The sequence below is a fragment of the Sceloporus occidentalis genome, unplaced genomic scaffold (assembly GCF_023333645.1).
Source record: "Sceloporus occidentalis isolate IW3139 unplaced genomic scaffold, rSceOcc1.0.p SCAF_2, whole genome shotgun sequence".
NCBI lineage: Eukaryota > Metazoa > Chordata > Lepidosauria > Squamata > Phrynosomatidae > Sceloporus > Sceloporus occidentalis.
Genome location: NW_028316982.1, coordinates 42,331,048 through 42,619,405, shown reverse-complemented (window position 1 = coordinate 42,619,405; position 288,358 = coordinate 42,331,048). Strand labels below are relative to the sequence as shown.

General features: G+C 41.6%; 1 protein-coding gene across 3 annotated transcripts; it reads right to left on the bottom strand.

The window, feature by feature from the left end:
• Positions 1-110,421: 110,421 nt before the first annotated feature.
• PAX3 (paired box 3) lies at positions 110,422-274,393 on the bottom strand. 3 transcript variants are annotated; one of them, XM_089507747.1, is made up of 9 exons: positions 274,309-274,393; positions 270,765-271,000; positions 266,699-266,828; positions 262,680-262,814; positions 160,097-160,302; positions 140,226-140,391; positions 138,310-138,524; positions 114,117-114,363; positions 110,422-110,456 (listed from the first exon to the last, which is right to left on the bottom strand). In XM_089507747.1, exons 1-9 carry the CDS (start codon positions 274,391-274,393, stop codon positions 110,422-110,424), a joined length of 1,455 nt encoding a protein of 484 aa, XP_089363873.1. The 3 variants fall into 3 exon arrangements, with proteins under 3 accessions (XP_089363873.1, XP_089363876.1, XP_089363874.1); XM_089507750.1 differs by having other exon boundaries at positions 160,097-160,296; XM_089507748.1 differs by having other exon boundaries at positions 266,699-266,825.
• Between the last annotated feature and the right edge of the window lie 13,965 nt (positions 274,394-288,358).

The window sequence follows — 288,358 nt, the reverse complement described above, 5'->3', positions numbered from 1 at the left end:
AGCTGAGAAAATGTTTCTTTCCTACCAATATTGTATTTTTTTTTTCCTTTCCGGTAAAGAAGAGCAGGGAAAAAAGAAGTGACACTGATGTCACCCATGTCAAATTGTTGCTGTTGTGTACCTTCAAGTTGTTTCTGTTGGTGACCCTAAAATGACTCTATCATGGAGTTTTCTTGACAAGATTTGTCTTCCTCTGAAGCTGAGAGTGTGTGACTAGCCCCAGGTCAAACAGTTGGTTTCCAAGACAGAGAGGGGATTTGATCTCTTGTCTCCAGAATCCTAATCCAACATCCAAACGACAACACTACACTGGCTTTCAAGTCCAGTTACTTACAGTAATATGAACTAGCACAAGAAACATGCAAAAGCTTTTCTTCTTTAACATGTTAAAAGATGAAAACCTTCATGGAGAGGCTAGGAAGCATGGCTTCTAACATATGTTCTTAAAAGTTGTCTAGAAATGTTTTGGGAAATTATTCTGTGAGCATGGAGACTCATTCCCAGATAGACCAGCATGAAGTAGAACATAGGGCCTGAACAGACAGTCCAAAATAAAGCTTCTTCGGGTCACTAAGCTTTGGCGCAGCTTCTGGCTTCTTATGACTCATCCAGCATTTAAACAGCATACCTTCATAGTGACCCGAAGCAGCTTTATTTTGGCTTGTCTGTTCAGGCCCATAGTTGCCTTCTCTAGCCTCTAACAGTATGTGAACACCTGGTGTCTTTCTACAATAAACAATTCTAATACTTATAGGTATTTTAATTGTTATGGCTCCATCGTATGGAATCTGGGAATTTGTAGATTGGTGATGTTCAGCTTGCAGATCTCTGCCGGAGAGCTCTGGTGCAATAATTCAGGGGAAGAGACTACAGCTGTCTAAGCACCTCATAAAAATACAAATCTCTGGATTCATAGAATGGAGCCATAGCAATTAAAGCACTATGAAACAGCTGTAATTGTACAGTGTAAACATACTCACAGACTGAGACCTTATATCAACATGAGAAAATGAAAGTTCCACTAGATGCACCTCTGCTTCCACCCCACTCGCCCACAGACAAAGTCTATCTGTCAACTTCTGGCATAAGCATCCCACAGCCATTTGGTGGCCGGGAGATGATTAGGAAACCTCAGACAGTTCTGTAATTGGACACACAAAGACAATATCATCTTTTCAAACCTGCAGGAGATTGTCACATACACAGAGAGCATTGTGCAAAAAAGGTACTGAATGCTTCCTTTCACAATTACCTTAAAGGGAAATTTGCAGGGGAAACACCTGCAAATGTCACCAACAGGATACCAGCCATGGTGCTGGTTCCAGAAATGATCCCAACTCCACTTTCAAATCCCTCAGAACAAGTTTCGTTTCTAAACATTTGCTAAGATGCACGGCACTAACATCCATTCATTGGCTACCCCCTTCAGACATTTGAGAAAGCTTTCACCCACATGCAGCCTGTACCACTGATAGTTCCACTTGTAATACTTTTAGACCAACCCTAGTCTTTTTACTGAGTTCCTCCTATACATGCACACAACACTTACAAGATGGCTGCAGTGTACTTCCTCTGTTCTTTTAACAGGTGTAGGCTCTTCACAGGTGTTCATTAGTGGAGATTCAACTGTAATCTTCTTAGTGCTTAAAGAAATAGGTTTCAAAGGAAAATGTAAAAAGACCAAGTACTGCCAAGCTCAAATAAATAAAGCACAGACAGAAGAATGTCCTCAATTGTTTTAAAGACCACACACACACACACACTGCCTATAATAATGTTCTATTGAAGGGCTTTCAGAAACTTCGTTTTCCCTTTGAGGTTCTAAGAAGGAAAGTGGCAGATTCAGGAAACATCTAATTTAGTTGTTCTCAGTTGCCGGAGACAGTGATGTCTTGCACACATACGCAAAGCATTTTTTAAAAAACAGCAGTCTGTAATTTATGTGGGATAGGAAGGTGCTTCGACTATCGTTAATGCCATGTGAGCTTCTCTAAGCACTGGATATTAAAGACATATTCAATAACCAGCATTTTGGGAGCTTGTTTAAGTTGCTCATTCTCTTTTGCTGAGCCAAAGAAGTCATTAAAATATCTTTCAGAAGAAAAAAGTTATTGTCCTTGATGGGATGAATCAACGGATACTATATTATGAACTTATCAGCATCCAGATTCTAAAATGCATTTTACTTGAAAGCAAGTCCTGCTAATTAAAAAAAACCCCACTTTACATCCAGGTAATTTGTGGTATTCATTTTCTGAGCTTCAAACAATTCAACAGTAGAACTGCACCAAATGCTATTTTGGCATCACCAAGGAAATGGGAAATGGAGATGTCAAACCATCTATAGGGCATCTATAGAGTAGAAGTAGGAAAACCATTTTCAGTCTAGAGGCCGAATTCCAGTTTAGGAAGGGCTGCATGGGTTATATTCCATCAATGGGTAGGATTAAAGTCAAAGACAGAGTAGTCCAGGCCAAAATAGTTCTCACAAATTGAACTGTGGATTCCTGCACTGGCAGGAACTTTAGGGTACTTTCCAACTGTATGATTCTAAGGACATTTCCCCACCAGACATTTCCATACCAGTATGTTCCTTTAAAGCACAATTCTTTTAAATATAATCTTATCTTTGGCTACTGTCTGGATATAACAATAGAAGAAGCTTGCTGCCATTAGTTCTGGTTCTAATGTTGTTGTGTGCTTTCAAGTTGTTTCCAACTTATGGTGAATTGAATGTGAATCTTTCATGAGGTTTTCTTGGCAAGATTTGTTCAGAAAGGGTTTGCCTTTGCCATCCTCTAAGGCTGAGTGGGTGTGACTAGCCTAAAGTTACCCAGTGGGTTTCCATGGCAAAATGGGGATTTCAACCTATTACAGAGGAGGGCAATGGCAAGCCATCTCTGAGTATTCCTTACTTAAGGAAACCCTATGTTATTCATGGGGTCTCCATATGTTGACAGCTGGCTTGGAGGCACACATTCACAGAGTGGGTCGTTGGTTTTCTCTGCTACTAAGAGAGAACTCCTCTTACTGATATCCATATTGACATAATGGATAACTTTCCTATTTAAGCAGGCCTTCAGCTTCTAACTAGTTAGGATAATGCAACAGGTGTGTTGTTTGGGCTATGTAATAGGCTTTAATGTGTTTTTAAGTATCCTAAATTCATGTTTTAAAGTGAGTTGCTGTTTAATGAGATTGTTTTAGCTATCTTATTTTAACATGCAGTATAAACCACTTTGGGCCACATATGGGAGAAAATGGGAATGTAAATTAAATAAATAAGTAAAATAAATGCTTACATGCAGAGGGTTCTATGAGTACTCCTGTGTTTCATCTTACAGCTCTTCTTATTTTAACACATATATTAAGTAGGTTTTGTATCATGAAATCTCATGACTGTTTTAAATCTCTGTGAAATTGTCTACATTTTAATGACTGGCTTGACCTTTTAAAATTAATCTCTACATTAAACAGTAAAAAATATTACAGTACAAGGACACTTAACACTACCAACATGATTAAGGCTTTCCTTCCTAATAAACCAGCAACCAGGCACTTTCCAACCTTTTAAATAATGAGCTTAGATCTATGATGAATATGCCAATAACTTATTTTCCAGAACAGTGTGTTTCAAACTGTTAAAAAGTGTGCAATCACAGCAGGATTTTATTTGTGCACCAATTACTTTGGAGAACTAAAAAGCAGCTAAAATGGATTTGAGTCATTAGCATGGGGCTGTTAATCGCTTTAGTGAGGGTGCTGGTGTTCTACAGACATAAAGTTTTAATTTAAATTTGCTGTTTAAATCAAATTGTAACCAAGAGAGAGATAGACAGCAGCAGAACAACCTCAGAGTAACCCAGCTACACAGTCCCAATCAAACTCTATTTTATTTTAATGTGAACAGAGTGCAGAACTCAAAAGCCTACATTGTACAAGTTTTGCTCTGTTGTAAGGGGAAAGTAAACACTTGGAGATTTATTTTTAAAAAACACAGAGCTTCATAAAATCCCTTTTTAAAAAATTTATTGGAAAACAATCACATAATATATAAAACATAAACATACAGACAAACAGATAAAGAGAATATAAACATAAACAATCCAACTTTAAGTACATAAATTCTAAGCGATATCCTAATATATTCGCTTACAACAAGTAAACCTTATCATGCCCTGCTTATATAACTTAGAATATTCCCTCTAGTTTCAAGTTGTAAGCTTAACCTCTGGTATAGATAAACACCTGCTATCTACTTCCCTTTACAAACATTCATCCGGATATATCCATTAAGTTATATCTAATAGTTTACAAAGTCATCTCTTTAAGTGTAAATCATAATACATTATGTTATTCAGTCAGATAAGTTCCAATTCTACTAATGATGAGAGGAAACGTCAATTCAAATTATAATATTAATTATGCAATACTAATAATAATATTATTTAGTTGATAACCATACAAATACTAAAGTTAAAACATATTTTCTAAACAGTCCCATTCTCTTTGGATAGCCTCTATTATTATCACTCAAGCTAGCAGTTAGAATATCTAACCTTTTAACTTCCTGAATCTTAAACAGCCATTCCTCTTCTGAAGGAGTTTGGATGTTCTTCCAATATTGGGCATACAAAATCACTTTTTGAACTGCAATTTCCAGAATCCTCTAGCCATTTTCCAGCCATAAGCAATTCTGGAAGAAATGGTTCAAAAAATAACTTTCCCTAGGTCAAAATTAATTAGCTTCACTTTTTATCCAAAGTTTCCACAAGGCAGATACTTACAATCATAATTACATTTCAAAGTATATGATCACGTTGAATTCTTTGTGTGTATGTTTTTTTTTAAGAATTAAAATAGTTACCTTTTACATTCTGATTTATTTATTTATTTATTATTTCATTTCATTTCTATGCCCCTTCTCCCAAAAAGAGACCCAAGGTGGCTCACAAAATATTTTTTTTAGGTTCAGCAGCACAAAGCACAGCATTAACCAGTTACTTGAATCACCATCATTTTGTGATGCCACTGTCCACTAATTATCAAAGTATCTAAAAGGTGTAAAAAGAGCAAGATTATCCCTATTGAAATAATAATATAATGTAGTTATACCTTAGTTATTGAAGGAAAACTACAAACTCTGGGGAAAGCAATTGTGGCACTGCAATGACTAGATTCTTTGTTTATTAGGAATTCCCTCTTAAACCAAAATGCCTGGATAGGCTAGAACAGATCATTACAAACTAGTAACATAAAAAATAATGAGCCCTACAGAGAAGGTCTCTAGAAGTCAATCTCTAAAGCCACATTTAATCCCAACAAATTACTGTATATTGTAAAATGCTCTGAAATATTTTTGTAAACCTGATAAGCAGTATCTAATAAAGGCTTCTCATACAAAACATACTGGCTTATTCAGAAAACCTTCTTCTTTAATGGAAAGACTGTGTACCCAACTCTGAATGGGTAATACTTCTATCCATTTAAAAAGCCAGCTGTATGGTTTGGATTTTGATAGTGTTATTGTCTAACTGAACACTAGAGGGCAATCTTTTCCCACATTATCACATACATACAGCTAACCATTATGCAATATTCTCCTGTGTCTTGATCAGTAAACATAAAACCTATATAGGACAGAAGTTGTTGTAGCACAAACAATGGGTGTATCTTATGGCACAAGACTAAACAGTTTGTGTCAGCATAACCTTTTATGAGCTACTAGAGATGATCTCCTGAATTGCATGAAGTATTATTTGCCATTTATCTCATAGATATTTCATTCTTCATATATCTGAAGAATTAGATGAGATCACCAAACCCTATGCCATAATAAATCTGCCCGTTTTAATGACACCATAATATGTAAGTACAATTTACACCAGGACCAGGATTTTCAAAGATAAACAAGGCCTAATGGGCTAAGCTTGGGAACATGATGAGGGGGGTGGAGTTCAGGTATTTAAGGACAAACTTCCCCCTCCTTACCTCTTTCTTTGGAAGTAGAGTCATCAATGAGACCACCTGTGGCTAAGTTTACCCTTGCCCCAAATTCCTTTGGGCTTCCTTTAGGGGTGTATACCATACCTATGGGTGGGCATGGGGCTGTATTTTCTTTGTTCCCCTTCCTGCTAACTCTGGCACTGAGTGGAGGTCTCTCTACAGTTTAAGTAAGGGAAACTCTCCCCGTGCCATCTGAGGCTGGTTGGCTAATTGCCTCTCTGCAATCCTCTTGGATCTGCGCCTGCAAGCACTCTCAGCCCTTCTCTGTTTGTAAGTAGGCACATCCAGGCAAGCTTCCTCCCCAGAGTCACCACTAGGCTGTTGCACCACAGGAGGCCTCTCAATAGCACTAGGACCTGGTTGGGCCTCCTCCTCTGGGGCTGGGAGAGCACAGCTGGGACCTGTCAGAGCAGGATTACCACCTGGTGTAGCCTCAATTAGCTCTTGCTCTGGAGGAGGCTCGTCCTCCTCCTCATCCTCCGAAAGCTGATCTTGGCTGGCCATGACAGGAACATTGCTTACAGTTTTGTGTCTATCTACACGATAAAGGGCTCACACATCAAATTATTAGGAATAAATTGCCTGCCTTAGCCTTTGCTAGCAAAACCCAGGGGTTGGTTGATCACACAATGGATTTTAGGATTTGTAAGACCTTGGTAGTATGGGCCAGGATCCAGGGCATTAGATATGCTGATAAGGGTTTGAGTGAACAGTAGGCTCTTTTATGTTCTTCCCCTTATGAAGCCATGTTATTCCCTGCAGCATTTTGGGAGGCATCACAAATTAGTGAGTTAGTATCGTCATCAAAAAATAACACTTCTAACAGGGCCTTACTGATTAATGACTTGGTTTTGATAAAGCGGACTCCATTTCTAAGGATTAGAAAGTCTAAGTCCAATCAAAAAGGGAAAGGGAGTTATATCACTTTAAATACTTGTCTTTTGGTGGATCTTTGCCCAATTCAGACCTTGTCTTACGAGGCCAGGCTACAGGTCCCTTATTGGATCTTTGCCCAATTCAAGCCTTGTCAGCATATTTAGGTGGGTTACAGACCGCCCGTTTGGGGCGGCCTGCACCCGCCCCTTTCCCCGGTGTATCGGGGCCTCAGCTGCCAGACCGGCAGCCTCCAAGGCCCCGATCCGCCGCTTTGCAGGCTGCCAGCAAGCGGCAAAAGGCCGCTTCCCCGCAGCCTGGAAAGGGGTGTCCTTGGGGCTTCAAGCCCTAAGGACACCCCGCGGCAGCGGGGAGGAGGAGACCCCTTGCGTCACTGGGCGCAGCCGTCTGAAGGCTGCGCCCAGCGACACAAAGCAGAAAGGAGCTCCGAAACGGAGCTCCTTCCGGGATTGCGCAAAGGGCACACTATGCGCCGCGGCACAGCCTCAATACATCACAACCGTGCCGCCTCATTTGGAGGCGGTGCAGCCGTGACGTATTGATGGCGGCGGCTGTGTGGAACGGCCATCGCCATTTTGTGCGTGCGGAGCACATACTAGGGTTAGGGGAGTGTGGAAGCACCGCCCCTTCCTAACCCTAGTACGCGCTCTGCGCGTACTTTATGGCGGTCTGTAACCCGCCTTTGTCTTATGTGGCCAAGCTACAGGCCCTTTGTTTCAGCATGTTGATCAATCCCCTCTGACTAAATTTCAGTTTTGGACAGTGGCAGCTCAGGCTTTGGCTAATGTTGGACTCAAGGATGTCAAATTTGGTACACATTCTTTTTGCATTAGAGCAGCCTCCACAGCTGCTGCTATGGGAATGGAAAGTACAATTAAATGCATCGGTAGATGGAGATCTTCTGCTTACAGAAAATATGTGCGCACAATTCAACCTTTAAGTAAATGTGTTGACATTTGCCTCTTGGTCGTTTTCAGATTATGTTTTGGTAGATTCTTCATCTTCATCTGTGGACATAGTATGATCTATTAGACAGTGTGCCAGGCTTGATCCAGCCATCTGGGTTCCCACCTCAGTCTCAGTAACTTCGCCACAGTCAAATGGTTGGAACAATGGGGTCTGCATTGGAATGGTCTGCTCAAGATGCTGTTTGAGGAGTGTGTTGGTCCTCAACCTGACGTGCTGTTTATACACTTTGTTGGAAATGACCTGGGTTTGATGAAAGGAAAAGCCATAATTTGGCAAGCAAAGCATGATTTTGATACCATATGCCCTACATGGCCTAGCATAAGATTAATTTGCTCTGATATTTTGCCCCGACAGGTGTGGAGAGGGAAGGTAATCCACATAAATGCAATGTCATCAGAAAAAGGGTTAATAGAGAAATATGAAATTCTCTGTTAAGGATGTCTGGTTTTGTAATTAACCACCATTAATTTTGTTTAGATGCCCTGATCTCTACAGGTCAGATGGTGTTCACTTTTCAGATAAGGGCAACTTGATATTTTTGTGGGATTTTCAAAATGGGTTGAAGGACATTTTGAATTACCTGTTGGGGGAAAGGGACTAAGCAGATGTTGGTTCTTATCGGTGGCCCATATGGGGGTAAAGAACTATTTGGCACCCCTTTGTGATGAAAGGTTAGGCTCTGGAACAGCTTAGACAGGTCAAGGGACCTGGGAGCTGTGAAAGAACCTGGCTTTGGGGATAGACATGGGGGTTTTGTTCAACCTTACAAACTCAAGGGAGTTTGGGGGAGAGTGCCATATGTTTACCTCCCTAGGACTGGCTGAGGATACAATTTGAATCATCGGATTAACCTCAGGGTCCGGTGTTTGTACCGAAAGGGAAGGTTGAAGTGGAGGTCTAGGATTGACACCTGGTTCCAGCTGGACCTGCACCAGACTTTTCACTTTGATAAATTTTTCTCAAGAGTGTTGAAGTTTAAGTCTTAAAGTTCAAGCATTTAGCATTAAATAGGTTATAAATCAAATAAATGGCCCTTTATTCATCCAATTTATGTGTCTGGTCTCTTTATTTCATAGTTGCATATCAAGTGTGTCTCTCTGTGTTCACAACATTGAAGCACCTTTGTGTGTGTCGACAGCTAAAACAGTTATCACTATTATAACTGTGAATTAAGAGTCACCAAATATATAACAGTGTCATTCATACTCTCATTTGGTGCTAATGGAGGTCCCTCTTCTATTTTAAAATCCAAATGTGCAAGAAGTGTGCAATAATTTTCAGATCTAAACCAGATTGGGTGGAAGGTGTAAACCTTGTCCAATTACACACTGTTGCTGGTCCACATTGGGGCTACATTCACTTTAAGAATATTAAAGGACAATTTTTGGCAGCCCACAGTGTGTTTAACAACATGTAGTTTGATGCTGAGATAGCTAATCAGAAAACTGTAAGCAAGACAGTTCTTTGTGAACATGCAACCCTAAGGTTTTCATTCTTTTGTTCTGTTGCTTAGAAAATCTGAAGTACACTCAATGTTAAGACTCATGAATCTGTATCACACAGCACTTCTTTTTCAAATCCAATTTTGAAGGAATTGATTCCATTGCTCCAAAGTAAGGAATACATTTTTAGTGAAAAGTTTGGTTTTTTAAAAAAAAAAAAATAACAAGCTTGATTCTGTGCAAGACACAATACCAAAGCTATTTTTTTACTGCCTTCATATGAAGCATGTCTAATCTGGACTGAGCTAAGATCATCTGTAATTGAAATGCTGCTCGTTAGAAATAAATTTAAAAAATCACTGTGGACGGCAGGGACCGGATATTGGAAAAACACAGTATGTGAGTCAGATAAACCCCTGTACACTTTTTAGAGCTATTGTAGCTCCTCTTATTAAAAAAGAAAGCTATGAAACTGTCAAAACATTCATATTCCTAATTTCTCAGTATACAAAGGCATGGGAAAAGAAAACTCATGCCTAATTTACATAATTTTAGCTAATTATTATAAGAGGAAACTGTTTTCTTATTATACATGTGAAAAGCAGTATGTCTCTTTTAGTCTGAAATATGGAAATGAAAGATAAAAATACAGCATTAAAAATGTAGGAAAACAAAACCCTCCAAGTTATAATATAATGAAGGTTTTTTTTCTCCTCGTGTCTGAACCATTTACTTACTGAAAGAACTGCGTGAAACATCACCACATTAGAAGGTTCCAGTTAAAATAAACATGGTACAGTATTTATTTTTATAACTACAAGATGTTTAGCTTTTTAAAGGATGTTTTTGGAGGGGATGTGCTGTGTTTCACCCTGGCTACTTGTGACAAATCAAGTTAGCAGGGAGCTAGCCTGCTCTTCATTCTCTTTTTTCCCCACCAGATTCTCATTTTCATTTTAATGAAAATGAATTAATATTATTGTTTTCTGCTCTCAACACAAATCTCTTTTGAGTCCTGTTGTTGTCCATTGGTGAAGGCTTCAATCAGTAGCATCAGAATTTCATTGGAGTTCACTGAAGGCCTTGAGAGGAAGTCAAGTTTGTTTGGTTTCACAAGGATGCATGACAGTGTGCTATTAGGATAGCTTAATAATGTTCAACATTAATTGTTCAGCCTTGTCATTGATCCCAAATTCTCTATACTGATCATGCTTATGCATTTCAGACTTTGTCACTGCAATAAGGAAGAACATAATTGGGGATTGGAATAGAATAACAATAGCAAGTACATTTATATACCTCTTATCAGTGCACTTAAGCACTCCCTAAGCGGTTTACAAAGTGTAAGCTAATTGTCCCCAACAATCTGGGTACTCATTTTAACAACCTCGGAAGGATCCAAGCCTGAGTCGAGCTTGAACCCTTGGCTGGTACTGAACTCTCAATCTTGCAGTTTGTGAGTGAGTGGCTGCAGTACAGGCATTTAACCACTGCACCACCAGGGCTCCTATATGTTAAGTTCAGTTCCATCATTCCTGGGATGGGATGCCAAAGGTCAGAAGAGATACTGAAAGCCTTGCTTTGAGGTGTGAGACAGAGCTCCCACTTCAGTAGAGCAGGTCCAAACTTGGATCTTTCCCTCTGCCCTGTGAATCTTTTTGCATCCATCAACTCTCCAAGGTTGTGAGGTTAGCCAGTTCAGAGAAGCTGTGTAGCAAGTTTTGATATTAGACACTTGAATCCTACTGGCTGTCCAAACTAGAGTAGACTTAGGTAGGTAGCTACTGGTGTGGTGGGGAAACCAATGAGGGATAAGCATAAGCATTCTGCCCACATCATGAAAAGGGGTAGGCAAAGTTACCAAAGGAATACAAAAACAGCAAATACAAGAGTCCTAGGTGTGAATGATTTTCAGTCTCTCACCTTTTGAAATGCTAGAAATATGGAGATGGAAGGAAAATGTCATTTTGAGGGGTAGAATTCTTATTTTGGAAACAAGGTCTGAATTCCCACCCCCAGCCACACTCTTGGGTGAAGCTATAGAACTTTTATGATTCTTAAGCCACCATTTAACAATTGTCACAATCAGTTGCTGATTCACATTTTAAAAACAGATTAATCAAAAGTACTATGGTTGGAATTAACAAGAGTCAAACATTTCTGGAATTGGATCTTTTTTCCCCCAGACTGTTTACAGAAAAAGTGAACAGTTTTTTTCTCTGGACTCTATCACACAAGGGACATATCACGTGGTAATTGTAGCCCAAACATTGCCCAAATGCTCCAGAAGCATGAAGGTGGGATTGTCCATCATGCTTCTGAAACATACTTGAGGCATTCCGCTGTTCTTCTGTTGACCAATCGTTTGAGGAGAAGCCATTTTTGTAATAAAAGAAAATCCCATTATTATATAAATATCTTCTCCACAAACGATTGGTCAACGGAAGAACAATGAGAGCGCTTCAGTGACGTTTCAGAAATGCGACGGACAATCCCACATCCGTGCTTCTGGAGTGTTTGGGCAACATTTGGGCTACCATTACCGTGTGGTAAGTCCCTCCTGTGATAAGGGCCTTTGTCCCTTTTTATTAGCAAGGTATTATTTGTGTGTGTGTGTGTGTGTGTGTGTGTTTGTGGGTGGGTGGGTGGGCGGGCGGGCGGGCGGGCGGGCGGGCAGGCGGGCGGGCAGGCAGGCAGGCAGGAAGACCGACCAACCAACCAACCGACCGACCGACCGACTCTTGTCACAGTTTGGTATGATCTACTTTAAATGCAATTTATACAGGAAAACATAGTATATACATAAAGTGATTATAGCAACAATAGCATTTACATTTCTATACTGCTTACCAGTGAACTCAGTACTCTCTAAGCACTTTACAGTCTGCAAGCCTATTGCCCCCAATAAACTGGGTACTCATGTTAATGACCTACGAAAGGATGGAAAGCTGGAGCCTGTTACAGACTGCCAAAATAAAGCTGCTTCGGGTCTCTTTGGAGGTATGCTATTTAAATGATGCATGGGTCCTAAGAGTCCGGAGGTCACGCCAAAGCCACACTCCATTTCTAAGCATTGGAGTGCAGCTTTGGTGCAGCTTCTGGATTCTTAGGATGCATACATCATTTAAACAGCATACCTCCAAAGAGACCCGAAGCAGCTTTATTTTGGCAGTCTGTAACAGGCCTGAGTCAACCTTGGAGCCTTGGGATCGAACTCACAACATTGTGGCTGCAGTACTGACATTTATACACTGCACCACCAGAGCTGGTGGATCTCAATGCACAAAAAGGGTTAAGTATGTAGAGGAGTTCATTGGATGTACCTATAGATGTGCTTGTAATTAATGGTCAGTAGTCTATGGCCAGCTACTTAGATAAAGTACAAACACATACAGACATGCACACACCTCTTTCTTCCCTCCACCTTCCCCCTACTCCACCTCTTCTAAATCTAGGCATTTAGATTACAAACTTCAGGATTAAATAAAATGTTGCCATAGCAGTTAAAACTGAATATAGCCCTATTATTGTATAGTGTAAATGGGCCCAATTGTAGCTGAATTACAACTCCTACCATGATCAGAATCCAGGTTTGCTGTGACTTCTGCAAGTCAAACCATGATTGGGATCCCAGGCTGGGAAACATAGATTTAGGCTGTGTTATTTGCTCTTTAAACAGAACTTAGAACATTTCCTCTTTTTTTTTTTTCTTTTTTCTTTTTTAGCTGCTGCTCCATGTTGGCTATTAGATTCTGGAAGCTTTAGTCCAAAAAAGTATCCCCCACACACACTCAGGTTATTTTTCACACTTCAAAATATAATATCTAAATTCACCTTTAAAAAGGTGTCTTTCAGTTTTCTTCCCTGCATTAATAACATTAACAGGTACAGAAATGCTGTGGGGTAAGTAAAAGACTCAAAGGAGCTTTTATTGTCCTATTGGAAAATACCCAGAATCTTTGAAAATGTAGAAATCAAGAGCTGGTGACAGTTGGTAAATGACAGTGAAATTCCCTAGGCTCTGTAAATCTTTGCAACAGTTTCTTGGAAGGTATTTCATCTTTCTAGAGGAAAGCTTTTCTGGGTACATTGCAGCAGCTTGTTTCAGAAAAGCTGGGTTAGCTAGAATGCCAACTTGACTGGAATGCTGTTTATGTCACTCCTGCTTGCAACATTCTGCTTGAAATAGCCTGTTTTATGCCATCACATAAACATTTTTTTTAAAAAAAATCAGCAAAATGTAATCCAACTCAAAACAGGATTAGTACGGATGATACTTTTCTTACATTTAATTATGTCAATAAAAATTCCACACTGGGCTGTAACCATTACTTTCTATGCAGCTGGTATCTAGAATCCGGATTCTGCCCATGTGTATGTGCAGTTCTCATCCGATCAGATTACATCATGCATTTTCACAATACTGAACTTTTGCTTTGTAATTTTTATGAACTCCAGTTAGTGATGGATTTAGGATGTCATTATGAATTTTTTAAATAAAATATAATCAGGACAAAACATGCTGTTTGTTCACATTTGGATAAAGAGAAGGACTTTACCTTATATTCCTAGATACCAGACACCTCCCTCCAGCTGCATAAACTAAATCTAACCTTTTGAAATGATAAAACCAACATGAATAACTTAGGTTGATGCATTTCTTCCTGTCATTTATAAATAGTTCAAGTTGTGTAAAAACATAAAACAAATGTCCATGGGTGTGCTTTGAGAGAGAAGCCCTTTTTTGAAAACAAAGGTGTCTTGGGTGTCTCCCTGTTTGACAGGCAAATCGCTTCACCTCTTGTGCTGTCTGGGAGGTGCTGAATATAGCTCTGGAAGTGTGAACTTTTTGGTCTCGCTTGCCTCTGGGCTCTTACCTTGCAGCCTTCCTTCAGTGGATAAAGAGAGCAGCAAAGGTACTAGTATGAATAAGCCTGCATCCACACTGCAGAAGTAATCCAGCCTGACACTGCTTTAACTGCCATGGCTCAATGCTACAGAATTCTGGGGTTTTAAGTTTTGTGAGACATTTTGCCTTCTTTGTCTGGTGCCACAACAAACTGCAGTTCCCGTAAGCCCATAGTGTTGAGCCATGACAATTAAAGCAATGTCAAACTGAAGTATACTGCAGTGCAGATGCAGCCCATGATGCTACCATTAGTAATAACAATAGTATTCATTAACTACTAACTACCAAAGCTTCCAAACCAATGCAATAAATTATATTTAAAGTCTCTTTTAAAACAGAGTTAAAAGACTATTATTTAAATACCAAGTCTAAAGACCAAAGAACCAATACTGTCTTGCTTGCCTTCCAGGAGCTCAACAAAGGTGGAGGTGACCTGACGTCTCTTGCTATTCCAGAGAGCCTCCAAGAACAACAAATTATCTTTTAAATAGATTGCAAAGCTTCTCTGTACTGATTACTGTAATAAAATATCTATTTCTGAGAATCAAGAGAATTCCAGGTAGTGTGGACTTTAAAAAAAAATTTAGCCATAAAAGTGGTGCCCAAACCTGCTGCACATGCCAACCCCTAACAGGACATGTGAGATTCCACCTAAGCAGTAAGAAAAAAATTCTGGTGGTAAGAGCTGTTTGATAGTGGAACACATTGCCTTGGAGTGTGATGGAGTCTCCTTCTTCAGAGGTTTTCAAACAGAGGCTGGATGGCCATCTGTCACAGTGAGTGCTTTGATTGTGTATTCCTGCATGGCAGAATGGGGTTGAACTGGATGCCATTGGGATCTCATCACACTCTATGATTCTATGATTCTATCTTTTTCCACATAATAATATGGTTTTAAAAGTATCAGAATCTTTCTATCCCAATTACAAAGAAATTTGCAAATTTTGATAAATCCTCATCAAAACAATATTCTTATCAAAACCTAACCAAACTGATTTTTTTCTTTACCTCGAGGTACCAGTTCTCTTCCTATAGATAAGAATGGTATCATACCCTTGAACATTTCATAGAAGAAAACCAGGTATACATGTCCTAGCAATATCGGAATGTGATTCAGATAGCAAAGCAAAAGCAAACAAGGCACAACAGACAAGATAGGAGAGGCCACAGAAGTTGGCTTTTGGCCAGTCCTACTGGAAAAGGCAAGATCTCAGTTCTCCTCTCTTTCCTGCTGAATTTATTGCATGCAAACTTTTGTACTTTGAAGCCAGTTTGCAGAAATTCAAGTAAACTGAGGATGAAGGGGGAAGGCAGCAGGAGGAGAGAGAAACCAGGTGATTTTAAAAGCAGCTGAAAAAGTGGGATAACAGAGAGTTAACTGGAACCTTCCCTGCCAAATCAGGACAATTAAAGCTTATGGGATATATTAAAAGCACATTCTCAGAACCTGTTGGACTATAACATCCAGTGGTGTAGGGTCTAATAACTGTAAACAAACTTTTTTGAGCTATGCACATCCCTTTCATTATTTAAAGAGAAAAACACCCATGAAGTACATTTAAACTGGACAGAGCAGTGATAGGGATGTGACCTAGAAGATGGTTTTGCTTTCTTTGCCTCACTTTTTCCTACAGCTAAGGACAAATGTGCATGTTGTTCAACAGTTGATAAATAGCCTAGGCATATAAAACACCACACACTATTTGTATCATATGATACTAGTTTTCAGTGATAGCAGGTTACATATTTGGAGACAAATCAGTGATTGCTAAACAATCAAATGAAAAATGTTATCAAGATAGAAACATATCCAGTGAATCAATGCTAAATTAGACATTCTGAGACAGATTTGGAGAGAGAGCAATGAGTGCAATAATTGGAGAAGCTTAACCAATGCCTTTCAGAATCATCAAAATTATCAGAAAATAGGATGGATCTTTGCACAAAGGATAAGAAATTATAACTGAAGCTTTGGGGTATTTGGGTGAGGGGCATCAAACAAATCATTGTCTACTGGTTATATGACATTTTCTGACACCTAAGCAACATGTAATCTAATTTTCAAAGAAGCAATTATCACATAAGTGTGAATAAATGGCAGGTTACAACAAACAGAACAAGATGCCACACCTGAGAGAGATAATATTACCAGAAGAACCATTATTGTAATCAGAAGTATATGCTCAAATGATTATTTATGTGTAAGATTAAGCCATCTGCTCTGAAACCACACTGTAGGAACTTGTTCACTGATTTTTCTTGCCTTGGACAGATTGTGCAATTATTTTGAATCCTATATTACTAAAAAAGGATGGGTGAAACCCAAAGCTCAAGGACTGGGTATTTGTGTAGGCTGAAAGACTGACATCTTAATTGAACCATTTATACTTCTAGAGAGGCTTGGGAAGTTATTAGCTCCAATAAGCATGGAAACTCACAATGCTATTATGTCAATCACTCCTCTGTGAAGAAAAGCATTTGAAAAAAAATTTTTTCATCTTATTCAAATTGCTGTATGTGAATGCAGAATGATGGTAGTAAGAGTCAGACATTGTTATATATCTTGTTCTAAACAAAGTGTCATTACTGGCTGTATGTGTTGTCTTCTCCTTTAATCTCTATGTTCTCACACTCATGGTATGGGGGCTTCAAAAATGATTTTTAAAAAAAGCTACTTAAAATGAGCTTCTCATTTAGAGTGACTTGGTTCTCTATGGGTGCTTTCAGATGGAGGGCTCCCAAGGCTGCCAATCAGAGGATATTAAGTAGCTATTGTATCTTTTTCTCATAACTAGTTTTTTTATTGTCGAGTGGAGGGGCAGAAGAAGTAGTGAAGAAGTATGTGAGGGTTATGAGTGGGAAATAGTATGAGTTTGTCCCTCTCCCATAAACTTCAATGAATGAGGCAAGGCAATTAATGAAAATACTGTGTAGACCATGAGCTTGGAAAAGGTGGTCTACCCCCTCCAGCTCTTTGTAAAAACATTCCAGCTGGAAACTTTTCCATTGGCAGATCTGAAGTTTTGTGTGATGGGCATGCTTGTAAAAGATCTCTCTCTCTCAGTCCAATCACATGGTGGTTACAACATTTGTGTGATTTATTACCTTCATAAAGAGGAGCAAATTGCAGAACAGTAACCTCAATATTGTGTGGGTGGAAAGAAATCCCAGCTTACTAGGGCCAAGAGCTACTTGAAACTGAAAGAGTGTAAAGTTCTGTTAAATTTATGTAAATGATTCAAGGCGAGCTGTGTTGGCCATATAGCAAAGAACAATAACACCCAAAATCCACAAAACAGTGATAATTTTATCAGAACAACAAAAATGCACAAAATACATGATGCAAGCCTTTGAAGCTCCACTGGCTTCTTCATCAGGCAAAGGTACTAAAATAATAGAGGAGATTTTTTTTTTTTTTAAAGGATGATGTTAGTCACAGATATGCTGGTGTTGTTCTGAGTTGAGATGATGTGGAGGGATATCTATGCAGGTAGGCCCCTCCCTCCTCTGGCCACACAAGCTTCAAACACTTGTCTCATGGATTTGGGGCATTTTGGTTGTCACAATAAAGGACATTGTTTTGTGGATTTTGGATGTTATTGTACTAAATGTATGTGTGTGTCCAAGTACCAGAGAGTGAAGAGAACAGCAACCAGCAGGAGGTTTCTTATCACACATCTGCAACCATTCAGCTGCCATTTGGGACAGGGATGGAACTGTAGTTGGGCATTCCAGCAGCCAATGTGATAACTAGGGGGGAAATGTTGTGTTAGGAGTTATTTTATGCCACCTTTCCCAAAATCAAAAAAGTAGTCCTGGAAGCATAGCCATTGGTAATGCAAGCACAAAGCCACAGAAGCATTCTAACCAAGGCTATCTATATGGTGTTATGCTACAATATTTTGGAGCTGCCTTCTGAAAGTTGTATGATCCAAGGCATATTCACCTTCCTAAGTAGGAAGGAAAAAATTAACATACAGCAGATGCACATGTGTGATGGGAGGGAACAAATGGGGTTTCTAGCTTCTCTGACTGATTTGATTTCTAGCCGCTCTGATAGCCTTTAGGGCTGAAGGGCGGGGTATAAATACCATAAATAAATAAAAATAAATAATATTTTAATTGTGGCCAGATGCAGAGGTGGAAAGGTTTCTTTTTTTGGACTACAATTCCAAAATTGTCACTGGCCATGCTGGCTGAAGTATTCAAAAAGCTGTAATTCCAGAAAGATAACATGTCTCATCAATGGACAATTGCAGAATCTGCCCATACCATTAACCAGCCTCCTTTAGGAAGGAACACGACAGATGACAACAACTGCATTGTGGAAAGATCTTAATGAGTTGCTATGATTTATTCTTGCTTATGACAATATTATTAATACCTTTAAATGCTGTATGTAAGCCTCTGTAGAAAGAGTTTCCTCCTGAAAGGAGGAAAATAGAAAAATACTTTTAAAAAAACACGCTTTTTTTTTAAAGATTATGATTATTAAGGTAGCATAGGTAGAGTACAAACTGCCAGAAAGAGGTGCGTCCCCAGCGTCTCTATTTGCTCCGCAGGAGCGCCGCAGCAACCAAATTGCACAGCACTCCTGTGGAGCAAAAAAGGAGCACCGGGAAGCAGCTCCTTTTTGCAGTGCACTTCTGCGCCCTAAAGCACCAGCGATGCTGCAGTGATGTCGCAACTGCGCCACGCCATTTGGAGGCGGCGCAGCTGCAATGTCACCAGTACGCGCTGCGTCTGGTGGGCACGCTGCAGCTGCAGCGCCCTCATCATGTGTGAAGGCTGCCAGGCGTGTGGGCACTCCGCCCACCAGGCAGCCCCTCGCAAGTGACGAGGGCACCTCAAAGGCCCATCTGTTCCGGGCCATAGATTCTTTAAACACCAGGCAAGCAGAATATGTAATATTTCCTGCTGCAATGTATTTATATGCATGAAAAATCACTTGCTGACTTTTGTCAGTCTAAACAAGCAATATTTGTATATATTGCAGGGTGAGACATTTGGGATATTCCTCTTATTCCTCATGTTGTGTACAAAATGTCCATAGGCACCATATTTCTCCATGGAAATGTGAACTCAAAGTTTATAACAAAAATAAGCATGTGTCTAGAGCTCAGTGATAAGCCATACATTTTGTGGGCAAAAGGTCCCTTGCAGCTCTACATAGTGCAACAAATTTGTTGTTAACTCTTGTCAAGTAGACTTCAATTTATGGTAGCCTTACGAGCCTCCAAGTCACCCTACCATCAATAGCCCTGCTTGGGACTGCAGACGCAGGGCTGTGGCTTCCTTCACTGAGTCTATCCATCTGGAGCATGCTTATCCTCTTTTCCTACTGCCTTCTACCTTACCAAGCATTATAGTCTTTTGTAATGAGTCATGTCTTCCCAGGTTATGTCCAAAATAAGACCATCTAAAGCGCGTTACACACTGCCATTTAGTATGCGCTCCGCGTGTCCTAAGGTTAGGAAGGGGCGTGCTAGGGTTAGGAAGGGTCTCACCTTTCTAACCGGCCCTGTTCCTAGGATGTGTGGAGCGCATAGTAAATGGCGACACCTGTCCACACGGGCGCCACCATATTTACACCTCGGATGCACAGCGTCCGGACGTGGCGCGGCAGAAGTGACGCCGTGAGTGCACGCCTTGTGCCTCGCGGCACCACTTCCAGGGGTCAAAAAGGAGCGCCATTTTGGCGCTCCTTTTTAGCTGCGCCGGGAAGCCTCGCAGTCTGGCCGCTGGGGTTTCTCGGCATAGCTAATGATGGCAGCGGCAGACCACCTGCTTTAGGGCGGTCTGTAACGCACCTAAGTTTAGTAATTTTGATTTTTAGGGAGAGTTCAGACTTTATTTGCAATAGGACCTATTTATTTTAGCAGAAAAGTTTAACACTGATGACTAGAACAACTGCAAGCTTATTGATGGATTTTCACCATCTATGAAAAAGGATACTCTAATCATGTTTTGGAGACACAGCAGCTATGGGTCAGAGGTGTTGTTATGTGATATGAATTGCCAAAGGTACTTTATTCCAACTGTAGTCACAGTTTCAAAGCCCCATGTAGTAATCTCCTAATATTCAGTGTATCTTATTCAGTGATATTTTGATCTTGTCTAGTTCCTTCATAGCTACCCTTCTGAGTCCTGGTCTTCCTCTCATTTCTTGACTGCACTCTTTATTCTGATTAATGGCTCGGCCAAGGCATGGAAAATCTTGAATGACTGCAATGTCTTCATTGTCTGTTATGTCAATCATCTGTGGTCATTAGTTTTGTTTCCTTAATGTTCAGCCATAAACCTATCTTTGCATGTTCTTCCTTGACTTTCTTTAGTAATTGTTCCAAGTCTTTGCTATTTTCTGCTACTGGTCTGGTATCATCTGCATATCTTAAACTGTTGATATTCATAATTTTTGTGGGTTTTTCAGGCTATGTGGCCATGTTCTAGAACAGTTTATTCCTGACGTTTCACCAGCACCTGTGGTGGCATCTTTAGAGAATGTTGGCATAGAAGAGAGCTGGAGATACACACACACACACACACACACACACACACACACACACAGTGTGACCCTGGGTCTGGAAGAAATTCCATGTTAATCTGTGTATTGTTCTGTTGTTGATAGCAGGGCCTCAGGGTGGGAGGATATGCAAAGAGGATTAGTGTCTGCTAATTGGTGATCAGTATCTGCTGGGAAAGCCCCTGACTCTGGGTAGTTTCTCATTTGCATTTGCTGAGTCCTCATTTTGCTATTCTTCAGGACTGGTAGCCAAACTTTGTTCACTTTAAGTGTTTCTTCTTTCCAGTTGTAATTATCCAGATGTTTATGGATTTCAGTGGCTTCCCTGTGCATTCTGATCTGATAGTTGTTGGCATGGTCCAGATTTCAGTGTTATCAAACAATATTTTATGCCCAGGATGGTTTATAACATGTTCCGCTATTGGTGATTTTTCCAGCTGACTCAGTCTGCAGTGTCTCTCGTGTTCCTTGATTCATGTTTGTACACTGTGTTTGGAGGTCCCTATGTAGACTTGTCCACAGCTGCATGGTATGTGGTAAACTCCTGAGGCTGTGAGAGGGTCTCTCTTGTCCTTTGCTGAGTGCAGTATATGCTGGATTTTCTTGGCTGGTTTGTAAACCATTTGGATATTGTGTTTCTTCACCAGTTTCCCTATTCTGTCTGTGACTCCTTTGATGCATGGTAAAAATACCTTCCCTTTGAGTGGTTGCTTGTCTTCACTCCTCTGGGTTTTAATGGGCCTGGCAGCCCTTCTGATGTCTGAGCTGGAATAACCATTAGCCTGTAGAGCCCAGTCTAGGTGCTTCAATTCATCTTCCAAGAAGTGGGGTTCACAGGTTCATTTTTCCTGGTTTACCAGTGTTTTTATTGTGCTTCCATTTTGTTCTGGGTGATGGTTGGAGTTCTTGTGTAGGTATCTGTCTGTGTGTGTAGGTTTTCTATGCACTGTATGGCCCAAATGTTGATTCAGTTTGCAGATGACTAGGACTTCCAAGAATGGCAGTGTTCCTTCCTTTTCTTTTTCCATTGTGAATTGGATGTTAGGGTAGATATTGTTTAGATGGTTCAGAAACACAGCCAGATCTTCTTCTCCATGGCTCCAAATGGTGAAAGTGTCATCCACGTATCAGAACCATGTTGTGGGCTTTTTGGGTGATGTTTTCAGGGCTTGCTTTTCAAAGTGTTCCATATAAAAATTTACTATCAACGGGCTTAGAGGGCTTCCTATTGCTACCCCATCTCTCTGCTCATAGAATTCATTGTCCTTCATCCAATTTTCACAGTACCTTCCTCTGAGTCTAATTCTGCTTTATGTATGACAAGTTAAGTGTACAAGATAAACAGATAGGCCTGTTACAGACTGCCAAAATAAAGCTGCTTCGGGTCTCTTTGGAGGTATGCTGTTTAAATGATGCATGCATCCTAAGAATCTGGAAGCTGCACCAAAGCTGCACTCCAGTGCTTAGGAATAGAGTGTGGCTTTGGAGCGACCTCAGGACTCTTAGGACCCATGCATCATTTAAATAGCATACCTCCAAAGAGACCCGAAGCAGCTTTATTTTGGCAGTCTGTAACAGGCCATAGTGTGATAAAATGCTTCCTTGCCTGACCCCCTTGCAAATTGGTAATTCAATTTCTCCATATTCTGTCCCTTGTAGCCTCTTGTCTTGAATATAGGATACACATCAGGATGGTCAAATGTTGTGGCACACCCATTTTTTAAAAAGAGTGATCCATGGCTTTACACATTCTATACAATCAAAGGCTTTGCTATAATCAATGAAGCACAGTCTGATTTTCTTCTAAAATTATTTGAGATCATATTGCTAACATACATTAGATAATGGAACACACCAAAGAATTTCAGAAGAAAAGCAATCTGTGCCTTATGTGCTTTCTAGATTTTTCACTTTATATGTGTACTGCCATTGAGGTTTTGTGATCAGATATAAAGATAATCAGGTGAAAGTTTTGCTGGTTTACAGTGCAATAGATAGACCAAGAAGTGTTATATCTTTCCTCTGAGTTCAATTATAGTGTTTTAATCATTCGGTGTGATTTATATTTCTTAAACTGATTTTCCACAGCTCTATCCTTCAAGCCTAGTCCTGCTTTCCATATGATGTGTTCTGCATATAAATTAACAAATAGGTTAATAAAATGCAGCCTTCTTGTTTTATCCTCTTGCCAAATGGAAATTATTCTGTTTTTCTGTATTTTGTACTGACAGTAGCCTCTTGTCCAGAGTCTAGAATATGCAACAGGACAATAAAATGTTGCCGTAACCCCATTTCGTTTAGAGCAATCCATAGTATTTCATGATTTATACACTATCTTCAAGATAATGTCCAAACTAGTGTCTTAGATCAATTGCAAATACACTATTGCTGATAGCTGGAAAACAAGACAATGCTCACAGTCTTTCATTAATACTGATGGAAGTAAAAAGTACTTAGGTTTGGTTGGATGGGCTGAGGATGATAGGACTTGGAGTCCAATACATGGGGGGGGGGGGGATGCCAGGTTGTGAAAGGGTAGGCTGGTACATTCAAGAGGTGTTATGATTTAAAGCATGGTTGTGAAATCTTTAATTCTCCAGATGAAATATTACTGTCATTAAGCTTCATCACTGAGCAGACTGATTAGGCTGTTGGATATCAATAGAGCTTGACAAGTCACTTTTTTTCCAGCTTTGAGATCCCACCAGTAGTCTGGGAAGATCTGGGAGTTACCAAAAAAGTCTGGAAAACTCTGGGAAGCTCTTTCCTAAGCTCTGGAAACTAGATTTCGAAAACATCTGCATGACCACTTGTTCCCTTACCTGATTTAAAAGCTCAGTCTGGAACTTTGTTCCAGTTACAACACTAGATGGTGCTAATTGTTCAATCATTGTCTATCTTCTCTTCAAACTTTATTACACTGATGTTATAAAAATGTTCAAGGAACATAATGAAAGAAACCAAAGCCATTGTAATAAAAAAAAAATCCTGCCCAATGCCCCTCCTGGCCATTTTCCAGTATGCCTTGGAAATAATTTCCCACTTCACTCTGATTCCTAGGCTAAGAGCATCAAAATGAAGGAAGGAAGGGACAGAGAGCAGGCAAATTGCATCAGATTTTTAAAAAGATGCAGGGGGTTGGACTGGATGGCCCTTGCGGTCTCTTCCAACTCTATGATTCTATGAATGCTAAAGGCCTTGTAAAACTGCAAATCCCAGGATTTCATAGGATGGAGATACAGCACTTAAAGTGGTATTAAACTGCATTATTTCAACAATATACATGCACCCCTAGACACCTGAAAAGTGGCATTGGTAACAAGGAAATTCTGGTACTGTGCACCTTGGGGTTATTTTCTCTTTAAAATTAATGACTCGTAGCCAATTAAAATTTGTTACCTGTAGAACTGACTGACTGTAGTCACTAGATGGCAAACTTCCCTAACCTTTCCTAGAGAGGAATCTGCAGCTAGACCTGGAACATTCATTTCTCTGAAGGCCATAGAGAGCTTCCTCTAGTGCTTTTTGTTGCAAGTCCACTGGGCATTTCAAAATATTTAAAAAGAGGAAAAAGTCCTTCTGGCTAAGGAAAGGAGTGAGCTGAAGAGAAAGCTGACTGACTATGAAGGGGAAGGGACACTCCAAAAAAAGAAGGGGAAATGAGAAAGAGCATCAGAATGGAGAGGAGGGGCCAGGTGCTTTCACAAACTTGCAAAGTGGACACTAGACAACAATAAAATGTCCCTTCAAAAGCCTAATGGTTTAACTTTTATCTACCAGATTAAAGGCAACAGTACACAAATACATGTAGTTAAAGAGTACCTAAACTCATAGTCACTATTATCTGCTTTATAATTTCCAGTACAAAGCTAAGGATTTTAATTTGGTGCAGTATCTGGTGCAAAGTTTGGTGGGTTTCAAAGGAACATTTTAAGGATACAATCTTAGCAAAGGTCCTTGGTAAATTGAATTAGACATTGCTGATTTGAAAATCCCCTAGCATCTTCAGTTCTAAACCATTTGCTTTCAGCTACTGAAATCTTTTGGGTGTTTTTTTAACAGTCTGCTTCCCATGGGGATGATTTTTCCAACATAATGACAGGTTACAGACCGCCCATTTGGGGCGGGCTGCACCCGCCCCTTTCCCCGGTGTATCGGGGCCTCAGCTGCCAGAACGGCAGCCGCTCCACCGCTTTTCAGGCTGCGGGGAAGCAGCAAAATGCCGCTTCCCCGCAGCCTGAAAAGGGGTGTCCCTGGGGCTTCAAGCCCCAAGGACACCCCGCGGCGGCGGGGAGAAGGAGAAAGGGGCCACTTGGCCCCTTTCTCCATTGCTTCGCTGGGCGCAGCCGTCTGAAGGCTGCGCCTAGCGAAACAAAGCGCTGCCGCAAACCAGGAAGGAGCTCCAAAACGGAGCTCCTTCCTGGTCTGCAGAAAGGGCGCCCTAGGCGTCCTGGCGCGGACCGACGACGTCACATCTGCACCGCCCCGTGTAAAGGCGGCGCGGTCGTGACATCGTCATGGTGGCCCCCTTGTGGAAGGGGAGCCGCCATTTTGTACGGACTCAGTCCGTACTAGGGTTAGGGGGGTGCGAAAGCACCACACCTTCCTAACCCTAGTACGGACTGAGTCCGTACTTTAATGGCGGTTTGTAACCCGCCAATGTCTTATGTTATCTAATACCAGTGATTTATTCCATCTGCAATCTCAGTCTTGAGATTGAGTTTATGTACAGGTTTAGGTCATGAACCTGTTGGCAAATAACTATGGCGCGTTACAGACCACCTAAAAGAGGCGGTTTGCCGGCGCCGCCGGTTACTGGGTCTGGGAACCGCAGTGGTCAAACCACGCAGTTCCCGGGCGCAGCAAAAAAGAAGCGCCAAAATGGCGCTTCTTTTTGCACCCCAGAAGTGGCACCACGAGGCGCTAGTCACGCACTCGCGGCCTCACTTCCGCCGCGTGACGTCCGGACGCTATGTCAAAATGTCCGGACGTGATGTCAAAATGCCGGCCCCCGTTTGGATAGGCACTGCCATTTTGTATGGACTCAGTCCGTACTAGGGTTGAGGGGCGTCAGGAAGTGACGCCCCTTCGTAACCCTAATACGCCCCTTCGTAACCCTAATACACACTTTAGGCGCGTGTGTAACGCGCCTTAAAAAGAGTAAAATCTGGTAAACAGCCACAGTAAATTCACAAGGGGGTGGAGAAGGCATTCCAGACACTCCAATTGTCGCAGTTTAGCAGGGATAGTTTTGATTAATCCTCTATCATCCCACCTTTCTACTGCTTTTCAAAGGTCCCAGTTTCTCTCTTTTTCTCCCACTTTTTCTTTGTCCTAATACTTCAGTTGCTGCTAACTGAATTCACATACCCTTGAATTATCCCAATTTGGCTGGGACAGGACTGATTAATCTTCTATCATCCCACTTTTTCAGTTGTTTTTAAAATATCCCAGTTTCTCTTTCATCCCCCCACTTTCCTCCTTTCTCCTCAGCTTACTTTAGTTCCTTCAAACTGAATTTGAAGTACAAAAGTAGTTTGCATTCCATTAATTCAGAAATAAATTTTCATGTGATGTCTGATGAAAGACTTTAAATGGTTAAGGACAGATAAGAAATAAAGTAAGAAGTGAGAGAAACAGGATCAGATCCTGAATACAACTTTATATCATGTTGTATGTAATGACAAAGAGAACAATTCTCATAATCAGTGCAAAGAAACAGAACTCAACAAAAAAATAGACCAACAGATGTTTTTCACAAGATCCAAGAAATCAGTGAATTTTAAACCAAGAGCATGGATGCTGTATGTCCCATGTGGTAACACGTTTTATTGTCACCAGAGAAGAAAAAGATGAAGTCAGTAGTATATGTTTATTTTTGCTAAGTAGTTTAGATAAGTTTGTTTTGTAATTGTTGTTTGTGTTTTAGATGCATGCATAAAATTTGTTTGTTCTTGTGTTTAGATTTAATTTTTTATTTTTTAAAAAAAACACTAAGCATCTAACACACCAAAAACATTCACAAGAAATTCAGCCTGGGCTTTAGAGATTTCAGCAAAACCTTTGATTGTTTAGTTTATGGGAAATTATGGATCACTCTAAAAAAATCATAGTGTCACAACTTTTTATTGCACTGATGCTCTGAGCAAGAGGCTACTGCCAAAACAAAATATGGAGAAACAGAATGACTTTCTATTGGCAAGGCAATAGAAAGAAACAGAATAATATTCCATTTTCAAGGAAATCAGACAAGTCTGCATGTTATCACCCTATCTGTTTAATTTATTTGCAGAATAATACAGAAAGCAGGATTAGATTTGGAAGAATGAGATGTGAAAGTTGGGGGAATGGTAGAAAGTGTAAGGGGAAGTTAAGGTAGAAAATGTAAAAGAAAGGTTACAGTTGAATATTAATAAAAATCAGGATCACCCATGCAATAATATTTCTAATGTGTATATATAGAAATGAAAGCTGGACAGTGAAGAAAGCTGATTTGGCAGCGGGGGGGAGGGGGGGTTGCATCACATCATTTAAAATGTGGAGCCAGAGAAAAGGTGTACCAATAGAATGGTGTTACCCTAATAAAGGTGGGGGCTATGAGGTCCCCACTGAATATGTCAGTATTACTTTAAATGTTGGGGAAATTAGGTTTGCAAGAGTCTGGGTAATCTTTAGGATCATTGGCACCTGTGCAATCATTGGTACCTGTGATTATTGGTACCTGGTAATAACTAAGGAGAACTCCAGATTTGGATGAATTAAGAGGGTTTTATTTAGAAAAATGCATGCAATCACACACACAATAGCAATTCGCACAGACACAGCTACTCAGAACTAACAAAAATGGAAATATGGAAAGGAGATAGAGGTGTTTGAGGAGTCTGAGGAGTTTAAAAAGGTGATATTTACCTGTCTGAATAGTAGACCTCAGAAAGTAGGAGTGGCTCAAACTGAGGTTTATGGGGGACACAGAACATACACAGAGGAGCAATTAGTACACCAATTTTGATTTGATTGTTTTATTACCTGGATTGTCCAAAAGCCCTGGGTCTTGCTCCTTTTCTCTTGAGGACCTGATGTAGTGTTCCAAAAAGTTATCATGACTTCTCAAGAAAGAGTGGGCTCCAGATACAAAATATGAAATATGGGGACCCCCAAAAGAGAAATAAATCAGTCCAAGATTAAATCAATCTGGACTTTCAGTAGAAGCCAAAATGATTAAACTGACACTATCCTACTTGTAACATATCATGAAAAAATATGAATTATAGGAAAAGATGTCTAATGTTCTTATGGTATTATTATATGTAAAAAAATCAATTAAAATAATAAAAAGGAACAATGATAAGCCTTGGTAAGATAGAAAGTATCAGGAAAAGAGGAAGACTTTACTTACAAGTAGATTAATTCAGTCAAAGGAACTGAGGCCCTGACTTTGCAAAACATGAGCAGGGCTGTTTAAAACAAGGGTTCTTGGAGTTCTCTCATTTATAGGATTGCCATAAAATCAAAGATGAACTGATAGCAAGGAGGAGGAACAAAAAGACAGAGCAGAATGTCTGTGCCAGGACTGCACTGCTGCCATCCACCCTAGGACTGTGGCAGCTGCATGTGCCCAGCCTTGATCTGGGTGGCTGCCACAGTTCTGAATCAGGCACCAAAAAGGAGCAATATTTGGAAAAGAATCCGGGAAGCTTCTGGCTGCATTTGGGACATGCAGTCATTGGAACGCCACACCCCCAATGTAAATTGACAGCGGCCCTTTGGGGTCATCTGTTTGAGGCTGGAGGAGAAGGAGGCGAAATGTAGAAGCTGCTAAGAGTCAAATATAAATAAAATCAGTACTTTTCATTCAAATAGTTTAGAGACATGACTTTGAGACTGTGCTTAAATGTACTCATGTTGATGGTGATGTTATCCTTCTTCTGGTCTTTAAAAGGATGGCCCTAACTGGGAAATACTGGGCAGGTGGTCTTTAATGACATTTTTTTTGGAGGCCTGTGAATGAAGAGCCGCCTTTTCCAAAGTGCCAACTGTGAAAGTGCCATGACTATGAAATTTCGCATTCATGCTTATGTTACAAAGGCTGAACAAGGTCACCATGAAGTCCAGAGAATATTTATACAACTTCTATTTTTCCACAACCCTAGACAGACTGGAAGAGTTTCTTCTGTGAATGTCAAAGCAATATATAACATTGTTAAGAATTTACCAGAATCAACATCATTGATTTTTATGGACACTATGAGGATAAATCCTCTGACTGGGTCCTGTTGAGAAGAGGCAAGTGATGAACTGGGCCCTCCACCATAACATGAATCATGTCACACATCTTTGATTTTACAAACAGCTGAGTTCTCAGCAGTAGCATACATCATTTCATTTTATAGTAGTATAGGGCAGACAAAGACCTAAAGAGGTTACATGATACTTTTTACTAGACCAACATTTCCATGTAACTACATCCTTTTCATACAATGCTCCAAAGCAAAGTGGCCTCCACAACTGCTAGAAGCTTTATTTTATACAACAAAGTATTATGATGGGATCTTAGATACGTAAGGGCAAAATATTCTATGATCTGTCTCAAATGCTCTAATTTCAGTTCTTTCAACCTTAAAAGAAAGTTACTTCCAAGGACAGAGAAGCATGTTACTACAATAGTTGAAACCATTTTATACTGACTCTAAAATGGTACATGGATCTAAAGAAATATGACCTGCCTCACCAATTGATTTAACAAGGTAGTCTTCCTTTTCTGTATGTCAATGGTTGGTCATCCTTCATGTTTGATGTTCTGGATAAAGTGTTCAGCTCAAAGAAATAGATATAACATGTAAGCCCCTTTCCACCTTCAAAGTACTTTTCTCTGAATGTGTGATGGGAAGCAATAAGACCTGGCTGCACACTCTTAATGCACATATGAAAAAACAATCCTCTAAGCACATATGAGTGGAGACTTCACATGTAAGTGAAGATTTCAAATGAGCAACTGGGGCAGGATACAGACAGAGTGGGCTAGCATTATCACGAGAGTGCTTTAGGAATCTGTTTTCCACACCACCACAATAATGCTGCCCTCTGACTCCTGTGTGCCCCACTCTGTCCATGCATGCCTTTTGACTAATTTTATTTATTTATTTTTACTGCACTTGCAAAATTATGGCAATACTCAAAAAGTAAAGAAATAGAAATGAAATTAAATTAAATACAAAAGGAAAGAAAAACAGCTTGCTTGGGAACAGCAAGGGAGAGGCAGGAGAAGGGGAGAGGAGCAGAATCATGCCCACTCACACCATATGACTGTCTGAGAAGCAGAACTGCAGCAGAAGGCACTTATCACATGTAAATTCATAGTGGAAAAACAGCACAATTGGATGGCATTGATGGATTTCACCTGTCAATGAAAAGGAACGCTCCTGGAACAGGTAAAATGCAAACCAGTTGCAGGGCTTATATAGCGACATGTGGTAATTAATGGCCAAAGATGCCATTATCCCAGGGAAATAGTACTTTACCAGCCTTATGTGTTAAAGTTTTGATACTGTAAAGAATCTTTCTTAAAGCAAAGTCTTTCACACAGAAAAATTCAACATCTCCCTGGAGGAAAATCAAGTTGCATTTATGTAAATGGAGGGTGTATCCCAGAATCCACTGTAATACTTTGTTACCCTTCTTCTCAGCAAAGCTAGGTGGGAAAAGCTCTGAAGCCAGCCTCCTACATGTTTCCTGAAGGAGCACCTCCACAATTAGGGGCTTTCCCATTGTTGTTACTTAAAGCTAGAGGAACTGAGCAAAGGGAGGGTTAACTTTTCATTTGAATGCAGTCCTTTTTAAAATGTCCTTGCCAGACCCCACTAAATCTCATGAGAACTAAAGAACCACCACCTCTCCCAATCAAAAGACTTAGATGCTTTAGGACATTTGGCATCTCCACGGAATTAATTTGTGATCCTATACAAAAGAATATCTCCTTGAAGAATCTACTGAATGCCTTAAGAGAAAAAGAATGGAAATATTCTATACTTTTGTCCAACCACACTCCAGGAGAAGTCTCTGTTTTAGATTGGCCAGCTCTTGAGACTATAAATGTACAGTGTGGTTTTCTAGCATAACAACCAGAGATCATTGTCTCCACTTACACCAAGTGAGTAAATGGCAGCAGCTTGGTCCTGTTATGCATTCCTCATGTCTTTACATTCCTGACACAACTGTAATGCAATTCACATCTCAAAACTTTTTATTTTGTCCTGTAGCCTTTGAGTATTAACAGAATAACAAAATTAGAAAACACTTTACCTCACCAGCAGCCACCACAAGCACAGGGTCTTCTTGGTAGCTGCCCCTAGACTTTGAGTGAGGCCAGAAAGCCACTTATCTGCTGTCCTTCCAATAGCAGGCAAACCCATTTTTATTTCAACAGGCTTTTAAAACAAGATTGTTTTTTTTAAAAAGCTAAGGGTGCAGTATTGTTTTAAACTTAACTGTTTTATTAGCTTTTTATCATTCTAAGTTTTATTCTTTTAAATGTAGTTTTGATTGGTTTAAATATGATGACTAGTTTGCATGCATTTTAATGTTGACTTTTTGTATATTTGTAGGTGTATTGTCCTTTTTAATTTATAAGCAGTCTTGAGTTCCAAGTTTGGCAGAAAGGCAGGATAATAATAATAACTACTACTACTGCTGCTACTACTATTACTACTATTACTATTGGATTCCTAAAAACTGAATACCTAGAGCTCAGCCACCATACCACCCTGAACACTCATGATTTGTAGTATCTGATTTCAGAAGTGACACAGAATTGAAGATGGAAGACTTCCAGGCAATGCTAAGGATTTGCAGACAGGTCTTGGAAATAATACCAAAAAGTGTTGAGAGTTGCTGTGAGTCAGAGTTGACAACAGTGGACTGGATGGACTGGATAATCTTATTTAATGTAAGGGAGTTTCTTATGTTGCTATCTGAATTATTATTTTAGCTCTATGCAGCAGTGGCACTAAGAAGAAAGACATGGATGTGATCACAATTATCTACTTCAATTCATCAATTTTTACATCACTTGATGTGTGCTCCACAAAATTCCCCAGTCCTGATGTCAGGTAGCTTTCTAGCCCTGCCTTCAATGTGCACATATTGAGTATGATTGCCTATAACAGAGAATCCTGTATACATAGAGTTCCATAGGGTCAGGAAACCTAATTGTGTAAAGTTCCCAGTATCAGAGAAGCCTGAAGATTGTGATCTCTGTGTATATACATTCTCTTTTACAGACTTTCATATGCAATGGTAACAATGAATAATATTGCCCTGAGGCCTTTTGATTTGTGGAGCTCCCATGTCCATTGGCTGGGAGATTCTAGGGTTTGTAATTTAAAAAACTAAATAAAAGGAAAAGAACTTTCCACTTCTGTTCTGCTCCTAATATTCAGTCAAAATCTCCTTTCTTTTAATCTTAATCTGTTGGTTCAGGTCCTTCCTTGTGGAACAACCAAAAGCTATTCCCTCCAATCATTTATTGGACAACTTTTTTTAACGTAGTTACCATATTGTCTCACAATCTTCCCCTCTCCACATTAAACACACCAAATTGCTGTAACTTATGGAAATTTGCCTCATGACCCTTCAACATCTCCACTGTTTTTCTGGACATATTTCAGTTTGCATATATTCTTCTTAATCTGTGGTGGCCAGAACTGGATATGGTTCTCCAGATAGGGATTGATCAAAACAAAATAGAGTGTTACAGTTACTTGTGATTTGGGCACTCTACTTCAAACTAGAATTGCAAGGAAATTTTAGGTACTTTGGTTTAGGGGTGCAACTACACCGTAGGATTAATGCAGTTTGACACCAGTTTAAGTGCTACAGCTCCATTTTATGTAATCCTGGGATTTGTAGTTTTACCAGCTCTTTAGCTTTCTCTGCCAAAGGGTGCTGTTGACTCAAAGAATTACAGTTCCCATGATTCTGTAGGAGGGAGCCATGGCAGTTCACAGATGCACCCTAGGTAAGATAGGCACAGAGAAGAATGAGATTTTTAGATAATTCATCATTAAAATTGCATAATACATATTGCATTTGAGATCCCTAGATCCTACATGCAAAGTCTGTGTGATACCACTAGTCTTTGCAGACCTCACTTCTTCATTGGATGTGCAGAGGCAGAAAGGATAAAGTGATTCAAATGTGCAGAAAAAAATAGCCTGCATGTGTTCAGAGACTCAAAAATCTCAGATTAAGATTTGTCAGTTTTCCAAATCATCTTTGTAACATCCACTTATTGCTGTATGGGTGGTGGATCAGTATCATCTAACCAAATAAACCACTCTTTATTCATCTTAAACAAATAAGGCATTTGAAGAATGAGTGAAGTGTACATGTTGGAAGGTGTGGAAAGAAAAGAGAGATGCAAATAATTGACAAACTAAATTGAAAAGACTGTACACTGAGATCCATGCTTTGGGACACCCATCACCCAACTTGTTCCCAGATGTGCTAAATTCCCACCATTTCCTGAAAACAATTCTGTAATAGTCTTTGTAGTTCATCTGGGACAAAATTCCAGACTGGTATAAGATATTTTAAAAGGGGAATAAAAGACTTATTGAAGGACACATTAACAAAACGTACCCCCTTAGAGTCAACATGACAACCCTTATGCCACTCTCTGCAAATCCCATGACCTGGCCAAGCACTAATATTTCTGTGTGCTTTATAATTAATAACTTCACAAGTGAAACAGTTTAATTTGCTATTGTTTATGGTTGTGAAATAATTTTCCAGTATCTCACATTTTAACATTCTCAAATTAATTTTCCAACGTAACATTCTGGTTTTGCCTTCTGAGTGTGTGTACTATCTTGTCCAGTCAAATGTTATCCTTAGATCAGATTTGATGAGGATCTCCTCTAATCCTTTGTCCAAGTCATATATAAGGATGTTTAACAATATCTTTATCACCAACGGCCTCTTTTTATTATTTTGCAAACCATCAGTGATGGTGGATTGGTAACTATGAAATTGTTTGTCACAACATTTTAGAGGGAACTCAGATGGAATGTAATAAAGTTCCTGACAGCCAGACGCAAGGGAAAGACCAAGTGGGTGAGGAAAGTCAGGCAGTGTTTGATTTGTTCATGTGCTTATCTGACATTTGTGAAGGCTGAAGAATCAGAAGCTTCCAGTATCAACACACACAAGATATCACATTGGTACAGTTGAATTCCTAAAGCATTTTTCTTATTCATATAAACACTTGCTCTGCTTTCTTAACAGTTGGTTGATCTGCAATGTACACTGCTATTTATACCACTATTAAACATGACCTTGAAATATACTTGTACTATTGGAACACTGTGTTTTCATGGCATACAGTTAGATCAGTGATGGTGTTTATGAATCCATTTTTAAAAAAAATGGGCTAGAAACAACATGTCTGTATTTAATATGACGTGAAACCTGAATCAAATCCCTCCTGGTCACTAAAACTGGTTAAAAAATTGTGTCCTTGGATGTGCACGCATAGCAACCATTGAAGTCAATGGGAGCCACATGTGGCCATCTGTATGTGACTTGAAAAGTATCTTGGTCATTGTGAAGATCAAAACAAAACTGGTTTGAATTTGTCATACATCTGTTTCCAACAGTTCTAAATGAGGGATAAGTGTCTGATAAAACATCTACTCCACCAGAATTAATTGGAACATTGCTAACCTGATTTTCAGTAATGATTACAACTCAGTTCTTTTTCTTTTGGATAAAGGCATGCCATTTTTAAGTTTTCTATTCTTGACAGCAGGTGTCTTAAACCTTTTGCTGCATCCTGGAATTTTCATGAATTTGTAGGCTGCAGATTTTTGTATTTATATATTTAGTCTTAGCTGTATTGAATAAAAGAGGTCACAGTGTTTGTTATTTTTCTCTTTCATAAGAACGTAATCAGCTTTGACATCAGTTCCTCCTCCTTGCAGCAAATTAGAACTCTTCTATTGTATGCTGTTATTTGCTGCTCTAGTTTTTCCCAAATATTTCCAAACACTTCTCTGAGTGGTTTTAAAATGCAAAATTAGACCAAGATGATCATTAAAGTGCCAGTTAAAACATGTTCCATAAATATTCTGCATTTTAGGAAATGCTACATGCTACAATTCTGCTAAATTATATTAGTTCTCCTGTTCAAAATAATATGTTGCTGTTTCTTGTGGAATATGCAACTTTATATGAATAAACAACAATTAGAGATTCAAAATACATAGCCGATTATCCAGTGGGAAGTCATTTTGTGAAAACCCACTGAAATTAAGAGGAGCAAAGCAAGCAAGGGTGCGTCCATGAGACTTCTGCAGGTTAACTGGATGTACTCTATGCAAAGAGATCTTGCAGTACCTTTGAAAGGAAATGAGCAAAAGATGTAGCATAAGCTTTCATAGACTTGGTCTGCTTCCTCAGATGCTACAAGATCTCTTAGCATGCTGATGTTCCAGGATATGTCTCTGAATTCTATCCACTTGGATGTACTGTGTAACTCCTAAGCAAAGCTTGGAAAGTTACTTTGTTAGACGAAAACTCCCCCAATCCTCTTGCCAGTAGCTCTGTTGGCTGGGGATTTTGTGAGATGTAGTCCAAAAAAAGTATGTTTTCCCACCTCTTCTCTTAGCAAGCTCATACCATTGTAACCTAGCAATAGCTCACTGTTGATACCTGCTAGTAGTAACCAGTAGTAACAAGGTTGATAAGAGTAGTGAAACAAATAATATTGCTATCTCCCACATTTATCAAATTAATGTCTCAGACACATGTAAAACATAGGCAGGATACAGACCGCCCCTTTGGAGCGGCCTGTACCCACTCCTTTCCCTGACGGATCGAGGCCTCAGCTGCCAGAAGCGGCAGCCAAAGAGGCCCTGATCTGCCGCTTTTCCAGGCCGCAGGGAAGCAGCAAAATGCTGCTTCCCTGCGGCCTGGAAAGGGGTGTCCTTGGGACTTCATGCCCCAAGGACACACTGACAGCAACAGGGAAAGGGAGAAAGGGGCTACTCGGCCCCTTTCTCTTTGTATCGCTGGCACGGCCGTTTAAAGGCCGTGCCAGCGATACACGCGGCCAAAGGAGCTCCAAAATGGAGCTCCTTCTGGCACCGCTGAAAGGGTGCCACAAGCGCCCTACAGTGGCATCATGACATAACAACCATGCCGTGCCATTTGGACGTGACGCAGCCATTACATCAAAATGGTGGCACCCATGTGAACAGGGCGCCGCCATTTTGTAAGTACTCTGTATGTACTAGGGTTGCAGGCGTCTAGAAGAGATGCCCCCAGGCAACCCTAGTACATACAGAGTACATACGAAATGGCCCATCTGTACAGGGCCATAGGCATCCACTAAAAGATAGACTCCCATATGTATCTGTTGGCTTTCTGCTATCTAATCTATCACAATTCATGTCCATCATAGACCATTCAGCCATATTAGTGTATACTTCGTCCATAAAATATTCCACATGGTTAATTTTTGGATGAGAAAGAGAGTTACCACTTGGCTAAGATATCATAGTTTTTAACCCAGTTTCCATTCCATTTCCATTGAATCCCAGCTGCACATGCTCTCCACTGGTTATGAGAGGCACAGAGGCTTATTATCCTCTACAATAATCATATGTTAATAATAATAATAATAATAATAATAATAATAATAAATTTTATTTGTATACCGTTTTTCCCTAGATCAAAACGGTTTACAGACTATAAAACTATTAAAAACATCTCATAAAAATAGATAAAAACAAGTAATACAATTATACAAATACAATCATTCATAGGGTAAGGCAGAGAATCAATGGCATCAAGAGCACTCAACTCCATTCCTCGGGGGGGAAGGCTTGGCAAAAAAGAAAGGTTTTAAGCCTCTTTTTAAATGCTTCTAGGGGGGTCATGAGATGGAGCTCCTTGGGGAGACTGTTCCAAATCTGCGGGGCCACCACTGAAAAAGTCGTCTGGGATGTGGAGACATATTTGGAAGATGGAATCTCCAACAGATTCTTCCCGGATGTTCTCAGTGTGCGGGGTAGATTGTGTGGGGAGATGCGGTCCCTCAAGTAACTCAGGCCCAAGCCATGTAGGGCTTTATAGGTAATAACCAACACCTTGTATTGCGCTCGGAAGCGAATGGGCAGCCAGTGAAGTTTTTTCAGAATAGGTGTTATGTGGTCAAACCTGGATGCTCCGGTGACCAGTCTGGCTGCCATGTTTTGTACTAACTGAAGCTTCCAGGCTTGGTACAAGGGTAGCCCCGTGTAGAGCGCATTACAGAACTCTAAGTGATAGGTTACCAGAGCATGTGCCACGGTTTCAAGGTCCCTTTGGCCCAGGTAGGGTCGCAGCTGGCATATCAACCGAAGCTGATAGCAAGCACTTCTGACCGTTGCATTTACTTGAGATGTTGTCAGGGATTTGAAGGGTTAAAACACAGCACACAGGGAAATGCTTGATGTGTGTGTGTTTGACCATGAGCATTCAGCAGAAGGACAAGGTTAATCAGCACAGCTGATGCTCATTGGTGGAAGGACACTTCAGTGCCCAAGTGCACGTAGCCATGGATGATGAAACCATGTGTCTGGATTGCACAGGAGACACATGACATGGTTACACACCTGAACTCACTGGGTTTGGGAAACCACATGGTCTGGAGACTATATAAACCCAGGGGTTGCAAGGGATAGCTTGTGGGTTTGAAGTAGGAGTTGGATTGGTATGTTTTGGAGTTTTAGAGATCTGGTTTTGTATTATAGCACTGTTAATAAAGAGCACTTTGGGGACTTTGTTTCTCTGGTGGTTTATCAGAAGAAGCTACAGCATCGGTTTGCTGTGTGTCCCCTGAGGTTCCTGCATTGCTGCAGTTCCTGGAAGACATCCAGTTGCTGTCATCCCAATTGGACTTTGGAGCCATGCTTCAGCTTCTGGAAATTGCCAGCTATGCTACAAGGGTCTGATTTAACCCCAGGACTCATTTGAGTTGCTGACAGTGGTTGTTGGAACCCAGCAGTTGCGCTGACAGATGTCAACTGCAGGGACGAGTCCAGAAGTACTCCTAGACTGCGAACTTCGTCCTTCAGGGGAAGTGTGACTCCCATTCAGGACAGGTGGATAAATTTCCTTCCCTGGGCCTTGGGAACCTATCACCAGTACTTCCGTTTTCTCTGGATTCAGGCTGAGTTTGTTTTCCTTCATCCAGCCCATTACCAACTCCAGGCAAGCATTCAGAGGAGAGATGCCATCCTTAGACACTGCAGCAGTTGGAGGCTCAGATAAGCATATTTGCGTGTCATCAGCGTAATGATAACACCACGCCCCGTGTTTCCAGATGATCTCTCCCAGCAGTTTCATGTAAATGTTAAACAAAGTGGGGAACAAAATAGCGAACTGAGGGACCCCAGATGTTAGTTCCCTCTTAGAGGAGCAAGTGTTCCCCAACTGCACCATCTGGAATATTCCCGAGAGGTAGGAACGGAACCACTGGAGCGCAGTGCCCCCGATACCCAACTCCCTCAGGCGTTCCAGAAGGGTACCGTGGTCAATGGTATCGAAAGCCGCTGAGATGTCCAAAAGCACCAACAAAGTCACACTTCCCCTGTCGATGCCCAGACGGAGATCATCGACTAAGGCGACCATGGCAGTCTCAACTCCATATAGATTTCATCCAAGACAGCTTGGAGTTGGAAGGCAACCGCCCTCTCGATCACCTTACCTAAAAATGGCAATAATGAGAACGGTCTATAGTTATTTCTCACCAGGGGGTCCAGGAAGGGTTTTTTGAGCAACGGTTTAACTGTTGCTAATTTTAAACTAGATGGAAATTTACCCTCCCTGAATGATGCATTAATTATGCGTTGCAATAATGATGTTACAGCATCACCACCCTGGGCGGTCAGCCAGGAGGGACAGGGATCAAGATTGCACGTCGTCTTCCTAACATTTTCAAGAAGCTTGTCCACTTCATCAGTATCAACAAACTCAAAGTGATCCAGTTTAATGGAGTCCACAGAAGCTCTGGACACCTCTTCTATTGTCTCTGTTGAAGTGCCAGCGTCGAGATCTGCCCTTATCCGAGAGATTTTATCTGCGAAAAAGCTGTTAAAATCGTCACAGCAGGTGTTAGTTGGTTCTAAAATAGGGTTCAGGGCGGGAGGAAGCTGGGTAAGCTCCCTCACCATCCTGAACAGCTCTGCTGGACGTGACTCTGCAGACGCAATACATGCAGCATAGAAGGAGTTCTTTGCTGCACCTATTGCCACTCCATAAGACTTCAAAAGAGCCTCATGGAGTGTCTTGTTAGATAAGCGCTGGTGTCTCCGCCAGCTGTGCTCTAGTCGTTGCGCAGCCCGCTTCATTTCCCGAAGATCTTCCGTATACCAGGGTTTCTTATTAGAAGCAGGCCAGAAAGGACACTTAGGAGAGATACTGTGTATAGCCCTGAAGAGATCATTATCCCAGATGTTAGTCAGGGCATCAACAGAATCGCCGTCAGATCCAACCATAAACCCCTCTAAGGCTTCTTGGAACCTTTTGGGTTCCATCAGCCTTCGAGGGTGGACCATCCTAATAGGTCCTCTACCCTCGGGGGGGATTTGGATAGTTGCCTTAAGTCGAATCTCAACCAGGAAATGGTCCATCCATGACAAGGCAGAGGTACTACATACCTCTGCCCACGGATTATCCCAATCCGTACTAAAGACAACATCAAGCATATTACCTGCGCAATGCGTTGGACCCGAGACTAACTGGGACAGGCCCATGGCCGTCATGGAAGCCATGAAATCCTGAGCTGCACCTGTCAGATTTTGTGAGCCAGCCTCGAAAGGGATGTTGAGGTCCCCCAGAACTAAAAGTCTAGGGGACTCCAACACCAGTTCCGAGACCAGCTGTGTCAGCTTGGCCAGGGAGTCTATTAGCCCACGGGGTGGACAGTAGACCAACAGGATCCCCAGACTGTCCCTAGCCTTCAGGGTCAGGTAAATACATTCGATATAGTCTGTTTTCCGGATAGGGTTCCTGGTTAAGGTAAAGGTGTTTTTATGGACTATGGCAACACCTCCTCCCCGCCCACGTGTCCTGGTCTGCTCCTTAACTGTGTACCCAGCTGGGAGAGCCTGTGCCCACACTGCATTACTCTCGGCCCCCAGCCAGGTCTCTGTAATGCAAGCCAGGTCACAGTTCTTCTCTTCTAAAAGATTTTGAATGATATGGGTCTTGTTCTTAATTGACCTGGCATTGCACAGGAGCAGAGACAGGGTCTGTTGTATGGTTGGATTGACCCTCAGTTCTCTTGGGTTAGCAGGGTGGATGGAAGGCAGGAAAGGTATTAAGCATCGATCCTGCCTTCCCTTATATGATAATTCCACCCTCCTACCGCTATATCTCCCCTTGCCCCACACTACTTCAATCGGAGCACCATGAATTAGATCTGAATTAACATGACCCCCCACTTCCCCACCAAAACCATCACCGCAATCTAACATGTCCCTGCTTAATAGCAATACAATTAATACATTGAGGAGAACCTGCAGTAGGCTCATTCCTCCTGCTATCATATGCTTACCCAATATCAACCACCCAACAACAATTATACAACTGCACAGCTGTGCAACTGCAAAGCTGTGGCGTAGTTGTTAAGTGCTCCTCAGGAGTTGCACAGCTGTGCAGGGATGGCAAAAAGCAAACAAACAGTCCTGGGGCACAGCACACACACACACAAGCAGTGTCCTTAAGGGTCAGAGCGAGCAGGGAGCCTTTTGAAGGTGCTGCTCTCACCAGCACGCCTCCCCTTCCTCTTCCCCACAACTGTTCCTGGCCTCCTTGGTGGCGTAGTTGTTAAGTGCTCCTCAGGAGTTGCACAGCTGTGCAGGGATGGCAAAAAGCAAACAAACAGTCCTGGGGCACAGCACACACACACAAGCAGCGTCCTTTTGTTCAAGGGTTGGTTGGGTTCTGGAGCAAAATCATAACTCGGATGAAGTCCTTTGTTTATCGATAGAATAACTCATACAACTCATACTATAGAATAACTCATGTGACAGAATTGTCATATTCTTTGAAACACCACTAGGAAAAGACAACAGGGCCTTTTTCTCACCACATTAGGAAGTGGATTGTGCAAAATGGAACTGATATGGCTGTCTGTCAGGACAAAAGAACATTTATATGCAGCAGTGTCCCTGTCCCGGGTACCACACAGTATGGGGGTGGGGCTCCCAGGGGCAGTGGGCCTGCTCCTTTCCCTCAGTGCCACTACATCGTCCTACTCATGAGTAGGATGGCATGGAGACATCAAGATGGAGGGGACCCCAGCCCTTTCCCTTAGTGCCTCCACGTCTGATCCTACTTGTGGCAGCAATGAGGGGTATAGGAGGAGACCCAACTGGGTGTCACCACTACCTATATGGAAACACTATTTTTGCAAGGTTTATCAAAGGTTCACAGCCATTAATTCCATTTCTGCTTAAGTTTTAGGGAATTGATTCAACAACTGCAATCCATCAAGTACCAAGGATGTGGACAAGCTTCTTGGTTGTGTGAAAAAGACAACTGACTCTCTCAATCCTTGCCCGTCTTGGCTGGCCGTCTTTTAGGGAAGGCTAACTCCCACCCTGCCCTAAGGAGGCAGTGGTTAAACCACTTCTAAAGAAGCCTTCCCTTGACCCCCTGGACAAAAAAAGCTAAAGACCTGTTTCATTATTACCATTCTTAGGCAAGGTAACTGAGAGAGCAGTCACCATTCAACTCCAAGCAGTCTTGGAAGAAATGGATTTTCTAGATCCATTTCAAACCGGATTTAGGCTGTGCTATGGAGTTGAAACGGCTTTGGCCATCTTAGTCAGTGATCTCCATCTGGGCACCAACAGGAAAAGTGTGACCCTGCTAGTGCTCTTCGACCTCTCGGCAGCCTTCGATATCATTGACCACAGTATGTTTCTGGAACGCCAGAAAGAGTTGGGAATCAGGGGGCACTGCATTACAGTAGTTCCAATCCTACCTCTCGGGTAGATTCCAGATGGTGTTGCTTGGAGACAGTTATTTGACCAAGAGGAAGCTTAGGTCAGGCGTCCCTCAAAGTGCGATTCTGTCCCCAATGCTGTTTAACATTTACATGAAGCTGCTGGGTGAGATTATCCGGAAACATGGGGCAGGGTGTTATCAGTACGCTGATGACACCCAAATATATTTCTCTATGTCTCAGACTGATGCAGTGACTAAGGATGGCATCTCTCCTCTAAATGCCTTCTTAATGCGGTAATGGACTGGATGAGGGAAAACAAACTCAAGTTGAATCCAGGTAAGATGGAGGTACTTGTAATAGGAACCCCCAATCCAGGAATGGAGTTATGCCAGACAGTTCTGGATGGGGTCACACTTCCCCTAAAGGACTCTGTTTGCAGTTTTGGGGTGCTCCTAGACTCATCCCTTCATCTGACAACTCAGGTGGATGCGATGGTCAGGAGCACTTGCTATCAGCTTCGGCTGATACGCCAGCTGTGCCCCTTCCTGGAGCAGTGGTACATGCGTTGGTAACCTCTCGGCTCAACTTTTGTAATGCGCTCTACATGAGGCTACTCTTGTGTCAAGTTCGGAAACTTCAACTGGTACAGAATATGGCTGCCAGGTTCGTTACTGGCACACCTAGATCTGCCCACAGTTTTAAAATCCCTTCACTGGCTGCCTATTAGCTTCCTGGTAGGATACAAGGTGTTGGTTTTAACCTTTAAAGCCCTACATGGTTTGGGTTCTGACTTATTGCAAGAGCGCCTTCTCCCATATAATCCACCCTGCACTCTTTGTTCCACTGGGAAGAATCTGCTCCAACCTAAGAGGACTAGACTTTCTGCAGTGACCCAGAGATCCTTTTCATCAGCTGCTCCTAGACTCTGGAACGACTTGCTGGACGAGATCTGTCAGATTACCACCTTGGATACCTTCAAGAAGGCTATTAAGACGGATCTCTTCTGACATGCCTTTCCAGACTAGAACACCCTTGCTGATCTGCCTCCCTTCCTTTCCCCTTTCATCTTCCATCTCTTATCTTTATGTACCCTACCCGGACTCTGCTTGAAATTTTTATCTCATTTTAGTGTATTGTATATTAATGGTTTAACTCTTTTTTCAGTTTAATCTCTTTTTAAGACTTGATTATGGTGCGTTACAGACCACCTGAAAATGGCGGTCTGCCGCCGCTGGCGGTTGCTGCGTCTGGGAACTGCAGCGGTCAAACCACGTGGTTCCTGGATGCAACAAAAAGAAGCTACAAAAAGCGGCTTCTTTTTGCGCCCCGGAAGTGGTGCCGCAAGTGACCAATGGCATACTTGCGACATCACTTCTGTTGTGGGACGTGCGGACGCTATGCGTCCGCGACGTCAAGATGGCAGAGCCCGTGTAGAATGGGCGCCACCATTTTGTACGTCCCCAGGACGTACTAGGGTTAGGGGCGTGCGTAAAGGATGCCTTTTCCTAACCCTAGTACATCCTGGGGACATACTTTACACCCGTGTGGAACAGGCCTATGTTTTTATGTGTGGGGGGAGGGGGGATTTTGGAATTTTTAATCTATCTCTTTTAATTGTAGCGTATTTTACTGCTGCAATCTGCTTGGATTCCCTGAGATTAAGCGGAATATAAATTATTATTATTATTATCATCATCATCATCATCATCATCAAGGTTTTCTTTGCTCTTGGTAGCCTCAGCCAACCTTCCCTCCCCCACAAAAAAATATGATTGTGTGCCTGACACAACATACAGCTTCACATCTTGGACCAAGTCCATCATAGCTGTTTGAAGCTTTTTGGAACTTTGGAATTATACTTTACCTGCCACCTGGAACCCCACCAATTTCCTGAAAAGTGGCATCGGTTGGCAGCCACACAGCTCTCCCAAATGAAGACCTGCCTGGGACATCTAAGTTCTCTCTATATATACTGAAACACAGGCAGAGTGCTAACTGACTGAAATCGCAATGAAGTTTTCAAATATGCCAAGTAAGATGCTAGCAAATAAGTTTTCAAATAAGCTAAGAGGTTTAGTTTGTTTTATTAAAACATGCTTTAAAACATGCTTTAAATGTGGTTACAAATACAACTTCAGCTATTCCTTCTACTCGATTTCTTACATTCTTCTCTTTTCTTTATTAGTGTTTGCTGGATATGAGAATGAAAATAAGATTAGAACAGCAATGATCTCCATAGAGCCATGACAGTGAACTAAACATATTGGCTCTGGCTGATTACATCATGAATACATTTCCTTTTTTCAAGGCTAGGCTACTCTCTGTTGCTCTAAGTTTTGATGTGCCAAGACTAGAAATTGGAAAACACATCAAACCAGTTGTTGAGGACGGGGGAGGGGGAGCAAACCTCAATTGTGTATTATAGCTCTGAGATGTAATTGCTTATAGCATAAACCACTATGCAAATGCAAAACAGGTTAGCTGGAATATTATAAGTATGACTCAAAACACTGAATTAAGAGTGTATTTCACTAGGCCAGGGTGTCATTTCATAGAGGACTGTAAACTGGTTAAGCATCATTGGTTATTTTCTGGTGGAATTGCATACAAGCCTCACTTGTTAACTCCCTTTTTAAAGTACTGCTCAAATCTAGCTGAGTCTAAATAATTAAAAGTCTAGGACATTTCACATATGCAAGTGGTCCCCTTAATTATCACCACTAGATTACTCAACACTTTATGACTCAGTTCAACGAATAAGACAGCTTCCCTGAAAAGTGTGATCTTTAGTAAAATATAAATGTCTGTCTGCAATATTCATCAAGTGACAAACAGGCCTGTGTGAACCAGCCTTGTTTTGTACATCTAATGTAAATGTAAATATGCTTGTCTAAAATCATAATGCTCACCAACAGAAAATTTAGCATTCATTTCTTGGGATTGCTATTGCAACTAAATTTTGTGTTGCTACACAAATGATTTTATGTACACTCAGCTATGGAAACCCCTCTCAAGAAAGAGGAGGATGGCTCCTTCTCTCTTGTTGTCTTTAAGATGGGAGTGAAAGGTTGTGGTCCTATAGTTACTAAGATCCTAAGGATCTATAGGATATTTTAGCCACACTCTTTGGAAGGGAGAGACAAAGGTCTACCTTTAGATGCATTCTCCCATCCACCCACAGAAATATAGGTGGGATACAGACTGCCCAAAAAGGGTGGTCTGCCGCCGCTTCCATTTCTGCTGGCGGGAAGCCTCAGCTGCCAAATGGCTAGGCTTCCCGGCGGCAGAAAAAGAACCCTCAAAAAGTGGGTTCTTTTTGCATCGCGCTTGTGATGCCCGAGTGTGCAAATGGTGCACTCATGACGTCGCAAGCGCGATGGGACATGCGGACGCTATGCGTCCATTGCATCAAAATGGTGGTGTCCATGTAGACAGGGTGCCGCCATTTTGACGTACTGAGAACGTACTAGGGTTAGGGAGTGTCTGAAAAGGACGCTCCCAGGCAACCCTAGCACGTACTCAGTACATGCTTCTTGGCCCATCTGGACAGGGCAATAGTCTCCAACTGCCCCAATTTCTCTAAAATAATCCTGCTTTTAAAATATCCCAGTTTCTCTCCCTTCCTGCCACTTTCACCCTCTGTACTTAGCTTACTACAAACTGATTTCAAAGTGCAAACCTAATTTGCACTCAGTTAACTCAGCAAGGGAGAGAGGAGAGAATGAGGCTTCCCAGTAGGCTCAGGCAAAAAAAACCTGCTGCAGCCTCTCCCAGTTTGTGTGTACAGTACTTCCTCTTTAATAACATTTTAAAAGGCAACTTAAAATCACAGAAGAAAAATTAAAAAATTTAAAAAGTAAAGGACAAAACTGTTAAAGTCCCTTCCTCATCAGCCAATCAGTTTCTGAAAGCTAGCTTGATTAAAAAGGTCCTTGCCTCCCAATGGAAGGACAACGCAGCAGTGACCATGCCAGCCGCCTTAGTCAAGGAGTTCCACTAAAAGACCTTTTTTTCTCACACTCACCAAATACATCTATATGAGTGGTAGAACTGAGAGGAGGGTCTTTCAAAATATCTCAGGACATGTCCAAGGAAAGTAAATGGAATAGCTTCAGAATTTGGTTTTTAATTTAATTTTGTTGTTGTTGTTAGGTACATTCAAGTAATGTCTTATTTATGGTTACCTTATGGGTTTTCTAGACAAATTTTATGCAGAAGAGTTTTGCCATTGCTTTCCTCTGAGGCTGTGAATGTCTGGCATGTCCAAGATCATCCAGTGGATTTCCATGACTGAATGTTGATTTGAACCCTTGTATCCCAGAGTCCCAGTCCAACACTCAAACCCCTACATGGTACTGGCTGTATTGTTTACTCTATATTTTAATGTCTTCCATGTTTAAGTGTACTTTGATTTTACTGTTATAAACCACATTTGAAAACCCTTACTAGAAATGAAAGATGATAAAATATTTAAAATATATATATTTTTAAAAAACAGCTGTTACTGATTCATCATTTCTGGATATGGTAGAAAGCAACATACAGTAGCAAATCTTAACTGGCATATATGATTATAGTCCACTTCTTTCATCAGTTAGTCTCAAAGGTGCTACAAGATTTCTCTACATACTGAAATATATGATGTTTTCTAAGGGTGTGATCCTATGCAAGCAGACCTTGGAAAGTCCCACTGAGCTCATAGGACTTGGTTCTGACTAAGCCTGTGGTTACAAATGCAGGTAATCCATCTTACTCCCATATAGGTCTGTTTAATTCAAAAACTTACTGTTCAATGATGTTTTGTTTGTCATAATCAAGAAATTACATTAAAGATATTCAGAGCTGCACTGATATATCTTGACTGGTAATTCCACATTACTGTGGCAGTGTGGAGGAAAAATGAGCTCACTTTATATAAAACAGGTCCCTTTTCTTTTGTCTGATGCTGTAAAGTAAGAAAAGAGAGGCTGGACAAAAAAACAAGGGATTAGGTTAAGAAAAGCTTGTTCAACTCTTTCTGCTGTAACCAGTTTCTATTGACTTCTGTTACAAGAAAGCCAACAAACAAACCACAATGAATACTTACAAGTAAAACACACAAACCTTTGTCTGAGAAATGGCAGGAGACAATCTAAGCATAGATGTGTGGAAATGACCAATAATAATACTAGAAATTATTTCATCCTATTCAGGACAGAGCAAAACGTTCAACAAAGATCTGCATTGATATTGTGCTATGAAGTTTTGGAGGCCTAATGTTCTCTGGAAAATATCACACAAAACATAGTGAAGAAAATAAAAAAGTTAACATAAAATGGAAATTCCTTGGAGATTGTACAATCAGACTTGAGCTTCCTAGAGCAATAGAAAGGCTGGGGGGGGGGGGGGGGGGACAGGTTGGACACCTATGTATTGCCAGAAAAGAAGAAATGCATTACCAAAAAAAGAGGACAAAGGAAGACAGGCTTATGTGAAATATTTCATTGCTAAATGGTATGTATAGATGTAGAAATGTAGAAATAATCCTCATGATGTAAACAGAAAAATTTTCACAACATACTGTTACCGCATTCTGATACCATGTTAACTGTCATGGTTCCATCCTATGGAATCCTGGGCTTTGTAATTTTGCAGAGTATCTAGAATTTTCTGCCAGATAACTGAAGTCTTTCATCAAACTATAAACTCCACTATTCCATAGGATATAGCCATAGCAGTCAAAGTAGATCCATAGCATTGAGCCATGGCTGTTAAAGCAGTGTCAAACTGCATTATTCACGCACTGTAGAAGCAGCCAAAGACACTTGGAGCAAAAAGCTTAAACTCAGTTCATTTTTTATTCAGGCATACCTCCCATTGGCAGCTGCATCTGTATATTAGACACTTGCTATACAACTATGGATGCAGTCAAGAAATCTCGAAACAAGAAAGGGAAAATAAAGGGGGGTGTCTTCCTTTTTCCTACTCCTCTGAATCTTTGCATTTATCACCCTTTTCTACTTGTTTCAACCTCTGTACTGCTGAATCCAATTCCTTTGTATGAGACACATTTCAGAATTTTGACTTTCCAGCCTGGCAACATTCGTGACTCTGATTATCAGGTCAGCTAGCAGCATTCTATTTCCTGAGATTTCAGGGACAAAAACCCTAGAGTGGAAATGAGTCTTGAGCTGTAGGCTATATTTCACAGGAAGGAACCAGTAAAACCAGCTCTGAGTACTCCTTCCTAAACTAACTCTATGAAATTCATGGGGTTGCTATAAGTCTACAGGTTAAAGATGCGTGTGCGTGCACACACACACACAATTTGGTAATATGGCAACCAGAACAAGAGGAAAACTATTGTTGGCAGCACAACCATGCAAAAAGCACCCAACTCTTGCAGCAGTGCTCACCATTTCTTCCATTTCACATGGATCTACCTGTAGCACAAATGGCATATGGGGAGTTTCTCCAAGCCCTGGGGCACTGCTGGCAGACTTTGTGCAAAAGAAGATTCACAAGTCACAGTGCTGGTGCTCCACTCTCTGACATTCTCCAAATGGCACAATGGGCCATAGTTCAGGCACTCACTGGCTTTCTCTCCTATTCCTTCCTGCCTTTTTGGTACCCCAGTATTGCACAAGCATAACACACATACAAACACCTTCAAGCTGAGCCATCTCAAACATTTACATAATAAAATATAGGAAAATTTCCAAATAAAGTCACAAGTGATTACAAGTCATAACAAGATAGTCATAACAAATAGACTAATCAAAACATCTTGCATTAATAAATGCAAACTAAAATTAAACAATCCACTAATAATTCATACTGAAGCCTAACAAAAGCAAAAGATAGAAAAATAATATAAATAGAAGGGGGGAAATCATATTCAAGGTTAGATAGTGCTCAGGCAAAAAAAACCAAAAAAAAAAAAAAAAACTGAGTAGGACTTCTCATTTTGACAGTCTCTAGCTACTTTCAGCAGCAGCAACAGATTTTTTAGTAGGAGGGCCCTGCAATCCCAGGGCACAAGGAAATAAGCCTGAGAAGGAAGGTCTTTTGTCTTGGTTTTGATGAAAGGGTAAGGTATGATACCACCAACAACAAAAAGAACATCATTAACAATTATAATAAGGACCAAGTGTTGTAGGATTCACAGCTAGATGGATTCTATTGGTTGCTTCCTTTTCTTCACTGCTTTTGCTCTACCTAATAAGCATGCCTTAGATTTTTGTGCAGTCCACAAAATTACTTCATTAATTATAAAATCATAAGAGTTGGGCACTACTAAATGTGTTACTATCAAAAGGTAGGGTGAGACCACCATTTAGATGACAGATAATGGACAACAGGCATTGCAGACTTAGTGCTGTTTTCAGCTCTGTTATTAATTAAAGCAGCCTAAATACTGATTCATTTGTGGTAATGCTAGGATTTAAAAAAACATGATATGATTTGTTGCTTTACTCATTATTAGGGGGAAGGTTAAGTGTTGCCACTTATTAGATTGTTACACAGGGTAACCAGGGGAAATGTTGTTTCTCTCTTTCTTAAAAACTGTACCATAAAGGTCCCACATTATTCACCCTGGTGAGGAAGTCACTCCAGGAAGAGTGACCAATGACCAACCACACTTCCTGGTCCACTTATGAACAATGAGAGATTGCATAATTTCTCCCTCCATTCTAGGAAGGAAGTAGGGGTAGAAATTGAAGAAGAAGCACATAGGGCTCCCAGAACTCAGTGCCTGGATTCACTTGTGTGGCCTTCAGGTCAAAAAGGATGACTCTCAAAGCAAAGCCACTACCTTAAAAAGTGTTATTCTCCTATTTCTTAGATTTGGTGTGTGTGTGTTTTAATTTGAATTGCCTATTCTGTGCAAATGTGATTGTTGTTTTATGATCATACTGAATTACAAAACCAGGATGCCTCCTGTAATATCAACTTTGCAATATCCCTCGGGCCCATTTCCTGTGACAATGCAAGTGGTTACCTCTAAGTCTCAGGTTTGGGCCTTAAAATCTGATCTGGGATAATCCTGCATTGGCAACCCTAGGCAACAGGCAGGGTCCTATGCAGCTGTATGTAGTGTAGTACTCTTATTTTAAAAAAACCCTTCCCATTGGGCACCTTATACTAAGGTAAGTGCCAACATTTCTGCTCAAAAATGACAACTAAAAAGTATACATTACACAAAAGAAAACAACTTTGCCACTTAATACTGTTGTCACTTCAGATCAGTGAATTTGATCATCCAAGGGACATCCCATACCTAGGGTTGCCATAGCTGAGGACCTCCAAACCGGGACAAATGTAGGACAATGTTTAAAAATGTAGGACTTTTTTTTTTTTAATTTCCCAGCCAGGAAATTAAAAAAAATGGTCCTACGTTTTTAAACATTGTCCTCCTTCTCCTTCCCGGCTTGGGAGGAAGTCTCGGCCGGCTCCCAGGCCGGGAAGGAGCGTGGGGGCCGCCTGTCATCGCGGCGATCGGCGCGATGACAAGCGGCCTCCTTGGCCTTGCAGAGGCCTTGGAGGACCCTGTGGCCGGAGCTCCGACCACGGAGTCTTCCAAGGCCTCCCTGGGGCTTGGGAGACGATGTCTCCCAGGCAGCAGGGAAGCCTGGGAAGGAGGGAGCAGGGCGCCCGCAATCGCGGCGATCGCGGGCGGCCCCCACTCCCTTTCCCGGCCTCTGTGGAGGCTTGGGCCTCCATAGAGGCCGGGAAGGAGGGAGCAGGGCGCCCGTGATCGCGGCGATCGCGGGCGGCCCCCACTCCCTTTTCCAGCCTCTGTGGAGGCTTGGGCCTCCATAGAGGCCGGGAAGGAGGGAGCAGGGCGCCCGCGATCGCGGCGATCGCGGGCGGCCCCCACTCCCTTTCCCGGCCTCTGTGGAGGTTTGGGCCTCCATAGAAGCCGGGAAGGACGGAGTAGAGCCAGGCCGCCTCCCTCACCGGCGGAGGAGGCGACAAGGCAGCGGAAAAGGGCCTTGCCGAGGCGAGACCCTTTCCTGCTGTCAGGCCGCTTCCCTCGCCGGCGGAGGAGGCCAAGCAGGGAACGGAGGCGAGGCTCCTTTCCCTGCCTGGCGTCCGTCACGTGGGGGGGGGTGTCCCGGGGGCGGGGCCAAACCGGGGCGGGACCGTGTGGACCCGCCCCAAACCGGGAAAGTCCCGCCCCCTGGCGGGATATGGCAACCCTACCCATACCATATTATTAAATGGTGGTGATATGAACACAGGCAAGCTAAAGTGTGTGCATTCATGGTGCCAAAATTTAATAAAATGGGATGCAATTACCAAACTTCCACAGATCCAAATGTTCAGCTGAACATTCTTTTGCAAAATGATAGTTACCATCCCCAAGTAACCCTGAAGAGTAACTTGTTAAGGATAAGGGCCAAGATCATACATGTGTATATAGCTCTTCATGCATAGTGCCATGTTCTCCCACTGCCTGGTATCTGTCAAGCCCTTGGATGGGACCTGCTTGTGCCATTTACCAGTGAGGAAGGGAAGCAATTCAGACCATAGTCTGGTCTTAGGTTGGTGGGAGGAAAAAATGACAGTGCACTCTCAAATGGAATGACCTGCCTTTTCCTTTCCACAAGGCCTCAGAGCAGCCACATCTTCGTGCTCTGAACTGGCCTCTGATAAGAAGGATGAGGAGCATCACCTCCCTGGGATTGACAGTTGTTGGTTGTGGGGTGTTTTTGGATGGAGTCCAAGGGCAAGAGAATAGCCCTCTACACTGTTCAAACAGGGACTAAAATATGGATGCTGGCTATGCTACCATAGGTGAGATGATTGCAAGCTCTGCAGAGACATTATGGTAGAGGCTTCTCTCCACTTGCATCTGGTGCAGATTGAAGGTTCAGAATCTGTACATGCAGTGGGAATGGGAGTCATCATCTTATCCTTTCAGGCAGCAAAGTATCTTGGACCCGTCAACATGACTAATGGTCCATTGTGATTGTCTGCTTTTTCATTTGAGTCTTTTTTCCTTCTTCATGTTGCCTTTTTCCAACATTGGATTTGTGACATGAATTGTGCTGACCCTGAATTCTTGGCATCTACACCTGTACTTTACCTATTGCCATTAAAAATTCTTTTAAAATCAATGACACAATTTGTGTAAACGTAAGAAGCTGTGAATTGGCAGTCAGCAAGGAACTAAGCTATATCATTAGCTGGCATTTACTTATATCCAAGGTCACCAAACCATGAAACAAATTATGCAGACAGGAATAAAAATAAAGAAGGTTGTTCAGTTCAAAGGAGAAGGAAGGCTATGTTTGTGGAAAGAATTGGACCCTGCTTCCACTACCTGAACTTTCAACTTAACTGTGATGATAGATTGGTTGATTAGATCTCTCAGGGGTTAATCAGGGCATGTCTCAGTGGAACAATGATCTTTTTCTGCATGTTCTTGGAATAGAAACACAAACAGCATTAAATTATCAAAGTTTTTTTTTTTTAATGATAGTTTTTGTTTGTCAGAGCTCCTCTTCTCTGTATCTTAGACTGGTAAAGAAAGAAAGGAAAACACCTTCCAAGGTACTGTATTACATTTCATTTCCAGTGTGGTTGGGTGGTATTGGAGCCTAATGATGAAAGACAAGACAAAAGAGGTACAACGAAAGATAAGGAGGTGGCTGAAAAATATGAGAGCCTGGGGTCTTTCCCTTCTTCCCCATGTGAGCATCTCAAAGAAGAAATAGCATCTAAGAACATGATGCTACATGGATCAGAAACATGTCCCACGGAGAGAGGTTCCCAAGGGAGCTATTTCATTTTGCTGAGCTATTGCCTGCCTATAAATGGACAGAGTGTGAAATCAAAACAGAGGCCTTGCTAGAGAGCCTTGAGGAAGAGCAGGCAGCCAGAATGCACCATAGTTATTCATCTGAGACTGATCAAGCAAAACAACCCTCATTGGAGAGTCAAAGAAAACAGATCGTCTCAAAGCTGCATGCAAACAAAAACCTGTTGTGACAAACAGCCTCAGCCCACTTCAGTCTTACACTTATTTCTTGGAAATGCCAAACATAAATGTCTCTGAGTCAATTAGTATTATAATTCTAAAAGCAAGTTTTCCAGTCATACAGCCTCATTCCCACTTACAAATAAATCAGTTTGTGATCCAAATCAATGGATCGGTTCAACAGCAGAGTGTGGGTCACAGTATATTTGCCCCAATCACATTTTCTTGCTGTAAAATAACCCACTTGCCATTCACATTGACTAATGAATGGATTCAAAATGTACTCTCTTCAGCTGGCTGGCAAATTTAAAGGGCAAATTTAAATCGATTCCAATCCACATCCCATCCACACTTGTGCTGAATCGATGTGGGAAAATGAGCATCAAAAAGACACACATTAAATGGGTCTAGTGCAGGGCTCCCTTCACCAAACCAGTTCAGCGATTCGGCTGCAGTGCAAACAAGTGTCATTTAAACCGCTTCAAATCAGTTAGTAAACCAGTTTATAATGTAGTGGGAATGAGGCCACACTGTTCTACCTCTGGCTTAAAAACCACATCTACAGCTCAACTTCTTCAGTTGTTATGAATTAATCGCTTAATTACATAAGGCACTGCCTGTCTTTAGCTGATCCTAAGTGAATCAATCCCATGAATTTTATCCAGTTTCACAACAACACTTTCTCACATGAACATGATACATATGTGTGAAGTAATCTGAATAACTTGTGTGAACCAGCCCTAAATTTGGTATGGTAATCTGATAATATGCATGCATCTTAAAGAGAAATTCCAACACCAGTGCCCTTTAGAATTTTGATAATACCCTACCATATTCAGCTCATGTGTCTATGGTCCAAAACCCACTGCAGAAATAATGAAGTCTGAGACCACTTTAACTGCCCTGGCTCAGTGCTATGGAATCCCTAGGAATTGTAGTTTATTGTGACAACAGAGCTCTCTCTGACCGAGAAGGCTAAATGTCTCACAAAACTACAGTTCCCAGAAAACCCTAACATTGATCCAGGGAAGATAAAGCGGTCTCTAACTGGATTATTTCTGCAGTGTGTTTTGGAACTTAGTTGATTTGTGGATTATTATTATTAACCTTTATTAATAAAGCGCTGTAAATTTACACAGCGCTGATTCCACTGTAGTACACTTATATATGGTTCTCATCTTCATTAACTCATATTTATATACTTTATTAGCTACATTTAAGTCTTATTTTTCCTCAGACACGAGGTAACATACATTGTTCTCCTTTTCCCAATTTCATTCTCTTCGGAGGTAGGTCAGCCTGAAAGTGAGTGACTGGCCCATGGACACCCAATGAGTTTCATGGCTCAGTGGAGATTTGAACCAGCTGTCCCAAGTAATAGTCTGACACTGTAACTATGATGCCACACTGGCTCGCAGCATAAAATTGTCTGGAATTTTCTTTATATCTTGTCTAAAGAGATATGCTTGACATGTGAATAGCACTCATTTTAAGAGGATTTGTGTTTTTGTTTTGTTTTGTTTTGTTTTGTTTTGTTTTTTGCAGATGTAGAGGAAAGAATTAGAATAAGAATGTTCTTGCCTTACAGAGGCAGTCTTGAATCATACACAAGTTACTGCAAGACATCAAGGAAGAAGTAATTTAAGACCCAACATGATGCCAGCACACAAATTTAATTACGTAATGACTCTGGAAAATAACATTATGGGTAGCTTCTGTTTGTTGTTGCACTTATTTAAGTTATATGGAGTATACCAAAGTGGCACATGATTATAAAATTACACTGCTCCATTAGTGAAATAAACTTGAGGTGCATCTACAGTGTATAAATAATACAGTTTGACACCACTTTAAGTGTTGTAGTGCCATCCTATGGAAATCTGGGATTTGCAGATTTGCAAGTTCTTTAGCCTTCTCTGTCAAAGTGGGCTGGTGCCTCACAAAACTACAAGTCCCAGGATTCTGTAGGATGGAGCTGTAGCAATTAAAGTCGTGTGAAACTGAGTTATTTCTATAATGCAGATGCACCCTCAGCAGCTGAAATCTTGTCGCTGAAGCAATTTGACTATCAAGGCCAAACAGTACATGATGCTAGAACTATCCACAGCCTGGATCCCTCCAGATTTTTTTTTACATCTCCCATCATCTGCAGCCTGCAGGGGGTGGGACCATCAGTCAGTTGCTTACAGGTCAATTGGGAAACAGATTTCCATTGATCTAGCTGCTGCCCAGTAAGTGAGTGTTTGGGAGATGGGGATGGGATTCACTGCATAGCACTGTTTACACATATGTTAATCCCCAACAGGATTCCAGCCAATTTGATCACTTTGATGGCTCATAACTAAAAATTCAATAGCTGGATCCAACTAGAATAGACTAATTGAATAAATAAAGCATTCCTGTTTTGGAGATGATGGGGAGAAAGAATGGCTTCAGTCTCCTTTAGTTGGGACTACAAAAAGGATTCAGGCCTTTACAACTTCACAACTTTTGAAAATGGGGCAGGATGGTGTTCCTACCTAATGGTTCTATTTTGTTGTTGACATTTATCTTCAAGTCGTTTCTTACTTTCTAATTCATTTTAATTTCTTCTCTTCTAAACCCAACCTTATTCTTTCTTAACCTCACTTACACTAACCTTCTTTTACTTGCTTAATTTTCTCCCTTTTATCTTCGATCCCTTCAAACGAGGGAAGGAAAATTAGCATTCATCTAAATCTCATTACTTGAATGAATCAACTATTGTGACTGAGAGCGAACATGGTGTAGTGGTTTGAGTGTTGGGCTACAACTCTGGAGACCAAGCTATGAATCCCTGCTAGACCATGGAAACCCATTGGGTGACCTCAGTCAAGTCACACTCTCTCAGCCTCAGAAGAAGGCAAAGCAAAAACCCCTCTGAACAAATCTTGTGAAGAAAACTCAACATTAGGGTCATCATAAGTTAGAAAATTATTATTATTATTATTATTATTAAACTTTATTTCTAAAGCGCTGTAATTATACACAGCGCTGTACAAAGTTGATAAAATTAAAAAGTATATAAAAGCCTGCCCAAGGCGTACATTCTAAGATAACAATAAAAGAGGAATAGATAAAATTACCATATAGAAAAGAAAAAACAAATTAAAAACATCAAATATAAAACAAATCACATCACATCAAATATTGTCAGACAGCCAGATGACAATCACAAATTCCCTGAGAACGCTTACCTAAACAATATGGTTTTCAGCTCAGCCTTAAAGCTGGTTAGGGAAGTGATGAGCCGTGCATGCAGAGGAAGAAGGTTCCAGGAATGAGGGGCAGCAAGAGAGAAGGGACGGATCTGGGATGGGGCAGAGGAGATCCTGGGTTGAAAGAGGAGACTTTGGCTACCAGAGCGGAGAGTGCGAGTAGGGATGTAGGGAGAGAGAAGATCGGTTAAATAAAGAGGGGCCAGCCCATGCAGGGCTTTAAAGGTGAGTAGCAAAAGTTTGTACCTGATGAGGAAAGGAAAAGGGAGCCAGTGAAGGGAGGACAACAGAGGGGAGACATGATCATAACGGCGAGCGAGTGAAATAATGCGTGCAGCTGAATGCTGAACAGAAATTAATGGGTGGAGATGAGAGAGGGGAAGCCCTGCCAAGAGGAGGTTACAGTAGTCTAGTCGTGAGACCACTAGGGCATGGACCAGTGTCTTTGCGGTAGAAGCTGAGAGATCTGGACGGATTTTGGCGATATTATAGAGAAAAAATCTGCAGACTTTGGCTGTAGTCTGGATCTGAGGGATAAATGACAAAGAGGAGTCAAAGATGAAACCGAGACTGCGGGCTTCCTGGACCGGCTGGATAGTGATGTTATTGACAGAAATAGAAAAGGAGTAGTGAAGGGTGGGCTTAGGAGGGAAAACAAGAAGCTCTGTCTTGGACATATTGAGCTTCAGACGCCGATGATGCATCCAGTGGGAGACAGCTGTTAACAGGATGACACTTGCTGCTCTAGCTCTGGCGAAAGATTAGGGGTGGAAAGGTACAGTTGGGTATCATCGGCGTAAAGATGGTAGGATCAACCAAAAGAACTGATAAGTTTGCCAAGGGAGAGTGTGTATAAAGAGAACAGAAGGGGACCCAAAACAGAGCCCTGAGGAACTCCAACAGATAAGGGGACAGAAGACGAGGTCTGACCACCCGAGACCACTGAAAAAGATCGATCTGACAAGTAAGATGTGAACCAATCGAGAACAAGGCCCGAGAAACCAAGGTCAGAGAGTACATCTATTAGGAGACAGTGGTCCACGGTGTCGAAGGCCGCAGATAGATCGAGTAGGACAAAGATCGAATAAAGGCCATTTGCCTTGGCCCGCAAAAGATCATTCGAGATCTTAGTAAGGGCCGTCTCTGTGGAGGGCCATGGGCGAAAACCAGACTGGAAGGGATCCAGAATGGAGTTGGTTTCAAGAAACTCAAGACAGCGTGAATAGACAACTCGTTCCAACACCTTAGAAAGAAAAGGAAGAAGAGAGATTGGACGATAGCTAGCCAAGGAAGAAGGGTCGAGAGAGGGTTTTTTCAGGATAGGGGAAACTAAGGCATGTTTGAAGACTGAGGGGAAGGAACCTGAAGAAAGAGAGAGATTAAAGATATAGAGGAGGGAGGGTAACAAAGAGGGGGCTATAGAGATTAGGAGACGAGAAGGAAGTGGGTCAAGAGAGCAGGTGGTGGGTTTTGATGAGTTCAGCAGCGAAGAGAGTTCTTCCAAAGAAACAGGAGGAAACACAAGAGAGTTTATTAGTAGGAGGGGCGAGGAGATTAATGGTGGGAGCCAAATCATGAGGAGTTAACTCAGAACGAATGGTAGTGATCTTTGTAATGAAATAATTGGCGAAGTCGGAGGGAGAAAATAATGGAGAGACGGAGGGAGGAGAGGGTTTTAACAGTGTGTTGAAACAGGAAAACAAGCCCTGCAGGCGCCTCTCGTTGGCGCAGATCAATGATTTGAAGTAGTCTTGTTTGGCCAAGAAAAGCCTTGAAGTTGTCTTGAACAAGTCTTGAACAAGCTGTGGCTATCAATTGTGGTTAGGCCATCATTGGCCCTGAAGCTTACAGCAAGGTTCAGCCTTGAGAGCCAATTTTCTGACCTTGGGATCTTCTGGAGGTCACAAAAAAAAGGCGGCGGGGGGGAATGAAACCAAACTGGAGTGGTTACAAGTCCACTTCTAATTTGAAAACCTTATTTGAAAAATGTGTGGGTTTTGATGTTGAACAGTGCAGGAGTGGGTGACCTGCAATCTATTTTTTAAAAAATTCTGCTCTTGAATGCTTCCACAAGAGGAATTCATACTTCTAGGGAGAATCAGAAAAAGTATGCATGTGATCCAGGGCAACAATTTGTGCATCCAATTTTAAAATAACAACAACAACAATCTATTTATAAATATATATTTATACATCATAGTATGGTAAAAAAAATATAAAGCAGTTTCAATTCTGCATCTTCTAATGCAAGCTAAAGGTCATTGGGATATTGGCTCTGTAGGATCAACCGCCTTAGCATTTGGATTGCCAAATAAGAGTGATGTGACTCATTACACTCTTGTTTGGAAATTACTGGCTTAAGTAAACAAGAACAAATTTGTGAACAGCAGCAAGAACTATGAACCTAGTTAATAGCAGAGAAGAGACTCTGAGAATATAATACTGATTTATATCAATAGACAAGATGCTGCCTACATCTGGTTTGCATCATTGCTCCCATCTGCTCTTCTCAAGATAAAGGTTTTCATGTCATTTTCTAAAGTGAGAACCTGAAAATAGCAGAGTTTTGACTTACAAGAACCTACTAAAGGTATCTTTTTATCATCGACACCTTAGCATGGTGCACCTGTTCTGCTAATATCATGTTGTGGGTAAGATGGTAGTTTCTAATCCTATTTTGAGGAGGGTTGAGGAAAATAAAGAGCATGTGTCTTGAGTGTTTGTTCACAGAAAATGTGTTGTTTTATAACAGTCTCCTCTATTGTTGCACTGCTCACACAAGTAGATTATTCATGTGAGCAGGTTTTTGTGAGAATGAATTGGACTGGCTCTGAAGGTTTTCTGCTGGTTTGCTTATAACATTCATATACAAATTTTAAGTGTTTGAGATTTGTTTTATCAGTTTACTGTTCTTCCACAGATCTCTACACATTGGTTCTATCTCTTATTAAACTGCTTGGTTTATTTAAACAGAATGCTGTTTCTATGAAGGACGCCATTGTTTATACTTCATCTCTTGAATCTAACATGTGGCTCAGCTTGGGAAAGTGATGTTTTGGACTGCAACCACCAGAATCTTCCAGCCAACATTGCCTTCCTGGCTGAGGAATTCCAAAAAGTCACTTTCCCCAGTTCTTCATGTTCATATTCAAGGAAGAGAAACAGAAATCTGTTCTTGAGGTCACTGAGCAAAGTTGCTTAACACAACCATCCCTGTGCCTGCTGTATTTAGTTGAGTGTATGGCACATTGGAAAGCCAAACACCTTTTTTGTGGCAATTGCAACAGACACTGACTAAAGAAGGGCATGAAACAGACAGCTAATTACAAAAGCTGTCCCACAACCATGAAATCACGAGTGCCATCACAAAAAGTAACAAGTATATGAGTAATTTTTATTATTCTCTCTCAAATGTCATGCTCAGGGTGTGTACCTAAAAGTAGGAGTGGAGCTGTTGTGAAAGCATTGTTGGTGTGTTTCTCATCCGGACAAAGCCTAGTGGAAACTGGTTTTATTTTGCAATTTAGTTTTCTGTATATACATGCATCATACATATATAATCATACATAGAAATGGGAAATACAATGGCATGGATCATCCTAACTTTAGTATTCAGTGATGTATCTTTACACTTAAGAATCTTGTCTAGTTCTTTCATAGCTGCCATTCTAATTCCTTGTCTTCTTCTGATTTCTTGACTGAAGTCTTCATTCTGATTAATGACTGAGGCCCAAAACAGACAGGCAGATGGGGGTGGCTTCCAGCTACTCCAGGGGCATGGTGTTTAGATAATGCATGTTCCCAGGGGGCTCGGAGGCCATCCTGGGACCACCTAAGGCAGCCTAAAACCAACTTTGAAAGGAGAGGATCTTTTCTGCTCCTTGCCATGGTCCATTTGAGACCACAACAGGAGGTACCCTCAGAGGCCATGGCATATGAGAGAAAGGAGACTCCACTCTCCATAACTACCATCTGCCGACCTGAGAGGAAGGAGACTCCACTCTCCATTGCTGACCAATTCATTAATAATGAGACCAGACACAGAGAACTGGGTTATAAAATGGGCAACTTTATTTAACTCAACTTATTTAAACTTATTTCTTCGAGAACTGCAAAAAACCAGGGGGGAGAACCTTGTGTAGGAACAGCTGGCAGATTGTCTGCTCCAAGACCAATTCCCCAGCTTCCAAAGGGTGAAAACACCTGTGCCCCAAGGGCAATCCATACTTTGGGTTGCTCCCCGGCCGGCATCCGGAAGGCCAACCCAAGACTCCCCCACTTAACTCGCCAGACTTAAGTGAGGGTTTAAATCTCAAGCCAACCCCAAGGCAAGTCTCTTTCCCTTCACGTTTACTCACAAGACCTAAACGTGATTTCCAGAGACCTAGCTTCACCCTTTAGGAGGGTGCCGAGGTGTTCACCGAAACATCTATCTCCCCCCGCCTATGCGTGGAACCTATTTATGACCACACCCATGCCAATTGTCAAAGTCCTCAACCAACAGTGTGGGGTAGGCGAAAAAACCCTTGGAAAGGAGAGAAAATTCCTACCCGGCCCCGAGGCGACCAGAATTAATTTTCACACTGATGTCGAGGTGGGAGGGTGGGCCAGCGTTTGAAGCCAAGTGAGAGGAGTTTGGGCAGGGAAGCCCCAAGCAAGCTAAACCCCGCCCCCTCCTCTCCCAACAGCCAGCAGAGCATGCTGTTTTCCTTTAACATGCTGGTCTCCAATGAGAGGCCAGCAAAATCTCCTCCCCAGCCCAAATGGTCGGGGAGAAGCATAACTACCATCCACCGGCCTGAGAGGAAGGAGACTCCACTCTCCATAACTGCCATCCACCGGCCTGAGAGGAAGGAGACTGCCCTCCATAACTGCCATCCACCGGCCTGAGAGGAAGGAGACTCCGCTCTCCATAACTGCCATCCACCGGCCTGAGAGGAAGGAGACTCCGCTCTCCATAACTGCCATCCACCGGCCTGAGAGGAAGGAGACTCCGCTCTCCATAACTGCCATCCACCGGCCTGAGAGGAAGGAGACTCCGCTCTCCATAACTGCCATCCGCCGGCCTGAGAGGAAGGAGACTCCGCTCTCCATAACTGCCATCCACCGGCCTGAGAGGAAGGAGACTCCACCCTCCATAACTGCCATCCGCCGGCCTGAGAGGAAGGAGACTCCGCCCTCCATAACTGCCATCCACCGGCCTGAGAGGAAGGAGACTCCGCCCTCCATAACTGCCATCCGCCGGCCTGAGAGGAAGGAGACTCCGCCCTCCATAACTGCCATCTGCCGGCCTGAGAGGAAGGAGACTCCGCCCTCCATAACTGCTATCTGCCAGCCTGAGAGGAAGGAGACTCCGCCCTCCATAACTGCCATCCGCCGGCCTGAGAGGAAGGAGACTCCGCCCTCCATAACTGCCATCCGCCGGCCTGAGAGGAAGGAGACTCCGCCCTCCATAACTGCTATCTGCCAGCCTGAGAGGAAGGAGACTCCGCCCTCCATAACTGCTATCTGCCAGCCTGAGAGGAAGGAGACTCCGCCCTCCATAACTGCCATCCACCGGCCTGAGAGGAAGGAGACTCCGCCCTCCATAACTGCCATCTGCCGGCCTGAGAGGAAGGAGACTCCACCCTCCATAACTGCTATCTGCCAGCCTGAGAGGAAGGAGACTCCGCCCTCCATAACTGCCATCCGCCGGCCTGAGAGGAAGGAGACTCCGCCCTCCATAACTGCCATCCGCCGGCCTGAGAGGAAGGAGACTCCGCCCTCCATAATTGCCATCCGCCGGCCTGAGAGGAAGGAGACTCCGCTCTCCATAACTGCCATCCACCGGCCTGAGAGGAAGGAGACTCCACCCTCCATAACTGCCATCCACCGGCCTGAGAGGAAGGAGACTCCGCTCTCCATAACTGCCATCCACCGGCCTGAGAGGAAGGAGACTCCGCTCTCCATAACTGCCATCCACCGGCCTGAGAGGAAGGAGACTCCGCCCTCCATAACTGCCATCCACCGGCCTGAGAGGAAGGAGACTCCGCCCTCCATAACTGCCATCCACCGGCCTGAGAGGAAGGAGACTCCGCTCTCCATAACTGCCATCCACCGGCCTGAGAGGAAGGAGACTCCGCCCTCCATAACTGCCATCCACCGGCCTGAGAGGAAGGAGACTCCACCCTCCATAACTGCCATCCGCCGGCCTGAGAGGAAGGAGACTCCGCCCTCCATAACTGCCATCCGCCGGCCTGAGAGGAAGGAGACTCCGCCCTCCATAACTGCCATCTGCCAGCCTGAGAGGAAGGAGACTCCGCCCTCCATAACTGCCATCCGCCGGCCTGAGAGGAAGGAGACTCCGCCCTCCATAACTGCCATCCGCCGGCCTGAGAGGAAGGAGACTCCGCCCTCCATAACTGCCATCCGCCGGCCTGAGAGGAAGGAGACTCCGCCCTCCATAACTGCTATCTGCCAGCCTGAGAGGAAGGAGACTCCGCCCTCCATAACTGCTATCTGCCAGCCTGAGAGGAAGGAGACTCCGCCCTCCATAACTGCCATCCGCCGGCCTGAGAGGAAGGAGACTCCGCCCTCCATAACTGCCATCTGCCCGCCTGAGAGGAAGGAGACTCCGCCCTCCATAACTGCTATCTGCCAGCCTGAGAGGAAGGAGACTCCGCCCTCCATAACTGCCATCCGCCGGCCTGAGAGGAAGGAGACTCCGCCCTCCATAACTGCCATCCGCCGGCCTGAGAGGAAGGAGACTCCGCCCTCCATAATTGCCATCCGCCGGCCTGAGAGGAAGGAGACTCCGCTCTCCATAACTGCCATCCACCGGCCTGAGAGGAAGGAGACTCCGCCCTCCATAACTGCCATCCACCGGCCTGAGAGGAAGGAGACTCCGCTCTCCATAACTGCCATCCACCGGCCTGAGAGGAAGGAGACTCCGCTCTCCATAACTGCCATCCACCGGCCTGAGAGGAAGGAGACTCCGCCCTCCATAACTGCCATCCACCGGCCTGAGAGGAAGGAGACTCCGCTCTCCATAACTGCCATCCACCGGCCTGAGAGGAAGGAGACTCCGCCCTCCATAACTGCCATCCACCGGCCTGAGAGGAAGGAGACTCCGCCCTCCATAACTGCCATCCACCGGCCTGAGAGGAAGGAGACTCCGCCCTCCATAACTGCCATCCACCGGCCTGAGAGGAAGGAGACTCCGCCCTCCATAACTGCCATCCACCGGCCTGAGAGGAAGGAGACTCCGCCCTCCATAACTGCCATCCGCCGGCCTGAGAGGAAGGAGACTCCGCCCTCCATAACTGCCATCCGCCGGCCTGAGAGGAAGGAGACTCCGCCCTCCATAACTGCCATCTGCCGGCCTGAGAGGAAGGAGACTCCACCCTCCATAACTGCCATCCGCCGGCCTGAGAGGAAGGAGACTCCACTCTCCATAACTGCCATCCACCGGCCTGAGAGGAAGGAGACTCCGCTCTCCATAACTGCCATCCACCGGCCTGAGAGGAAGGAGACTCCGCTCTCCATAACTGCCATCCACCGGCCTGAGAGGAAGGAGACTCCACCCTCCATAACTGCCATCCACCGGCCTGAGAGGAAGGAGACTCCGCCCTCCATAACTGCCATCCACCGGCCTGAGAGGAAGGAGACTCCACTCTCCATAACTGCCATCCACCGGCCTGAGAGGAAGGAGACTCCACTCTCCATAACTGCCATCCACCGGCCTGAGAGGAAGGAGACTCCGCCCTCCATAACTGCCATCCACCGGCCTGAGAGGAAGGAGACTCCGCTCTCCATAACTGCCATCCACCGGCCTGAGAGGAAGGAGACTCCGCCCTCCATAACTGCCATCCGCCGGCCTGAGAGGAAGGAGACTCCACCCTCCATAACTGCCATCTGCCGGCCTGAGAGGAAGGAGACTCCGCCCTCCATAACTGCCATCCACAGGCCTGAGAGGAAGGAGACTCCGCTCTCCATAACTGCCATCCACCGGCCTGAGAGGAAGGAGACTCCACCCTCCATAACTGCCATCCACCGGCCTGAGAGGAAGGAGACTCCGCTCTCCATAACTGCCATCCACCGGCCTGAGAGGAAGGAGACTCCACTCTCCATAACTGCCATCCACCGGCCTGAGAGGAAGGAGACTGCCCTCCATAACTGCCATCCACCGGCCTGAGAGGAAGGAGACTCCGCTCTCCATAACTGCCATCCACCGGCCTGAGAGGAAGGAGACTCCACTCTCCATAACTGCCATCCACCGGCCTGAGAGGAAGGAGACTCCGCTCTCCATAACTGCCATCCACCGGCCTGAGAGGAAGGAGACTCCTCTCGCCATAACTGCCATCCACCGGCCTGAGAGGAAGGAGACTCCACCCTCCATAACTGCCATCCACCGGCCTGAGAGGAAGGAGACTCCGCCCTCCATAACTGCCATCCACCGGCCTGAGAGGAAGGAGACTCCACTCTCCATAACTGCCATCCACCGGCCTGAGAGGAAGGAGACTCCACCCTCCATAACTGCCATCCACCGGCCTGAGAGGAAGGAGACTCCGCTCTCCATAACTGCCATCCACCGGCCTGAGAGGAAGGAGACTCCGCCCTCCATAACTGCCATCCACCGGCCTGAGAGGAAGGAGACTCCGCCCTCCATAACTGCCATCCACCGGCCTGAGAGGAAGGAGACTCCACTCTCCATAACTGCCATCCACCGGCCTGAGAGGAAGGAGACTCCTCTCGCCATAACTGCCATCCACCGGCCTGAGAGGAAGGAGACTCCACCCTCCATAACTGCCATCCGCCGGCCTGAGAGGAAGGAGACTCCACCCTCCATAACTGCCATCCACCGGCCTGAGAGGAAGGAGACTCCGCCCTCCATAACTGCCATCCACCGGCCTGAGAGGAAGGAGACTCCACTCTCCATAACTGCCATCCACCGGCCTGAGAGGAAGGAGACTCCTCTCGCCATAACTGCCATCCACCGGCCTGAGAGGAAGGAGACTCCACCCTCCATAACTGCCATCCGCCGGCCTGAGAGGAAGGAGACTCCACCCTCCATAACTGCCATCTGCCGGCCTGAGAGGAAGGAGACTCCACCCTCCATAACTGCCATCCACCGGCCTGAGAGGAAGGAGACTCCGCCCTCCATAACTGCCATCCACCGGCCTGAGAGGAAGGAGACTCCGCTCTCCATAACTGCCATCCACCGGCCTGAGAGGAAGGAGACTCCGCTCTCCATAACTGCCATCCACCGGCCTGAGAGGAAGGAGACTCCGCCCTCCATAACTGCCATCCACCGGCCTGAGAGGAAGGAGACTCCGCTCTCCATAACTGCCATCCACCGGCCTGAGAGGAAGGAGACTCCGCCCTCCATAACTGCCATCTGCCGGCCTGAGAGGAAGGAGACTCCGCCCTCCATAACTGCCATCCACAGGCCTGAGAGGAAGGAGACTCCGCTCTCCATAACTGCCATCCACCGGCCTGAGAGGAAGGAGACTCCACCCTCCATAACTGCCATCCACCGGCCTGAGAGGAAGGAGACTCCGCTCTCCATAACTGCCATCCACCGGCCTGAGAGGAAGGAGACTCCACTCTCCATAACTGCCATCCACCGGCCTGAGAGGAAGGAGACTGCCCTCCATAACTGCCATCCACCGGCCTGAGAGGAAGGAGACTCCACCCTCCATAACTGCCATCTGCCGGCCTGAGAGGAAGGAGACTCCGCCCTCCATAACTGCCATCCACAGGCCTGAGAGGAAGGAGACTCCGCTCTCCATAACTGCCATCCACCGGCCTGAGAGGAAGGAGACTCCACCCTCCATAACTGCCATCCACCGGCCTGAGAGGAAGGAGACTCCGCTCTCCATAACTGCCATCCACCGGCCTGAGAGGAAGGAGACTCCACTCTCCATAACTGCCATCCACCGGCCTGAGAGGAAGGAGACTGCCCTCCATAACTGCCATCCACCGGCCTGAGAGGAAGGAGACTCCGCTCTCCATAACTGCCATCCACCGGCCTGAGAGGAAGGAGACTCCACTCTCCATAACTGCCATCCACCGGCCTGAGAGGAAGGAGACTCCGCTCTCCATAACTGCCATCCACCGGCCTGAGAGGAAGGAGACTCCTCTCGCCATAACTGCCATCCACCGGCCTGAGAGGAAGGAGACTCCACCCTCCATAACTGCCATCCACCGGCCTGAGAGGAAGGAGACTCCGCCCTCCATAACTGCCATCCACCGGCCTGAGAGGAAGGAGACTCCACTCTCCATAACTGCCATCCACCGGCCTGAGAGGAAGGAGACTCCACCCTCCATAACTGCCATCCACCGGCCTGAGAGGAAGGAGACTCCGCTCTCCATAACTGCCATCCACCGGCCTGAGAGGAAGGAGACTCCGCCCTCCATAACTGCCATCCACCGGCCTGAGAGGAAGGAGACTCCGCCCTCCATAACTGCCATCCACCGGCCTGAGAGGAAGGAGACTCCACTCTCCATAACTGCCATCCACCGGCCTGAGAGGAAGGAGACTCCTCTCGCCATAACTGCCATCCACCGGCCTGAGAGGAAGGAGACTCCACCCTCCATAACTGCCATCCGCCGGCCTGAGAGGAAGGAGACTCCACCCTCCATAACTGCCATCCACCGGCCTGAGAGGAAGGAGACTCCGCCCTCCATAACTGCCATCCACCGGCCTGAGAGGAAGGAGACTCCACTCTCCATAACTGCCATCCACCGGCCTGAGAGGAAGGAGACTCCTCTCGCCATAACTGCCATCCACCGGCCTGAGAGGAAGGAGACTCCACCCTCCATAACTGCCATCCGCCGGCCTGAGAGGAAGGAGACTCCACCCTCCATAACTGCCATCTGCCGGCCTGAGAGGAAGGAGACTCCACCCTCCATAACTGCCATCCACCGGCCTGAGAGGAAGGAGACTCCGCCCTCCATAACTGCCATCCACCGGCCTGAGAGGAAGGAGACTCCGCTCTCCATAACTGCCATCCACCGGCCTGAGAGGAAGGAGACTCCGCTCTCCATAACTGCCATCCACCGGCCTGAGAGGAAGGAGACTCCGCCCTCCATAACTGCCATCCACCGGCCTGAGAGGAAGGAGACTCCGCTCTCCATAACTGCCATCCACCGGCCTGAGAGGAAGGAGACTCCGCCCTCCATAACTGCCATCTGCCGGCCTGAGAGGAAGGAGACTCCGCCCTCCATAACTGCCATCCACAGGCCTGAGAGGAAGGAGACTCCGCTCTCCATAACTGCCATCCACCGGCCTGAGAGGAAGGAGACTCCACCCTCCATAACTGCCATCCACCGGCCTGAGAGGAAGGAGACTCCGCTCTCCATAACTGCCATCCACCGGCCTGAGAGGAAGGAGACTCCACTCTCCATAACTGCCATCCACCGGCCTGAGAGGAAGGAGACTGCCCTCCATAACTGCCATCCACCGGCCTGAGAGGAAGGAGACTCCGCTCTCCATAACTGCCATCCACCGGCCTGAGAGGAAGGAGACTCCACTCTCCATAACTGCCATCCACCGGCCTGAGAGGAAGGAGACTCCGCTCTCCATAACTGCCATCCACCGGCCTGAGAGGAAGGAGACTCCTCTCGCCATAACTGCCATCCACCGGCCTGAGAGGAAGGAGACTCCACCCTCCATAACTGCCATCTGCCGGCCTGAGAGGAAGGAGACTCCACCCTCCATAACTGCCATCCACCGGCCTGAGAGGAAGGAGACTCCGCCCTCCATAACTGCCATCTGCCGGCCTGAGAGGAAGGAGACTCCGCCCTCCATAACTGCTATCTGCCAGCCTGAGAGGAAGGAGACTCCTCCCTCCATAACTGCCATCCACCGGCCTGAGAGGAAGGAGACTCCTCCCTCCATAACTGCCATCCACCGGCCTGAGAGGAAGGAGACTCCACCCTCCATAACTGCCATCCACCGGCCTGAGAGGAAGGAGACTCCACTCTCCATAACTGCCATCTGCCGGCCTGAGAGGGAGTTCACCAGGCAGCAATGTTGCCAACAAGCCTCGAAGATAATTCCTGGAAATGTTTGTCCAAAACCCGCTGAATCCCCCCAGATCACACGGAATATTCAGTCACAATTCCCGGAAAATTCCCATACTGTTAAAATGGTGGATGTTTTGCAAATAAACGTAAACATAATTGAATAAAAATAATTGTAACTTATTTCAACTCTCAAAATCACCATTGAACCAAACAAAGAATCCTTCAGTCCTTTTAAGATCTTTATTTTGACATGAAGGGGGTTCAGGAAGCTTTGTGCCAAATAGAAATGTGTTCGGATGCAACCACACTGCAGAAATAAATCCAGTTTGACACCCTTTTAATTGCCATAGCTCAGTGCTAGGGAATCCTGGGAATTCTAGTTTTTGGAGACATTTAACCTTCACTCTCAGCAAACTCTGGTGTGACAACAAACTACAATTCCCAGGATTTCATAGCACTGGGCCATGGCAGTAAAAACGGTATGAAACTGGGTTGTCTCTGGAGTGAAGATGCAGCCTGAGTTAGGTCCAAGACACACTGCAGAAATAAACCAGTTCAAGACCACTTTAGGTGCCCTGGCTCAGTGCTATGGAATCCTGGGAATTGTCTCTGGAGTATGGAGTGAAGATGCAGCCTGAGTTGGGTCCAAGACACACTGCAGAAATGGAACGTTAGTCCTTACCTGAGATACGTCCCTTTACAGCAGAGAAGGTCCGGTCATCCTGACGTTGGGTAGCTCCGCCTGCAAAGGCTCCTGTAGGCAGGACAAAGAATTCAAAAAACAAAGGCCAGGGGCCTGACCCCACCATCGTGGGCGGAGCGACCCCTAGCAATCCTCAGTCAATGAGAAGCCTCCTGGAACATCTAGTGGCCTCTAGCCAAAAATAGGCAACCAGACTGGGCTGGCTTAGGAGAAAGTAACAGTCCAAGTCCTCAGGTCAACACTTCAGTCATTGGTTCTCAGGCGTCTGTAGGTAGAAGGGTGGGGAGGATGACCGGACCTTCTCTGCTGTAAAGGGACGTATCTCAGGTAAGGACTAACGTTCCATTTACCAGCAGAGAAGGGGGCTGGTCATCCTGACGTTGGGATTTAAAAAAGCGCTGATCCCTCCTAGGGTGGGCCTGCTGACGCCTGGGGTGACAGTGGAACTATTTGTTGAAGGACTCTACGACCAAAGGCTGCCTCTGCTGATTGAAAAACGTCCAGCTTGTAGTGCCTAATGAACATAGACGGAGTCTTCCATGTGGCCGCCCTGCAAATCTCGGCGAGTGGAGCATTAGTGGAAAAAGCTGCCGAGGTGGCAGAGCTTCTGGTGGAATGGGCCGTGATGTCCTTAGGAGGGGATAGGTCCAGGGTCTTGTAGCTTGTGATGATACATTGCTTGATCCACCTGGAGAGTGTCGATACTGAGACCTTCTTGCCTTTGGATCTTGGCTGGAAGGAAACAAAGAGAGCCTCGGTTTTCCTAAAAACTGCTGTCCTTTTGAGGTAGACCCTAATGGCCCTGCGCACGTCTAGGGTGTGCCAAATCTTCTCGAGATCGTTTGTCGGCTTGGGGCAAAAGGAAGGCAGGACGATGTCCTGCGAAGAATGGAAAGTCGAGTTTACCTTGGGGATGAAGGACGGATCCGGTCTCAGCAGAACTGAGTCGGGCCGTATGACGCACAGTTCTCTTCTGACTGACAGGGCCCCGATTTCCGAGACTCGTCGGGCAGATGTCACTGCTGTTAAAAAGAGCATCTTGAAGGTAAGAAGTTTCAGGGTAGTCTCTCTGATCGGTTCGAAGGGATGGATTGTCAAGGCTTTGAGAACTGTGTGGAGGTCCCATGAGGGGAAGCGGTGCCTAGTCGGGGCTGATTTGTTGGAGACTCCTTTGAGCAGCCGTTTGACGTGCGGGTGTTGGGAGATCTGAACAGCTTGGTCGTGTGGAAGTATGGAGGTAATTGCAGCCACCTGTCTTTTTACCGTGTTAGGACGGAGGCCCTGGTTGAAGCCATCCTGAAGGAACTGTAAGAGTGTGGAGACCGTGACCCGAATGAAGTCTTTCTTTTTGCGCTTACACCATCTCTTGAACGCTGTGAAGGTGTATTGGTAAATCTTAATGGTCGACTGGCGTCTAGATGCCAGGATCGACTCTATCACCTCGGAAGAATAGCCATACTTGGTTAGCATGTTCCTCTCAATTTCCAGGCGCGAAGCTGAAGCCAGGTCGGGTCTGGATGGCAGACTTGACCCTGCGACAACAGATCCGGTCTGGTTGGGAGAGGAAGGTTTTGTACTGAGAGGTTGAGAAGCTCTGAAAACCACGGGCGCCTGGGCCAAGCTGGAGCTATCAGGATGACCACCGCTCCCGTCTTTCGGACTTTGGACAGGAGTTTTGTCAACAGCGTTACCGGAGGGAAGGCGTAAAGAAGTCCGTCCGGCCAGCGGCACGTCAGTGCATCGAAGTCCTCTGCCCCCTGAGTCTTGAATCTCGAGAAGAATCTGGGAGTCTTGGCGTTGATGGGCGAGGCGAACAGGTCTATTATCGGTGGCCCGAATACCTCCACTATGGTCTGGAACACCTCTGGGTGAAGGCTCCATTCTCCTTGATCGATATCTGATCGGCTTAGCCAGTCGGCCTTGGAGTTTAGCTGACCCTGGAGGTGCTCTGCGCGTAGGGACAGCAGGTTGGTCTCTGCCCACGTTAACAGCAACTGGGCTTCGTTCATCAGTGTTCGTGACCTTGTTCCGCCCTGGCGGTTGACATGTGCCTTGGCGGTAATGTTGTCGGTTCGTATGAGGACTGGCCTGTGACGAACCAGTCCCCTGAAGGATCGGAGGGCCAGTCGTATCGCTCGAAGTTCCAGCCAATTGATGCTGTGGGACTGCTCCTCCAGGGACCATCGTCCCTGGGCCAGTTGGGACCCGCAGTGGGCTCCCCAGCCTCGGAGGCTGGCATCTGTGGTGATCTGTATCTTTTCTGTCTCCCAGATGGGGCGGCCCCTGGAGACTGCCTGGGATATCCACCATCTGAGGGACTGTTGAACCTGGTCGTGTATCCGTATTTTGCGGTGACTCTTTTGGGCGATGGCCTGTTGGTGTGGGAGAAGAAGCCATTGCAGAGGCCTGGCGTGGAATCTCGCCCAGGGTAGGCATTCGATAGCTGCTATCATCAGCCCCAGCAGGCGAGAGAGTAGCTGTAGGCTGGCTCGGGTGGACCTCAGAACCCTCCGGGCTGTCTTTTGAATGGTTGAGGTCCGCTCCGGAGTCAGGCAGACCATCCCCGAGCGAGTGTCTATCTGAGATCCTAGGTGTAGGATCCGTTGACTGGGCTGAATCGAGCTCTTGTCCAGGTTGACCAGAAACCCGTGGTCCTCTAAAGATCTGAGGACCCTGGCAGTGTCCCGTATGGCCTGTTGAATAGAGGGGGCTCTGATTAGGAGGTCGTCCAGGTATGGATGAACGTGGATGAGCTGGGTCCTCCAATGAGCGACCAGAGCCACCATGATTTTGGTGAAAACCTTGGGAGCGGACGAGAGGCCAAAGGGAAGTGACCTGAACTGGAAATGGCGCCTGCCATATTTGAACCGGAGAAAACGACGGGAAGAAGGGTGGATCAAAATATGGAGGTAAGCATCCTGGAGGTCTATAGAGGACAGAAAGTCGTTGGGCTGAAGGCTGTCCAGGATAGTCTTGAGGGTCTCCATCCTGAACTTCCTCCTGCGTATGAACTGGTTGAGTGGTCTCAAGTTCAGGATGGCCCTCCAGGTCCCGTTCTTCTTGGGCACCAGAAAGAAAGTGGAATAACAACCCCGGCCCCTCTGGTCTATTGGGACCGGCTCTATGGCGTTGAGAGAGACCAGTCGGTCGATGGCTTCCAGTAGGAGGCGGTGTTTTTCGGGATCGCTGGATTTGGGGGAAGGGATGAAGAGGTCTCGAGGTGTATGGAGGAACTCTAGTCTGTATCCATCGCGGATGGTGTCGAGGACCCATCTGTCCGTCGTGGAGCCCTCCCAAACTTCTGCGAATCCCTGAAGGCGACCTCCTACTGGAAGGGCCCCGTCACGCCTGTTGGTTTGTTTGATGCTTGGAGCCCCCTCCGCCCTTGGAGGGAAAGGTGGATCGGCCCTGTTTGTTGGACTTAGAGTCCCCCCAGCGAGATTTGTTAGGTCTAGACTCCCTGGCTTGAAAGGAGTTGGAGGGAAAGAAGGAGCGTGAAGATCGAAAGGAAGAAGATTTTCTGAACTGCCTTTTATCCCCTCTCTTTTTAGTCGAGGGCAGGGCCTTCTTCTTATCCTTTCCCTCCACTAACACAGGGTCCAGGGACTCTCCAAACAGTTTGGTACCCAGGAATGGGGTGAAAGCCAAATTTTGTTTAGATCTGGAGTCTACCTGCCAGTTCTTGAGCCAGAACTGTCGTCTGACCGCCACGGCTGCCGCCTGTGCCCTAGCACATTGCTGAATGGTATCCAAGGTGCCATCGGCCCCCAGGGCCAAGGCTTTAGAAATCTTGTTAATGGTTTGTCTGACCTTGGTGTCTGTGTGTGGGAGGAGTTCCAGTAGGTCTTTGGACCACTGGAGGGAGGCACGCATCACCAAGGAAACAGTGGTCGCTGCCCTAATGGCAATTGAGATTGCTTCGTGGGTTCTTTTGAGTGCTCCCTCTGCCCTCCTATCCTCTGGATTTCTGAGGGTGTCCTCGCCATCTCTAGTGAACACAGCAGAAGAAACCAAAGCCGAGACCGGAGCGTCCACTAGGGGGACCTTGAGGCTATCCATCACACCCTGCTGTAGGATGTAATGCTTTCGAATGGCGCTATGATTGGGCCTAGCTGCTGCTGGTCTGTTCCATTCGTCTCTAATGATTTGCATAATGTTGTAGGGACAGGCCAGCTCTTGGACTGAAGAGATTGTGACTGGGAAGAGCTCTTCGCCCACCCTGGGAAGGTCTGAGTCAATTTTTGGAGTCTCAGCAGATGGCAGAGAGATGTTAAGAGTCTTAATGGTTTTTTTGATAAGGAGAGGGTAGTCCTCTGGCCTAAGAAGGCGAGAGGACATGGGGGCGTCCCTGGGCTCCTCCCCCTCCTCTTGAGAGAGTTCGCCTTCCTCGGATTCTGAAGCCTCGGACTCTAGGGCCCTGGGGGTCCCCCTGTCCTCCGAGGATTGGGATGGGGACCTCTTTCTTTTGGAAGACTCTCTGGCATATCTAGTTCTCTTAGCTGGCGGTCGATGGGAGTGGTCCGATTCGGAGTCTGAATCGGAGTAATTATCCCGTCTGGATCTAGAGGAAGAGGAGCGATCCAGGGATCGGGGAACAGAGCGGTCCCTGGGGCAATGTCGTCCCCCTCCCTATGTACGTCCGGTTCAACTGGTGGGCCTTGGGGTTGAGAGTCGCTGGAATATGAGCGGCTGGCTGAACCTCTGCCTCTAGAATGGGGAACCCGGCGCCCCTTAGGGCCGCTGCCATCCCGGTCCCCCATGGTGCCCTGTCCCCCGCTGAAAACCGCTGCGCGGTCCCGTGACCCCATTTCCAGGTCACGTGGGGCATGGCCGCTGCCCTCCCTGAACTCTGGGGAAAGATGGCCGCCCCCATAGGAGTCCACGTGGCCAAGATGGCCGCCGCCATCGCGGCCCACGTGGTTGGGATGGTGGCCTCCCGCGGCCACTGCACGTTTGTGTGGCCTGGCGCCGCGGGTCGGAGGTGGAGAGCCCGCCCCTCCGGTGGGGGGCCACCCGAGGCTGGGAGCCGCCAGCCAGGGGAATCCCCACTGAGGCCCGTAAAAACCCTCCCGGCTGTTGGCGCCTGACGGCGGACCTGAGGGGATGGAGGGGGCTTGGAAGAAGGGCCCCGGCCAGCCAAGGAAGGAGGGGCAAAACGGGGGCATCAAGGGTCCGTTCCCCCACCCTGGTGTTTCCCTGGGGTCTCCCTCGTCCAGCAGGGCGTCCTGGGAACCCCTGGGGAATGTGCCTGGGGGGGAGCGGGGCCGGCGAGGCACCCGCCGGTGGCTTACCTCGTCCCCCTCGGACTCGTCCAGCGGCGGTGCAGGCTCACCCTGAGCCAACCCTGACCGGGTCGGATGGGGGCCCCCGGCTCCAGCAGCGGGCCGTGAGGCAGCCGCCTCCGCCCGGTGCGGCCTCGCCTCCACCCCCTGGCCAGCTTCCGTGGCCGCGGTCCCTGGGCAGGCATCCGGCAAAGCCGGGGCAGGCCCGGACTGGGTGGAGGCTAGCTCGCCCTGTGCTCTGGCCTCTTCCCCGCTCGCCATGGGGATGGGGGGAAAGGAAAGCAGGAGAAAGGAAGGAGGGAGGAAAAGAAGTTGTTTTTTTTTTTTTTTTTTTAGAAAGAAGAAAAAAAAGGGGGGGGGAGAAGAAGAAGTCAAGCCAGGCAAGTCTGGGGGAGCTAATCCGGAGAAAAAAATCTTCTGAAGATGTGGGAAGCGTCCTACTTGGAGCAAGGCAGGAAGCAGACTGGGGATTGCTAGGGGTCGCTCCGCCCACGATGGTGGGGTCATGCCCCTGGCCTTTGTTTTTTAATTCTTTGTCCTGCCTACAGGAGCCTTTGCAGGCGGAGCTACCCAACGTCAGGATGACCGGCCCCCTTCTCTGCTGGTAAATAATCCAGTTTGAGACTGCTTTAACTGCCCTGGCTCAGTGCTAGGGAACCCTGGGAATTGTAGTTTTGTGAGAAAGAGCTCTGGTGCCACAACAAACTACAATTCCCAGGATTCCCTAGCACTGAGCCAGGAGAGTTAAAGCGGTCACAAACTGGATTATTTCTGCAGTGTTTTGGACCTTCGTTATTAAAAATGCTCAAGGTTCAATTCATACTGTAGAAATAATCCAGTTTGAGACCGCTTTAACTGCCCTGGCTCAGTGCTAGGGAACTCTGGGAATTGTAGTTTTGTGAGAAAGAGCTCTGGTGCCACAATGAACTACAATTCCCATGCATCTGAGGAAGTACGCTTAAGTCTAGGAAAGCTCATGCTGCCAACTTTTCTTTCAGTGAGACTCAAAGGTGCTACAAGATCTATCATCATCACCATTATTATTATTATTATTATTATTATTATTATCATTATTAAATCCAAATGCAGCTGCAGAAGTGGACTTAAATTGGCAACACTGATATCCTATAGACTCATTCTCTGGGGCTGTGATCTGGAAGCGTGGAGGCAATTCCCTTGTCAAACCAGGGAATCCTGGGAATTGTAGTTTCTTGTGACATGTTGAGACACTGCTTTTACTGGCAGCCAGGGCTCCATGCATGAAATTCTGGGCTTGGTGGTTTGTTGTGCCCAGAATCCCATCATCGCAGGGAGCCTTGCAGTTAGAAGCAGTGCCAAACTGGATTATTTCTGCAGTATGGATGGCAATGGAAAAGGGAACGAAAAGAGAGTCACAAAACAAAATTCTGGGAAGACAGGGCAGGGATGCCAACTGACCAGGTGCTCTGCCCATGCTCAGAGGCACATTTAATCACTAACACACACACACACTCAGGGACATCACATTCACATCACACAACCCAAATGGTCCTCACAGTACAACAACAACCCTGAGAGGTAGGCTTGGGGCACTCTGCCCAAGCTCAGGAATTCAGAAATTCAAATGTCACTCTCAGGCACACACAGAAGTTCACAACATCAAGCCATGATACCATGATCAAGTATTGCCTTTGTGTGCCTTAAAATTTATGTCTTACTTGGAAATCCAAGGCAATTGGGATTAAGCCAGCCAAGACCCCTCACTCCCTGCCTCTCTCTCTCCAGCACTGCAGCCACTGTGCTTTGCCCCTGGAGCCTGAGAATGCCTGAGGGGGGGGGGGCAATCACTGTCCTCTCTCTGATTGGCTGAACTATTCCTCCAAACAGTTGGGGTTGGTTGGGGGGCTTGCTCCGTCCTGGCTCTCAGAGGGAGTCATTAGAGAGAGAGAGAGAGAGAGAGTTTTTTCTCCAGCCCTCTTGGCTGAAAACTGTTACACTCCAAAGGGTTTTGGTTGCTCTGCAGGCAGCCTTCTCAGGCTGGAGCTGAAAGGGCCAAAGTCGCGGAAAAGGCACGGAAATAGAGTAAGGCACGAAAATCACACGAAAAGCTCTGAAAAGTCCCCGTTTTCGCGTGAAAGTCGCGAAATTGGCAACACTGCCAGGCAGGTTCAGCTCCATCAGGACTAGCCTGGAAGAAGGAAGAGCCCTCCCTCCAATCCATCTGCCTTGGTCCAGGCCTCAGAGGGAGAGAAGAACCACTGGACCTCATCCCCTTTCCCTCCACCATTCCCTTCTCCTTTTGTTTCGTGTCTTTTAGATTGTAAGCCTGAGGGCAGGGAACTGTCTGATTAAAAATAATTGTAAGCCGCCCTGAGAGCCATTAGGGATGAAGGGCGGGATATAAATACCTAAATAAATAAATAAATATGTTCACTGCAGCTCTGGAGCAATCAGGCCAGGAGCAGCTTCTGGCTGCTCTTGGATGCCCATCTATTTCACCCTGAGTCTGTGTGGAAAATTTTAAACTATTTCAATGTCATCATTGTCTGCTTTAAAATCTGTGGTCATTGTTTTTTTGTTTTGTTTTGTTTTCTTAATGTTCAATGGAACCTTAAGGAACCTTAGGAACTATCGGTAGACTTGCCTTTGCACTTTCTTCAATAATCGATCCAAGTCATTGTTATTTTGTTACAACATCTTGCTTTAACTCTCTGCTAGCTTCTTTTGGCCTCCAGCCACACTCCAACTCTTCCACTCATTCTCTTGGTCACTGTCTTGACCTGGTTCTTGCTGCAAACTGTGCCATTTCTGACTACCTGGCACTTGACTTTCCACTATCTGACCATCATTTAATCTCCTTTGCTCTCACTTATACTCCACCTCCTTGTCATACTGTTCAACGCCATTTTCGTGATCTTCAATCTGTTGACTCTAACCATCTTGGTCTGACCCTGGATTCATCTCTCTCTTCCCTAAATCTCGGGGATTCTGCTGATTCAGCAATGTCTTTATTTAACTCTACTCTTTCCTCGACTCTCGACCATTTTGCCCCTGTCTCTGTACGCACTTCTTCCTCTAAGACTAGGCCTCAGCCCTGGCTTACCCCCAACATTAAGTTTCTCCAGTCCTGCTCTAGAGCGGCCGAACATCTTTGGAGAAAGTCCAAACAGTGGGCTGATTTTATCCATTTCAAATTTGTTCTTTCTTCCTTCTCACGCGCCCTCTCTATGGCAAAACAGAATTATTACAAATCATTGATCTCCGCCAATGAGAGGTGCCCGCAGTGTTTGTTCTCCATCTTCAACACTTTGCTTAAACCTCCCTCTCCTCCTGTCTCTTCATCATTCTCTCCTAATGACTTTGCTAACTATTTCATCTCTAAGATTACCACTATTCTCTCTGAGATAGTCCCTCCTGATTCTTTTTCTGCTCTTAATCTTCTATCGCCTTTGCCTGACAAATTTTCTGTGTTTCCCCCTGCTTCTTTGGATGAACTCTCTACACTTCTGAACTCTGCCAAACCTGCAACTTGCTCTCTTGATCCAATTCCTACTCGTCTTCTAATCTCTACAGCTCCCTCCTTTCTGCCCTCGCTTCTCCATATCTTCAGTCTCTCTCTCTCTACAGGCTCCTTCCCGTCGGACTTCAAACATGCTCTCATTTCCCCAATTCTGAAAAAACCTTCCCTTGACCCCTCCTCCTTGTCTAGCTATTGTCCAATTTCTCTTCTTCCCTTTCTTTCTAAGGTTTTGGAACGGGTTGTCTATTCGCGCTGTCTTGAGTTTCTTGAAGCCAATTCCATCCTCGATCCCTTTCAGTCTGGCTTCCGCCCAAGGCATTCTACACAGACAGCTCTCACCAAGATCTCGAATGACCTTTTACAGGCCAAGGCTAATGGCCTTTACTCTGTTCTCATCCTTCTTGATCTGTCTGCAGCCTTTGACACCGTTGATCACTGTCTTCTAGTTGATATCCTCTCTGACCTTGGGTTCTCAGACTCTGTTCTTGACTGGTTTAGATCTTACTTGTCTGGCAGATCTTTTGCAGTAGTTGCAGGTGGTCAGACTTCATCTCCTGTTCCCTTATCTGTTGGAGTTCCCCAGGGCTCTGTTCTGGGTCCCCTTCTGTTTTCTCTCTACACACTGTCCTTAGGAAAACTCATCAGCTCTTTTGGCTTTTCCTACCATCTGTATGCCGATGACACCCAGTTGTATCTTTCCGCCCCTGACCTTTCTCCAAGGCTTGAACAGCAAGTTTCGTCTTGCCTCACAGCTGTCTCGCAGTGGATGTGCCATCGGCGTTTGAAGCTCAACATGTCCAAGACAGAGCTTCTTGTCTTTCCTCCTAAGCCCATCCTTCAACACTCCTTTTCTGTCTCTGTGGACAACATTTCTATTCAACCAGTCCAGCAAGCCCGCAGTCTTGGTTTTATCTTTGACTCTTCTCTGTCGTGTATCCCTCAGATCCAGACCACAGCCAAGGCTTGTAGATTCTTTTTATACAATATTGCCAAAATCCGACCATATCTCTCCGCCTCTACTGCCAAGATCCTGTTCCATGCCCTAGTGGTCTCACAACTTGATTACTGTAATGTCCACCTGGCTGGGCTTCCTCTTTCTCACCTCCGTCCTTTAATCTCTGCATTCAGCTGCACGCATTATCACTTCCACCCACCGCTCTGACCACATCTCTCCTGTGTTGGCATCCCTTCACTGGCTCCCTCTCCCTTTCCTCATTCAGTATAAGCTCCTGCTGTCGACATTCAAAGCCCTCCATGGACTGGCCCCTCCCTACTTATCAGACCTTCTTTCTCCTCACCTTTCCACTCGGGCCCTCCGTTCTAGTAGTCAAGGTCTGCTGTCTCAGCCCAGGATTTCCTCTGCCCCATCCCAGATTCGTCCCTTTTCACTCGCTGCCCCTCACTCCTGGAACCTTCTTCCCCCACAAGCAAGAGCCATCACTTCTTTTACCAGCTTCAAAACGGAGTTGAAAACCATCCTGTTCAGAGAAGCGTTCCCAGGCATTGCATAATTGTCGCTTACTATTTGATGTTCTTGTGGTGCCTGTTTATTGAACCATCTCCTGTATTGCTATGTACTGTATATGTATTATCCTACTTGAGAGTATGTATTTTCCCTGGAAAATGATTAACCATTCATTATGAAGCCTCGCCCTCCCTCCAGTCCATCTGCCTTGGTCCAGGCCTCGGAGGTAGAGAGGAACTGCTGGACCTCTTACCCTTTCCCGCCACCACTCCCTTCTCCTTCTGTGTCATGTCTTTTTAGATTGTAAGCCCGAGGGCAGGGAATCGTCTAACTAAAAGATTGTATGTACAGCGCTGTGTAAATTTACAGCGCTTCATAAATAAAGGTTAATAATAATAATAATAATAATTTTCTACTAGTAGTATGATGTCCTTTGCATATCTTAAATTGTTGATGTTTCTTCTTCCATTTTTATGCCTCCTTCTTGAAAGTCTTTACATATGATATGTTTAGAATAATTAAACAGATAGGGTGATAAGACGAAGCCTTACCTGACCCCTTTGCCAACTGGAAACCATTCCATTTTCTAGAGTTCTATATTGGAAGAAAGATGGTTAGAAATGCACTAAATAAATAAATAATCAACCTGACCCAGTTATGTCACCAAGAATCTTCTCTGATTTCTCATCATTGAAAAAAAAAACACGAATTGATTCTTGCCCCATACATAGACTACCAAATAAACTTTGAAGTGTTTGACAAAATTGCTTATTGAAACATTTTGCATGGTAGTCTACTTGAAGTTTTGGCAAATGAACACAACTAAAGACCTTTCTCAGCCATATAATTATAGGTCTGTACATGCTAGCTGAGTTCAGAAAGAGTGGGAAGACTGGAATTGGAAAGAGGATGGAGTTGCTAGGGCTAAGGAGTAGGCCTATTTCATCTTAAATAAAGTGGCATTTTCAGCCATGTATTTCCCATGTATAGGGAGCCCTGGTGGCGCAGTGGTTAAATGCCTGTACTGCAGCCATTCACTCAAAACCACAAGGTTGCGAGTTCAAGACCAGCAAAAGGGCCCAAGCTCGACTCAGGCTTGCATCCTTCCAAGGTCGCTAAAATGAGTACCCAGACTGTTGGGGGCAAATTAGCTTACTTGCTAATTAGCTTACTTGCTGTTCACCACTATGATCTTTGGAATAGCGGTATATAAAGAAAACATATTATTATTATTATTATTATTATTATTATTATGTATTTAGGGGAAAGTGTAGTGTAGTGGTTTAACCACTGGACTAACTAAAAGAAAGAAATTGGCAGCATGAGCTTTCGTAAATTTCAGTCTACATCCTCAGATGCATTATCTGAGGAAGTAGACTGAAATCTATGAAAGATCATGCTGCCAATTTCTTTCTTTCAGTTATGCTAGGATATCATAGAATCATAGAATCATAGAATCATAGAGTTGGAAGAGACCACTAGGGCCATCCAGTCCAACGCCCTGCCATGCAGGAAATCCAATTCAAAGCATCCCTGACAGATGGCCATCCAGCCTCTGTTTAAAGACCTCCAAGGAAGGAGACTCTATCACCCTCCGAGGGAGTGCATTCCACTGTCGAACAGCCCTTACTGTCAGGAAGTTCCTCCTAATGTTCAGGTGGAATCTCTTTTCCTGTAGCTTGCATCCATTGTTCCGGGTCCTGTTCTCTGGAGCAGCAGAGAACAAGCTTGCTCCCTCTTCAATATGACATCCTTTCAAATATTTAAACAGGGCTATCATATCACCTCTTAACCTTCTTTTCTCCAGGCTAAACATCCCCAGCTCCCTAAGTCGTTCCTCATAGGGCATGGTTTCCAGACCCTTCACCATTTTTGTCGCCCTCCTTTGGACACGCTCCAGTTTCTCAATGTCCTTTCTGAATTGTGGCGCCCAGAACTGCACACAATATTCTAGGTGGGGCCTGACCAGAGCAGAATACAGTGGCACTATTACTTCTCTTGATCTAGACACTATACTTCTATTGATGCAGCCTAAAATAGCATTGGCCTTTTTAGCTGCCGCATCACACTGTTCACTCATGTTCAACTTGTGGTCTACTTGGACTCCTAGATCCCTTTCACACGTAGTTTCATTCAGCCAGATGTCACCCATCCTATATCTGTGCATTTTATTTTTCCGCCCTAAATATGTGAGATAACAGTGAATTGCTCTAGCACCATAAGCAAAATTGGTAAGGAAGAAGCTGAAGAACAACTAGTCCTATGACTATGTAGAAAAGATAAGGGAAAAAGAAAAGTGGGTGTGGGTTAGATTCATATAGAAAGAGAGGTTTCGAGGGGAGAATTTAACTAACAGAAATTTACCATAAATATATTATGTGCCTAAACCCCTAGGGCATAATATGCAAACTAGCAATCAGTGTGTATATATGCATGCAAAGGTTGCTAACTCATAATATTCTGGGGTGGCAAAGTGAGCAGTGTGGGACAAGAGCAGAATTTAGAAACCTCAGGGACTAATCACCTAAATCAATCACCTCACAAAGTCTAACGACAAATCCAGCCCTGTGTTAGATTAAGTGGTCCTCTGATCTGTTCCAGTGCTATTTATGTATCCCAGAGAGCATACTGAAATTGCGTACATCATTATGAATATCTTAATTCTTACTTTATTTATCCAGAATGCAGCTGTGACCATTACTATGAAATTCTCCAAGCATGAGTAATTTTCTCAGTAATTTCCTTTAATGTCTTTAAAAAACTAAATTGTTTAATGACCAATGTCTCCGCATAAGATGAACCAGACATGTTTAAGGTTGGTGAAAGTTATTTTAATCATAACTTTATGAACTTTTAGTGCCATGTTTTTTATGGTACAAAAACCATCAACACAATATTGCATTGTGTAACATTAGCTTTATCTTAAGATAGCATGCATTCCCATTTATGCTACGTGTACTGTATACTGTGGTATTCTCGTATATAAGAGTTTCTAAGGAGTAGATAGGATCTGAAAAGAAAAAGAATGAGATTCTGTGCATTGTAAGCCAAAAACTTACTTTTGCACCCTGTACATCTGAAGAAGTAGACTCAAGTCTACGAAGTCTGCATACTGATTTTCCAGACTAACAGGGCTAGTCTTTGAATTTTACTTTTCCAAGCTGTGATTTAGGCAAGTGCTTGTTCAACAGTCCTGCCTAGTTCAGCCTCTCTATCTAGCTGTTACTGAAAGAGGAAAATATGCATTGTAAATAACATAAATTACAAATGGGGAGAATTATATTATGAAGAAATGAAAATGCAAAACAGCATTGAGAAGAACGAAACAGCTTCACTTCTCTAGCAAGAAGGCACTGGCTGGGTCAGGAACAATAGTGTATCAGCAGCAGATCTTACCACAATATATATATAAATCCCTTGATTGAATTACAAAATTAGGGCATGAAGACAAAGTGGTAGATGTAACATATTTGTATTTTAATAAAACCTTTGATGCAGTGTTTCATAAAATCTTACTCTTGAAATGAATTCAAATTGGGTTGAACAGGAACACTCATGTGGACCAAAACCTGGCAGGAGAAACCTAAACCAAGGGTAATCATAAACAGCAAAACATGAAGGAAGTATCCTAAGGCAGGGGCTGCTGAGTGTCTTAAGCCAGAGAATAGCTTTTAACTGTTCCCGTTAAGAGTGATAGAATTTCAGAGGAATCAAATTTACATTAGGGATGGGAAATATGTCAGTTTTACTTTCTACTGCATTCAGTTTGGTAGGTTTTATGCTCTTTCATAAATTCAGCCAATATGTTTGTTCTAAGCACAGAGACATCCTACTATATATGTGTTAAAGCTGAAAGCTTCTTTGAAAAAGGAGGTGGCACCTCTAATTTAAAACTAGCATGGCCCAGGAAGACAAAGACATTCAAACTCAGTTGCTGAAGAGTTAGATAAAGAAGGCTCTGGTCCTGGATAAGTCAATCTGTAAATTTCTGTTTCTCCAACATGTGTATTTCTTTGTTTTTCTTTTTCCTTTCTTTTCGTTCTGAATGTGAAAAAATATATATAATGTGAGGGGGTATATTTTTTAAAAAATGGTAAAACAAAACTCTCTATCCTTAATTAACACACTCTTTTTTTAAAAAGAGCAAGCTATAATCCTAAACAATCCTTCACTTTGGACATTTAGTGGGATTCTCAGGCTTCAAACTGTGGCACAGCAATATGTCATAAATCAGGCTCTTAGATCCCAATTACATCTATCATCATCAAGTTGAATATGGCTTTCATAATTGTAATTGTTGGAAAAATCTGGATCAGGAAAAAGTACCATAAAGTTCTATCATTTGGAACTAAAATGAATTTCCTCCTCAACTCCCCAAACCCACCTTTGAGCTGTTGTAGACCACCACTGCCCCACAACCGAGCTATTTAATTATCAGTGTAGAGTTGGGGGGGTCATGTAGAGAAACATCCAGGATCTCCCCCTCTCCACTAGCCAGAAAAATTGCCGTTTCAGAGGTCTGCAGCAGATAAAAGGTGGGTTTTGGGGAGCTGAAGGAACCAACATGCCATACTTCTGGAACTTTACAGTATCTCTTCATGATCGAGGTTCTGCTAACAAATAAAACTACAGGAGCCACATCCCGTATTCAGCTCTTCTACACTAATTACATCTTAGATTTAGTTTGCTCTTGTCCTTGTTTAGTTTCCTCTCCTCTCCTTTTTTTAAAAAAAAAAATGCAGATGGGGGGAGATATATAGGGCCATGGTGTGAGGTGAGTGGGGTTAACTCTTACTCCTGTACGATGGTGCTGTTTTAGATCACTATCTCCCCATGCTGCTGTTTGTTACACAGGGAAAGGAACCACTGGGACTAAGTAGCAGCTGGGGAGCACTGAACATTTCACAGATGAAAACTCTGAAACATGTGGCCAAGCTACTTCAGAATGTAGTTAAGGTGACAAGAGTTATTTTATCTGGAAAGAGTAAGATTTCCACCCTTCCTCTCCCCTGCACCCTGCTAAATGAATTGAATACAAACTACTGTTGTACATTTGAAGTTGATTTGCAGCAGTGGTTTAAGATAAGAAGAAAAAAAAAAGTGGGAGGAGGAGAGGAAAACTGGGACATTAAAAAAGCAGCTGAAAACTACAATGGCAAAGGATTAATCACAAGTGTCTCTGCCAAATCAGGATTATTGGAAGGTATGAACAGATTATCATTGTCAATAAAGTAAAGGAGGAAAGGCTTTCTCTCTCCTCCCAACATGACATGATTTTCCTAATACTATACCTTCCATCTGTTATTTTGAATGAAAATTAAAAACAGACACAGATACAGAAAAGAAAAGAAAAAACCAGAAACCCTGCCCAAATCCAACTCAGGACCAAATTATACAATATACTAAATACCCACACCTAAATCCAACTGTTCATGCCAACTGGAGTAAAACTACTGAATCAATTAAATAAGTGCTGATTTACAGAGTTTATGTTGATCAGTTGGGACTAATATTGTTTCCAGGTCGAAGAAGAAGAAGAAGAAGAAGAAGAAGAAGAAGAAGAAGAAGAAGAAGAAGAAGAAGATATGACACACCTTCCAATATTTCATAGATGAAAACTGGGACATGTGGCCAAGAAACATTAGAGTGTGGGCAAGATGGCAATAGTTATTAATGAGGAAGAACACACAAGCTAAGAGTGCCTACAGTACTTTGCTTTTGCTTGAGTCTACTGAAGGAGCAAGACTCCACCTTAATAATAATAATAATAATAGATTTTATTTTTATCCCACTTTTCCGCGATGATCAAAGTGGCAGGCAGATTAAAATTTCAACATAAAAATACATACATATCGATAAAAACAATGTAAAAAATATCACATTAAAAGCTATTACACAGCCAGCTTGGTTGAATTGATCCAAAAACATTGCGAAAATTGTTACACAATAGAGGGCGTAATATCACATCTCATGGGGGGAAAGCTTGGTGAAAGAAAAAGGTCTTAAAGTTCTTTCTGGAAAGGTCCAGGGAGGTGGTGGAATGGAGCTCGTCAGGAAGGTTGTTCCACATTTTGGGGGCCGAGATGGAAAAGGCCCTTTGCGAGGTCGCCGCATATTGCGCAGTTGGGACCTTCAGCAGATTCTTCCTGGCTGACCTGAGTGTGCCGGGCGGATTATATGGGGAGAGGTGGTCCTCCAAGTACCCTGGGACCAAACCATTTAGGGCTTTATAGGTAATTACCAACACCTTGTATTGGGCCCGGAAGCGAATAGGCAGCCAATGGAGATCTTTCAAGATAGGTGTTATATGGTCTGCCCTGGAACATCCAGCGACCAATCTCGCAGCCATGTTCTGCACTAATTGAAGCTTCCGGGTTTGGTACAAGGGTTGCCCCATGTAGAGCGCATTACAGAAATCCAATCGAGAGGTTACCAGAGCGTGTACTACAGTTTCAAGGTCCCCCTGGTCCAGGCAGGGTCGCAGGTGGCGTATCAGCCGAAGCTGATAACAAGCGCCTCTGACCGTCACATCCACCTGAGATGTCAGTTGGAGCGATGAGTCCAGAAGCACTCCCAAGCTGCGAACTGAGTCCTTCAGGGGGAGCGTGACCTCATTCAGGACAGGTGGGCAAATTTCACTACCCGGGCCTGGGGAACCTATCACTAGTACTTCTGTTTTCTCTGGGTTCAGGCTGAGTTTGTTTTCCCTCATCCAGCCCATTACCGACTCCAAGCAATCATTTAGAGGAGAAATGCCATCCCTAGTCACTGCATCAGTCAGGGACACAGAGAAGCAATTCTGGGTGTCATCAGCGTACTGATAACACCGCACCCCGTGTCTCCGGATGATCTCTCCCAGTGGTTTCATGTAAATGTTAAATAGCATGGGGGACAAAATAGCTCCTTGAGGGACACCAGATGTAAGTTCCCTCTTCTCGGAGCAGACGTCCCCCAGCTGCACCATCTGAAATCTACCCAAGAGTTAGGAACGGAACCACTGGAGCGCAGTGCCCCCGATACCTAACTCCCTCAGGCGTTCCAGAAGGATACCATGGTCAATGGTATTGAAAGCCGCTGAGATGTCCAAAAGCACTAACAGGGACACGCTTCCTCTGTCCATGCCCAGACAGAGATCATCGACTAAGGCGACCATGGCAGTCTCAACTCCATAGCCCACTCGGAAGCCAGTTTGAAATGGGTCAAGAAAATCTGTTTCATCCTTTTCCTCTCTTCTCCTGCTTGCTGAGTTAATTTGTTACAAACTGTTTTTGCACTTTAAACTTAGGGCTCATTCCCACTACAAAATAACATGGTGTGTAAATCAGGTTATTTTGTGCTCGAATCTCTCCAGGGCCATTTACTCCCCTTTTACTCCCTTTGTTGTTTACACTTGAAGGGTGGGAGGAAGAACGGCTGCCACGGGTAGAAGAAGAGGAAGAGAAGGAAAGAAAAGAAAAGGCAAACTCCTTGCTAACAAACCTTGGCAAGAAAACCCCATGACAGACTTGAAGTCACACAACAACAACAACAACAACAACAACAACAACAGAGGAGGGCTGGTGGCATGGCGGGAAAGCTTGAGCCCTGGTGACTACTCCTCCACTTCCTATAAATGGGCTGCCCTCTGGTGTGCACCTCACCTTGCTATACGTGTCAGTGGCGGCAGCAGCACTCTGTCTCCATCTCCTCCTCCTTGTCCTGACCCACCCTCAGCTGCTTCAAACAGGGAGCCTGGCCAGAGCACTCCCCGAAGGTGAGAGCACTCCTGGGCTCCAATCTGGACCTCTCTAGGCCCCTGGCCCTGACCTGCCATTGGCAGCCTCAACCAGGGAGCCTGGCCAGAATGCTCCTAGGCCCTCCTTTGCTTCCTCATCCCCTCCGGCTGAGAGAGTGTGACTTACCCAGGGGCACCCAATGGGTTTCCATGGCCGAGCTGGGAAAGAAGGCAAAGCCACACTCCAAGGACTATGGTGAGGTCAAGGGGAGAAATGAGGAAAGGAAGGAAAGAAGGATTGCCCCACCTGCCAGCCTTGGCTAAGCCCAAAGGGAGCACCATGGGAGAGGAGCCACTCAAGATGGTGCCCCGTGGCTGCGCCCCCAAGAACTACATAGAGCACCCAGGGCTGGCTGAGAGAAACTGGCAAGAGCCAGTGCACATCCCCCCCATGTGAATCTGACCCATCGTTCCCATGTGTTGAACACGGTTCGGCATTGGGTCTTTTCAAAAGAACAGCCCAAAAACTAGTGTCAGGAAAGAGTGGTTCTTTTGCATTTGCCTCACTTCATTTCAGTTGAAACCAAATCAGAACCAGTTTCAAGTGGGAACGAGCCCTTACTTTGCAGCATTTGAAGTAATCTGAGGACAAATAGGAAAAGTGAGAGGAAGAGAGAAACTTATTTTAAAAGCAGCTCAAAGAGGTGGGAATGACAGTAGATTGATTAGGACCGTCCCTGGCAAATCGGGATAGTTGTAGGGAGTGGTATAATTTAGTCCTAAGTAATAAAGGATGTGAACTTTCTGTTCAGAACCAATTTGCTTGATTCATGTTGCAAAAAAGAGAGGGAAGGTGGATGTACATCAACAGAGCTTGCAAATATTAGCCCTAGCTAACATTTTAAAAAGCGATTAAGATAAAAATGTTAAGTAATGTTTTATAAAATCAGTCCATTATATTAATTGTTGCTTTAAAATTTTAATCATTAAATTTTAAAGTAAAATTTTCATTTACCATATCACATGAAAGACTTTCATAGGATGTTGCACTGATCCTGTCATTGCCTCATTATTGAAATGGAATTGTCCTGGCATATTGTATTAATGGGAGTTCGCGTTAATACAGTTCTACTTCAGTGACAGGATAATGACAAGATCAGTGCTAGATGTATGAAAGGCTTTCATGTGGTTGCAGTCATGGATGGGATAAGGACAGGAGAGTGATCCCAACCCTGTCCTGTGCCCATAACTAGGAAGCAAGAAAGAGGATCTGAACAGGGCCTCCAGGAGTGAGGAGACAGAATCTTTTAATTTCTCCTTCTTTAATCCCATTTGTTTTAATCACATTTAAGCATAACTGTAAACTGGATTGTAGCTAACTGGTTTGGTATCACAAAATGATTGCTATTATTTATCTTTTATTTATTTGTTACAATTTTAGCCTGCGTTTCTTGTAATGAGTTCATGACAGGGTGCATGGTTATTCCCCTCCCCGTTTGGTCATCAGGACGATGCTGTAAAGTAGATCAGAATGAAATGGAATATCTGTCCCAAGATCACTCAGTGGGATTCATGGCTCCAGGGAAGGGGGTGCTGAATCTGGATCTCCCAAGTCTCAGTCTAGTACTGTAAACAGTGCACCACAATGACACACTAGACATGAAGACTGATTGTTAACCGTGGTAAATGATATCTAAATTTATCACATAAAATGATGGTGCTGGTGCTGGTGATATATAGTTGTATCCAGGGGGAATCCATTCCTGACCACCACCATCCTGTGGATAAGGAAAAATGTGGACCTCAAGTCCCATTCTCCTCAACTGCAGGTAGAGCTGACATGCAGCTGCTATTGCAGCCCCATGCATACACCCCCATTGAAAGCAACAGGGCTTGCCATCTGCAGATGCTAAAAGCCATGGATGGCAAGCCTGCAGATATTGAGAGTCTTCTGTAATGATGTTTATAGATGTAAATAATACCATCTTTAAAAGAATCCACTTTAGTTGTGTTTATGGATACTGTATTATTGTCTGTATATTTATGTTTTTATTTTATTTTGCTTGCATAACTATTCTCAGGATATAATTTCAAGGTTAATGTTATCTTTTGCTTCATCTCACAGCTATCCATACCTTGTTTTCTTACAGCAAACAATTAGAAACAATATTGCAGTTTTTTGTTTATATTCATATAGGCCTTGTTTGTGTGTGTGTGTGTGTGTGTGTGTGTGTGCACGCGCCTTATGGAGATCCTAATATAGGCGTCATTTCAATGGACATAGCTTTAAAATGAGAGTATATCAAAAATTAGAGAGAAAAAATAAGCTGAATAAAATAAGTTGTATCCAGATTAGGTTTAGTCACACATTAGTGCCTTGATTTCACAGAGGCAGAAGTTTTTTAATTTGGATGCATCCCCAGCATCTTCATTTTTGCAATAGTTCCTTATAACAAATGCGAAACTGGGGAATGGAAGGGAAAGGGAAGGTTAGTTAGATTAGTAGTAAACATTCACATACTGGATGCATACAGTCACTAGACAAAACTAAATGTATACCAAAAAAGAAAAAAATTCCATTGTAAAGGCTATTCCTAATTCAACAATAAACCAATTGTATTTTATTAAAACCTCATTTGTATTCCTGAACTCTTGAGGTGAGGGCATGCATGAAAACTCTGCTCTGTGTTCTCTTCTCAAAATACCCCCAAATAAGCAAAATAAAAAAGCTTTTTAAAACTGAAATGTGGAGTGGAGGGAAGGGGGAATAATATGGCTCACATTCACTCTGATTCCCAAACAAAGAACAAAAATATAACTCCGGAAACAATTGCACATATTAACTCTTGTTTTCACAGCGCAAAACAATGTAATTATCATGCAGATCTGTGTGTTCTATGAGTTCTTTGGCATGCTAATAAGCAACATGTTTACAACAAAGACAGTCAATCTGAATAAGTAAATCAAATTATATTTAATAATATGTGTAATAATTCTTAAAGGGAAACAGCATGTTGGATTCCCAGCAAGTTAAACAACATTTGGGGTGCATTCAACTTTAGACAGACATTTTCTGCTTCATATGCAATCAGATATATTGACCACTAAATTAAGGCTAAAAAGAAAAGCCTTAAAAAAAATTGTGGGTGCAGAGATGCCAGTTCCCACCCAATGCTTTTTCCTTACATTTTGTAGGTGTTGCTTAGAAAGTTTTGTAAAAATATTTAATATTAAAAAGAAATGTGTTGACCCCCTGCTTAATAAAATTAGGACATTTCAACACATTGTATTAATAAAATACAGACCCACTGATACTGCTAGGGAATTAAAACTCACAAGTGCTAAAATTCCATTAGAAGAGTTTACATCTGTTCTGTGCGTGCGACATGCAGATGTGAACAAATCTTTTTTCTTTTCTCATTTTCTGGATATAGTGATAAAATATAATTATAGAAGAAGATGAAGTGAACTTTTTTTTTCTCAACTGCAGTCACAAGCCATGCAGAAAATGCTTAGTCTCTCTTTCCTTCTGTAGCATAAGATGAATACAGGTTCCACGATCTCTTAAAAACGGCATTCCACAAAACAAACAAATTTCCTCACTAGGGAACTTTCCCCCCATTACCTACTTCTAGCCAGTGGTTTTACTTAGTGCATTGGACGTCATTGAAGGAGATGTGTGCAGACCTTCCTTTGACATGTAGACGACACAGACAGTCCGGTACAGTTTGCAAAGCATTTTGGTTTTAAGTACTTCAAAGAATGCTCTCCTCTTCAAAGTCAAATTTCACCACCACTGGCCGGCTCGTGTTCCACTTTTTGCTTCGATCCTTATCCTCAATGAACTCCTGGTAAGGATCTTTCTTTGAAATGGCTTTCTTGGAGCGAACATAACCGAAAAAGACAGTCAACGCCAGGAAAGAGTAAAACAACATGACAAAGAGAATGAAGAAATAGGCGTTGTCATATGGTTTGTATTTTGGTGTTTTCTCCTTCGTAGCATTTTTGCTTGCATTCAGGTTTTTGTCCAAAATCTTCAGAACACACTGAGAGATGAGAGATGCTAGAGCTGTATGGTTCATTGTACTGCTTTGCCTTAGTGAACTCAGAATTTGCATTTAAAAAAATAAAATAAACAGTGACTATTTTTTAGTGACTTGGGACCCAAGTCCAGTGCAGTCCATGAAAGTTTTCCCTCAGTGGACTTGCCTGGAAGCTGGATGATTATTTGATGGTTTTGTTGTTTCCTCTTTTAGCAAGGAATGCTGTGAAGCACTTAGTGAGTCTCAGCTGCCTGATAAAGAGGCATCTCTCAAGATAGGCATTAGTCCAAAGGAAAGTGGCCAGTATAAATAATTATCATCACAGTTAGCCTAACCTCCAGACAAAGTCCATAAATTTGTGGTCCAGGAAAGATGAATATTTGGGCTCAGGGAACATGAGCTTGATTGAAGTACTTCCATTCTAAACAGGTCAAATTCTGCTTAAAAATAAATAGGCAATTTAAAAAAAAACGTTTCAGAGCCAGAGTAGTCTAATGGTTTGAGCATTGGACAATGACTCTGTAGGGCAGGGAATCCCTCTAGGTGACCTTGGACAAGTCACTCTTCCAGTTTCACAGGATGGCAATGGTGATCCCCCTCTGAAGAAATTTGCCAAGAAAACTCTGTAAGAGATTCGCCAAAGGGTCGCCATAAGTCAGAAACTACTTGAAGGCACATAACAATAAGTAACAATTGGTATTCTGAGAGCTTTTCTCACAACCATTGAGGGGGCAGTTTACAAAGTTCTACAAACTCATCCCAAAATGGATTGAGACAGAACATGGTGAAGCAACATCTTGGCAGGCTAGAGCCCACACATGCCAGTTCTCAGTGTTTCAATTCACCGTGGCAAAATATGTCTCCCTCCCCCTCCTAATTAACTGATGGGCACTTGTGCCAATGTAACAACTCTTTATTTTATCTAAACTCCAAAAGCAGGCCAAATTACATCTTCCAGTGGTGATTTAAAGAATGAAAAGCAGAGTCAAAAAGCTGGGTCATTTTGAATGGCAAAATGGTGAGTCCATAAAAATTCCCTTGTGAACTGTTTTTCCCTCATCAAATTTCTATGTGGAATGCCTTCTTTGCAAACATGTATTTGGAATGATGCAGGAGCAGCTGTGTGTGAGAGGGAAGAATTTTGAGAAGGAAAATGGGATCCTTCCTACACTCCTTCCCCACTTATGCTTTGCTTCTCCCTTTCAACTATCTTTGATCCCCCACCGAATGTCACCCTTTGAAAACTGATTGTAAAACAGCAACAGCTTTGTAACATGTAATTGCATGAAGCTAACTCCCAACTTTCCTAAAAATCAATCTCAAAAGTAACAATTTTACCTGGAAATTAGGGAAACAAGACATAAGCTGTTGTGTACGTGTATTAATCATGTCATTTTCCCCCAGTGAAATTGTGTGTGTTCGGTTTCACAGAAAGCAGCTTTACGCATCTGCTCCAGATGCAGTGGTTGCTACATTTCTCTCTGTATGATCCTTACCATAAAAGATTCCAGTAGCTAGAACATTATATTTAGACTTAGGCTAAAAATCTAGACACAGCTCCCTAAGTATGGATCTATGAACACACCTAGGTTATGTCACTTTAGCAAAGTTGAAATACCACTCTCCCTCTGTTTCAATGGTGGGAAACCTATGACCCTCCAGATACTACTGGATTCCAACTGTCATCAGCCATCATAACAACTGTCATCAGTCAACATAACCACTGGTCAGGGGTTCAACAGCATCTGGAGGGCCACAACTTCTCTATTCTTGCATTTCCATCTTGTATGCAACACTGAATTTCCTTTGTTGATTATTTAAGAAGAGTTCCCCATCAGACACCTTCCAGATATATTGGACGACAATTAGCACTATCCTCCACCAGCATTGCCATTGTCTGTATGTACAGGAATAGTGAGAATTGTGAATGGACACATCTGAGCTAGCTTAGGAAAGGTTTTAATGTAATAGAATGACTTCAAAAGTACTCAGTAACATAAGCAAAATTCAAGGACAAATAAAAATGCAGCAGAATGGGGCTTACCACTAGAAATTATTAATGATTTTGTAGTTAACATTCTGCTAAAATGTGAAAGCCTAATAGATGAAAAGTTTTCCATTACCATGAGTAATAATGGTTTATAGCCACGATTTCTAGAGCCTTGGGTATTTGTAAGAAAGAAATATTCTACAGGAGAAATGCTTGTAAATATTTCTGTGGGAATTAAATCCTTGACTGTCAGTGATGAGTGGGTTACATGGAGTATTTTAAGAAAAAGAGCAAAGGGTTAAGTTGTCTTCAAGGGGGTTGTCACAGGTCATGTCTACTTGCATGATAACAGCAAAGCACATGAGGCCTTGTGTATCCCTGCTTTCTATTGTGTTTTACAGGCTTAAGTCATTCTAAAGTAAATTGTTGTTTTACAAAGGAATGAAACCTTATCTGGCTACAGGGGGAAAATGAGTTGGGCTGCCACAAATGACAATGCCAGCTGTTTCTCCCTGTGATCTGAATTCTAGGGAGCCAGCCCTGAGACTTTGAAGTGGAAAGCACCTCACCCGGCTAGCACTTTTGCCCAACCACGTACTGTTTCTCTAAGCCTGACCCCTGAACTGATTGTATGATGACTAATTCACATGCTAAGATTTGCGGGTATATCAGTATCACTTATACAGCCTGCATTTGTCATTAAGGGTTTGTTGTAAAAAGAAAGATGAAAGTAAAGCCTGTAATGGTATATGAGTAGCCTGTACGATTTATAGAAGCAATGCACAGCCTTACATTTTAACTATTTGTTTTAAAATTAGCCTTTAAAAATGATGCAAAATCCCCATTAAAAACAAATGGAAAGAAAGAAAGACCAAAAAAAGAGCAATCTACCTCAAGGAGAATGTGGCAGCAGATATGCTGCCAACATTTTTTACAGATCTTGGTCATGCATGTTGCCTTATTCAATGTTTTTGTGGTGTAGAGGGCAACAAGAATAAAACTGATTCTCCTACTGACACCAAGGTTTTTCAGACTGATTTCAGTTGGCATTAAAGTAAGCCTTTAGCTAAATTGGCATCATCTCTGGACTCGAATGAATTCAGAATTACATGGATGTTCACTGATATCTGAATCCTCTTTTTGAGTTTTCCATTTTTATTTACCATATTCTAAAAAATCTTAATGCATTACTATGCAAAATATATGTGCTTTTCCTATGGCACTCAGATCATGATCTAGGGCAGCAGAGTAGTTTTGTGAGTAAAACAGCATAATGGTTGAAAAAGTTGTAAACTGTGTATGTTCATATATGAATGCATGATTTCTCAAATATAAAAAATAGGAAGTACTTGAAATGGGGCTCATCTTTGAACACACATAAAGTCTTTCATCCCCAGGAGTACCAAGGAATTCTGTACACTTCACATCATACTTTTTTTAAAAGGAAGTTTTTGAAAGGATGTACAGTATATGGAAAATATGGATAAAATATTTTGTAAATTACAAAAAAACCTGATATGAATAAAATAGATTTTTTAATGAAAAAAACAACCTATATGAATAAAATAATATTTTGTAAACTACAAAGATACTGATAGGACTAAAATATCTTTTTTAAAAAAAAAAAAAAGTAAAAACCAACCTAACTGATATGAAAATTAAGATCTTGTGTTTCTGATTTAGTAATTTCAAATCTCTGCTTTAGTATCTTCCAACATGTGACTCCAGTGCTTCAGGAGTGCTGGAGATTCTGGGACTGTTGTTGATACTTTCATGAAGAGGACAAGAAATGATTTGTATAACCTCCAGCCCTCTTAATCTGATGAGTAAATTTTTCCATTACATAGTAGTCCCATAGTTTCATGTGCCAAAATGTCAAGTTGGATCCTGTGAGTCCTTTCTTGTTCTTAGCAACCATTTTGCATGCTGTTACTAGTAGATGGAATATTAAATCCTAAGGTAAACAAGCAGTCTCTTCTTTAGCTAATATTCCTTGTAGGGCTAGTATAGAATCTTTAGCCACTTATTGGTTTCTGAGATAATGGATTATCACAAATACAATCCATAATCATTGTTGGGGTTTTCGTCCACTTCTTGCTAATTTTGAAATAGTGAAGAAAATCCATGATATTGTCGCAAACCCTCCAACATTTATTGAGCATCAATTTGAAAATTATTTGAGCTTTATGTGGACCACGTTGTCACTTGTGAAGGACATTAAGTGTGAATTCCTGAGTCACTATGATAGTTTTTAATGTTTTTTAGTGATTGGCTGTCCCAAAACTGCATCAGCACCTATGAATTCATTGGACAATTTTGTCCAAAAACCACAGTTTAACTTAAATACTTCAGTGTCATAGAATGGTAAGCAGAAGTAAAGACTGGACAAGTAAAAAGAAAGTGAAAAGAATAATAGTGTTTATACAGCTTTATACATCAACACATTGTGTCATTTAAAATCTAGCTCAAGTTATATTTACATAGTGAACTTGCTTAATTACAGTTACTAAGTGATTATGAATGGACAAGCCTTAAGTTTTGCTGAATCAAATATTGCCTTTTAAAATGGAGTGTACCAACTGCTGTAGCAATGAAGCAGTGTGTCAAGACAGATTAAACAAGAGGAAGATACAGTATAATTGTGCAAATTATAGGAGCTTATCAGATGAAGAAATAAGCCATCTTACCTCTTCTGCATGCAATTCAGGATCCGGGATGGCCCCAGATGTTATCAGACCTAAATCGCTGCCGATCTAGCTGTGATGCTGCCAACCAAATGCATCCTGAGTTGAATCCTCATTCAGCCCGCACTTTTTTGAAATCAGAGAGTTTCTGACTTCAAAAAATGGTTGACTGGATGAGGCTTCAACCCAGGATGCATGCAGGCAGTGACATTACAGCTAGATCGGTGGTGATTTAGGTCTGATAACATCTGGGGCCAGCCCGGGTCCTGAATTGCATGAAGAAGAGGTAAGACGGCTTTTTTCTTCATCTGATAAACTCCTTAGTGTAGCTACGGGGGGGGGGGGGGCAATACGAGAATTCTGCCCCCTCCCACCATGACATTTGCCTTTTGATTTCTAGCATTGCAGAAAGTGAGATATAGAAAGTGTTCACAGCTAGAATTCTTACATTTGCTGTGTTCACATTCCCTTGGTAATGTTGCTTGCCCACTTTCTTTTGACACGTAAAGGCTCACCTGAAGTTTTAAATTATTGCAATCCTAGAAATTTAGAGACTGAATTACAATGTCATTTGTATTGGGAGGGCATGACCTCATTCCCTATGAATATTCTTATTTTGGGTGTATGTTTCATTGAAAATAAAGCAGTATTATGCTCATATACATACTGTACTTTCAAAGGATCAGTCAAACTGGCATTAGTGACTTGCCTGATAGTCAGAAATGAAAAATACAACTTGAGATACACCATTCCACACACTGTAATTTCCACAGAATACTTAAAGGATAAGAAAGTCTTCCAGTGATGCAGAGACAATGAAAGAAGATTAAAAAGAAAGTTTAAGATTAAAAGAGAAATGAACACTCAGCAGAAGGAACCAAGATCAAACAGTGGATTAAGCATGTTACTTGTTGTTCCTCAGAAATTAAATAAGTATGGGGGATAAGGAATTTGTTTCCTTTTGGTCCTAGAAAAATGCCAATTATGGAAGCTAAACTGCTGGGATCACATATCAGTCTGCTTTGGAAATGTGAGAAATGGATGGGAAATATAAACATAGGGCAATAGCTTACAGTTATGTTATGAATTAAGCCTGAAAAAGTACCAAGATTTAGTGACTGAATAAACTGTCATAGCTAATCTCCCCTGATGAATTTGAGCAAAATCAGAATAAAAGCAATAGCCCTGTAGTTTTGCAGATTGTCATTACCATGAGCTGAAGCTCCTGGACCAAGAAAGTCCTTGCTCACCCAAGGACTCTTACAGTGGAAACAGAAGAGGGCTGACCAAGAAGCCAGCAGTGGGCTGCCAATATGTACAATATGGTGAATGTTCAGCATCCTGCCTAGCCAGTTTCTTCTCCTTCTGCTTTTGTTTGTGTCTGATTGTCCCAGCTACCATCTTACAAATCTCCTCTCAGCTAAAATCAACAAGACAAAGCAAGGGAAGTTAACGGTGGCCATTCACAATTGTTGCACATGGCTGGTGTATAGCTTTGGAAAGTTATTTTGTAATAAATAAGTTACTACAGTTAGCATTCTGAGGGCATTTAGCCATCATTATAATTATAATTTTAAAGGTAAATATGCATTTTCCCTTTCCCCCAAAAAACGTAATTAAATAGTTAATGTTTGGGTTAATTTTTCAGAAAAGAAACATGTGCATGCTGTAAGCTGTTGATCTGTGCCACAAAACATATTCTCTTTCTATCCCTCTCACCATTGCCTCAGTACCCACAAGCAACGGTCGCCCGCCTCGCCAGGCAGACCGTTTTGCTGCTAGACGCGGCTGGACTACAAGCCCCAGAGTGCTCTGGGGCTTGCCCGGCTCCCTATTGGTGCGCGGGGGCAGAAGGGGCGGCCCTTCCGCTCCGCGACGCTTTGGGAGACGGTTTCGTTGGTGCGGGGCTTCCGGTCCTCCAAGGCTGTCCATTGGTGGGCTGGGCCTTGGAGGCAGGGCCACGCACAGCACGCAGGGAGGGAGGGGCCTAGGCTGTGTTGCTGGCCCTTTCCCTCAGTCGGTTGCTTGGCTTCGAGCAGAGCGGAGCCAAGCTGTGGAAGGGAGCAAGTCTTGGTGCTTTGCACCAGGCCTAGCTTGGGCCTATATACAACTGGTGTGCAGAGCATTGGCCTGTTTCCTGGCAAGGGTCAGACATACTCAGGGACATGACTTTCTTGGAGCTATTCCCCATTGTTGTGGCTGTTCATATTTGGTGCACCGAATTTTCTAACAAAAAAGTTTGTTTTGGTGCGATAATCAAGCAGTTGTGTCAATTATTAATAAGCAGACTTCTAAATCTATGAGGGTTATGGGTTTATTAAGGAAATTTGTTTTGTGTTGTTTGGTAAACAATATTTCCTTTGTGGCACATCATGTCCCAGGTTTGGATAACGGTATCGCTGATGCAATTTCTCGATTTCAGGTTTAGCGGTTTCGGCAGTTAGCCCCAGAGGCAGACATTCAGCCTACCCAATGTCCTGTTTCCATGTGGGAGGCTGGCTGTCGAAAATAATGGACGGTGTGCTGGGATCCATTGCTTCACCCTTAAGACTTACAAACATACTTTGAGAAAGCTTTTGGATTATTTTAATGACTTTGGAATTCAGCATGTTTGGCCATTGACCACTGAAGTGGTGTTGCGTTTTTTGGTGTGGCTACGCCACAAAAACATTGCCCCCAAGACTATGTCCAGAGCGGAGCCAAGCTGTGGAAGGGAGCAAGTCTTGGTGCTTCTCCCGCCCGCCCACCGCTGTTGTTAGGTGGTTTTTAGTCACAACTTGGCGGCGGCATAGGCCAGGATCTGCACGTTGTGGTACCAGGGCTATGGAGCTCTGGTTTGGGAGTCAATAGGTACCCGGGGGCGAATAGGGCAGGCGTTTGGCCATTGCGGGGGCCAGAATGCAGGAGCGCCTCCCGGTGACTAGGGGCTTTGTGAATTGGTGAACGCAAGACAAGGTTTGCGGTCAAGTTGTGTTCCTTAGCCCCTAGGTCATCCCAAGCACCGGGTGGGTGCCCGGTTTGAATAATCAGACTACATCGGGTGGTTTGATTGCACAGATCCTGACCTTATGCTTTGTGCCAACCCTACCAATTGTTTGCAAATAAAGTTGTGGCCTTACTTCCAACATGTTGTACTGTGGTTATTTGACAGCAACATCTGAGGCAATAGAACATAAGAGCCCTGGTGGCATAGTGGTTAAACGCCGGTACTACGGCCATTCACAACCACAAGGTTGTGAGTTTGATCCCAAGGACTCCAAGGTCCATTCAGCCTTGCATCCTTCCGTATATCACTAAAATGAGTACTCTGCTTGCTGGAGGCAATTAGCTTACACAGTGTAAATCACTAAAGGAGTGCTTAAGTGCACTGATAAGCGGTATAGAAATGTAGTTGCTATTGCTAGAAATGAGAAAGCACTTAGTCCGTGAAATTTACATCCTCCCCATTTTGTGAGGCCACACTACTAAAACAATTTAAAAGTTAGTTTCCCTGCAGAACTAGTGAAGGTATTGCTAATTAAATTAGAGTAATATAATATAATAATCTCTTATGGAAAAGAAATTAATCACATATAGTTGTGTCTGTCATCAGTTTCTTTCAGGCTCTGGACTAGCTGTACTTCTGTGACCTTCCTTCAAAGCTGTAATTACCTTTACTAGCAATCTGGTGTGCAGTCTTCCTCTCTTTCTTTTGCTGGATCTTCCTTTGCTGGATATCACTGCCTTGGCATTTTTTGGCAAAAGGGACATGGTGGATCAGTGATTAAGATCCTGACTCTGATGACTCTGATGATTACAAGTTGTCAGTTCAAGGCCCAAGTGCCGCGTGATGAAGTAAGCTCCCATCACTAGTCTCAGCTTCTACCAACCTCGCAGTTCAAAGGTATGCAAATGCAAGTAGAGAAATAGGTGCCACTTTGATGGGAAGGTAACAGGGTTCTGTGCAGTCATGCTAGCCACATGATCACAGAATTATTTAAAAAAAATAAAACTTTTATTTATACCCCACTTTTTGTTAAAACAATCAAAGCAGCTTACAACAGTTAAAATGGTACATCCATATATACAAAGTATCACCCCCTTAAAAAATTAAACAATATAAGATTTAAAATTACATAACTATTAAAAACCAATAACATCATTGACTTGGACAATGCTGGCTCTTCAGCTTAGTAAGGGAGATGAGCACCACCCCCTACATTCCAGTGTCATACACCCCACTCTTGTTTGCTCAGCCATTCTGGTGGCACATGATTTCTAATAAACTCAGCAAACTTTGCATCCTATTGCAGACTTCTTTCCATGGCATGCAAAAACCTATGTCCCCATTTCTTGTTGCTGTGTGTTTTCAAGTTGTTTCCAACTTATGGCAACCCTAAGGTGATCATATCACAGGATTTTCTTAGCAATTTCTTCAGAGAAGGTTTGACATTGCCATCCTCTGAGGCTAGAAAGTGTGACTTGCCCAAGGTCACCCAGTGGGTTTCCATGGCTGAATAGGGATTCAAAACCTGCTTTTCCAGAGTCACTGTCCAATGTTCAAACCACTACACCACATTGGCTGATCCCATACCTTCCAACATTTCACAGATGAAAACAGGGACACTGATAGCCAAGCAACATCTGAGTGTGGTTAAGATGGCAAAATTAACTAATGAAGATCATGCATGCTAGGAAAGGATAAAACATCTTGTTTTTGCCTGAGCCTACTAGAAAGGGTGAGGGCCTCAATAACTTACAGTCACCAGATCCTGTCTAATCTTGGAAGCTAATCACGGTCAACCCTGGTTAGTACTTGGATGAGAGACTGCCAACAATATCAGATGCTGTAGGCTATATTGCAGAGGAAGAAACTGCCAAAACCATCTCTGAATATTCCTTGCTTAAAAGATCTCTGTGAAAATCATGGAGTCACTATAGGTCAGTGATGGTGAACCTATGGCACGCGTGCCTGAGGTGGCACTCAGAGCCCTCTCTGTGGGCACATGTGCCATCGTGCCAGCACAGAGTTTGCCAGAGTTTGTTACTAGAAAGCCAGAGGGACATGGCACTTTGCAATAAATAAGTGGGTTTTGGGTTGCATTCTGGGCACTCGGCCTCGAAAAGGTTCACCATCACTGCTATAGGTTGACAAGTAGTTTGAAGGCAAATACACACACACACACACACACACACACACGGAAGGGCAAAGTCCCATCTCCTTGGTGGTGGTTATCTGTCTCTGCCCAATTTTGCAACTAATTTTGTAACATTGGTTGGATATATAATTGTTCCAACAGCCTGAGGTTTAGTCTGAGACTGTTACCTCCAGGAGTAGGACCATGTTCTGTGATCTATCACATGTCCATAATAGTGCTCTCTTGAAACACCTTCTTGTTTCTGCACCTTAGTTAGCTAGCTATGTACAATTTGTGCCATGCATAAGAATAAGGTTTTAGTACACATTTCAGATTTAAAATGGAGTCATTGTGCTAGGCTATCCCCATACCCAAATGCCTATTTCTATGTAGTATTACCAACTGATCATAGATCAAGCAGTCAGTCCAAAGGAGTTCATTAGAGCTTAACCACTCAATTGTCTAGGCAAAGTAATTCCTCCCCTCCCATGTTTTTAGACTAACTTAAGAGTAAAACAGACCAGTAGAAAGCACCGGGTTGGGGGTAACATCTGAGCACAATGTTTAGACGCCACATGCTCTAATGCCACCCACACACCACCAGGAAGTCGCATGGCTGACTGCACATGTGGTGGCTTCATGGCGCCCTTTTTTTACCACCAAAAGGACTGGCATTTTGCCGCTTCTCTTTGGGCTGGAAAAAAGCCAGTTCAGGACAATGGTGTGTGGTTGCCGCAGCCCCAATCCAGTGCTCCAAGGAGTGGCATGTTGCCACCCCTTTAGGGCCATCTGTTTTGGCCCATAGTTTAACTGGTTTTCAAACGCTTATAACGTGAGGGCATTCACTTGACTCCTCCATTATTTCAAAATCCTCTAATGAAATTTTGGCCCTGTTTAGATGGGCCTTTTGTGGCGCATCCACGGCGTGCTAGGGTTGCCTCAGGACAGCACGTGCACATGCCCCGCAACCCTAGAATGTCATGCATGCACTGCAGTTGCGCAGCGCCATACATATGGTGCCACAATGATTACATTGCAGCTGCGCCACCTCTAAACAGCGCTGCGCAGCTGCGATGTAATCATGCCGTCTTTGGCGCTTTGCGGCACTGCAAACAGGAGCCACCTTTGGGAGCTCCTTCTTTGCTGCGCAGCAGCGCCACACAATTTGTATGCTGCGGTGCTCCTGCGAGCAAAGAGAGGCGCCGAGGAGGCAGCTCTTTTTGGTGGTCTGTACCCCGCCTTTGTAAGCAATCTGCATGCAATCATTCCTCATGTTCTTGTGCAGTTCTATTCTCTGTACTCACAAATATTTGAGTATTACCTCTGCACTGCTATCAGGATTTGAAGCTTTGGTCTGAAGATAAGTAATAGTTTTTCTTTTAAAGAAAATGAATGGCATGCTGTATTAACCTGTGTAGTACAGTGGTTCTGTACAAGTGGTGCCCCCAATGCTATATGAAGAACAGAGTCTGAGATAGTACTGTTAAGCCATTGTTTTCCCCATCATCATGTACGGATGTGAGAACTGGAGTAGATGGGGGGGGGATCAACTAATTTGAGATGTGGTGCTAGAGAAGAGTGCTGAAGATACCACTGTCAGCCAAAAAGTCAAACATATGGGTCCTTCAACAGATCAAATCAGAACTCTCCCTGGAAGCCAAGATTATCAAACTGAGGCTGCCACATCATGAGAAGGTATCACTCCCTTGAAAAGACATTAATCCTTGAAAAGGTGAGAAATAGGAGAAAGAGAGGAAGATGGCACACCAGATGGCTCGACTCAGTTAGAGAGGTTGCAGGCGTAAAGCTACAGGACTTAAGCAGAGCAGTGAATGATAAAGGGGCTTGAAGATGTCTCATCAATAGGGTACCCATGAGCCAAGGGGAACTAGAAGGAAGTTAGCAACAGTTACCTCCAGAAGCAGGAATTTGTTCTGTAATCCATGAAACACATTTCTTTGTCACACCTGAGTTGTGTAGAGTGAGAGTTAAGTAGTCATTGTCAAATTTTCATGCTACATGGTAAATAACTTCACTGACCCTCTCCACTTGCCTTATGAATGAGGAAAGGGGGGGGATGGTCTGACCTACTATTGTGACAGTGAAAAACAGAGTATAACAGGGAGACAAACTTTATTATTTGCTAAAGCACATACATCGAGCTACAGTGAATGTTACAAGAGTGAAGATAACTAAGCAAGCTTCGTAATTTATATGGTTAGAGGAGGGCATATTACCAAAGTGTTACATATGTGTTCTTGTCTTTACTCATAAGAGGAAGGAAAGGAGCACAGCTAGCCCAAGATATTCTGCAAAGCAACAAATGGCACCCTTCACCCATGGCTCAGCCAAATCAAGATCATACTATACAAAGCTAGCTAAGTTATTTTGGCACGTGAATTAGAATGTCCTCTCATAAAAATATGAGTCAAGCTGAAATAGAGCAAAGGCCAATTTAGTTCAGCAGCCTGTTCATACAGTGTCCAGCCACATGGTAAGCCTATATGCTTCCCGCTCTGGGTAGCCATCCTCTGGGGATAAAAATACACTAATAGCAAAGTAAATAAGTAACCCTGTGCTGTGTTTTCATGACATCTAAAACCTTCTGTCTCTTTCAGCCAGTTTAACAGTAGGTTTGGTCTAGAGATGAGGGTATACTCACTGACCCCATGCACTCTCCTCCCACCCAAATCTGCCACCACACCATACATTGGAAAGCAAACATCTGCAACAGGGATCCTGTTGTGATAATACAGACATTTTATGGGTTTAGAACTTTATACTGCCAAATTTCTAAACAGAACAAGGAGGCTACACAAAGACCAGAGGAGCCCACTGAAGATGTTCATCTGCTGACACATAACAGCATCAGTCCAGACAATAGATGGGGCACAGGCAGCTAGCATTTTCTCACTCTCTCACCATGGAGTTCAAATTATGTGAAACTTTCAGTAAACCGGCAGTTCACACCTATCTCTAATTTAAACTGGACTGATGTTTTATTTTCTTTCTGAGGACCCTGAAAATTATGACCATGGGAATTATTTACTGTAAATCCTTAGTCTCTTACTGATCTACTAGGACTGTTAAATCAATATAATTTTTTTATTATTTATTTATTTATTTATTTATTGCATAAGAACATGCTAATTCTCCCTCTCAAAGCTATTGGGCTAAGTTTGCTTTGTCAGACTCCATTCGCCTTTCACTGTGTGTTTCTATCTTATCTGCCTCACATAAGAATGTAAAATGACTCACTGCAGACAGCAGGCATATTACACCAAGCCAAAATTTCATCTGCTCTTGAGTTTTGCATGGCTTTAATCAAGTCCCAATAAAAGGACACCATTTCAGATAGCTAACAGTGCAGATGAACTGTAGTGCTATGATTCCACTTTAATTGCGATAGCAGCATTCTATGGAATCCTGGAATTTTTTTTCTAAGGCATCAGAGCTCTCTGGTACTCTTCCCTAAACTGCAAATCCAAAGATTCCTTTGGGTGTTGCCACAACACATAAAATGAAATCATAGCCTTATAACTGTGTGTTGCAAAATGGTCCTTAAGAAGCATAGCAATAGTGAAATTGGCTGATAGCTCTTTGGCTCAACATAATTTAACAGAAGCCAGGAGCTAGAATGCAGCATAGATTTGGAAAGACTGGATTGTGAATCAGGCATGCAGGGGTTCCTGGAAGGAAGCGTGACAATTACTATTTAAAATATAGTTTCTGCATGTCATGGAAAGGAAATGACTCTATTGTTTCTTTAACAGTCAAAATTATTCATAATTTTCAGCAATAATAAATGCATATTTATATATGGTGAAGTTCATTTTTTTTTCATTTTTCTTCTTTTATTAAGCAGGAATTAAATCAGTAAGTCAAGGTGTAGAATTTAGCAAGGGGAGGAATATATTTTTAAAAGTAAGATGGAATAATCAAATTAAAAAATGCTTTTAAAAAAACATATATTGTTAGCCACCCTTGGTCCCATATTGGAGTAAAAGCAGGATATAAGCTACATAAATAAATAAATAAATAAATAAATGTTTGATTTACATTTAAAAGCTAATTTATCAGCAGGGATTTATTGTGTGTGTGTGTGTGTGTGTTGGTCAGAATCAGGTTTAGTCAGATAAAAACATTACAAAATTCAATTAATCTATTTTTATGGGTCCTGGTTCTCAATAATGTTTACTAAATGGCAGTTTGCAACCAGCTGTAGTGATTTTAGGTTAACACTAACCAAAGAAATTGGACATTTCAAACAGTGAGAACATTTAAAGAACATGTAACATACAGCAGGTACCTGGAAATTCATGACAGTCACTTAATCGCACACAATACAGAAAAAGAACAAATCATATTCCTTTTCCCGTCCAAAGAGGGGAAGCAAGAAGTCATTCAACATGTGAAAATAATAATCTAAGAGCATCTGAGGACACTAAGTAGTTAATGAAACCTCTGAGCTACTTCCAGATCCAAGACAAGGAAGCTATAGTCCCATCCTTATCAGCAGATGTTCTTTCACATTTCTGTATGAGGCTAACTTGATTAAATTAGCCTGTAAAGGTCAAATGAAATATGTCTTCCCACTTGTATTTTGATTTGTCCTGACATTGCCAGATTGGCCTGATAATAAACTATGGTGTGCCATACACCAATGGCTTTATGCTTCAGACATTTTGAATTACATAAACTCATAGGCCGTTTACCTTTATATATTGCAGAACCAGTTTTTTTTTAAATGTGTGTGTTGTTTTAAGCTATCATTTCATATTCTTCTTTTGCATCATTGTGGCCTTAATGCAGAGAAAGTTACTTGCTTGTGGGGTGGGGGGGCTAGTTGATTACACTCCTGTTATCAACAAACAAGAGATGGGCAGGAGAGCCAGGTTTTCTTTATAAGTATGTGATCAGAAATCAGAAAGTGTCTTTAAGCTTATTATGTCATGAGAATTAGTCCAAACCAGCATCCACATCTGGGCTTAAATCTTCCAGAAACAGCAGAAGCCACCACAGCCCCTTCCCATTAGCCTTCCCTTTCACCAGGTGACACCAAGCCTGGGGATGCCACTGCACTGAGGTAGCTGATGTGGTGCATCTCTTTCATGAACATATACAATTAAGATAATATCAGAAGCTCCAGATCACGGAAGAAGATGCCATGCTATGACTTCTTTCCACAGTTTGTGGAAGGGGCAATGCCAGCATGGGAAAGAGCCAGCTCATGGTCTTTTGACATCATCTTTGTGGCTTGGATCCCCATCATGCCATAGCAGCTCCCATACAGAAGTGGAAATCATGTCATGAAAAAGGACCCTGTGCTCCCCTTTTTGTTGTTTTCTACATTTAACAGAGAAAACCAGATATTGCAGTTTTTCCTGTAATTCATTTCCAACACTTGTTTTGTTTTGTTTGCTTTAGTTTGGTTTTAGTGCAGTTTGAATGGACATATTATGGCAAAAAGAGTAAGATATCTTTACCATTTCTTCTTGGGTTGCTTTTAGGGGTGTAGCTATTGGGGGAGGCAAAATTTTGTTGTTGTTGTTGTTATGTGCCTTCATGTCATTTACTTGTGGCGCCCCTAAGGTGAAGCTATCATAGGGTTTTCTTGACAGGTTTTGTTCAGAGGAGGTTTGCCATTGCCTTCTTCTGAGGCTAAGAGCATGTGATTTGCCCAAGGTCAACCCAATAGGTTTCATGGCTGAGCTGGGAATTGAACCCTGGTCACCAGAGTCATAGTCCAACAGTCAAACCATTCTCATAAGAATTCTGCCCTCTCCCATTTTTCCTTCAGTCTCCCAATTTGTAGCTATGTAATCACTTACATTTTCAGATTAGCATTTAGAAACACTATTTAGGCCTTCAGTTTAAGGGGCAGGCAAAGTGACCAAGAGAATGCAAAAACAGCAAATACAGGAGATCTATGTGTGAACCATTTTCAGTGTGAAGTTGAAGGCTCTTTGCAATGTTAGAAATCTGGGATTGAAGGAAAATGGGGTCACAGAAATACAGGCAGAAAAACAGCCCAAAGGGAAGACAAGAAGCCTGCATCCCATGCAGTGGTGTCACTCTACAAGCTTGGGAAAAGAAAAAGACAGGAGTGTTATCAATTAAAAGAAAGGAAGGCACCAGGTGCACCAGAGAATTATTTAAACTGAACTCAATTCTCCCACAGGAGGCATTCTGAAATAGCCAATTTGAACCTTTGTTTATTATATGAGTTTGCAACATTGGATTAGAACAGAAACTGGTCATTTAAGTGTGCCAGCAACTGAAGAACAAGTCAGTTTGAAGCACATCATTCTCAATAAAATGTCCTTTGCACACTTAGAATTTTTTTCCAGGTGTATATTTGCAGGGGGGGGGCGCAAAATGAGGGTATTGCCAATTGAAATAAAATTCTCATTCGATCCTCACAATTCTAGTATTGCAGTAACTTAGAACGTCAGTTGAACATGTAAAAATATAAGCCAGTATGCTATATCAGGTATTTAATTAAGATTACTTTGGCACTTTACAGACCGCCCAAAAGGGCAGTCTGCCAGTGCCGGTGTTTGCTGCGTGAAGGAGCTGCAGCAGACAAACTGCGTGACTCCTCCGAGTAGCAAAAAGAAGCCGGAAAAAGCGGCTTCCTTTTGCGGTGCCATTATGATGCCGCAAAGCGCCATTGGCACACTTGAGGCATCATAATGGCACCAAGACGTGTGGATGCTAAGCGTCCACTACGTCAAGAAACATCATTCACCCATGGTCCAATCTCCAACAAAACAGCCCTCCTTCTCTGATGCCTTGTAAAGTACTGGAAGGGGGGATTAAAATCATGGCAATAATGTCACAATTGCAAACAAAGTGGCAACTGTGAATAAAGAACATGCAAAGGTCTCAAATTCAATCTTTGGTATCCCCAACTATTAGGACTTTTTCACATGGGAGGCAAGCATCATTAAATCATGATTAAATCATGCTAATAGCACAATCGGGGGAAAGGTTATCACAGCCCAGTGCATTTCTCCATTTGTGTCCAGTGCATAAACAGTAATGAACACATTGGGTAATAACAGAAACTTCTGTTGCTACCCAATGACGCATCCATTACTGTTTATGCATGGGACACGAATGGGAGAAGCATGTGGGGTGTGATACTCTTTCCCCCAATCATGCTATTAGCATGATTTAATCACAATTTAATGGTGCTTGCCTCCTCCATGCTTGGGAATGACTCCTGTCTGAACCTTGGAGGAGACACTGCTAATCAGTGTAGAGTTTAATGCAACTGTAAGAGGAACTAAGGGTTAGACAACATGTAAGATGGTCAACAATGCATTTAGTACAATTTAAAAATATGTGTGTCTTTAAGTGGTGAAAGCTGCCTGTCATATGTGTTTCCTCCCCTATATAGTTTGGGTTCAATGTCCTTTGTTATTAATTTTGGTCCAGCATTCAGCTGCATGCATTATCACATCTGCTCACCTTTCGACTTTATCTTTTCTTTATTGTCATCCCTTCACTGGCTTCCCCTCCCTTTCTGTATTCAGTATAAGCTTCTGTTGTTGACTTTTAAAGCCCTGCATGGGCTGGCCCCTCCTTATTTATCAGAGCTTCTTTCCCCTCACCGTCCCACTTGTGTCCTCTGTTCTGGTAGTCAAGGTCTGCTGTCTCAGCCTAGGATTTTTACCACTCTGTCCCGGATTCATCCCTTTTCACTTGCTGCCCCTCATTCCTGGAACCTCCTTCTCCCACGAATATGGCTCATCACTTCTTTAACCAGCTTCAAAGCTGAGCTAAAGACTATACTGTTCAGGGAAACATTCCCCAGACATTGCATGACTATTATTTCATGTTTTTAATTTGTTGCCTCCTTTGTATTATTTTGTAGAATGTATGGCATAGGCAGGCTCATTTTTATATATTTGTATCTATTTTATTGATTGTATGTACAGCGCTGTGTAAATCTACAGCACTATATAAATAAAGTGTAATAATAATAATAATAATAATAATATAATGATGATGAGTCATTGAAAGGGAAACAGGACTTAATTTGCAAGTCTGATTTCTGTGATATGCATCCCTGAGGATTTGCACTATGGATGAAAAATGGGTTTATCTCAGGAAATATATATTCCCCTTAACATCCATCTCAACTCTCAGGAGAAGGCTATAAAAGGAATCTTAAGGTCCAAATCCCACTTCAGAAACAATCCAGTTTGAGACCATTTTAATTGCCCTGGCTCAGTGCTAGGGAATCCTGGGAACTGTAGTTTGTTGTGGCACCAGAACTCTCTGACAGAGAAGGCTAAATGTCTCACAAAACTACACTTCCCAAAATTCCCTAGCATTGAGCCAGGGCAGTTAAAGCAGTCTCAAACTGGATTATTTCTGCAATATGTTTTGGACTATAATCAACATCATCTATAAAAGTCCACTGATACAGTATCATACAATTCATACAATTTAAGATCAAAAGCAATAAGTTTGGGGCAAGTTTTCATAGCTGTTTATTCATTATAAATAGTAAATATTTACTGCATTTCTTTAATATGAGACTTTATTTTTACAACACTCATGTTGTTGGTGGAGGTCATAACAGAAAGATAGTATTTCTTTTGCTCCATCACCCTTTAAGATCAATGTGTGAACTCATCTCTGTACTATAACCTAGTCTTACTATTTTGCTACGTTCACCGAGTTGAAGGCTAAAAGGAATGTGTTTGTGCCCTACCTCACTCATGGTTCCAAGAATAAAGAAAAATAAATAACACTGCCTGCCATCTTCGTGTTCCTCCTAACATTTCAAAACACAAATTTATTGACATTTGAAAATGTCACAACATAAAATGTATGTAAACCTTGGTTTCCATTGGGTTTTTTTTTTTTTATAGATGGGATGTCACTGTATAATTTAAAATTACATGATAATAACAGGGCCATAGTGATTTATGCCCTGCATTTTTCTAAAAAGAATGTAAACATGAGCGTTTTAAAGTATATTATCTTCCCCAAATGTTGAACTAATGTACTGGAGATCATCTAATAAACTGGAGAGAATGTAACACCTCAGCATATTAAACGAGTGAATTATGTACTGTAAAAATAAAAGTACCTGGAAAAATATAATTTTGATTCTATATATAACGCTTTGGATGTTACCAAAGCTTGGTGAGGTACGTCATATTGCACATTGTTAAGCAGTCATAGAAATCAAAGATATCCTGTATTTTTTTTTCTTTTTGCTTGTTTCTTCCAGGAGGTAACTGGAATTGGAATAGGAATAGGAAAACTTCACACACAAACAATCTTGCAAAACATTTCTTCATGTTACACTATATATCTCAATTGCTGTAATGAAGGGAGGAAAATAACCTTGCATGTGACATTTATCAACAATAGGATTACAAAGACCAAGAAGATAATCAATAACTTATTTCTGGAAGTCTTCAAACATCTAGTCTAGCTTCCTAAAGACCTTAACATTTCCTTTAGAGGTCAGTTTCCAGTGTGTAAAACAATGTTCTCCTGCCCATGCTTTTGCAAAACCAAGCAGGGTTAAAAGTTAGCACAGAATGTCAACAAGGTTTTGAGTTTGCAACATTCAGTTGCCATATTTTAAAACATGATGTCTAAATCAATCCACGCCTCTTCATCAGCCTAAAAATGGAATGCTTACTTCAGCCTGGCAGTTTGAAACACTCTGTCCTTTTTTGAAAAAAGAAAGAGAAAAAAAAAAAAACAATGCTGAACCGTGTTGCATTTTATCTATGTTATTGCTCATGGTCTTTGTCTTCTGAGCTGCTTTACCCAACATGTCCAAGTGAAAGCATTGTCTGGGGGTAAAGAACATAACAGTCCTGTTATCTCTAATATGATCACTTCATTCTGGGATGCATTTTGGTGAGAAGATCACTCCATTCCAAATATTGGAGCAAGACCAGGAACGAGACTGGCTTTAACTTGAAGTGGACAGTTCATTTATGCAATATCTGGCTTCAGATAATGAAAGGCACCTGTTTAAAAAAAAGCAAAAGAAGCATTTTAAGTCATGCTGTGACAACCTCACAGCAAGGGGCAGTGTCAACTACAGGTTGACATTGTCATATTTAATACTGATATATCAAAGGAAAAGGACTAATATTTTTATTCTTAGACAAGTTTGACAAAACTCTATGTATCTGGGATTATATACTATAATGATTCTTGAGCTGACCTCATTAAGAACATGTGTTTCTAATAGTGAAATGCCAGTGGTTATTTCATTTTGGACAACCCCTGTGTTTTACCTAATGGCAATCAGGTTTCATGTCTCAACAATTAATAACATCAAGATGTTGTTGACATCACTTTAGAAAATAATTATGCAGCAGAAATCTTGCTGGAACAATCCACTAGCTTAGCAGTAAACGTAGCTCAGTACAATGAAAGGAAGGGGAGACATTTGCTTTAGAAGCACTCTTGACCTTACAGCATTGTTGCCACAAACATTTATGTCTTGTTTTGTTATCAGTGATGTGTGGATCACTTTAAATGTGCAAAATACATGCCCTCTTAAACTGGGTTTGGGGTGGGTTTGATGGATTGCACACCATGATAATTGTTCTACATTTTAATCAAGACAAATAAACATTTTGCTCATATTTTCACTTGCAATGAAAGGCAAGATATAAGTACAATAAGTAAATAAATATAAATATAAATATAATGATTATCCATAGATATAAAAAAATTCAACCCACATGAGAGACCACATACTCATACCAAAAAATAACAGACCACAACTTAACATTAACATTTCTTTGGGGAATCTCTACACAATTCGGACATGACCTAAGCAGCTCAGCTGCTTTAAGAGAAGGTATGCCTTTGATGGTCTTCATGATTAGAGCCCAGGATAATTGGGGCTTGGTTGATTAGCCAAGGCAGGGCCATGTGATGGGGGTGGAGTACTGTGGCTTTTTATGCTGGTTGCCCCGTATACAACCATTTCTCCTCTTTGAAACACAACCAACCTCTCCCGTCCAATATCCAGTGTGAAGTTGGCTGGTCGCTTCAAGGCCAGGTAGGAAATTTTATCCCCATTATATTATTATTATTATTATTATTATTATTATTATTATTATTATTAATTCCCTACCCTATACTGTTCATATTGGGACTTGGAAAATTGGCTTGGTGAGTCATTAAATAGGATGCTGTCATTGCCACCAGGGAGCAGCAATCGGGGAGGGGATATGATTAGTTTGGTCTTCACCGTTGGCACCCCCTTTGGGTGAAAGGTTGGGCTCTGGGACAGCCTTTACAGGTCAAGGGACCTAGGGGTTGAAAAGGAGCCTGCTTTTGGGGCCAACATGGGGGGGTGCTCTCTCTTACAAACTCATGGGATCTTGGGAGACAGTGCCCTGGTTTGACTTCCAATAGGCTGGACTGAAAGTTCAGCCCAATATGCTGGCTCTACCTCGAGGCCTGGTGTTTTGCCCAAGAGTACACTGGAGGGGCTTTGGTCATATGGTGATACCTGGTTCTCCAGTTGGACCTGTACCAGGATGCACCCCCCCCCCTTCTTGTAGTTTCCCAAAAAGTCAAGTTTATTTCCCCATATATACCCTTTATTTTCCCATATATACATGTCTGGTCTCGTTATTTCATGGTTGCTCATCAATGCCATTATCTCAATTCCTTTGGAAATAATTCATGTGTGCCTTAACTTGCTGCTAAGGAACACTAACCATATGTTAGGAAATTTGCTTTTGTCCCTCCCGCCATACTTCAGGCTATAACACTGAAGTATGCTAATTTCTACAACACTGAAGCATGCTAATTTCTAGTTAGTTGGTGGCTGAATTATTCACCCCTATTACAGGTATGTGATGCAGGCTCTTGTCATCTTTATTTTACAAACAGACAATGGCCCAGTACAAATCGCCCCAAAAGGGCAGGCAGGCAGTGGCCTGTTTGCCTGCAGAGGGATGCCACAGCAGCCAAACTGCCTGGGGTCCATCCACCCAAAAAAGAACCTAGAAAAACCACTGGTGCACTCGTGACTGTCAAAGGGTTAAAGTCAGCACACTGGGAAATGCTTGGATGTGTGTGTGTGTGTGTGTGTGTCTGACCATGAGCATCCAGCAGCAGAAGGACAAGGCTGATCAAGCACAGCTGATGCTCATAGCCTCAAGGACACTTTGGTGCCTGCATGCACTAAGCCTGGATGATGAAACATCAAGCTGGATTGCAGAGGGGGACACGTTAGACTGTGACACAGAAAGTCACTGGGTTTGGGAGACCGCATGGTCTGAAGGCTATATAAGCTCAGGAGCTTCCAGTGATTGCTTTGTGGGTTGTAGTAGGAGAGTTGGTATTCGTGTGTGATCTGTAATATAGCGTTGGTGATTAGTAGCACTGTAAATAAAGATAGCACTTTGGGAGACGCAGCTTGTCTGGTTGTTTATCAGCAGGAGCCAGAGTAAGCATTTGCTGGAGAGTTCCCAAAGCCTCTGCATTCTTCAGTTCCTGGAAGATATTCAGCTGCTGTTATCTCAACTGGGAGCTGAGAACACATTTCTGAATTTGCCAGTCATACTCTGCTGTATGCCAGCATTGGCTATATGGCTCAGATGAGTTGCTGACAGTGACATCTATATGCTGCATGTTGCTTACATCAAGATGGCAGCCCCTGTGTGGACGGGAGGCCGCCATTAGGCTGCTGCCATGATGTGCTAGGGTTTATTTATTTTATTTTATTTATTTAGGTATTTATATCCCGCCCTTCAGCCCTAATGGCTCTCAGGGCGGCTTACAATTATTGTTTTTAATCAGACAGTTCCCTGCCCTCAGGCTTACAATCTAAAAGACACAACACAAAAGGAGAAGGGAATGATGGAGGGAAAGGGGATGAGGTCCAGTGGTTCTTCTCTCACTCTGAGGCCTGGACCCAGGCAGATGGATTGGAGGCATGCGGTTGCCGCCCACTCTGGAACCCTAGTTTCGGCAGTGGCACGCCACTTTTGGCCCATCTGCCCCAGGCCAATTACACTTGTTTGGCCAGTCTATCAGTCTAAAGAATTTTAAAGGTAAGTGAAGAATTGAACTGGGAATCAGATCTTCTGATGAAATGTGATAATCCAGAAAAATAACTATCATTTTTTAAACTGTAAAATTCATAACACACATACCCTAAGATATTCTCCAGGCTGTCTTAAAATACCTTTATAATACAACACACAAAAATATAATAAGAAAACTACAATATAATATGAAACAACAACCGCATGAGAGCATGGGATCATTAGGCAAGAGAGATCCACCCAAAGCAATGCAGCAGAAAGAAGCACAGCTTGGAAATGTTATTCCCAACCAATATGGAATTTGGGCCTATGTACTGGGATAATTCTGGGAGCTGTACTCCAAAAAAGTAACTTTTCCAAGTTCTGGGCAGACATCAGATTGCTCCAGATGTGCTGAACACTGCAGTATCTTTGTGCTACTGAACCCAATAGACACCACTGAGAAATGAGCCCCATCCCCATATCTACATAACTTCATCTCTTCCACTTTACTATGAACTTCATTTCTTCCTCATGTGAGAATGTGGGCCAGTTAGGGCCCAAACTAGTTTCATCCCATAGCACACTAGTATTTAATTTTAAGTTGATACTATTGAGATTGATACTTACTTTGTCCATATTGTCCATACTGGTATCCTGTGACAGGGTCCATACTATAACCAGTGGTGCTGTATGTTGGTGGGCAGTATGACTGGGAAGTAGGCAGGCTGTCTAAACTTTTCATGTGATCTAGTCTTTGACTGCAGCTAGCTGATACTGTAGTCGTTGGTTCCAACCCCCCAGTTAATGGTGACAAGGCATAGTCAGTTTGGGGTTGGTGAGGTACACCACCATGATTAGTTAAGAGGCCCATTACCTAAAATAAATAAAGAGAAGATAGAGAAAAAATGTTAATACACATACAGATTTATATTTTAAGAAATATATAAAAGTAATGGAGTCAGTAATTTCATCTCTTATGGCATCTCTTTCTAAACATTTGATCTGTCATCACAAGAAGGACTCAAGAATCAATACATTTAAATAGTAAATTATGGCTGGCATTTCTTCCTGCACCCCATCATAGCTTGCCCTATAATAATAACTTTTATTTGGATTTATGGTATCTGATCATACATTACAATGGTTTTGCTAATGTCAAGTTCTATGGAAACCCAAGAGCCAGCAAGGTGTAGTTGTATAAGCATTAGGATATGATTTGGAGACCAAGGTTTGAATCCACACCATGGAAACAATGCAGAGGAAGCAATGCAATGGAATTTCCCCCTCATGGAGCAAAGAACTCTCTCTCAGCTTCAAATGAAAACAAAGACAAAGCTCCTCTGAACAAATCTTGCTAAGAAAACCCTGTGAACGGTTCATCTTAGGTTCAGAAACAATGTGAAGTCACACAACAAAAAGAACAATGAAAACCCATATGCTAAGTCCATCACAATTATTTTTAAACCACTGGTGTTCAAAAATAGGCAAACTAATTGACCTAATTCCGATTCAAAGGAGGGTGATTTTTTCCTATCAGAAAATGATTCCTCCCCCATCCTGTAATAAGAGGCAGACTTTTTTAGATGGAGGCTCAACTCTGTGGATTTGGGACACATTCTAACAAAGCATTATCTTTAGTGACAATTAAAAGCAACCTGTATCTGGAATGCTTCCAAAATGTATTTATTAATATATGTATAAAGGTAAAGGTATTCCCCATTGACAAGGTTGTCATGTCCAACCATAGGGGGCGATGCTCATCTCTGTTACTAAGCAAAAGAGCCAGTGTTGTCAGAGACTACTCTGTGAACGTGTGGCCAACATGATTGAACAGGATGCTGTTTACCTTCCCACCAAAGTGGTACCTGTTTATCTACTTGCATTTGCATTCTTTCGAACTGCTAGGTTGGCAGAAGCTGGGACTAGTGAGAGGAGCTCACCCCATCATACAGCACCTGAGCCTTGAACTGCCAACCTGCTGATCTTGCAATAAACAGAGTCAGCGTCTTATCCATTTGAGCCACTGCATCCCTAATATATATATCTCTTGTTCTATATTGCAGAATCTCAAGGTGGTATACAGATCAAAGCAATTTAAAATGATTCTGAACAACTTAACTTTAGGACAACATTATAGAATATTAAAGATGTTCACAATTAAAGCAGACAGAACAGACTGACACAGTTTAAAACCTGTGCAGAACTGGGCAAAACTGTTAGACACCAAAGGCTTTGATTAAAAGCAATGCTTTAACCTGCCTCTGGAAAGAAGCCAGTGTTGGCAGTAATCAGTCCTCTTAAGGGAGAGCATTTTGTCCTTGCAGTGTATTGCTCCCACTGGTGAAACACAAAAGAAAGCTCTCTGGATTGGCCTAAATTTGCTGATTTATATCCATTTTCAAAACTAGTAGTATAGCTACAGCAGGGAACAAAATGAGGGCATTCCCATCCCCATAAGAATTCTGCTCCCAACCAAATGAAATTCTCCGACCGTTCCCAAATTTAGTAACTTAACACCTCAGCTGAGAATTTAGAAAAACAAATTCTCTGTGTGTGTACAAGTCGCCTGTCAGTTTATGGTGACATCCTAAATGTCATAGTTTTCTTAGGCAAGGAATACTCAGAGGTGGTTTTGTCCATTCCTTCCTCTGAAATATCATCTACAGCACCTGGAAATTTGGTATAGGAATCCAAAAATTTAAAAAAATAAAAAGGGAAAGACAGTTGTGGTTGTTGTTGTTAACTGCCCTCAAGTCATCCTCAACTCATGGTGACCCTGAGGATCAGACATCTTCAAGACCCTCCACTACTCTGCTCAATTCCTGCAGTTTCAGGCCCATGAGTCTAACCATCTAGTGTGTGGTCTTCATTTCTTCCTGCTGCCTTATATCTTTCACAGAATTATTGTCTTTTCTAACAAGTCATGCCTAATGATGTGACCAAAGTATGACAGCCTCAATTTAGTCATCCTGGCTTCCAGGTACAGTTCAAGCTTGATCAGTTCTAGAACCCATTTATTTGTCTTTTTGGTCATCCATGGTATCCTCAGCACTCTTCTTCAGCATTACATCTCAGATTTTATTTTCTTTCTATCTGCTTTCTTCACTGTCCAGTTCTTACATTCACATATAGTGAAGGGAGGACAATGGCCTGGGCTATCCTCACTTTAGTGTTCAGAGTTATAACTTTATACTGTAGGATCTTGTCAAGCTCTCTCACTTGCCACTTCATTTCCACACACAAAGGATTTTGAATTTGAATTGACATTCTCACAGACGAATGGCATATATAGGTCTGTCCCTAGCTTTCCAGTCCACCAAATGCATCTGAGGTAGTAGACTTAAGTCTATGAAGGCTCCTGCTGCCAACTTCTTTCTTTCAGTTAGTCTCAAAGGTGCCACAAGATCTCTCCATGTACTGATTCTAGAGACTAACATGGCTCTATTTCTGAATTCTTCACAATCTTAGTCGTCTTCTTATTTCTTGACTGCAGTATCCGTTGTGGTCGATATTTGATCTAAGGTATGGGAACTCTTTTGCTATTTCAACTTTCTCATTATTTAGGATAAATTCTTGTAGCTTTCCATTGTCATTATTTTTGTTTTCTTAATGTTCAGTATTACGCCTACCTAGGCACTTTCCACCTTGACCTTTTACAGTAATTGCTCCAGGTCTTTGTGTATGTGCTAATAATATTCTGCTAATAGTTTTGTGTCAAGTGCATATCTTAGGTTGTTAATTTTCCTTCCTCCAGTCTTCATTCCTCCTCTGAGTCTAACCCTGCTCTTTCTGTGATGTTTTCTGCATACAGGTTGAATAAACAGGTTGATAGATGTTGCCTTGCCTCACCCGTTTACTGAATGGGAACCATTCTGTTTCTCCATATTCAGTTCTGACAACCTCTTCTTCTTGGTACAGGTTATGAATCAAATGTAATGGCACTCCCATTTCTTTCAGAGTATTCCATAGCTTTTCATGATCTATGCAGTCAAAGGTTTTTCTGTAGTCAGTAACACACATGCAGATTTTCTTTTTGACTTCCCTGGTGTGCTGCAATATCTATCGTATTTGCAATATGGTCCCAAGTGCCTCTTCCTTTCTGAATTCAGCTTGTGCCACTGGGATTTCTCTTTCCATATATGGTAGAAGTCTTTGTTGCAGAATTTTGAGCATGACTTTGCTTGCATGGGAACCAGTACAATGGTCCTGTAGTTACTGTAGTCTTTTGTTCACAGTTACCCAGGAAATATGAGCACAGCAAATACAAGAGTTCCAGCAGTGAATAATTTTCAGTGTCTCACTTTCTTCAATGCTAGAAATTTGGAGACTAAAGAAGATTTCATGGGGAGGGAGAAATTCTTCTTTGGGAACAATGCCCTCAATTTTCCTTCTTACATAGCTATAGCCTTGCCCAAGACATAGATGGGCAGTTGCTTGGAATGCTAGGAGGTCAACTGGAGAAAAAGCATGGCAGAGTGGTGCAGTATATGATTACAGCAGTGAGAACTGTTTATGATAAAAAAAAATTGGAAGGACTTTGTGATATCAACTTATGAAGACTGTTTAATTAAATTAACGGACCATGCTGAGAAGGATAAGTTGACAGTGGATTGAAGCACATGGCCAGTAAAGAGGCCAGAAGCCACTCCCGCTGTGATTCGGCTGGTACTGTGATGACTGTATGGCCTGCTATCAAAATGGGCCACCACCACACTCCCAAACCAGTGCTGCCAGTGGCTGGATTATATCCACTCCTTTTTGATCTGGTCCAAAGGACCAGACTGCAGCAACAGAATGGCTTACAGCTGCTTTGGTGGTGTGAATCATCTGAATACCATGCCCCTGCCATTGCCAGAAGCCAGTTTATTTGGCCCATGTGTTAATCAAGGAGAAATTATTGGTAGCTTTTTAAAAGATTGGAATTGATTTTCACATTCTTAAAACAAAAATGGGGCTATCTTTCAATATATGGGTTTGAATAATAACAACTCATCAATAAGTATAAAGATATTTATATTAATATTAGTAGGAAGTAAATGCATAATTTCAAGTATAGCCAAAGGCTTTGGGAAAGGAAGTCATTGTTATTGTTTACTTTTTTCTTTACTTTTTCTTTTTTTTCTGTAGACTTTTTCCTATTAGTTTTTCTTTTTGTTTTATGTTCACTGTATGATTTATATAGCTCGTGTTTGTGTGTTTTAATAAAAATATTTAATTTAAAAAAGACATAGATGGGCATAAGTGTCCAAATAAACTACTTAATCATGGAGAGAAATAATGTCAAATTTGGTTATATAGTACCCACATACATTGCAACTCTTGTCATTTTAGCACTGTTGTAGCTCAGAAACAGAAATGCAGCATGTGCTTTCTGTTTCATATTTATTACTTTTAACTACATATATGTACAGCTACAGAACCATAGCTCGGACAGTTTTAACTTACTACATATTTTTAGTAGTTCCAAGACCCAAGAAAACTATTGCTTACTGTTATACTTGCAGATTTTTCAGATGTATGTTTCTCATTTCTCAAAAGTAAATAAATACTTTCAGTTCCTTTAAAAAAATAAATCTTGATTCTGCAACTTGCATAGATGCAGCACAAACACTCTCATCCACCACTCAACGAACACAACAAAGTGTATAGCAGTGGTACAAGCTACATGTTGTATTCCTTCTCCACCTCTGTATTCATACCTTCAGTATTAGAAAAATGAAATTAATAAGTAACTTGATCATAAGATCTTCTGGAAAGGGCCTTCTCTCTGACCCACTACCCTCATGACTAGGGACCTTATCAGACAAGGGAAATTGGAAGTATAATCCAATGGCAATCCGAATGCAATCGTGGGGTTTAACGTTATTGCGTGATAAACTACCACATGCAATTTCAGGCAATGGGAAATCACCCCGAATGCAATCATGGGGTTTCACGTTATTGCGTGAGAGATGATCACACGCAATTTCGGGCAATGGCAAGCTATTTTCAGGCAATGGGAAGTCAGTTCGAACGCAATTCGAATTCACATAAATTCGCTGAACTAGCGAATTCACATGAGTGCGTTCTGGCCCCGCTTCCTTTTCATTTGAAATTAATAGAAATTCCTCCCGTGTGATAAACTCCTGCATCTCATGGTAATACAAGAGAGGGCTTTCCCAATGGCTGCCCTCCAAGCTCCGGAAGTCCCTCCTCAAAGAGGTAAGATTGACACCCTCATTCCTAACTTTCTGCAGGCAGATTTTTTTATTATTGTATTATTATTTAAGACAGCATTGGGAGACTGGTTGGTCAAAGGGAATGAGCTTTGCATAATGTGCTTTTTTTGTTTGCTGTTTTCTTTTCAGTGGTTTATGTTTTGAACAGTTTCTAATTTTTTGATGGCTTAATTACATTCTTCAGTTATGTATGTTGTTAATTTTTAGTTATGTTTGTTTTAACTGTGGTAAACTGCTTTGAGTCCCCAACAGGGGCAGGGATGAGGAGTAGAATATTAATAAATAAATGCCTTTTCTATTATTGTTATTATTACTATTTATCATCATCATCATTATTTATTTGTTTATTTGTTTGTTTATTTATTTGCATGTTGCCTTTCTCCCAACTTGGTCCCAAGGCAGCTCACAAAAGATTAAAAACAACAACAACAAATAATCAGTACAATTTTAAAACACAATTAAAACACCATATTAATATAACAAATAAAAAATGTAAAATCCTTAAGAAATACAAAGTTAAATATATAAAAACCATTAAAAACAAACCAAGCTATTATTATTTGGAACTAGTTGCTTCCAAACTCTGTACAGAACTGGCACAAGCCCTTTGCAGGTGTTTTCACCCTCATGCAGTTAAGTGGGAAACAAGGATACTCTCATTGTCTTTTCATGGCTTCTCATTTGGCCTTGCCATTCTCCACAAAGCTTGCAGTGAGAAGGATCCTCAGTTTCATGAGAAGCCTTTAGGCACAGAACAGAATCCCAAGTACAGACTAGCTTGTACAGTAAGTCATCACTCTCCCCTGATGTAATTAATTCTAATTGGTAGAGATCGTAATATCAGAAAAAGGCTACAGTCTCTTGCCAAAGGGCTTAAAATAGGTAAGGAAAGGCTCAAGAACAACTTAGTAGAGAAAGTGGCTTTTGAAGAGAGGATCCTGAAGAGGAAGCAAAATTGACATGAGTGACAGGGAGTAGGAAAGACTTTTCCAAATAACAGATGTGGTGTACAGAACTTGAAATTGAGAAGGGGGTTGCCTTGAAGCTTAGCCTTAAGGGTCTTCTCACAACCTGCCACATCCTATGATCAGTGAATAATTTGCAACTGAATTTGTGAACTTCCTCCAGCATAAAGTATTGTTTTTCACATACTGTGAGGTTGTACAGTAATTTTATAGTGCTTGAATAATGATGTTATGCAACTTGTTGCTTGATATAAAATAAAAAGTAGACATATAGATAAAAAGTCGATAATAGGTGTATAAACTTACTGTAAGGGTACTCTTTCTTTTTGAAAATGCATGTTCTTAAAATTTATCATCTTGTATTTTTCAATGACTGAATTGCTCACATTCTGGCAATTTTAAAAAACATGAATAAATACAAAGGGAAACATTAGAAATGTTTTCTTGGCTACATATAAGGAGGGAGTTTCAAGGTCTGGGAGCAACCACTAAAAAAGCCCTCTCCCTTGTTCCTACCAAAGAAGCCTCAGAACATGATGGGACAGAGAGACGACCTTAGTGCTCTGATGGGCTTATAAAGGGAATTATAGTCCAGATCCATGTTATCATTGTACTATATTCCATTCCATGGCAACATTCTATAGAATTCTGGGATTTATAGTTTGTTGTTATTATTATGTTCCATAAAATCCATTTTAACTTATGGCAACCACATGAATGAGAGACCTTCAAGAGCTCCAGTCATCAATTGGTATGAAAGCTTAGGGCTGTGGCTTCCTTGAGTTCATCAATCTACCAAATGACTGCCTTCCTCATTTCTTACTGCCTTCCATTTTACCAAGTATTATTTTTACCAGTGAATCGCATTATTCCATGAAGAGCATTTAGAATTCTCATCCAGATAACTCTAGTGACTCATCAGACTATAAACCCAGGTTCCCATAGGATGCAGCCATGGCAGTTAAAGTGGAATCACAATGATATAATTGTGTAGTGTGAAAAGGCGCTATTCTGCTTGCAGTCCTGCCAGTCATGATTTGTGTAGCTGCAGCTAAAGCAATCTATCAGACATGAGCACCAAGCCATGAAAAAGGCACGAAATCACAGCTGCAACTTTCCTTACACTTGACTGAGAAATTATGACTTCGTATTTACAAAGGAAACCAAAACCAGTTGTGAGATCAAAGATATAGCCAGAAGATCTAGAAATGCCTTGTGGAAGTTCAAGGAGAGGTTTGTGTTCTTTTTTCTTTTTACAATTAACAGCCTCTCAGAAGCATAGAGATGGGGTGGGAACTGGTAGAGAGTGTGTAGTATTTCTGACACTTGTATTAAACATTGAAGTGAAAATCCATTTCTTTTAAGAGCACTTTCTAGCAACAGATGGCCATTGCAAGTCCTTTCCCCCCTTTTCAGTTCATACAACAATGAAATGTGACTATGTTACTGCTGTCCTGAAAACCTCTGATTTCTTTTCCTATTTAGCATGCATAACCTTAATATATGCATTATAATTCCACAGGTTTCAGGGGAGTTTATTTACATTGTGTATTTGAGATAACACTGTCCCACATTTTACTTACTAATCAAGTTCAAGAAAGCTCTTGAAAATGTTATAATGGGATTTGTGGTCTCAAATGTCTATTAAGCCATGGTGGTTAATGGCCCCGATATCAGTGAGATAGTTTAGTTTTTAATCCACACTTCAAAGAAGCTATCCAAGGTTATGATCTTACCGGGGGGGGGGGGGGGGATCCTTAGAGGGGTACCTTTAAAGGGGTACCTTTAAAATTCTGAATGAAACCAGTTGTGGATTCAATATGTCACTGCCATTGTGACATAATTTTCATTGGTTATACCCTTGATAAGTTGGAAGCAACTTGAAGACTCACAAAACAATGATGACAAGAACTCCTCTCACTAACGTGATTTCTCCCACGTAGGCAGAAATTTTAAGATAGGATGGCCACAGTATAATGAAGATGGTCAGCACAGATTAAAAATAAATAGACAAGGCATGAGACTTGTGTGCCTTCAAGTTGTTTCTGACTTATGGTGACCCTAAGACAAATCTATTTTTGAACCTCTCACAAAATTTTATGGGCAAGTTTCTTCAGAGGTGGGCTGCCTTTATCCTCTGAGGCTGAGAAAGTGTGGCTTTGCCCAAGGCCACTCATTAGGTTTACATCGCCAAGCCAGGATTTGAACTCTGCTCTCCAGAGTCCTAGCCAATGTTCTCAAACTACTACACCATGCTGGCTATCATGTACATAAGTAAATAAGTTCCACCTCCTCCACTGGGAATAAATATGTAGACTGGTATATTCATAACATCAGCCTAGTGAGATCAATGGCAAGTACATTCCTGCTGTGGGGACAAAGATGAGAGTCCACAGGACCTTTGAGGATGACTATGCATCCCACCTACCTAGCATCTGTTTCCAGATTTTAAGCATCATTGTTGCATAAGAATTATTATAACCTATGCTTACAAAGACTCCCTTGGGAACTCTTGTCACAACTATTTCCTAGTACAAAGAATACATTCAGTATGACCAACCCACTAACACTCTACAAAGAAAGGGGGGAAATCTACATATACATGAATTTATTCCTTAAAATTATTTTATTATTTCCATTAACTCTTATATATTAGAATATCTTCTTATGAAGATATATCTTCTAATTAAGACCTGATTTCCAGCTCTGATTAAGAAATTTCTCACTCCATTAACAGGTAGAATTCCCCACCACCACTGCCACCACAATGCACCCAACAACCCATTCTTGGGATGCTGAAGAAAAACATTAAAATTTTCTTCTTGTTTGGAATTCAGAATTTATTCCTAATAGGTAACAACAGTCACTAATATTCTTGACATTCAACATAAAGTTCCTTTTTAATTTTTCCATAAAATTCTATAATCCTAAAATTAATGTATGTGAAATTAATACATTTTTCCAGTCATCTCTACTAAATATAGGTATTATTTAACTTATCCATAAATGGCTCATCTTCAGGGATGGAAAAACACTAATATTTTTAAATTGTAAGCAACATTGTCATCTCAGAAATGCCATCAGAGACTTTCAGATCCATGCTGTAGTTGATTAGTATCTAGATAATTAGATTTTGGGTTCTTTCTCTTTGAAAGCTATAAAAGAGGTAGCCTAAGGCAGAAACTCTGCCTTGTGGTATGTGTCATGACCTTATAGCACCAGTACAAGGAGTGACAGGAAGGGCATGGCTGGATTCCACCTAATCGCTTTGTAGGAAAACTATTAGAGGACTTATCCTGAGACATGGTGAACACTTCTTTTTCCCAGGGACTTCAGAGCAGAGCTGGGGTAGAGGAATATATAACATTTAGACAACAATTCCCTGAATCTGTTACTGAGTGGGCACACTGGGAGGGGGATTCTGGGGGTTGTAGTTAAAAAAAAATAACTTCCACAGCTTTACTTGAGAATGAATAAATAACATTTTAAAAGTATAGCATATGAAGCCTTCAACTTATATCTCAGTTCCAGCAAATGGACCCGAGATATAAGTTGAAGTATAATAGAGGGCTTGCAGCTAAAAGACTAAAGAATTTTCAAACAGTATCTCAAACAATTTCCCTCACTTTCTTTATTTTACAAATAACATGATAATGCTAAACTATAGAAGAAAACACACAACTCTGTAACATATAGTCACAAAATTTTCTTGGTAAGATGTGTTCAGAGTGATTTGCATTTGAAGGCGAGAGAGAGTGTAACTTGCCCAAGGTCACCTAATAAGTTTCCATGGCTGAGCAGAGACTTGAACCCTAGTCTCCAGATTCATAGTCCAATGATCAAACCACAACACCCTGCTGGTTCTCAGCTGAATTATTACCTTGCCTTCCATTTCAGCCAAAAGAAAGAAGAAAATTCTACTTGTGTTAACACACAATTTCAAGTGGTTGTTAAAAATAGTAAGAAATGTTGATTTGGCTCTATTTTATGCTATTGTCATTTTATTGTAATGTTTATTATATTCCTTGTACATTTTTATAATAATATCTTTCATGCTTCCAAATAGGAATGGGAAGAGGAACAACAAATATGAGATCCACATGCTTGCTGACTGTTTGCAAGTCATTTTTGTTAAACAGTTTTAAAAACCAACAAGAAAAGATTCAGTGTTTCAGTCCAATGTGAGGTTTATTTTCCTCTGCATTGGTGGGATACAGACCACCCATTTGGGGTGGCCTGCAGCTGACCCTTTGCGCCACGTATTAGGGCCAGGGCAGCCACAGCGGCAGCCCAGAGGCCCCAATCCCGCGCTTTTCAGAACCAGGGAGAAGCGGCAAAATGCTGCTTCTCCCTGGTTCCAAAAAGGGGTGTCCTTGGGGCTTCATGCCCCAGGACACCCCGGGAGCCACAGCCAGAGGAGAAAGGGGCCACTCAGCCCCTTTCTCCCCGGTGCCGTTCCCTCAGCAATCTAGTTACCACAGGAACGAGGTGCCCTCCGGGAAGGAGCTCCATTTCAGAGCTCCTTCTGACACCACTGTTAGGCTGCCACAAGCGGCCTGACGCAGCGCGAACACATCATGCCCATGCCACGCCGTGTGGATGCGGCATGGCCATGACATCATAATGGCGGCACCCGTATATACAGGGCGCTGCCATTATGCCACCACAGCTACATTTTAGGGTTGTGGGGGTGTCTGTAAAAGATGCCCTGAGGCAACCCTAGCACACATCCAGTCCGGCACAAAGCACTGGTCTGGATAGGGCCCCAGATTTCAGTTATCAAGGATACTACTGAACTGGGTTTCACTCCCTTTAGGCTTAAATACAAAAGTATTTTGTCATTAAACAGTGCATTTTATACAACTAGTGAGTGTGCACATCACTTGTACACAAGCACACTGTTGTTGTTTTGTTGTTAGAGGATTTTAAGTCAACTCCAATTATGTCAATGCTATTGTAGGGTTTTCTTGGCAGTATTTATTTAGAGAAGGTTTGGCATTGCCTTCCTCGTAGGCTGAGAGAGTGTGATTTGCTCAAGGTCACCCATCAAGTTTCCATGGCTGAGTCCTAGTTCAGAGTCCTAGTTCAACGCTCAGACTATTACACCACACTGACTACACTTTAAGCATACCTAATTCTAAAGCATTTTGCTTATCCAACATCAACTTTGCTGAAGCTATAATGGATGAGTTAACTCCATTGTTGCCAGATGCAGTACATCATGAATAGAGCCTAAACAAGCAATTTTAATTACACCATTCATTAATGTTCCTCTTCAACAAAGTTCGCTTGCTGAGGAAATGTATGGCAAAATAGTATTCTAAGAGAAATGGCTATAGAGTTGGGATCACATTATTCTGGAAAAGTTTATTTTTAGCATGGACAGTTTCATACTTTCAGTTGTATTATCACAATATCAATTATATAACAGTTTTCTTAGAAAGAATCTGGTTGTTGTTTTTTACTTTCTACAATGAACAGTCTCCCACACAAAGAATATGGAACCTATTGATAAGTGCAATCAATTAGAAAAAAAATCCAATAACATATAGATACATTGTAATTTTCAGTTAGATCACACTCATCTCTGGTGAAAAATGGATATGTTTCTACAACAGCTGAAGATCTGCGTCTTTGTATTTAAGTAGAGGTGAATGATGAAAGCTAAATATGTATAAGCAACATCTGGTTTATTACCAAGTTATTGTAGAAATCACATCTATTCTCGATAACATGTAAATCCTGTTAAACTGAGAAAAAGTTATTTCATTGAAATGAAATGTGATGTCATTTAATATGACTGGTATTACAACAAGTCAGACCTACTGTAGGCATCATAAAATGCTCACATGTTTTAATTCATTTACGCATGCCTGCCTTTAATATGCTCTGTAACCATGTCTGCAATTAATATGATTTATGGGAGACCAACATGTGCTGTATTTTGGGACTACAGTTATATATTTCCCCCCACCGCCCTCACCCTGATTGAAAGATTTAATGAAACGGCACAAAGAAAATGGTTAGCTGTTAATGTATTAAGTTGAACTGACAGGATCATGAGTAAACTTTAGTGGAGTTAATGATATCCTCTTATCTGACCCTGACACATTTGCGGCATGTAATTTACAGACGTGCCGTCCAGGGAATCTTGACAAATGCTCCTAACGATGTCAGGGCAGTGTTCCATTCTAATGTAAAACAGATGTGGGTCAGATACCCTCATTCATCACTAGGTTGAACATTTCAAACTGCTGCTAAGATGGATGGCATTACCTGCTGTGAACTCTTTTCAGTGGGAAACCCACCACCCCATTCCATCCACCAGAAAAATTACATACACTTACACTTTAAAAAAAAAGGAGAGATCACATTCTGCACTTTACCCAATTGATTCCCATGGGATTTAAAACACGTGCCAAGGACAGTGAACTCTTGAAATAGGCTCACTTCAACTGTGAACTCAGTGCCAATCACCCCTCTACCCCTTCTCCACCTGAAAGGTAGGTATAATAACGCCAAAAGCACAATCCTTCAATATCAGTTATTGTAAGGAATACAGATTAAAATATATGTGAATTACTTTTTTTAGTGAAAGGAAATGACTTTTCCTTTCTTCTAAATGTTATCATTACTGGGGGGGGGGGGGGTTAAAAAGGTGAAAAAGTTAAAAAAAATAAAATTTTATTTAAAAACATATCTTACATGTGATCACCCAAATTGTCACTTTACTACATGAAACAAAGTACATGTAAATACATTTAGGCTGTGTGTATTATACTGTTATTTAAAAGTATAATTTTAATTTTTCTACTTGTTTATGTCACAATTATTGCCATTATATTCAGAGATGCATGGTAATTGTGAGTATCCTTAATACAAAAATATCTTAGATACAAAAGTATTACTAAAGTTTCTTTATGGTGTGATATGGAAGGAGTTCAATGGGGGGAGGGATGACACCATGAGTTACCACACCAGGTGATGCCAACCCTAGTGACACCACTGATAGCAGCAACAACATAAGATCAGGTTGTGAGTTTCTTACAGACTGATGTAGGATTCATTCTCCTTAGGATTCCTTTGCAACAAGGGTGGGGGGAATGGTATTGAACTTTATCACCTTTGTTGCAGACCAGATGTGTGTGCATGCGCGCCTTCATATTGGCTGTTGACTTATGGTGTCCCCATGAATTTCACAGGGATTTCATACTCAAGCAATATTAAGAGGTGATTTGCTACTGACTTTCTCTGAAATATATCCTAAAGCACCTGTGATTCCTTGGATACAGACCTGTCCCTGCTTAGCTTCCAAGATCAGAAGAGATCTGGTGCCCTGGGGATATAACAACATTTTTTTTAAAAAAAGTAACAGATTAAACATTTGGCTTCCCCTTCAACCACCACTACCTCTTATAATTTATTCAAAATACTCAAAGTTTGCACTTTCTTGTTTGAATCTCATCTTGCTGAATTGTACATGAAATATCAGAGAAATTGCTGAGTTTTGTTCATCCAACTAAAGTCATTAGGACACCTGGTTTTAGATTAAGGATTATTTAGCCAAATTAACTTCTATTGGACTACCTTATATCTATCATATATAAGTACCTTATATCTAAAGAGCTGCTCTACTTTCCTTTGCCAGGTTGTCAATGGTCAGTAAACACTGATTCTAAAAAAATCAAAATATCCAGTCTTAAAGCAGTACCTCTTGCAATACATGTTAAGTTCAAACCCAAATTCTTAATGTTATCTCCAACAAAAGCAGGACCACAGAATCGGCAATAGCATAGTAAATCAGCACACATTCAGTGAGTCTAGTTTAGTCAAAACTAATAATAGGTTCCTAGCCCTGCTTTAACCAATTCACATACTATTTCCTTATCCCTTACTTGGAAAGAAAAATGAAAATATTAGAAGGAATTGTGTCCTGCCACATATGTACAGCTGCACACATTTATGCTCAGTTTGAAGAACTGCTCTTGATGCTTCCAAATCTGATTATTTTAATGTACATTTCTAGAGTAGGACTTGGGAACCTTTTTCTGCCTGGAGGCAGAACTGGATCTGAGCAAAGACATTGGGCTCCATGCCAGCTATGGATGGGGATTTTTGCAAAGTGGAGCACCTCTCCAGTGCCAACATGTGGGGCCCCGATATGATTGCTGAGACCACATTTAAACACAGTTTCATACAAAAGAAAATTCATATATGCACACACCAGGAGAGTTTGAGGGGAAATCTCTAATTCTCTACCAAAGGTTTTTACCTGCCTTGGAGAAACAACATGGGGTATGAAGAACAAGGCACGGGGAAAAGGTGGTGAGACAGAAAGGAGCCTTTCATAAGCCATGTCTGACTCATGGGCTAGAAATTTCCCATCCTAGTTCTAGAATATGAAAAATGTTTTTCTACAGGGACTTCTGAACCTTTACCTCCTTCAGTGCTGAGCTTTCCATTAAAAGTATCATTCTAAGCAGCTTCTAAGTATGTCAGTACAGTACTAAGCATACAGAAACCACAAAGTGATGCCAAAATCCGGGGTTGAAAGGGGACAGCAAGTGTCTTACCATTGATGTGTATCAAGGGACACAGTGGCAAAGATAGGCATAATTATTTTGGAAACCGAGTCAAAAATTCCCCAATCAGAATGTGAGGATGTAATATTCATCAATAAGCAAACAGTTTGCTTCCCTTTCTAATTTTAGACAAGAGCAGCTAGCTGAGCTAGTCACAACATTCTATGTCTGGATTGTGAAGAGTTCTTTTCTTCCTCCTCTAAACATATATCAGTACAGGGTACATTTCTATAGTGTCCCCACCACCACCACATGTTCTCTTAATTGTTTAAATGTTATTACAGAATACTAATCTGTAAGAAAGCAAATTCTCACACAGTTTTGGTGAAGAGAAAGACACTGGCTGCAGAGCACTGCATAAATAATCCAGTTTGACACCGCTTTAACTGCCAAGGCTCAATGCTATGGAATTCTTGGGTTTTTAGTGTTGTGAAACCTTTAGCCTTCTCTATCAGTGAGCTCTGGTGTCACAACAAAGGCCGGTTACACACCGGCACTTTAGTGCGTGACGAGCACGCACTAGGGTTACAAAAGGGCGGTGCTTCCGCACCGCCCTAACCCTAGTGCATGCTCGTCACGCACTAAACGGTGGTGGCCCTTCCATACGGCCACCGCCGTGAGGACATCACGGCCGCGCCGCCTCTAGATGGGGCGGCGCGGACGTGATGTCCTCAATCCGCGGCAGGACGCCTAGGGCGCCCTTTCTGCGGACCAGGAAGGAACTCCGTTTTGGAGCTCCTTCCTGGTCCCCGGCGCCGCTTTGCTTCGCTGGGCGCAGCCTTCAGACGGCTGCACCCAGCGAAGCAAGGGAGAAAGGGGCCAAGCGGCCCCTTTCTCCCCCTCCCCGCCGCCACGGGGTGCCCTTGGGGCTTGAAGCCCCAAGGACACCCCTTTTCAGGCTGCGGGGAAGCGGCGTTTTGCTGCTTCCCCGCAGCCTGAAAAGCAGCGGATTGGGGCCTCAGCGGCTGCCGGTGTAACCGCTGAAGCCCCGATACTCCGGGGAAAGGGGCGGGTCCAGACTGCCCCAAATGGGCGGTCTATAACCCGCCAAACTACACTTCCCAGAATTCCATCGCATTGAGCTATTACAGTTAAAGTGGTGTCAAACTAGATTATCTCTGCAGTGCAAATGCAGTTTGATGCCATTTTAACTGTCTATTGGAATCCTGGAATTTGTGGTTTGTTGTGGCACCAGAGCTCTCTGACAGAGAATGCTAAATGTAAAAATTCCAAGTCCCAGAATTCCATAGCACTGAGCCATGGCAGCTGAAGCAGTGCCAAGCTGCATTCATTCTTCAGTGTAGATGTAGCTATAGTCATTGTCCTCCTTGTAAAAGCTTCTGAGAGGCTTCTGAGATTCATTTGACATGCATTGACTAAAGGCACTTTTCTCATTTAGCTGCTCTGTCAGTGAGCTTCAGGCTTCAGAAGCATTTGTCAAAAGAAACATCACAAATCTAGTTTGTAAGAAAAGAGCAACAGGCTGGTAGGTATATGCACAGAAGTCATAATCAGAAGAGCTGATATAACATAATCAACTTCCATATATTACACATCACAAATCTCTATCCTGAGATGATGGATGTTTAAAGTACCATTTGGCTGGATCACAAACTGAGATGGTAAGAAATTTTTATTTTTGTTTTAAACCAGCTGAGACAATGGTTGACATTAGATCTTGACACCATTAATCACTCCCTTGTTCCTGTAAAGACCAACCATTTGTGACAGAGGGAACTCTCACCACCTCCAGGTAATAATGGACAAAGCAGACAGTGGGGAGAATATTTAGTCAACCTGATGAGAAATGCAGGCCTGCTTTGAGTTCCAAAGGAGTGGAACACAGAAAAGAAGTGGATCTTCTTGGGACTCAAGCAAACAGCTCTAATTAATTTCAATTATCATGGCTTTAGCACAAAGCACACAACAAAATATTACAAAACAATAAATATGAAAATATAATAAAAATTTCCGTAGTAGTAGTAGTAATAATAATAAAATTTATTTATATCCCTCCTCTCTACAAAATGCAGTCAGGGCAGCTTACAAGATTAAAATATACAGTCCGAACCCTCAACCCACCCACCCCTTAAAATACAATTAAACAATGTAGAATTTAAAACATAGCCAGTAAACATCCACCATATTCATGTGTGATGTGTCAAGACAATATATAAAAGCAGTAAAAAAAAGCAACATTCAGTATCTCATAAAAGGACAAACCAGAATGAAGTCCCTGCTTTGTCAGTTTTGTTTGTGGCAGGCATGTTAGGTTTTTCATTTTAACTTAGACTTAACATCCAGAGTGGTTACCCCTTAATTTTTGAGAGCTGAGCCTGCACTTTGCAGTCCCCAAACTCCAGATTAATATGAATTTTTCACTCCAATTACCAATTTTTACAGGAGATTCAGAAAGGAACAACCTCTACTACTAAACGTGTCTATTTGCCCACTACTTCTTCTGGCTTTCTTCCTTACTGCAGAAATTTCATTATGCAAGGGGGGGGGGGGATAAAATAACGACTGCACTCTGCCTCCTAATTGCTAGAGCATCCAGATGTTTTGACCTGCAGCTCCCACAGCCTCTTACCACTAACCATACTAGATCAAACTACAGGGATAGAATTCCCCAAAATCTGGGTGGCCAAAATTTTCCCAAAGCTATTCTGTTCATATCTGCTACAAATAGGGCACCACCACATGCATGCCACACATGGTCTGTGACATCCTTCCCCCATTAAGGCAGAATTCCTAAAACAAAATCCCACTGGAAATCCCAAAAACCTACCCTCGTTCCTGTTCAGCTGTATCTCCAAGGAAATGCCTATCTGTCTATTACTTTAGCTGTATGCCACTACATTTCACTTTTTCAACCCTGCTCTACCCCCATGAATGTTTTCCTTGTTGTTTCAGGCCATTGGGATGGGATTCAAAACAATAAAAAGTTGACTGAAACGTTTAATAACTACCAGTAGTAACCCTTCTCCCCTCCCCACTTCCCATTCCTGACATGGGGAGCAGCACATTAAACACATTCTAAGGAATCTTTACAAGCTACCTAGGTTACACAAAATGTACCCAGCCAATATGAACCACTGATGAAAATATGTCCCACAATATATGCCAACCCTAGATAGACCATATATCCTGCTTTACAGAGCTCTGTTTGAAGGGCTGCTAAGTCCAAGTTTGATTTCAAATAAAGTACTGGGATCTTGAAATTGCCTATCAACACAAAGCAATCATGGAAAGTATAGTACAAACTGAGCCAGCCAAATAAATAAATAAATAAATAAATAAATAAATAAAACTTTTATTTATATCCCGCTTTTCTGTGGCAAGACAATCAAAGCAGCTACAACATGTTAAAATCCACATTTACAAATTTATGTCCCAAATTCCCCCCCCTTAAAACAGGATTAAACAAATTACAATTAAAACATCTATTAAAAACACAATAAAATACAGCGAGGACAGAGCGGTGGGCTGATACATGAAAATAAATAAAACTTTTAAGAGATTTAAGAGAGGCCACAGCCTCTCTTAAATTATACTGACTATTTCTAAATGTGCATCTGCCTCTTTCTATCTCACCTAGGCAAAAGACAGGCAAATCTTTGTCCTTTTTTTTTATCATGCATTTCCTCTTACTTAGTGAGGTATAAAGTGGTCACCCTAGTAGAGCATTATATAAAGAATGGAAGACAGTTTGCTAGTGAAATGTATACATAGACGTAAGCATTCTGGTGATATCAATATCATTGAAGTGACAGAAAAGTAAAACCATAAATGTCCCATATGAAGTATGTTGGCCCCCCCTAAAACATATTTTAGGCACAAACAAATATTTTTATCTTTTAAAAAAGCATGAGTGCAATTCAGTCATGAATGGATGTAGAAAGCCATCTTCCACCCTTTCTTTCAGCTTCGACTGCCAAGATATTGGTTCACGCTCTGGTTGTGTCTTGCCTGTACTATTGTAACCTATTGTTAACTAAGTTTCCCCTTTCTCATCTCAGCCCCTTCACCTCCCTGCAACACTTGGCTGCTAGAATTGTTTTTTCAGCCAGTCATTTTAATCACATTACCCCTCTCCTGTTATCTCTTCACTGGCTCCCCATTTCCTTTAAAATCTGCTATAAACTTCTTTTAATTTTTAAAGACTTCCACAATTGGGTCCCCATTATTTGTCAGCACTTGTTTCTACTCATGTATTAAGATCTAGCAATTCAGGACTCCTGACTCAGAAGAGGATCTCCTCTTCCTCCGCTCCAGTCCACCCCTTCTCCCATGCTACTCCCTACACCTGGAATCTCCTTCTCATACAATTATGGACCATCACTTCCTTGGCCAGTTTTAAGGCTGGACTGAAAAAGATTTTGTTTAGAGAAGCATTCCAAATCACCATCTAAGTAGCCAGTTGATAATGTGTCTTAATCTTATTCTTTTTTCATAGCATATTGGTTAGAATCATTTTAAGAGATGTTTTAATTATATAATTTTGTTTTGTTTTAGATTGTTTGTCATTTGGCAGGTTTTACTACTCCTTTGACTGTTCATTATGTAAAGCACTGTGTAAACCTTACAGTGCTGTATAAATAAACTATAAGAATAAGAATAACAACAACATATGCTAGTATAGAAAGAAAGTTGCCCACGTACTGTATGAAAATGCTTCACAAAAAGGCAACATAGAAATTTGGAAGCACATCCTTATCTAATAAGAGTCAAATGCAATAGGGAATTCAGCTGATTTACTACAGCTGAGAATCTTTTCTGACAGCCTTAAAGCAAGACATTATCTTTCCTGTTGCATTCTGTGATGAAGAATTTTCCATAAATTCAGCGCATCCAATATACTGTCATATTCCTGTGGTGTTTGACAGAAACAATGGATGGCAAAGGATTAGACAGACACAAAGAAAAAATGCATAAGGATTGCAGCTCAGTGATAGAGCATATGTTTTGCATACACTTAATCCCAGTTTCAATTCCTGGCATCACCTGCCAGAATAATAATAATAATAATAATAATAATAATAATAATAATAATAATAATAATAATTGATAGCCCTCCCATTCACAGAGAATCATGGCAGGTTACAGCAGTGCAAAGATCTTGTACACTAAGAATAAGGTAGCAAATTGTATACAGTACAGTTACACACTGTGTTGCAGTGACAGATCTGGAAGTGCAGGCTTTTATCATGACAGTCCCTCTAGCAACACCCAAGGAGAGTACAAACCCACAAGTGGTTGTGTTGAACTGTGTATATTAAAAACATTTCTAGCTGTTTTTGTCTCCAAGAGTAGCCAGTCTTTCATAAAGCTAATGGGAATTGCTCATTCAGAAGTAAGGCACCCTGAAATACTTTGGTTTACAATATGGCTAGCTCATAACAACACATGGTCACTAGGAAAATTCATATACCATCCAGTTACTATGGGATTGCAATTAATTTCAGAGAGAACAGGAAAGTCCAAGTGTGTGGGTGTGGCAAGTAATGTCATATTCCCTGCTGACCAAAGATTAGGGGATTTGCCTACCCCCCCCCCCTTAGGGGTACAGCTGCTACTGTAAGGCAAACTGAAACAAGTGCTTCAGATAGCAGGTTGGACAGGAGCTGAATGAATACCAATTTCCCTCACCTGGGTTTATGCACTCACCTCTTTACATTGCTGCCATATGCTCTTCCTTCAGATTAACTAATACTGTACTTAGTGTACAAGATCTTTACACCCATCACTCATTGGGGTAACCTTAACCTTTCTTTATTGGGTATCCTTCAGTATTAATACTGAATAAGCCTCATTGAACATAGGCTGCAGTGTGAGTAAAAACAAAGAATGGTGCTGTATGGAGCAATAAGATTCTGAAAAATTGGTCAGGAAAAGGCATCTGCTTGGATGTTCTTTTCTTTTTCTTTAGTCAGGGGAAAGAGTTATAGGTCTGGAAAGGATGGGTGTGATTCATTTGGGAGGCAGAGTTCTTATGGAGGAATGTCTGCATTTTGCCCTCCTTCCAGTAGCTGTGTGTGTGTGTGGAGTGGGATTAATTTTTGCTGATACAAGGGTGCACCTCCAGCCCTAGTCCTTGGCCAGGAAACTTCAGAGGGCTCATATTCCTCTGTTATCTGTTATTTTTGAGCAGAGGAGTGAACTTTGCTTCTCTGCAGCCATCTTGAATGATGTGACACAACGACACCCTGTCTCCTGTCCACTCCCTCTAGGGCAAAGATGAGGAGGTAACTGTTCAGGCACCCTCTAGGGAAGGGATTCAGTTAATTTGCTTTTGTTAACACCATCAACCAGTCCAGAATCCTGTTGTAGATTTCTGGAGCAAGCCATTTTGCTCTTGTTATCTGCATAGATAGCCCAATGCCTTGGGCTGATTCTAAGGTATATCAGAGTGTGGTGGAATCTCCTTCTTTGGAGGTTTATAAACAAAGGTTGGATGGCCATCTGTTGGGGGTGCTTTGACTGGTGTTCCTGCTTGGCAGGGGGTTATACTGGATGGCTCTTATGATCATGATTGTATGAAATATGTCCTCAAAACTTAGCCACTGTGCACACAGCCCAGGACGCATACACACCCAGCCTCTGTGTATGTTCTTTGTTACCTCAGACCCTCCCTCCCCCAGCTGAGTCACTCTAGCCTTCCACAGTCTCCTCTTCAGAGAGCTTGATATAACCCCATTGCAACCCTTAAAACTCTGCTATCCCCTTTCACTTTTCCATTTCATTTAGCTCTGTATTCTGTATGCATGCTTGAATTGCTATTGTGTGTGTGTGTGTGTTTGCACTCTGCATATCTTCCAAATAAAGATTTCTTCATTTATCAGGAATCTGGAGTCCTCCCAGTTAGTACTGGTATATATCACAGCTAGACTGAACTTGTAGCACTTTGGTCCTTCACTGTTTCTGGTTGGCATCTATTTGTTTTCAAACTTTGAATTACATCATAATATTTCAAAAGCTGTGCTTACTTTGATAATATTGATTTACTTCTAAACTGAGCTTTTATTTTTTTAAAAGAAAAGAACCACAACAAATTGTATTGGAATACATAGCCTTTTCACAATCACAATACTGAATATTGCCAAGAGTGGGTCTTTGAATCTTGTTATGAATCTTCTGCTTTGCATTGAACTTTTCCCCCTTCTCCCTACTGCTCCACAAATGCAATCTGAAAGGGCGTCTCTGATCCATAGCAATGAACCCTTCAATTTCATGCCTCTAGTAAGAAAGCAGGCTTTCTTAGCAATGAGCCACAGCCTGTTCCAATTTGATCATTTCTAGTCTTCCCGTTTGGTAATGTTAACGGTCAATGAGCAATTCACTGATTTAGCAGGAAGATGGCTGTTATCGGCTTGTGTATGTCCAAGATTCCACTTGGACAGATCAAATGTCATAGACCAGTTCTGCCATGGTGCATCATTTTCTTTCTACTGTGTCATAATTTTGTTTTCATTGAAAAGAACATTTCCCCATCAAAGACAATGGCATTTGCTTAGTTTTGATGGATTAACTCCAAACCCCAGAAATGTTTTATATCTAAGCCACAGGAACACTGCAAACTGTGAGTCTAACGGCATAATAAAATGTCAAGCCTTTTGTTGAAAACTTCACTTAAAAACTGAGATTCTTCAAAACCAATCTTAATTAAAGTCTTACTGGAAATGCATCCACTTGTTTTCATATTGGTCTCTCCAGTTTTTTTCCCCCTACTAAAGTCTAAAGCCATAAAGTTTCGTATCCCAGTATGTGCTATAGGAATCTCTGAAACTTAATTACATTTACTGTTACAAAAAAAGGGGTTTATGAACTCTTGCCTTTAGGCAAAAATGTTTATTTCATTGCCTTTGCTATTCATTCTTTTCAACTCTGTTGCCTTTGAACTCTTCAGCTGCACAGAGTTATCACCGTGGTGCAGAAACCAGGAAGTGTACTCTCAAGATGCAAACCACAAGTTGAAGCAAACGAAGGAGGCAAAGATATAGGAGTCGTTATTTTGGCCACCCTTTGTGCTATTAAAATCTCATTTTCTGCCTATTAGAATGCCCTCTCACTGCTTAGGCAGTGGTGATAGTCAGTGATTAGTGTGTAATTGAGTATAATTGTCTTTTCACTTTTCATTTGTGTCATTCCAAGCCCCCCTCTGTTTTTTTTTTAAATACAGAGAGAGAGAGAAAGAGCAGAGGGAAGATAAAGCTGTTAAAACTCTCTATCTCAGCCCTGAAGAGATCCCTGATTGTAATTATAGATTGCTTTCCTCCTCTTTTGTGACATTTGATCAGAATTCAGTGGACAGCAACCCTAAATACCTGTGCTAAATCCAGACTAATAAAATAAACTAGCAAATATTTTAGCAATCGTTAATAATGTCAACCCCAAGGCAGATGCCAGAAGCAAGAAATTTAACCAACCTTTTTGACACTCAATTATCAAGGCAATTTATTATCATGATCATCCAAGGAAAGCTCATGCAAATTAGGAAAACAATTATATCCTTCAAGTACAGTTATAGGCTTCCAGAGAGCAGTAATGCTTTTAATTTATGTATTTATAACTTGATTATAGCTCAGCCTGCTGTGCATTGCTCACCATCTGAGCCAAGAGTAACTTGTTTTCTACTTGTAGGGTTAAGTTAAGCTAGGGAAAAATATATACATATTTTCTTCATTATTTTCACTACAAGCTGACAAAGGATCAAGGCCAAATCAGTTACTCTTGAGGGTTTAAAAAGATGAGAGGAATAGACCTTTTAAAAAAAAACTTTAAAAAGCAGCACATCAGAAATGCCTGACAATTGAATACAAGCAGAAAGACTTCATGACTGCATTATAAAACATTGCCTAAAACTAAATATAAGCTATGACTTTTGAGTCTGTCGGTAGGAAAGGAGGAAAAGGAAACAAGTAAACTGAAATCATGTGGCTTATATAAAGAATACTTTATGGTTTAAATTTGGCAAATCATTGCACTATGGCCTTGGGGAATAGACGATTTAGTTTGAGTATACAGCAAATCCTGTGTCTGAAAAAGTAGGACTGACCTGAGGTGAAAGGCCATTGCCAATGGCAGGGTTCATAGGATTGGAGGGCCCAGATGGAGGCACAAAGCTGTCTGTATAGCTGGAGAAGCCATGCCTTGTGCTCGGGAGGCAGTACGCAGAACTGCTCTCTGGGTTTGAAGGCAGGCTGCTTTGGTGTACAGTGCTTGGTGGAAGAGGCTGAGGTCTGTGAACTGTACTGCTTGGATCTGATACAGCTGCAAAAAAAAGGACCAATTTGCAGATTTTACCCATTCTCCAGGCACAATCCAACATTAACAAAGACTGACAAATCAAACAATAACTAGACGAGGGGTTTCTATTTCAAATTACTCTTTTTTTAAGCATTCCTCTGGTTTAGTTCACATGTAATAGCAGAGCATGTTTGGAGTGTCAGAGTAATGTCTCAGGTTTATACACTTCTTCCATCACCACGCTTCGTGTACTTCTGTTGTCTTGTTCACTTCCTGGTTCAGGAAAACTTTAACCAAAACAGATAAACTATGGTTTGTGAAATGAAGAATGAAACAAACTGGGGAGAAAGGCAAAAGTGTATGTAAACCCATTGATGTGGTTCTTTTGTGTGGGAAAGAAAAGCACTTAAAAGGAAACTCAACAGATTGCTAAAATATTAGCATAACATATGATAATAGGATTCTTGACATACACCAAATAGTGGAATTGGACAATACTGATTCAAGATTAATCACTTTTGATTTATTCCTACTGAAACCTAGGACTGAGTTGTACACCTTCCTGTTCCACTCAGACTTTGGTAATAGCTGGATAGTGAAGGTGCTTAGGATTCTGTATTAAATATCCCTGTCATTCCTTTCCCATAGATTTATTTATTTATTATTGATTTATAGAGACATGTAATTAATAGAGTTTCTTGGAGAAGCAAATTCCATGATAATCATGGCAGATCTTATAATTGTAGGGAAAAGACACAGAAATGCCCCCTGCAGTGTTTCTTTTTTTTTCTTTTTTGAAAGAGCTGCTATTATGCGGTATGAGTATAATATTCAAAAATACTGAAAATGTTTCTCAAGATATAAGTGTGTTCTTCCCTGACAAAAATCTTGGATTAATGAGAATCCTCAGAGTCTGGGACTTTGAGCAAAATTCACATGAGTTTTTGTGCAAAAAAAAAAAAAAAAAAGGAAGGAAAAACCTAGCATTTTCTGCACAGGACATTTCTGTGCAGAAAATTGTTTTCCGTACCAAAAAAAATGCATGTCAATCTTGTACAGTATAAATCCTTAATACAAAATGCCTGGGGGGGGGAGGATTTTCAGCCCAGAAAATAATATTTATGTACAGGAATATTTCTCTATAGAAACATTTTCTGTACAAAAACTCTTCCTTCATGTGTAGAAAATGCTGGTTTTGGGCATACACACATGCGCGCACACATGCACACATGCACAAAACCCACATACAAAATTTGTGTAGAATAAATCCCAAACTGTGCAGTCTTTGAAAACTGCACAAAACTTCAACTACACTTAATTTTAGAAAAAATTGCAAAAATTGCTCATTGCTTCCTTTGAGAATGAATTTAACAAATAATTGTATGTGAATGTATGTGCCTGTTAGCCACCTGTTGATTTATGGTGACCCCGTTAATCTCATAGGTGACCCCATTAATCTCATTCCTTAGGCAAGGAATACTCAGCAGTAGTTTTGCCAGTTCCTTCCTCTCCATTATGACTATTTTTCAGTGCTGGCACCCAGCCCCTGCCAGTGACTACATGTACATATACCTTTGCCTTAATCCTCCCTGCTACATGAGAAGTATTTAGTGATGCAAACATTACCTACAAAGTTGTTTTATAGCTTTGCTGCTGTTAAAAACTACAGAGAAATTTAAAAAAAAATTAGCACTATCCGAGAAGAATGTATGTTTCTTCCAATACCTTGTGGAATAGAAGTGGGTTGGTAAGAGGATTCTGATAGCTGGTATGTTGGCAGAGTTGGCATAGCAGTTGGTGGAAATCCGCCTGGGATCAAGTGATTGAAAGCCATCAGTTGATTCGCCCCAGCTTGCTTCCTCCATCTAGCTCGACGATTACTAAACCAGACCTGCAAGTAGTTGACAATGTAAGTATTTGAGATAGAACTACCATCAGTTTCAAGTGCACTCAGCATCTGCCAGTGTTGCAATATGCAAGGTACTGTCCAACACATCTTAGCTACATCTTGATTGGATTACTACATGGGTGAAGCCAATGGCATGTAACCCAAAGGCTAATCTTCTCTCTCTCTCTCTCTCTCTCTCTCTAACCAAGGGAGCAAAAAACTATTTTTTGCTTCCAAGTGGTGAACAACAGCTTCCAAGCTTCTGTGAAATATTATTTGTTATTTTAAAAGATATTTCCTGACGGTGAAAAGGGAGGACAAAATCACACACCCAAAAAACATGGTGAAATAGTCAGTAATAACACACATGGGATTGGGGGACTCCCCCCCTCAAATCTGAGGGGATGGAGGCAATAATGGAGACTGTAGTACTCCAGGGTCCATGGGGAGGCAGTGCAATGCTTCAACCTCTGGCTTTCATCTAGATAACTGTTAGGAGCCAGCATGATGTAGTGGTTGGAGCATTGGACTTTGGAGACCAGGGTTCAATTACTGGCTTAGCCATGTTAAGCCACTGAGTAACCTTGGGCAAGTCACACTCTCTCAGCCTCTAAAGAGACTTGCCAAGAAAACCCATGATAGGTTCACCATAGGGTCCCCATAAGTTCAAAACAAATTGAAGGTACACAACAACAACAACAACAACAACAACGAAAACTTTTACATGGTGTACATGAGACTTCCTTTAAAGAGTGTCCAGAAGCTCCAGTTGGTCCAAAATGCTGAGATGTTCACAATATCACCCTTTAAGACTACAATTCCTAGAATGCCCCAGCCAGTATGAGATTAATAAACTCTTATCACTATATACTTCTCTAAGGCCTAGTTTGTTTGTTTTTTTACATATTTCAACGATTTGGTGAATGTTTTTCCTAACAGAGTGATGCACATTTATTCTCCAAGAGAGTTATACAAGAGCAATACCACAAGAGCAAGGATATGGTCTGAAAACAATTCCACAGATACTGTGTGTGTATTGCACTGGCAATGCTCAAGGTTTTCTTCTTGCACCTTACCCGATACTCCACTTTTTCCTCTCTCCCTTTCAGTCCATGCCCTTTGATCTTTAAATTTCCCTCCCTTCTGTCTCCTGCCTTCCTTTCCTTTTCCTTTTTTCTATAGCCACTGAACTGACCAAAAATTAAATAAATACTTCTGATGTACAGCAGTGCAGCAAAGGGAATAGATCTTTCTGGCTTAAATTAGATGTGTCTTTATCAATGTGCCGGTCTTTTGATTTGATATGTGTTTGGCATTCATCCCCATAAAGCCCAGACTCTGTTTAGAGGAAACTATCCTCCATTGTCTTGCCGTATTCCTTTCCCCCTCCCTTTTTTGCCCATTTGAATGAGAGATCTTGTTGCCTTAAAAGCACATTGGAAACTCTCTGTTTAGGATAAGGCAGTTGGACTGTCAAGGCCAATTTCACTTAGGCCAGCCTTGAGGAAGAACCGCAGCTTTGAAAGAATCCCCAGCCAGCGTCAAGGAAATAGGATGTTGCCTTGTTCAGTTACAAACTACTTAGGGGAAAAATGATAACAAAAAGGCAAAGATGTAAATATCAGGACTCAGAGATGGGAAAGGTCTGCAAGGTCATCTAGTCTATTCCATGCCAGAGCTGAATATACTTGACTGATTTGTCCAATCTAATTTGAACATCTCAAGTGATGGTCTCTGCTTTCTCCCTCTAGAGACAATACCACAGCCCACTGCAATTCATGGTTAAGAAAATATTTCCGATAATATGACTTCATTTTATCATGTTGCCTTAGGCTACAAAGAAATCTTGCTTCTCTTACATTCATAGATCTCTAATATCTGAAATATACTTTTAAGCAGAAGCTTTTGACTTCATATGCATTGGCTAGCATCTAAACAGCAAAACCCTGATATTGATCAAAGACCGTGCAGTTTCTATACCAGAAATACTACATGCAGTTACCTAGAATTGAAATGACTGCCTCAGGCTGAGAGGGGATTTGTAACAATTTGAAATGATCATAACTGATTATTATTCCTGGAAATTCCTACCCAATCTGCAACTGAATTGAAGTTAATTTCCATCATTAAAATGCTCCTTATAATCCGTCTCTATAAATCTTATATTTTCTGGACATATGATCTCTCAGACTGTTATTTGACATCTGATAATATTGGATATCTAATGCCGTGTATTTTTTTATTTCTTATTTGACAGCTAATGATATTTAAAGGTAGGTGTGTGTTTTATATTGTTTGTTGTCGTTAACTGCTGTCAAATTGATTTTGACTTATAGTGACCCTTTGAATGAGACACTTCCAAGGCACCCTGTCATCAACCGCTCTGCTCAGATCTTGCAGACTCAACAGCCATGGCTTTCTTGATTGAGTCTATCCACCTGGAATGCAGGCTTCCTCTTTTCCTGCTACCTTCTGCCTTACTAATCATAATGGTCTTTTATATTGAGTCATCTTATGATATGGCCAAAGTACAAAAGCTCCAGTTAAGTCATCATGGCTTAACTTGGGAGAGTTCAGGCTTGATTTGCTCTAGGACCCATTGATCAGTCTTTTTAGCAATCCACAATATCCATAGAACTCTTCTTCATACCCACATTTCAAATGTATTGATCTTCTTCTTACCCACTTTCTTCACTGTCCAGCTTTCACACCCATGCATAGAAATTGGAAATATAATGGAAATACGATGGCATGGATAATCTTAACGTTAGTATTCAATTATATCTTTAGACTTCAGAATCTTGTCTAGTTCCTTCATAGCTGCCCTTCCAAATCCTAATATTCTGATTTCTTGACTGCAGCCTAAATTATAATTAATGTTTGAGCCGAGGTATGGAAAGCTTGTACTGTTTCAATGTTTTCATCATCTACTTTAAAGTTATTTAAGTAATCTGTGATCATTATTTTTCTTTCCTCAGTGTTGAACTGTAGATCTGCCTTTGCACTTTCTTTCATCACTTTTTTCTTAAATTGTTGTGTTCTTTCCTCCCATTCTCGCGACTCCTTCCTTCAAGCCTAATCCTGCTTTACAATATACTCTTGGTTTAGATTTCCCCTTGATTTCTCAGATCTTGTTGAAGAGGTCTCTTATTCTTTTGTTGTTGTTGTTGTCATATTCTATTTCTCTGCATTTATTATTATAGTATATCACCTTGTTCCTATGTGCAAGTCATTGAACAGTTGCATTCAGAGTTCTAACTCTATTTCTGTAACCTTTTCTTTTTGTTTCTCATCTCTCCTTAACTGTTTAAAGAGTTTCAACTATCATCCATTGAGGTTTCTCTTTCTTTTTAGCTACTGATAATGTCTTTTTGTGTTCCTCCCTGACAATGTCCCTAGTTCAGTTCAAAATTAATTTAGTTCCCAGACAGTTAGGCTTAATAATGCAAATCTATTTTTCACATTATCTTTAAATTCTATAAGGAAGTTCTTTAGGTTATTATTATTAGTAGTAGTAGTAATTATTTATTTATTTATTTATTTATTTATTTATTTATTTATTATATCCTGCCTTTCTCCTGCACTACAGTGCACCTGGAAGAGGCAATGGTGTGTGTGTCTGTGGCATATGCGTCACACGACTCTGCATACATGAGCCCCATTGTTTTCAAGCATACATGGTATCCCTTACGGAAGCAGATCCCCCACGTAAGGGAAGTGCCTACTGTATTTCAGCATAATAGTTCGTTTAGTATTCTTTAGCTTTTCTCTACTTATGCTATTAATAGTTTATGGTCTGTGCCATAAGCTGCTCCTGGTCTTGTTTTCGCATAGAGAATGGGGCTTCTCCAATTTTTGTTTCCAATTGGTTTACAGTAATTTGTTGGGTTGCTTGATGAATGTGTTTGTGATGAACTGAGTTTTGTGATGTTGGCTTCACAAAACTCCATCAGTCAATTTCTTGCTTCATTTCTTGATTGTAGGCCAATTTTTTCTACAATCTTTCCCTACCCCCCCCTCCCATTTTTGCAATCTAATTGCCTATGATTAATAAGAATTCCTGTTTTGGTATGTAATCAATTTCCTTCTGGTCTCCACCATAGAGTCTCAGTTTCTTCTTCTTCTGCTTCTGTAGTTGATGTTAAACATTTATTGTGGTTATATTAATGAGTTTCCCTGAAATCCTATTCACATTATTCCATCAGATTTTGTATTATATCATTTGACTGCTTTTGCTACATCTTTCCTCACTAGAAATGCCACCCCATTTCTTCTTATCTTTTCATTTTCTGAGTAAAACACTGTGTAATATCTAACTCAAAGTGTCCCATTACTGACCAATTTAGCTCACTCACCCCAAGTATTGCAATGTTATGTTACTATGCCTAGCTTCCCTGATTCATGCTTCTTGCATTCCATGTTCCTATAGCATGTGTTGTGCAACTTCAGACTTTTCTTTCACATTCTAAGGACTGGAGCGCAGCTTTGGCACAGCTTCTGGCCTCTTAAGATGCATGTATCATTTAAATAGCATACCTACAAAGTGACCTGAAGCAGCTTTATTTTGGCCTGTCTGTTCGGGCCCTATTATTAGTTTGACAAAGAAGGCTAAGCATATTTCTTTTTCTTTGCTAGACTGTAGCTGCATGGGTTTAGGCATGGAACTGGTTGTTCAGCTTCTTCAGCTCCCAACTACTTGGGAGATGCAGTACTATTTCCCACATTTCCCAACATATGCTATTGTCCTCTCTCCCAAGCATCCTGCATCCCTCCCTCCTAAATTTTCTATGTAACTCAGAAGTGAGAAACTGCATGTAAGCCTGGGACAATTTTCTCTCTCAAACCCAGCCCTGCAGGCTACACACAGTTCCTTACACACAGACACCAAGCCCAATATTTTGTTTGTTTGTTGTTGTGTGCCTTCAAGTCATTTCTGACCTATTGCCACCCTAAGGTAAAACTATCATGGGGTTTTCTTAGCAAGATTTGTTCAGAGAAAGCTTGCCATAACCTTCCCTTGATTATCTCCATTTTTCACCATTTTGAGATGCACTGCAGAGTCAAATGGAGATTTTTTTTTCTGTGCAGACCATCTCAAAATGACGACTGGAAGGGAAGGTGCGTGTCTTCCTGTTACCATTTTGAGGGTGGCTGCAGAACAAAAATTGGAAGTATTTAGGGTAGAACAGGGTTTGAGGTTCTTTTGGTAGTGAGTGGGAGTATAGTATTTTGGCATATTTTGATGACTTAGGGGGTTCTGTATGATTTTAGGGTCAAAGTTGCTTGAAACTGCCCATAGAAGTGGACCAGGGGACCATGTCTGCCCAACCCTTCTGCAACTAAAGATTCTGTGACGTGACTGGTAATCCTAAATGTGGAAAACTGTAAGTAAATGAATAGGTGGGAAGAAAAGGTTGCAAAAATATTGATGTGGAAAGATGTCCTTTAGGAAATTAATTCATAAAAAAAAGAAAGCAGATATTCTCTGTTCAATTTCTTAAGACAACCTCTTTTTACATTAAGCATTCCTAAAGGAATACAAGTTCCCCTGGTTTGAGTTAAAAACACTTTCACTCCTTCTCACTCCATACTTGGTCTCAACAGAAGTCAAGTTGCTTGCTCTGAATGTTTCATGTACATTTCTTATGAATGTAAGCTATGTAAATTGCTGAAACCATCAGATTAAACTAGAGCCAAGCTGAAATGGCTCTGAGGACTTCTTCTTCCTCCTCTTTACTGAGGAACATTGAGAATTTTCTTTTTCTCTCCTTCACAGAAACACAAGAAATCCACATTACCAGATTTCTCATATTTGTATAAATATTTTTACATAGTTTTTATTTCCTTTTTGGGGTGTCAGTTTCCCCTCCCCCCCCCTCTCTCTCTCTCTCACACACACACACGTGTACACACACACCACTCTGAAATGACATTCAGCCTGGGGTGTTTCCATTCCAGTGAATTTATCCTCTCCTGGGAGATGTTTGGGGAAACAGTCCCCCCAGTTCCTCTGCCAACTCAGAGGGTGGAAAATTACCAGAGGAATTTTGCTGGAGATACAAAATGCAAGTACAATTTCAGAAGCAGCCAGAGGATGAATTTTTAAGGGAAAAGAAAGAAGTTATGCTACTGTCACAGCTAATCCAGCGACCTCAACCCTAAGAACCTGTAGATAACTTTCTACTCTATTTGTTGGCAGATAAATTGGACAAGAAGAAGTTATCCTCAGGAGACAGATGGTCTCCCACAATTTTTCTGCCAACAAATAGGGTAAAATTTTTCAAGAAGACTTTTGTGCACAGTTCCAGTTGAACTCTTACCACTGTAACAAACAAATTCCTTGTAGAGTGTATCTAAGCCACATGGTTAGCGTCATTCTATGAAACCCTGAGATTGGTAGTTTGGTGAAAGACATAGAAAAGCTATAATGCACTGTCCTAAACTACAGATGCTTCAATACATGGCTAGGTTAAAGGGTGAGGCCAGACAAGGGTTGCAAAGCCAATAGGCACAGCCTTGCCACTGCTATATAATTGTAATTGTATGAAGAATGACTGGAGACAGCTAAAGGAATGGAGCAACAGAAATATTCACCAGAATCCTGTTGGTGACTTAGGCCTTCACCATTTAAAAAGACCAACAATATTGAAATAAAACTGAGAGCTAGAAGAACATGAGGAATAAAAAAGTTATTTTCTCATAATCAAAAAGACAAGAAAGATACCAGAGAAAGTACTAGGTGGCCCTTCCTTGTCATTGTTTTCTACAAGGATGAGTAGGGAATTTATTCCAGGGTTTTGTTTTGTTTTGTTTTGTTTTGTTTTGGGTTTGCTTGGTTCTTTACTGTTGGGCTCCTCTAGTTGGGATAAATGTGTCAGGAAGTTGTAATATTTGTTGCAGCAACTCCCAGGGTGCATACCAACATTTCTGTAGTCCCAGATTATTTTCTGCTAATTCTTGGCATCACCTTTGAGTGGATTCCAGAGGAGATCCACCAAATTACATCTTTAGAGGCCTTTAAAAAGGTGATAAAGACAGATCCCTTCCAGTGAGCCTTCCCAGATTTTCTCCAAAATGAGAATCTGAACTGCTCACCTACCCACTGTCTCTTCCTATCACCACTCCTGTAAATGTTTTCCCGTGCTCCTAATTTTAGCTGCATTCTCTATGCAATTGGGTGTAATGTGTGATACTGCTACTGTTATTATATAGTATGATGTTTTATTTGTATTTTAGCACAAGGAGGGAGGGCTAGGGGATTGGTATCATGTTACTACATTTTTAAATGTTATATTGGACTGTTGTTACCCACCTAGATCCTCGAAAGGGAAAGGCGGGAATATAAATAAATTTTTTAATAATAATAATAATAATAATAATAATAATAATAATTCTGAGACATTTAGGAACAAAAATTCTTCTTCTTATCTCATTATAAAAAATTCTTAGCGTTATGGTGCATGAGTGCATCAGTGAAATGGTAGTTCTGCACTATAGCACTATTACTAAGAATTTGTTTTTAAAAATCCAGAAGAAAAAAATTAGCCCTTCAAACCACAGGATTACATTAGCAAATCATGTCCTTGATTTTAATAACCTTCAGATGAATTCTAGCTCAGATCCAATAAATCAATGAAAACAGCACCACCACCCAGAAAAAAGAATGAGTCAGTGCAGACATGACAGCAAGCAACAAAATCCAGCAGAACCTGAGGGACTATATTGCAAGATCTTTATATCAGTCTGGAACACTTCCTAGTTGCTTGTTGTTTGTTATTTATTTGTTTTAATAGTGAAGAAAATATACTTTGGAGATGTTTTGATTTTTCTTTTCCTAAAATAAAATATCTGGAGGAACAATGTTCAGACAGCTGATGAATTTCAAGATTTTATGCCCCTGAGCATCCATTTTATTTTATTTTTATTTCAAGGACTCCCACAATGGCATGAATTAAATTGAGCCCTGATGTAAGTCGGCAAAAAGCAAAAATGGCTAGTAGGCAAGCTGGAATGAAGTAGGCTCTACTGAAATCAAGGACTGCATAGGCCAGACTATTGGGCAATGATCCCAAATAATCACATCTGGCTTTTTCCACCCACAAATGAGCCTGTTCTGTTTTGTTTGTTTGTTTGTTTGTTTGTTTGTTTTTTACTCTTTTTCAGGTGTGGCCAATGAGCTGTTCTTCCTGATTTTCCACTCTATGAGACATTTTGAAATCAAAATGAACTAGAAATTCTGTGGATCCAAGCAACTTCTATGATTCTTGGAATAAGTCTTTTTTCTTTCTTCAGTGCCTTGAGTTCTTCTTCTATCCCAAGCACTTCATATTTCATGAGAAATAATTTATGTTGCTTTAACTACAGATGTACTTTTCATCTTCCAGTCTTTTCCCTATCTAGGACACGAGATAAGTTTCTGATCAATTTTGGCAGTGATGAAATTGTGGAATCCTTATTGACATATAAGAAATCTCTCTCAGCCATGTTACTTGGTAGGATACACTGGTGTGAAACTGTGTACATGTTTATTTTCCAGGAAAAAGTCCTGTATTTGTTTTGACAGTTCTTTTGCACCCTTGTTATTCCATCTGAAAACATCAACTTTTCTGAAATGTGGGCTCCCTGCAAGTATCACAAGTACTTTAAAACAAAACCTTTTTCCTGAGATGACCAATTGTCTAGGTTGGAATTCTGACTTATTTTAACTTTGTACAGACTTTCCATATAGACGGTTCCACCTGATGTAGTTACTTGTACAGATGTTGTCCATTCTAAAACCTATATGAGGACTCCCCCCCCCCCGCCGCCATATGCTTAATTGAGTTTCAGTCTTCCTTGGAGGGCATATGGACAGGATATAGATTTAAAATGTTTTGGCCAGCTCTACTACGGAATGTAAATTCTTGTTTTAGAACCTAACCCTGGCCAATGTACCTAAATCATTCTGAGTTCTCACCAAACATGCTTGCCTATGTTTCATTTATTTCCCAGATTTCAGACTTTATTCCAAGGTCTCCATCTGTTGTTCTTTCTATTTTACAGAAATACACAATGATCCCATCTCTGGCATATGGCGTATCTCCCAGTGTAAGTCCACCCAGTACTTTGGCTAGAGAAACCAAACACATCAACTGAATAATTCACATTCCCTAATGTCCTCTGGCCCATGAAGGCATGAGAGGGTGGGATCTCCCACACACCCACAAATGAATGCTCATTACTGATCTAGATGTAGGTTCTCACTAATGATCCCATAGGTTTTGCCAGTTGTATAGTTCTGGTTCACATTACGTTTCCTGCCAGCAAACACTTTTGAAATGTTTTATTGTGATCATTACATTATTTTACTGGTTTTAATTCTGTGTTTAGAAGTCTGAAGTACTATTTTTGATAAAGAATTAGATAAAAACATAATAATAATAATTCACAAATTTGTATCCCTAAGTTTATGAAATGAGCCATGTTCAATTAACTGTTTGACATGTATTTATTCAATTACAGTCTTTCCTTCTCATCCTGTTTTGGAATTTAAAATATTCAACAATAATGTTGCAAACCTATACAAGCCATTGTAAATGTTTTCCTCTCTCAGTAGCTGATAAATGTTGGTAATGTGATCCACAAGTGAATTTCAATAGTATAGTTTCTAGGGTTGTATTTTGGTATGGTGGTTGCATTTATGTTCTTTTTTAAATTTTATTCTAACTTTCACTATTAGTAGCCCATGGTCTATGCCACAATCTGATCCTGGTTTTGTTTTTACACAGAGAATGGGGTTTCTCCATTTTCTGTTTCGAGTTATGTAGTCTATTTGATCAGAAACCAGAGAAAATATGGACTGAAGCCAGAAACAGTGTCAGGGTGGAAAGCAAGTGGATGGCAGATTAGACTCTACAACCAGTTGGGGATACAAGAGACAGAAAAGTAAAAAGTGACAAGTGTCCAATGGGTTGAGTGCATGGACATGGAGAAATACTGTAATAATCAATGCAGTAAAATAGAAGTTGATAACAAAAAAGGAAGAATAAGAGACCTCTTTGACAAGATCTGAGAAATTAATGGAAAATTTAAATCAAGCTCACTCTACTACCAGAACGTGAAACCATTACATGACTAGAAAGCAATACAAAGACAATGGAAGCAATATACTGAAGAACTATAAAAAGAAGAGGAAATTATATCAGATTCATTTGAAGAAGAACCATATAAAGATCAAACTCCAATTTTAAAGAGTGTAGTGGAAGCCACACTCATTACAATTCAGAGAAATAAGCCACAGAAATAAGGAACAGATGGCAAACCAATAGAGCTCCCACAAGCTACAGAGACAGAATCTACTTTAGTTCTAATTAAAATCTATTAACAAATAGAAAACAAAACAAAGACCCACAGATTGGAAATGCTCAGTATGCACTTCAATCCACAAGATGGAGGACATCATGAATTACTTCAATTACAGCATCATTGCATCAATTTCCCATGAAAGCAAAGTGATGTTCAAAATTCTACAACTAAGGCCCGAAGCAGACAAAACAAAAAACAAAACAAACAGCTTCATTTGTATACCACTTCATACTGAACTAACAGTGTCTAAGCGGTTTACAACTGTAAGCTAATTGCCCCCAACAATCTGGGTACTGATTTTAGCAACCTCGGAAGGATGCAAGCCTGAGTCGAGCATGAGCCCTTTTGCTGTTATTGAACTCGCAACCTTATGGTTTGTGAGTGAGTGGTTGCAGTATAGGCATTTAACCACTGCGCCATCAAGGTCAAGACAGGTCAAAAGTGCCAGCTTCAGGCTGCCTTGGGGATATGGCATTTAGATGACACATGCCCTGAACGCAGCTGGACGCCACATGGAGAGCATGCCCAAGAATGTCTGTTCTTTGCTAATGTCCTATTCAGGACCACAGCAGCAGCCTGGATCGGGACCAGACCCATGCGGTCACTGCGGTCCTGCTCCAATCAAGGTGGGAGTGGCCTCTGGCTATTCCTTTTGCCCCACCTGCATGACCCCCAAGACTCTTACCATATATGGAGAGAGAAATGCCAGATGTTCAAGCTGAGTTCAGGAAATGATGAGGCATTAGGGATCATATAACACACAAATGCTGGATAATAGAACATACCAAAAATGTAAAAGAAAATCAACCAGTGTTTTATAGACTATAGTAATGCATTTGATTGCATAGATCATCAAAGACTATGGATTGTTCTTAAAGAAATGGGTGTGCCATAATATTTTATTGTCCTGATGAGTAACCTCTACTCAGGACAAGAAGCTGCTTTTAGGACAGAAAACAGAGAAACTGAATGATTTCCAATTGGTATGGAGGTCAGGCAAGGCTGCATTTTATCACTCTATGTTTAACTTTCAACATATACATAAATCAAGCAGAAGACAGAGGCTTGAACATTGGAATATCAACAGTCTATAGTATATGGATGACACCACATTAGTAGCTAAAAGTAACCAAGACTTGGAGCGATTACTGAAGAAACTCAAAAAGTAATAAAGCAGGTTTATAGTTGAACATTAAGAAGACAAAAATAATGACCACAGATGATATATGTAATTTTAAAGTAAACAATGATGATGCTGAAATAGTTCAAGTTTTTCCATACTCTGGTTCAATAATTAATCAGACGGGAGACTGCAGTCAAGAAATCAGAAGAAAACTAAGACTTGGAAGGACAGCTATGAAGGAACTAGACAGTTAGGTTGGGATGGTTACGATGGTCCAACCCATCATATTTCCCATATGGTTGTGAAAACTGGACAGAGAAGAAAACAGATAAGAAGAGAATCAGCTCATTTGAAATGTGGTGCTGGAGAACAGTTGTTTGGTAAGGTAGAATGCAGTGAGAAAAGAGGCAGACCACATTCCAGATGGATAGACTCAAACAAGGAAGCCACAGCCCTGAGTTTACAAGACATGAGCAGGGCTATAGATGATAGGGTGACTTGGTGGCTCCACATTCTTGAGGATCACTGTAAGTTGACATCAACATGACAGCAGTTAATAACAACAAAAATTTCCAGGGATGTGTTGGGTATAAACAGTATGTCCAAACCAACAATGGTCCAGTTTTTCTGCATGTGTCCTCAGTCCTCCTTTTCTGGTTCTGATATTTCCTTGGAATGGCATAGCATAGTGGTTTTGTTTTGTTTTTTCTTGCAGTTGTTTTATAGCCTCATATTTAACATCTGTTTGCATTATTCCATTTATTGTTGGAGTAAGATTGGAAAGAAACTGAAATGAATTAGAAAAAAAGAAGCCACAGCATCACTAATCAAACCACTGGTCCATTTTCTGTTGCTGCTGCTGGTCCTTGAGCCATTGGCTGCCAGTTCCTGGTAAGTTTCCAGAGGACATAAAAATGGTGTCAGTTCCTGGCAGATTGTGGGAAAATAACTTCCAGTCTCCCACATTAGATAGCCTAAAAAGCACTAGGCTAAGTGATAGAGCAACTTCTCCAACTTGGTACTCTCCAAATGTCCCATCATCACCAGGTAGCATGGCAACTATCTCAAGAGTAACAAATTCTGGAAAGCTGGGATAATCTTTCTCTACAATATTGCTAAAATCCGTCAATTTCTTTCGGCCTGTACTGCCAAGACTCTGATCCATTCTCTGGTCGCCTCACAACTAGATTATTGTAATCTCCTTCTGGCAGGGTTTCCTCTCTCTCACCTCCATCCTTTAATTTCTGTCCAGCATTCAGCTGCATGCATTATTAAATCTGACCACGGCTCTGACCATATCTCTCCTTTATTATCATCCCTTCATAGGCTCCCTTCCCCTTCCGTATTCAGTATAAGCTCCTGTTGCTGACATTTAAAGCCCTCCATGGGCTGGCCCCTCCTTATTTATCAGACCTTCTTTCTGCTGACCTCCCCACTCTGGCCCTCCATTCTGGTAGTCAAGGTATGCTGTCTCAGCCCAAGATTTTCTCTGCCCTGTCCTGGATTCAGCCCTTTTGGCTTTCTGCCCCTCACTCCTGGAACCTCCATCTCCCACGAACACGGGTCATCACTTCTTTAACTAGTTTCAAAACTGAGTTGAAGACCATCCTGTTCAGAAAAGCATTCCCAGGCATTCTGTGACTATTATTTGCTATTTGACGTTTTTCATTTGTTGCCTGTTTTATTGAACCCTTTCCTGTATTGTTATGTATAATTTATATGCATTATGCTATTATTTCTTAGATTGTATCCCATGAGCAGGTTTACTCTTATCTATTTTATTGTTTGTATGTACAACGCTATGCAAATCTATAGCGCTATATATAAATAAACATAATAATAATAATAATAATAATAATAATAATTTTTAAATTTAAGCCATCCTGGGTAGGTTACTATTATCTCTAATTTTATGTTAATGCTTTTTTACCTCTTTCTACTACTGTCCACGCCTATATCCATTTTCTCACCATAAATCTAAAAAAAGTTGACAACACCCCAGGTTTGCCAAATAACATACATTATGCACACAGATGTAGGGAAGGGGGGGGTTGGGGGTCCAGACCCCCCTTCAGGCCCTGGGGGCCTTCAAGCTCCTTCCTCCCCCCTCCTCCCCTCCATCAAAACCACGGAGAACTCAGAGAGGGAAAAGGGGAAAAGTTGCAAGCTCAGAGAGAGAGAGAGAGAGAGAGAGAGAGAGGAGGGGGAGGGAGGGGGTCCTTGTGATTTCTTTCTCTTTCGTTTCCATTGGAGTCCGGCTTCCACTCCTCCTCCTTCTCCCCCTTCCTCCCTTGTGCTTTTGCAAAAATAAAAGTCTCTAGAAGGGAAGGAAGGGGGAAAAGGAAGGAAGAATGATAGGGAGGGAGGGAGAACTGAAGAAAAGAAGGAAAAGAAAGGGAGGAAGAGGAAGGGGAGAAAGGAAGAAAGAAAAACGAAGGAAGGAAGCTTCTAAAGGGAAATATAAAAGAAAGAAAAGGTGACTTTTAACTTTCCTTTCAGCAGTTATATCCATATACAATATAGTAAAATAATAATAATAATAATAATAATAATATCCCTTACCCAAAATGCTGATGACTAGATGTATTTTGGATTTTGGAGTTTTTCAGAGTTTGGTATATTTATATACAGTATGTCTAATGAGATATAATGGGAGATGGGATCCATGTATGTTTCATATGCATCTCATAGACATAGACTGAATGTAATTTAATACACAATATTTTTAAAATAATGTTGTGCTTCTGTACACTGAGCTTCAGCAAAACCCTGAGACCACTATTCCTTGTATAATTCAATAATTCAGTAATTTCTCTAAACCTTCAGGATTCCCGGTGTCCTTGAGTTGGGGTCAGACCAGATGCTCTCAGGGTCAGTTTTGGGTTTTGGAATAATTCAGGTTTCAGAAGTCCAGAGAAAGGAGACTCAGACTCTACTCTGGACATTTTTTCTGATAACGAACTCAGGTTTTCAAAAACAGTCATTCTGGATTTTTGCAACAACAAAAAAGAGGAGGGTCTGTGATGCAAAAAGCAAGAGGCTTCCTTCCAGCCTTGTTTTTTCTCTTTTTTAAAAGACAAATAGAATAAAATACAGTTAGCTGGCCCCTTTTTAGCATGTCAATGGGGGTGCTTTGATGGAGAGTTCCTGCATGGCAGAATGGGATTGGACTGGATGGCCCTTCTTGGGGTCTCTTCCGACTCTATGATTTTATGATTAATTAATTAATATATGGAATCAATCTAAGATGATGAATCGGGGCTGTGGAGTCCTATGGCCCTGCTCCAGGCAATGCTAGACTGCAGGCTCCATCATCCAGCAGCACCACAGACTGCTGGGAACTGCAGTCTAATAAGGCTGCACACTGCAGAAATAATCCAGTTTGACACCACTTTAATGCTATGGAAAATCCTGGGATTTGTAGTATGTTGTGCCACCAGAGCTCTCTGACAAAGAATGCTAAATGTCTCACAAAACTACAATACCCAGATGTTGTTGTTGTTGTTATTTTCTTATATCCCGCCTTTCTCCCAATATATGGACTCAAGGTGGTGATTTTCCATAGCATTAATCTATAGTATATCTTTCTACAATGTAGATGGACACCTCCATTACATAATTTGTTGGGGATGCTTTGACTGGGAGTTCCTGCATGGCAGAATGGGGTTGGACTGGATGGCCCTTGGGGTCTCTTCCAACTCTATGATTCCATGATTCCATAGCACTCTGAGCCTACTGTGATTTTAATTGTTTTTAAATCTATAAAGGTATAAAGTCTTATAATGCAAGCCATGCACTGATGGACTATTGCACTATAATTTTTTATTGATTGATTTTATACCCTGCCTTTCTCCCAAAATAGGATTCTCTTAAAGGGGTTTGTTTTTCATAAAAAGAAAGGAAGGTATAATGTCTTGGAATTTAAAATTATGATAGATTGATAGATAGATAGATAGATAGATAGATAGACAGACAGACAGAGACAGACAGACAGACAGACAGACAGACAGACGAGTCTTGGAATTAAAAATCGTGTGTGTGTGTGTGTGTGTGTGTGTGTGTGTATGTCTTGGAATTAAAAATCCCTCTTGGAAGTAGGAATGAAATGTTGTGTGGATGCAGCCTGGGTTCTTAGCTCAGCTCAGAAGTTGGAATGCAGTGTCTCAAAGCATGAGCAGAGTGTCTCTGAGCATGAACAGAGTGGCTGCTGCTCACTGCGTGAGCAGCTGCACTTTGCTTTATCAAGCAGAATTTATCTGATGTAAACACCTTCAGAGGAAGGACTCGCTTTGCATCTGCACTGAAAAAATGATCCAGTTTGATGCCACTTTAACTGCCCTTGGCTCCATGTTGTGAAATGCTGGGATTTGTAGGCGGGATACAAACCGCCGCTTTGCGGCGGTCTGCCGCTGCCGCCGGTTAGTCTGCGGGGGAGCCGGAGCCTCCACACGGCGCGGCTCCCGCGCAGACTGAAAAACAAGCTCCAAAATGGAGCTTCTTCTTGAGTCGCGTTTGCGACGTAGCGAGGCGCCAGGGGCGCACTCGCTACGTCACAACGCCCGCGACGCGTACGGACGCTCAGCGTCCGATACGTCAAGATGGCGGCGCCCATGTAGAAGGGGCGCCGCCATCTTGTACGTATTGAATACGTACTAGGGTTAGGGGGGTGCGGAAGCACCGCCCCTTCCTAACCCTAGTACGTATCCTATACGTACTAAATGGCGGTATGTATCCCGCCGTAGTTTGTTGTGGCACCTGACAGATGACTCAACAGGTCCTCAAAACTACAGATCCCAAGATTCCATAGTATGAAGCCATAACGGAAGTTAAAGTGGTGCCATCGAGGTGTCGAGGGTAAATGCTCGACCCTCTTTTTGTGTCTTGGGGGGAGGGGCTCTTAGCCTCTCAAAATGGTGGCACTTAGTCTTGACCCCCCCTTCCCAAAATCCTGGCTACGTCCCTGTTATGCAGCCCAAAATTAAAAGTTTGATACAAATACAATAGCCTAGACACCGATTTGCTCTGCTGGAAATCTAGGTAGAAACATGAATATTGGATTGACAATTCAAGAACAATCTCCCTTCAGTCTTCTATGACAGTTATGTCTAGTATTGATAAACTTTAACCAACAACCCATAACTTGGGTCACTTAAAAATTCCAGTTCATTTTTAATTCCCAGGGGATTTCCTTTTCCCACTATTTTAAACACTGATTGAATGAGTTTCTTCTCAGTCCCCAGCATGCTTTTTTAAGCAAAATGTCCATATGTTCAACACAGTAGAGAATTTGTTAGGCTGTAGATCACAGCAGTAAGTGTGAGACAAGATGTGTCTCAAGGGAACCCCAGGAAGCCATAAGGAATGTAAAAAGTCATAGGGTTAAAGCCACATTAAGACAGCTGTTATGTTAATGAGACGTCTGCTTTTCTTGTAACTGTGGGTCACTGCTTTAGAAAAATATGGACATTTATTGTGGCCTTTAAAGCTTATTTGTCCCAGAATTGCCTGTGCAAGCAACTAGAGTATGTGCCCCTAAGTATATGTCTGTGCCTTTAAAAAAAAACCTTTTGGCATAATTATATCTACCTAATTATAAACTTATCCAATATTAGATATATTCAGTAGAAATGTTTTTGAATGATCATTGTTTTATTTGAGTCAGTCTCTTTTAGTCAATGGAAATATGCCCCGCCCCCCCCAAATCACTGTGATGGACGTTTGCTTTAGATTAGCTTTATTATAATACTAAGGACAAAGATTACCCAGATTTGAGGACAATTTATAGGATAATTAAATATAATTATATATAGGACAATTTATATGATCTACTTTGTTTTACACTAAAGCCCAAGGATATTATTATTTATTTAAGGATATTTATTATTATTTATTTAAGGATATTTATTTAAGGATATTGTTACTCGATTTACTAAAGCCAAAGGTCCATCAAGTGGAGCTAGGTACAAAGCAGCATCTTGAGGACAGAACTTGGGAAATTACATTTTGAAATACAGCTCCCAAACTCTTCAGCTACCAGGACCAGTGGCTTCTAGGATCTATAGTCTTGAAAAGTAACTTTTTCTAACTGTGCTCAAGGAGACTGACATACATAAGAAATGGTTTCCAGGTTAAGAATTGGCATTCGCACACAAATCCTTTCACTCACAAATCAGCTCATATTTTCCCCCAAGCTTTTGTGATTTAGGAGGAGAATTTAGGAGGAGAAAGATTTAAAAGCTTGGCCATCAGAAACTCTTGGTATTTAGTGCAAATCACTAGGTGATTTACCAGTAGGTCCCCATCTATCATTTATCTGCCCCTTATTTACACTCCCAGTTAGGAGAGTTGTGAAATACTTTGCAATCAGCCAAATCAAAGTTGTGTCTACTCTGGTTTCTCTTCAGATCATATAAAATCTTTCGCCTTTTACAAATCAAAGTTGTGTCTAGAAACTGTGCTCATCAGCAAAACTATAGCTTTGAAAACACTCAAGCCTTTTTGTGTTTGACTTTTCAAAATCTTATAACACTTCTTCAAAATTTTGCAAGAAAGATCATGTTTCAGATCAGTGACTGTCAACCTTTCTTATCTTATATGCTAGTAATCAATTTGCTCTGGTGGCTCAACAAACTACAATTCCCAGAACTCCATAGCATTGAGCCATGGCAGTGAAGGTGGGTCAAACTGGATTATTTCTGCAGTGCTGATGCAGCCTTCCTAGCAGAGACAGCAAAATGCCCAATACGCATTGTGCACCATTGTACACATCACACACCAATGCACATCAGTCCCAAGATTTCTGAGACTGAATACTCAACTAAGTATATGTAAAGTTATATTGGCTGCATCCACTCTGCAGAAATAATCCAGGCTGAAACCACTTTAACTTCCATGGCTAATGTTATGGAATTCTGGAAACTGTAATCTAATGTGGCACCAAAGCTCTCTGACAATGAAGGCTAAATATCTCAATAAAATTAATAACATTGAGCCGTGGCAGTTAAACTGGTGTCTGACTGGATTATTTCTGCAATATGAATGCAGTCATTAAGCAAAAGATGATATAGGATTCTGGCGTGCATTTATTATTTCTGCTATGTTTTAATGATAGAAAATATGGTAGCATTATTGTGGGAAATAAACATTACAAATGTTAGTATCTAAAACTGTAATAATACTATCCAGTATAAATTAATGTTTATTTTTAATCTTTTAAGAGCTATAGTTCTTTAGGAAAGGCGGGAACTTGCCTTAAAAAAAAATAAGAACAGGAAAATTTCATTTTTTTTTCTCCTCTGAAGACACGAAGCGCCATCAAACAAATGTTAGTCAAACTCTGTTAAGAACTTAAATAATTAAATATGAATAAGGCAGGAAGCTATGAAATGATATCAACAACATCCACAGGAGACAAAAAATCTGATTCATTCACCAATCATACCCTTCCCACCCTCTCTTTCATCCATTGTGCCATTAACGGCTGTTTCCTGTTTTCAACAAGCCCTCCCATTAGCAGTCCTTCAGGAACCAGTGGTCATGCTGGCTGGAATATAGTGGGAGTTGTAGTCCAAGAAAGTAACTTTTCCACATACTGGTTATTCCTGCAGGAGGGTTGTGCATGCCCAATGGACTAACTGGGCCAACCCTTATAACATTTTTTAAAAAAATAGGTTAATTACATATCCTCCAACATTTCACAGATCCAAAGTAGGAGATGTGTGACCACACTATGTGTGACACAGTGTGGTCAAGGTGGCAAAAGTTATTAACAAAGAAGAAAAGACCACCTAGGAAAGGCTGTAGCACCTTGCTTTTGCCTGTGTCTACAGGGAAAGGCAAGATTCTGCCCATCCTGTTCTCTGTCCCCACTGAATTGATTGAGTTCAAACTACTTTTGCACATTGAACTCAGTTTGTAGAAGGTGAAGTAAGCTGAGGACAAGGAGGAAAGTGGGAGGAAGAGAGAGAAACTAGGACTTTTTAAAAACAGCTGAAAAAGTGGGGCAATGGATTAGTCAAGACTGTCCCTATCCAATCAGGATAGTTGGAGGGTAAGTAATTTCCTATGCACCAGCACCATTGAAGCAGCCTGATATCTCTTTCTCTCTTTTTGTTTTTCGTTCACCAAGGAAATGTTTTCATAGAAGAAGAATTGCAAAATGGTAACCACTTTTCTTCGTATTCTACCCCCTCCCCATGAATACAAAATGAACTGTTGACAACCATTAAGAAGCATATTCACCTGAACCCGAGCTTCAGTGAGTTTAGCTCTTTGTGCAAGCTCCTCCCGAGTGTAAATATCAGGGTAATGGGTCCTCTCGAAAGCTCTCTCCAGCTCTTCTAATTGTTCAGCTGTAAAGGTTGTTCTGCTACGACGCTGCTTTCGCTTTAATGGCAAATCTGGCTCAGAATCTATATCAGAACCTTCATCTGACTGTGGAGCTGATGCTGGAAAGAAATAAGGCAATGGAACAATTAGTATGTGGCTAGCGGATGAGGGAAGAATCAAGTATTTAAGTAACAGGAGGGGGCATTGAAGAAAAATGCTTTATTCAAATTAGCCTGGATCATCCAATGAACCATACAATGGATAGCCTTGTCTGCGAGTGCTACGGCATATTTCATTCAAATGACTGAATAATTCTCAATAGTTCCTTCAGTTAATATAGTCACTTTTCTTCCTTTTGGAATATCTGGAGGCAAATTCCAATTTCCTTGCCTGGGTTATTTATTCAAATATATTCAACTTGTTTTTCCCCCCCAATGAACTCAAATATTTGAAACCCAAAGCATGTAGCTATGTTGTGGTTGTAGTTTAGGCAAGTAAAATCACCAGGTCTTCCTCCCAAATCAAGTACACTAAAATACTGTTTAATTTAAATGTTCAAAATGCACTTTTAGTAAATCCAATAAGTTTTTGCCTTGGCACAAAAAAGGCTGGATTTAGAAAGTGAGTCAGTGTCATGGGCTACCCATTAAGAAATTAACAGGATTCTAGTGGACTTTTAATGGCTAATGGGCCAGAGAGCCATGAAAGAGGCCGCTTCATGTCCTTTTCCATTGGAACAATAAATGCATAGAAAAGTAAGAAAAGATATTTTAAACCATGTCCTAAATAAGCAAAATTAACATATGGTCTTTATTATATAGTGCTTCAGGATAGTGGCTTAGTTCAGGGAAGCAGTGCATAGAAAAGGATTAATGCTCCCAACACCATGGCCCTGATCTGACCCCCATATATAGATACCCATGCACACCCACACACTCGTGTGCAGACACACACACTCATTGTTGCTTTAATTATTTTTCTAAAACCTATGAGGGAGCTGATGTTCATCAAGGATCTTCCATATCTAAACTCATTTGCTCCCCCCCCCCCCCAACAGAAAGCTAGAACGGAAAACTAGTTTTAATTCTTAAAGAAGCTGTGTCCCTTGGCTATTTTTCATATTCCATTTGACTGCACTGATAAAAACATTGACAGCATAATTTCACAAACTGCCTTCCTCACCCTACCAATTTCATAATCTCCAGGCACAGCTGGGGTGTGTCCCCCAACTCTTCTGAAGAGCAGAACACAGAGGCTACTAAGTGCATTTACTCAGAAGTAAGCTAATGGGATATCTGAAAATGTCCCTTATTTACTTATTCAGCCTTACAGAGAAACTCATTTTACAAGATGCTTGGCTTGAGAAATGTCTGTTGCTGTTGCTCTCAATAACTCCCCAAACATTCAGTTGTGGACATGAATCCTTGCATTGCTAGGACAGAGTTTTTATAGTACATTAACTCTAACCTCATCTGCAATCTCTGGTATCTAATCTCTGTGCGTTTTTGTTAGGTTTTCTTTTCTGCTCAGTCAACCAAGCCAACAGATTTGTGATTTTTAATAGAAAGAGATTCCATGGCTTCTTGAGAGACTTTGGCTGGGCTAGAAATGAATGAATTCCAAACTGAATAGTGACCGTCTTTTAATTTATTTTCTTCTAAATAATATCCTCAAGAATACACTATCACTATAATCTCTAGGTACAAAAGACAAGCATTATGCAGTTAGTATCATTGTTATCCAGCCAAGTTGTAGATAACCAGTAAGGTTGCTCCTTTTTTTCTTTTCTTAAAATAGCACAATGCATAACCACCTGGCTGTTCATAAGGAACAGGAAGTGGGCTTCTCAAAGATACTCTCCGATGTACCAAAACATGCACATCTGTGTCCACAGATTTACAGGGATGTGCCTGTAAATGTTTACTATGTATACATCTGTTGCATAATCTGCAGGGCAGTATATAATTAACCTTTGTATTAGTTCTTCTGTTTCCAGAAGTCATTGTCTAAAAATTCCCCTTTGGTGTTAGACAGATGGAAACTTAAGAAGCATGAAGGAGTATATGACCTCAGAATCTACATAGTAGGCCAGCACTATAGCAGAAAAATAAGCTTCAAAACATATGAAACTAGAAAATAAGTTTCAAAACTTGACATGAGAAAGCATTTTTAGCTTGATGTATTACGTGAAATAGAAGGTGGAAAGTCAAAATTTTTAAAGCAATTCTATCTAGTCAATGTATATTATTATTATTATTATTATTATTATTATTATATTCATTTTTATCTCACCTTTCTCCTGATATAGGGATTCAAGGTTGCTAGCAACATATTTAAAACAATACAAATTTTAAAAAATACAAAAGTATAAATATAGGATTTTAAAAACTATTAAACCATTTTCAAAGTTAAAAACATTACACATTAAAATATTAAAATGTATTAAAAGACCATATACCTTGTAAATTTCACACTAATATGACAGGCATTCAAAAACAAATTCTGTAGACTATATATCTATATTTATGTATGTATGTGTGTATATATGTATTTCAAGGATTTATATCCCACTTTTCTCAGACAATGGGAACCTAACAGTAAGTCTTACTGAATTCAATGGAACAATTCTGAGTAGACATGTAGTGGATCATACTGTTAGTACCATGTATAAATGGATTAGGATTAGTTTTTTGTGGGTTTTTCGTGCTATGTGGCCATGTTCTAGAAGAGTTTATTCCTGATGTTTCGCCAGCATCTGTGGCTGGCATCTTCAGAGAAGAATTTCTCTGATGATGCCAGCCACGGATGTTGGTGTAATGTTGGGAATAAACTCTTCTCGAACATGGTCACATAGCATGAAAAACCCTAAAAAAACTGTGGATGCCAGCCATGCAAGCCTTCGACTTCACACTGGATAAGGATTAGTCTCAAAATATTTTGCCTACTTTGAAAACATGAATAGTTTTTAACTAGTGTCACTGTTCTAAGGGGAATAATTACTTTGCAATCTAATTTATTTCATATTTATCCTATGCTTTCCCCCAACAAGCTCAGGATAGGTTGTTCCATTAATCCTTACAACAACCGTGGGAGGTAATTCAGGCTAAAAGAACAGAATGGGCCCAAATTACTCAGCAAGCTTCATTGCTGATAAGAAGTTTGGATCTATGTCTCACTCCACCACTATCTGTTATATTATCTGTTATATCACAATGGCTCCTCTTGGATGTCTGCTATTCCTGCGTCTGGTCCTCCCTGTTGGAAGAGAAAATGAAATCCTGCATAGGGGGAAAATAACTGAATACAAGGGTCACATTAAATCTTCAAATAACCACAAGGAGTCAGAGCATTGCTCTCAGAGAACTGAACAGCAGTTTCTCACTTAGTACAGCTATGTAAACTGAAACAAAATTGATTCTAAATTGCATGTTTTGTGAGAAAAGCATCTGGTCTGTGAAGCTCAGTCAAAACACAAGAAAGGCAAATGGCTTAGCACTGCATTATTCTTACAGACCTTAGTTCCCTCCCAGCTGATGTTTTTGTTGGTGTTGTTGTTGTTAGCCCAATAATAACACAGTTGTTATTTGGCTGTTTCTCCAAATTCAGTCATCATTCCTCAAGATAGATGCTTCTGTGGTAGAAGAGTACTAGTATCAAACTATATTAAAGGTTCCCTTGTAAGCAGGGAAAATAGGTTTCACTGCAAGTTATGTTGATAATTGTGAGTATTATGTAGCCACACAAGATCACCATGTCCACTTTTAATCAGATACTTATTTTAGACTTAGTATGTAGAGAGATCTTGTAGCACCTTTGAGACAAACTGAAAGAAAAAAACTGGCAGCATGGGTTTTCATAGACTTAGGTCTACTTCCTCAGATGCACTTAAATCTATGAAAGCTCATACTGCCAACTTCTTTCTTTCAGTTAGTCGCAAAGGTGCTACAAGGTCTTTCTCCATACTGATTCCACAGACTACCATGGCTATATCGTTATTTAAGACTTGTTCAGTCAGAGGTGTAAACCTTGTAGTGAGACAAATAACTTTGGGCTATGGATTGCAATGTGAAGTAAATCTCTGGTTTCATGGGATTGTGACAAACTCTTACAAAGGCCTGGGCATCTAATCCAATGGAGGTGGAGAACCAGGTTAGTGAGGGGCAATTGAGAACTTTGAATTTGTTACCTAATTGGGGGTGATTCCACTATCTAATACTCAGTAGTAGGGCTACAGGAGGCACAAAATTAGGAAATTTCTCCCTAGTAGAATTCTACCCCCAAAGTGTGTGTGTGCGTCACTCTATTCTGCTTTCGTCAGGCCTCTCTTGGGATACTGTTTCCACTTCTGGGCATCACAATTCAAAAAGGATGTTGACAAGCTGGAACATGTTCAGAGGAGGGTGACCAAAATAATAAAAGGTCTGGAAACCATGCCCAGTGAGGGAGCTGGGGATGTTTAGTCTGGAGAAGAGATGGTTAAGAGGTTATATGATAGCCCTGTTTAAGTATTTGAAGGAGTATTATATTGAGGATGAAGTGTGCTTGTTTTCTGCTGCTCCAGAGAACAGGACTGGGAACAATAGATGCAAGCTACAGGAAAAGAGATTCCACCTCAACATTAGGAGGAACTTCCTGACAGGAAGAGCTAGTCAACAGTGGAACATATTCCCTTTGTATGTGGTGAAGTCTCTTTCTTTTGAGATTTTTAAACAGAGGCTGGATGTCGGGGGTTCTTTGATTATGAGTTCTTGCATGGCATGGGGCTGGACTGGATGGCCTTTGTAGTCTCTTCCAATTCTATGATTCTGTTATTCTTATTTTATTTATTGATATCCCACCTTTTCCCCAGCCTGGGGATCCAATGCAGTTTACAAAATTCATAGAGACTCTAATAAAAGTTTGCTTCATAAAAACATAGAAAACATCAGTCTAGCCTCTCTAGGGAGTTTAAGAACATGGGAACAGCTGCTGGGAAGATGCTAAAGAAAATGTTGAATCAATAAGTACTCTAGTTTGTGAACTAGTCCTTTGTGGAAGGGCTGGACATCTTTGTCAGCCTGAGAGCTACAGTTTGATAGGAGTGTGAAATAAAGCAGGTATCCCAGGCTGAGAAAAAGGTAAGATATTAATAAATAAAATAAGAAAGGAGAAAAAAGAAGATAAAAAATACAGTCATCCCTCCATATTTGCGGCTTTGATATTTGCGGATTTGATTATTCACGGATTTCATTAATATGTTCTTTCTAGGACTGTCTAGGTCCTCCAGTGCAACTCTGTAACTAAAAGTTGCACTGAAAGACCATTTGTAACTACTCCAGTGCCATTCTATGGTCAGTGTATGTTGGATATTGACCGCGGAGTTGCAATGGAGGACTTAGAGATTCCTAGAGATGTGTCCTCTCAGGTAAAAACAGTGTTTTTGTTATTTGCAGTTTTTTCATGTTCACGGGGGTCTTGTTCCCCTAACCCTAGTGAATATGGAGGGACAACTGTATAAATGACAGAGGAAAGGCAGTGGCAGCAGACCACAGTAACATCCACAGGGACATGTCTAAACACCTGATGCAGAGAAAACCAGGTATTGAGTGGTTCCAGGGCAGTGCAGGGCAGAACTGAGGAGCAGTCCATTTAGACTTTCCCCCCAAGTGTAGACGGACCCAAAGAAGATGAAAATCAAGATGTTTCTAAGGCTTTTATCAGCTGGTATACCAGCTGTAGCAATGACTGGCCATAGCAACCCAACCTCTCATATACTTGCACTTACACTATTGCCATTCATCTCATATATGGGGTTGGTATTAAAGTTCAGAAATTGAGGTTAGTCCAAAACACAGCCAAAGATTATTAACTACTGTAGTTCTGTCATATAATTCTATGATTCTATGAAATCATCAGTGTTACTGGCTGCCAGTGTGTATCCAGGACAAATTTAAAGTACTGGTTTTGATTTTTAAAGGCTTTGACTGAGACCAGCTTATCCAAAAGGTTAACTTTGGTGGTTTACAGACCGCCCCTTTGGGGTGGCCTGTACCCGCCCCTTTCCCCAACGAATCGGGGCCTCAGCTGCCACAGCGGCAGACCTGAGGCCCCGATCCGCCACTTTTCCAGGCCGCGGGAAGCGGCAAAAGGCCGCTTCCTGCGGCCTGGAAAGGGGTGTCCTTGGGGCTTCAAGCCCCAAGGACACCGCAACAGTGGCGGGGAAAAAGAGAAAGGGGCTGCTTGGTCCCTTTCCTTTTGTGTCGCTGGCATAGCCGTGTAAAGGCTGTGCCAGCGACACAAGTGAAGGAAGGAGCTCCGTTTCAGAGCTCCTTCCTGCGCCACGGAAAGGGCGCCACAGGTGCCTTTCCATGGTGCCAGGACGTCACGTCCGCACCGCCCCGTTTGGAGGCAGCGCGGTCGTAGAATGGGCACCGCCATTTTGTACGTACTCTGTATGTACTAGGGTTGGGGGCGTCTGAAAGAGATACCCCTGGGCAACCCTAGTACGTACAGAGTACGTACTAGGGTGCCCTTCTGGAAAGGGCCTTCTTCAACATATAGCTCCGTGTCTGTGAATGGATGTAATAGGGTTTTCTTAGGCAAGGAATACTCAGAGGTGGTTTTGCCAGTTGCTTTCTCTGAAATATAGCCTAAAGAATCTGGTATTTATTGGCAGTCTCCCATCCAAGTACTAAGTAGATCTGACCCTACTTAGGTCCAAGACACACTGCAAAAATAATGCAGTTTGAGACCGCTTTAACTGCCCTGGCTTAATGCTAGGGAATTCTGGGACCTGTACTTCTCTGAGACATTTAGCCTTCTTTGTCAGAGAGCTCTGGTGCCACAATAAACTACAATCCCCAGGATTCCATAGCACTGAGCCAGGGCAGTTAAAACTGTCTCAAACTGAATTATTTCTACAGTGTGTTTTGGACCTGAGTTTCCAAGATCAAACAAAATCTAGTGCCTTTATGGTGTTTAGTTCCCCTGCCACCAAGCCCTAAACATTCTGTTCAGAAGCTCTGCTTTGCATCTACCTAGATGTCCTTCTTCATCATCTATAAATTACCAGGTGAGGCCCTTTTAAAATCTAGGCCCTGCAAACAAACTTGTGCTCTTTGGTTTATTGGGCAGCCTATGGGCCATTTGTGGCCTCCCAAACCATTTTTGTGTCCCCCTTCTAGCCTTCTTTGTTGCAATGTGCCTTCAGGTTGTTTCTCATTTATAGTGACCCTAAGACAGGGGTAGGCAACCTTTTTGAGCCAAGGGTCGGGTTGCTGTCCCTCAGACAACTGGGGGGCCGAAGCCAAAAAATAAATAATTAAATAATTTTTAAAGAATTTAAATAAATAAATAAATAAACCAGGACAAATGTAGGACAACATTTTCAAATGGTGGACACTTTTTTAAAAAAAGTGGAGGACACGCAAAAAAATTTGCTGATTTAAAAAAAATGTTAATATAAATGCATGTTTCTGAGGCGTCTATAGACAATTCCTCCTCTTGCCCCTGCGCGCGAGAGGCCAAAGGCCCCGGTGGCAATCGGTGGCAGGACGGGGCTGGGGCCAGTCCCAAGGCCTCGCCGGGCCACATCCGGCCCGCGGGCCGCAGGTTGCCTACCCCTGCCCTAAGACAAACATACCATGAGGTTTTCTTGGCATGATTTGTTCAGAAGAGATTTGCCTTTGCCTTCTTCTGAGGTTGAGAGTGTGGAAGCCACCCTGAGTCTCATTTTCAGGGGACGGTCACCTAGTGGGTTTCCATGGCTGAGCTTCACATTCTCGAGTGGAATTGCATAGACTGACACTATTAACCCTAGCATTTTAAATGGAAGAAATTTATGCAGGGGCTTGACTCTCTTCGATTGAAATCAATGGGTCTTAAACATGTTTAGCTTGGCAAGAACTTTCTTTTTAAAAATGTTCATCCATCCACCCACAGACACACCCTGCTGATATCTGAATCCAAGCTAACTCACAGTAGATGAAGAAAAGGGGAGTGTAATCAGTCTCCAAAGAAATCAAGTACTCAGCAACAATCAGACTCTGCAGGATTACAAATTCCTCCTTTAGGAGTGGGAGGAGACATCCATGAGCACCAACTATCAGTGGAATAGCCATGAAGTTTAATTAAAGAAGGAATTACAGAATTAGAGAGTGGTTCTTTGTCCCTTAACCCCTCATGACCTGTTTGGTGGCCCCAGGAAATACTTCATCCAAGTTAACACTATTATACAGAAAATCTTTGCACAATTTCATAGGGATTTGGTCACATGGAATTCTGTAATTATCAGTTCCCCAAGGAACATCATAAACAGACATGCCTAGGCGAAACACTGAGCAAGAATTAATACACACAAACACTCATTCTGTTCATTGTTTGTCCTCTCAGCGGGATATTTCATTTGAATAATTAAAGAAGCAAAACATGACAACCATTTAAAAAGCATATTTTAAAAAAATACAATGCAGTTTAAATGACTTCAATAGAGAGACTTTCCTCTCCAGAAATCCAAGTTCTGGCCATGGCATCTTTAATTCAAATCAGCATAATAAAACTTAAGCAATACAATATTCCGCTCTCCTTTCAGACCATAATGTTGAGTTATATCTTTAAGTGCTTTAATCTAGTGGTGTGCTGCTTGGAAACAGCAAGAGGCTTCAAAGGGAGGATCAATTTTCCATTTAATTGAATCTTGTGGGTCACATTTTATACTAGTTTTCAATCAACAGCTGGGTATTTTCATATACAACTGGACAGTGTAATATAACAGTTGGTGTTAGTCCTAGGGCTAATGACAGGATATTCTAAAACTTTCCACTTTTATATACCATGTTGAAAAGGCACTGGACATACATAGTATCGATTTCCACTTCATTTGCAAGTTGGTAAAATTCACACAACTGTAACTACTACAAATTACCTTTGAACAGTGCTAATATTGCTGACAGAATATTGCCTTTCTTTATTAGGAAGATGGATTGTACAAATTTGTGAGTCTGTAATTAATTTTGAAATTCTGAATCATGTCATGGGTTCATAGGAGTACATCGTGACACTAATACATTTCTAGGCTGGAAGAAAATCTGTATTTTGAAAAGTACACTTGGCAGTACATTCAGTTGGCAGATCTGAACTCTATAAATACAGTACATGTAATAAACCCTTGTACAGTTACCATGAACCAACTCCACCTATCTTCCTGCACTGAAAGTTGTAGGTGATGTAACAGGTCGGTTGCCTATTTTCTGATCTGTAGTGTCCTTTTTTTGTGGTGAAATCTATGCAAGTGACCTCTAGCATGTTTACTCGTGTGCAAGGCAAGAGGAGGAGTGCAAGTAAGGCTGATACTCCCTCACAGGCTCAAAGTAAATGACAAATGACACTTTCTCTTTGTGAACTTTGGGATTTTTGTTGACTTATTTGGCGTCTTTTGTTGAGCCCTTAGCAATGGCCTGTGGTTGAGGCCTATTTGAGCAATTTCCACGCTCCATCTGGGGTATCCATCAACAGGGCCTTTTACCCGCATTCAGGGCTCTGACACCTGCCTAGCAGGATGCAGGAGACACAAAGAAAACTGAAGTGGATGAGAAGGGGGGGAGATCATGTGGATTTATTCTTAAAGGGAGGTTGTACTGGATGCTCTGTAGGGGTTAATCCATGTCTCTTCAGTCCAGAAACCTCAGCACCTGGAAGCTTCCTTTCAATGTTGTTGTTTTTTTAATTCCCTCTAGCAAAACCAGCAGAGGTTTGAAATGTTACATATATGGTGGGGGTATTTTTAAAACTGTGATAGGAACTAAGCTATATACAGGCACTTTCTGATAAACTGCAACTGGTGTAGACACTAGGAGCAAGAAGCAGTGTAGCTTTATGTTGTTTTTGGATCCTTGTTTGTCTTAACCAAAAGGTTTCACCAGCTGTTCTTTTAACTGTAGCAGGAAAATCACATTAGAGGAACCCTTTACTGCTGGTGGGGAGCAGGGAAAGAATGGCCCCTGAACTGTTTTATCCAAACATTTCCATTTAAGGGAACATTTCCCATTGGAATCATCAACATGATTAAGAATTTAGAATCAGCGGCTGGGCTCAGCACTGCTGCCTTCCAGCATAAGTATCCCTGCTTCTGCTGCTTTTTTACTCCCCCTCCTTCTTCCCCCCTCCCCCCTCCTGTGCCATTCCTCTCCTCGCCTCCTTTTGAAAGCTCTGATTCACAGCAAGAGGTCATTAAAAAGAAAATAAACCCCTGCCAGGTCTGGACTAATCAAAATAGTGCAAATAAATTCTGACACTTAGCAACTCCCCAAGTGCTCACAACCCTGGGAGGAGTGGACAGATTACTTATGAATATGGCAGGCAGCAGGAGACAAGTTCAGAAGGTCTAATGTCAGTATGCAGCCACCTGTGCATTCTGTCAAGCTCCTACTGTAGGTACCAGACTGTATGTTGGTTTAAGAGAAGGTCCTAGGAGTTTTCTTTACGGCAGAAGAGAATACCTGGCACACTACATACACTCAGAGTTCTGGGAAAATAACTTTTTTGGACTAAATCTTTCAGAAACCCTAAGACAGCATATGCACTGACAACACTGACTCGGGGAATTGGGAGTTGTAGTCCAAAAAAGGTCCTATCTAGACTCTACATGTATATGAGTAGTGGGGCCAGCTTCTTAAAGGCTGTCATTTAATAGTGTCTTCATGATATTCCATTAATTACAGAAAATTTGGAGAATGTCAGCTCTCATATTCCAGATCTTAATACAACAGTGTCAGTCACTCTTATCATGTATATCAAAGCTTGTAAAATATTAATAAATAAAAATCTATTGATGATTTTTGCCATTCTTTTAAGATTTTTAATTACCTTGTTTTATATAACCATAGAATTTGTTTGCTTGTTTGTTTGTTTTAAAGGCAATGTACAATGAAACAAGTGTTTGTAGTAAATCCACTGGCTAGCTACTGGGTAGTTGTTGGGATTCTGGCAACGGATGGGAATCATGATGTCAGCAACTTATATCTTTGAATTTTAAGCAGGATAGCCAACTCCAGATCATGTGCCATTGATTCCATGAGGAGGGACTTCTTGCAACAGACGGGTTGCATCTCACGCAAGTTGGAAGAAATGTTTTTGCCAACAGTCTCAAGAACTTGATCGGGTGGGCTTTAAACTGAGTTCCGAGGGGAAGGGAGACAATATTAAGGAAGGCGAAAGGGCTGGAGAAAATAGTCAAACTGACATAGAGGAAACAAGAAAAAAAGTGCAAGGACCCAACAGTGGGAGGCAAAAAAACTTGCACAGGCAGCAAGTAAAAGGGACCCATGGTCTGCGATGTCTCTACACTAATGCACAGAGCATGGGAAATAAGCAAGATGAACTTGAACTCCTAGTACAACAAAGCAAATATGATATACTAGGCATCACTGAAACCTGGTGGGATGAGTCTCATGATTGGAATGTGGAAATAGAGGAGTATAACCTTTTTAAGAGAAATCGGCCAAACAGGAAAGGAGGAGGAATAGCACTATATGTCAGAGATATTTACACCAGTGAAGAGATCCTAGACATCAATCATGGAAGCCAGGTGGAGAGCATCTGGATAAAAATTAAAGGGGAGAGAAACAACAAGGATGTTATGGTGGGAGTCTACTACAGACCCCCAAATCAGACTGAGGAATTGGATGATATCTTTCTAGAACAGATGGCCACACAGTCAGAAAGGAGAGATGTAGTAGTGATGGGTGACTTCAACTATCCTGATATCTGCTGGAAGTCAAACTCAGCAAAATCCTCAAGGTCTAGCAAATTCCTCACTTGCCTGGAAGACAATTTTATTGTCCAAATGGTGGAAGAGGCAACAAGGGGGTCAGCTATTTTAGATCTGATCCTAACCAACAAGGATGACTTGGTTAATGGGGTGCAAGTGGTGGGATCATTAGGTGGAAGTGACCATGTTCTCCTGGAGTTTGTAATACAGTGGAAAGGAGAAGCCAGGCATAGTCAAACACACATTCTAGACTTTAGGAGAGCGGATTTCAGTAAACTTAGAGAAGTATTGAGGGCGATTCCATGGTCAGAAATACTAAAAGATAAAGGAGTTAAGGACGGATGGGACTTTCTCAAAAGGGAGATACTGAAGGCACAATTTCACACAGTTCCAGTGAAAAAGAAAAATGGGAGGTGTCTCAAGAAACCAGGATGGATGACTAATGAACTTTCAACCGAGCTGAGTTTGAAACGGAACATGTATAAGAAATGGAAAAAGGGGGAAATCACAAAAAAGGAATTCAAAGAAATAGCAGGCATGTGTAGGGGTAAAGTCAGAAAAGCTAAAGCGCAGAATGAACTCAGGCTTGCTAGAGAGGTTAAAGACAACAAAAAGGGCTTTTTTGGGAGCCCTGATGGCGCAGTGGTTAAATGCCTGTACTGCAGCCACACTCAAAACCACAAGGTTGCGAGTTCAAGACCAGCAAAAGGGCCCAAGCTCGACTCAGGCTTGCATCCTTCCAAGGTCGCTAAAATGAGTACCCAGACTGTTGGGGGCAAATTAGCTTACTTGCTAATTAGCTTACTTGCTGTTCACCGCTATGATCTTTGGAATAGCGGTATATAAATAAAACAAATTATTATTAATTATTATTTTGGATATGTCCACAGCAAAAGTAAGAAGAAGGAAATGGTAGGGTCACTGCGTCGAGAAGATGGCAAAATGTTAACAGGGGACAGAGAAAAGGCAGAATTACTCAACACCTTCTTTGCCTCAGTCTTCTCAGAAAAGGAAAAGGGTGCTCAACCTGAGGATAATGGAGCAGAGGACAGAATAGGGGAATTTCAGCACAGAATAAGTAAAGAGATAGTAGAGGAACACCTTGTTAATCTAAATGAATTTAAGTCTCCGGGACCAGATGAACTCCATCCAAGGGTATTAAAAGAACTGGCAAATGTAATATCGGAACCATTGGCAATAATCTTTGAAAACTCCTGGAAAATAGGAGAGATCCCAGCAGACTGGCGGAGGGCAAACGTTGTCCCCATCTTCAAAAAGGGGAAGAAAGAGGATCCCAACAATTATCGTCCAGTTAGTCTGACATCAATACCAGGAAAGATTCTGGAGCAGATAATTAAACAAAGAGTCTGTGAACATCTAAATGGCAATTCCATAATCACAAAAACTCAACATGGGTTTCAGAGAAACAAGTCATGCCAGACAAATCTAATCTCTCTCTTTGATAAAATTACCAGCTTGGTAGATGAAGGGAATGCTGTGGATATAGTATATCTTGATTTCAGTAAGGCCTTTGACAAGGTTTCCCATGACATTCTTGCAAACAAGCTTGTAAAATGTGGACTAGACAAGGTAACTGTTACATGGATTTGTAACTGGTTGACCGGCCGAACCCAAAGGGTGCTCAACACTGGCTCCTTTTCATCCTGGAGAGAAGTGACCAGTGGGGTCCCACAGGGCTCTGTCCTGGGCCCAGTGTTATTCAACATCTTTATCAATGACCTGGATGACAGAATTGGGAGCATACTTATCAAATTTGCAGATGACACCAAATTAGGAGGAATAGCTAATACCCCAGAGGACAGGATCAAGATTCAAAATGACCAGAATAGACTAGAAAGCTGGGCCAAAGCTAACAAAATGAAATTCAACACGGAGAAATGTAAGGTATTGCACTTAGGGAGGAAAAATAAAATGCACAGATATAGGATGGGTGACACCTCGCTGAATGAAACTACGTGTGAAAGGGATCTAGGAGTCCAAGTAGACCACAAGTTGAACATGAGTGAACAGTGTGATGCGGCAGCTAAAAAGGCCAATGCAATTTTAGGCTGCATCAATAAAAGTATAGTGTCTAGATCAAGAGAAGTAATTGTGCCACTGTATTCTGCTTTACTCAGGCCCCACCTAGAATATTGTGTCCAGTTCTGGGCGCCACAATTCAGAAAAGACATTGAGAAACTGGAGCGTGTCCAAAGGAGGGCGACAAAAATGGTGAAGGGTCTGGAAACCATGCCCTATGAGAAACGACTTAGGGAGCTGGGGATGTTTAGCCTGGAGAAAAGAAGGTTAAGAGGTGATATGATAGCCCTGTTTAAATATTTGAAAGGATGTCATGTTGAAGAGGGAGCAAGCTTGTTTTCTGCTGCTCCAGAGAACAGGACCCGGAACAATGGATGTAAGCTACAGGAAAAGAGATTCCACCTGAACATTAGGAGGAACTTCCTGACAGTAAGGTCTGTTCGACAGTGGAATGCACTCCCTCAGAGGGTGATAGAGTCTCCTTCCTTGGAGGTCTTTAAACAGAGGCTGGATGGCCATCTGTCAGGGATGCTTTGATTTGGATTTCCTGCATGTCAGGGGGTTGGACTGGATGGCCCTAGTGGTCTCTTCCAACTCTATGATTCTATGATTGCTTTTGTTTTACCTGTGAGAAATCCTCTCTTGCGTTATAAACGGAAGCAAATGTCAAGCATGATGATGCTGGTGCTGTTCTTTCAAAGCACCAGTGGTGACTGAGGTCAATGCACATGTACAATATATATATATATATATATATATATATTTAATGGCTGAGATTCTACACCAGAGTCACATACTATAAACCTCTTCTTGCAAAGTTATATATTGATTGTGCAACTTGTGTTGAATGGCTATGCTGTGCAACTGAATTCACACCTGAATGTGCAACCAAAATGTTCACCTTATGCATATCTGCATGCACACTTGCACCAGATTTTTGCATTCTTGAACTGATTGAAGATGTTTTACTTTGTGCAAAAAACCCAATAGCTTCTGTAGGAGAACTTGTGCATACATAAGATACCCATAGGCTTCCAGTATATTATTTTGTATTATTAAAACTAAAAAGATGATAAGTACTTCATAATAGCTTGAACACCTTATTTGCAGGGGCTTTGGTGAGTATAATTCTGAAAACCTTTCCTAATGTCTTTCCTAACATCTTTTTACCACATTAAAAATAGCCTCTAATAATTAGAATGTAATCCAGTTCAGTTAAACATGCTTCAGACACACTGGAACTGGATTTAACCAAGATTAACTATGTGATGAAGTGCATCCACATTTAGTTACCACAAGTCTGAATAAATTTGCTCCCTAAATGACTAAACCAAGTATATTATACATTTATTTTTCTTCTTTTTTGTGAAATAGCTAATACAATCAGCCCTCCATTTTTACGGACTTGGAGTCCACATTCCTCACCTGTTCATGGGTGGCAACCAGAGGGGGACAAAATGGGGCCCATGCCCGCAGGTGTCCATGGGCTTGTACCACTGTTCAAGATAATGGGGCTTGAATATTGGCAATTTTTCATTTTGGGAGGGGGGGTCCAGAATAAATCCCCTACAAAAATGGAGGGATGTCTGGTTCTTCAGTTAAGCTGCCATTTAGAGTAATACATGCTTAATTTCAAAAATAGAATTTGATTACATCTCTTCTGATCATCTCCTCTTAGGAGTCACCAACTTCAGTGGGTCAGGGTCCATTTCTTGTTCCAGTTGTTGTTAGTGGTAACTGCCTTCAAGGACCCAAACTGATGGCAACTCTGTGGATGAGACATCTCCAAAATACTGGTCTCAGGTCCTACAAACTCAATTCTGTGATTTCCCTGATTAAGTCTAGCCATCTGGTGTGCAGTGTGCCCATCTTTCACTGCCCTCTACCTTTCCTAGCATTGTTGTCTTTTCTGATGAGTCATGCCTTCTCTTAAAGTGCCCAAAGTATGACATCCTCAGTTTTGTTATCCTGTGAGAGTTCAGGCTTAGTCTGTTCTAGGACCTATTTGTTTGTCTTTTTGGGCTGCTCATGATATCCTCAGCATTCTTCTGCAGTACCACATCTCAAATGAGTTGATTTCCATCCTATTTGTTTTCTTCACTGTCCAACTCTTGTATCTATACATAGTGTATTGAGCATTTCTAGTCTGTTGACCATCATTTTGTTTTCCATGTTTGTTGATCCATATATGCTGTTCCTGGGAGTCTCCGAAGACTGCATGGACTACCAAAACTGGAGGAGGGGAGCCATAATCATCTGGTATCTTTGGGGGTATTTAGTTCCATATTGGTTCTTCTTGTTTCTCTTTCAGTTGATCCATTGGAATCAATGGATACTAGCATAATATTGGAATATATTTAATTCCATTATCCCTCTCAGAAAATCAGGTTGATGAAATATGACCTATCATCTGTGACCAGAACTAGGGGAGCTCTGGTCACAGGGGAGCCCTGGTGGCACAGTAGTTTAAATGACAGTACTGCAGCCACTCATTCACGGCCACAAGGTTGTTAGTTTGATTCCTGTCAGGGGCTTCACAATCGACTCAGCCTGGCATCCTTCCGAGGTCACTAAAATGAATACCCAACTTGTTGGGGGCAGTTAATTTACACATTGTAAACTGCTTAGAGACTGCTTAGAGACAGTACCAAGTGGTATAGAAATGTAGCTGCTAGCTACCTGTCCATGTATGTGTTTTCAAATTTACAAAGTGAAATATGTTCAGAGGAGGGCAATAAAGACGGTGAAAGGTCTAGAAAGCAACTCCTATGAGAAACAGCTTATGGAGCTGGGTGTGTTTAACTCAGAAAAGAAAAGATTGTGAGGTGATATGATACCCATATTACATACTTGAATGGATGTTATGCAAAATATTATTTTACGATTTTCCAGAGACTAGAATATGAACGAATGAATTCAAATTTCAAGAAAAGAGATTCTACCTAAATATTAGTAAGAACTTCATCATGGTAAGTCCTGTTCAACATTGTAGTAGACTTCCTTGGAAGGTGGTAGACTCTTCTTTGGTTGTCTTTAAACAGAGATTGGGTAGTCATCTTTTAAGAGTACTTTAGTTGTGTATTTCTGCATGGCAGTGGGCTGGATTAGATTACCCTTGTAGTTACTTCAAATTCTATGATTTTATGTTTCTGTGTTTAATAAAGAACTGTTGCAATTTTTTCACAAATAATGCTGTTGTCATTGAATGTATTGTTCATGATACAAAATAACATCTAGTATGGTATGTTTTTTTAAAAAAATGTCCATAGAAAACCCTGCAAAGTTTACTTGTGTAGATGAAAAAATGCCAGTATTACTGCCTATTGATGTTCTGGGGAAACAGGTCTTTATCTTCCACCATTTTATCCAAATATGAACACCAACTGTATTAACAAGCCAAAGCCAACATGCGTGAACTTGCTGGATGTTCCCAATGCTGCTCTGGGACTAGGGACCATCACTCAAATATGCCACAGGATGTAAGGATAGTCCTGCCATAAAGTAGGACAAAATGATTAACACCAGGTATCACCATAAGACTGACAATAAAATCTGGATGATGGCAGCAAAAACATCTTGATATTTTTGCCTTAACAAGGGAGTGGATACTAACTGGGCTCCACTTCACCTTGAGCCAACACTGATAGGATGAAACCTTTGTGAACTTCTGTGAGTTGTTCTGCACTCTTGCAACAGATTTGGGAAATTTTCACTGTGGTATGATCAAAATTTTGAATCAGCATATCTTCCATAGGAATTTTTCAGCAGTAAATTCTGTTGGTGACTTATGGTAGTGACCTATGATGGTAACACACCAGAGTGAGTCAGGTTTTTTTGGGTTTTTTTTAGTGTGACATAGCATTGGCTGAGATAGAAAAACAAAAGCTTTCTAGGGCGGGATACAGATTGCCCCTTTGGGGCAGCCCGCACCCGCCCCTTTCCCCAACAGATCGGGGCCTGAGCTGCCACAGCGGCAGCCCCACAGGCCCCAATCTGCCAATTTTCCAGGCCTCAGGGAAGAGGCAAAAGGCCGCTTCCCCATGGCCTGGAAAAGGGTGTCCTTGGGGCTTCATGCCCCAAGGACAACTCAACAGCGGTGGGGAGAGAGAGAAAGGGGCCACTCGGCCCCTTTCTCTTTAGTATCACTGGTGCGGCCATGTAAAGGCCGCGCCAGCGATACGTGGTGCGAAAGGAGCTCCATTTTGAAACTCTGTTTTGGAGCTCCTTTGGGCGCAGCTGAAAGAGCGTCACAAGCACCCTTCAGCAGCACCAAGACATAACAGCCGCACCACGCTGTTTGGACGCAACACAGCCGTTACGTCAAAATGGTGGCGCCCATGTAGACATGGCGCCACCATTTTTACGTACTCAGTACGTACTTGGGTTAGGGAGCGTCTAAAAATGATGCTCCCGGGCAACCCTAGCACGTACTGAGTATGTGTTTAATGGCCCATGTAAACAGGGCCTATATTAGGAAAATGCTAGGCTGCAGGCTTTGTACGTAGTGAAGGTCACTGTCCCATTACCAGTCCTGAAGAAATATTCACCTTTCTGTCCATTTAGCATTTGTACATGCAACAGAAAGGGAAGGGGCTCTGTTTCATTTGCCTCAGGTAGAAAAATGTCCCTACTGCAATAGCTTGATTGCCCCTAAAAGAGCCCAACAAGGGAATTGATTCAATTTTAATGGTAAGAGATTTCCCATAATTTTTTTTCCACACCAGTCACAATACTCCAGAAGAATCCCTGAGCATTCTGGCCCCAAAGCTGCCCTGAACTCACCCATTACCTCGGCTCTCCAGAGTGATGCTGGGTGGCCGTTTACAAATGCATGACACTATGTTGCCCACCAGTGGTGGCAGTGACATGAGTCACTCCCTCTTGGGATGAAAAAGAGATGGCCCACATTGATCACATGGCTGGGTGCTTCGTTCAGACCTTAGAAGGAATAATTTGCCCCAATGGCAGTGCTGCCAGGCAACACAGTGGATCACATTGCATCCAGCCACCTGGCATTCAGGTGCAGGGCTCTAGATTTTCTGGAAAGATCTAGAGCAAAAGGTGAGATTTTTAAGGATGGTATAACATGGGTTCAGTGGTGAACTGGCAGTACAGCTTCAGGACTGAGATTGGACCCTGCATTATCTGTACTGATCACTATAAGGATTTGGGGGGGGACATGTCATTTGGCCTGTGCAAACACAGCCTTTATCCCAGATACGATGGCTAGGCTCTCTGTCAGTGCTTAAAAATAACTCAGGAATATCAGAAATGTCCTCAAGAAGGGAAAACTTATTTCAGTAATGACAAAGTCCACATAACTATTACTAGTGAGGATATTCTAAATACACTTTAAAAAGGAAGGGCAATTGACAACAGTGGAATATCCAAAATGGAGCTTCTTTTTTGCTCCGTAACGGAGCCGCGCGGTTTGGCTGCAGCGGCTCCCTCACGGAGCAAACAGCGGCGGCGGCAGACCACCGAAAAGCGGCGGTTTATAACCTGCCATTGAATATAAAAAAAGATGTTTTGTTATGTTTGAAAGCTGATACATGCTGCTGCAGTATGCCAGTTTTAAATAGCAACATTTATCAAAATATAAAATGTAAGCATTTACTTAGAATTATAATCCACTGTTGTCAATGGGACAGTGACCAAAATGGAGCTTCTTTCCGTGGTGCACTCGCAACATCATAGGCGCCGCGACACGTCTGGACGCTATGCGTCCAAGACTTAAACATGGCAGCGGCCGTCTGGAACGGCCGTCGCCAAAAAATACGTAGTGACTACGTATTAGGGTTAGGGGGGTGCGGAAGCACCGCACCTTCCTAACCCTAATACGTAGTCACTATGTATTTTTTGGCGGTCTGTAACCCGCCAATGTAAACATTTAAGTGAAAACTTGATAATTTGCTTCAGCTTGAAAAGAAGAAAGAAACAAAATGAAAGTTTTGCTTGCATGATAACATCTCAAACCATAGACTTGGTAAAATGTTATCAGTGATGTTTAAGTCCTGAAGATGTCAGTCACACTAAGTCCATATAGTTTAAATGAATGTGGCCAGGCTGAAAATGATTTGCATCCTAGTCACCTATAAACACACATATTTAACAATTAATTCTTTATTTAATTCTATATTTAATTCTTTCAACAACAAAAACCCCACATCCCTTTTTCAAATGTCCACTTTTGCTTGTTCATTAAACAAGCCTATGTTTCAATGCACACCTATATATGTCTACTCAAAAGTAAGCCCCTTTAGATTTTTTTAATGGTATACAAATGGGTATATAATTGCCACTTGAAACTCAATTCAGCCCTTCAAAACTGTATATTCACAACAAGATTTCAAATGGTTTAATATATTTACTTGATGCAATGAGATGAATAATCCTTCCTCAGTGAGAAGAAATCTCAAAAGGCAAGGAAATGTGTTGACTGCTACTTAATTAAATATCTTGGCTCATTGAGTAATTGTTCATCAGTGCCACATAGAATACAGCTATTTACTGAGGTCTCTAAGTGCAAAACGTTTACAGTTAAATGGAAAGAGTTGACTTAGCTGTAAACATTGTTTCTAAGAAAAGCTTTGACTGATCAATGCACCTTGTAAGGAGAAAGAAGTCCAGAAAAACAGTAGCAGGGATATAAGAAAAGGGAGGAGGGACCCAAGAGTGATTTTTATTTACAATTGCCAAGAGACTGGCTATTATTGCCCATATGTGCCACAATTGCTCTCCTTATCATGGGCTGGCCATCATGACCACTGGGAGCTGTTAATGAACTGCGTAATTGAGCTGCTGACATGTGTTACCAAAGCAAAACAATAGGAAGAAGAGACAAATGAACATTTTATTTGCCAGTCAGAGTCTGCACTGCTTTTCAGAGGGCTGCAGCTAAGTAAGTGGCTGAATACATCAAGGAGTACATTGAAAGCCAGCAGATGCGCACACAATAATAGTTTACTGACAGCTTACGGCCCATCTGTGCGTTAACATTTTGTTAAAGAAATTACTTGCCTTGCTAAAGAGGCCAAACATACAGCTGCCCAGAGCACAGCAGTGGAAGAGATAAATCATTAGTTAAACCATTTCATGCTGAAAATGACTGTGCATATTAAGAGTTATGCTGGGACATTTTGTCAGCAGCTTAATATGGCAGCAATGTACTACTTTGAAAGAAAAAAAGTAGCAATTTGTGGCTTGAAAGAGAATGGCAGCTCAACACCAACAATTTAACTGAGCTGCCAATGGAACTTGTCAAAAGCCTCTTTTTGTATGGGTATACACACAGCAATGTCACTAGCCAAATAATATACAATAGCCAAACTAAATGTTACAATGAGAGTTCTGTGTCAATAGTCAGTTTGCGTGTGTTTCGTTTAAAAAGAAATCAGATCATAAGAAACTTTGGTTTAAGGAAAACAGGCACAACTCCATTCTAGCAAAGAGCAGTGCATGATCTTGAGGAAATAATAAAATACAGCAATAGCAACTGCAAGAATCAAATAACTTCTCACTCTCTCAACTGTTATTAATGTATATAGAACCGTCAATGTATATCCCCAGACAGTACTCATACAAATGCTTTGCCAGAAATTTTTAATAACAGACAATTAATTGGTTATCTCTTTCTTATTAGTAATAATTTAAAGATATGCTCAACCATGTTACTCAAAGTGCTAGTCCATATGCTACTGGCTGCTGATCCACAGCAAGTTTCCAAGAAACAAAGAAACAGGTGTAGTTAATGGACACAAATATGGTTCTGATCCCTGACACAGTGGGAAAGAAACTCTGTCAATTCTGCATATCAGATAGTTTAAGAAGCACTGATTTACAACCATAAAATAAAATTGTGTTCTCACCCTCTCCAAAAAAATCAGCAAAATAACTTCAGTTCTGCAGGCCAAAAACCAGCAAAGAGGATGATCATGGAACACCATTAAAAAGAGGACAAGATGAACCTTCCACATTAAGGAGTACAAAGCCTAAGACAAGGCTGGAAAACCTATGATTCTCCAGATATGGATTTCACTGTGTTCTTGGAACTTGTGCACTGCATCTGACCCTAAAATTCTTGCAAATGTTCATGTCTTCTCCTGGGAATATGTAGAGTTATTATAATGTGGATATGGGACAGAACATTTTTGTGCCTTCTCTTAATCCAGGGGTTTAGAACCTGTGATCCTCACACTCCAGTTATCATCCCTGGCCATTATTCATGCTACTTGGGACTGATGGAAGTTGGAATCAACAGTTGTCTGAAAGGATTTTAAAGATGCATTAAATGCATTGATTGCACTACCATATTGTACTTCATGTACCTGTAAACTTGCTCTGGAAAACATCACCCTGTAGCTCACAGATGGATGTTTAAAGATGTGCATGTGTACTTTACACTTTATATGAGTAAATGTATTTTCATATTATTATGTTCCCTCTAGTTTTCCTTTGGTTAAGCAATGAGTGCACTATAATATCTGTTTAGATGTTCATAAGGAAAATGGCATCCAACTGATTTTGCTTGACCTTTTTAAACCCTCTGCCACCATTGATCATGAAATGGTAGGAATGCATATAATGGACCTAGGTAGTTGGGTTTTTTTTTTTTTCTTAGCAGGAAGCTCTAAAAGATCAGGTTGGGTGATGAATGACCCATCAATGTAGGTTTCAACTTTCAGCATATGTTGGTGAGTACAATTTTTCTAGGATCTGTCAGGGTATGTTGAACACCAAAGGTTGGAAACCATCAAATGGACATTCAAGCAGCCATCACATGGTCATGTAAATTAGTCATCAGACAGTAAAAAACTGTAATGGGAAAAGCAGTCCTCCATTTAACTCCTCGTGTCTTGAGTTGTCATGGCTGTGTTACCATGTCGAAATGGAACCTCAAAAAGAAAAATGGGCAGATATAGGAACTTGAGCATACCAAGAAGGCCAAAAGGATGAAGCAGCTGTCTGGGATATGGCTTGACTTTGGGTCTTAACCCTTCCTTCTTCTGCATTATTTCGTGTATTCACATAACTCTATTACAGAAACTCACATAAATGGCTTCTAGTCCCACCTTTTATTTTGCCCTTGTATTGCCTCTTAAAACTTTAAAAGCTAGTTTAACCCTAACTCCATAATGCAGTAGAATGAATATAGATCTTTGACTGGATTTCATGTGGTTATTACCACACACACACACACACACACACACACAAAGCCTGTCCATATTTGGAGTATATTCCATACTTCCATATTTGTTCCATAAGGGTAAATTGACAAGTTCCCAAAAGGTACCCATCCCCATTATATTTTGTAACTTTTGCAGACTAATTTTCTATTGGGAAAATGATTAACCCTTTCCCAATGTCATGGTTGCAATCCAAGTCCTCTTCCTGTAGCTACAATTAAAATTTTGTATTACTATGGATTATCCAGTCACAGATTCTCTGAGGTCTAATTTGGTACTACTTTAAAAGTGCCCACAGCAGTGTTTAACACTTGTTCTTCTCTCCTTAGGAAAGAAATTAAGCATTGAGCCTCTCATTTCCAGCTATTTTTTATCCTCCTCTCTCACATTCATGTTTTCTCCTTCATACATCTACCAGGTCTCACCTACACTCATTGTTCACAGGATGCAACATTGTTTCTCTGCTTATGTTTTCTTTTTCTCTTTTTGTATTTAAAGCTCTTCATGAACTTTTGGAAAATCATCGTTCCCCCCTGGATAATATTCAACAAGATGTGCACCCCTGTTTTCATAGTCTAAGGCACAGAATCTGGAGAGCAATGCTGGCCTTTTAAAAAAATATCGTTTACTTTGCCATAAAGCTGATTCCAGACATCTCTGAAATGTCTCATTCATAGGCTCGCCACATCTGAATCAATGTGGTCCTCCTCTGAAACAGGCTGAATCTGAATCAGAATGCTCCCAAACCCAGATCAGTGATTCATTTCTGAGGAATTCACAGACCAGGCAGTAAGTCTGCAAAAATTGATACTTTTATCTCCATGTAAGGAAAGTGTCAAAAAATGGTAGGAGAAGGAAAGAAAGGGGTGTGTAGTTTTATATCTGACATCTCCATATTCTAATTGTATAGATCATTTCTATCAGGGCTGTCTAGTTCCACTGCTTTGCAGGAGGGATATTGAATTAATATATCCAAAACCATTTCAGTAGTCAGTGCTGTTTGCTATTTCTTTCTCCCCATAGAAAAGATACCGAGATTCCCTCCAACATTTTGCATATGAAAAATGGGACATGTGTGACCAAAGAATATTAGAATGTGGTCCAGGTGGCAAAATTTATTAATGACAAAGAACAGACAAACTAGGAGGGGCTGCAACATTTTGTTTTGTCTAAGCTTACTGGGAAGGGCAAGATTATTCCTCTCCTTTCCTCTCCAGTCTTCTGAGACAGCCTTCCCAAACCTCTGCACTGTATGTCATTTTTATAACTACTGGCCACAAAAATAGTGGTGCAATTGTGGTGAGAAGCACATTCTTTTTTGGAAACTCCCAAAGTCTAAAGGCTGTGCTTGCACAAAATTCTGCACCTATTCTTCTGGCAGTCAAAAGGAAGCATAAAGCATTTGATTTCCAAACTGAGATTTGGATTTGAACTTGAGTCAGACTAGACAGCCTCTGAATTAATCCAAGATAAATGGAGTTGTTTTCTGAATCACTGACTCAGTGTCCAAATTGAATTGTGTATCTGTACTTGGTGCATACCCTTATTACACATCTTCATTTCCTAGAAATCTGTTGTTTCCTGATCATCTTTGGCTATATTAGTTAAATATATTTTACTTATATTAATATGATTATTTGTATATTTCTGTTTAGGGAAAAACCCTCACAAGTATATTACATACTGAAGCATTGTAATTATACAGTATAGGTTAAAAATCCAAATCAAGCAAGCAATTTAACAACAGCAGTGCACAATTAATTAAAATAAATATAGCTGTGTCATTCCTCACAGCAGTTAAAATGTAATCCATTTGTCAGTAATACTGGATAGATGTATTAAATCCAGCAAACAGAACATAACTGCATTGTACCTGTTTGGCAAGTTTTAAAGTACTATATATATATTCAACAACATTCTAAAGTAACACACACACATAGATATATAAACAAATATACTGCTATTGTTAGCAGTGTAAGTTAGTTTGTCTAAAGAGAAAAAATGGCTAGAGTTTTCAGTATGCCCTCTCACCTCCTTTCCAAGCTTTCTTGCAAGTTTTGTCAGATGGTTGCATATTTCCAAGCCAACCAAGTGAGGAAGAATATGTACTAGTAAATGCAAACAGTGCAACTTATAAGGTTGTAGTCTCAGCCCTGTGTTATAGATGAGTTCAGTGAATTACATTCTGCCACTATAACTAGAAATCTGAAGAGGAGTCGATTCTATGACTAGCTTATCAGAAAACAGCTCAACAGACTGGTATAAAATTTAACAGCATAAAATGGGTAGAATAGGGGCTGATCTGTACTGATTTAGTCTATGCCAAGATAAGAATTGGTTTACCAATAAGAGTTTGATGTCTGATTCATGAATTCCCACAATATGACAAGTACTTTCAGTTCCCTCTTCTCTACAGTGTTTGCCTTAAATGTTCTTTAGTCCAACCCCTTCTCAAGATAGCTGAAGGTAAAGCATTCCTCCTTGCTCTTCTCATACATTTCCTACACAGACAGTTTGGTTGCTTTTGTAACCTTGAAAATAAAAATGTATACACTACATTAACATTTACCCATAGTGAAGAATGAGCAAAAGATCTGAGAAAGGGAAAGCAACTTTACTTTTCAGTACATGTTGAGCTCATCCACAGGAAGGAATCAAGTTTTAGATTTCATGGGTTAATGAACTGCATTGTAACTATATGCAATCTTAGTGAAATGTAAGCCATATGTAAGCACTGGGGTGAGGCGGTGTGACTCTCCACTGCAGTGTTAATTCGTGCCCATAGTTGCTTAGTAAAAGCCTTTCCTTCTAAGTTAGGAGCTAAGGTAATGAATATACATGACCCTGAAAAACTATGCTAGTATTTCTGTTATTAAGCTCTCATAATAATATTAATAAAATCTACCATAACATCACCCTCAATGGGGAGGTGCTCTAAGGAAGGGCCAATTGTGTTTAGGAGGAAACAAATTTTACAACAAGGCACAAAATAGAAAACAGCAATATGACAACACTGGTTCTCTTTTCTTAAAAAGTGTACCTGCTCTTTAGAAAAGTGGGAGGAGGGACTCAGTTTTACAAGGACATACTCTCTGACCTTCTGATGTTTGGTTTAGGATGAAACGCATAAATGCCTGTGTGCATTTATTTTTGTTCATGTATACTAAAAGGAAGCCCCCTGCTTATCTGATGGGTTAGGAACCAGAGCACTGTCAGAAAGTGGAAGCAGTTGAAAAATGGAACCCAAAATATATTTAGCATTCAAATGCATTTTGGCCACCAAAAATGGAAATAACATACTGCATTATCACTTTTGATCAAGGAGGGGTCCTTTGTTTCCCTAGAAAAGTCTTGGGGCCATGCATGTGCCGGAAAGCAGTCCCAAGTGAGCCTTGTAGGTAAAAAGAACTGTAATTTACAAGCATCAAAAGAGCGAGACAAAGCCAGATTGTTGCAAAGAAAATGTTTGCCACAATGCTACTGTAAACCTGGAGTTCATGACAATGAACCACACTACCTCATACCCTCCAACATTTCATTGATAAAAACCAGGACACCTGTGTCCAAGAAACATTACAATATAATTAAAATGGTGTGTCCACACAAGAGGTGGAAAAAGTTTTTAATGTAAAAATATGCAAAGCTACTAGTTTAAGCAGAGAAACTGTAGCATATATGTACTGAGTTTGGGAAAGCATGCATCCCCAATTCTCCGGTCTGTCCTGCTTAATTAAGTGCTAATTTTGCACTTTGAACTCAGTTTGCAGCAACAGAATAAGCTGATTATGAATGAGGAAAGTGAGAGGAGGGGAGAGAAATCAGGACATTTTAAAAGCAGGCTGAGAAACTGGTCAACAGAGAATTTGTAGGGACTATCCCTTTTATATCAGGACAGATGGAGGATATACCACCTCTACTTGCAATGTTGTGCTGGCATTAGGAAAATGTTAGCTTTCATCCTCTCATTCTTTCTAAACTTAGGGTTCATTCCCACTACAATTTTCACCGAATCACAGATCAGGGTATATGACCTTCATTCCCACTTGAAATCGATTCCAATCCTTATTGGATCGATTTCAGTTGGGATAAAGTGGGGCAAATGCAAAAAAAAAAAAAAAAAACAGGTTTTCCTGATAGTAGTTTTGTTGTGGTTCTTTTCAGAAAAATTGTTTCTGAAGTGTGTCCAATAAGTGGAACCACCAGATCAGAATTGATTCATTCTGAGGGGAGGGACAAATGGCAGAGGGATGTGTACCATCCCTCCCCAGAGATGTCACACACACACACACACACACAGTGCTGCCTTTTTGGATTTCTTTTTTAAAAAAAATAAAATCAATCAAAAAATTGATAGATTGGTCAAGCAAATACGTTTGAAAGCAAGTAGTTGTTAAACCATTCTATTGATTTTTTATTAATTTTATTTTTTTAAAAAAAATGTGTCCCCCATCCTTCTCTCCATCCTCCCCAGTCTTGCCTGCATCCTCCTCGGCCTTCTTTCTGCCCCCCCCCCCATGGCCTTTTCCCATCCTTCCCTGCCTTGCCTGCATCCTCCCCAATCTTCTCCCCATCCTCCCCAGCTTTGCCTGCATCCTCTCTGGCCTTCTCTCTGCCCCCCGCCTTCTTTCTGTCCTCCCCAGCCTTGCTCTCTCAGCCTCGGGTCACACTCTCTCAGCCTCGGGTCACACTCTCTCAGCCTCCACACACCCCCTAAATTTTCAAGCCAGGCTGCCACTGATGTCACATATGATTGACGGGGAAATTTGGAAGTAGCGCTACCAGTGGGGACAACAATCGTGGCAAAAAAGTGATTACACAGGGGTAAGAAAAAAAATCCCTTTCATAGTGGGAACAAGGGACCTTTTGGAATCGCTTTCCAAAACGGAGTGAGAGCGAATCAGGAATCACTCCCAGTGGGAATGGGCCCTAAATGGACTAAAAGTGCAGCTCCACAAAAGTTTTTTTGCAAAGAATTTTTTGTCAATAAAAACAGTCCCCCTACATCTTAGAGGAAATAAGAAACAATTTCATCATGCTTTGAGACCCCTGAGCTGTCATGTTTGGTTTAGGAGTGGCTTTGTTTTCCAAGTCATCTCCTACAGGCTCTTGGGCCTAAAGCAACCAAAGCTGCACCCAAATTATGGTAAAACTGACCTCTGCATCCCCGTAAGGCACATTAGGGGTATTTGGGGGACAAAGGAAATGTTGATTTTTTTTCAGTAGTAGAGAGCCAAGGGGCCTCCCTTTAATGTCACCTGGAGAGCAAAAGAATCCCCCTAGCCCTTGAAAGTTGCCTGGTTCAATCTAAAGCAAAAATGACTTGGAACAAATAATGTCACTATTAACCAAGATTTTCTTGTGCAAGTATGTCTGCTTTTATATATTTGTTGACATTTTTGTGCCCTTTCTGCACAAAATACAAAAGGAGGACAACTAAAAATAATGAAATGGTAAAAATAATGAAATGGTATCACCAAAACATTAAATAAATCTATTTGTTTGTATACATTGTATACAAACAAACAGAAGCAGCTGTTTCATATGACCAAACAGACTAGCAGTCCAATTTGGGTATTTGGATGTAAAGTGCAAATAGAAAAGGACAGACATTGGTATGTTTATCCTAACAGCTACTACATAGTCTAGAACCCAGAACAATTAAATTACAGGTTGAGTCTCCCGTATCCAAAATGTTTGGGACCAAAAGTGTTTTTGCAGATATTTTTGAGATGGGATCTATGTCTAAACACAAAATTCATTTATGTTTCATATACACCTTATACACATAGCCTGAAGGTAATTTTATACAACATTTTTTCATAATTTTGTGCATGAAACCAAGTTTGACTCTGAATTCCACTTCCTTTCTTTTTAAAAAAATGTAAAATAAATACCCCTGCTTTCCCTACATTTATTTATATCTTGTAAACAGATGCTCAGAGCTGTTCTTTCTCTTTGTTCAGCCTGCCGTCCCATCCGTTGTAATCAGCCAAGGACAATGAAAAGCACACAATTGCTTATTATTAATTTTGAAGAAACAAGCATATGACATTACAGAAAAACAAACCTTCCAATTTTTCATGGGGAAGATAAGGTTGTTCTTGTATACTTGTAACACCCCTAACCTTACGTCAAGACTCATTGTCTTATCACATGCCACTTTGCTAATTATACCTTTCTCCCAAAGGCTTTTTTCAGCAGACCTATGTTACATTAATTGACTCTACAAATTCCTGTCTGATGCTAAATTCAAATGAAGAGCACACTAGCAAATTAATCAAAGCATATAAATGCACACATTCATACATTTAAGAATGTTTAATATCAGGGTGGAGAAGATGCAGCCCATATACATGTAACCTTCATTCCCGTTTTTGCAGCCCTAGGAACCCCCTGAGCATTCCCAGTGCCACCAAACATCTCCATTTTCCCAGTATTGAACCTAGAATCATTTTAAAAACACATTAAAACTCCCCAGACACTTCATATTTTGTCTCTCTTTTTGAGAGAATGAACTGCATATACTCTATTATGATCAAGGTTGGAAATCTTTGTAAATTTCACTCCCACATGCAACTACAAAATGTATTTTTTTCTGTTTTTCTCCCCAGTTGAAAAAAAAGTTTGGAAGACTATTGTGGTTCAGGGAATATAGTGCACAAAAAAGTAAATTATTATCTGCACAGGGAAAAAATCATTTTCTGTTGTTTTCTGCCTAGAAAATCATGGGCTGAGATCCTACATCCCAGGTATGTAAATTTAACAGCATCCTTCTGCTTGATTCTCTCCACCATCCTGCTTTACTGAGCAGCAGTATAATGAATACAAATATGAATCAGTTACAGATGTGTAACTCTAGGTGATATTCCATTTTCTGTGCAAAAAAATGCCATGTGGGTTTTCTGATGCAGAAAAGTTCCAAACTGCAAAGCTTGTCATCCTTTAGGAATTCTCTGCTTCAAGGTTTCCTGACACTTGCTAAACCCCCTTTTTGTCCATTGGTTAAATATTTTTTATTATTCTTTCTATTCTTACTGGTGAATGTTATCCACAGATGTTGTCTCATCCCTCTCCCTCTCCAGGATCAATTGCTCCACTTACTTTAGGATAAGTTCCATTGAATTCAGAGGGCTTACTTCCAATGACAAAGTATGGGTAATGATGATTTAACTCTGATGAGTGTTAAAGAAAATATGGAGTCTGTGGTAAAACACCAGGTAAAAGAAAATAGGGGCTGTCCATGGAAAGACAGTCAAGTAATTTTTGTCATTTACAGTCTGTCTGAACCTGCCTCAGATATTTAGCTTTAAAAAAAATGCACATTGGTGAAAAAAATATTCTTGGAGAGAGGATAAAAATCCAGATGAATGCAGTGAATTCTACATTTCATTTGAGAACACAAGGAATCCTGTTGAAGCTTTCACCATACTGGAAAACAGACCAAGAAGCCTTCAAGTTCAATATTTCATTCCACCAAGCCCACTGGCTTCTTTCCACCAATGCTTGAGTCAGACTGAAGAGGCCCGGAGGCACACAAGCCGCCAGTTGGCACCCACCTTTCCTACCATCCTGAAAGTGGGGAGCATACATAAACAAACTGCCTTTCTTACTGATAGACCTAAGGAGCACAAGCATGGAAAAGGCACAGAATAACCACAGTCTTGAAAGGCATTAAATGGAAAGGAATGGCTCAAGAGGACAGAATTGCCTTAAGTGAAAAATGCAAGTCAGGGCCCCTCTCTCTCTCTCTTTCTCTCAAAAAAAAGTATTACTTTGGTTATAGCATAATTATGATGTTGGTGTTGGACTGGTAATGGTGGGGAAATTTAATAAGGTGATAGTCTAATAAGGTTTTTAAGGCACTGAGAATTTTTTTTTTAAAAAAAACGGTCTAAATGATTTTCTGTGCAGTCTGTCTCCAGTTTTTTAAGGACTCAGTTGTTTGGAAAAGAAAACAGGGTTCAGTGTAGGAAGGCTGGTGCTATGTAACACTTTTGATCTAGTTATGGTCACAGAAAAAGGTATTCATAGGGTAAGTGATTGTTGGTGTTAAATAAATTTCATCTGGTAAATATATTTAGGCTGACAGAAAGCATGGGGTAGTGGTTTGAATGCTGGATTAGGACTCTCAAAAACCAATATGAAATCCTTGCTCAGCTATAGAAACCCATTGGCTGACCTTGGACAAGTCACATACACTCACCTTCATAAAAAGGCAATATAAAACCCATCTGAATAAATCCTGCTAAGAAGACCCCATGATAGGTTTGCCATAGGGTCACCATAACTCAGAAATGACTTGAAGGCACATAATAACAACATATTTAGGCTACAAACAGGAGTGTGAAGAGTGTGAAAAGTAATGGAAATGCAAAACATGTTGGAGAGGTGGGTAAGCACTGATTTAAGGATGGCTAAAGTATAGTACAGTGGACCCTTGTTATACGCTGGGGTTTGGTTCCAAGATCCCCCGTGTATAACAAAAGCTGTATATGCTTCTCTTATCATCTGTACGCCGATGATACCCAGTTGTATCTTTCCACCCCTGACCTTTCACCAGGGCTTGAGCAGCAAGTTTCATCTTGTCTGACAGCTGTCTCTCACTGGATGCTTCATCGACGTTTGAAGCTCAATATGTCTAAGACGGAGCTTCTTGTCTTCCCTCCTAAGCCCACCCTTCAATATTCATTTTCTATCTCTGTCAACTACATCTCTATTCAGCCGGTTCAGGAAGCCCGCAGTCTTGGTTTCATTTTCGACTCCTCTCTGTCATTTATCCCTCAGATTCAGGCCACAGCCAAGGTCTGTAGATTTTTCCTCTATAATATTTCCAAAATCCGTCCATACCTCTCTGCTTCTACTGCAAAGACTTTGGTCCATGTCCTAGTGGTCTCTCGACTGGACTACTGCAATCTTCTCTTGGCAGGGCTTCCTCTCTCTCACCTCCACCCATTGATTTCTGTTCAGCACTCAACTGCTCATATTATCTCACTCCCTCGCCGGTATGACCATGTCTCCCCTCTATTATCATCCCTTTACTGGCTCCCCTTTCCCTTCCGCATTCGGTACAAGCTTCTCCTGCTCACCTTTAAAGCCCTCCATGGGCTGGCCCCTCCCTATCTCTCCGAACTACTTTCTCCCTACATCCCCACTCGTTCCCTCCGTTCTGGTAGCCCAAGATTTCCACTGCCCCGTCCCGGATTCGTTCCTTCTTGCTTGCCACCCCTCACTCCTGGAACCTCCTTCCCTTACAAGCACAACTCAACACGTCTCTAACCAGCTTCAAAGCCGAGTTAAAGACCATATTGTTTAGGGAAGCGTTCCCAGGGAGTCTGTGATTGTGTCTTGGTTGTTCAGATGCTTGACTCAATAGTGGATATTGCTGTTTTAACTTGTTTTATATGATGTTTTTAATTTGTTGCTTTAACTTTTAGATTGTACGCCATAGGCTTTTATATTCTTGATTTTACTTGGTTTTGTACAGCACCGTGTAGATTTACGGTGCTCTATAAATAAAGCTAATAATAATAATAATAATAATAATAATAATGTTCAAGTCCCATTAAATTTAATGACATAGCAAAATGGTGTCCCTTATAAAAAATGTAAAATCAAGCTTTGATATTTGAAATTTATACTTTTTTTTTACATTTTCAAACCGTGTATGCAGGGACGTAGCCAGGATTTTAGGAAGAGGGGGTCCAGACTAAGTGCCACCGTTATAATGGGGCTTGGATGCAGCAGCGCAGCAGCACTCACCATTCATTTTTTCTAATGGAAGGGGGGGTCCCCCCCCTTGGCTACATTCCTGGTGTATGCTTGAATACGTGTATAAAAAATCCGTGTATAAGAAGGGCTGACTGTAAAAAGAACAAAGGTGGGAGACAGGTTTTGCCACAAGCTCAAATAAGCACGTGAAGAGATGTATATCAAAGGAAAGTCTCTATCTAGTGCACTGGTATCTAGAACCAGTAAAATATTGTCATAAGGACTTATGCCAGAAATTTCTTCTTCCCAGTTAAGGTGCCTCCAGATGGGTGAAAAGAAAAACATCTCAGGAACTACTAAGGCTTTCCAGTTGTTTTTGTATCTTCATCTTCATATATTTGTAGTCTTTCTTCAAATATTTCAAGCTTCTTTTCCACCTCTCCCCTTTCCACTTCTCTCTCCCAGTTATTGTAACAGCACACTGCAGCCCTGATCTGGCCTTTCCAGGGTACAATAACCATGCCGCCACAGCTTTAAGGTGCTCCTTTAGTGTTGCATCTTATGGACGCAGCACCAAAGGAGCGCTGTGATGTCATATGCTATGTGGAGCAGTGCACAGCATCATACTGCCCTGGGGCCAAAAACAGGGCATGCGTCATGTGGATGCCATGCCCTGACTCCACCCATAGGCCGGCCTTTATGGCCAGTGTGCACAGCCCCTATGGTTCCAAAAATGCAAGTTAAAACAGTGTTCACCTTCTTTGCTGAAGAATCACAGTGCTGTCTCATATTCAACTTTGATTAACAATAATCCCAAGGCCCTTTTTGTAGTTCATCTAGTTCTGCAGACTTAAACTTATTTAAGTTAACTAGGGCCCGTTACAAACGGGCATAAAGTACGGACTGGGTCCATATTAGGATTGGAAAGGGGCATCACTTCCGGATGCCCCTAACCCCAATACAGACCGAGTCCAAAAAAATGGCGGTGACCATTCCACACGGGGGCCGCCATCTTTACATAGCAGACGCGCTGCGTCCGCACGTCGCACAGACATATGACGCTGCAAGTGTGCCATTGGCGCCTTGTGGCATCGTATCCACGCCGCAAAGAGAAGAGCCATAATAATAATAAATAAAAATTTTATTTATATACCGCCCTTCTTAAAATCAGGGCGGTGCACAGCAAACATACGGCAATACAATAATACAACTTTACAAAATTTGGCGCTTCTTATTTGCAGCGCGGAGGAGCCTCACAGTTTGCACGCTGGGGCTCCTCCGTGCTGCAAATGAAGGCGGAGGCAGACCGCCCCTTCTGGGCGGTCTGTAATACGCCTAGGTGATTTTTGACTAACTTCTTATCAATTTTGATTTACAATCTAGATTTCTTGCCAGGATCTCTGCTGGGGCATAGAAGCACACAGCTTTCTTTTTGGCTGACAACTGAAGCAAAATAGGTATTGAGTAGTTCTGCCATTTTGTTGTGATGTGGTAGCATTTTGCCATTCTTACTGAATAGAGACTGAACTGCCTTCTTGGTCTTTCTCTTGCTTTGAATGTATATGGGGGGGGGGGGGGAGGTTCTGTTACTCTTTGTTTGCTTAGCCCATCTGAGCTCATTCTGAGCTTTAACTTTCCTTATACTATTCCTGCAAGATTGGGCTACTCTTCCTTGGTGATTATTTCTTCTTTCCATTCTTTATACTGTACATACTCTTTTTTTCTCTTTTCATTTGCTTCTTGAGTCTGCTGTGCAGACACTTTGACTTTTTCAGATGTTTTTCATTTTTCTTCTTCCATGGGATTGTTTCTGACTGTGCTTTTCGCAACTAATTCTTCAAGAATTCCCACCCTTGCTGAGCGTCTCTCCTTTAGCATGTCTAGCCAAGGAATTTTACCCAGTATTTCCCTAAACCTATTAAAATAAGCTTTCCTGGAATCCAAGGTCCTTATTTTGCCTTCTTTGCCTTGTCCCACAATTGTGAATTTTAGCATTACATGGTCACTTCCCCCTAAAGTACCAACTGCTTTGATTCCATTGACCAGCTCCTCCTTCTTGGTTGGGATCATGTTCTGGATTCTAATCCCTTTGTTCTCAGAGACATTTTTATTTAGTCATGACTTCGGTGCTTTAATTATATTTAAAAGGGATGTTATGAATGCAGAGTACTGTGCATTCTAAGTTGTGTTCTAAGTTGTTTTAACTATGGACTTTTTAAACAATTTCTTTACATTGTTTTTTATCTTGTAAAATAAGATGTTAGCTGGATTCTTTTTTTAAAAAAAATATGGTGCTTTGAATTCTTTGCCAGGAGAAAGGTGAGATATGAATTAAACAAATAAATAATAAAATCTGAAAGACAAGTAAGGTAGGCAGAACATTGGAAGCAGAAAAGGAGAAAGTTTTAAATCTCTCCATTCTGCATATCCATCTGGATGTAAATTCTTCCACTCTGTCTGGTGCGATTAATAAAGAAATATAGAAATATGTATTTAAGAAAACATGCACCTTGACCCCTAGATCTGGAAATCAATATTCAGTTCAACAGGAATGCTTGTTTTATTTTTACAATTATTTTCGTAACACACACACACAAGCAGGCTTACTAACACACTATATTAGATTCAAACTTTTGTAAAAGGTAAGCATGGTCCCTCCAAAGTTAAGCACTTTAAGCCCCATTCATGTGAAGGAGAAAAGTTAAGCACGTGCTTAAATCCTTTCCATTGAAATTAATGGGACTTAAAGATGCTTAACTTCAGCTAAATTGTGCCCTAAAGAGGTAGGAATTATAATAGTCGCACTGCTGCTACAGCTGAAAATCAACAGAGCACATTACCATTTTTATGAGCACCGTGAGATTCCCATTATGCTAATGGTCATCTCTAGAGTGCCAGATTTCTCAATGCATAGTGTTAAATGCTAAATAAGCAGTAACTAATGATGTGGTTACCACTTTTTATGTAACTTTCAGCACAGTATAGTGTTTATACCATTTTGTATATGATCAAGGATCCTTAACATGACCCATCTCTCCCCTGTAGCTCCCCAAAAGGTTCATTTGATGATATTATCACAGTTGTTCAAATAAAATCCAAATGCAATATAAAACATCCCTTTATTCCTTTGTTGCATTTTTATTCCATGTCTTCAGTAAAAAAATTGTGCTCAAAATGGCTAACAACAATTTAAATCCATTGATAAACTATGAAAACCAGTACCATTGAGGCAAATTAAACAATAAAACCAATAAATAACAACCAGTAAACATCAAAACCATTGAAAATATCATTTTGAAGAAATTTACATTTGTACTTTCTCAAACCAAATGAACACGCTTCCAATGTCAATAGAATAAAATTAATTTAAAAAGGTGTTTGTGATATGTTGAGAGAGAAAAAGAGAGGGAAGGAGGGAGAGATGTATGTCTATATAGATTCTCTTGCTAGGTATGTGTGTATAAATAAAATGATTTTTCATGACTTCTCAGCTGAAATACATATCATTTTTTATGTTTTCTGTATTGAGATGATAGATTAAAATAGATATATAGATACTTCCTACTGAAATATGGACATAATATTCTCTATTGAAATATGTGTGTATGTGTAGAGATATAAATTCTGTAATGAAATATGGATGTATACTGAAATAAATATATATTTTCTACGGAGATGAGATGATATAGATAGATAGACAGACAGACAGACAGACAGATTTCAACTGATAAAAATCTAACCTGAAAGCACAAAAGATTGTGAGGATTTTCTTCTGCAGGACAGGCTTGTCAAAGAAGCAGGAGGCTTTTGTGGCCTGCTTCACAGCAGGGAGTTCTGCCAGGCCTCCTTTGCTGAGCACCACTACCCTGGACTGGAGGGTTCCCACACTAAAGGCTGTGGGAACTGGGAGACACAGCATTGTCAGAGGAGGTGAGCTGACAAGCCCACTTCTCAGGAAATGCACAGCTTACAGTAAGACTGTGGGGAAGGATTTACTCTATCTGCACATCAAAGACTTGACATGCACAATGGATAGGTTCCTGAGGCTGACCAAAAAGAGAGAGAGAGGATACCTTTGTCTTATTTCCTGAATTTGTTTATTTAATCCTCACCTCAAATGGAGTACCAAAAAGCTGGCTCAATGAATATATATATCAATATGTTTGCCAAATAAATTTTTAAACAAAAAAATATGCATTACTGTATCTATTCCTAAAGCTTGTAATGGTACTGATTATAGTTCATTGAAACACTGCTCTTATTAATAATAACACTTTCAAATAGAATGGGCTCCTACATCTTCAAGGTGAACATTAGAAAGATATATCTGTCAGCTTCAAAGCTTCAAAAATGATGTTTGAGAAGAATTAAAATGATGACAATGCTGACGTAATCCACAAACTGAGCAGCAAACCCAAATGATCATCCTGCCACTGTTGTGGAGGGCTTCAGTGTGTGTCATCATAATCTTTCTTCTTAACAGTAACTTTCCAAGCAATTCCTTACATGGGAAGTCCACCCTGGTACCAGTTCATCATCTAATCCTGGTGTGTTTATTATCACCGTAAGTCGGAACCAACTCAAGGGCACCTAACAGCAATCACAAAGAGATATTTTTAGGCTACATTTCGTAGAAATCCAGACTATATTGAGCCACATGTTTTCCATCATGATCTGATCACTGGCCATCCTGAAAAGGTCTGGTTGAGGTGGTGTTGGTGGTCGTGGTGGATGTGTGCTTTCTAGTCATTTCCAACCTATGGTGACCCTAAAGTGAACCTATCATGGGGGTTTTGAGGGCTGAGAGTGTGTGACTCACCCAAAGTCACCCAGTGGGCTTCCATGGTTAAGTGGGGAATCAAACCTTTATCTCCAGAATCATAGTCCAGCACTCAAACCACTGCACCACACTGACTTAATTCATAGATGGTTTAGAGACCCATTAACCCAAATGATCAAAAAGCAATAAATTTAACTATCTTATTGATTAATTGCTGTGCAATCAGACCAAATTGCAGAAATTTAATATTGAAATATATCTGTGACATTCAATGGGTGAAAGAGAAATTGCAGTTTCAGGTCACTTATACGATAACCTCTTGCAAAATGCTCCTTAGCCCTTTATGGTAACTGACTAGCTCCAAACAGGCATACTTTGGATATGGAGGGAAAGCTATTGCAAACTATTATATTTGGGGGAAGCCAACTGCTTTTTACAAGGTGGTATGCTGCCTCCTTATTAATAAGGAGAAGTATCAGTAATATACAACAGACTTCAGCTTCATGCCCACCCCAGGAAGGGTGAACAAATCCATCATGACCAACAGCCATGTGATAGTGTTGCCATGACATTCTTGTAGTGGCAACAGATGCCTACTAGGACTGCTGAAGAGAGGGTGGACTCACCAAGGCAGACAAAACTATGGCACAATCCAGACCAGCGCTCCCATCTACATGGGGGCTGCCATGATTACATCATGCACACGCTATGTCCAAATGGTGCAGTGTGTTTGTGAGGTCTCTATGCTGCCCCAGGCTTCTTACAGCAGCCTGGCTGCGGCACGAGAAGGAGCTCTGAAACGGAGCTCCTTTTGGGCATGTGCCTCGTTCCTGCAGCCACCAAACAGCTGCAGGAATGATGCCAGGGAGAAAGGGGCCGGGCAGCCCCTTTCTCCCATGGCTGCGGCTCCTGGGGCATGAAGCATTTTGCCGCTTCTCCATGGTGCGGAAAAACTCTGGATTGGGGCCGCAGGGCTGCCAGTGAGGCTGCCCTGCCCCCAACCCGGAGCTAAAAGGGGCAGATGCAGGCTGCCCCAAAGGGGCGGTATGTACCGTGCCAAAATCTTGTTTGCTACTCACATAAGGTCTAAGCACAATTTATATCCCACTGATTAGAATAGGGACTGAGGTTTAATTGAGCAGCACATCACCAGTAGAACTATACCTGCACTTCAGATAGTGTCATTTATTAAAAGACATCTCCATATGTACTGACTTGACTGTCACAGTATCACAGAATCATTCAGTTGGAAGTGACCACAAGGGATATTCATTCCACCACCACCCCACCATGCAGGAATACACAATCAAAGCATTCTTGATAGACGGCCATCCAGCCTCTGTTTAAAAGCTTCCAAATGAGGCAGTTCTACCACTGAGACAGTGTGTTCCACTGTTGAACAGCTGCAATCATCAGGAAGTTGTTCTGAATATTTACTGCTCAGTGGGGTTCCCTTTCACAATAGACAATTATATCACTTGGATATTATTTCAGCAGTACTCCATTCTTTTGAATTCCTCAGTTTGTATTGTTGAATAGTACTATGATTAGAATTCTCCCCAAAGAGATCTAGTACCTTACCAAATACAAATCTACCAAACTTACCTCCAAAAATGGATTTTTATAAAAGCCTTTAGGAGCTAATGCTTCCATCCAATGTGTATGGTATTGTTTTAAATTTATCTTTTAGTATTGTCCAATTGTTTGATAAGTTTATAGAATGTTTATTTTTACAGTTTTAAATTGGTATTGTTTTGCATTTAAAATTATTATGTTATATGGAGGGATGAAAATATTTTGAATCCATCCATCAGACAGTCAGTGAGTCCCTGGATTCCACAGGATGTAACAATGGCAGTTAAAGTGGTATAAAAATGCTCTAATTATGCGATTTGAATGATGCTGTCCTGTGGAATTGATTTGAAATTTTTGCTTATCACCAACAAATAAAAAACATGTATTGACTAATGGCTATTATTTTTTTGTTAAGTCACATGGATCCCATCTGGCCTTATCCAGTGTTGTTTGGGTTTATTTGTTTCCTTAGTTGCAGAATTCCATTCAGTGACTTCAACTGAGCATCCACTGTGTTGAAGTTCAAAGGCTCATAATGTCTGGAATTTCTGTACAAACATGAGTTCAGGTTTTTTTTAACTTATAATTTGTTATTAACTTCAAAAGACATACATTAATATACATAAACAGATATTGCTTAGATCACATACAAATAACTACATAGACAGACATAGCAAAATTAATAATGATGATTATAAGCTCAGTTTTAAATCCAACTTCTTGTGTTTTGAAGACTCAGCCCTTGCACTTCTCAAGCAATTTTTACAGAAAACAGTTGGGAAATATGTCCTCACAAGATCAAAATTCAAACATCGAAGGGTGAAGAGAATAAAAACCAAACTGATCTCAGGAGTAAAGAGGGCAATAAATCACAGTTCATGAAAGCTACAGTGATGTTAATTTCTTACCCATAACTTTATATAGCTACTGTGCACAACCTCTTTATAATGGTTATGCACAGTACAACTGTTCTTGTTTGAGTAGTAGTGGGGTATCATCTTTATGCTTTGGTAACATCTGCAGACTGGTTTTCAATGTTAAGCTAGCAGGAAAAGTACAAGAGCTGACGTTGTTCTACTAATTATTGTGCAAAAATAGTTGAATAATTAACAAAACTTGTGCAAGCCACACCTAGCCTAATAAAGTAGCAATGAGTGGTGCAACATCTTGTCCACTGGCTCACTCTCTAACTTATACAACTTTTTCATTGAGGGGTAGCTATGTTGGCCATTTAACAAATACAAACAAAAATCCATCATAGAATCATAGAATCATAGAGTTGGAAGAGACCGCATGGGCCATCCAGTCCAACCCCCTGCCATGCAGGAAATCCAAATCAAAGCATCCCCAACAGATGGCCATCCAGCCTCTGCTTAAAGACCTCCAAGGAAGGAGATCAGTGATACCTTTACTGGCCAACTGAAATTCATAATATATTTGTTGCAAGCTTTTGAAGCTCCATGGGCTTCTTCATCTGGCAACGTTACAAAGCAAACAGGAGGAAAAAACAACAACAACTGGAGACTTTAAATTTCCTCTTGCCACATGGCCAGAAGGACAAGGAGCCTGACTGCAGAAAATATCCTCCCCATCATACCATCTTTACTAAGGACTGAAACAACATGCAGGTATCTGACTAACATCTCCAATCATATGTTTTCTTCTTCTCCTGTTTGGTTTGTAACATCTTGCCTGATGAAGAAGCCCATGGACCTTTGAAAGCTTGCAACAAGTATATTGTGCATTTTGGTTGGCCAATAAAGGTATCACTGATGGGTTTTTGTTTGTAATTATACAACTTTTTGTGTCACTGGATTTGACACCCGTGAAAAAAATGAAAATAGGATTTCTGCAAGTAGTAGTTAGTTAAATGGCATCAAACCCCTACCTTTTCTTTTCATATATTGTTTCTGTTAAAAATTATTCATTTCTTCTCTATCCCTCCCTTTCCTGATACTACAGCAAAACAAAGGAAAATATAGTGCATAAAAGATATGTATAAACTTGTCTGGGTCCTTGGGATAAGGAAGATGGAAATAGGCCTTCTCTGCTGTAGCACCACATCTCTGAAATAACTTAAACCAATAGGTCTATGTAGAAAGAGAGAGAGAGAGAGAGAAGAATCCTCCCTCACCCTTTCTTTAGAATCCTACATCTCTGTCCAAAGACTTCTGTCATCCACAACACCACAGCTCTAAATAATATGCAAGGCACCTCTCAGTTGATTCTCAGTGAGGGTAGCATACCTTTCAAACATCAAATTTGTCAGGGACAGTCCTGATTAATACTGTGTCATCCCACTTTTTCAGATGCTTTTAAAATGTCCCAGTTTCTCTCTCTTCCTCCCATTTCCCCCAACCTTATTTCAACTGCTACAAACTGAGTTCAAAGGGCAAAAGTCCTTTGCACTCAATTAACCCATCAGGGGAAGAAGAGAGGAGAGGAGGTGGCAGAATCTTGCCTTTCCTAGTAGTCTCAGGAAAACACTAACAGTTGCAGTTTCTCCAAATTTTCTATTCATCTTCAATAACTTTTGCCATCTTGACCATACACTGACATTTCTTTCTCATACATATCCCAGTTTTCACCTGGCAGTGTTGGAGTACATGGAATTGGTATGCATTTGCCCTGTAAAATGGTCCATTGCCTAAGTTTCCTGTTCCCAACTTAGATACAATGTAAGAGTCTGAGGCACAGTACAGACCGGCAGGGAAATGCCAGCCTTTTGTACTGCGCAGCATTGCTGCAGCAACCAAACCATGTGGCACAGCTGCTGAGAAAAAAGAAGCCACCTAGAGTGGCTTCTTTTTTGCAGTGTCATAAGGTTGCAACGCAGCCCTTACGACACTGCTTCCGCTAAAAATGTGTGGGCGCTCAGATGCCCATACGTCATCCCTACGCCCCCGTGTGGGTGGTGCTGCACAGTAATGGCACCGCCTGCACGTAGTAGGACTCGGCACTGTGCAGTTGGTGCACAGTCCCGAGCCCTACTATCGCCGTCAGGACACTGCTTCCTGGCGGTTTGTATCGGGCCTGATGTCACTTTTCTTATTGTCTTTACATGCTCTGCATTTCTTTTGAAGGATACTACTTGTGCTTGATTAGCCACTTTGAGTCTTACTGTTGAGAGATAAATGGAATATAAATTATTATTATTATTATTATTATTATTATTATTATTATTATTATTATTACAGTAGTTGGCTGTTCTTTTTATTTCAAGTAGTGTCTTTATGTGGTGTGCTATGATGTGATGTTTTAATCTGTTGTATCATCTTTATTCCACCCTTCTTTGAAAAGTGCTGGTTTTGACCTTTAAGGGCCTTAATGACTTAGGGCTTCTCTAGTTTTGTTTTATCTCCAGTAAACTTAATAGCCAGCCCGAGAGATTTTTCTACCTGAGGCAAAGGACAATATGTCATTTCTCCATTCCATACAGAAGCTGACTGCACTGGCAGTACAACAGCATTCTTCACCACACCTGAGAGCAGCATGTTAGCTTAAAAGGGTGGGTGCCACACTATTAGAATCTATAGTCTGTTCATGGCATGGGATTAGGAACACTCCACATTGTTGCTCACCCAGACAAGAAATTTGGCTGTCAGGAACACACAGCTCTGTCCTCAAAAAGAGAGGACCTATTGTTGACCCCTCTGTATTATCCAGCAAATGCTCTCTAGGGCAATGGTCTGATTCTGTCTAATGATAGAACTGGCTATGGTAAACTAGGTTATGTGGTGGTGGTGATGGTGTGCAATTTCTGGATTGTGGCAACCCTGTCTTTTCTGTGGTAAGAGTGTGTGACTTATCCAAGGTCATCCAGTGGGTTTCCATCGGCATGTAGGGAATCAAACCCTGATCTCCAGAGCTACAATCATAGATTATAGGAATGCCAAAAATGGGGAGATACTTAGAGTTTTCTAGTTTACTCCCCTGAATTATGGCTTTAGAACTCTCTTTAACAGAATTCTAAGGTCTTCATCAAACTGCAAATTCTAAGATTCCCTAGGATGGAGCTATGGCACTGAAAATGATATCAAGCTGTTATAACTGTACAGTGTGGATACCTCCCTGAATAGGATGGGGGATAATTGGGTCAGTTGTACTACGTGCAAAAAGAAATTTAGGATTATTGTTGATCATAAATTGAGCATGAGCCAGAAACATGATGCTATAGCAAAAAAGGCAAATACAGAAGCATAGTTTCCAGGTCTAAGGAAGTAATAGTCCCACTACATTCTGCACTAGTCAGGCCTCATCTGGAGTACTGTGTTCAGAGAGAGGCAATGAGGATGATAAGAGGTGTGTTGAACAAAATATATGAGAAAAGTTGACGAAGCTGGGCATAGTTGACAAGACTGCACTCTTTAAATCCCTCGAGGACTCTCACAGAGAGGAAACAGGCTAGCCTGTTATTAGCTCTTCCAGAAGGTAGGACCATGACTAATGCTTTTAAGTTACAGGTGGGTAGGTTCCTCCTAGTGGCCACCTCATCTGGGACAGCCACAATTTAATAGCAACCACAAGTCTGTCTCAACATGACATTAATGTAAAAATACCCCAATATGCCAAAATCAAAATATATTCTAAATGTAGGTTTATCATCTGGGCAGAAGGATAGTGATCTAAAAGAACAGGGCATGAGATCTGCTCTCAGCCTGGCTCTGCTATAAGCCTCAGTGAAGCAGTCACTTCAAGTACCAGGGCACTAGAAGTGGCATATTTGCAGTGGCCCACCAATCCTATCAGGACCTTTGCTGCTCTGGAGAGCTGCCATAGATCCTGCAGCTCTCAGAGCATGAAATTGCCTGACTGGAGTCTTGGAGCCCCCAAGACACAAGAGTGATTATACTGTAACTGCAAGCTCCACACCTCTACCACTACCAGTTGCTAGCTTTGCTGTACAGAGCTGGGTGCTTTCTGGGTGCCAGGCTTTGCAGGAACATGAGGGGTGACTTGGAAACCCCCACAGAGCCAGGCAATCAGAGCTGGCCACTGTCAACAGCAGAGGTGGAGGGATGGTGGCTGTTGTCTTTGCCTTCTTCCAGGAAGGGAGTGCTCTGCCAATATGCTAATACCATGTCCTTTTCCTTCCTGGCTATAGCAGCAGGGGTGGTGGAGTGTTCTAAGGAAAGCAGAAAGTCTGCAAGAAAGGGGGCAGCTGCATCTGCATCCTTTTTTTGCTGGTGCCTCGTCACCACTGAATCTCTTGCTCCTCCAGCATCTGTGTGCTAAACCCATTGCTAGGGGCAAGGGTGTGTCACTTCTTGCCTCAGTGGGAGAGCTTGGACCACCTCATCAGCTTTCTTGCCATGGTCATATCATTCTTTCTACCCTTATCCTATCATAGTCTTTAGTTCTTAGGACTGGAGCATGGCTTTGGTTGGCTTCCAGACTCTTAGGACGCATGCAGCATACCTCCAAAGTGACCCAAAGCAGCTTTATTTTGGCCTGTCTCTTCAGGCCCTAAAATAGGCACTGAAATGAAGAAGCCACAAAATCTTTTCATTGTAAATCCAGACTCACATAATTACATTCTAGGAAGCTCAGTTCCAAGGTCTGTGACTACAGTACATAATTTGGTACCATTTTAATTGTCATGGCTCTGATCTTATGGAATCATATGAGCTATAGTTTGGTGAGGTACTTTGAATTGTGAAGTCGAAGGTACTTTGAATTCTTTGTTAAAGATCTCTAGGGCTATAGTACTAAAGCTGTTCCTTGCGGAGAATTCTAAGTACCCCACAAAACTCCAAATTAAATAATTTGTAGCCATGGTGCTTAAAGTAGCTAAAAACTGATAAGAGTTGTGTGGTGTATAATCATTCACATTTCAAGTAAACTGGTACCAAAACTGAGAAAACTGAAGTACATGCCCAAAAGACTAGAGCTACGTGATTCCCATAATGAATCAGAAAGAAATGCTACAGAAACAGAAGCTGGAAAGGATTCATTGGTTCATGGAATTCAGGATCCAACCAGACTATGCTTTAAAGATGGAGCTAAAAGCTCTGTGAAGGAAGGAAGGAAGGAAGGAAGGAAGGAAGGAAGGAAGGAAGGAAGGAAGACCGAGCTTCTCCAAGATATATAAATAAGAGAATGAATTTTATGGAATCATGAAATATAATAAAAAGGAAAAATTGTGGTTAAGATAGAAGCTACAGAGAGAACTAACCAAGGTTTAGTTTTTGATATAAAGTAGAGACAGCTACAGAGGTAAATTAATGTAGTTTTGGAAGGTTTTTTTTTTCCCTTTTTGGCTAGAAGATTGGTTAGAAGATAAAACCATATAATCAAGTTTTTTTATAATTAATGTAATATTGATTAGGTAGTTGCAAAAAATTGGGGATTTAGTAAATGATAACAGAAGTGAGATCAGGACAACTATATCATAATCAGATACTTATGTAATAATATGATGGATTTATAGGTAGAAGTCAGTAAGATAATGCAATAGAGAAAGTAAAATATGTAGATATTTATAATCCAGGACTGGCAAATTGGAAGTCAATTGGGTAAAAAAAAATCCCACGTGTGTGTGTGTGTGTGTGTGTGTGTGTGTGTGTGTGTCTTTCTTTAACATATGTAAGTTATGTCTTTCTTGCATATGTAGTTTTATACTATAAAATTTGTGTGTTCACTAAAGATATATATAAAAAACCCACCTGGAGAGTAAGCTTAGGGTCCCCTATCCAGATTGGTTACCCAAACATGAGAAGGAATATTTTAATTCTTTTCCTCCTGCTGTGGTCCTGGCCTGGATTTGAGAGATTGCCCTGGAATTTTTTACTGCCCAAAACATGATTCAACTGTTTAAATTGATTCTTTGAATCAATAAAAATTGTGGAGGGTGGGTTCCAATTTGGGACTATAGTGGGATCAAAGGATTAACGCCATTTTATTCTGTCCCATGCTTCTCTCCAGATGTAAATCAGATACAGTTCCTTCTCCAGAGCAAGAAGTTGGGGGAGGGGGGCTGTTATCTATAAAGTATTATCTAATTCACAAGTGGGAAACCTATTTCCACCTGAAAGCCAGGTGGAAAATTCAGCTTCTGGGAAGTTCTTAGAGACCAGATTCCAGTGGTGAATGGAAGCAAAAGGATGAAGACAAAATAATATATCGCACCTCTAACTGCCAGTAATTAAGCTTGAGAAGAGGCATTTCAGCTTTTCCAAATACATCACCCTCTTAAAAGCAATTTCTTCAAAAATCTGGTCCAAAAGGCTGTTGGAATAAAATGACTGCTTATGGAAAGAGAGCAAAGACGAAGCCATAGCTTCCCTAGGGAGGCAGTTCCAAAGCATAGGGGCAGTCACCGAGAAGGCCTTAGGTTGTGCACCAAAAACCATACTTGTGAAAGTGGTGGGACTCAAAGAGGGGCCTCTCCTGAGAATCTCAGGGTCCAGGCAAGCTCATATGGAGTGATCTAGTCTGTCATGTACCCTGGGCTTAAGCCCTAGCCAGCACGTTGAAATGATTTGACTCCAACCTATGGCACTCTGATTGATGGTGATGTTACTACAAAATTTTATTGGCAAAATTTGCCACTGCCTAAGGCAGTGGTTCCCAACCTTCCTAATGCCGTGACCCTTTAATACAGTTCTTCATGTTGTGGTGACCCAAACACATGAAATTATTTTCATTGCTACTTCATAACTGTAATTAAATAGGTGTTTTCCAATGGTCTTAGGCGACTCCCATGAAAGGGTCATTTGACCCCCAAAGGGGTCCTGACCCACAGGTTGGGAACCACTGGCCTAAGTAAGGCTCAAAGAATGTGATTTGCCCTAGGGAACCCAGTGGGTTTACATAGTGGAGCATGGATTCAGATCCTGGTTTTCTAAGGTCCTGATTCAACTCCAATACCAATACACCATGCTGGCTCTCTGGTACATGTGAAGGGAAATTCCATAAGCTCCTCTCTCCATTTGTGGTAGTAAAAATGCAAGAATAATAAAAGAAAATAACTAACAATTTGCTGCTCTTTCATGACACCCCAAATCTCCTGCCTGAGATAGCTATCTCATTATGCCTAATGATAGGTGGTGGGGTGGGGGTGGGAGGCTGATAAATCAGGCATAATCCCTACTTCCCAGCAGGAGCAAGACCGTGAGAGCATGAAGATGCTTTAATTTAATTAAAACAGCTGGGGAGAAGGGACCTACTTGGAAAGAGTTTTTAAAATCCTCCTGCCTTAAATTGTGTATTATCCACAGCAGAAATAAAAAAGTAGAATGGGAATGGGAGGGAACAGCAAAACATGGAAGCATGGCATTAAGGATAACAACATTACCTGTAATAGCACATTTTTGAAGACAATGGGTAGTAATTTTGTCATTACATTTTGTATATAATGTAATGTAATGATGGTTATCTGCATTGTATTTACTTGTTGAAGTATTGTACATAGTCATTTGGGGTGATTCTTAGAAACTGATATGTATACTTTTAAAAAGCTCCTAAGGATAGGACCCGGAACAATGGATGCAAGCTACAGGTAAAGAGATTCCACCTCAACATTAGGAGGAACGTCCTGACAGTAAGGGCTGTTTGACAGTGGAACTCACTCCCTCAAAGAGTGGTGGAGTGTCCTTCCTTGGAGGTCTTTAAACAGAGGCTGGATAGCCATCTGTTTGGGGTGCTTTGATTGGGATTTCCTGCATGGCACGGGGTGGGACTGGATGGCCCTTGTGGTCTCTTCCAAGTTATGATTCTATGATTCTATGATTTATGATTTATGACAACCTTAAGGTGAGGTTTTCTAGAACTGAGAGAGTGTGACTTGTACAAGGTTACCAACAGTGGATTTCCATGGCTGAGCAGGGAATCAAACCCTTGTCTCCAGGGTCATAGCCCAACATTCAAACCACTATGCCACATTGAATGCATGTGCAATTTCAAAAATAGACTAGCACATCTATCCTACCTTGAGAACAGCTTTCACCTGTGTGAATTAATATCACAAGGTAGATCGGGCCTTTCTTGAATTCATGGTTGCTTGGATTCTGATGGCTTTTCAACAGATTAGAAGCATGGGACAGGAAAAACTGAAAGTGCACATACTGGCTAATGAATTTTGGGAATAATAATCCAAATGATAAATTTTCTGAGCCTCACCTTATTATCTTCTCCTTCAGGAGGAAATCATGGCTAAACTGGCTAGAGCTGATTTGTAGTCTAGCAAATGTCTAGAGGCCCCCATGATTCCCACCCCTACTTTAGAGCACTGGTTCCTTCAACCGAGTAAACATTGTTAAAGAAGATGTGCCCTTTTCAGAGTTCTTTGTCAAGCCCTGGAGAAATATGTGTTTTTAAAAAGGGAAGAGGAACACACAACAGCAACAATGGCTTTATGTCACTGGCCCAGCAAGATTTCCTAGATGGAAAAGTATTCCTGTTTTGCTGCAGTTAAATTATTTTGCACCAAACTCCAAAATTGTCTTGTGTTTCTTATGAATATAAAATTTGCTTTCTTGATATCCCAATGACTATGTAAATTGGAGGGTCTAATACACTAAAGGCACCAGATCTTAGAACCTAAGCAGCTTCCGCCCTAGTTAGTACTTCTCCTAGTTAGAAAAAGTATTTATGCCGCCTTGAGGTCCCTGAAGGAATGACAGGATATACATGTAACAGGACCTACATATCCTAAGACACCAGATCCCATTTGATCTTGGAAGCTAAGCAGGGTCAGCCTTGGTTAATGCTTGCATGGGAGACTGCCAATGAATATCAGGTGCTGTAGGCTATATTTCAGGGAAAGAGAATGGAAAAACCACCTCTCAATATCCTTGCCTAAGAAAACCCAATGAAATTCATGGGATAACCATAAATTGACAGGCAACTTGAAGGCATAAACACACATGTATAATTGATGTTGACATATAGTAGGCCACAAAAATTATATCAGAGAGCCAGTGTGGTGTAGTGATTTGAACACTGGACTACGACTCTGTAGACCAGGATTTCATTCCCGACTTGGCCATGGAAACCCATTGGGTGACCTTGGGCAAGTCATACACTCTCAGCCCCAAAAAGCTGATATTGTTGCCTTGTGGTTGCCATAAATCAAATATGACTCGAAGGCACACAACAACAACAACCACAAAATTATAGCAGACTCTGTTGTAGTATGTGCGTAAACAACTGGAAGTTAACCTCCCCACCAAAACCCTCCACTATCATTTATCATGTTAGATTATGATGCTTGAGGCCACAGCTAATATATTAATGGGTGTTGTTTTGAGTTTTTTTAATAGTTTCAAAGCCATTAATCAAACTAGTATTACAAATCTAGTAACTAATGAAGTTCTTGAAATAAAATATTTATACTGTTATTATTTAAAAATATTCTAAACAATACTTTACAGAAACATTATTAATTTTAATCATTTCTATCCCATTGATCTTCCCAGACATACAAAGAGCTTAGAGTCAAATAGTAATCTACAATATACTATTTAAAGTTATACGGCAAATACTGAAAAATGCACATGCAAATCTCTAAATTAGAATGTCTCAACCTGTCAACCTTTACCAGGTAATTATCTCCTTGTGTTTTTTAGGGAGCAATTAAACTTTGGCTGTTGCAGGATACAGTAAATCATTAGTAACCAGGATCTAGAAAGTTACTTTTTCTACTGCAGTTCCCAAAACCTCCCAACAGCATAGCCATTGGGAACTGTAGTCCAAAAGAGTAACTTTTCCAAGACCTGTAATGATTTGATATGGAATGGATGCTGCTGAAAGACACTGCAAACCTCATGAACTGCAAAGCCCATGAATGCACTGCAAACTCCATGAAGAGTTGAGAACATAAGCAGATTGGTCTAAATCTAGATGTTAGTCCAAACTAGAATAAATCCATTGGCTCAATAGGAGCTTGGTAAACAAAATACTTATATACATTCCATTAATTCACTTGGTTGATTATAGTTGGGACTAGAAACTGAATTTACCCAGTGTGACCACAAAATCTTGCAACCAAATACAAATAGTTGAGTCAGAACCAACTATGTGCTAAGAGCATAAGAGCCCTATTGATTCAGACCACAGGTTAGGGGTGAGACTAGTGCAGCCTTCCAGATACTGTAAAACCACAACACCCAGTTGACCTAGCCAATATAGCCATTAGTGGGGGAAACTGGGAGAAGTAATACAACAGCCTCTGGAGGGCCATACAATCTGCCATAGGTTTCTCCAGTCCAGCAACCTTTTTCCCACAGTGGCCAACCACTGAATATATCTAGGAAGTCAACATGAAGGCATGAAGACAAATAGTTCTGTCCCATCATTTCTCTCCAATCATTACTCCCTAAGCAGCTAGTATTCACACACCTTTCAAGTTCAGAACCAGTATATAGTCTATATATACTAGTTCTGAACTTGAAAGCTGTTTGTAACCATCACGGCTATTAACCAATGGCAGCTTTTTCCCCCATTATTTTGTTTTATCCCTTTTCAAAGCTATCTGCAAATATGCCCATCACCATATTTTGTGGTAGTGTGGTTCATAAATTAATGTTGTTGCATACAAATAAGTACTGTATTTCCTTTTATCTGCTCTAACACCCCTGCTCATCAGTTTTACTGAATGACCCCAAGTTTTCTCCAGTTTTACAAGAGAATTAATCCACAGTCGACTTCACCCAAAAACATCTTGTGGCCAGAATAATCAAACAAAAGACCTCTTGATCACCAATGCCAGAATAACCAGGGTTTATGCCAGCATAACTATTCCTACATAACTATCCAGTACCTCATTGCACATTGGTTTTGTCCAGAGATATGAAGGCCTGGGGGGAAAACAGAAAAATTCAGGGAAAAATTGGTTTTTTTCCAAATTTTTTCCTGAAAACTTTTTTGTTTTTTGTTTTTTTCTGAACAATTTGAGAAATTGAAAAAGGAATAAAATTGAATATGGAGTGTTTTATTTTAGCATGTTGAATACAATCTTTAAGACAAGGAGTTAATATATTCTCCAAATTATTTCTAAAAACTATGTACACTATCAGATTATTCTAATTTCTGTGCACTGAATGAGGAGGACAAGCCAGTCCTAGGTTACAAAATGAACTCGGCAATGCAAGAGCAAGATGCATTTCTTCCTTTTGGGGGGCACTGAAAAAATCTGGTATGTGCTTGGAAACACTCACACTAAATCAAGAAATAAACTGACATGTGAAGGGTAGAGAAGCTTGTTTCAGTCTGGGTAAAACTTATTACAGTGATAACTGTAAGAATGAAAAATATAACAAAGCAGAAGCAGAGACTGAAACTGATACTGATGACCAGGGCTGCATTTGCACTGCAGAAATAATTCAGCTTGACACCACTTTCACTGCCATGGCTCAATGCTATGGAATGCTGGGAACTGTTGTTTTTATAAGGCATTTAGCCTTCTCTGTCAGACAGCTCTGGTGCCATAACAAACTACAATTCCAGAATTCTCTAGCATTGAGCAATGGTAGTTAAAGTGACGTCAAACTGGAGTATTTCTGCAGTGCAGATACAGCCAGAGCCTGGGAAATGAGTCTGATTAAATTTCATCATTGAATTCTTACCCCCCCACCACCACCTGCCACAAACTTTTCTCCCTTCAATTCTTTTTATGGGAATAGGTGCTTTATGTCTATTTGATACTGTGGAGAGGAAATAATAAATAATTTTTCTTTATTACTAATGTTAATGGTTTCTTCTGCTATTTTTTTTTTTTTTTGCTTGTTCCACATAAACTAGCAAAATCAAAGAGGTTCCATACAGTTCAGAAGATTGTTTCTCAACTTGTTACAAACAAAACATAAAAAAGTAAATTCTGTTTGTAATAATTGTTTGAATATATGGTATTTTAATATACCAAGTGATAAATATATGTCAAATCAAACTGTACGTAGTCATATTTTATGTTCCTAAAGTAACAAAGTGACTTTAGATCTGTAAAAAGTGTTAATATTGCATTTTTTTCAATTTTACTGAAAATTTCCATTTTTTCTGGAAAAGAACCAGAAAAAACAGCCTTTTTCCATGGCTTCAAAATTTCCAGAAATTTTATATCTCTAGTTTTCTCCAGTGGCACAAGGGGAATCAGACAGCTCTGTCCTGTGCCAACCCAAATGGCCACTGACTGGCTTTGAAGTTCAGCCAAGAAAGCACCATCAGACTGTCACCCAGCTGATCTCCATCACTTTCCCGGACCTCTCTGTAAGCATACTGGCAGAACTTTACATTTCATCAATGCTGAACAGGATTTCAACCTCAAAGTACTTACATAATATTGGATTGCAATCTTGAGATCATTACTAAATTCTTTTTACAGATGTAAGCCCTTCAAAATCTACTGCTAGTTGCGTTCAAATAAGATGTGTTGCACACAAACTTACAGATGCAAAAACAGCTTGAAATGGAGAGATGTCCCATAGCTCAGTGATAGAGCACATGCATTGCATGCAGAAAATTCAAGGATCAGTCTCTAGCATTTCCAGTTAGAGCTGAATGAACCCCTGCCTGATCTCTGGGATGTATACTGCCACCTTGCCAGACAAATGGGCTAAGTCAGTATGAGGCAGCTCATTATTTTCCTGGGAAACTACCTATGTCATGCTTATTTTAGAGCAATCTACGCCTATGAAGATATGTAACATCAAGAGTCATCACAGAGTGAAATGATGTGTATTTCTCAGTGCAGTTTTTTGATAAGCCAAAGAGAGCTCAATGGGACTTTCATCCTAGGCTGCCTCTGCACTGCAGAAATAATATGTGTTTAGTGTGTGTGTGTGTGTGTGTGTGTGTGTGTGTGTGTGTAAATAAACTGTGTACAAAAAACAACTACAAATAAAGTACCCATAAAAACACATATGTATTTTTAGGGAGACCTTTTTTAAAAAAAACTGCATACACAACTTTTGTTTAAAAAAAAAACAGTACTACATTCCTTTCTGCACATCTTATGGGATGGAGGACCTTGGGTGTATCCACACTGCAGAAATAAAGCAGTTTTACACAATTTTAACTGCCACAAGTTTATCCAACAGAATCTTGGGATTTGTAGGTTGTTGAGGCACCAGATGTTTCTGACAGACCAAGCTGAATACCTCACCAAATTACAAATCCCAGGAACCCGCAGGGTGGAGCCATGACAATTAAAGTGGTGTCACTCTGCTTTATTACTTCAGTGTGGATACACCCAAGGTCTTCCATCCCATAAGAATAGATTTTCAGATGTGCAGAAAGGAATGTAATACTGCTTGTGGACTATGGGGACCCATGCCACAGAGAAATGCAGTAAAAATGGAAGCAATGGTAAAAATCGGAGGGGGCGAGATTTACACTAACTGAAGTGAAATATAGCAATACAGGAAACTGTCTTACAGTCTGATGAGACAGACCATGAAGGGCAATAGGCCTCCAACATTTCAGGCAAAATTCTTTTCTAGTTCTACCTGGAGCTTCCAAAGATTGAGATTGGGACCTGCATGCAAATCCCATGCTCAGTGCCCTTTTCTACAGCTCTACAGTAGATTGCCAGATAACGCAGAACATAAAAGCTGCAGGAACAGAGTATCTATTGGCAACTGATTACGTCACACTAGTGCTCTTTGTCAGATGCCAGTTCTGCCTCATTTGAGAGGACTGGGCCAAGTCAGCAACTATTGGATGCTGTTTGGGCTGTGACCTCTCTACTTACTTCAGTGAAAGTTTTTGAAGAGCAACCCACCATTTTCTCTTTCCACAGACATGTCACTCCACCAATATCTGTTACAAAAAAAAAATGTGAAGGGCCAGCTGAAAGTCACCTTAAACTGAACCAGCTTTGTCATTACAACTAACAATTTCCAGTTCAAAACTGCTTTGTTATGATGACTTTTACTCTAGCATAACATCTCCAAGCCAACATAGTGTGGTGCCCCAGCCTTATTCCATGCCTCTGGTGGCAGAAGGGAAATGTCTTACTTGGCCATGCCATGCTCTGTGGTCTTCCTCTGAAGTTGTTATGCCAGAAAAATAGTAACTGGTTGCAAGGCAGTGGGTGGATTGTGAGAAAGATTGCCTCTGACTGGTTGCTCATGATTCTGGGGATGCTGCCAGTCACATTTAAACACCAAACATTTAAGAACAGAGTCCAATATCCATTAGAGATTTACAGGAGCAAGTCCTTGTGCTTGAACATAATCTTGAAGCTTGAATATACTCTTGCCAAGGCTTGAACATAATCTTGCCAAAGATCAGTAAGAATACTGCCCCTTGGTTCACCTTTGATCTGCACAATTGGCAGATATTATGATTAGAATAGCTTCCCTGTTATAGTCTTACTATAAGGGAGGTCTTAGGCCAGAGGTGAGCAAAAGGTGGTCTTGGGTCCACTTGTAGCTCCCAAAGCTGTTTTTGTGGCTTTCTACCACTCCACACTCCCCATAATGCCCTTATTCTGCCCCCCACAAAAAGACAGTTAATTGCCTCCTCTGGAAGATTTTAATTAAGTTGTAGGTGGGGCGGGAGACTTTGCCGTATTTAACATTTAAAAAATACCATTTTTCCCAAAGCTAGAAATGGATCTCCAGGCATTTCTAGTTTGGGAGTGTGTTGTTTTTTTCCTTTTTTTAAATGGCCTTTTAGGTAATCTGTGTGCCCTCACCCCAAGGGTTCCATGAGCAGAAAATTGATCCCCAAACCTACTTCAATTGCTAACCCCTACCTTAGGCCAAATCACTTGGTGCCCCTGAAGCAGTAAGCAAAGGGCAGAGAGGGCCTCTGTCTCAGCCTCCAGGCTCTTTGTTTGTTGTGAATTCAAGTCTGAGTCAGTTAGCATGCCATTTTCAAAATGTATTTCTTCCAACCTCCTTTGGCTTTGTCAATGTTTTTTCCTTTAAGTTCTGCTCCATTGGAAAACACGCATATGACATATTTTAAAAAACACCACTGCAAGAATTTCAAACATGTTAATGCCCCTGTGCAGAGGCCTTGGATTATTTGCGTTTCATTTGGTTTGTTGGCTTTGTTCGGGGGTCAGATTTGTGTCCCCACCCCTGCCAAACTCGCCTACAATGTGGCTGTACACTACCCTTTATGTATATATGTTGCATAATTATGAAGGCGAGAATATTTATCACCTTTTCGGAGCACTAAGCAGAAAGAAATACAATACTATTACTTCCAGCTAGTGGCTTTCCCAAGATAATTAGATAACACAGTGGACTGAAGCCTTGGTTAGTCCAAAGCTTTTCAAGTTAAGTGATTGACATGCCTCTGTCTGGCTGCTCTATTAACTGTTTCATTTTGTTGCTATTTGCAGTTTGCTTGGCTAATACTCCGAACAAATACAGACTGTTTCTTTAGCCCCTTTTTTCTCTTTGACCTTCTCCTGCCCATTTTCTTTGAGTCACTTCAAACTGCCTTGAAAAGGCCCCGTTGAATGTGCTGCAGTCCATCAGAGTCCCAGGTTCATCCCCTTCCTTGCCCTGAATGCTCGACTTCAAAGATGGGCCGCATTCTTTAATTGCCCTTTGAATTAATATCAAAGGGTCACAATGCGAGTGCCAAAAGAGAAAGAGGCTTTAATGAAGCAAAGAGCTGCCATTCATTTGCAGATAAGCACGTTTTTATGCCTGAACAGTCACCAGGGCTAAATGCTTGCTTCTCCACCATGAAGAGGAGGCCAAGGGAGGGAAAAAAGCGCATGGAAGAAGGGGGAGACAGTCTTGCTTAAGTCGTGATTAGTTCAAACAAACAAGAGTAAACAATTTACAAAATATAGAAGGAGAACACAAACATTCCCCTCCAGAGAAAATAAGTTAATATGGTTGGATGGGTTAAAAGCCACAACAACAGTGGCTTCAGGGGGGAAGAGTCCATTATCCCTTTGCAAAGGGAGAGAAAGAAAGAGGCCTTCAATCGCTTCCTAGAGCTGGAGAGCAGCTACTGTTTCTCTTGTCCTTGTTTGTTTATGGACTAGAGGAGCCTTGTCCCTCTTTTGTTCATTGCACCCATCTCAGAATTTCTCTTCTTCAGCTGGAACTTTCCACACTTACTCAGAGAGGCTTGATATGCTTCCCCAGTACAAGTTAAAAAGTGCTTTGAAAGATTCATTGAAAGGGGATTCCTTTAGCTTCATTTTGTGGTTAGAAGAAAGTGTTTCTCTTCATTATTATAAAATGTTACGCTCTTGCATGTCGATATATTTGGGGCTTTAGAGATAAACAGAAAGGTTATTTTTCCCCAAAGCATAACTGCAATATAGTTACAGTGGAACAATATTTCTGTCTAGTTTTGTCATTTCTTTGCAGTTTGTTTAAATGAGGCCTTGCCAAACTTTACAGTATAATGCACTGGTAGCATTTGCTTGTATCCAAATCAGACTTTTCAATTGTATTCATTTCATGTAAAACTAAGGATACAACCACTGCTTTCATGGTTTTTGTTTCACTAAAAAGAAGCAAATGTATGAGGGAAATAACATTATGTTTTAATGCTTTATATTCTTGAGATTTGAAAGCACAAAGATGTTAAGTAGTTAGATTTTAACTGATTCTCTGTCTTTCCTTCACCCCATTCTATGTATAATTATCTAGAATATGCTCATTTAATTCAGTGAGGATCTTGAATGTAGAACCAAGTATTGGAATTTGTTGTATTGAGCCAAGACAGTTTTATACAGATCTACAACATTTACACAGAACCTTCATATTCTGGAGTTTAATGAAGATGGAAATCAGACTTTCTATCAATAGTTATAACCACTTTGAGAAAAAGATATTTATCTGGTGTGAAATCTAATTTCTAAGAGCTGGCAGAAAATCTTTTATTAAAGCTTGGTTGTTTCATATGTCCATTCTATGCAATCAGAAGTAAGCAGCATAGAACTGAATGGAACTTACAGCTTTGCAGAGGATTGCAGTCACACTGATACTAATATATTGAGCATCATGGTACAGACAGTTGCATTTTGGTGAAGCATCATAGTGTGTTCTCACACTTCCATTGCATCACTGAGGATCATTCCCTTGGTTTTTAAAAAACACTACACTTGCATAATGCAGAGAAAGAAGGGGTGTAGAAAAGGGGAACCAAGAGGACTGTGGTTTCCCTACGATGAAAAACTATAAAATTTTCATTTCTTTGCTTACAAGAAAGAGACAGTGTGATGCAGTGCTCTGAGTGTTCAGCTAGAACTCTAGAAGGCCAGGATTTAAATCCCTGCTTGGCCACTGAAGTGATCTTGGGCAAGTCCCACTCTTCACTTGGAATAAATCTTGCCAAGAAAACCTGTTTGCCTTAGGGTCACCATAAGTCCAAAATTCCTTAAAGGAGCACAACAGACATTGTTTGGGGAGGGGAGAGAATCTGCACATTCCTGGGAATCAGCCTCCTTAAAAGCAGAGCACTTATTTCTGAATAAACATGCATAGGATTGTCCTATAAGGGAGGACATGCCAGAAGTTCATAAAACCAAATGATAATGTGAAGTAAAATATTTTCTCCATCTCTCACAAGAACATGGAGATATCTAATGACACTGATTGGCAGGAGATTCAGGGTACCAAAGCAAGTATGTCTTTGCATAGTGCATCATTAATGACACAGAATTCAATGCCACAAAGTGGGGTGATATCTAACAGCTTAGACACTTTCAAAGGAGATTAGACAACATTCCTGAAGTCTATCAATGGCTCCAACTTATGGAGGCTATTCAGATTGTCCAGGTTCAGAAGCAGCTGAATGCATCTGAATGCCATTCATTAGAGAGCAGCAATGGGAAAGAGTCATTGCCTTCATATTCTGCTTTGGGGCTTCCCAGGGACATCTGCTTGGCAGCAGGGTGGATCATATGAACTTTTGGTCCAATCAGCAGCAACTGATTCTTCCATGTGAGGGGGTAGATAAATATGTTACATGTTGTAGTCCATAGTTTTTATTATTCAATATTTATTAAAATTTTAAAATATACAACTTGAAACCTACAAAACAATTACATGCAGAAAAGAAGAAAGAACATACAGATATTTATAAACTACAAACATGCAAAGACATACAAACAAAGAAGTCCTTTATACCTCCTCCCCTCCAGCCCCAGTAAAATGAAAAGGAAAGGGGGGGGGGGGGGGACAGAAAACTTGCCACTTCCCAAGTTGTACCTTCATTGTTGTTATGGGTTTGTGCCTTCAAGTCTTTACCAATTTATGGCAACCCTAAGGCAAACCTATCATGGGAGTTTATCACATGGAAGGCAAAGCATTCACATCCCATGTTTAAACAGAAATTAAACCCAGGTATATCCCACAAAAGTAGGATTATTTTCAGACAACGTCCCATGACATCACCATTATCCTGCATTTAACCTGTGAATAAAGTGGGCAAAATGTAGTGCTTTTTATTTTGGGGATTTTCCTGAAAATAGAAAGTGGCTAAAAGCAGCCAAATCCAGCACTTTAATTAATGGGTTAAATGCAGGATAACGGCGATGTCGAGGGATATAATCCGAAAACAATCTCGCTTTTATGGGATATTCCTGGATTTAACTTTTGTTTATTCATGGGATTTGGGCACTTCCCTGTCTTGTGATAAACTGCATGGGGTTTACTTGGCACGATTTGTTCAGAGGAGGTTTTCCACTGTTCTCCTCTGAGGCTCAGAACATGTGATTTGCCCAAGGTCACCCAGTGGGTTTCGTGGACAAGTGGAGAATTGAATCCAGGTGTCCAGAGTCATAGTCCAACACTGAAAACCACTATAACCTGCTAGTTCCCTGTAATGAAGTTTAAAGATAATATTGGAGAGTTTAGTTAAAGTTATCATTATGGTTATTGATTTAAGAGAGGATTCCATTATATGTATTGTACCTTTACTACTTACAATAAAATCCTCTCTTAAATCAATAACCATAATGATAACTTTAAATGAAATATTTAAATGAACTTCAATATTATCTTCATTAAGCTACTTTTTTTGCAATAAAAAGAATTGAAACAATCTTTACCAACAATATTTCAAAACCAAAATTTATAACCTCACTTTTCTGTCGCATTATATAATCAATAAAAAAAAATCCCCACTGTACAAACTTTAAAAGACCTATCTGAGAGGCTGTATCTATTTTAGAGAAAGGGTTCAGTACTCTGAATAGTCCATTTAAAGTTCAGGCTAAAACCAAGAATGGATTCATTGCCCTTCTGGCATAGAAAGCCATACCTGCCACTGCATCTGATTCAGCATAAGTCTTTGTAATTTCTTCTAATGATTCTATGTCTTAAGCAGCTTCCATGGGCAGAAGACATTAATACTGGAATTGTAAAATGAATTTGGTGCTTATGAATTTAAGCTGTCTAGTGCAGTTGTAACAATTTGGATCTATCTCAAATGCAAGTTTGAATCTGGATAGAAGACATTTAAGTCTTTCTAGTACAATTGGGAGAATTTGGGGGTAGTTCAAATGTAAATTTACATTTTGTTTTCTGCATGATTATCTCTATTATCTGAAAACCAAGAAAGTATGATATCTTTAGCCTATCACCCTTTTTAGAAACCTTTTGTACTACCAACACACTCTGGAAATACTGAGGAGTTTAAAATGTAGTTTGTAGTCTGGCATGATGAACTAGTAAAATCCAAATACAACAAAGTCCAAATGTACAATGATGGCCCAGTTCCATTTTATTGCATTTTATACCGTTTTCATTGTGTGTTATATGGTATTGTATTGGATTTTATACAGTAAAATCCATTTATTTAAAAAGGGGGGGTAGATCCTATGGGCTGTGCTTCTGAATGTGGAAGACATCGTCTCTTAATGGGTGAGCCATCTTACACTTTGCACTACACTCTAATGTGGGTAGATCAATTGGGCCAGCTGAGGGGGTGACACAGGGTTTGGGGACAGGAGCAGACACAGGCCATGTGGTACATGCAGAAGAACAAGATAACTTAACACAAAGATGTTCTGATTGCAAAAAAACTCACACAACTTTTGGCATTCTGGAAGCCTGACAACTCATAACATTCCTATCTGTAACACAGACTTTGGACAAACACATACAAAACAGTGCTAGAGGCTATTGGGTCTTTTGCTTTTTCCAACTGACTGACTGCACTCAGTCATCTCACAACACAACACATCCGAGGGGTGGACAACTGCACCAGCAGTGGAACCAATTTCTGCCTCTGTGCTCCTAGCCAGACTACAGGGACTCAGGATGTCACTTCCACTTTTGGTTTCACCTGAAAATAGTCCATTTCATACATGGGGGTTTCACTGATAAGACTGAAGCGATGAATCTACCAAAGCTATCTTCTAAACCTACTTATTAAATATATGTAAATATGCCCATTTCTTTAAGGTAGCATGCTTGTGTGTGTACATATGCCTTCCAGTCACTTGTCAACTCATGGCAACCCATGAATTTCATTGGGTTTTCTTTGGAAAGGAATTGTCAGAGGTGGTCTTGCCAGTTTCTTCCTCTAAAATAGAGCCTATAGCACCTAAAATAGAACCCACAGCACCTGGTATTCATTGGTGGTCCCCCAACCATGTAGTAACTAGGGCTAACCCTGCTTAGCTTCCAGTTCCAAGATTCCAAGATCAGGTTCCTTTACTGTATTTAAGCCTCTAAGGACCTTATCGCACACACAATTTTAAACGTTCTGGGTATGGAAGGAAGACGCTCGTGTGCACGCACGTGCTGCAGAAAACGGAGTTTATCACACACGAATACGTCCTCCAAGAGGCCCTGTTCCGTCCCCCGGCACGCACCCATTCACATCCAGTCCTGACGGGCGTGATTTTTTGCTGACGGAAGGTTTTCTGCAGCAATCGCGCGCACACGAGCGTCCTCCTTCCGTCCCCAGAATGTGTGTGCGATAAGGTCCTAAATGTGACTTGCTGTTAAAGTAGCATGATTACAATTACAACCCAAGTTAGGATGATCATTATCACAATCATCACCACCACCATCAAAACTTCAACATCAGCTTTTTAATTAAAAAAAAAAACCCTTAAAACTATAGGCACTTATTCAAAAGTCCCTGTAAATCAGCAGTGGAACTCAATGGGACTTCCTGCTAAGAAGACATGAATAGGATTCCATTGTAAAGGAAAGATAAGCAGTTGCACCTTTTTCCTAATGCATTTCTAGAAACCACATCACATCTGGCTCCTATATTATAGTTATCATTGGGTGTTGAGATGTACAGAATGGATAGAATGTCAGAAGGCTATGTTGCCAGTAAAATGAGAACGCTCTACTTCTTTGCAATTCCAGTACTAATAAATCCACTGACAATAAAAAGGGAGTCACCATTCTTTTTCAAGCTGTATCAAGTATATGCATGGATGACCAGGAGAGGAGGAAACACACAATAAAGACAGTACTTTCCTTATACATTTAATGACTTTTTACTCAGTTTTATCCAGCCATTTGACCCATTTTATCGTATTTTTATTTATTAAAATATTTATATTTATATCCTGCCTTCTATGCAGAGATCTCAGGGCAACATTCAATAAAAACAATCTGATGAATTTAAAGCAATGTAAGAAAATTTTTAAATGGCTTAAAATATATTACTCATTTAAAATAATTTTAACAGATTTTAATCTGTCTTTTTTTAACTTGTCAAATAAATTGTTAAAAGGAGACAGATTAAAACTTGCTATAAATGCTTTTAAATGATTTTGTGGAATTAAACAGAAAATGTCAGCCTGAACAAGCATCTCTGGCATGATTATTTCATTCCATACACACAGCTTTGGATGCAACCTGCATAAAAATATATATACTGCATAAATTCCAAACTGCACTCCAAGTTAAACAGATAGATCATTCTATTAATCCTAATATCACAGAGCTTTCATGTATGCCCTCCAGTAACAATCAAACATGTCCATGTGCCCTTAAAATCAATGGTCTGTGGATTTAAATCTACATTTCTTTCAGACATCAATGGTTAGCAGGACACTAAAACCAGAGCTGTCACATTTCATAACATGAGCAAGTGCTTCCATGTACATCCTAATATATTTGGTATATGTTAACGGGAACTGCAATGTGCAGCAGTAGCACCATGGCTGAGAAGGACTGCAAGAGCAGTAGACAATGGGAGAGGCCCACGGCACTATGATGAAAAATGTGCTTTGCATGCAGATGGTCAGACTGTGATATCTACAATCAAAAGGATCAAGTAAAGATGAAGTCTAGCCTTTGACTTCATAGACCATGAAAAGCTATGGAACACTCTTAAAGACATGGGAGTGCCACTACATTTGACAGTCCTGATGAGAAATCTGTAGAAATTCTGTAGAACAGAATATAGAGAAACAGAATGGTTCCCAATTGGCAAAGGGGTCAGACAAGACTGCATTGTTTCTCCCTGCTTGTTCATCTTGTATGCAGAAAATATACAAAGAACAAGTTTAGACTCAGAAGGAGGAGTGAAGACAGGAGGAAGGAACATCAACAATCAAGATATGTGGATGTCACCAAACTGCAAGTGGAAAACATCATAGACATGGAACAATTACTAAGGAAGGTCAAAGAAGAAAGTGCAAAGGCAGGATTACTGCTAACATAAACAAAACAAAAATAATGACCATGGAGGATCTATATAAATTCAACCTAGACAACCTAGAAACCGAAATAGCTAAAGATTTTCCATACCTTGGATCAAACATTGATCAGAATGGTGCCTGTAGTCAAGAAATTAGAAGAAGACTAAAAATGGAAAGGACAGGCATGAAAAAAACTTGACAAAATCTTAAAGTGTAAAAAATATACAGTTGAGCACGAAAGTTAGAATCATCATATCCATTGCATTCCCCATTACTATGTGAAGAAAGCAACTAGGAAGAAAATCAACTCATCTGAGGTGTGGTGCTGCAGAAGAATGCTGAGGATACCATGGATGGTCAAAAAGACAAACAAATGGGTCCTAGAGCAGATAAAGCCTGAACTTTCCCTGGAAGCCAAGATGACAAAACTGATACTGTCATATTTTGGCCACATCATGAGAAGGCATGACTCATTAGAAAAGACAGTAAAGGTAAGAAAGGTAGAAAGTAGAAAATAGTAGAAAAACAGGAAGACCGCAAGCCAGATGACTGGACTCAATCAGGGAGGTCACAGGCCTGATTCTGCAGGACCTAAGCAGAGCAATGGAGCATAGAGGGAATGGCAATATCTTATCCACAGGATTGTGATGAGTCAGAGTATATTCAAGGGCAGTTAACAATAAGAAGATGATGGAAAATACCTCTGCCTACTCAAGTCAGAGGGCTAAGTGATCTTGTTCAGTCAGTGTTTCATCTTCAACTTCTTCACAATGTTATTGTAGTCAGGAGTTAGATAAAATTATGGCAAATAACAAATCTAAAAGTGTAAGTTTGCATGGTCAGGGCAAATTGCTTCTCCCCTACATAAACCCAAGATTGCACATTTCAAAACTCAGCTTCCTGAATGTGTTTCTGCACCAGAAAACCTGGTAGACCAAAATCTGGAGGCTTTCTGTATGTGTATGTATAATTTGAAAATAAACAAAGAATATTTCTGACACTTTTATTTTATTTTGAGCAGCTGAGGAGGGCAGAAGTGGAATATTTTGGTAATATATTTAAATAGTTCTTTTCATTAATCTCTCTAAGACAGAGAATGAGAGAGATTCTTTTGAATAACCATTTTCAAACTTAGGTTGGCATCCTGTCTGAGACATTTACAGGCATAAGCCCACCTTATACACACAGAGAGAGAGAGAGAGAGAGAGAGAGAGAGAGAGATGAATGTGGCCCTCAGAGGAAGAAGTACTCATTTCATATCTGGCTATGGGGACATCCCCCCTCACTCTCCACCAGCCATGGCTGGAGGTTGGGGACTGCGGCATCTCTACAGTAACTTTGGGGACTGGTGAACAACCAGCCATAGCATAGTTCTGCATGCGGAACTACTAGATTATACTGTGGCTTGAGGGATTCTGCCCAAATCTCAAATAAAGGTAAAGGAAAGGTTTCCTCTTTGACAAGTTTGTCTAGCCATGTCCAACTGTAGAGGGTGGGGCTCATCTCCATTACTAAGCCAAGGGAGCCATTGTTGTCAGAGATGACTCTGTGGTAATGTGGCCAGCATGACTAAACACTGAGGTGCGTGGAACATGTTACCTTATTATTATTATTATTATTATTATTATTATTATTATTAACCTTTATTTATAAAGCACTGTAAATTTACACAGTGCTGTACATACAATCTTCTTAATTAGACAGTTCCCTGCCCTCAGGCTTACAATCGAAAAAGACATGACACAAAAGGAAAAGGGAATGGTGGTGGGGAAGAGGATGAGGTCCAGTGGTTTTTCTCTCCCTCTGAGGCCTGGACCAAGGGAGATGGACTGGAGGGAGGGTGCTCTAACTTCAGGCTAGCCCTGTTGGAGCTAGCCTGCCTCTCTCTCCCTTAAGATGGTGGATGAAAGGAGGGCTTGTCTTCTTCCAGGCAGCCCTGGTGGAGCTAGCCTGCCTCTCTCTCCCTCAAGATGGAGGATGAAGGGAGGGCTTGTCTTCTTCCAGGCAGCCCTGGTGGAGCTAGCCTGCCTCTCTCTCCCTCAAGATGGAGGATGAAGGGAGGGCTTGTCTTCTTCCAGGCAGCCCTGGTGGAGCTAGCCTGCCTCTCTCTCCCTCAAGATGGTGGATGAAGGGAGGGCTTGTCTTCTTCCAGGCAGCCCTGGTGGAGCTAGCCTGCCTCTCCCTCCCTCAAGATGGAGGATGAAGGGAGGGCTTGTCTTCTTCCAGGCAGCCCTGGTGGAGCTAGCCTGCCTCTCTCTCCCTCAAGATGGAGGATGAAGGGAGGGCTTGTCTTCTTCCAGGCAGGCCTGGTGGAGCTAGCCTGCCTCTCTCTCCCTCAAGATGGTGGATGAAGGGAGGGCTTGTCTTCTTCCAGGCAGCCCTGGTGGAGCTAGCCTGCCTCTCCCTCCCTCAAGATGGAGGATGAAGGGAGGGCTTGTCTTCTTCCAGGCAGCCCTGGTGGAGCTAGCCTGCCTCTCCGTCCCTCAAGATGGTGGATGAAGGGAGGGCATGTCTTCTTCCAGGGAGGCCTGGTGGAGCTAGCCTGCCTCTCTCTCCCTCAAGATGGTGGATGAAGGGAGGGCTTGTCTTCTTCCAGGCAGCCCTGGTGGAGCTAGCCTGCCTCTCTCTCCCTCAAGATGGTGGATGAAGGGAGGGCTTGTCTTCTTCCAGGCAGCCCTGGTGGAGCTAGCCTGCCACTCTCTTCCTCAAGATGGAGGATGAAGGGAGGGCTTGTCTTCTTCCAGGCAGCCCTGGTGGAGCTAGCCTGCCTCTCTCTCCCTCAAGATGGTGGCTGAAGGGAGGGCTTGTCTTCTTCCAGGCAGCCCTGGTGGAGCTAGCCTGCCTCTCTCTCCCTCAAGATGGTGGATGAAGGGAGGGCTTGTCTTCTTCCAGGCAGCCCTGGTGGAGCTAGCCTGCCTCTCTCTCCCTCAAGATGGAGGATGAAGGGAGGGCTTGTCTTCTTCCAGGCAGCCCTGGTGGAGCTAGCCTGCCTCTCTCTCCCTCAAGATGGTGGATGAAGGGAGGGCTTGTCTTCTTCCAGGCAGGCCTGGTGGAGCTAGCCTGCCTCTCTCTCCCTCAAGATGGAGGATGAAGGGAGGGCTTGTCTTCTTCCAGGCAGCCCTGGTGGAGCTAGCCTGCCTCTCTGTCCCTCAAGATGGTGGATGAAGGGAGGGCTTGTCTTCTTCCAGGCAGGCCTGGTGGAGCTAGCCTGCCTCTCTGTCCCTCAAGATGGTGGATGAAGGGAGGGCATGTCTTCTTCCAGGCAGGCCTGGTGGAGCTAGCCTGCCTCTCTCTCCCTCAAGATGGTGGATGAAGGGAGGGCATGTTTTCTTCCAGGCAGGCCTGGTGGAGCTAGCCTGCCTCTCTCTCCCTCAAGATGGAGGATGAAGGGAGGGCTTGTCTTCTTCCAGGCAGCCCTGGTGGAGCTAGCCTGCCTCTCTCTCCCTCAAGATAGAGGATGAAGGGAGGGCTTGTCTTCTTCCAGGCAGCCCTGGTGGAGCTAGCCTGCCTCTCTCTCCCTCAAGATGGTGGATGAAGGGAGGGCATGTTTTCTTCCAGGCAGGCCTGGTGGAGCTAGCCTGCCTCTCTCTCCCTCAAGATGGAGGATGAAGGGAGGGCTTGTCTTCTTCCAGGCAGCCCTGGTGGAGCTAGCCTGCCTCTCTCTCCCTCAAGATGGAGGATGAAGGGAGGGCTTGTCTTCTTCCAGGCAGGCCTGGTGGAGCTAGCCTGCCTCTCTCTCCCTCAAGATGGTGGATGAAGGGAAGGCTTGTCTTCTTCCAGGCAGCCCTGGTGGAGCTAGCCTGCCTCTCTCTCCCTCAAGATGGAGGATGAAGGGAGGGCTTGTCTTCTTCCAGGCAGCCCTGGTGGAGCTAGCCTGCCTCTCTCTCCCTCAAGATGGTGGATGAAGGGAGGGCTTGTCTTCTTCCAGACAGGCCTGGTGGAGCTAGCCTGCCTCTCTGTCCCTCACGATGGTGGATGAAGGGAGGGCTTGTCTTCTTCCAGGCAGCCCTGGTGGTGCTAGCCTGCCTCTCTCTCCCTCAAGATGGTGGATGAAGGGAGGGCTTGTCTTCTTCCAGGGAAGCCTGGTGGAGCTAGCCTGCCTCTCTCTCCCTTAAGATGGTGGATGAAGGGAGGGCTTTCCCTCCAAAGTGATACCAATTTATCTACTTGCACTTTTACATTGTTTCAAACTGCTACCTTGGCAGAAACTAGGGCTAGTGATGGGAGCTCAGTCCTTCTTGTGGTGTTTTAGTCTTGAACTGCCGATCTGGCGACCTTGCAGTTGTCAGAGTCAGCGTCTTAACCGCTATGCCATTGCATTCCTTAAGATATTTGTTATCCTTTTGTGCATTTATAAAATAATTTATAAACTGCCTTCCATATACAGGGATGTCAAAGTATTATATAATAAACATACAATCATAAATAGCCATGTGAATACAACATGCAATAAAAACATTTATTGTTGTTGTAGGCCTTCAAACCCTTCTAGGTATTTCCTGGCTTGGTTTGTTCAGAGCAGGTTTGCCACTGCTTTCTTGGAAGTATCACTATCAAAATAAGTGAGATGTAGCTAACATAATGAAAAAAACAACCTTGCTTAAGACTGACGCAAATGGAAAGAAATCTGTAAAGAAGAACTATAGTTTTGGCATACTGCAATGTACAGAGTATATTCCTACTTGTTGTTTGTGCAAGCCATATGTAGTCATTTATATTACAAAACCTGAATAGACTAGAAAGCTGGGCCACAGCTAACAGAATGAACTTCAACAGGGAGAAATGTAAGGTACTGCACTTACGGCGAAAAAATGAAATGCACAGATATAGGATGGGTGACACCTGGCTTAAGGAGACAACATGTGAAAGGGATCTAGGAGTCCAAGTAGACCACAAGTTGAACATGAGTCAACAGTGCGATGCGGCAGCTAACAAGGCCAATGCGATTTTAGGCTGCATCAATAGAAGTATAGTGTCTAGATCAAGGGAAGTAATAGCGCCACCATATTCTGCTCTGGTTAGGCCCCACCTGGAATATTGTGTCCAGTTCTGGGTGCCACAGTTCAAAAAGGATATTGAGAAACTGGAGCGTGTCCAAAGGAGGGCGACTAAAATGGTGAAAGGTCTGGAAACCATGCCCTATGAGGAATGACTTAGGGAGCTGGGTATGTTTAGCCTGGAGAAAAGAAGGTTATGAGGTGATATGATAGCCCTATTTAAATATTTGAAGGGATGTCATATTGAGGAGGGAGCAAGCTTGTTTTCTGCTGCTCCAGAGACTAGGACCCGGAGCAATGGATGCAAGCTGTAGGAAAAGAGATTCCACCTCAACATTTGGAGGAACTTCCTGACAGTAAGGGCTGTTCGACAGTGGAACACACTTCCTCAGAGTGTAGTGGAGTCTCCCTCCTTGGAGGTCTTCAAACGGAGGCTGGATGGCCATCTGTCGGGGATGCTTTGATCTGGATTTCCTGCATGGCAGGGGGTTGGACTGGATGGCCCTTGCGGTCTCTTCCAACTCTATGATTCTATGATTCTATGATTCTAAAAGAATATAGTATGTATAATACATTATTGCTGGCTATCAGAAACTTTGGATAAACTTTTGTTTTGCCACTATTTGAGGAAAAGCCAAGTACCTGTGTAATTGATGAAGAGTAAAATTAAAGACTATTGGTTTTTCCATAAATCTGACAAGTGAGAACTGCCTTCTCAGCCATTACATCAAGATATCTGACCTTGGCTATATGAGTCATATAAAATGAACGAAACTATCTCTCTTGCAAGATTGTTTTGAACATAGATGAGGTAAGGGTTAGGAAGCACTTTCACATTTATTTTCCACTCCTATGGGACTTAGAGCTAATTCAGATGTTGACTGCCATGTGGAAATCACTGACAGTTTTTCCCCTGTTACATTGATTCATGTGCACAGAATTACACTGAAATTGGACTTACTTCTTCTGTTTTCCAGTGGTGTGAACATTATGGATACCACTGCCAGCTGTTGCCTGCCATTGGCTGGGATGCTTCACATGCAGTTGAGCAACATATATGATATGATGGATGGAATGTTTTCCTCCTCCCCTTGGGGAGCTCACATCTAAAGCATCTAAATCAGAATTTACCCAATGGTGCCACCTTTCTGCAGTTATCCTCAGGTGCCAATACTTATGCCAACAGGCAATGCATGAAAATGTGTTCACATATTTTGTGTGTATGCGTCATAAGAAGAGTTCACAGGGTGAACATGGAGGTGTGAATTCATCCCTAGGTAGTGGGTAATTTCAAGGGCTTACATTAAAAATGGCAGAATAAAGAAACAAATTAATCAATCCATTTGTGGAAAGACAAGTGACTTCTCCATTTCCATGTCATCTCAGGTGAGAGGCTGTGTGACTAAGAGCCAAAGCAGATCTGCACTTGTTTACTTGACACATGCTTGCTTGTTTAGCTATTCAGCTAGGTATGTGGAGAAGGAAGCAAAACTTCCCTCTCTCTCTTTCTCCCTAAAACTTCTGTATTTAGCTGCACTGAGCTATTTTCCATCACCCTTTCTGACTTCATTTATCAGAGCTAAAGAAAGATGAAATGGCTTCAAATAGCCTAACATAGCAAGGTAAGGCAAAGGAGGATAAGATTCCCAGATCTCAGGGCCTGGACCTGAGTTTCACAGCCTGGTCCTGCTTCCCTGTTTTTCAGGACAAGGGGGAAGAATCTCAGTGTGAAAGCACTGTGTTGAAAAGTATGTGTATGTTGATATTAGAAAGACAATAGAATATTAAGTTAGTAAAAGGTTTGTTTGCTTTCTTCAATTGCTGAAAATAAAACTAACTTTTGATTTCAGCTACTGAAGAAGGCAGAAGCCTAATTTAAAAATATATATATTTGAGCTCTTTTTGGTAATCACTATTGAGGTAGAGCAAAAGAGAGAAAGATTATTTGATTAACTGCATCCTTCTGGGATCCAAAGGAAACTTGTCAGATCTGTTGCTTATTTCTAAATCAGACAATTTAAAAACAAACAGCACTTCTGACAAATTTGTTCTGGATCCCAGAAGGATACAATTAATCATCTCTATCTCTCGCACACATTAACTCACTCTCTTTCTCCTTCTCTGCCACACACACACACACTCAGAGACACTTCTCATCTGTTAGACTTGATTTGTGTTTTTTAATCTGAATGGTTTACTCTCTGTAACCTGTGCTTGATGTTTAATGTACCACACTTAATGACATAACTGTAGCTGTCCCTTTTTAACCACCAGGTTCTACATCCTGTGAAAAGGAGTTGTCTGTACATCTCAGGTTTAGTCACTGAACTCTCAGGCTCTGGGATAGTCTCAACCTGGCAATCCTAAAAGAAGATACATTTGGCTCGTCCTCCTTGACAATGGCACTTTCCAGACCACCCAAAACGGTGGTCTGTAAAGCGCCCTCATTTCCTGCTTGGAGGAGCCTCAGTGGCCAAACTGCGCAACTCCTCCACGCAGCAAAAAGAAGCCACAAAAAGCTTCTTGTGTCATTACCGCGCCGCGACATGCAGACGCTAAGCGTCCACTACATCAAGATGGCGGTGCCCATTCTACATGGGTGCCACCATTTTGTACATGCTCGGCGCGTACTAGGGTTGGGGGCGTCCTTTTCACAGGATGTAGAACCTGGTGGTTAAAAATAAACAACTAGCAAATTAAAGTATACCTTTAAATGATAATATAAGCACAGCCCAAATGTTTTAACATATACATAGTTTCATGTGGTTAAAGTTAAAATTTGGTAAAGTTAAAAATATTTTTTTCAAAAAAATTAAACATTTAAATTCAATTTTATTTTTTAACCTAGTGCCTCCTTTCTCCCCTGACTGAGCTTCACCCCACTGACACTAAAAAGTCAGTGTTTAAAAGGGACACAGGCAAATGCCCCAGCCGATTTGTAACTAAAGGCAGATGTTTGAGAGCAGTGGTGTCACTCCCCACTTAGGGTAATCACATGGTGTGGCCCACACCCTCCGCACCCCTTGGTGATGCCCTTGTTATGCTATAGAAAGATTAGAATATTTTCCTAACCATTGTCTTTGGGGCAATTCACAACAGATGCATTTGACTCTTTCCCCCTTTCATGGCAACAAAATACAAAAGTGATTTATATTAGATATGCATGGTGAAAAACAATTGTTTCATTCATTTGGTAGAACAAGGAAGTACATGAAGTCTGGAAACTTGATGGATGTATAGCCAAAGACTGAAAAGCCATATGGAGGTTTTTTAGAAAGAGACTTCTGGAGTGCTCCATTCTCAACAACACTATCTTCCCCTCTATCTAACAAAATGTGGACAAAATGGAACCCATGGGCCACATGTAGCTCTTGCAGTGCCAAGATATGACCTTCAAACTCTGCTGAAGTCCTCTAGGTCCTCCCGCTCCCCCCCCCCAAAAAAATGTAAACTCTGTGATAATTTTGGTTGGCTTTTCAGCCAAACTCCTGCCAAATTGATCTAAAACAGGTCACAAATACTTTCTACTCCCCCAGAGCCCACAATTGTCCTGATTTGCAAGTCCTGATTAATCCTTTGTTTCCTACTTTTTCAGTTACATTTAAACTGTCCTGGCCTCTCTCTGTTCCTCTGTGCCTTCAAATGGTTTCCAACTATTGGCGGCCCTGAGGTAAACCTGCCATGGCATTTTCTTGGCAAGATTTGTTCAGGGGAGGTTTGTCTTTGCCTTCCTCTGAGGCTAAGAGAGTGTGACTTGCCAAATATCACCCAGTGGGTTTCCATGGCTGAGCAGGGATTCAAACCCTGGTCTCCAAGTCATAATCCAACTCCTAAACCACTACATCATGTTGGCTCTCTCTTCCATCTAGATGGCTAATATTGAGAATGGAGCCAGAGTTATTTTTTAAAAGTAATTATTGCACCTCTCATCTATAGGTGCAATTATTTTTTTAAAAAATACTAATAGTTCTGTAGGCTCCATTCTCAATATTAGGCATAGAAAACTGAAATATGCATTTTGAACGTACTCATGCCTAAATTGTTAAGGGACCATTTGTGCAACCTGAAACCATTCTCTAATGACTTTTTGGCATTAAATCACCACATAGTGCCCCTGCCCCATCTGGAAGGAGACTGGCTGGCAGGCAAGCTATAATAAGGATCTAACTTCCTTTTACTCCCATCCCTGTCACTTTTAATGGAAAGTATTGATCCCATATCTTTTTTAAAAAATCTCAAATTTAATTAACAAAGCTCATGAGCAGAACTCTGAATAGTCCAGCAAATCCTGAAAGAAAATTCTCACCAAAGTGATTGACAAACAAGAGTAGAATTCTTGTTTATTTCAACATAGGTTTTTTGGTATCTGCTGGGGTTTGGTTCCAAGACCCTCCCCCTTCCCCATGGATACTGAAATCCATGGATGTTCAAATCCCATTATATACATTGGTGTGGTAAAATGATGTCCCTTATAGCCAATGGCAAAATCAAAGTTATGCTTTTTGGATTTTTTTTTCTTTCTCTTTTTTAATTCAAGTGGCTGGTTCAACCTGTGGATATCAAAACCATGGATACAGAGGGCCAACTGTATTTAAGACTGGATTCAGCCAAATGGCAATGGAAGAACCACTTTCAAAGAGAGAGAGAGAGAGAGAGAAAGTAGAAAGAAAGAAAGAAAGAAAGAAAGAAAGATTATTGTAGACACAGTCTTCTATTTTCAGTTTATAAAGCTCACAGCCTGAACTCAATTCTTCTTTTCCTAGATACCAGGCAGAATGCAGAACTGCTCATGTTAGGTCAGCTTAATAGGGTTTAAAAGAAAAAATAAATAGGCACCAACCAACCTCTTCCAAAAGGACATCCTGCAAGAAACCTCAGTGGAAAAGATTTGGCATGCATAAATAACTATTTGCATAACTGTGAAGAAGCATTTTTGTGTTGTTGTTGTTGTTGTTATCAAAGTCCTTCTCTTTTTCACCTGCTTGGGCCTTCACTGAGCATGGCTTTGGTTAAAGTTTGTTGGTGGAGGCTCATGTTGAACGACTGTTTTTAATTTACAAATTAAACTTGTCAGAAGTAGAAAATCCTTCCCTTGGAACCTTTCCAATATGTCAAGAATTAATTCTAATGAAAACGGTATTGCTTAAATGCAGGATGGCCAGTTACTTACTTTATTTACACAAAGTCGTTCTCAGTTTCTTTGATAAAAGCAGCTAAATCTTTTCCCTCTTTCATGTTTTGTCAGCACTTGATTCCTTTTGTCCCCTGGCTATTTGCCTAGCTGTGGACAATAAGGCAGGAAGAATAGAAGCAGATTGTTGGAGTGGCCCTCAATAAACCTAATTATGACATGTTGACTGCACTCACCATGACATATTCAGGCGATCCAGGCTTATTCAATTACCCTTGCCAGGTTTCCCTTTCAGACCTAAAGTTATCCTTTGACTGTTTGTATTTCTGAACAGTATTCATGTTCATTGTGAAAGAAAATCCCTGGGACTTTGAGAGGCTTTTTTTAAAAAAAAAATTTTTTTTTTAAAGTTGCTGCTGTTAGTGTAGCTAATTTTTATTAACTGAATGATAACATGATAAAGAAATAGACTTTTTGTTCTGTAATAAGAACAAATCAGTGTGTGCCTAAAAGTTACACCTTGCTTTCCTTTTTTTCCCCCCACAGGACACTAATGGTGCATATTAGTGTGCAATAATAAAGCAAACTCCTTTTCTTCACCTAGATTTATTCTTTTTTTTTTTTCCTATCACACCAAACCCAGATTTACTGGAACGTATCACAAAAATGTTTGGACAAGGGGGGGAAATTGATGGAAGTTTTACCCATAGTTGTCCTCCAGTCTATTAACACCAGAAAACATTCATGACTTGGAAATGGGTAGTGAGATGCCAAGAGCTATTTCTTCAGCTGTTTGAAATACTTCATACAGACAGCATTTAATTAAATTCCTGACTCTTCAGAGATCATCCGAGTAGTTCCTGCAAATGTACTCTACAGAACTCTGAGAATAAGAGACAGTTAAATGAAGGAATTCTAGAAGAAAAGATATTGCTCAGAAGTGCTGAGAGTTAATATTAATATATCATTTCACATTGTTATTTAACTAGGTGTCACTTCAGTATTATAGGAGTAATATATTTAAAACGTTTTTATCTATTTCTGCTGCTGCAAGGGATGCTGCATTTATATTTTACTTACTCATTTTGACAAGATCCTGATAATTAAGAAAATTCTAAATCATCAGAAGTAAGCAGATGTTTTAAAATATTTCATACAATAGATCTCTGTGTCAAGCTAGGAGTCACATAGCTCTTCCTGAAATAGTTACAAACAAAGTAGGTTGAAAAGTATTGTATTTAGCAGCAATACTCAACTCATTTCTCTCCAAGTAGTCCTATTAAATCTTGGAAGAATTCACAAATGTGTGCATATACAGAGTGCACACATAGAAACACACTTGACTTGTGAAGTGCAACTCCTAAATTATCATGCATGCACTTTGTTCATGTTTTGTCCCATCTAAAAATTAAAAATAAGAAAATCTAATTTTAAATTTATTTTTAGAGTGCAAAAAGGTAAATGTTTTTTATTTGTACATGCAGTAAATAAAAACTAAGACAAAAATAGAAAAGAGTTGTTTTGTTTTGTTTTGTTTTGTTTTGTTTTACAGACTCCAGAGAGTTGGACTAGGGCTCTACTGAAGTGCATTTAATCTGAAAATGATCCCTTTTGCAGAAAGAATTTAAAATGGAAATCAATGCAAATCTGAAAATGCTCACATTTTCTACTAGAACTGTTTGTTCAAGTTGGTTGTTGGCTCACCCATCTGCAACTTAAGAAATGATTGGCCCTGTATGAAAGAACCTTTGACAAAACTGAAAATGACAACAGAAGATGAACTGCAAAAGAGAAATTCACAAAATTATTTCAAAACCCATGGACAGCAGCTCAAGAAAATGATGCTATTCCTTTTGACAGGCTAACCATGTATGATTGCATTAACAAGCTTTCAAGACACAGCTTTTTAGAGATTTTGGTGGCTGATGCCTTCTGGGCAATTATGGAGACGCAGTTTTGTAAGATATTTGTTAATGTCTATCTTCAAGTTGTTTCCAATTTATGGAGCCCCTAATGTGAACCTATCATGGGATTTTCTTGGCAAGGTTGTTCAGAGGGGGTTTGCCTTTGGCTTCTTCTGAGGATGATAGCTGCCTGAAGTTCCTGTTGCATTCTGGTATTTGCAGTTCAGGATGCTGCATTTAGAATCTTCAGTTAGAGAGCACTAAACTACAAATCCAAAATCCAAAATGCAACAGGAGGCAGTCAGAGTAGTTCACCGCTTTACGAGTGTAGTGAGATAGTCATAGTCTTATCCTCAAACCACTGTACCATGCTGGTTCTACTTCTTCATTTATGTTGTTGCCTATAGCAAAATGCCCTGGTGATGTCTCTTGAAACTATTGTAATATTCACAGATAGTGATGCAGCAGCACCTGCTGCTCCACAAGCTCCATTTATCCCAATGGAGCTTGTTCCATAGTGTACACTGGATGCGAACAAAATGATAAGTGCAAACATCCACTTTCTGTAGTGTGATCTCATTGATTTCAATGCAACTTTTATGTGCTTCACTTTGCTAGGCATGTGATCATAAACTGCAGTCTACCATGGCCAGGCATGCCAGATCTGTGCTGTGTTGGTTTTCACCTCCTATTTTAGAGGAAAACATTCTCCATCCCAAATCAGCAAGCTGTTTATCATAGTTGTTAGAGAAAAAAACTTTTTAGTGCAAGTCTAGGAGAAGACAAAGTAAAAACAAAAAAATGAGATTGCGTGTTGGCAGGTTTGAATGTATGCATTGTGAAATCCTCTATCATGGCAAAAGTCTACAACATTGCTGGCAATCTCAGAGGACAATTAAGTGGCCAATTACACTAAAGTAGTTCTGTTGAGTCAGATAGTCCTACACTAGTGTAAGTCACAATAGGATCCTATTCTTCATCATTTCTTTTCCTTTGACTTAATAGCAGCTAAAGCCAAATTGATTCCTGGTGCAACTTCACTGAAATCTCTATCCATCTATTTATACACAAAATAACCTCTTTTAATCACAAGGCAAAACACTTTCCCAGTAGGGATGTGCTGTATATAGCCAGATTTTTCCAAACCCTCTAATCAGTAAATGCAACTTTTCAGACTATTAAAGTAGGCTTTACCACTTTACAATATAATCTCCATCATAACGACAAAGAACTCTAAATATTTTAATGTAAAACATATGTCACATTCTAGTACACAACTTGATTTAATGTACTCCGAAGGTAAATAGAATATTAACTCATCTTCAAACCTCTACTAGAATCCCCATTTTTAAAAAAATGATACATGGAAGATTAATAATTACAGGAAACCAAATCCTGTAATGAATGTTTTCAAACTTAGCTACATGACTTTCCCTAGGGAAATGTCTCTAGATGACTTCTCTTGTTCAATCTATACCTAACACAGCTATCAGGAGATAATTCTGACCTGACTTGCTATATGAATAAATGTGGAATATCCAGACAAGGATTAACACTCACTTCAAAATGATATAACTAAAGCTGAAGAGTGGCCTTTAATATTGGTTTTACAATGTGATTCAGAAACTGGTCATTGCTTGTTATTTATTGGAAGAAGCCAAACACATAGTTGTAATAAAGCTGTTCGTAGGAATAATTGCTTTGTAGGGATAATCCAACAAAACTGATAGTGTAGTTATGTTTTCATAACCCAAACAAAAAAGAAAGAAAGAGTGGTGTACAGCAGCTAGGCAAAAATAAAAAGGCAAAATTCTTAGGCTAACCAAGAATTAACTTGGGCAAATTGGAAGATGCTCCATAATTAAATATATCTTTATATTTAAACTCTCCTTGATAGATACGCTAATAAGCATTGCAATCAATCTGAGTTATTATCACACTATACTCTTAAAGTGCTACTATTCCAGTTTGACTGCTCTAGCTGCCTCCTGTTGCATTCTGGGATTTGCAGTTTTAAGGAGGGGTATTTAGAATTCTCAGGCAGAGAAGTTCTCTGCCTGAGAATTCTAAATACCCCTCCTTAAAACTGCCAATACCAGAGTGCAACAGGAGGCAGCTAGAGGAGTCAAAGTGGAATTGTAGCACTATAAGAGTATAGTGTGATAAACATCTATATAATAAACTTGTCCCGCTGATTTCAGTGTTTGACTAACTCAGTCCAGATCAAACCTAAGCTTGATATGTTTTTCTAACATGGCTCTTGGTGTCTTTAGCAGCTGTATGACCAACAGATAATCTAACAGGGCAACTTTCTACACAACATGAAGAAGCAAATACGGGGATAACTTCATTGGTAATTTTATATACTCAGATCCTGCCATCAAATTGAAAGAAACCATATATACATAATGGTTCAGCTTACATTGCTATAGAATGACACAAAGACATTGGTGACCATGTGAAATTTTCAAGGCTGATTAGCACAGCTGCAAAGTCATATGTTGCCATAATTCACAAGGGTAATGTATGCCTCCATAACTGATAGAATGCATTTTCCTTGGGTGTGTACAAAAAGACTTTCGTTGTTTCCATCACATTCAATGGCAACATATGAAGCTTAATGGGGAGGGGGAGGGGGAGATCCTCAGAATCTGAAATTTGACAGTACTAATGGAGGATGAGAATGAGTCATGAAACAACATAACCCACTGGAAAACATGATAATGCTTGGAAAACTGGAAGGCAGTAGGGAAAGAAAAGACCACATTACAGATGGATTGCATCAATTAAGGAAACCAGAGCCCTAAGCCTGTATGACCTGAGCAGGGCTGTTGATGACCGAAATTCTTGAAGGTCCCTCATTCATAGAGTTAACATAAGTCAAAGTCAACTTGATGGCAAATTTATTTATTTATTGAATTTACAGTATTCTTTTAGTGCCTGGGATGAAATCCAAAGCAACTTGCAGAAAATGAAATCAAGATTAAGTTAAAATCTTATTTTACAAAACTTTAAAAAGAATTAATTAATAGTATTATTTTTAAAAACATGGATAAAAGATGTTTTTTAAAATGTATGATGTATGCTAATTTATGTCTTAATGTGCTATTTTATCTTTTAGTGTATTCATTCCTTTGATTGTAAACCGCTTTGATCTATTGGAAAAGTGGTCTATAAATAAACAATTTATTAATATTTATTATGTTAAATACACATTTAAAACATAATTAATAATTAAAAATAAGTAAGATTGCACACCACTTCACACTTGCTACTGCTACATAATTTAAATCCAAACTAGTCCTCTGGTGGAAGGGAGCTCCACCCCCTGGAAGCAGCTACTGAGAAGGTTTTCTCCTGTGCCCTCATCAATCACACCTGTAAATCATAAAATTCAAGGGGGCTTCTAAAGGAAGATATGAGGTGGATCTACACAATAGAAATAATGCTGACACCAGTTTAAGTGCTGTGTCTCCATCCTATAGAATCCTGGGATTTGTAGGTTTACAGGGTCTCTGTCAAAGAGTGCTGATGCTTCAGAAAACTACAAATCTCAGGATTCTGTAGGATGGTGCTATGGTAGTTAAAGTGATGTCAAACAGCAATAATTCTACAGTGGAGATGCACCGATGGTCTGCAAACACACTTCTGGCCATGGGCATTCAGGCTCATATCAAATCCAGGAATACACCCAAGCGGCAAACCTTAGATTTCAGGATGGGGGTGGGGAGGTATGAGCCCATCCAGAACAGACTGAATCCCTATTCCCTGATCTGCCATCTGATTGACCAGAGTGCCTCTGACTTGTTTGGATTAATTTTCAATTTGTTCACCCTCATCTAGTCTGTTACTGATAGCAGATACTTGTTTAATAAAGTACAAATAACAACAGAGGCAAACATAAGTGACATCATGAATTCCAGTATAGGTTTTTATGTAATAAGTAACTTTAAAAAAAACTAAGAAGAACAAATTCAGATGAACAAACACAGTACTTAAAACCACAGTGGATATATCACAAGAGCATATGACTCATTGGGAAAGACAATAATGCTATGTAAAGTGAAAGAAAAATAGGAAGACTGCGCTACAAGTGAATTGATTCAGTTAAGAAAGCCACAGAACTGAGTTTACAAGACATAAGTAGGGCAATTTTTGACCAAGTCCTCTGGATGTTTCTCATTCATAGGTTCACTATCAGTTAAAATTGATTCCACTCTCATATGTGCCTGCCTGCATTTTGTCTGTGGGGAGGGGGGGGGGAATGAAAATCTCTGGAAAAGCCAGAGGTGGAAAGGGGGGATCCAAAAGGACTATTTTAGAAAGTGGGGACCCTCTCTCTCACTCAAAGATGAAGGGTAGGAAGGAAAGTGCTAACACCATGCATAAGGGACTTCACTTCATAACGTAGACAGATCTACCCTCCTCCCATACTAAAAGGAAGGGGGAATCTTAGAAGATGCACATATACAGTCAGTCTATTCTGCAACACAGAACACATGTTGCAAAATAGCCAGTGCCTCAGGCATTTAGGTAACTGTTGTAAAACTAAAACCAGTATAGCCTTAATACTGAAGGTGAAACAAGTGTTTCAAACCCATCAGGAAAAAGTGAAGGACATTTCATACGTTTTTTGGCTAGCTGTGAATGTCAGCTGTGTCTCAAAACTGGTTTGTCTGTCTGTGGTCTCTACTAGAACCCACCAAGCCTTTGATCTGGATGTGTATTCCACCACCACCTCCCAAAGAAAATCAGCTGCAGTCTTTTCTTATTCTACCAGTCTGACATTATTCATTCTCAAACCAAATTAGAACCAAAGAATGATGATATATTGCTTTCCTTTCCAAAGATTCACAAGGGTATCAGTAGGTAAACATCAGTAACAGCTTCTGCCTGTGTTTTTTTTTAACCTCTGCTTCAGAACTGATGTATTTTAAAACAGTTCAGGGAGAGGAAGAAATGAATGTTGCTATGATTCTTCTGCCAGTATCCTTTAGCTTTATATAGTACCAGCTAATGACTCTGTCTGAAAATAAGCTCATTTGTAGCCAATTAAACTATTTCTCTAAATAAAATGGCTGATCTTTTTATTATATTTATGATGATCTTCACTATGATTTAAAGAACTAATACACTATACTCAAAATCTCAAAATTTACAGGAATTTTTTTTAAAAAAATACAATACTAGACCTCAAATCTGCAGAACTTCTTGTCATTTAAGTACTTCCCATTACCAGCATTTTCATACACACACACACACCAGCTCAATGTTCACACTCACACACAAAATATAAGATATTTTATATGATACAATTTACACACAGAGTAAAGGTAAGTTGCTGATAAACTTAAAGAAACAAAAAAATAATGACCACGGAAGATCAAAATGAACAAGAACAGAGACTGCAGACAAGAAATCAAAAAAGACTAGGAATGGGAGTAATGCAAGTTGAAAAATACACAGCAAAAGAAAGCAATGACAGCCCCATACTGTTATGATGAAGCTCAAACTCTTTTCTCAAAAAATTGTGTCACACTGACAGAAATTCTTCTATTTGCCTCCTAGAAACAAACTGTGTTGCAAAATTTTCTTCTGTCATTCTCTACAGTCTTTTAAAAATCACATGACTCAGTCATATGGAGCTACTAGCTGTATCCGCACTGCATTATTATAGCGGTTTGATCTCACTTTATTTGTCAAGAACTCTATTCTTTGGAATCAGTAGTCTAATGAAAAACTTATTATTCCCTAGTACATCCTCCTACTAACTGCAAGTGCAAAGATCTGCCCATGGTTTACTATACTCTAAAGTGCAGTGACTTAAAATCCATGGATATTCAAGTTCTATTATATACAAAGAATAGTAAAATGGTGTCCCTTATTAAATGATTTTTGGATTAAAGAAAAAACTTTTTTCAAGCTGTGGGTGGTTGAATCCGTGGATGCAGAATCCATGGATATGAAGGGCTGACAGTATGATAGCCTCAGTTTTGTCCTTTTGACAAAAAGTCATTCCTAATCTTATCCTGATTTCTTGACTGCAGTCTCCATTCTGACTGAAGTTTAATCCAAGGTATGGGAAATATTTAACAATTTCAATTTCCTCATTGCCTGGATTGAATTTATGTAGATCCTCCCTGGTCATTATTTTTGTTTTCTTTATATTTTGCAGCAGGCCTGCCTTTGCACTTTCTTCTTTGACCTTCCTCAGTAATTGTTCCAAGTTTATAATGTTTTCCACTAGTAGTATGGTGTCAACTGCATATCTGAGATTGTTGATGTTTCTTCCACCTCTCTTCACTTCTTCTGAGTCTAAACCTGATCTTCATATGATATTTTCTACATACAAGTTGAACAAGTAGGGTAATAAAATGTAGTTTCAGTTTTATATATTCACACACCAAAAAGTGCTAGAACTTACATCTCAATAAATGATTCCCATTTGATTTGTTTAAATGTTAAGAAACATTTACACATTGGAAAGGAGCATAGGAAGGAAACAACATTGCTTCTGGCCAACAACCAAACTGCAAAATAGATTTTAAATATGGATTGTTTTATGACATTACACTAAAACCAAGAAGTGTCATAAACTTAATGTAACTCCATAAGAAAGAGTTTAGACAAAAGAATACTTTTCCAAAAGCAAACGGTGGACTAGTATAGCCACAACATAGATTTCCTTTTTTATGTGCACAAGTTTCAAAGGTAATCCTTTCATCAGTCCCCGCCCTCAAGGGCATCATGCCCTTGGGCATGATGAAGCTTCCACCACTGTTTTTAATTAACCATTGTTTGTTGCATATGTCCAATATGGCAAATTTTGGTTTGAAGTTAGCTTGCTTCAATAAACCATAGGTAAAATTAACTTCAGTTTGTATGGATTCACACAATAGTAAACTATGGTTACTTAAACACAGAAGCACATGCTTTGGATCTCCTTCACATAGCATGTCCTAAATGAGGGAGTAACTCTTAACTTTAAGACAACTGTTCTTCTCTGTGTACCTCAAAAGATTTCACAATAAACTTGTATCCAAATAAGAGAAAACAGAGTAGGATCTTTCTAAATTCACTGAGAAAGCAAGAGGCATAGTGACAGCACTGTGGCTTCCAAACACTCACTCCACCCCTGCCCCCCCCCCCTTTAGGGTCATGTTACATTGCTGATGGAAGCATGGTATTTGTAAAGTTGAAATGCCAAGTTGACTAAACATAGCATCAGTACAATTCCTCTTACAAAGATTATTATGTAGGCAAACCAAACCCAGAAAAGTTTCTTTTTTAGACTACCCCTCCCAGAATTCCCCAATCAGCATGGCCATTTGGTGATCAGAGTAACTTTTCTGAGCTCTGGACTGCACAAGCATTAAGCTGCTTAAAACCTGTCTAGTATGGCCAATTGAAAAGGAAAGGACTGTGAAAAGAACAATATGGGCTCAAATTGTATACAGAAGAGCAGCTAGTTCATTTACTGTTGGCAATAAAACCACTTTTCACATCCTTAAAGGCAGTCTTTTTGTTATTTCTTTACATGATCCATTGCTAACTACTGTCACCATTCCACCATAAAGCTTTAAATCAGCTTTATGTACATTGAACCCAAATTTAATTGGTTTCAAAGTGAATATAGCAGGAACAGGTCAGAAGCAAAGTGGAGGAAATATATTACACGTCTACAAACGTGTATAAAACAAGCAAGCAAAGAGAAAGAGTATGAAGAAGGCCAACTCTTTCTTACTTCTTCAATTAACCGAGCCCAGGGCCTTCACACTCTGCCTTCTGCAGATGGAGAACAGAGTCAATCCCTTAAAATATCTCCAAGAGACAGTAAGAAACTTGAGAATGCTGATATCATATAGGCATGGTATGGTACGCTACACAAATAAAATAGTATTTCAGATTATAGAATTACATTCAGGAATTTCTTCTTCTTGTAGCTAATGGAACCAATTTGATCTAAGATTATCCTTGATTTTATCAGGAAAAAATGTCTCATAAGCAATAACATCCAAAAATTTCTGCGTACTTCTAAACCTAGGACATGAACTTGAGCTTGTATTTATTTTTAAGGACAAAATTGGCTGGTAGCAGTAGCTAAAGGCTAGAAATTCTGTAGCCCTCCAGATATAGTTGGACTGCAACTCCAAACAGTCCCAACCAGCATAGCCAATAATGAATAATACTGCAAAGTGTAGTCCAACAACAGCTAGGGGGCCACTCAGTTCTCCATTTGACACCACATTAACTATCATGGCTCAGTGTTATAGACTGCTGGAACTGCAGTCTTGTGAGACATTTAGTCTTTTGTACCACAACAAACTATAATTCCCAGAATTCCACAGCACTGAACCATGGCAGTTAAAGTGGTGTGAAACTGGATTATTACTGCAGTGCAGATGCAGCCTCAGAAACAACAACCTTAGCAACAACCTAAATCCAAAAGTCAACTAGAGTAGACTTACTGTATCAATGAAAAATTGGTAATTCACATATGTACATTCCCTTGGCTCACCATTATATTTTCATCTAAACTGAATAAGGTGCCTTTACTTTACTGAGACCCATTGGCTTACTCACTTTAACTGACATAAGGTATTTTCATGTGAAATGCTTTCAGACCATGTTTGCTTAGTAGAGGCCCAAAGTGAATATGAAACCTACACTGAACTGGGATGTATATATAAAGAATTTATTCTATGCCCTGCTCTACAGTAACAACGTTCTGGCATGATACAAAAAGCATAGAAGAAGCTTTGTAGCATCTTGTGTTAAAACAGTCCCAGCCACCAGGTTTGGTCTGTGCTAAATAAACACATTGTCTGAACACCAAATAAAAGAAATCTTTTGTCCATTGTTTGTTCTTCACATGGTATCAAAATACTGCAATTTATCCAGTACAAGTCTCAGAAAAAAGATGACGGCATAGCCATTTTTCTAATGAACTTCTAAAGAGGAACATATGATAGATATACCAATTCATAACAAGGTTCTATATAGATGATATAATCAAGATTGAAGAATGAAAGAGAAGTATTGCTGATGCATTTAGGAATGAGAAACTCAATTAATCCAGTTCATAAATCAGCTAAGCTTTGCCACAGTCTGGATGGAAAATATTTAGAACAGGATGGTGTTGTAGCAAACACACAATACTATGAGCAGTTAGGCAATCTCCAGGCTTCCACAAGGTGAAGAACAGGGGCAAGAATAGGAGGTAGACAACTCCCAACCATCTATTTCATGAATGCCTAGCTTTGGGTCCTCAGATCCAAGGCTTTATAAGAGTTGTAGCTTGGAATATGACCTCCTTTTCCATCATTCTTTACCATTGACACTGTTAGCTAAAGCTGATAGATGTTGCAGTCCAACAGTTCCTAGAAGGCCACAAGTCTCGGTCCCCATTCTTGAGGAAAATATGCAGCCTGTACTGTGTACTTTCCCCACTCTGACCAAGACAATTATGCAACCAACAGTGGCTATGGTAACTTTTTTCTAGGACACGCATCTTTCCCAGTTCTCCTTCTTAGTGCCCTTTCCCCAAAAGGGGCTGTCTTACACATTAATATGCTCTAACAATAAATGCTTTATTTCCACCTTTCTGTGGAAAATAAATTGCCTTTCTGATTCTGTGCCATAGATTTTGTTGTTGTTTTATGCTTTCCAGTCATTTCCAATTTATTGCAACCCTAAAGCAAACCTATAATGGAGTTTTCTTGGCAGGATTTATTTGGATGATGGCTTGCCTTTGCCGTCCTCTGAGGCTGAGAGAGTGCGACTTGCCCAAGGTCTCTCCATGGGTCTCTATAGCTGAGTAAGGATTCAAAATCTGGTATCCAGAGCCATTGACCGATATTCAAAGCATATATGACAGAGTTTAATGTATGGTACAAAAGCTAGCATGGTTTAAACTCTGTCATATATTTCCAAAACATAAACACAAAGTGCATTCATTAAATAAGGCTTGCACTTTCATACAATGATTGCAAAAGTCACATATCAAAAGATAAATACTGCTTTGTTATATACAGCCAATAATTGTTTACTCTGCAATGTTAAAACCTGTTTGCTCTTTGCATGACTAATTTATTAGTGTGGCACATCATTCTGCAGATTCTTTATATGAATCATCTGTAAACCGCACATAACTGTATAAGTGAATGCACTGCGCCTTGCACTGACAGCATGTCACAGATTGTGAATGACATGAATATCTATTATAGACCCAAACTAGCAGATGATGGCCACATGCATAATTCTGCAATACTTAATCACCCATTTAACCTAGAGCAATCACATCTTAATATAGCTATGCCTCAGTTAATCAAGTAGATATGTTCCTGGCTGTTACTTCTTTAACAGAAAATTTGGTAACATACGCATAAATAACATTTAAAGAATAGAGGCAGGCTCCTGCATTCCCCCACAAAAAAGAGCAGCAAGCATATTTCAGCAAACTTTTTATTCGAAACAACATGGACATGTGAAATGAAACAACTAGGCCAAGTAAGCCTTATAAAAACGACAACATTTTAAACTATTTAGAGTTTATTTAATGGCTTCTTCAAAAATGCATCCAGGATTATGGGGCTCTACAGATAGGCAGCATGTAGCCGCCCCTTTTAGCCCCAGATTGGTGCCACAGCAGCAGCATGCAGCAGCATTAATCTGCTTCCTGTAGGGAGCAAAAAGAAGTTGCTCTAGGCAGCTTCCTGGAAGGGGCACGATAGGCACGCTGGCGTGCCATGAAGATACCCTTTCCATGCAGCACCATTTAGGTGCTGTGCACAACATGCATCATCATGACATGTACTGTGTAAATGGCCGTGTGCCAAGATGGTGCCTGGGCAGTGCAGTGAGGACTCAGTGTGTCCAGATGCTCAGCCCTCACCACGTCTATATGCTGGCACAAAGTGCCAGTCTGTAAAGCCCCTATGTTTTCTATCACCAGCCTCCAGTTTCTTGTGATTTCCATTTAGATGGTCATACTTATAGATCTATGCCTTTTTAATATGCTGGAGTAACTGGGGAGGCAGACGTATCTGTTTCCCACACACACACACACTTTTCTTTCTGTTTTGCTGTTCACACATGCTCAGTAAGGAAATCTGAAAGGAATTGATGTTCTTCTTGCCTATTGTAGATAGGCACATACAGCTACAGTAGGATATGCCAGAATCCCAGTCTTGGTATAATAAAAAATGAACTAGCTCTAGAATGTTACTATGAAGACAACTTCTGTTAAACTCATTGATCTTAAGAATATTATTTCTAAGTAAATATTCAGAGGATCCTACTGAAAGTCAATAATGTAATTGTCAATGGCAGTATATTCTGTACTTAATTTCCCTATGACTGTCTACAATCCCTCCCTCAACCATTGGCAGCTAGTGGCTTCCATTTCAGTGGAGTAGTGACTTCACACTGGGTTTTTGACTAAACTTTAAAAGAGCTGGCCAAAGAACCAAATCTTATTCCCCTCTTCCCCTAGAAAGCAATTGGGTTCAGCACTTTGAATAGCTCATTTGGAGTTCAGATTAAAATACAGAGGAGATTTACTACTCCACTGATAAAGGAGACACCAGAAGTCATTGCCTTCAGCTGTGCGTGTGTGTGTGTGTGAGAGAGAGAGAGAGAGAAAATCTTACATAACTCTTTATGCATCTGATGAAGTGGACTATGGCGGTGTACAGACCGGCCTGCACCCGCCCCTTTCCCCAACGGATTGGGGCCTGAACTGCCACAGCGGCAGCCCTGGAGGCCCCGATCCGCCGCTTTTCCTGGCCTCGGGGAAGCGGCAAAAGGCCGCTTCCCCACAGCCTGGAAACGGGTGTCCTTGGGGCTTCATGCCCCAAGGACACCCCAACAGCAGTGGGAAAAGGGAGAAAGGGGCCACTCAGCCCCTTTCTCTCTGTATCACTGGTGTGGCCATTTAAAGGCCGCACCAGCGATACATGCGGCAGAAGGAGCTCCAAAACGGAGCTCCTTCTGGCGCCGCTGAAAGGGCGCCCTTCAGCAGCACCAAGACATAACGGCCACGCCACGTCTTTTGGACATGACGCCACCATTACGTCAAAATGGCGGTGCTCGTGTGAACAGGGTGCTGCCATTTTGTACGTACTCCGTATGTACTAGGCTTGTGGGCATCTAAAAGAGACACCTCCAGGCAACCCTAGTACGTACGGAGTATATACAAAATGGCCCATCTGGACAGGGCCTATGTTACTTGAGACTATGATAAATTTGCTACTCTTTTAGATGTCATTGGACTCTTTCTTTTTTAATGTAATAGACTAGTATGTATGTAGAGAGATCTTGTAGCACCTTTGAGACTAACTAAAGATAGAAGTTGGCATCAGAGCTTTCATAGACATAAATCTACTTCCTCAGATGCTAATACAGCTACTCTTTTCAAAACTGTTTAGTGGGGGGGAGGTATTTCAGTCAAAATCAAATTCTGAGTCATATGCTAAGAAACAGGGTCATACATACAAGTCTCTTTTAAGTTGTTTGCACTAATTTCATTAAAAGAACTAAAGTACTTTTACAATTTTACTTTTACAAAGCCCCTGCTTGTTTAACTTAAAAACAACTAAGAGGAGAAACTTCATTTGAACTGAAAATTAATTGGGATACTAGACACGCATATCTTAAATAAATTGGATATAAATTGAATAATTATAGATATTGCATTGCATGACTTATACAAAGAAATAATAGAAACCCCCACTGTAAAAATTAAGGATGTGTTTACAGAATTGATTTAATCTCAAAAATCCCCATAGGCAAGGCAGTCATTAATCCATAGGGTTCAGGACACAAAGAAGGATTTTCCAAGACAGATAAATTGAAATGACCCTGCTTTGATCTCTGGAATAACAATAGATGAAGAACAACAAGGAGAAAGAGAGAGAGCTATTACCATGTTAGTAGTATCACCAAATTAGTGCTCAATAAATATTTGCCAGAGATGCTGAAAACTTCCTTTTCATATTTTAATTCCTACTTGTTAAACAACAGAGGAGCACCGAGCAAGAAAAAATATCCAACTATTAAACTACTCAAAGGCTAGTTGCCTTTTACTGCCTTCATAGTTACAGGTGCAAACACTGAATCCTCCTGAAAAGCTTTTTGTCCTCTAGAATTAGTTAACAGGTCACTCATGGAGTCATGGGGCATCTTGTTCAACAAGCAATTAAAGATGCATCATATACAACCTTCTTAAACAACAGTAGGTTTGTCCAGTGTCTTTTAATTTTAATTTCTTAGTACTTCCGACTGATGTTTTTAGTAACACAGAGATTCCAAAACTGAATTAGAGGAATGGAAGTGGGAGGGGGTAGAATAACCTCAGAGCAAAGAAAAAGAAAAGGATGCACTACAGGCTGTTAAACAAAGCCTTGCAGGAAGCTGCCTTGCAGTTTTGCTGACAAAATGATCCCTGAATTTGGCAAGCAATCTCAGATTCTTGCAAATTGGATTGCTTGTCTGTTGCCCTTATGTTTGTAGACTGCAATAGAAGGTGACATTTTGCAACAAGAAGTCTATATGGAAAAGATGGGTCTGATTTATTGCTTGGTGTTTCAGTCAATTTCTTCTTAAATTAACCAGAGAGTACTTTGTAGTTCTGCATCATTTCCCCGTTGCTGCTTTATGAACTACCCTGGGGAGTTTCTGACAATCTATCACACTCAGTGTTGCTTGATCTCTGCTCCCCAAAGCATGTTACAGCATTAAACACTAAACTAAATACAGTCTCAGGTGAACTGAGCCCTTGTTTAAACATTTGCTAATCACAGCCCAAGAAAAATGTTAATCATCTTAGAAATTTCAAATCAACTAAAAAAAAAATCTTGATATTTTTTTCTTTTGCAATGTCTGATTAAGATTTCTAAAATGTTACAGGTTTTCTCCTGGGTATATCTGAACCAACAAATAAGAGTTTTAAATGGAATGCAATGGATCATATTTAATGGGTTATTCCATACGTTAAATTGCAATGGGTCTGCTGCAGAATGTGAACACAACAGGAAGTTATGGCATTGCTCTTTTGTGAAGGATGGATAGAACTGTAGAATCATAGAGTTGGATGATACCACAAGTGCCATCCAGTCCAACCCCCTGCCATGCAGGAATACAAAATCAAAGCACTCCTGACAAACGGCCATTCAGCTTCGCTTTAAAAACCTCCAAAGAAGGAGACTCCACCACACTCTGGGATGGATGGAAATTTCATTTTAGTTTGATTTTTGATAACAGTTTATAAAAACTCACAAATTCTTCATATTCACAATACAATGAACTTGAGTTTTTAAAAAACAAATGTGAGAACATGACAGATCCATCCATCCATCCATGACCAAGGAATATTTAAATCTAGCTTTGAATCTATATGTATTCAGTTAGTACTGAAACGGGTTGCCATCATCTCTTTCTACTTTTTAACACTTATACGGCAAGCAAGTAGAACAAGGCCAAGAAAGAAAGAACTACATGTTGTTTAAAAAATGAAAACAGAAACTATCAGCTTTCCTCCATCCTCAGTTGAGAGTACCTGAATGACACTTGAACTTCATAATGCTCACTGAACAAGTCACATATTTTGTTCTACACCTTAAAATGGAATGAGTGCAATGGTGCTAGCACATCCTTACTCCACAGTGTCAGTGTTAATGGAGCCGGGACACTGAGTGAGTACACCAACAGCATTTCAGAGACAGTGGAATACAAAATGACTTCATACACAAAATGGGCTGTCTTTGGGCACAATAGGGGATATAATGTAGCCAATAGCAGTAAAGGGCACCTTAAAAGCATTTCTGCCATCATACAATGACCTAAATACCACAACTCTATATATCTAATATTAAGCTTTTTTTTCTGGCTTCGTACTGCATAATGGATTTCCTCTTTGACAACTATAGCTCTAGTTGCAGTTGGCACCAAGCAGTTGGCATGCTGCTTTATGTATGTGTATAGCTATATAATCAGAATGTTGGTTCTGCAAATAATGTTGCTTTATAGAATTTGATTGAAATGAGGAAGGCAACTACCAAGGCAAGATCTATAGAAGTTTGATTTAGCACACATCAAGAACGTAACAGATTTACCCTGTAATATCTCAAAGATACCAGAGAACTATCTTTGTTGTTTATCAAGGAGATGAGCCACTGAGTACATGAAGCTGCATATATAAGTTGGGGTCTTAAAAGATTTCAAACTGCTCAGTTGAACATGGATGTCTTCAAATGCTGTTCCAACTTCTAGCATGGCTTTCCTTGTGGAGCTGGTGCATTAAGAAGGCCTACCAGGTTGGGGATATTTTAGAAGACTGCATGTCATTTTAATTATTTCTTTGTTTTGTAATACAAGATAAAAGAAGCATTATAAAAAGGACAATATTCAATTTAAAAAATTAAAAAACAAAACCAGCACACACACACCACTAATTCAAAATTCGGGTCTTTCCCGAAGACATAAAAATAAGAGACATAACTACCCCTGTGCAGGGGGAAAACTAATTCCAAAGTACCGGGCCTTTGCCAGAAAGACCCTGTCCTTTGTACTCACTTCCCTAACCATCTTTTATCTTAATTATGTGAAAAAGATATAGAGCAATAGGTTTGTCACTTGATAATGGCTATCCCATTAGAGCAGCCATACTGGAAACAAAAAATGATCTGCTCCACTTCCAGTGTCATGCTTTTCTTTTAATCCTAGGACTAAAAGTACTAGTTCCTAATTATCACTCTTCCTCAGTAATAAAGAAAGTCTTTAGCGGTCTGATTCTAAAATTTCCAGGAAGAAATGTTTCTGTCCTTTAATAAATCTAACAATGCCCTTTAAAACCCCATGCCTAGCCACTAAAACCTTAAACTTCTGATCATCCCTTTTGCCCCAACATCCCCCTTAGATCATGTGCAACCACTTCAAAGTTGGAGTATCAAGCCAGTAATTGTCATGTTGCTTCAAAATATTTAAGCTAGGGGCCGGTAGTCGCGTGTCCCATTTACAGTCAGCATCTGTCCTCTAATTCTATTAGAGTACAAAGCAAAAATGTTTCCCAAAACTCACAAACAGGAAAAGCATCACCCAGCTGGAAAGAAGCGGCCTCAGCTTCAGCTTTTTAGACACTGAGCAGGGCTTTTGTGTTCACATCTTTCTTTTCTCAAGTCATCCTCCCTCCACTCTGCTCCATGCACACACACACACACACACACACACACAGAGACACACACAAGACAGAGGTGGCTGAAGAATGGCACTAATGTGAGCCTCAGGCAGAAAAAAAAGAAAGAAAATAAAGAGAAGGGAGGGAAGGCTTGGCCAAGATGAAAGTAAGAGAAAAAGAAAGGGGGCAATTTAAGTCTGCTCTACTCTGGATTGCTCTCTCACTGAAGCCAAGGGTAGAGCATTGGGATGAGTAGGGCTCTTTGGAATAGGCACATGACTGGGGAACAATTCATTGTGACCATGCCTGCAGGCCAATTCCACTAGGCTGAAGAACAGAGAGAGCCATTCAAGTGCTAAGCGGGAGGAGTCACCCTGTGCAACATAAGAGCAACAGCAGTGTCTCTCCCAACCCCATGGCTCAGAACAGAGCTGTGAGAAGGCCTACAGACAAGGACAACATTTTCCATTTGACCAGAGCCACCATTCCTGGCTAAAAAAAAGAATTGTCTCACGATCCTGGCAACAGACAGAAGGGAGAACTTGCATTTAATGCCCTAATCAGAGAGGATCAAATCAACAATCACCAAATATATTTTTGCGTGCTACAATGTGACTGTGCCACTATGGGTTTCACCAGTCCACACAAAGATTTATCTTTAGCTTACAATCCTGACATGGGGTGTGTGCAGTTATAAATCAATCATTGTGTTGTAGACATCCCACAATATTTCTATAAAATTTAAGGCAGAGCTGTCTCCACCGTTAAGTCGAATGAGGCAGCCCCTTGAGACAACAAATGTGGGAGGGTGCAAATGCAAAAAATAAAATAAAATTCAGTGTATGCCAGAAGTCGTATACAACATGTGCCTTATATTAAAGTAGATTGTAGTATGTCAGGTGTAGGGATTCTGTGCAGACCCCTGGAAATTGTTAGATTGCAACACTCTTCAGCCCTAGCCAGTAAATTCAGGAGTTGAGGTGTTCTACAACATCTGGAGGGCTTCCCATTCTCCATCACTGTTATATCGCTATTAAAGTCTATAATTATTTATCATCATTTTCATAAATTACTTGCCATAAGTAACAGTAGCATCAGTGGTGATTCTGTGCATTTCCTGAACAGTAAGAGATTGATGACCGTCTTCTTAGAGAACTAGTGACTTTTTAAATTTGTGGGCAGAAGAAATCTCTGTAGCAATACATTTATTTAAATATATATGTTGACATGACATGATGGAGAAGGAGCAGCAAATGCATCAGCATTACCCAGTTCACAGCAATATTTATCCTGTCCAGTCATCTTCTTCCCCCATTCAAACACTATTCCTCAGTCAAATCTATGGGGCACTTTGCAGTGCATTTTTCATACATACGTTTGTTGTTGTTGTTGTTGTTGTTGTTGTGTGCCTTCCAAGTCATTTCCAACTTATGATGACCCCAAGGCAACCCATTTCCAAAATATTTAAAGATAACCCAGTAGACAGAATATGATAGCCAGTTTAGATAGCAGATATTATAATATGGCAAGATACTGGCACACACAGCTGAGTGTGACACACAAATGCTCTGCACCCAAAAAAATGTCCTTCTTGTACTGTCCTATAACTATTGTTGAAGCATGACATAATGATCAGCTTCAGTACACCAACAGCATGTTCTCTGTTTGAGAACAGTAACTGGCATCTTGTCCTGTATCTCAGACAGCAAAGTACATTGTGTCAGATTTTTTAAAGGTTTAGCAGCAAACAAAGTGGACCATTAGAATGGGTCCTTCCTCCTAATCACCATCCAGCCAATATCAAGGGCAACAAGTGAACAGAAAGGGACCAGATGATTGGTACCAATTGATGTCAGGACCATTAATTTTCTCACAACAGCAGGTTAGGATGAACTCTTATTATTGACCTCTTACACTTTCGGTGTATATGTGGTTATAGCATATGAAAGGAATTTTATGTTAGTATACATGACTCACATTCTGGGTACCTAGGACTGTCTGACATAAAGTATTCAATAAGCCATTATTCTGCCAGCTTTTCATCTCCTACCTCTTCTTAGTGGATATAGAAGAGTCATGTGTGGTGAATAAGTGCAGAAGCATACTGTTTGGTGTCCTAAACTGAAATTAAAGGTGGTTCTGTATTAGGGAAGAGGCCTATGGAACTCAAGATGAGTTAAAGTACTCATCATCCATCGCATTACATGTACAAGATTTTTTTAAAAAGCACTACATGTGATACTGGTAGTTCTAAACAAAGAACCTAAACAAACTTATTAGAAGACTAGAAGTCAAGCAGTTAGTCTGTCAATCCAAATCTTGTTGTTCCGCCAATAGCCACAACAATCAGGGAAAATATACTGTGAAGAAAGAGGAAATTCAAACGGTCCACCAGGAATAATTGTCTCCACTATAGCTTTCACAATCAATAGCACTAGTCTGAAGAAATTAAAATCTTATTTTTGCTGCTGCCACATAATATAGTGCAACCTTCCTAGGAACGTATATTTCTGATGCCATAACAGGAAATATGACTTATGGGGTGCATTCCAAAAAGCAATTTAGCCAAGAATACCAGACAACCAATATTATTTTGGAGCCTTTAGTAGGCTTCCACATTGCCAAAACACAAAGTTTGTCATCATAGGAGATAGTTATTCCTTCATAGAAAATTATAGCATCTAGAAATATGGTTGAAGGCAAAGATCAATAAATGTTATTCTTAATGCATACAGAAATAAAGCACTATTAAACACAGATGAAAGTTAAAATAATTATACCATGGTGCATGATGCAGACAAACAGCATGTTTCTATATGTGCATACTCAGAAGTAAGTCCTAGTGTGTTTAATGGAACTACCTCTAGTAAGTGGGCTTGCGACATCTAAGGCTAATAGGATTTCAGATTCAATCTATTTAGTTACCTGGTCATATATCCCCTTCTAAATTTCATAGAATCAAAGAGTTGGAAGAGACCACAAGGGCCCTCTAGTCCAACTCCCTCCCAGGCTGGGATACACAACCAAAGCATTCCAGCCAGAAAATACTGTTGAAAGCCAATATAGGTTTTTAGCCACATGTAGAGTGTGGGAATGAGAGCTAGCAATGTGTAGTGGTTTGAGCATTGGACTAGGACTCTGAGACCAGGGTTCAAATCCTGGCTCAGTCATGTAAACCCACTGGATGGTATTGGGTAAGTCACACACTCTCAGTCTCATAGGATAGCAATGGCAAACCCCCTCTAAAGAAACTTGGCAAGAAAACCCCATCATAGGTTCACCTTAAGGTCACCATAAGTTGGGAATGACTTGAAGACACAACAACAACAACAACAACAACAACAAAGTTTGAGAATGCATACTTTACTCATTCAAGAAATCTAACAGATCTCTTTCACTCTTAACACTTCTCATCCTTAGATGACTTGATGTCCAAGCCAGAATGGTAGCAACAACTTTCCCTATTCCGTGTATAATTTGTGTGGTCGTATTTCATGAAAAGTCACATTCTCTCAGCAATAACAAATTTTCAGTCCTTCTTCCATAAATTAAGTGAAAAATATCAAAAAGCCCAATCATAAATCTTCCTTATAAGAGAAAAATAAAAGAAAATGTATCTGCAAATGTTAAGACATAGTGATCTGGCAATGAACCCCAACTCAAAGGCACAACTAAGTGAATGTGTTTAGGTTGCTGCCACTAAAGGATGACTTTAAAATGTAATACTCCCAACACAATCCACTGAAGGTCTTGAACATTCAGAAACTGAAGTTGATATTAAACATGGTAACAACAAAGGCCCATTTCTTTCAGAACAATATTTCATTTCCCCTCATTTTTGCAACTGTAGCTCTTTTTGGTAGAAAACTGAAGCTACACTTCAAGGAGGAAAAACAGCAACAAAGACTGTGTTTTAAGTTCTGTTCAGGAAAAAAATCCATTTTTGTTGATATTTTTAAAAAGTAAATAGCAAGTCAATACTCTGATTCACTATCTTTACAGTTAAACTCATTGATCCAATTCAAATCAAATATGGTTTGGAGTGTCTCCATTTCAGGGTTGTATATCATGACATGTAAAAAAAGGTTTCAAATATTAACTGAAGGAAAGAAGGAAGCAAAAGAAAAGTTTCTCCAACACACTTGCGGTCTGGCACCAACACCAACCCAATGCCAAACCCCTCAGTCAAGAGGCAGCTAGCAGATTCATATAAATCAACAGACAAATTAATGTGTTTATGATCAAGATGCAATGGAAAGAAAGGATCACAAAGACAGATGCTGCCATTTAACTAGATTGTGGTTTGCAAGACTTGGATCAAACTCCAAAACTGGGAGCCATTTCTGAAACTAACTGGCCCATTTTCCCCCAACACATTTTCTTCTATTGTGAACTTGTTTATTCCACAATGTGGAAATCTCTATTCAGTGCAAAGGTTGTTCAGTGCAAAAGACGATCAATGACCAAAAAAAATAAAAAACAATGAACCTTTAAGCCTTATTTATCTTTCCATGAAAACCTGTGCCATTTTTACATACGTTTAAACACTGTGAAGATGCAGCTCTCCTTAAATCCCTAGTAGACTTGAGGGTGTTTCTCTCCCCCTCTTTCCCCCCTTTACAATGCAGAGGGATACTATAGTCTTAAAGAATGGTTTCAGTTGTCTATCCTGAATGGCTGTCGGCATCTCTAGCCGTCTAGAAAGAGTAGAAACATTTTGTAGGTGAAAATAGCCACTTTTTCCACGGTGGAGAGTCCATAAAACTCCTCAGAGCATTGGCTATTGGGGCTCCTTGAATAATTCATCCCTCATTGCAAGCCCATAATGTCTTTTCTGGGCCTATTGTGGGGCCTGTTTTCTCTTCTTTTCTCCTTGAATTATAAAAAGGTTGCCTTCTTTTGTCCACATCAAGCTGCTGCTAGCTGAACCTTTGTCTGGCCAGAGCTAAAGTGTGAGTTTCAATGGACTCTCCCTTCTTTGTTTTCCAAGTTCATCTCCAAGTGTAGATTGTGTATAGAAGGCCTTCTTTGTAAAAGCTGGAAAAGTTGTACAAATGTTTGACCAGCTCATTTGGTACTTTTGTCTCCTCTTCTCCAGGGCCTATGGTAGATCTGCAGGGCAGAGGAGGAGGAGGAGGAGGAGGAGGGCTGGTATATGGGGAACCTCAAACAAGTCACCCAGTACTAGTAAAAACCTCTGTCTGCCAACCCAAGCTACAAGGTCTTGGAAAACCTGAACATAATATCAGTACCAGGCCGACAGCCTACACAGATGTGGACTGAGGCTCCTTCAGTGATAACAGGTGGCAACTGCAAAGTGGGTTAATATTTGTTTTAAACCTACCAGAATGAATATATATATGTGTGTGTGTGTGTGTGTGTGTGTGTGTATTGCCAGAAAACCTGAGGATGCAAGTGCCACTGATCTCAACTGAGACTTGATTCTGTAGAAACCATTCTTAATACAAACTTTGTCTGGTTACCACTCAGCCAAAAAAAAAAAGGCACAGGAGGAGCTTAAAAGTGTGTTCTGTCTCACAACCCTGGGCTATTTCTGAACTTCCTGTATGCTTTTTAGCGTTTTCCACATGCACACACACAGAGTATATATATATATACACATACATATACATATTTATACCCACACACACACACACACACACAGTATATGCATTTCCTTTCTCTTCCTTGAAGCTGCCAACCTACACACACTGAAACTCTCACTGAATGCAAGAGAAACAACATCTCACCAGAGGCCCAGGATGGCACTGCAAAGTTTTCTCTCCCTTCTTTCCCCTTCCACCCTCCTAAATCTTTGAAGAATAAAGTTGGAAGTTCTCTGAGAGTCAGGATCAGGCTTTTGATGCACGTTGTCGCCTGTGTTTAAAAGCCTCTATGAGCCCCTCCAGACCCTGAATGTGTTTACTCAGAAGGAAGCTCTACGGAAATCAGTAGAGAATGCAAGGTTCTCCACCGAGCAGCCTTCTCTTTTCCTTTACAGACTGTATTTCGTTTGCCTGGAAGCCCTGAGAAGGGCAGGATCGCGACCTTCTTCTCTCCAGGATTCACTCATTCCCTTCTTTCTATTGAATGCTTTCAGCTTGACTAACCGAAAAGACCGCTCCGATGGAAGGACGCCGAAGGGATGCGGCTCTACATCTCCGGCCACACGATTGAGCCTTTCACAAGGAGTTCACAACAAACCTCTGCCCCTCTACACTCACTATACACACACAACACCCCTCTAGGACTTTCTTTCTCCCAGATTGCGAACTCCTCACAAACCACACCAATGAAACAGGGATTTAGGAAATGCAATCGGGGAGGGGGGATTGGGGGAGAAGGAGATGAAACATAATGGCATCCTTCAAGGTGTGTGTGTGGTTTCCTTTCTTTCTCGCAATGACACTCTCACACAACATCAGCTTCAGAACTCCCTTTCTTCCCCCTCGTTGGACTCTGCAAAACCGGACGCCATTTAAAGTCTCTTTAAAAAGCTAAATACGAAACCCAGGGCTGAATCCGCACTGGACAAATAACCCGGTTTGGCATCGCTTTAACTGCCCTGGCTCAAGGCTCCGCTCTGCGCTCCACAACGAACTCCAACTCCCAGAATTCCTTAGCCCAGAGCCAGAAAAAAAAGTTTAATTGGTGCCAAACCGGGTTATTTCTCCAGTGTGGATGCAGCCCAGGACTTGATGTTACTGAACCAGCGGGGCTCCACCAAGTCTCCCACCGTCCCCCACCACCAACAACAACAGCCCTACTCTGAGTTTACCAACTTCCAATTTCATTTCCCTTCCTACTCTGACTCAGTTGGAGCTCCAGAAAAGATTCCAAATTCGACCTGGCTTTTTAAAACATCTCGTTGCAAAATCTGTTACACAACCCACTGTTGCCGAGGGTCCTATTCTGCCTTATTTTATTTTATTTTATTTTAAAAACCAGCATTCCCTTCGGACAAATTCCCTGGGTAGCCTTTGAGGCTGACTGTGAAGCCCACCAAAACCCCCAGATTTCTAACTCCTCTTTACTCAGAAACCCTTCTGCTCCGTGGGGCCTTGATCCCAAGAAAGTGGTCTTAGGTTTACTTAGTGGACTAATTAATTATTTACTCTGTTTTTAATTTTATAGATAGATAGATAGATAGATAGATAGATAGATAGATAGATAGATAGATAGATAGTTTAATTCTATTAAATAATAATAATATTGTTTAATTCTATTTTAACTCTTCTAAACTAATGTTTCACCTTAATCTTAATCCTACTTTGGCATATCATGAGAATACAAGATTCACTAGAAAAGACAACAAAGCTTGCTAAGGCAGAAGGCAATAGGATGGATACACTCAGCTAACTTGAATCCCATCACCAGAGAAAGGCTGGATATAAAATCAATCAATCCATCAATTTGAAGTCAAAGGCTCATGGCCGGCATCCATAGGTTGTTGGGGGGGGGGGGGTTTTGGGGGGGGGTCGGGCTCAGTGGCCATGTTCTGCAAGAGTTTATTGTTCTGCAACAGTTTCACCTGCATCTGGCATCTGATGAAGTCTAGGAAAACTTAGGCTACAAACATTTCTAACCTCAAAGGCACTACAAGATCCCTGATACAGACTAACAGCACCAAGCTTTTGATTCTTGGTCTAAATTACTAGTACCAACCACTGGGGTTTACCCATGTCTTGACTCACTAGTCAATTCAGTGGCCTACTCTAGCTGATTTACCTAACTTTAAAGTAGACATTGGAGACATTGAAGTAGTTCAAGGTTTTCCATACTCAGTCATTAATCAGAATGGAGGCTGCAGTCAGGAAATCAGAAGACTAAGACTTTTTGGAAGGCCAGCTATAAAGAAACCAGATGCTGAAGTGTAAAGATATACCATTGAATATTAAAATTAGGATTGTCCGTGTGATCGTATTTCCAATTTCGTGTGTGGTTGTTAAAGGTGTATGGTCTGTGAAGAAAGCTGATAGAAAATCAACTCACTTGAAACGTGGTGCTGGAGAAGAGTTGTAGGATACTGTGGACTGCTAGAAAAAGAAATAAATAGGTCCTAGAGCAAATCAAACCGAACTCTCCCTAAAAGCCAAGGTCTAGAAATAATCCAGTTTGAGGCTGCTTTAACTGCCTTGACTCAATGCTAGTGAATTCTGGAAACTGTAGTTTTGTGAGACATTCAGCCTCCTCTGACAGAGAGAGCTCTGGTGCCACAATAAACTGCAATTCCCACGGTTCACTGAGCCAAGGCAGTTAAAGGGGTCTCAAACTGGATTAATTCTGCAGTGTGCTTTGGACCCAAGGTGACTAAACTGAAAGTGTCCTACTTTGGCCATATGATGAGAAGACCTGACTCACTAAAAAAAGACACTAATACTTGGAAGACAAGAAGAGGGAGACAGTATTCCTGATGGATAGACTCCACCAGGGAAGCCACAGTCCTGAGTCTGCAAGACCAGATCAAGGCTATTGATGCCAGAGTGCTTTGGAGGTCTCTAATTCATGGGACCGCCATAAGTCCCAGTGGACTTGAGGGCAGGTTAACAGCAAAGCAACAGAATTCCACCACTTAATGGTAGACTCTGGATTCCCAATCGCGCAAAGCAAAAGGACGTCCTACTGATTTCAAGAAGGCTGAAGCTCCAACTATGCAGGCAGAATCAGTACCCTTGGCATCATTTCATTTTATGCCCAGGTAAAGTGGGTGGCCATGGCAGCCTTCCTTCCCTGTTAACCTGTCCTTTTGCAAAGGTGCAGAGAAGACAGGAGAGCAAAGTAAAATACTGTAAATGCATTTTCTTTAGGTACAATTTTCTTTCTGCCCTCTACAGATTAGCCCAGAGAGAAAGACTCCTATGCCTTCCTTAAATGAAATCTTTTCGAAGGCACTTTCGTGGAGTACAGTCTACTTCCTCAGAGGCCAGATCCATGCATGTGAGGGAAGAGTAGCCCAGGAAATCTCATGGTGACTTAAGATACCCCATTCCCTCTTTTTTCTATATAGATGCAAAGTAACAAAGCTACTAGGAGTAACTTCCACTATCTTAAAGGTGAAATGTTGAATGACTTTATTACCTGGCAGACCGTTAGAAGAGGTTTATCAAACTAAAGTGCACCCCTCCCCAGCTATCTCCTAGGAATCATAGGACAAAGCCTGGGTAGTATCCTGGTTTAAATGGAAACCCACCAAGTGATTTTGGGCAGGCCACCCTCTTTCAGGCTTAAAGGAAGGTCATGGTGAAGCTTTTCTGAAAAAATCTTGACAAGAAAACCCTATGATAGGACCACCATAAATGGAGCTCCAAAAGAAAGTATAGAACAGCAAGAAGGAATCGCACAAACTTTTGTCAACTAATATTTGGACCCTGGCTGAAATCTTGTAGGTTAGTCCCAGCCAGAGATGTACTGGGGCAATGACAAAATAAGAGCATCACCCCCCAAAAAAAGAAGAAGAATTCTGACCCCCAATAAAACTTCCGTTCAGTCCCTAAATATCTAGTATTTCAGTTCACTAAAACTTCAGCTAAGTGTTTAGCTTAGGAGACCCAGCGTGGTGTATTGGTTTCAGTGCTGAGCTACAACCCTGGAGACCAGGGCTCCAATCCCATGGAAACTCACTGGGTGAGCCTGGGCAAGTCACACCCTCTCAGCCTCAGAGAAAGACAAAGGCAAATCCCCTCTGAACAAAACTTCCCCAAAACAAACAAAATTGACACAGGTCAGTTTTCTGGTCGTCATAAGTAGCCAATGTCTTGAAGGAGCACAACAGCAATAACGACAGAGAGACCAAGGGAATGCGAAGAGCAGCAAATATGAGAGTTTTAGGTGATAAAGATTTTCAGGGTCTGGCGCTGAAAATCTTAGACATTTGGGGACTGAAGGAAAATTTCTTATATTCAGTGGGGAGAGGCTGTGACTTCAGTTCACACACATATATTCAACAGCTACAGGCCTGGAGCAGACCCCAATGAATCTATTGCTGAGGTGGGTAAATCCAATTCATTCAATGGCTTTATTCTAGACAGGTTAGCAATACGATTTAGGTGTCCATTGGGTTCAGAGGAGGAAAATCCTCCCTATTTGGGATTTCAACCTGAGTACCTCCAGCTCACTGAAACCAGGAGGTCTGTAGTGACCCCGATTAGACCCAGAGCTCAGTGTAGCTGATTTCATTGGGGCTTGAAGAGGCTGTGTGTGTATGTGTGTGTGTGTGTGAGAGAGAGAGAGAGAGAGAGAGAGAGAACACATAGGATCCTGCCTATATGTTTTCGCAGGAGGGCCCAGCCCTGTTTCCAGTCAATGGCCACATCTCAAGCGGTTGAGGGATATCTGTATCCTATCAGGTTTGCAACCTCGTCCCCTCACCTGTCTGGCCCAGGGGTGCCCACAGGCACAAAATAATCCATGGAAGCTTTTCCTGCCATTTTATTTGTCCAGGTAAAATCTTGATTTGCTTTCCTTTGGTGCATCAAGTGGCTGGCTCAGTAGACTGGGGACTGCGTGGAAAGAACCTCAGTCTGTCTCAGAAGGAGGTTCCCCTTGATCCTATCAGACATTCCCACTTCTTTAAGTCTGAGAGTGTGTCCACACTGCACAGTTATAGCAGTTTGATCCCACTTTAACTGCCACGATTTCACGTTACAGAATCCACTGATTGGTTGCTTGGTGAGGTGATGTACTTTTAGAATTCTCCACTAAAGAGTTTTATTTAGTGCTTTAGTGCAGGAATTAGATTAGATCTGATTAGATTGGGTTAGGTCTTGGATTAGACTATTCTAGCAGAGAGAATGCTCTCCCACTCACCAAACTACAAATCCCAGAATTCCATGCAAGTTTAAAGTGACATCAAACGGATATACTTGTGCAATCTTGCTCCCCCGACTTCAGCTTCTAGATCTAACAATCAAACTACCAGTAAAGTTCGGTCAGGCCTCGGCTAAAACCCAGTCCTAAAAAATCCCGATGTCACCTATTTCTGCAAAAAGTCTGTTAAGAGCTGGGCAAGGAATCCTATTCATGAGACCTGACATTAACCTACAGAGAGGGTTGAGATGGATGCCGAGGGAAGGAAGGAAGGAAGGAAGGAAGGAAGGAAGGAAGGAAGGAAGGAAGGAAAAAAGAAAGGGGAGATGCGGAGAGGCAAATATATAAGAAAAGCGGCTATTTAATATATCCGATTTCTCTACACTAGGGAACCTCTGGCAAGTTCTGAAAAGCCACAAAAATCCGTCCTGGGCGCAGAAGTCATTTTTGCAAGGGCAGAGGGGCTTAGCCTTCTCAAACATCTAGGCTTCCTGAGTTCCTAGTCCTTCCACAAAAGCTACAGCCACCACAAAGGAAGGCCAGCGCTGAGACCTGTCCTCCAGAAGCCATCCTTCATTATTTTCTTCCTTTTTGATGGAGTCCAAAGAAGAGGGGCAGCCTGATCTGCCCCATCCAACACTCTCCAAACACAGACCCCTACCGCACCGAGGGTCCCCGCAGACCCACAGGCCACCCTTTCCCCCCCTAAAGACACCCGATCCCCTTGGCTGGATCCGCAGGGCAGAAATAATCCGGTCTGAGACCACTTGAACTGCCGTGGCTCAATGCTTTGGGATTGCATTGAGCCATGGTAGTTCAAGTGGTCCCAGACCGGATTATTTCTGCCGTGCGGATCCAGCCAATAAATAGTATTTCCGGCGACGGAGGCGCCTAGAGAAGCAAGCCGGTCTTACCTCGCTCGCTGAGGATGCCGTCGATGCTGTGCTTGGCCTTTTTCTCGCTCTCCTCCACTTCTTTCCTCTCCAGCTCGGCTTCTTCTTCTTCTCCTTTCCCAAATTTACTTCTCAAAATGCGGCTGATGGAACTCACTGGGGAAAGAAGGGGAGGGAAAGGCAGCCGTGAAGCCAGAAGCCTCCCTTGGGTGGCTCTCCCTGGCTGAGCTTGGCCTTTGCTGCTCGGAAAGGTCGGTCCTGAGGCTGAGAAAGTGTGCCTTGTCCAAGTGGATTTCCATCGCCCAGTGGAGATTTGAAGCCGATCTCCAGAGTCGTAGGTCCAAAACACACTGCAGAAATAACCCAGTTTGAGACCGCTTTAATCGCCCTGGTTCCATGCTAAGCAATTCTGGGAACAGTGGTTTTGTGAGACATTTAGCCTTCACTGTCAAGGAGCTCTCGTGCCACTATAAACTACAATTCCCAGGACTCCTGAGAACACTGAGAAGGGCTGTTAAAGCGGTCTCGAACCGGATTATTTCTACAGTGTGTTTTGGACCGTAATCTAACTGTCAAACCAGGCTGGCTCCAGAAATCCGTTACTTATTTTCCATAAACCTATTGTCGGGCCGCTCCGATATCTGTTCGCATTTAGGGAACCTCTCAGGGACCCCAAAAAAAGGCTTTTCCTGTTGATCTCACACCCGAAGGAAGATCGTTTTTGCAACTGCATTTTGCAACTGGATATTACTTTTGGGAAAGGAGGAGAAGAAGACGAAGAAGGCATCGGGACCGAGATTTCCAAGCAGCAGCCTCTGAGCAACTTTCAACCCAGCGGCGACACACACATCTATATAAACTGAATTTATATAAGCACACATGTATATCTAAACTGAAGTGCGTTGTAATTTTTTTTCCGGACTAATACATTCAAAAAGAACCACTGTAGGTTCAAGAAGACCCTCGAGAGGTCCATAAACCGTTTAATTGTGGGTGAGCGGGATCCAGGTCTATCAACTTTTTAATCCAAAGAACTCGATTTTAAAAGCTGGTTTATCTCAAACATGTTTACTCGATTGAGAAAACATTTCCGCGGGTAGCTAGGCTGACCTTCAAGTCGACTTATGCCAAGCCCATTAATGCTCATAGAGTTTTCTTAGGCAAGGGACACTCAGAGGTGGCTTGCCATTGCCTTCCTCTGAAATATAGCCTAGAGCACCTATGACAAACACAAACCAACGCAACCAAATATCCATCCTATTACTTTTAATTGGGCCAAGCAAATTGCATCACGTTAGCTTTCCAACTTCACAGGTTTCTTCGATCTTCACTGAGGCAAAATAACACCATGCTAGTTTTAAAGGCACCCGAATCCCGTCTGATCTTGAAAGCTAAACAGGGTCAGCTCTGATTAGTACTTGGATGGGAGACTGCCAAGGAATCCTGCAAGTGCTATTTCAGAGGAAGGTACTGAGTATTCCTTGCCTGAGGAAACCCTAGGAAATGAATGGGGTCGCTACAAATCCAGAGGCGACTTGAAGGCACAGAGACAAAAAGTTTTCAGGGCTTCACAGGTGTCAATTCTAATTGATCTTCCAAATAAAAACACGATGGATCGGGATATTGGTCCACTTAAGATTGTAGTTCTGCATCCCATTCCCATCTAGGTTTAAGGTTGAAGCACGTCCCCCTCTGCTCTGCTTCCTCACATGAATGTTGCCTAAGGTCCAAAACACACTGCAGAAATAATTCAGTTTGAGACTGCTTTAACTGCCCTGGCTCAGTGCTAGGGAATCCTGGGAATTGTAGTTTACTGTGGGACCAGAGCTCTCTGGCAGAGAAGGCTAAATGTCTCACAGAACTACCGTTCCCAGAATTTCCTAGCATTGAGCCAGGGCAGTTAAAGTGGTGTTGTCAAACTGGATTATTTCTGCAGTGTATTTGGACCTAAATCTGCAGCAGTAAAAGCATTTTATTGTGAAGTCAGTTGGGTGCAGATGCTCCCTTATTGCAAAGAACACGGGGAGAGAATCGATGCTGAATATGGCTCTTAAACATATCTGGACAAGCTGAGATTTCATTCCCATTTGTTTCTATAGCATTTCCACGCCTGGAAAGTTTTTGCTTGAGATTGGTTAAAATATCAAACTTCCACCGGTTGCTTATCTGGCTAAATAGGAGGTGGATGGAGCAGAGAATGGGAGCAGATGTTAATTAAAAACAAGCTTTCCCTCCCCACGATCCTGTGCTTCAAAACGGGAATGAATCGGATCCCTCCGGATTCAGGAACTCGAGAAAAGTGACATGCCCTGAAGATCGCCCGTCCTCTTTTTACAATGTAACCCTAGCCCAAAGCAGTCCCCCCCCCCAGGCCCCCTCCTCCTGAACTACAACAAGGTCTCTTTTCCCTTTCATCCAGTGCCTATAAGATAAAACCCGCTCTTAAGTCTCTCTGCCACCAAATGACGGAGGCCCCACCAGGGACCCTAAAAAGGCTGCCGTCTGTCTGTCTATCTGTCTGTCTGTGTGCCCCATCCCTGTCGCCTGAGGTCTCAGAGGAAAGGAAAAAAAGGAGGAAAAGGAGGGCAAAACCCAGCACAGGTCAAATATCCCAGGAAGTATATCTTTCTCCTGACTTGGACAATATCATAGTGAGTGCTAGAGATCCCCAAATGGCAGTATTGAACCCCAAGAAGAAGGGCAGGGATTCTGAATCACTTCAGAATCCAAAACACACTGCAGAAATAATCCAGTGTGAGGCCGCTTTAACTGCCCTGGCTCAATGCTAGGAACTCTAGTTTTGTGAGACTTTGAACCTTCTTTGTCAGAGATCTCTGGTGCCACAATAAACTACAATTGCCAGGATTCTCTAGCACTGAGCCAGGACAGTGAAAAGGGCCTCAAACCGGACTATTTATCCAGTGTGTTTTGGACCCAAGGAAAAGAGTCATCTAACTCCAACAAAGGTTATTATAACCCATGGAGAAACCTTAATAAAATACAACTGACGGTTGAGTGTATTTCCCCCCCCCCCCCAAGAGAGGAAAGTTAAAATGCAAAAGATGATAGTGGAGTTGATAAAGGTGAAGACTGCATGTATTTGACAAAGGTGCGATTGAAATTCAGAAAACCTTTAAAGTAGACTAAAGGTGAGGCTAAAAGAAAAACCCCACAAAATCCCTCCTCACCCAAGTGAACACCTTCCTTCTCAAGCCGGCCGTCTTTTGTTACTTATTTTATTTATATATATATTTATTTTATTGATTTAAATGATTTACATCAATGCCTTGCTCCCAAAATAGGAATCAAGGCGGCTGGCAAGAAGTCAGCAACAACGGCAAGCTCCCTCTGGAGTAGACCTGTTGCATCTATGCGACGAACTGAAGCATTTCTGGATTCAAGGGGTCTCCTCACTTTGGGTCCAATAGCCTGGTTGTTGGGGCTTTCAATGGGTTCTCTTAAAAATCCCTTAGTGGGGAAGACATCCCATGGCATAGAATGGAGGTCACTTCGGAGTAAACATACATCCGTAGCTAGGGTTTAAGCAAATCCATTTATGGACGGTGGATAGAAACAACAATGGAGGGCGATGATTTCGACTGGAGAGTTAGACATTGAATGCATTCCGATCCAGGGCTGCTTCTGCACTGGAAAAATAATCCGGTTTGATACCGCTTGAATTACCATGGCTCCAGGCTGTGGAATTCTGGGAATGGTAGTTTGTTGTGGCACCACAGCCTGGAGCCGTGGCAGTTTAAGCGGCATCAAACAGGATCTTTTCTCCAGTGCGGATACAACCGAGGTCGAACCAAATTTAAAGCCAGTATTTGCATTCCCTTCAGATTTTCAAGAGTTCCAGCACCTTCAGTCCCAAATTTCCTGTTGATTTTAATCATCGTTATTTCGCAAAGAGGCCGCCGAACTGATTTCGAATTTGGGATGAATTTTGGAATAAAGAGGGGAAATCCAAAGGATGTGGGGGTCCGAAGAAGAGAGGAGAGGATCAGGGGGAGAAGAGTCCTGTCTCTGGCGGGGCTTACCTGAAGGCACGGTGTTTCGGTCGCAGACGCCGTCCTTGAGCAGTTTGTCCCGAATCTCCCAGCTAAACATGCCGGCGTTCTCGCGCTTGTATTCCTCGATTTTCTTCTCGACATCCGGCGTGGTCACCTGCTTTAATAGAAAGGATCCGGAAAGAAAGAACAGTTTGCACATTTGGTGATTTGAAGAGGGGGGCAGAGAAAGATTGGAAGGAGGGAAGGAAGGAAGAAGAAAGAGACAGACAGACAAAAAGAACGCAAGAAAGAAAAGAAAAGAAGGAGAGAAGAAAAAGAGAGAAAGAGGAAGTAGGAAAAAAGAAGGGAGAAGATAGCAGGAAGGGAGGGAGGGAAAAGAGAGGAAGATAAAAGAGGAAGAAAAGGAAGGAGACAGGAGGAAGGAAGGAAGGTTAAAGAGAGGATGATGAAAGAGGAAGAAAAAGAAGGAGGGAGACAAGAGGGAGGGAAAGAAGAAGAAAAAAGAGAAAGAAAAAAGGAAGGAAGGAAGGAAGGAAGGAAGGAAGGAAGGAAACGAAACAGAGGAGAGGATGAAAGAGGGGGAAGATGGAAGGAGGTCAGGAGGGAAGGAAAAGAGCAGAAGATAAAAGAGGAAGGAAACGAAGGAAGGAAAAGAGAGGAAGATAAAAGGAAATAAAAGAAGGAAGGGGACCAGAAAGGAATGAAGAGAGGAAGGGAAGAGAGGAAGAAAAAAGAGGAAGAAAAGGAAGAAAGGAGACAGGAGGAAGAAAGAAGGGGAGAAGAGAGAGCAAGATGAAAGGGGAACAAAAAAGAAGGAAGGAAGGAGAAAGGGAAGAAAATGAGAAGAACTGGAGGAAGGGGAATGAACGAATTAATGAACAAGGGAAGAGAAATCAAACCGACGCTTCCGCCAATCTGGAGCCTATTAGGACTGAGATCGAAGTGATGCTGTTGAAAGTCTGAACGAAACCCTGCATCGTTGCCCCACAATCCTCCATCTCATCAGCTTTTCAACTAGACCCTTGGGGTGTCCGCTTGACGTAAAACAGCTGAGGCGAGGAGATGAAATGAGTGGGGCAGGAGCTTTTGAAAATTAGTACCACTCTCCCTCAAAAAAGATCTCATCGTAGGGTTGGGGGGGGGAAGATAAAGAATCGGGACCCCTAAGTTCTTTTATTTTGGGGGAGGAAAAGACAATCCCCAAAGTGCATGGTCTGTGCACCCGTCCGCCTCATCCTAAAGCCATAATGTGGCCATAAAGATTGAAATCAAGAGGACTCGTTTCCAAAGGATGTGTCGGAAAATTGAAATAACATAAAATAAAATTCCCAAAAAGGAGGAGGGTGGGTAGAAGAAGGAATCATCCGAGGGGGGGTGGGGGCATATTCCTATCTAGTTAATGACAGGACAAAAGTCCATAAAGAAGTTGCCAAAGTACATGAAAACTTTCCGCAAGCGAAAAATTCTCGGGGAAACAACAGCGAAGGAATTGCGAGCCAAGTCGGGCATGTACGCAACTCCACACAACTTCACACAACCGGTTGAACCGAAATTGTCTCCTCTGCTATCAACCCTCCCTTCCACTGGGGGAAAAGAAAACCCAGACTTTATAGTACATTTCAATCAATCAAGCCTTTATTGTAGTCATCAGACCGAAGGCACTTTATGGTATTTATAGAAAACGCAGATGTGATATAAAACAAGTTGTTACGTTGCGTTTAGATTTCGAAGCCACCCATTCCTTTGCTCTCCAAGGGAAAGCATACAAGGGAGGGAGGAAATAGAAACCAAGGTAAATTTGTTTGAAAGCTGGGAAGTGCTTTTAGAAGGAAACGTTACAAATAATATTTAAAAAACAAACAAACCCCTAAACCCCTCGTTTATTACCAGGAGATGCGGCTATTCAGTTCTCTAGCTTCTTGGCAAATAGAAATCATAATAATAATCATCCGATTTTGCATAATAATCCGATTCAAAAATACACATGGGAAGCTTTGTGTGTATTTTTTGAGTAACAGGTTAAGGAAGGAAGGAAGGAAGGAAGGAAGGAAGGAAGGAAGGAAGGAAGCTCTACGTTTCAAAAAATAAAACAAAATAAAAATAACCAACCCAAAACACATTTACTTGCAAGGGAAACCAACTGATTTTAAGGAGAATTTCAAAACAGCTGCTTAAGTAAAATCTGGAGGAGGCTAAATTGAGGCACAAGACAGGCACGCGCGGTCCATGCTGCAATCTTTAAAAACAATTGAATTTCAATGCTGGCTGATCTCCTGGCTCTTTTGAGGCCTTCCCAGTCTCTTTCCTTTGAGAAAAATCCTTTAGGCTCAGGGCTTTCAAGGTGGAAGTGCCCTAATCCGGATCCTGAGTTATAAACCAATTTGCAGAAGCACTAGCCTTGCCCGAATTTCTAGATCCGAAAGATTAAATCCGAGCGAAAGCTGCACCCTTTTTTTGCTTGGGAGAAGGTTTCTTTGAACTCAGTGGACTTGGCATCTAAGGTCCAAAACTCACTACAGAAATAATCCAGCTCGAGACCGCTTTAACTGCCCTGGCTCAGTGCTAGGGAATCCAAGGAATTGCAGTTTATTGTGGCACCGGAATTCTCTGATGGAGAAGGCTGAATGTCTCAAGAATTTACAGTTCCCAGAATTCCCTCGTATTGAGCCAGAGCAGTTCAAGTGGTCTCAAACTGGATTATTTCTGTATTTTATTTCTAGACCTAAGTAGACACCAAAGAAGGGCTTGTGCGCTCGATTGTAGCGGTAGATACAACAGGAGCTTTATTCCCCAGGAAGGTTTAGGATGGAGCAGTGGTTCCCAAACTTTGGTTTTCCAGGTGTTTTGGACTCCAGATCCCAAAAATGCCTGACTTTTGATCAAACTGGCTGGGGATTCAGGGGGCTGAAGTCCAAAACACCTTGAGGACCAAAGTTTGGGAATCATTGTGCCCATGGAGGGCAGAGGAAGGGGAACCAGGCCTGTATCCACACTGGAGCAATAACCCGGTTTGGCACCGCTTTAACTCTTTCTAGGTCAAGGCTATGGAATTCTGGGAGTTAGAGTTTGTTGTGGGGCCCAGAGCGGAGCCTTGAGCCAGGGCAGTTAAAGCGGTGCCACACCGGCTTATTGCTCCAATGTAGGTGAAACAAGGTTTTTCCCTCCTTGAGATCGCGCTCTTGAAGCGAGAGCATCATGCCTGCTTCTCACAGTGTTGGGGAAAATGCCTTTATTCGGACTACAACTCCCCAAATCCCCCGTCAGCTTTGTGGACCGACCTTCAGTTCCCAGCATCCCCGAAAGAGAACTCTCTCCAGCTCTACTCAGAGACTTAGGCCTCTGCTTCACTTCTACACTGGGGAAGGGGAGGGAGTCTTGCTTTTTTGAACCCCCAGTTACTTACAATTGGCTCTGACAGTCTCCAAATTGCTCAAAAACCTCGCCCTGAAATAGCGAGGGAGAAAGCTATGTGTACATCTGTGCCTAGTGTTGCTTCACATGGACTCCAGCTTTAGCCAGCTTTATTCAGAAAATGGTTGCCATTCCCTTCCCCTTAGGCTGAGAGAGTGGCATGCCCAAGGTCACCTATGGCTAGGAAGGGGTTCAAACTCTGGTCTCCCAGAATCCTAGTCCAACCCTTAAACCACTGCTAGCTCGTTCATTCACACACACACACACACACACACAAGAGCCAAGCGTTGTGTAGTAGTTTGGGCTTACAGTTGTAAACCGCTTAGACACTGTTAGTTCAGTATGAAGCGGTATATAAATGAAGCTGTTTCGGCGCTGAACTCTGGAGACTAGGGTTGGGATCCTTGGAAACCCACTGGGTGACCTTGGGCAAGTCACACTCTCTCAGCCTCAGAGGATGGCAATGGTGAACCAATCTTGCCAAGAAAACCCTGTGACCAGTTCACTTCAGGGGCGACATAAGTCGGAAAGGAAGGCACCCAACACACACACACTCAGCACCCACAACCTTTCGCCTGAACCTGGCTGGGAGCCTCTCCACCCGCGAGGCCTCCTAGCAGCTGATGTCTCCCCAGATGCCCACTTTGCCCGATCCCTTCTGCTGCCCCCTTTCCATCCTCACCTTGGGCTTGCTGCCTCCGATTGCCCCCGGTCGGATGGAGCCGGTCTCCTGGTACCTGCAGAGGATCTTGGAGACGCAGCCGTGGGAGACCCGGAGCTGGCGGGAGATGACACAGGGCCGGATGCCGTGGTGGGCCATCTCCACGATCTTGTGGCGGATGTGGTTGGGAAGAGGGCGGCCGTTGATGAAGACGCCCCCGAGCTGGTTGACCCGGCCTTGGCCCAGAGGAGTCGACACTGGACCGAAAAGAGAGATGTCGGGATTAAGATCTAGGGGACCAAGATCTCACCCTGTCCTGATGCCACAAAACACTAAAATAAAATTTTAAAAGGCCAAAATGTGGACCTTGGCTCCCCTTTAAATACGCTGAGAACTTTCACCAAAGCTAGAGCCCTGTTAGTCTGCAAAAATCGGTATGGAGAGAGAGAGATCTTGGAGCACCTTGGATGAAAGAAAGAAAGTTGGCAGCACGAGCTTTCTGCAGACTTCAGTCTCCTTCCTTGGATGCATTGAAAAAGTAAAGTTGAGAATAAGTCAAAGATCCCTGTAGACCAGAGGTAGGAACCTATGCGCTGGGCTTCACTGGGAATATTCTCCCCCGTAAAAAGATTGGGTTGGACAAATCTCTCCATCTTCGCAACCTACATTAGGCTAGGAACGAATCCTGACTCGTCTCAGGCTCAACTTGAGGTTGACCTCTGTCTGGCTTTTACACAGTTTTTATCTTTTATCATAATGTTAATGTCAAATTCATATACCTGTATGTGTATGTATATATGTGTGCGTATATATACACAGCCATACAGACGGACAGACACATACAGGGTGACCAGTCGTCCTCCTTTTCCAGGACACACCCTCAATGCCAACCTTCGGTCCAGGAGGAATTTCAAAACGTCCTCCCTTAGCAGCATGACGAAGAAGCATAGGTCTACATTGATATTAGTGTTTTTAGCTGTTAGTTAGCATTGTCCTATATTTTTTTTTGGAACGTCCTACATTTTGCAGTGCCTTGTCCATTTCTGTGGTTAGGACATCTGGTCACCCTGCATATACAGGGTCCTCTTTGTTGCACCTTTTTGACTAACTGCGAGAAAGAAGTTGTAGTATAAGCTTTCGCAAACTTAGGTCTACTTCCTCAAATGTAAGAAAGGAAGTGTGGTTGAATATACATACTAACACACACACACACACACACACAGATATCTATATCTCGATGTGCATGTGTATTCAGACACACTTCATTCCATACATCTGAGGAAGTAGATCTAAGTTTACGAAAGTTTATATGATTGCATGGCATACACACACACACACACACACACACACACACACACACACACCATATATATATATATATATATATATATATATATATATATGACGTGTATTCAGACAGCAGATTACAGACTATGGAAAGTCGCTATTTCTCATGTTTTCCCGCTATATATATATATATAGCGGGAAAACATGAGAGCTAGCGACTTTCCATAGTCTGTAATCCGCTGTCTGAATACACCGCTGTGCATCGCATTACTTTCCTAAATCCAAACTTCTCTAACCCTGAGGAAGATGACCAGTATTGTAGTTATTTGTTAACCAATATTTTGGATCCTTCTTCTAGTAAAAACCACTGAAAGCAATGAAAAAGTCGGTGTGACCATTATATTTTTAAACCACTCCTGGGGTGGATTATGTTTACAGTAAAAACCATCGAAAAGGAAAGGGACCATGTCAATCCCGACTCCTTTCCATTGTAACTGTAGTTAAATCTGGATTCAGGGACGTAGCTAGGATTTTAGGAAGGGGGGGGGGGGTCCAGACTAAGTGCCACCATTATAATGGGGCTTGGGTGCGGGCGGCGCAGCAGCACACACCATTCATTTTTCTAATGGAAGGGGGGGTTCGGACCCCAAGACACCCCCCCCCCTTGGCTACGTCCCTGCTGGATTAAAACCCAGGGTTGTAGTTTTTCCGAAGTGAGTTTAGAGTCCCTGTGGGCCATTTGCCGAAGTGGCAGTCTTTGGAGAATGAAAAAGCAATGTTGCTAATATTAGAATGATCTGATGGTTTGAGCGGAAGGGCCAATTCTGAAAAAGCTGTGTTGTTGTGATTCTGAAAAAGCTGTGTTGTTGTGTTGTGTTATTGCCCATCTCTAAGTCCACTTATACACACCCATTATGCCCTCCAGCCATTGGCAACTTGCTCCAGATATACTTCACCATTTCCTTTGCCATATTCCCCCCTACCAACTGGTCTTGTTTTTTAGTGGGTGGAAAACTGGGAAAGGATTTCCCCATTTGAGTCAGGTAATACCAGGCAGTTGAGAAAGAACTTCACAGAGGTCCTAGAAAACTCTCTCAGAAGAGTTTTTCAAAATTGGAAAAGATTGCTGAGATGTGTTGTTTACATGTCACGATTTTCCAAGTGCGTTTTGTAGCTCTGTGTGTAAACTTTACTTAGTTGGGTAGTTTTCTGTTTGCTTTGTCCTTGGTCTACAGGGATCTTTGACTCAGTCAACCCTACTATATATATATATCTATATGGAGCCGGGAGGGGGGATTTGTGTTGAAACAAGTCATTTTAGAATTAGTTGTTCATAAGAAATGTCTAATTATTACTACTATTACTATAACTGTGTTGTAGTAGTCACAGCAGCCAGAGCAGCAACCATGATTTCTATTTTTGTCAATTCCTTTCCAAGCGAAACAAGAGAGAATTAAATGGTAGGCCGAATCCTATGAAGAGTTTTCAAATGAAGAGGGTTGTTGTTGTTTTTTTGTTTGTTTGTTTTGGGTTTTTTATTGGCAGAAATGAAGGTCCTTATTCCAAAATTTCAGTCGGGGTCCCTTGACTTGTGTCCCCTGAAAAGGTATCATTGCCCACCTAGGTTAGGTGAACATCCATTCCCTTCTATTATTGAGGCTAATCGCAATCCTAGATCTCGGAAGATTACTTGGAAGCAAGTCCTACTGCGGATTTCAGTGGCCTAAACCCAATTGTTATTCCCAACTAGAGAAGACCTATTGACTCCACAGGTTCTTGGTAAGTTGAGGCTACCTAAATTCCTTGAGTTGATAGGTCTATTCTATTCTACTTTCTTTATGTCATTTATAGCCTTTCCAAACCCCCCCCCCTTTTTTTTTTTTTTGGAACCCAAAGCGATTTACAACTTAAATTAAAACAAAATGGCTAATAGTTGAAATTAGGCCCGAGGGATCCGATTCTTCCAAGTCAATGTGCATTGTAATCTGAATCATTTTGATTGCTGACTACCTGTTCGTTCTGACATACGTGTGTTTGTCTATATGTGTATGTGTGTGTATGGGGGGTTATATATATGTGTGTGTGTATTTTGTGTGTGTCGTCCTTAACTAAGGCATTAATTCAATACTCATGCAGGTCCAACCGGCCTCCAAGAGGTTTCCTCGGACCCTCCTTCCTTCCTCGCCTGGTCTCTCTCTCTCTCTCTCTCTCTCTCTCTCTCTCTCTCTCTCTCTCCCCCCCCCCCACCCAGACCTGAGTCTCTGGCCCTTGGTCTTACCTTCTAATGGGAACCCACTGCGAGGATAATTCTGTCCGGGAGCTGGTCGCATCATCCTTGGGACAGCTCCACCCAGAGTTGTCATTTCGGACGCAGCTTGGCTTTTTCTTAAGCGCGATTATATCCAGGTAGTGAGAAGAAGAAGTAGTGGTGGTGGTGGTGGTGGAAGAAGAAAGGAAGAAGGAAGAAGACAGAAGGCAGAAAGAGAGGAAGAAGAAGTGGAAGAAGAATAAGAAGAAAGGAAGAAGGAAGAAGTGGAAGAGGAAGAAGAAGAAGGAAGAAGGAGAGGAAGAAGTGGAAGAAGAAGAAGAAAGAAGAGGGAAAAGAAAGAAGACGAGGGGAAGAGGATGAAGAGATGGAGGAGAAAGAAGAAGTGTAATAAGAATAAAGAGCAGATCAACTCTGGTAAGAAAGCCCTGGTGTGTGTGTGTGTGTGTGTGTGTGTGTGTGTGTGTGTGTGTGTGTGTAAACAATATTTTAAAGTAGAGGGATGTAAAGGGGAGGTTAAAACTATAGGAAAAGGGAGGGAAGCTCAGTTCCCCCTCTCTGTCTGTAAAAAGTGATTTCTCCAAGTGGAGGTGTGGCAGAGACAGAGAAACAGAAAGAGAGAGAGAGAGAGAGAGAAAGTTTTCCCCTCAAAGAAGAGGACTGACTGACTGGCAGGCGCTTCTCTTCCTCCTTCTCCTTCTCCTCCTCCTCCTTCTCCTTCCCTTCTTCCTCCTCCTCCTCCTGGGCCCCTGCCCCGGCTGGGCTCCCTTGGCGAGAGGACCTGGCCCTTGAGTGGCAGCGGAAGGCTTTCTTCCTGCGGCGGAGCGGGAGTGAGAGGGACTCCGCCGGGGAGCATTTATTCGTCCTTTCCCCCCGCCGGCTTCCTTTGGGATCTCTGCGCCGTCATTGGCCAGCAAAGAGACTGTCCCGTCTGGAGGAGGGAGGCGCTGATTGGACGACAGGAGGAGGCCGCTTTCTCTTCGCCGCCTGATCTGCCGCCGGGGATGAACCCTGCGATCCCTGATCCCCGGGATCCAGTGGAGGGCTCTGCCCCCAAAGGGCCTGGCAAGGGAGAGAAAGGGAAAGAGGAGGGATGGAGGAGAGGAGAGGGGTAGGAGGTCCCTTCTTCCCACCCACCCATCATCATCACCATCATCATCATCAATTTAATAATGTAATAATTTCCTTGGAAAGAGATGCCCCAAAGACAGCAGCCCTTCAAATCAGGGTCTTTCTTGCCCTCTTCCTCTCTTCCCCTCTCCTTTTTCCTTCCCTTTCGGGCCGAGAGTGGCTGCTAGGTGTCCTCGGCCCAGAAGAGAAAGGGCAAAAACCCAGATTTCTGGGGCTTCTCGGGAATCGGAGCCTTTCTTTTCTTTTCTCTTGGTCTCCCAATTCCGGCCAGAAGCCACCACATTTCTTTCCCTGCCCTCTCCCCCCACCTTTCCTCAACTTTCTAAGGGCTTCAAACTTTCCCCAAACTTTACTTGGACCTCAAGAGAGCCTTGAAATGATGGGGACACATCTGATTTGTTTTTAAAAGAAGATCCCAAAGAGTCCTAGGGGATCTCAGAGGATCTTCTTGGATCCCTCCTCACTTGACAAACCGAGGGGATCAAACCCTTTGGGGGCTGAATTTCTATCTCTTTGTTCTCATCCTTCTCTCTGTGTCTCTCTTTTAAGGAGTGTTGTGTACCTACCATGCATCTAACACTTCTATAGATGTTGGTTAAAAGTGAACTTTGCTAAGAAGCAACTCTTCCCAGGAATTTATTGGAGCATTGAAACTTTAAAGTACTGGCGGGGCTGGAGAGTTGGGAGGGGGGAAGAAGAGAGAGAGAGAGAGAGAGAGAGAGAGAGAATAAAAGTTTTGAAAAAGCCAAAAAGAGAAAAGGCTGACTAGGAGCTGAAGGGACCACAGCAGGATATGACGCCAGGAGTGTTGTAAAGACTGTCTGTCTTTAAAGAAGGTACTATTGTGCATGTCCTTTTATTTATAACTTTGGTAAGTGCCAGCAAACTCGCCTCCTTTGCACTCTGAAGTGCCAGCCCGGCTTTCCACAGGGCTCTCTCTCTCTCTTTCTCTCTCTCTTTTTATTTGCAATCGTCTATTCAGGGACTGTCACTCTCAAGCCTCAAGTTATTCAAGACCTTAATCAATCAAAGGGACGAGAATCGTTCAGGGTTTCTTTTTTTTTCCTTTTTCTTCCACCCCTCTTTGAAATAAAAAGAAAACAATGAGATTTAGGCTTGCGATCTCTAGCTTTCTCCGCCTTTGCTCCGCTCCGCAGCAACTTAGGATCGATTTGGGAATTCTTATATTATTGTTTTAAAAACCAGTTCTTCATTTCTGGAACACAAAGGGACCCTCGGATACATCTTAGAGTAAAAGCGAGTTTACAAAAGGAAACTCCAAACCCGACCTTTCACTACTACACAAAATAAATTCCGTGTGCGAAAGAAGTTTACTATGGAAAGGGGTTCAAGACACTATTATGGGATCGTAATGATTAAAAATATTTTCTTTTCTTTATCCGACACTAGAGAGAGAGAGAGAGAGAGAGAGAGAGAGAGAGAGAGAGAGAGATTTAAAAACACAGTAAAAAGTTCCCCTTTTAAACATCTGTTTTGACCAAATATCTAAGCGCTCTCTGGCCGCTGAAAGCAAAGCAGCAAATCGCTAAGACCATTTTTGAGATGTGTATGCATCTGGGGGAGAGTTGTACAAGGGATAGTATTATTCCTAAACTACAAAGAGTTAATAAAGCGCAGAAGGACATTGGGAGAGCACTGAGGAGTAGGAGCAGACTGTTATAAAAAAGGGACTTTCCAAAGACTGCAGCGGGGAAAGTAATAAAACCAGAGGTTATTTTGTTTCCACCGTAAAAAAAGAAAAGTAAGCCCAACTAAATCGGGGGGGCCCTTACTCGCGAGTAGTTCATTTAGGATAGCAGAGCCCATGGTTCCCCCCCCCCCTCCCCTAAGTGTCCTCAGAAAAAAAATTGACTGTGTCTGGAAAACATATCGGAAAAAGAAAGAATTGGTGTTTCTCAAACTATGTTGAATTTTTCACACTGCCAATGGAAACCAGTGCAGATCATTTACTATCAACGGTGAGTGGTTATTTATAATAAAGAATGCCTGTCATACCATACAGTCTACAAAGTTGTCCCTGGTGTAATTTAATGAATGCTGTCTTTTCCTTGAAGACTTCAAAAGTTGTATTTGGACCCTCTTACTGACCAAAACATTTGGGAGTGTATGAATGAACCGGTCGGAGACTTGTTCTTGGAAGGACCCAGGTGTTTAGTGCAGTACTAAACGATGGCTGGGCGTTTGTGGGTAATGTTGTGTTTGTATAACCCACTGGTTCAAAGCCAAGCCGATGCTTTCTTCAGAGGCAGCTTTCAGAGAACCGGATACCTTTGCCATCAGAGTAAAACCCAGAATTGACACAGAGGTCCCAAATTAATGGCACAATCCTATGGGTTTTTATTCAAATGTAAACTCCCTTGAGTTCAATGCGATTTGCTACGTATAGGACTACAGCCCTATAGTTATCCTACCTTCCACAGCATGACAAGGAGTGAGAGGAAAACTAGTAGGAATTTTGACGTTGAGGTATAGGAGAATAACCGACATTTCCTTAGGTTTTTATACCGCATGGGACTAATAGGGCTAGTTTCCTCATTTGTGTGTGTGTGTGTGTGTTGTAAAAAAAAGAAGAATCTTGTGCCACTTTTAAGACTCACGAATTTTCTTTTTGTACCTAGAGAGATCTTGGCATCCTCATATGGGGAAGTAGACTGAAGTTTCCGAAAGCTCATGCTGCCAACTGCTTTCTTTCAGTGAGTCTCAGAGGTGCTGCAAGATCTCTCTCTGCATAGTGATTCTACAGACTAACAGGGCTATATCTTTGAATTCTACCACTTTCTTTTTTTAGAATGAGTGGATGCAGACCCAGGAAAATACGCATAGAGAAAGTCGGAAAAATGAACAGCCATTTTATGTGGCGGGAGTTACAACCGGTGTGTGCTCTATAGTTTCTATGCATAGCCTAATGAAAGCAAGAGAAGAGAAGTAAATGAACTAGGTAGTAGATCCCATATGCAACCCAATCCGATCTGCTGCTATTCCTGAATCAATCCTGCCTTATTGCAGATTTCCTCTTGGATATGGTAAATGGTAAATATATTAATAAAAAATAAAATATGGAGGCTAGATTCATCAAAGGCAATACCGGTTGAAAAGAAAATATGATTTCATCACATTACAACACTTTCAACACTTTCTCCAGTTTAGTTCTCAGTAGTTGCATTTTATCACACTATGCTCATAGATACATACATAGAGATCATACATCACATACATACACACTGGTTTTTGCCGGTAGCCCCAACTAGAACCAGGGTCGACTCACCATTCAACAATTGATCCGGAGGGTTAGTTGGCAATCCCAGCTAGACCAAACCCATCGAATCAATAGGATTAAATTGAATTAAATTCAACAATTGATTCAGTGGGTCAATTCCAAATCTCAGTCCGAGTAGATCCATTGAATCGTTGAACAGCGAGTGAGCCAACACCAAAGTAAATCCCATTACTTCAGTGAGTCTACTCCAGGAAGGCCATCCCATGCCTCAAAGACTGGCAAAACTTCGTCCTTTTAAGCCCTGCTACCTTGGCTTGAGTTACCTGAGTAAAATCAGCCTTTAAAAGGAATTTTGCGGTCCTTAAATTCCGATTTTTATTTGGAATCCACCCCGAGATTTACTCACCTCTTACCTCCATCCACACGAAGAGGAGCAACAAATCCACCCAGCCATCCCTTTAAACCTCGGGTTTTTTATTTCCAAACTGAGACTCAAAGCGAAGTTACAAAATAGACAAAAATAAAAGGCTCGTGGTTAAAAAGCAGAGATCAGAACAATATTAAACCAACAACAGTACTGAAGCGACTTAAAACGTTACTTTAAAAGAAAGAATCAAATCAGTACATCACCATCAAAAAAGCAATTTTCTCGTACAACACTCAGTTTCTTTCTGGAAGTGTCACCATTGAAGGAGTTCCAGAGTTCCAGAGTTTGGAGCAGAAACCACATTCCCACAAAAGAGGTTTCCAACACAGCTCCCTATGAAGCTGGTGGTGGGATCAAATTGTCTCCCTCAAAAGATCTTGAGAGCTTATGCTGTCTCATATGGGAAAATACAGTCCTTCAGTCCTTCAGATAGCTGGACCACAAGTATAGGTTCTGGAAAAGCTTCTTTTCATTCCACCAAGGATCAGAACAAGATCGTCTGTCGGACTGTTGACCATCACCAGTCATTTCCTCCTCCAGCCCGACCCGAGCCCCTTAAAACACTTTCTTAAATTCATGGGCCATAATGTGTCCCATCTCACTGAAACCTCATCGCGAATGAACAGTCCGATCTCTGCATATATAGTTTGTTGTTCTTTGTGTGCTTTCCAGTCATTTCCGTCTTAAGGCGACCCTAAGGCGACCCTACCACAGGATTTTCTTGGCAAGATTTGTTCAGAGGAGGTTTGTCATGGCCTTCCCCTGAGGCTGAGAGAGAGTGTCTTCTTGCCCAAGGTGACCCAGTGGGTTTCATGGCCAAGCTGGGAACCGAGAGTCATAGTCTCCAGAGTCTTAGTCCTACACTCAGAGCACTCTGCCACATTGTATATTTTGTCTATTCTACGGGAAGTCTCCCTGAATTCCAAATCCATTCACATGACACAAATGATAGCTCTATGATTCCACATTAATTATCACCCATGTTGCATCCATTGGAATCCCAGGATTTGCAATGTAGGGAAGGGTATTTAGAATTCTCTGTTGGAGAGCTCTAGTGCCTCACCAAACTACAAGTCCTGAGGATGCAGTCATGACAGTTGAAACTGAATCATGGTGCTGTGATTGTGTGATTTGAAAGGGCTTCTGTGAAACTTACACACAAATACACGCAGAAGTGTGTTGCAGCCCTTTCTTTGGGTGCATCCACACTGTAGAAATGATGCAGTGTGGCATCACTTTAACCACCGTGGTTCCATCCTTACAGAATCCTGGGATCTGTAGTTTGGTGAGGCACCAGCATTCTTTGGCAGAGAAGGCTAAAGACTTTGTAATACTACAAATCCCAGCATTCCATAGGATGGAGCTGCAGCACTTAAAGTGGTCTCATATGCATTATTTCTACTTTATAGAAGCACTTTTCTTTACAATGAGACTCTGAAAAGACTGAAAGTCAATGTTGGATCGCCCAAAGACCTATCCAGTCTCTATCTTACAGCCAGATAGATTCCCATAGAAATCCGACCAGCAGGATATGAGTGACTTCAAGGGAGTGTACTGTGCAGAGTTTGTTGTTGTGTACACCTTCAAGTCCTTTCCGATTTATGGAGACCTAAGGCAAACCCTATCATGGGTTTTTCTCGAGTGCAATCCTATAAATGACTATCAAGAAGAAAACCTTCCTGAATTCAGTGAAGCTTCTTGGAAGGTTTGCAGCCCTGAAAAGAAAATAATTGGCAAATGCTCTGACTGGTCTGTTGGTATAATGATGAATGCTGATTCAGTTAAGACTGCAGTCCAAAAAACAGGACCAGAATTGGTTTGCTCAACTCTGGATTGGATTTGCCAGCTGAATAACAGGTCTAGTTTACTCGTCACATTCCTTTTTTTTCCTACCCAGCCAGTCCAGTTTCAAAGACAGGTGGGGCCTAATCCCCATGGTGGCCCTATTACTGTGTCAGTATACAAAGCAAAGCAAAGCAAAGGAGTAGCAGCTTCACTGAAATCCACTGAGGGCCAGTCGGAAGCTGATTCTTATGGCGCATCTGCACTGCAAAATGGATAGTTTGACATCACTTAAAGTGCTATAGCTCCAGCCTACATAATCCTGGGATTTGTAGTTTTAAGAGGTCTTTAGCCTTCCCTTCCAAAGCGACCCGGTGCCTCACAAAACTACAAATCCCCGTATTCCTTAGGGATGGAGCCATGGCAGTTAAGGTGGTGTCAAACTGCCTTGTTTCTACAATGTTCAATCAATGGAACCTAATACTGGCTTGTAGTTGTGGCTTTCAAAAAAGGAAGTTATTTTTCTCCAGCTTGGTTCTGGGATCAACAAGCTTTGGCCATCCCCGCCGCCTCCGCTCTGGTGCCACAACCAACGACACTACCCAGAATTCCATAGCATTGAGCCAGGGCAGCAGATGGAGCCAAGAGAAAAATCTCGAGATTTGTTGGAGATTCCCCCCAAAAGGCGAACTATCCTACCAAAATGGAGAGGTTGGGGAAGGAAAGGAAGGTCTTAGACCCTGAGCGTCTCTGGATAGTAACCCACTACCTTTGTGGGCATGAAGGGATATGAAGTATATCTCTATACAATAGATGGAATGGGAAAGTCGGGCAAAATTGCAGACAGTGGGATCCAAGGGAAATTAAATGCAGAAGGCACTGAACCAAGTATTGACATTAGCAACAATTATCAGTATCTTAACAAGGTTGCTGTATTCAAACCTGCCATCAGATGGGATGGTTTCTCAATAGCAAAAGCTTATACCTGGATTTTTAAAATGCAATTTGCGTCTTTACGATCTCACAGGACTCTCTGGTCCAAAACACACTCCAGAAAGAGTCCAGACCGCTTTCACTGCCCTGGTTCAATGCTAAGGAATTCTGGGAACTGTGGTCCAAAACACACTGCAGCAATAATCCAGTTTGAGACCGCTTTCACTGCCCTGGCTCACTGCTAGGGAATCCTGGGAACGGTAGTTTCGTGAGACATCTAGCCTTCTCTGTCAGAGAGCCGTGGTGCCACAATAAACTATAGTTCCCAGGATCCCCTAGCAGTGAGCTAGGGCAGTGAAAGCGGTCTCGAACTGGATTATTGCTGCAGTGTGTTCTGGGCCTGTGAGACATATAGCTTTCTCTGTCAGCCGGTTACCACAATAAACGACAATTCCCAGGATTTCCAAGCACTGAGCCAGGGCAGGGAAAGCGGTCTCGAACTGGATTATTTCTGCAGTGTGTTTTGGACCTTTGTCCGTCTTCCGAAACTAACAAGGGCACAGCTATCATTGCAGAGGCTGTTACTGAATTGCCTGCAGAGAGCCTCCTTTCGAATAGAGCGGATCAGCTCATCCAAAGTTAGGCAGGTTTAAGCATTTAGGACGAGTCAAAGAGACTTTCCAGGCTGCAGTCCTATAGGCACCCACCTGAACTCGAGGAACTTCCTTTACAGCAACCGTTGCACAAGCCCCAAGCTTGGGCTCTATCCTATCAGAGCCACATCTGCTCCCAAATGGCAAAGGTCGTGTCCTCAACACAACAACAACAACAACAAAAGTCGTTGATTCATTGCGTGGTGCAACCCCTGAGGAAGCAAGTTCGGGTCATGTAGGACTGGCTAGATTTTAATCAGGGGAACATTTTGCAAGGATTCAAATAACCGCAGCTACACACACAACGCAGGCCTTATCTGCCCTCCAAAAACAAGACTTAGGGCTATAGCCAAAATTTGCGTGCGAGGAGCCCCACGCCTGACTAAAGAAGATAAGCATTTCTGCATCTGTAATGCATATGTGTATGTGGGTGTTGTGGGTGTGTGAGTGTGTATTTCCCCCAGAAATTTCCAAGGCTTTCATTCGTGTATTGAATGGAGAAGAGAGCTGCAGCAGAGTCTTTTGGGCTGCATTCACACTGCCGAAATAATCTGGTTTGGCACCACTTTAACTGCTATGGCTCAATGATATTGGATTTGGGGGATGGTAGTCTGTTTGGTGCTTTGGTGCCACAACAAACTACATCTGAATGTAAGCCTACATTTCCAGCTCTGGTGCCACATCAAACTACCATTCCCAGAATCCAAGAGCACTGAGCCATGATAGTTAATGTGGTGTCAAACCGGATTATTTCTGCAGTGTGGGCGCAGCCTTGGATATGAGGTTGTGGATTCTTGGCTTTCTCTGACTGGCAGACCTCACAATTTATCTTGTGTTGATCTATGATTGTAATAAAGATTCTGTTCTATTCACAATTCATTCACAATTTAAGAGGCCATCTCTGCACTCCCTGCCTGATGGAGACGTATGGATCCCTCTGAGTTAATTCCCCAAACGGACAAAGTCGGCCTAGCCTTCCAATATAGTGCATAGCAAATTGGGGACTATACTTGTCTTTCCCAACCAGGCCTTCCCTTTCACAGCACACAATGCACTTTGTTTCATGGAAATGCAAAACTACCCCACCAACCAGAAAGTTGTGAAACCATGAAGAGAATGGGAGGGAGTTGGGGGGGAATAGGGTGGGAAGGGAGAAACAAAATTCATAGCTAGGGCAATCTGTTGGGAAAGGTTCTTGTTAGCCAGTGACTCTTGAGTGACCAAGGCTGCATCCGCACTGCAGAGATAATCCAGTTTGACACCACTTTGACTACCATGGCTGAGTGCTAGGGAATCCTGAGGTGTGTAGTTTGTTGAGGCACTAGAGGTGTCTGACGAAGAAGACTAAACAGCTCACAAAACTACAAATCCCAGTATTCCATTACAGTGAGCCATAGCAGTTAAAGTGGTGTCCATCTTTCTGCACTGCAGACCAGGCCTGAGGGTCAAAACAGGACAAAGAAAGGAGGGGTTTGCAACTATCAGAAGACCTCCAGTCTCCTTACCTAAGAGAGTTGTGCCTCCTCCTGTAAAAGATTATTTAAAGAAAAAGAAGGGGGGGGGGAGACTTTCCAAATGCTGTAATTGGCTGGACCAGGCCTTTCCAGGCTTTCCATAGAGCACAGTCTCTAGATCAAGGAAAGTAATAGTGCCTTGATCAGGCCTCACCTGGAATACTGTGTCCAGTTGTGGGCACCACAATTTATACAGGAACTGGAGCGTGTCCAAAGGAGGACGACTAAAATGGTAAAGGGTCTGGAAACCATGCCCTATGAGGAATGACTTAGAGAGCTGGGGATGTTTAGCCTGGAGAAGAGAAGGTTAAGAGGTGATATGATAGCCCTGTTTAAATATTTGAAGGGATGTCAAATTGAGGAGGGAGCAAGCTTGTTTTCTGCTGCTCCAGAGAACAGGATCCAGAACAATGGATGCAAACTACAAGAAAAGAGATTCCACCTCAACATTAGGAAGAACTTCCTGACAGTAAGGGCTGTTCAACAGTGGAACACACTCCCTCGGAGAGTGGTGGAGTCTCCTTCCTTGGAGGTCTTTAAACAGAGGCTGGATGGCCATCTGTCGGGGATGCTTTGATTGAGAGTTCCTGCATGGCAGGGGGTTGGACTGGATGGCCCTTGTGGTCTCTTCCAACTCTATGATTCTATGAGTCACCTTTGCTCCCTTGGACTCCTTGACCTCAGTCTCTCTTTCTTGACTATAGACTTTTCCCACTGGGCATAAAAAATCATTTTCCCCAAGCCACCAGCACCACTCCTGAGATCCCAATCCTGGCCAGGCTGTGTGGCTGCAGAGGGGAAGGGGGTAGGCAACCTTGGGAGGGTTGGCTTTTCATTTCCCAGGAGGAGACCAAAGTCCCACCACTTTCCCCTGCCAAAGGGAACTGTTCACATTCCAAGCAAACGATTAGCCACGAATGCCTGGACCCCCGCATTAGCCCAGCGGAGAGGATTTCACGCCTTTCCTCCGTGGAAATAGCTCCAAATGCTCCTGCTAATTATAGAGCTCTTCCAGGCCAGGTGCACTTTTAATTGGATTAGTCCGTGCTCGATATTAAACCTGCAGCACATCAAATGGGCAGGGAAAATGAGAGCTATTAACAACACCCAGGCAATTATTTAGGGACGGTGACATTAGTCTGTTTTCTCCCCTGTTAGGAGGGAAAAATATCAATTATGCTCTTTAACCGGCTTTTTCCCCCTTTCATTTTTTTTTAAATGCACTCGGAAGTTTTCTACTTTTGTAAAGTTCTTTGGAACAGGCAAAACGTGCAAAGAGATCTCTCCACACCCTCCCACTTCTGGGCATCTCCCGTTGTGGTTTTTGTACAGAACAAGTTCATCTACTAATGCTCTGAATTTCAGAGGGATTTGCTCAAGTGTCTGTTCAGGATGGAGAAGGTAAAACAAAATGAAAAGAGGAAGGAATCCACAGAAGGTCTTGAGGATTCAGTGATGGACCAAGATGGATGCAAGCAAAAGAAGGGATTTTGAAACTTGCCTAGATAGATAGATAGATAGATAGATAGATAGATAGATAGATAGATAGATCTGGTCCCAGTTATAAATTTTCGAAGTGTCGTTTTCAGTGGCACTTTAAGCAAGTACAGTACCCAGTTTTTTCCCATTGAAATGAGACTCAAGGTAGCCTAACTTTGATCACTTACTAGGTTAAAAACAAACACACAGCTTCACTTTCATTTGTTGGCAGTTCTTTTGCTCTTCTTCACTATATATACTTGACTATGAATCCACTTCATGTATAAGTCAAGGGCAGGTTTTGGGCTAAAATTATGGATTTTGATATGACCCCTGGATAAGTCAAGGGCAAAACTTAGGGGCATGAAACCAAGAATCTAAAGAATGAAGCAAATTAAAACAATGCTGAAGTACTTACAAAATCCCGTAACTAAAGGCTGGATGGATGAGGAGGGGGGGGGTTCAGTACTTCCAGGACAGATTACACCAGACTTGTCTTTCACCAGGGCTTGGTTCCTTTTTAAATAAGCATTAAAGAACAGTGTTTACATTGACCCATGGATAAGTCAATGCAGGGGTTTTTTGGATGAATTTTTTTTGTCTAAAATTTCTAGACTTATACATGAGTATATGCAGTAATAAAGGATCCAGGGTCAGTTTTGGTTTGTCTGCCCTTTGTTCACTTTCACTATTAGAAAAAGTGTTTACTGGTATTAGTAAAAAGCGTTTCATGTTACGCATCCTGCTGCGTTCCACAGTCTTCCTTCCACCTTTTAGGCCATGATTCACAAATGAGAAGTCAGACACAATTTGAACATTTAAAAGTATATTTCCCCCAGTGTAGTTGTGTGTTACAGATTGTCTTTTATTCAAGAAACGTGGTCCATTCTATTAAACCACATGGACCTGGGAGCGGAAGGGGGGGGGAGTAACTGAAGCCTCTGTGTCAAGGATGGGGGGCTCTATCCTTTAGCAACTCCTAAAATGATCAGGCACCCAGGATCAGGACCACCAAGACTTCTGTGTAGTGGACCACCCCCCAGAAACCATCCAAAGGATGCCTTCCTTATTAGGGCCACCTTTGTGTAGACTTAATAGGCTCTTACCTATGTCCCCCTTTCCTTGAATTATTAAATTTAGGCTTAAACGGTTTTATAATATTTTAGGTATTATTTTGAGGTGGTCTTCACAGGAGCCACAGTTTTTCAGTGGGTGGCATTGGGACAATTCACAACCCTTTGCGTTTTTTACTCTTCTGTAAAAAGGTGCCATTGTGGTTTGAGTGTTGGACTAAGATTCTAGAGACCAGGGTTGGATGGCAAATCTCCAAACAAATCTAGCCACAACAAACTCCACTCTAGCGCCACAACCAACTATCCTCCCCAGGATCCCATCGCATGGAGCCATGGCAGTTAAAGTGGTGTCACACCGTATCATTTCTGCAGTGGGGATGCAGCCTGTATAGGGAACTACATAGCATCTCATAACCGTTGGGTTTCCAAGTGTGTTCTGGTTGGCGTGGCAAACCGCCTTTGGGTTCGGCCCTGAGAGAAAGATGGCACACCAAATCAAATCAAATAGGTTGATTCTAGCCTTGTCGTTCCTGCTGTAAGTCAGAGTAGATGAATCCGGCTCCGGTCCTCTGTGGCTTTACTAAGATCCCGCAAAACAAAACTGACAGGCATCCGAGTCAAGCAAAGCGAGAGCCGTACTTTGTCGCAAAGTCCAGTAAGTCTGATTTCGATGTAGGCATTTATAGAGCTGGAGAGAATCATAGAGTTGGAAAAGACCACATTGGAAAAGAACTTGAGTTTTGGAAAATGGACTGGTTGGAGGGAACAAAACGAAACAGCGGAGTGAGTGAGAACGGAGGTCTGCGTTAAAGTTGACCTTCCCGCAAACGCTGGGGCGCTGGTTCCGCTTAAAGTTAATAGGAATTTAAATTTGTTTGTTTTTGGGGGGGAGGAGGAGGTCCAGAAGATTTTTCCAACTTCATAGATCGAGGGGAAACTTTTTCCAGGTCAGAATGCACTGTTTTCTGCGAACAACTAGAGGAGATCCTTTAGAAACGGACCCACAATACAGGAAAGCTATCTGGATTTGATAGGAGGAGTAAAGTTGGAGCCAGCCTGATGTAGTGGTTTGAGCTTTGGACTAGGCTTCGAATCCTGGCTCGGCCACGAACCCCCCCTGGATCACTCTTTAAGTCGCACTCTCTCAGCCTCAGAGGATGGCAATAGCAAACCTCGTCTGAAGAAGCTTTCCAAGAAAACCCGCCTTAGGGTCGCCATCAGTCAGGAATGACTTGAAGGCACACAACAACAAAATTCAGTTAGACAGGACCATTGGAAGTGCTTGTCCTTCGTTCCTTCCCTGCACTGCCTTGATGGTGGTTGCTTCTACACAGTGCACTGAGGATAGGTTGGGTTGTTTTGTTGAGTTGGTTTGGAAATCCTTAACCAGTAGGCCTTTAAAATCCTGCCTAAAAGTGAACTTTACGCCATGTATTAATACTGTCCAGCCGGACTTGCTTCCATGTAGGATAATAATAATAATAATAATAATAATAATAATAATGATGATGATGATGATGTAACCCCGTGTCCAGCTGTCCAGATCGGCTTCGAAAGTCTGGATCTTAAACTCAGATACCTGTAATAAAAGGTCTTCTGAAACTAATGGGACATTGGCCTATTCAATCTCTGTAAGGTTTGCCAGAGGGTGAGAATCCATTGCTGCAATCTTTCCCACTGAGTTCAATGGAATTTATTGCCGATACACGTGTATAGCTGGGGTGGGGGAAGTGAGACCCACATGGGGTCCCCTAACTAGGCTTTTATGCTCCCAAACTATCCCCAGCAACACCCCCTCCCCACCCCAAAGTGTGTAGGATCATAGTTCGGCC

Coding starts and splice junctions, on each gene's coding strand:
- PAX3 (XM_089507747.1), bottom strand. CDS start 274,393: ATGACAACTCTGGGTGGAGCTGTCCCAAGGATGATGCGACCAGCTCCC. Junction 160,303..262,679: donor CGGCATCCTCAGCGAGCGAG/GTAAGACCGGCT, acceptor ATTTCTTTCCAG/CATCAGCTCCACAGTCAGAT. Junction 140,392..160,096: donor TCACTGAAGCTCGGGTTCAG/GTGAATATGCTT, acceptor AACTACTTGCAG/GTCTGGTTTAGTAATCGTCG.